Raw genomic sequence first — 282938 nt, 5'->3', positions numbered from 1 at the left:
GTGGATGGATGGATGGATGGATGGATGAAAAATTACCTTTTTAAAAAAACTTTCTGTGATGTCATCACTACCCTTTCTGCATCATGTGTCATGGTGCTGATCACATTTGTATTTCTCTCTCTCTCTCTCTCTCTCTCTCTCTCTCTCTCTCTCTCTCTCTCTCTCTCTCTCTCTGTCACACACGCACACACACACACACACTCACCAGGATGTCTTAAAAAGCAGCAACTTAGAGGAGGCTGTGCCTGGAATAGGAGAATCCCAGCGGGGCAGCCCTCACCACTGCCCGCAATAATGCTGGGAATCAGTTGCTACTTCCAGCTGCCCTGGGATCCACTGGGAGAGAAACTATTGTTTAGCTTGGAGCTTGACCCCTTCCTACCACCCAATCCCTCCCCTTACCATTGTCCTTAGGCCTTGCTCAAGGTACAGGATGCAGCTGCCAGCACAGGAGCAAAAAGAATGGGGAACATGTTGGGGGAAGCAGATGAGGCCATGCCAGGAGAAGGAAACCGCTTCAGCTGGTGGGCCCTTCCCAGATGCGCTGCAGAGGCCCCAGGCAGGAGGCACTGGACACCAGGTGCAGAAGTCAGACTTCAGAAGCAGATAGATCCCAATTCAAGCTCCAGCATCTGCCACTGATGTCCTGTGTGTCCCCAGGCAAGCCTCTTGCAATCTCTGAGCATTGATTTCCTTCTCAGTTAGAGAAGAATGAAACGCTTGCCTAGTGAGGATGAGCAATGAGGAGTAACACCAAAATGCCTGATACCTAAGTATGCATAATTTTAAATGTCCATTTCTGTTCCTTCCCCCTGTTTAACCATAGCAAAACACCAAGAAAGATGATGGGAAAGAGAGTTCTTGGCATAGATGTAAGCAGCATTTTCCATAAGGTAAATAGAGAAGGGTTTAATGCTCTGCGATCGCTATCTTGAAATTCTTTTTTTTTTTTTTTTAATTTATTGGGGTGACAATTGTTAGTAAAATTACATAGATTTCAGGTGTACAATTCTGTATTACATCATCTATAAATCCCATTGTGTGTTCACCACCCAGAGTCAGTTCTCCTTCCATCACCATATATTTGATCCCCCTTACCCTCATCTCCCACCCCCCACCCCCCTGACCCTCTGGTAACCACTAAACTGTTGTCTGTGTCTATGAGTTTTTGTTTCTCATTTGTTTGTCTTGTTCTTTTGTTGTTTTGAGGAGGGTGCAGCTCACGGTGGCCCATGGGGGGATCAAACTGGCAACCTTAGTGTTACCAGCACCACGCTTTAACCAACTTAACTAACCAGCCACTTCTTAAAATTCTTAATAATTTTATTTTTGAATTTGTGTTTTGTGAATGAAGTCTGATGGAACAGTGGAGCATGTACTGGGGACCTGGAGCCTCAGCTCACGGGGAGTCCTACCTCTCTTCACCTCCCCACCCCTGCCCCCCCAGAGTGGGTTCTTAGCTGCCTGTTCCCTTGTACTTCTCTTGTCTTGGGGCCTGGATGCAGGCACAGGGAGGGTCAGGTTGGGGGTGCATGACAAGTCATGAGGCAGCGTCCCATGCCCCTGTGAGTATCCCCAGGCCCAAGGGAGCATAACACTCAATAGTGATTAATGAAAAACATGACAGGTTGAGCAAGAAATGAAAAAAAGGAAAAAAATATATTTCCTGCTTTTTTAACAAGGGGCCTTACATTTTCATTTGCACTGGGCCCCACAAATTATGTAGCCAGTTCTGGGTACTATTGCTACCATTTTACAAAAGTGGAAACTGAAGCTCAGTAATTTTCCCAAGATCACACAGCTGCCAGTGGCAGAGTTCAGGCATGGGCTTAGATCCCAGGGGAAAGTGGACTCTAAGATCTTAAAGAACTTCAGCCCAGGAATTAGGAACCCTGAATCCAATTTCTAACTATGACCCTGGGCAGGTTTGCTCCACCTCTGTGCCTCAGTTTTCCCAAGTGACAGTGCTCTGTGGATTCTTCAAGGTAGCAGAGGATCTTGAAATTTGGCCACTTACACAGGATTGAAGTTTGAGCGCAAGGAAGTCATCTTTGCCCACCTTCCTCAGAGCTGTTAGGAGGACTCAGTAGGCATCACCCACCCTGCATGACACTTCACAGCAACTAAAGCACTGTCATGCCACTTCTTCCCCTAAAAGGCACTGAGTAAAAGGCTGGGCAAGGAATATTCTTATTACCATTTTATAGACAGGAAAGTTGAAGCACTGGAACTGCAAAGTGACCTACCCAAGCTCACATTGCATTTCAGACAAGTTTTGAAAGGATAACAAGGCTCCACAGATAGAGGGTGATAATGTAAACATCCCCAAATGAAAAGCTGGGTCACAATATTGAGGGTTTCTGGTATAGGAGGGCACCTGGGCTTTTAGTGCAGGAGCCCTTATTTTAAGAGGTTAACTTAATCTCTGGCCTCCAGGCTTCCAGGTCTGAGGGAGGAGGCCGGAGAGGAACCAAGAGCTTCTGAGGGAAGAGAAACACCTGGCCAGCAGCTTTCAAAGGGTGACTCAGCATCCTATGGGATGTTTACCCAACAAAGGAGGGGTGTTATCTATAGATCAATAGACAAACAGGCAGACATAAGGACTGAACAACAGATCCAGCGGAAGCATCCGCTTAGCTCTCAACTCTACTCCTTGAGCCTCCCCCACAATGACCAGCCCACTGGCCAGTCCTAGGGGAGGTCTCCACCTGCAGAGAGGGAGCGCAGGGACTGGTTGACCAGAAGTCATTATAGTTGGGTGATGCACCCATGGCCCTGCCTCACCCCTGTGGGTTCCTTTGCCCCTGGTTCCTTTAGTGAGAATGTGGCACCTACAACACAGGAGGGCCATGGGAAGAGCTATCCTGGGCCAGCCACCTCTCACGCCAGGGGCTTCTCACTGCCGCAGGATGTTTGGGAAATGGTTCCTGAAATCAGGACCCTTTCCTGTCCATCCCCAGATCTTCAGAGAGATGCTAGTGAAGAATTATCCAATAAAACTTTCTATAATAATGGAAATGTACTAATCTGTGCTGCCCAATAGCCACTAGCCAGATATGGCTATGGAGCAAAGTGGCCAGGAAGACTGAAGAACTAATTTAAACTTTTTGTTTAATGTTAAGTTAGATGTAAATTTATATTGTTGTATGCAGCTACGTAGTAGCTACTGCATTGGGTAGCACAGCTCTAGAAACAAAAGGAGAGGATAAAAACAAAATAACTGCACCATGATTTTGAACTTCAAAAGCACTTTCACGAGCATCATCTTATTTGTCTGTCATGTGAAATACATGTTAATCTCCATTTTTTAGAGAGGAAAACTGAAGCTCAGAGAATTTAAGTGGCTTCCACATTGACGGACATAGTATTAGAAGCATGATTTAATCCCAGATCTCTTGATTCCAAAACTCCACTCATACCTCTGTACAATTGTGCCCACTTATGTAAGCATCACATGTTTATCAGATGATTGTTATTAGGTGCCTGCCTCTGGGCTAGACACAGAAAGACAAATAAGAGACAGGCTTTGGGTGGCTATCCCTGAACAAAGACAGCAATCGCCACAATAAGAATATGGGTGTAAAAATTACTTTAAGTGACTTTCTTTCAAGTAGCTCAAAGCGCTTTGCTTTAGCTCTGTATCTGGTGACTCTTGGATTTATATTTCAGGCCCCAACCTCTGCCCAAAACTTCAAATGAATATAACAAAGAGCCCATTCGAATACTGAATTGGCTTCTCAAATTTGCCTCAAACCTACTCTTCACCACCTCAGTAAATGGCTATTCCCTTCTTCCAGTTGTTCCACCCCAAAACTCGGGAGTCATCCATTACTGCTCTTTCTTTCACACCTTTCATCTAATCCATCACCAAATATTGTTAGCTCTACCTCCAGAATGCTTATCATCTCATCATCTCCATTACTGCCACCCTAGGCTATCACCATCATCATCTCTATCTAAACTGTATCAAACTGGTTTCCTTTGTCCCTGCCTTTCTCCCAATTCTCCTTTCCATACAGGTGCCAGACTGCCTTTTTAAAATCTAAGCCAAAGCATGTCTTCTCTCAGCTTAAAGCACCAATGGTTTCGCAAAGTCCTCACCACAGTCTATAAGACCCTTCACGATCTGGCCTCCGATGCTTGTCTGACCTCATTTCCTATCTCTCTCCTCTCTGCTCTTCAGGTCCTGCCACACCCCGTCTTCTAGGTCACTCCACCTCATGGCAATTGCACAACTCACTCCCTGTCTTCCTCCCAGTATGTAACCAAAGTCCCTATATCACAGAGGCACTCACCATCCCCCTGTGTTTCAATTTTCCTCATAACACTTATCACTTCCTGACATTTAACGAACTTGTCTGTTATTGTTCTCTTCCCACTGGAATATAAGCTGCAAGAACAGGGTTGGCAAATAAAACACAGGATACCCAGTTAAATTTGAATTTCAGATTTAAAAACTAATTTATTTTTAAGTATGAAGATGTCCCAGACACTGCGTGGAATATACTTACACTATAAAACTATTCTTTGTTTATCTTCAATTCAAACTTTACTGGGTGTCCTCTATTTTTATTTGCTAAATCTGGCATTCCTACCCAGGGAGGCACGGACAGTGGCTATTTTGTTCATTGCTGTATCTTCAGTGATAGAACTGCTCCTGACACGTATTAATAGTAAGCTCTCAATAAATATTTATGGCATGAGCGACTGTGTTCAACCAGGTCATGAATTTGTAACACGCCTAAACTTTTAATAAACAGCTGCGAGCCAGAGGGGCGGAGCCTCTAGGCTGGGTAAGTCCAGCTCACAGGTAGGGATGGATCCGAGCGACTAAGGAACTCTGCAAGCAGATCGAGCAGCTGGGTGCTTTGCCAGCCCCCACCCCCGTCCCTCCGAAAACAAAACTCCTCCCTAGCTCAGGCGAACGGCACGCCCCTCTGGGGGCGGTGCCTCCCCGACAGGCAGGTGGGACCTAGCTTTCGCCTGAACCTGGGCCTTTTAACACCCCGCCTCCCGCCACCACTCGCTCCCGGGTGTGACGTCACCAGACCGGCAGCCAATGGAAACGTGGCTTACTGGCAGGCGGCGCCGGCGGCTGCTGCCAAAGGGGAAGTGAGTTGGAGCTGGAGCGATGGCCCGGGGCTGGATCCCGCGGCTGCCTCCGCAGCCCCTAGCGCGTCGAGAGCAGCCCTGGACGCAGCCGGAGCTGGGGCCGGAGTCGTGGCCCGAGTGGAGGCGGCACGTGTGAGTTGCCAAGAGTCGCTGGTGTCGGAACACCTCAAACTCTGGGCGGGAGCGCTTCAGGTGGGCTGAGCCGCCGTCGCCCCTCCGCACCGCGCCCCCTAGGCCCAGACCGCAGGGCTGGGGTCTCCCCAGACGCTGGACTGGCTCTTCTCAAGACGAGCCGTCTGAGCGAGGCTCTGGGTCTCTCTCGGTTTCGGGCTTCCTTCAAACTCGGCACGGAGGCCGAAGGACAGTGAGCACCCCAGACCCGGGCAATTTCTCGGCGCCCAGGCTGTGTGCGAGTTGTAGCGGCCGGCAGCCCCTTCCTGCTGCCACCTCTCCATCTAGGGAGGGACTAGCTGCCCGGTTCCGCGTCTCTCCCTCTCCTCCCATTCAAGAACAAGTTTCTTTTCCCTCTCCATTGGAAATCCTGCCCCGGAAGTCCAAAACACACCTGTATGTCCTTCCCCAATTCTTGGATCACCCTTAGAAATATTATCTACTTATCAGGGCTGAGAGTCGCTCATTATTGACTTGGGTTTTTTAATCCCTTTTGGGAGACAAAAGTGGCCCTTTTATCACCCTTTCAACTACCTTTCAACTAACACTCCATGCCCAGGACCTTATCCATTTGGATCACCAGCTCCCTGGCCATCTCTAGGTGACCTCCCCCATCCATCTGAGTTCCAGTTTCCTCTGGGCTCCAATCTCCAGTCCCCAACGGATCTGGTCAGTCCCACCACTGGGTGGGAGTGATCAGGGGGCTCTGGCCCAGGATCCCCCACCCTGGAAGGCAGTTCCAAGGTAGCAAGAGAATTGGGCGTCGGGTACGAACCCGGCAGCTCAGGAGTGGGTGCTCCACTCACTCCACACAAGAAGATGAAAAAGCGCAAAGAGCTCAATGCATTGATTGGCTTAGCTGGCGACAGCCGAAGAAAGAAGCCCAAGAAAGGCTCAGGCCACCGCCTGCTTCGCACTGAGCCTCCTGACTCAGACTCTGAGTCCAGCTCTGAGGAGGAAGAGGAATTCGGTGTAGTTGGAAATCGGTCTCGCTTTGGCAAGTAAGTGATGCATTGGTGAGGGGTGGAATGGGGAAAAGCATCTCCTTGCACTACCAACGGGGCAGGTTGAAGAGAAGACGAAGGCAAAGAGGGAGAAAAGTTGCTAGGGAGCAGACGAGCTCAGGTTCTGAATGAAGGATAAGTTAAAGATCTTTCTCTCAGTGTGTACAAAGAAGAGGTCTGAATCTAGGGTGGAGGTGTGGATTTGGGGAATGCGCCAAGAACCCAGAGAGACCGAGTTGGGAGTAGCAAAGAAGCTAAGAATAGGGACATCAGAACAGAGAAGCTTTTGGAACTAGCCCTTTTTATAAGTGTAGGAGAGACAAGGACCTTAAGACTGAAAGTTACTTATTTTTTACACTCTTGATGAGCCCGAATCTTGGTGATGGGAGAATGTGGTGAGGGACATACTGTAGAAAGTATGAACCTTGTGCGTAGTGGAGTGTGGAGGACAAAAAGAAGAGGCAGCTTTTTCCCAAACCACTTTTAGATGTGCAGCCATAAAACAAATCCAGTAGTGAGCACTAAGGACATTGGGAATTGGGACTCAGGATAGGAAGGAGCTAAAGGGAACCTTAAAGGTGCCTTGGACCTTCTCAGGGAGCACATTAAAAAGTATTCTGCTGAGGATGTGGAAGCAAGGCCTAGGCAGAAAGTTGGGGTGCTAAAAGAGATTGAATCCTTTGAGGTTTGTTTGTTTAGAGTGTCTCTGTCCTTCCGTTTTGTTAAAAGTACCATATTAGCAATCCTAGGTTTGTGTTGTAAAGATCTGATGAAGTGAAATAGCTCAACTGGAATGGTTACCCTGTTCGGTTTAGACCTTGAGTGCTGGTTGAAGTTTGGTGTGAAATCTAACCTCTTTAACCTCTTTCTTTTTCCTTCCTTCTGAGCCAGTAAGCTAGAGTGCACCAGGTGTCCACTTAAACCTTACTATTTCTTTCATTCCATTTACAGTAAAACTTGCTCAAAAGTTTATGAAATTTCAATAAACTGAAACAGCGTCCACTGCAGTGAGCATGTATTTGAGAGAGAGAGGTAAATTACAGTGCAGTGATGGTCTTTACACTTTCCTAACCTGAGATTGTTTCAAAGATGTGAATTGATGGTGATGACAGTGAGCTACAGTGCCCACAAGAACTCCCACTGTTTCGTATGAAGTTTGAAACTTTCATACCCAATATAGACGAACTCTTCATAGGTCATATTGTTTACAAGTCATGTTCAACTTGCTATTCAGATTTAAGTGTGTTACCCTGTGTTCCCTGGTAGATCAACTGGTTATTCATTAAATAAGATAATTGCATGGCAACACATGGATGCTATTTCTAATAAAGTTGTGCTTATAATCACTTTTGTACTCCTGGTTGACTGTTCTTGTGACCAGGGGAGACTATCTACGATGCTGCAAGATCTGTTACCCGCTCTGTGCTTTTGTCATCCTTGCCGCCTGTGTCGTGGCCTGCGTTGGCTTGGTGTGGATGCAAGTTGCCCTCAAGGAGGATCTGGATTCCCTCAAGGAAAAATTTAGAACAAGTAAGTGGTCACACATTTCAGAGTATTATCTTGGATTCTTTTCTAGGTTCTAGGACAGTGGACCATGCTAAATTAAGAGTTTTGCCCACTGGCGAAGCAATTGTACATTATACATTTTTTCCATCGTTTTTATACTCTTTCTTAGCTGTCAGCTTGAATACGGTCACAGTTATTTGTTTTAAACACACAAACAAAAAAAGAGTGCTCATGCACCATCAGGACAAATAGCATCTGAAAAATGGCCTTGTAGTCAACACTTAGGGTACAGAAGGGAAACGCTAAGGTCCAGGAGTCTAGAACCTTGGTTAACTTCTACCTGTCGCAACTTTGTATAAAGTGGCAGTGACAACACTGGGCTATTTCCTTCTTCCTTACAGGGACATTTGAGAAAGAACATGGGAGTCTGTCAAACCATTTCTTCCTTAAAAACTGTATAGGAACAAAGGGATAGGCGATGATGATGATGATGATGATGATGACGACACAACAATAATAATAGCATTTATGGAGTGCTTACTGTGTACCAAGTCACAAATATTTGTCTCCTGAGTGAGTTTTAAAGTTTGAGATTTTTTTAAGTTAAAGAGTTTTATATATCCTGAATTATAAAGTTGTATTTTTCACATCCAAAGTACTTTTTTAAAAGGTGTATTTGCATGATAGCTTTTACTAGATTTAACCTTAATGTCTTCCTTTAGCAATACAAAGCTCTTTGGTTCTAGGTTTCAAGGGTTAATTTTCTCAACTAAGGAACCAGTTTTAAGTTTATCACAAATACCCTAACCTTCGCAGCGTTCGCACACCCAGAAACTGACCACCAGGCTTTCTCAAGGACATAAAGAAATCTGGCCCCGGAACTGGAATTAGAGTTGTTTACATCCCATCTTAAGAGTTTGTACATAAATCACAACATCCTAGCTTTCCTCCATTCCAGCTTCTCTTTGCTGCCTGCAGTTATTCCAGCTCTGAACCTAACCTAGGGACAGCTAATCCTTAGTGTGTTGATGACAGTCTTAGTGATTTTGCTTGGGGAAAAAAAAATGTTGAAATGCTAACTTTGGTTTTCTTCTGAGTTTCTGATTCAGAGAATGGGATTGGGTAACCTCACAATTTTCTGCCAGAATCATCTTCACCTATCTGTTTTATCAACTGGTAGAATCAGAGTACAGTGTAAGAAAGAATTAGATTTGTATTCTAGCATTGTCCCTCCTTAATGGTTGTTCTTATCAACCAAGGTGTTTCTAAGGCCAGTGTTTTCACTATAATGATTATAACTTGGAAATGAGATTCTCATAAACAATGTTTAACTATAAATAACCACTGAAGACACCTGTCTGTGCCATCATCTGTCCATAATTAGTTGGGCTTCCTAGGTTTGTGCCACAGCTGGTTTTCATCACATGTAGCAATTATTTATTTATACATTTCAAAACATTGCTCAATTCTACCTCTCAGGGATTCTTTTCTCTGACTCCTCTGTGCCTGTGTTTATAGAACACCCATGTAACTTAGACCTTAGCTTTTCAGGGAATTTCTTTGTTTAGAAATGCATATTTCTTTGTTTAGAAAGTCTATACATGTAATGGACCTGCAGTCAAGCAGTCAACAAATATTTATTGAGCACTTGTTAATACCAATCCCTAGAAATACTATATCCAAGAGATTCCAGGAAGTGTACCCTGGACTGTAAAACCTGTTTTCTGTCAGTGAGCAAAACATTCCCCTGGGACCCTGACTACATTTGTCAGCCAGAGGAATGAAGCAGATTTAGATTTGTCAGTCCAGCTGCCTTGTTGGCTTTGGTTTGCTACAATAGAAATGACAGCACCTGTAACATCTAAAGCAGGACTTCTGAGGGAGGCTGGCGGTGGGGCTCGGGGCATGTTGTCAGTCTATGGGCTGAACCAGGGTGGACCACGTGCACAAGAGTTTTTTGTGAAAACCATTGTCTTGACTAAATGCAGTTATTTCTTGTTAAGTTAAATAACTTTTCTTTGAATTATGCTTCTGTTTTAAATATATTTCAACAAGTTAATTTTTCTTGTTTTTCAAGCGGACGGTGAAATCACTAACTCAAATAACACCATCTGCTGGGCTGGCTTTCATACTTTTTTTGAGAAACTCAGAGTCCATTGTTCTTTATCTCAATAAATTTCTAAGACACTTGTGAGGAAATGAGATAGGGTTGCTGAAATATCTGAAATAGAAAGCAAAGCAGATAGGCTTGGTATCTTGCCTTGTGATCAAGAAGTAACTTGATCCTTAAGCTAAAAGTACCGTCTGTCTTTGAAACTTGTAGCTCAGTATTCTTTTTCCAGAACAGGTACTCCAAAAGATCTCCACAGTTACTCTAAGGAAGATTCTATTCCCAACCCTCCCTCTCTGTCACTCGAATATGAAACACTAGAGTAATAGAATTTGGAAGAGAAGGAAAGTATTAATAAATGACCTTTTTGGTCATACAGGCAGAGTAACAGTTTGGTTATTTAGTACAGAACTTAAAAATGGTCTTGTGCTAATGATATTAGGATGTAAGTGTCTGGTAACTGGAGTATACTAGAAAGAGAGTCTTAGGAGCAAAAGGTTTGACTGTTGAATCCTGGCTTGCTCATTACTAGCTGTAAAACTTAGACAAGTCACTTATTCTTTCTGAACTTTCACTTTCCCATCCATAAAACATAAAGATGTATTTGTGTTACCAAAGCACTTTGGGCATTCCTCTGTCATAGCATCTATCACACCATATAGTCACAACACCTCACTCCATGCTAGACTGAGAGCTTCTGGGTCTTTTTATGCACTAGGACTGAGTTAATGGCTGGGCAAGTGGTAGGGAGTCAATAACAAGTTGAATAGTTACATAAAGTTTATTGTAAAGTATAAAAGCTTATAAAATATTGCCATCGGCATTATATGTGTTCTCTCTGAAGGGTGCATGCAGAAATCTTTATTTCCTGATCTTAAATATCAGGAAAAGAGGTAAATAAGTTCAAAGCATCATTATACTAAATTTTAAATGAGTTGCTTTCCTGGTTGAAAGAACATAAATTAGTAATCATAAGTTGTTTGTTTGCTACACTTCCTCCCATTTATATATCAGAGTGCCTTGATTTGGCTTGTCTCCTAGAAAGCCCCAAATCAGTTAGTGAATGTGATCCCCTCTTGGCTCATACAATCCTCAGGATCAGGAGTGTTTTCAGGGCTTGCAAGCTTTATATGTTTATTAGTTAATAATTGTAACTCAAGTTATTTATGTGTTTGTCTTCCTCTTCCCCTTCTACCTTCTACTTCATTTGTATAGACTGCAGGAAAGAGAGAGACTCTTCCCCCACCTGCCCTCACTTGGGATGTTTGACCACCTAAGAATGGCAGACATGTGGGATGAATTAGTAGGTTGGTACAAAAGTAATTGTGGTTTAAAAGGTTAAAAATAATTGCAAAAACTGCAATTACTTTTGCACCAACCTAATACTTTGCAAATTAACTGAATATGTTAAAGAAATTCACTGAAATGCTAAGTGCTGCATTTGTTTAGACTGGTAAAATGTTCTTACTGTATGAGATGGATATAATCCTGCAAACCATGTATAAATCAAATGTTACATTTAAAGCACTTAGGGAAATCTTTATAAAGTAATCCTTTGGCACATATTTTTGAGAAATGAATAAAAATATTAATTTCTTTTAAAGATTCTGAATTTTCAAATAGTGGGCTTGTTTGTAGTAGCAGTGTCACCCCACCACCTCTAATTTTTGTTGTGTGTGGGTTTTTTTTTTAGTATGTGGTCTATTTTAAAAACTTGTATTTATTTTAAGTCTGTTTTTCCAGGAGCCATCAGCTCCAAGTCAAGTAGTTGTTTCAGTCTAGTTGTGGAGGGTGCAGCTCACAGTGGCCCATGTGGGGATCAAACTGGCAACCTTGTTGTTAAGAGTACCACACTCTAACAACTGAGCTAACCAGGCTGCCCCTTGTTGGGATTTTTTTTTTTTTTTTTTTTTTTTTGCTGAGTTTTGTTTGTTATGTCTTTTTTAATAGGATAATATTATCTCCATTTCATACCATCAAATAATTTCACTGGACAAGCATTTGAGTTGTTCTGTATACCTGTCACTGTGGTGGGCCTGGGAATGCATCCCAAATGAATAAGATTTGGTCCCTGTCTTCAAGCAGCTCTCTGTCTGGTGGGGGAGACAGAGAGTATATAGTTACAGCACAGTGTGTTAAGTGCTTGGTAAAGTTGGGAGTAATAAAGAAGTGGCGGTGTTTGGGGGTACAGCTTATTGTGCTGAATCTTGAAAAGAATTAACTTGGCAAAGGTGACAGAAAGGAAGGGGCAAGCCAAGGGCATCTAGGCGGAAAGAATAGAAGGTGCGGGGTCACTAAGGCTTAAAGAGGTTGGTGTGTCAGGAAAATATGCTTGGCTAGAATATAGATTGATGAAAAATATGGCTGGGAGGTAAGCAAAGGCCAGATTTATCCAGTCAGTAATACTTACATAGTGCCTGAAATGTGCTAGGTATATTCTAAGTGCTGACCATACAGAAATGAACAAAAAAAGTCTTGGTGCTTACTTTTTGGTAAATTGTTTTATATTTGTTCTGTGTGCCAGTTTTGGTTTTAAAGAAAGCATATAATTAATCAGGCAGTCTGTGGCTTTAAAAGAAATGATGTAGGTTTTATTCTGGAGGACCAGCCATTATTGATATTTTATTTTCCATAGAAAGGAAAAATACTTTTTAAGAAGAGAAAGCACTCTTTCAGGCCTCTGCCTTTAGGCTGACAAATCTCTAAACCATTGTTTCCCAAAGGAAAGGCCAAATATCACCTAACATGTTCCTTTATGTTCTGTTTCACTTTGACCTTTTGAGTTGATTTAAGATTTAAGAAATACTCTGCTGTTGATGAAAAAGATTTAAAATCTTAGCCCTCACAATAGTGCTTGAGAGGTGGTAAGAACCCACCTTGCGTTTGACCAGTTTGAGATAGGAAAACAATATACTTTAAGCACTTGGAGATATAACTTAACATTTTCACCGTGAGCATTAATGGAGTAAGGTTTATAAATTTTCATTGACTAATCAAAAAGCTCCTTTACTGAGCTGATCAATACTTAACACTTATTACTACATGCTTGTCCAGCTGTGTTTAATACTTTATAGTCATTTTGTCCACTTGATTCTAAAAATCCTGTAAAGTATATTTTATCTCTGTATTACAGATAAGGAAACTGAACTCAGAATTTGAGTCATTTGCTCAAGATCCAGTTAGTAAGTTACAGAGTTGAGATTCAAGTCCAACTCTTTCTGCTGATATTCATCATTATCATTTTTAGCCATCTGATTTTTTAAAAGTTGTATTGCCAACAGTGGAATAGTTCCAGTTGAAAGGGAACTTTAGTGTTAAAGATATACATTTACATAAATAAAAGAACTGTGCAGTTGATAGATACGAATTCAGTCTTATCCACCCAAATTAACTTTTATTAACCTTTTTTCTTTCCTACTGTATGATTATTTCTTTTATCTTAGAGCCATGAGGGAACTTTATGGCTATTTATGATTGTTCTTATTTTTGCTTTTAGTGGAATCTAATCAGAAAAGCTCATTCCAAGAAATTCCCAAACTTAATGAAGAACTACTCAGCAAACAAAAACAACTTGAGAAGATTGAATCTGGAGAGCTGGGCTTGAACAAAGTCTGGATAAATATCACAGAAATGAATAAGCAGGTAGCAAAAGTGTTATTTTATTATTGTGTAAGCTATGAATGTTTAGTTTTTGTTTAGTATGAATTTGTAGGTATAGGGAACTCACTTCAGATTGTTTTACTTTTTGAAATGGTATTTTGTATATTACGGTCCCCACATGTTAAAGCCAGGTAAAATAGGTAATAGTTATGCATTTACCAAATATTTAAAATGTTAACTCTTTCTGCAAAGGAATAGTTTCACCTAGTAGAGCAATTTAGAGGGAGTTGAAAATTCTTGAGTTGACTTTTCCTAAGGAGCAGTGTAGGTATCAAATAAGGGTGCCATCTAACCCCCAACAAAAGAGGATAGCCTAGTTTTATTAGGTAATGAGAGCTTATTTTGTTTAATAGAGTTTACAAACTTACAGACATAGCCTTGGGGTGTATTGCTATATACTATACTAAAACAAATCTGGAAACCATCCCCAGCTAGTGATAGAACAGCATAGGAAGAGGTGGCAGAGTTAATCAAATTTCTTGGCCAGTCAAGCAAGGCTAGAGCAAAAACTTTTCCACTCTCTAAATTGGCCAGATCTCAGTAGTCATTGATTCCAAAAGAGGGACTCTGCCAGAGAAAAAGGGCTTATGCAAGGATGTTGATCAAGCATCTTGTACGTATATAGTTGCCACTGGGTTACTATAGCCTCTGTCCTCAGCTTTTGTAGTTTAAGTAGCAAAGATGTTCATTGGAAAAGAAAACTCAAGTACCAAATGAATGGTACACCTGCAAAGTGCTTAAAAGTAGATATGTCATCCTTGTTGGGGCGAAGAGGATAGTCTCTTCTTCAGAATGGAGTCACAAAGTTCAAAATCAGCCAGTAGCAGGGAGCAGTGTGCTGCGATACAGCACTTATACATGTTTCTGAAGCCACCCCCACATGTCAGCAGTACTGCGGAAGTAGAGCAGTTCAGCACTTCAGACCAGAGATCAATGGTCTGGGCCTGCGGCTTTCAAACTTCTGCCTGGAACCCACAGTAAAAAATGTTTTCTATCATTATTTAGTAAACACATACATATGGTAACTGAAATAAAAGTATCTGAAAACATTAGCTTACCCTTAATATTATGATACTTTATGGTATTTTATTTTCTGTTCAGTTCTATTAATATTTCTTTTTTTTTAATCATGAAATAATTGATTGTAGTACCTAGTACTTACTCATTATCCTTTATCCTTGGACTCTAAGTAATTAGAGAAAAGCAAGTATTCACTCCTTTTTTGCAACAAAAATACGATAAACTGCCCTTGCTTGTGTTCACAGAGCAAATGGCCAGTTCAGCCAGAGATTACATCAAATGAAAATAGACCACAGTGAAGCACTGAGAGAGAATTATCCTCTCACTGGGCAAACCATGGATTCCATTTAGATAGTCAGCCATGGAGTTTACAGTTCTGAGCAAGGATGAGATCTTTCAGGATGAAGAGCAGGCAATGTCAGCTATTTCCCATCTCCTTGTAAATCAACATAAGGGAAGAATCAAAGGGGAATTTGTACTTGTTGCAAGAGAACACACAGGTTTTCCAATTTTTGCTACTTATTTTGGTTTCTGAGTTCTCTTTAACCTTGAATCTAGAAACAAAGGAATCATTTTATTCTTGGCCTGGCTATTATTTTTTAATGCAAATAGTACCTGGGAAGACAGGTATGCAGGAAAGTTTACTTCAGTCCTAGTGCTTCATATATAAAACTGGGGGCGATTAAACTGAGGCCCTTTCCATTTTAGCTTCAGTAGATCTTCAGAGATGGTGGGACTGACTGATGAAACCAAGCTGACGCAGAGAAATTCTCTGCTGGTATGGGCACAGGAGGACAGACAGGTCGTGGTGAAGCTTTACGTCAGTCCAAAGGGAGCTTATCATTCTCTGAGTGATTTTCTAAAATTAATGTTACACATCTCTGATAATCTGTTCAAGTAAGAGGCATTTGTCTAAACCAAAATAGGTATAAAAATAAAATTAATATTCAGCCATGTTTTTATATCTAGGGGTAACTCTGTCAATTAAGATGCTTTTGGTGGCAATTTTTTTAGAAAAAAGCAATTCAGAGTAGTTTAAACAACAAGAAAATGGATGTCACTTAACAAGCGCTATCCTTATCACAATCTGAGTTGAAGTTAATGCAGCCTGGGGGGAAAAAAGCTATGAGTTTGAAATAAGTTGCAATCAAATTTTGCATTGAAAATCTTTAAACTAGTAGTTAAAATCTCATTTACTTTTCTGTTTTATTTATGAAATCTCTGATTTCATACCCATGCCCATTCTCAACCATTATAGGGAGTCTCCTACCCCCTTCTTTGAAGACCATTAATTCAACAAATGTTTAATGAGCTGCTTTTATGGGGCTAGGCCTTGGATTCAAAACCAAAAATAAGATGTGATTCCTGCCCTCAAGGCTTTTACAGTCAAATGGAGGAGATAGGAAAGTAAATAGCCTGATGAGCAATAAGAAGCTGGTCCATGTGAGCACTGTGGGGGGAGTTTTCAGTATACAAGGGGTGCCAAAAAAATGTATACACATGACTTGTACTCATTTTTTGTTATCGGTATATATCAATTATTATAATTTTAGTACCATTTTTTCGTTTCTTAAAATGTGTATACACTTTTTGGCACCCTCGTATATCTCACCCAGACTGGCTAAGGTCAGGCAAGGCTTCTCAGATATCTTGAGCTGAGTCCTGAAGGACAAGTAGGAGTTCAGCAGATGAATTCTGCAGAAAGAGAGAGGGTGTTCCAGGTAAAACAGTTGTACACTTGATCCTCATCATTTTCAGATTCCATATTTGCAAATTTACCTGCTGACTAAAATTTGTGACCCCAAAATCTGTACTTGTGGTGCTTTTGCAGTCCATCATTCACTGACAGGCATATAGTGGCAAAAAATTTGAGTCACCCAACATGAATGTTTCCAGTTGAGGTCAAACAAGGCCATACTCTGCCTTGTTTCAGCTCATACTATAAACAAGTTTCCTTTTCATGATATATTTAGTGCCATGTTTTTTGCACTTTTGTGTTTTTTTTGTCTTTGGTGATTCCGCTGCTTAAAATGTCCAGATAGCACAATGCTGAAGTACTATCTAGTGTTCCTAAGTGCAAGGAAGCTGTGATGTGCCTTACAGTGAAAGTACATGTGTTGTATAAGCTTCATTCAGACATGACTCCCACAATATACATTAAATAAGATGTCTTTAAAAGGAACACACATAAAGTTATGTATTATATTGATCAGTTGACGAAAGTGTTGTGAACAGAGGGCTCTCAGAAACCTAACTCTGTCCTTCCCTTAGGAGCAATGGTTCAGTAATCATGAATTCAGTGTTTGCTGCAAATTTCTAGATCATAACTACTGTGAAGAACGAGAACTGACTATGTGCAAAAGCATAGATGAATGAAAAACAGTTTGAATGAAAAACAGTTTGTTCGGGGAATTTGGTAGTTCATTATAGCTGGAGTTTGGTGGAAAGAGGCCAGAAGTAAGACTATGTGAGCAAGAGCTGTATCAAGGACCATGAGTGCCCTTCTGTAGTACGCACTATATCTTGGCACTTGGTCCAGATACTTTCTGTGATGGTAATAGTAGTCCCCACTCATCCAAGGGGGATAGGTTCCAAGACACTCGGTGAATGCCTGAAACCACAGATGGTACCAGAGCCTTTATATGCTGTTTTTTCCTATGCATAAATACCTATGATAAAGTATAAATTAGGCATAATAAGAGATTAATAACAATAACAGTAAAATAGAACAATTGTTAACAACATGTGGTAGTAAAAGTTCTGTGAATGTGCACATGCACACTCTGCAGCAATTTTTATATTTTTCAGTTGCAGCCTATTCCTGAATCTATGCAACCATCCCTGACTGCGGTAGATGGCTTGGTGTCACTCATTTCAGGGGACCCTTGCTGAAGTCTTTATGCTTCTGGCGCAACGCGTTTTCTGTTCATGTCTTCCACCCACAAATTTAATGCATTTTCCTTCTTAACTAAGCACTTATCACACACTATGGCTGGAATTATTGCAGCTCAGGTGTGTCAGTAAAACTAGCACAAATTTCTCTTTCCTTCTTCATAATCTCAGATAGAAGATTCGGTCTTACTATAGATCTTAGCAACTTCAAAATACGGGGGTTTTTTTCCTTATTAAGTTGAGAACTTCCACCTTTTCACTTAAAGGAAGCACTTTACAGCTTCTCTTTGGCATATCTAAATTGCCACCATCACTACTCTTGAGCTTTGCAGCCATTATTAAGTAAACAAGCGTTACTTCAACACAAGCACAATAGTGCAACAGTCAATCTGATAACCGAGACAGCGAAGTGGCTGATGGACAGGTAGCATATACAGCACGGAGATACTGGACAAAGGAATGATCCGTGTCCCATCACAACGAAGAGGGGTGGCAGATTTCATCATGCTACTCAGAATGGCGCACAATTTAAAACTTACAAATTAGTTTATTTCTGGAATTTTCCATCTGATATTTTTGGACCACAGTTGACCGCGGGGGTTGGGGGGGCTAGTGTATTTTTGTATGCATCTAATTACACTGGAAAGTGTACACTGTACTCTGAACTTCAAGCGTGATTATGGTGGTGATGATGATGATGTAATTAAGATGATAACTGCCATTCATTAAATACCTTCTTTGTGCAGGCCACTATTAGGTGCACTACATATAAGATCTCCTTTTTTGCTTCTATAGCCCTATAAAGTAGGAGGGGGTATCTCCGTTTTACTAATAAGAAAACTGAGGTTCGAAGAGGTTAAGTAGTTTGCCCAAGGTCATACAGTTGTGTAGTGGTGCTAACATTAAAATATTCAAGTCCAGGAGCCTGTTTTTTTCTGTTTTTCTTCCTGCCTTCCATCTTTATATCCTCTATAGAATGCAGTAGGTGCTCAGTAAAGTTGAAAGACTGATGTCGAGTTCCTAGTACTAGGGTTCATGATCATTCATCATTGCCTGTTTTAGTAATGTGGGGACAGAGCCAGGAGTGCAGTTTCCAGGCTCTCGGCCTCATGTGGAAAGGTGCTGGCTTGGGTAGTAGATGGCCGTCAGCTGTAACCATTGAGCCATTGGTCAGTAATGTAACTGCCGCAGCTACATTGGGGAGTTGAGTCGAAAGAGAGTCGAGGAGAGTCGTCGGTCGGTTGGCAGAAAAGCGGACAGCAGGTCCCACGTTGTGCGGATCCAGCCTCCAGTGAGACTATACTGGCGTGACTCCCCTACCTATGGCTTCGTGGGTGTTCTTTTTTGGCCTCATCATGTCCTGCGTTCTTATGTGGGGAGAGGGAGCAGAGACCCCGCAGGCCGCCCTGCATGACAAGTAACTTGTTGTTTGCTATTTAAAGAACACTTAATTTTAACCCCAAAGCAAAAAAGCAGCATTTCATTTAGTATAAAATGGTCTACAGTAATTGTTTTCAAATTTGCTAATAAAAAAGCCACATGACATGCATAAAAGTCATGACTAATCTTTTGGCTGGGGTTTTTTCTTAATGGTTTCCACTTAATTTACTTTTTTAGACTTTTTGGATTGTAATGTGTGACTTGTAGAGATAGGTTCTGTAATGCTTGAATCTAACCTGACATTCTAGAATGTGTATCACAGACCAGAGCAGTCCTAGAGATGGTAATGGGAGAGAGTGCCTCTTACCTCTCCATTCTAGTTACACATGTAGCTTTGCTGTAGTTTTCCAGATTGTGGCATTATTCCACTCTTAAGAGGAATGCTGAAAGGAACAGCTTTGCAGTTAATGGGAATGTAGTTTGAGTCCTAGTCACCAATTTGCGGTTCAGGTCTTATAAGTAAGGAGTCCTAAGTGGTGTTTGGTAATTAGAGAGTTAATGATCAGCTCTCCAGAGCATACTCGTTTCAGTGAGGCAGCTGATACCCTAGGCCTAGAGAGTTTGGGGCCTGGGGAGAAGTGGAACAGTACCTCACCTTATCCTGCCTGCATTGGCTTTCAGCTGCTCCTCTGGTTTTGGGTGAAATGGTAGCTGGCAACCAGCCACAGTGGCTATTTGTGAGGTCATTACTATTCTTGAGAAACTTAATCAAACAATCATACAAACAAATAAGTCATTGCCACTTTGAGAAGTGCCATGCAGAAAAAGTATTCCTGGGTCTATTCATGCTGTTGCTTCCTACCTATTACCCAATGCCACACTCACCATTCTAACCTAGAAAGAATACCTGTTTTATTTTTGTAAATAAAACTCTTACCTCCATCAGAGTCTAATTTGAGTCCTTCAGTGAAGCCTGTCCCATTCGTCTGCACTGATATTCTTTTCTCAGAACTTTGAGTATCATATTCAGTACTTAATTGTTTCTTTAATGTTACCCACCTACCTCTATCTACCTCCCTCCCTCTCTCCCCAATCCTTCCTTTCCCTTCCTCACTCACATTATATGCTCCTGTCACCAGCCTTCTTTCTATTCTTCGGATATGCCAAGCCTTTCCCTGCACTAGGGCCTTTACCCTAGCATTTCCCTCTGCCCTGAAATGCATTTCATTCAGTCTTTGATTAATTCCTTCTTATTATTTAGATCTGTTTAAATTTCATCTCCTTATAGAGGCCTTCTCTGACCATCCAGTCTAAAGTAGCTACCTAGTCAAATCACTCACCAAGTTACCTTACTTTAATTTTCTTCTAACATATCCCCCATCTGATATTTTTCTTATATAAAATTGTCTCCTTGCACTAAAATGTAAACTTCAAAACATCAGTGACACTTGTGTTCATCACTGGTACAAAATAGGGCTTAATAAATATTTTTTGCAGTAATGAATGAAAAATGGTCCGATGCCCTTGAACATTCCCTCCTAAACAAAAAGGGAGACGTGAACCTGAGTTCCCAAGTTCCCAGACTCCTCATTGGACCCCCTTTGTTAGAGCACACTGCTTCTCCCTCCAGGAGCTCTGCTTAAATTCTTTGCATAGTACTTACTATTATCTGATAATTTTCTTCTTTGTTTTTCTCTTACCTTTTCCTACAGTGTAAGCTCCATGAGAGCAAAACCTCCTGGTCACGCTTGCCACTGTCTCCACAGTGCCTGCAGCAGTGCCTGGCACGGAGAAGATGCCCAACTTTTGTTGAAGGAAAGAATAGGGGATCATGTTTACTTTGTTTTATGTGTATCCGTCTGGAGCCTACCACAGTGTTAGGTGTGTAACAAATGCCCAGAAACTAGTGGTTACTCTGTGAGGCCACTCACTGTGATTGCTATTGGTAGATCTGTGTCCTCCTCCTAGAATTTGGGATAGGAAAGCTGTATGGAACTAAGAATCTTTCAAGAATGTTTTAAGCCACAGTGAAAGGTTGTTAGAATATGATCTCTGCAGCCTGAAGTTTGAGTATTATACAGGTCCCCCTAGTCCCTATTCAAGAGAGAAGTCTAGCTATTTAGAATTCTACCCTTAAATAGCAGAAGAGAAGACGCATTTTATTTTGATTCATTCCTATTTTAATACATTCAGTGCATCAGTCAGCGAGTGAGTGGGTATTTATTGAGCCCCTTCAGGGTACAAAGTAGTACTTTGGTTGAGCTATTGAGTTTGAAATATTAATCACATTATTAAACCAAAACTAAATCTCCAAGTAGTTGAAAGTGCTGTTCAAGTTGTCAGGGTACCGTTCCTGCAGACTGTATTTTGTGATGATGGGCTTTTACTTTATAATATATGTTCCCACTTGGGCAGGAACAAAAGTTCAGTAAATAACTGAGGTGTTATTGATTCTTTTTTTACAAAAATGAAATCTTTCAGGCGTCTTTGATTATTAGCTTTCTTTCTGTCCAGTTGTTGAAGGATTGTGTTGTAGTCACTGTTGTAATCATCTTTTGGGTAATTTAAGATTTTTGGATCTTGTAGTTGCCAGGAATGGGATAAAGAATAATACTTGCCTTTCTCTCTTTGGCTCTAGTGTTTAAATTGGGCAGGGAAAGAAGGGGTATTATTGATGCCTCCCAAGTCTATTCAAGGTTCTATAACTGTAGTTCCTCTTCCTGTGAGCTGAACAGCGCATAATGTCTGGATCACAGAAACACATGAAATCCAAGGGTACCTTGACATCAACATTAACTGAGTTTGTGAAGAAAGCGTTCACTGTGTAGATTCTGTTTTCATTGTTTGTTACTCTTTTCCTTTCAGATCTCTCTGTTGAATTCTGCAGTAAACCACCTAAGAGCCAATGTTAAGTCAGCAGCAGACTTAATTAGCTTGCCTGCCACTGTAGAGGGACTTCAGAAGGTAAGTGCTATATATGGACACTGAGATTAACTTACTGCTTCTTACAGGTTTTCTTTGAAAGTCTGGCATTTGAAATCAGCTGTTCCAGGAGGGCAGTAATAGAGTGTATCACCATGTGCTAAAGTGTTCAGAACATCTCTGTTTGGTCTAGTTCAGCCTTTGCAATAGGTGACTTTAGCTCTGATTTACGTGGGTTCACACCTTCTTACTTGGCTCTCCAAGTCACAGGATTGCTCTGCTGGGACTCTTATGTTAACATATGTGCCTACTTGGAACACAAGCAACATCAGCCCCTGTAGCAGGAAATAGAAGAAGGGATTCTGGAGCAAGGGCACCCCAAACAATGGGTATCAAATCTAGGGTCTTTGACTTTTAAAAGTTAGTGTGTTATAAGTTTGATTTGATTATATGCCAGGCTCTATAAATATATAAATATGTAAATTATTTCCACAAAGGAGTGAGAACTTCCTAAGCCACAGCAGAAATAAAAGTTACTATTTTATAGCCACACCACTGTGTGTGCTCAGTTTCCATAGCTTGCTATTTGTCCAGTATGGTCATCTGCTTACAACTTTTTAAAAAAAAAGTAGGGGCAACTTGGATGAGATCAGATTCTTCTTGCCACTGTTCTTACAGAAGCAATGCCAGCAGTCTTGCATTAAAAAAGGAAATGTCTTGCATTCGTTAATTCAATAAACATCTGTGGAGCTTCCTCCAATATATGCCAGCACTTTGCAGTTGGTGAGAATACTAGTTTCAGGAGTTTGCTCTAGAGTCCACGTGGCTCTGTCAGCTGCTTCCTTAAAAAAAATCTTAAACAAGAGCTTACTGTCTTCTTGCGTCCTCATGGGCTCATGCATCCAGCCAGTGAGGATTCTCTAACACTAGGTATCTTTCAGTGCCTGTAGCTTCTATAACAATATAGCTTGCACAGATAACATCCCAGCTTAGAGATGTCTACCCAGTGTGTTGTCTCTTTGCAAATCTATGCCTTTATAATGTCAGGCACTACTTTTATTATAAGTGGCTCAGTTTTGAAGTGGTGGTTCATCTCAAATACCTAACTTCAATGTACTCATGTAAAAAATTTTTAAATGTTATCTCTTCTTCTCTTGGATTTTTGACTATCGGTATAATAAAAAAGACCTTGGTTTAAAATACTAATGTGACATTGTAAAATTGTCAGTATGTCTTAATAAAAGACCAACATCCACCAAATAGTAACACTCTTTTTGATGTTCCCTTAGGGTAGGCCTTTTTAAAAAGATGGCTCCTGAATCATATTACTAAGTCCCCAGTCCACTTGGGCTCCTTCGGCCTAATGAAAGCAGAGTAAGCTACTACTCATATCTAACTCTCCTCAGTAGTTACTGATGAGATTCAAAAGTAGATAAAGGACAAATGCTGCCAAGTGGAATTTTCCCTTCACCTCTGCAATGCTTGTTTTCCCAAAGCCAAAAATGGTTCCATCCATTTTTACTCAAAAGTCCTCATTTGATCCTGACTCAGTGGCAGTCTAAAGTGGTAGCTCTGGGGGTGGCCAGTTAGGCTCAGTTGGTTAGAGTGTGGTGTTCTCAACATTAACATTGCCGGTTCGGTCCCCGCATGAGCCGCTGTGAGCTGCGTCCTCCACATCTAGATTGAAACAACTACTTGACTTGGAGCTGATGGGTCCTGGAAAAAAACACTTAAAAAATAATAATAATAAAAATAAAGTGGTAGCTCTGGCAATCGGCCTGCCTGTAGCAGGGCTTGGTAGAGGCAGTTTGTGGGAGAACCTTATCTGTGGGTCCCAAATTTATAAACTAGTATCTTTTTTAAGGAAAGATTTGATTTACCTCTAGGAAAAGTCCTTTAAATTTGGAAAATGGCTTGTTTTATACATACACCTATGTATAGTTTCCTGTTAATTTTGTCAGGGTAAGCTACATGAAATTCATAGTTTGAAGCTTTTTGGAATAATTAAAAACACTGGCCTGCATTAGGTCAGTGTTTAATGTAAAATGAAATCCACAATGATACACCACTATACTCCAACAAGAATGGCTAAAATTGAAAAGACGGGGTGGCGGGGGTACGGGTATTGATGAGGATATGGAGTAACTGAAATTCTCATACACTGCTAATGGGAATATAAAATGATATAACCATTTTAGAACACAGTTTCGCATTTTTTTAAAAGTTAAGCATGTGTCTATCATGTGATCAGCCATTTACCTTCTAGGTATTGTGATGATGAGAAAGCATATGGTGAAGGGAAATTAAAGCATATGCCCACATAAAGACACATACATGAAGGTTCATAGCAGCTTTATTTGTAATTATCAAATACTGAAAACAATCTAGGTGTCCATCAACAGGTGAATAAACTGATGTAACCATACAATGGAATGCTTCTCAGCTACATACTGAGAGCCTACAGCATGGATAAATCTCAGAATAATTAAACTGAGTGAAAGAAGCTATACAAAAAAAAAACCATACTCACTCACTGGTTCTATTTATGTAATATTTTCTAGAAAATGCAAACTGATTTATCGTGACAGAAAGTGGATCAGTGGTTGCCTAGGGACAGGGATGGAAGAATTAGAAAGGGGCACGAGGAAACCTGGGGATGATAGACATTTATTATCTTGATTGTAGTGATGGTTTCACAAGCATATGTATGTCGAAACTTACCAAGTCATACATTTTGACATGTGCAGTTTATTGTGTATCAGTTATATCTTAAAGCTATTAAATTTTTTTTAAAGGAAAAAAACACTAACCTTACTAAATGTTTCTGTTCAGAGCGTAGCTTCCATTGGCAATACTTTAAACAGTGTCCATCTTGCTGTTGAGGCAATACAGAAAACTGTGGATGAACATAAGAAGGCCATGGAGTTACTACAGAGTGATCTGGTAAGGAAATCTGTAAATGCTACAGAAAGTCAGCATACTGCCACAAACCCTTTCCTGTGTAATAGTGATATGCTCTTTCCATTGGTCCAGACAGACCATACCATGCACCTTTTAAAAAGACAAAAGAAGCAATGTTTATTGATTTTTCTACAATGTAAATTAAGCAGTTAATGTGGATAGAATTAAAAGCTGAGTCTTTTGCAAATGTGCTGGAGGAGACACAGAGGTAAGACACAGTTTCTGCGGATAGAATGGCTAGGAAAGAAAATGGAAAAGCAGGAAAGAGAAGTGGCAAAGTTTTCTATAGCTACATAACAAATCATCCCAAACTTAATGGCTTAAAACAAAACATTATTATTTCTCACTATTCTTGGGTCAGGAATTTGTCAGGGTGGTTAGACTGGAATGATGAAAGGCTAAGTGAAGAGCAGTTCTAGGGGATGAAAGTTCGTCTTGGCCCCGCTCTAGCCAGGCCCCCAGTTGAATGCAGTTGTATGTGTGACCTCTGCCTATACCATGTGGAACAGAGTACACCCACGCCCGCTGAGCCCAGTCAACCCACAGAATCCTGAAAAATAATAGATTGCTGCTGTTCTAAGCCACAAAAGTTTTGGGATCGTTTGTTATGCAGTAGCCAATAACTGAGGCAGAAGCAAACCCCTACGGTGCTCAAGAATTGTTTTCAAATGTCTCAGTGCTCTGCAGGTATAAGCTGTCTGCAGTCATGCAGGGGCCTGCATTCATCTCCCGATGGGTGCTCAGCTCCATGACGGATTTATGAAGGGTGAAAAGGATGGCACAGCCTCCGCTGTCATGCTGGGGAGATGAGTTATATGTACATGAAATCAGGACTGTTCAAGGCAAACAAAAAGTTCCCTAGCTTCTCTACTCATTTCTAGGTCTGCCCCCCATGTTCTTTTCAGGCTTCGGAGTTTGAAGTTTAAACTGGGAAGTTTGTACTAAGGACACGTGGGCTATAATAGAGCTCTTACAGAGGGTTTCTTCAGAAACCCTTGTTCATTCTTTAGAACAAGTACTTCTCACTGTTATTTACTGGGGGGGTGACCTGGGGTAAAGGCATTGATCTCTGTGTCCAGACACCCTGGATTCTAGTTCCAGCTCTGCCACTGAGTGTGATCCACAGTGATAAAGACCTCTCTAACTCAACAATTCTTTTATTAGTATTATTATTATTAAATATTTTCTAAAATACTTTTTCTTAACTCAAAAATTCATGTTTTATAGAACTATGAGGTTCCCCGCCCCCTTCTTTTCTCTTTATTGTTGCCTTTTGTTTCTTATAAAAGAAAAGTTGATAAATGTCTAGGCTTTCAGATTTCCAGGGAAACTATTTTCACCAGTTGCCTTCTCTTACAATTAAATCTGCCTTTTTTAAACTTCCATGGTTGCCAAAGGTAATCCTTCTAACTGGCACACTTTATACTGAATGAGTCATAGTGATGGGCTCTGAAAGATTAAGCCATACAGACTTTTTCCATTAGAGGGGGAAAAGTATATGTAAACATGTTATACTTCCGTCTTTGCAAAGAGAGACTAGAGCAGTGCAGAAAGGATGGGAAAGGAAGTCAAACATAAGTCTTGGCATGCTGTTAAAACTGAAAACTACAAATGTGCATGAGTGGTTTACTCAATGCCCACAGCCAGTAATTACATGACTGGCTAGTCTTTGAATGTCCAAACCTCTTTATTCCTGGGGAAATGTTGACATTAACCAGGTTCAGACTGAGTTGGTCCCTGGGATGTTATAGTGATTCTGTAGTTTCTCTGGGAGTATAGGTAATGGGAAGAGGAGGACTGGTTTCTAGGGAATTCATTCTATTCAGAGAAAGAAACAAACACTAGGCGGATCTCGGTTCCCAGGTAGTGCTCGTCCAGTCTCTGCCTTAGGCTGGGCATCCCCAGAAATACCTGGTGACCTTGGGGCCTAGCACAGGGCTGGTCACACTATAGGTTCCCCGGCAATATTGATTAATCTATGGATGCCCCCTGCAAAAAGCTAGAACGTTCTGGGACTATCCCAAATGGTTAAGTAGACCCAGTAATTACATGCCTATACTAATCTCCGTTCCTATTAACAGAATCAGCACGCCTTAAAGGAGACCAGTGGAAGCAACCAGATCAGTCCATCACCTTCAGCTCCATCAGAACTTGACAATAAAACCCACAGTGAGAATTTGAAACAGGTACTTTTGTCTCTGGCTTAACTCCTGTGACCACAGTGGACTCTGGAGGCAGCCTGCCTGAGTAGTTTGAGTTCGGGATTTTGGTGCCTCGGCAGGCATCTCGTGTATATATTTGCTGTCTGAGGGTTGAGCAGAGAGCGATGTGTGATGCCATCGTAGGGATCCAAGATGCTGTCTTTATCTCCTCTTTAGCACTCTGCTTGTTTTCCCTGCATGTCAGTAAGTGGAGTACATTCCTTTTCACACCTTGAAACACATAGAATGACCAGATTATCCTGAAACTCTTTATGAAAAATAGCAATCTGGGCAAGTTAAAGATCGATGGATAGCAGATTAATTCAGAGTGATGGTTATTTTGAGCCACAGTACATTCTAAGAATGTTAGAAAGCATATCATTGAAAATCAAGATTCTCTAAAGACTAAAGACGAGGAAGAAAAAGGATATTGAATTCAGAGAAACATTGAAGAGAATAAAGGAAATCTTCATTAAGAAGAATTTCTGTCCTGAGTTTAATGCCCTTTAAAACCTATTGTCATCATTTCTATTTAAGTAGTAATCAGTAACTAAAGGATGTCAATAAAAATAATTGAATCTTGTACTAAATAATGCACTACTTGTTATAGTTTTGCTACATGATCCGATTTCAGTAATTGGTATTGTTCCTAAGGTAGTTTTGTTCTGACAAATTAGGGTAATGGACATTTCAGTTAATAACCCAGCAAGCTTTCCCACCAGCGGGTGAGGTAAACATTGGGAAATCAATTCCCAAGCTCTCAACTTCCTGGGACCAGAAAGTGAATCATGTAGGTAGTTCTCGTCCTTCTTTCCCCCTCCTGTCTAGCTGAGGCCATACAATTTCAGAGGGAATGAACTGGGAACGATTTAAAGTGGAGGGACAAAGCAGAGACAGACGATCGATGGTCTAAACCAGGAAAAGGAGTTTACTTCAGCAACTTGACATAATAATGGTTGTTCAGCACTGCTGGCTTGCTTGTCTAGTATACATCTTTAGCTGCATTCCAACTTGATTTATTTCTACTCCAGGATATCCCGTACCTTCACAACTCTTTAGAGGAGGTAAACAGTGCCCTAGTGGGGTACCAGAGACAGAATGATCTTAGACTCAAGGGGATGAATGAGACAGTCAGTAATCTTACCCAGAGAGTCAACTTGGTACAAAGAGATCTGGTTGCTATGAGCAAGGTAGAAAAGCAAGCAAAGGTGTCCTGTAGCATGGTAAGCCTTTTCAGATTTTTTGTGATGTGTTCTGTGTTTGTGGTGTGTTTTGTCTATGCATGGATGACATTCCACCACCTTTTCAGATAGTCTTTTGGCATATCTGAGAGGCTGCACATTTATATTGTGCTTAATCCGTGCCTTTTCTAATCCTTACACTAGCTCTGTGATGTAAATGGCACACACAGTGTTGGTCCTGATTTGGAAGGGAGATGTAGAGAGGTTCAGTTGCTTGCCCAGGCCTCACCACAAGTTGTTGGCAGAGATGACAAGCCTCATATTATGTTACCATCTGGTAGGGAAGCTCTAGCATATATTTCCAAGTGAGGTCTTCTTGATCTTTTTAAGTTGTTAAGAGTGGGAGCAATGACAGTGACAAGAACTAAAGAATCTTTTGCCATTTTGTTAAGCCTGAACTTGGCTTTTAGATTTATCCTGCTTCATTTGCATATTAGGGGGATCCTTTTGCATATAAGGTCAGGAAAGCCATTTAAAATAGATCTGACCAATCTTCAACATAAGAGATCATTGAGTCCATCCTCTCATTTTACATGAGGAAACTGAATGACATATTAAATTATCAATGCTGGCAGACCATGTGGTTTACTGGTTTTCATGTTACTGTGAATAAAATGTTTCTTTAATTACCTTTCACATATACCTTGTGCCGGGGTCGATATGGATTATTCTTTAATAGCTGCAAGTCCCACCCTTAAAGATTTCATACAGCAAAGACACAGGCACGTATAAAGAAATGGAAACAAAATACAGGAAATTGTACTGTAAATTCAAGGAACCACAAGAGCTAGAAGCAAGCCTACAAATAAAGTTGAACTCTGGTACATACCCTGTTTCCCTGAAAATAAGACCTAGCTGGACAGTCAGCTCTAATGTGTCTTTTGGAGCAAAAATTAATATAAGACCCAGTATTGTATTGTGTTGTGTTATGTTATATTAATTATATTATATTATTAGAGCCGGTCTTATTTTACTATAAGTAAACTATAGTATACTTAATTTATTTATAGTAAAATAAGACCGGGTCTTATATTCATTTTTGTTCCAAAAGGCACATTAGAGCTGATTGTATGGCTAGGTCTTATTTTCGGGGAAACAAGGTAGAAAGGAGCGTTTGAACTGCCCTTGCCACATTGGAGCCTTGGCAGGTTGCCTCAACTTGGCTGTGAGGCTGGAGTAAGACCTGTGTCTCCTCCTGCTTTACAGGGGTGTGTGATTGACTACAAAGCCGCAAAGATTAAAGGAGCCTTATTTAGAAAAGACCTTTTGAACTTAGCTAAAGTAAGCAAGAGGGCTAGAAATTTTGGATGATTTGATGAGTATTAGGCTTCGAAGGTTTTCAAGATTTATTGTGAAAACTTACCACCACACACTCCCCATACTATCCCTCTCCTCCCTACTTAATTTTTCTCCAGAAGAGAAAATTGTTAATAGTACCATCTGTCTTACTGTTTCTTCCATCAGCATCATACCTAGCATAGTACTGGGTAAAAGTTATTTCTCACTTTTAATACTTCAAAGTTTTAAAGTTTGTGAATCAAGCAACTAGACTAAGCATTTTCAGCTTGTATCTCGGTGGCCTTTTCTCCCTCTCAGATTCTCTCATTCTCCTACTAGTATTTCTCTTGAAAGTGTTCTGAGACCCTTTAAATAAGTTTGACCAATTTGTTTAAGAAGTGCCAGATGTTGTTTAAGTTTTAATGTTTGCCTTTAATCTTCTCTTGTTGTTCTTTTTACCCCTTTTAAGATGGGTGGTAGAGCTGCCACTCTGAAGAGAGAATCTTTGCATCAGGTGACCAACAGAACAGATACAGGAAAAACTCAAAACATAAAGGTGAATAAGAGTAGGCTTACTCTGAAGTAAAAATAAATGCATCTTTGTGTTTTTGAGCTACTGCTTCTTTCTCAAAAGGAGCACTTTGGTCTCATTTGCTGAAACTTCAAGACAAGTAATTAGTAAATTAGTATTATATATTGAATAAGAGAATACTTTATTAGGCATGTACCCTGTGCCAAGCACTTTGCTAGGAGCTAGGTGAGCACAGTGAGCAGAATAGACATGTGACCCCTATTATGGTGGAGCTCAACGTCCATCAGTCAGAAAATGAACACATAATTGGACATAATTAGTCATGAGTATGATAAATACTACAGAGGAAAAGTACAGGGTATGATGGGGGCCTTAGGGATCAGGAAGGCTTCCCAAAGGCAATGACTTTTAAGCTCAGACAAGTTATTTGTACTAATGATGGGAAGTGGAGGCTTGAATAATCTAAAAATGGTGTCTAACCTAAGAATTATTTCTTATTTTTAGATTGCCATCTCAGAACTTACATAGCCAATTCCCTTCACCTTGTACCTTTCCCTTGTTTTTGTTCATCCCAGACATATTAAGATAAGACAAGCAATCTGTGATATGCTCTGATATCCCAGAAAAGAAAGATTGTTTGCAATATTCTCTGTGATTAGAGTATTGTTTAATATTATAAGACGCAAGCTAAGATGAAGGAAAATCCAGGAAAATTGTGACTGAGTGGCTGAAATACCATCTCAAATGCATATTGCAGTTCAGAGGATATGAGGTTCAGAGGCAATGAACTCAGAAATGAACCATAGTACAGGCAGTTTTCGGTGTAATACTTTCCATCTATAATTTTTTTCCTGACCAGTTTTATACCCAGTTTTGTACTGTCTAGATAAAAATCACATGTATTAAAATTTTAATGTTCTATAAGCTGAGTTCTTACTGAGTTTTCTGTTTTTGCAAAGAAAAACTTTTTTAGAAAAACCTCGCCTAGACCATGACAAGAAAATATAAGAGCCAGATATAAATGTTGAGCACAAAAAATAATAGGTGGTTACTTTTGGAAAGTAGTAGTGATTTCAGTAACAGTTCACATTTTTTAAGAGTGAATATCAGAACAAAATACAGCTAATACACATTTATGCCTAAATTTCTTGTCTTTCAGACCCTTTGTGTTTTTTAACTGTCATCTCAGTGTATAAGTCTCTTTGAGCTGTCTCATCTAAGCATGCTAACTAGATATAATTGATCCTTACCATAAATTCTTCAAGCATTTAGAACCCACTTTTAGTTACAACGATTAACTCCCAAAATAAACCAGGAGTGATCTACTGTATGGTAACTATTAGGGTAGAAATAAAGACAGGAGAGAAATAAGTAAACATATATCAAATAAGAGAAACATGTGATGAGTTGATGTTCTAATTAAATATAGGGTCAGGACCTTTTACTCTAGCCTAAGCAGTTAGAAACTGGCCTCATAGAAACCAGACTTCTCTCTTTTTATAATTTAATGTATTTTTAATATGCTACTGTAGATCATCCTGGGAATGAGGCTGGAAATGGGCACGGGGAAGCTTTTTAAAAAGATATAAATAAAACTTAGAATTGGAAATATTACAGCTTCTTCATGTTCCGGACAGTTCTTGCCACCAGTTGAATCATCACCACTGGGGAAAGAGAAGGAAGATCAGGGGAATATTTGTGGTTTGGTGGCTTGTTTTTTTTTTTTAGGTGATAAGAGCATAAAACTCTGCCTAAAGTGGTCTAGTCACAAAGTAAAGTAAGATTCTCAGGAAAATTATGTAGTTAATGTGAAATAGTTTCTAGAAAACAATATCCTACTCATTTAGGAAATGGGTGTCACAGAGGCACCTGAGCAAGGGTACATTTCTTTTACTGCTGACACATGCATGCCTTCCCCCATCAGCCAAATGTTCACAGGGAAGCAGATCATCTGTAGCATAATGTTCCCTTAATGGTCTAGGCTCAAATCCAGCTAGGCCCTCATCAACACTGAGTACCAAAGATATCTCTGGTATTTGTTGATTCATTCCTTCATTGCCTATATTTATAGGGAACCTACTGGGGGGTCAAGCACTACGTGCTAAATAGGCTCTGGGAATATAAGAAGAATCAAAAGAGGTCTTGTCCTACTTCCACCTTAAACCTTCTGTGATCTTTGTTTTGGGCAGAAAGAAGATAGTTCAGATGCTCAGGTATCCAAGCTAAGAGAGAAACTGCAGCTCATCAGCGCTCTCACAAACAAACCTGAGAGCAACAGGCCTTCAGAGACCGCCCATGAAGGTGAGATATTCAGGGCTGGCTTCTGAATATTTCACGCAGGCTTGGGCGGCTTGCCTCCCACACAGGGAGTGGAAAGGTGTTCCGGCAGGACTGATCGAACCAAGTGAATGATGCCTGAGTGCACCGAGATGAAGCTGATACACTTTGCTTTCATTTAGAAAAAGCCCATTTGGTACATGATTTGTACTCCACTCTATTAAGGGACGAAGGGGTAATGTTTGGCTGGAAATAGACTTCTCCATGCTGTCTGCATCCAATTATAGGCAAAAAAACGTTACTGTCATAGCATGTATTAAACCAACTAAATGTTTATGGAGGTCTTTTCTATTTCTATAAGTGCATAAAATTTACTTAAAAATAAATATTAGTCCTTCTGAAAAATTAACAAATAGTGGGATCATTCAGTTGGAAAGGCCCTTGGCTTTAGGTAGGGACATACCTCGTCAATATTGGCAGATGCATCAACTTCCACTGGTTTAAGCTCTACACGGATGTAAGCAAGGCATTGGACTATAGGCTTTGACTCCTAACCCTCACAAGTATTTTTCATTTGGGGGAAAGCAATACAACCTCTCTTATTCTTTTTTGGGTGGGAGACAGATTACAGTGGGAAGCATTGTGCTCCATAATCATATGGGAACACTTTCAGCACAGCTGGTCTGGTGGCACATGCCCCCATATCAGGCTTATAGCACAGCTCCTAGGATATCAAATATACAGTGCTGTTCTCAGTTGTAACTTAAACTCTTTACATCTAAACATGTATTTGGTTGGTGCAAAAGTCATTGCAGTTTAAAAGGTTAAAGATAATTGCAAAAACCACAATTACTTTTGCACCAACCTAATATAATGCTATCTTGTATTATAAGATCTCCAGTGAGACCACAGCTTCAAACCTTAATGGTATATAATACTGATTGATCACCATTTACCCACAAATCACATTTGATCCATGCCTTTTATTTCACTTAGCCACTATGCTACTTAATTCTGAGCTATTTCTCTTAAATTAAATATACATGCAATTGTCCTAAAAGCTGACCTTCAATACTGGTTAATTTGGTATCAGATTTGATAATACTAAAATCATATGTGTTTGTTACAGAGCAAGTACAGAGTTTCACATCAAAGCCATCAGCATTGCCAAAATTTCCACAGTCTCTTGGAGACCACATTGAGAAAACCACCCAGCTAAGACCTATCTCCCTACCAGGAATTTCTAACATTGGAGGTAAATTTTTATACCATTCGAATAATTGGGGAAATGTTCAAAAATTATAATTATTAATTTATTTAACATGGATTGAGTACTTCCTGTAGGCCAAATACTTGATATGCATTATATAATCCTGATTAACAATCCTGGGAACATAAGTGTTCATGTATTATACCCATTTTACTGATAGGGACACTGCCTAAGTCCACACAGCAAATTAATTGGTTGAGGTAAAATGCATACCAAGGCAGTCTGATGCCAAAGTTTGCACTCTTAACCAATGCACTGTATTATCTCTCTATTAATGTTTTTTATAGAGTTTTCATTCATTCAATGAGTGCCTAATTAGCCCCAGTGCTAAGCAGTAAGAATATAGTATAAATACAGTCTCACTTCCCTCACAGATAAAACAGTCTAGTGGAGAAGGCAAATAAGCAAACATAATACTGTGAGATTAGCAAAATAAAAGTAAATGTTGACCCTGTTTGTCAGAGCCCTCCAAAAATGAGGGCTCCTTTGGTTTGAAAATCAGCAAGAGAACCATTGGCAGGAAAGAGATGATTCACAGAAAAGTGTGTTTGCCTTGCTTCCTATAGTGTGTATTCTATCCCTCATTGTGATATTTGAATCTCCAGATTTTGCATTTGCTAACTGCCTGGAAAATAACCCCACTCCTGTCCACCTACCTTTGCCTGGCTCTTTACCTCAGCTTAGATACTATCTGACCAGGAAACATTTCCTTACCTCACAGGACTGGATTCAGTTCCCCCTATGTATGACCTCTTACAATATTTTGTTTGCTTCTGTTTAACACATGTCACTCTATTGTAATTTCCTGGGGAGATAAACTAACTTCACTCCCAGCCCCTAGCATAGTGACTGGTACACATGAATGTTTGTTAAGTGAATGAGTTATATACAGGCTACAATTAATGCTTAATGCATAGAAGACTTAAATTTACATTGCCATTTAAATGCAATTATTTTGTTCCCATCCCCAATTTTTTTCTTTCTGTTTTCTGGGGAGACAAGAGAGTGTTAAGTTATGTTTATTGACAGCACAGGTTGCCTCCTCCCACTCCCCATTATTACATCAAGAATTGATGAGAGGAAAGGCTGTTAGAGCAGATTGTGAAATAGCCATCTTACCATTTGTACTTCAATCCCTAACATAGGCCTTACACACTTTTGAATGACTACACTTTTGAAATGACGTGAAGCAGCAATCAGATTTTTATTTGAATACTGCTGCCAAGTGCAGAGCACATTTTATAAACTTATTCCCTGTATGCACACACACAAAACATATTTTCCAGCTAGCCACTTGGTGGCAGGCATTGGGAACAAATGTCCCACCTGCTTTTCTGGCTTTCAGCAAGCTTTTGAGACTTTATTTAGCTACTTTGCTGAGGCTATCTTAGGAATGAAACTAGGGCCTTCTTCAGAAGGTTGTCTACAAAACCATTAATAGACTGGATCTTGCACTGCAACGGTTTCCCCTCCCTTCAGACCATTTCCACTCTTCTAATAGCAGGCCAATTGAATCTAAGTAAAGTTGAATGAAGAAAGGAAAGGAATTTAGGAAGATTTTTAAAGAAACATAAGCCTTATTGATTATCTTCTAGTATTAGAGACTAAATCTAAGTAGGGACAAAATCAAGTCCTTTTTAAATGTTATGTAAATAATTGGCCCTCCTAAGTGTGCCTCATGGGGTCCTTGAGAAAAGACCAGAAGAGACTGCTGAGAGAAATTCTCCAATCCTGTTGACTCAAATAATATCTTAGAAATAAAAAAGAAGATACAGATCAACTGGTGGTATTGCTCTCTCTTAACTGGAATAAAGAGAGAGAGAACACATGTGTACACAAGTGAGCACAAATGACTGACACTATGTACAGTATATACAACTCTGAAGAGATATATAGTCCTATGGGTTTTCTTAATTGAGATAGTATCACCCTTTTAAAATGTATAATTCAGTGGTTTTTAGTATATTCACAAGGTTGTGCAACCATCACTACTACCTAATTCCAGAACATTTTTACCCCAAAAGGAAACCCTGTACTCATTAAACAGTCATTCCCTATTCCCTTTCCCCCTAGCCCCTGGCAACCACTAATCCCTCAACCACTATCTTTTTGGATTTGCCTATTTTGGGTATTTCATATAATGGAATCGTACAATACATGGCCTTATGTATGCATAGTCTTTCAATATGCTCCTTTCATTGAGCATGTTTTCAAGGTTCATCCATGTTGTTGCATGTAGCAGTATTTCATTCCTTTTTATGTCTGAATAATACTCCTTTGTGTGAATATACCACATTTTGTGTATCCATTCATCGGTTGATGGACATTTGAGAGAGCATCAAATTCTCTCAGTGTTTGAGAGTTTGATGCTGATGGAGATGTAAGATACTCACTGGTGGAGTTAAGAGTACCTTTAGGTGTCTAGCCTCATCAGGCTAAAAATAATGGCTATTAGGAATAATGCAGCTATGAACATTCATGTACAAGTTTTTATGTAAACACACGTTTTCATTTTTCTCGAGTATATACCTAGGAATGGAATTGCTGGGTCATATGATAACTGTTTAACGGACAGTATGCCATAGTCTGTTTCACAGGTTCAGCTCCTTTCAGTTAGCTCTTTAGGCCTCCACAGTCCTTTTCGCCCCTTCAACATCAGACTAAAATCTGGAAAATCTAAAAGGAAGGCCCTGGACAGAGAGAAAGGCAGTCCATTCATTCTCCCTGTGATTGTCTGTCACTGCTTCTATTTTGGGAGGATAGTGCCATACAGTATTCCTCTCGTTCTTAAGGGATCAAGAATTAGTCTTTCTGGTTTAGTGAGATCCTAAACTTTACCTTTTGGAAACAGAGTCTGCAAAGTAGCTTTCCTTTAGTGCTTTAAGTTCAGTTGAGGCTAGTTTTTAAACTTTTAACTAAATTTAGCTGTATGTATAGGCATAATATGCTTTTTGTAATTCCTTTTTAACAGATCTTCAGGATTTATTCCATAAGACTGGCCAGAACATGGATGGGAAGCTGACCTACCAGGAAATCTGGAACTTGTTAGGTTCTGCCATGCCAGAACCAGAGCGTTTGAGAGAGTTTGATGCTGATGGAGATGGAAGATACTCATTCCTGGAGCTAAGAGTAGCTTTAGGTGTCTAGCCTCATCGGGCATATTTAGGAATGCATATGATGTATACCCCAGACTACCTAGTATCTACTCACCTAACAAAAACAACCCTTTCATTTACCTGTCAATCCTCTAGTCCTCCATACTGCTGTAGGAGACACATTGCCACCTTTTAACTTGTTTGAAAAAGCTATATAAAAATTATTTTTTTAAAAAAGACCATTTTACTTACGATATTCAGAAATCTATGATTTCCTGAAACCAATAAGATCTTAATTTTAAAATTGCCAGAAAAAAAGACAAGACCTTTCCTTTCTCTTTCCTTTTTTTGAGGGGAGACCACCTTATCTTTTAGAAGTGGAAAATGTGTATATAGAGAGAATAAGCCACCTTTTATATTTCACATAAATTTGCCTTAAATTAGCTGCACTTTATACAGACTCAGAAAATGTCTTAATAGACTTTTTCTGTTTGTAAATATTTAAAATGAAAGAATTGTGTATATTTTGTGGGAAGTAGGAAGCATAGTTTGAAAAAGGATGTGAACAAATGACTTGTTATTAAAACTCACTAATCTGATCTGGTAGTGGCTGAAACTATGTCCAACGTCTCCTTTGGGCATCTCCTTTAGGTGATGCCATGGGATTTGGCCCGGTGGCTGGGGGGATAGATTTAGGGAGTGAACCCTGGGGACAGCGCCACCTCCAGGCTCAGGAAAGTAAGATCTGGCTCTTTGTTCCTGTTACCTTAGCTAATCCCAACCTGTGAACCAGAGAAGTCTTGTTGGGGATTTTTCTCATTTTTAATCCTATTTCAAGGTTTATGAACATAAAAAGTTATCCAGTGAGTAGCTACATTTTCCCCCTAAGTGAGCTAGATTATCTTCCCCCACACACACACTCAAGTCTATCTTAAAGCTGTAGCTGACTTCCACCTCTTGATATTATCTCCATTCTGAATGGCAAGGTTGAAGTCCCTTGGCTTTAGAGGAGAGCTGTGCCTCTAATTTTGACCCAGGAAACTCCTTGAGATTTTACCTGGGGGCCAGCCAAGAACCTAATATGTTGTCTGTGGGCTAAGGCCAAAAAGGTTGTGAACATACTAGGTTTCCTTATAATTTCAGGTCGGAAGTAGCTGGAGGCTATGTCCAGAGGAGGCCAAACAAGCACACAGGCCTGAAACATTGGGTTTCACGTGATAGCAAGTTTGGTCAAATCTAATATAAGCAAGTGCAATTCTTTTCCCTTCAAATGTTTCTGTAGGCCTGGTACTAAAGGACTCTGGACTGGAAGGAATTATACCTCCATGTCACCTGTGTGTGCGTTGTATTGTTCTCGGATGCAGTCTTTGGACAACACAAAAGGAAAAAACTTTGCAAAACTTAACTGTACTGTAAGCCAAGTCAGGGAAAAACTAGAGACACTTTCATGGCACTGACTTCTTTAGTGGAGCTCATTTCCATTTTAACTTTGTCCAAGTTGCCTGTTTAAGCATGGACACAGTCAAACACCCTTAACTATTTAAGGGTTCGGTTTTTGTTTGTTTTTTTCTTTCTTTATATGATATTCAGCTTGATGTTGGCTAACCTTGAGGGTATTTTTTTCCCGGAAGTATTAAAATTTAGTTAAAGCAAGATGAAGTCTTTTCCCATGAATGTGTCTGCTTACCTCATTATGGCTTATGCTTCTCTTTTTAAAAAACAGATATTTCCCTTGCCCAGCTGAGCTATTTCACTTTCTTAGAAAGGTTAAAATATAGTATAAAATTAGCCTGGCACTTTAGGTAACTTGAAGATTACTCTTCTGGCTGCCTTCCATGCCCACCCCCCTTTTCTAATGTATACACCCTTACGGACTTTGTAACAACCAAATAACATTCTAGCAATAAATTGAATTATACTGCTATATTTGTATATACTGTACCCTAAATAGTACGTCTGTACCTGGAAGGTATTTTTTTGAGAACTGATTTATATGAAATATACTTGAGGGTAATGTAGCTTGTCCTTTTTATTTTCAAATTCTTATTCATAGGCAGATACTTTGAGGACACCTTAACTCTTTGTTGTACTTTTCTTTTGTATCTGAGGGCTACCCAAGGAGGAGTTGGGTTTTTGTTTTTGTTTATCACCTTCTCACCTCCAGCTTGTCTGGTTAGCATAATCCCTGAGGCAGGTGTAGAGTACTGTCCTCTCCCCCTCCCAAATTTGGCAGAGGTATTCCTGCTACGTTCTCAGACCCATGAGTACCCTTCTTATGCTTCCTAGGAAAGTGCCCAGTCTCCCAGGCAGAACTAGGGCATCTGGAACTCTTTTGTTTTAAGTTGAGCAGACTCATTGGCTTAAGAAAAGAGCCTCATAAGCCTATTACTCCGTGTTAATTTGGGATTTTTATTTGTAAATTGTCTTAACTTACCCAACGTATAATTGTGTTTAACTATAATCAAGCTTCACCTTCCACATCTCAGCTCTGAGAGTAAGACTGAGTAATAATGGTGAGTTTGGTTTTGGTTTTGGTTTCAAATACTTGGACCTTGTCACTCTGGGAGCTCCTGCTGCTTTCCTAAATTACCCAAAGCACTCTTTCTTGGTCCTTTTTTTCTTTTGCCCTGTATTTTCTGGCATAATGTTTACTTAGAGGGCCTCCTTATAAATCAGAGGCAAAAAGGTATTGTAGAAAGAGATGAACGGAAAGAAGAGAGAATCCAACTTAGGGAATGACTGTAGTGTGGGCAGAGGACGACCTAGCACTTAGGAATGTGTCTGAAAAGGCAAAGCTGTCGAGTGGACACCCTTCACCTGCTAGCTACTTTCCCTCCCGTTGGTGTTTCCTCACTTTACGTGGCTGGGCCGAACCCCCTTGGTGCCCCCCGCCGCTGGTTTTGCTGGTCACAGTTGAAGATTTTGACTGTGATGGGCTCATACTCATAATGGCCTGCTGTTCGGTTGTTTTTAGTGACAGCTTTCGTTTGATACACACCTCATTGGCTTGCTTACCAACACCAGCTAGACGCAGTCCCTTCTTTCATATCCAAACCAGAACACATTTGGGTATTCCTGAGACTTTATAGAGCATGTATTGTTTGTTATGTGAACCTAACCTACCTTGTTTTCTCACATTAAAAAATGTCAATCTACTTTGCTTTAGTGGAGCTATTTTGGTACTGTATAAGCAATCTTGGTTCTGTTAAGGGAGTGAATTCAAGGTTTCCATGACTTGATTTAAATTTTGCTTACTTCATCTCAGTAATACAAGCATTTTAATTTATCTAAATAAAACATTTCCTTTTTCTCCCACTGTGTTTATGACTAAAAGCTCCCCCACCCTTGATTACTAAGGGAAAAATTGTGTGTGTGTGTGTGTGTGTGTGTGTGTGTGTGTGTGTGTGTGTGCACTTTGATCCCTATTTTTATGGACTCCCTTTTGAAAGCAAGGACTAACAGATGGTGGGCACAAAGTAATGTTGAAGCATCTGCCTGACGAACTGCAGGATTTGGCCTGAAGAACAGAAGTCTGCTGCTTCGGCACCTGCAGGGTGGGAGGGGACAGGGGACGTGAGCCCCTGCCCATATCAACCAGAAAGCGCCACTTATGCCTGTTTTATATTTTGAGATTCAGTAGAGCATGTTTACAAGACATTTTCCACTGCCTTTAAAAAATAAAAAAGAAGAAGGCTTGAAATCCATTACAAGAGAGCGGTCATATAGGGGTTAGGGCTTTTTCACACAGAGAAAAATTAGCTCTACATGGTTGCTAGATTATGGGATTACACACACACAATCTGGATGGCCTCTCCCCTCCGGGAAGACTACATAAAGCTTAGCTCATTTGAGCATCTTACCAAGTATAGTAAGATGATTTCCTTATTTCCAAAAGGAAAGGAAAAATGTTATGTCCTGGGGCAGACCTGACCTTTCTTATCTAAACTGGGACCAAATAGCTAGTATTATCTTTGTCTCTCTTTTTAGGATGGTTTCCAGAAGGTACAAAAACTAATATTCTCATGTAGTGGATCTTAGCTTTTGGAGGAGCCATGCATCCCTTTGAGGAAAAAAAAAAAAAAAAGTACATTTCTGTGTATAATTTTAGGGGGTTTTCTAACCAGCCCTTCCCCCAAGCCAATCCATGGACCAAGTTCATTGCACGCTACACACAAAAAATCATTTGCCAAGTGTTTTCTAACAAGACATCATGGTACATGGTGGGAAGATCAGGAACCTTGATGCCAGGCAAATGTAAATTTGAGACCTTGCTCTGCAACATACAAACAATATGGCAAATGCCCTTGGGAACTGTCTCTTCATCTGTAAGAGGAGGGTCATGATCTGCATTTGGCAGTGTTCTTATATTAGAAGTAATGTAGAGACAACCACATAAGAACTCAGTACACGTTAGGTGTTAATAAAGAATGTGGGGCCGGCCCGGTGGCTCAGGTGGTTAGAGCTCCGTGCTCCTAACTCCGAAGGCTGCCGGTTCGATTCCCACATGGGCCTGTGGGCTCTCAACCACAAGGTTGCCAGTTCAATTCCTCGAGTGCCGCAAGGAATGGTGGGCTCTGCCCCCTGCAACTAAGATTGAACACGGCACCTTGAGCTGAGCTGCCTCCTGGATGGCTCAGTTGTTGGTTGGAGCGCGGGCTCTCAACCACAAGGTTGCCAGTTCAATTCCTCGAGTCCTGCAAGGGATGGTGGGCAGTGCCCCCTGCAACTAAAAATTGAACACGGCACCTTGAGCTGAGCTGCTGCTGAGCTCCCGGATGGCTCAGTTGGTTGGAGCCTGTCCTCTCAACCACAAAGGTTGCCGGTTCGACTCCCGCAAGGGATGGTGGGCTGTGCCCCCTGCAACTAGCAACGGCAACTGGACCTGGAGCTGAACTGCGCCCTCCACAACTAAGAGTGAAAGAACAACAACTTGAAGCTGAACATAACCCCCCACAACTAAGATTGAAAGGATAACAATTTGACCATTGTTCCCCAATAAAGTCCTGTTCCCCTTCCCCAATAAAAAAAAAAAAAAAAAAATGTGATTCTACCAGTGGAGCAATGTGGCTCATAGCTCTCAAAATGTTTTGTCTGCCACATGGCTACTATGAATCACCACAGCTCACACACCCTCCACAGCTATCACTCATGGCAGCTGTGCTTAATGTGCCATAGAAGGGCAGTGCCTTTGGGTACCTAGCTCAGGGTCTGGCACATGTTTTGGATTTAAATACTGGATAGAGGACTGTTGAGCCCATCAGAAGTAGTGGTTCAGTGTGTCTTCCCACAGCCAACCCTCCAATTCTCATTTGTGTTGGTGAGACGCAGTGACCTCAGTTTGGTTTGTAGAGTGTCCCCATTAAATGGGAAGGACTTTGCCCTCCTAATAACAGGCACACGGGAGCCTTGAACTTTTTTTAATCAATTATGTAACAACATCCAGATGGGCTCTGGCCTGTGTCAATACCACCTCCCTGAGTTTAGCTCCATTTCCTGCTCTGCCCCAATACCTCCAGCTTCCACCCTCAGTGAGAGGAGGCTACAATTCTGAAGCAAAAGGCTTGGCATTGAAGCAGTGGTCCCCATGGGCCAGTGTGGGGAGGGAATAGAAGTGGACATTTCTTTCAGGACAGGTGGCCAAAGGGTAGGAGACCGAGTGGTTCAGCATTGGGGGTAGATTACACAGGGAGACGGCAAAGGGCACCTCCTGAAAGATGGGAATCGGGAGAGGGGAGCTGGTCCGGGGCCGCAGCATTGGGGAAGGTAGGGGCCGCTGTGGGACCAGCTGCAATGCAGGTTGCAGGAGAACAGGAGCCTCCACATTGGGGCTTCTCTCTTGAGCAACATGGCTCCTCTCAGACCTGTCCAACTCCCCCGGAGGATCTGAATTCTGGACCTCAGTCTCAGTCTTGGTGACAGGAAGGGGAGGGCCTGTGTTGATGGCTGCATTCATGCCATAGCGCCTTCGCTTGTTAATCCAGTACAGCAGCGGGCTGTAAGTGAACGTGGCAGCTCTCATCACCTCCACCCACTCCTGGGCACGCTTTTCCCGCCGCAAGTTCTTCCTCCAGTGCAGAAAGAGAATGCACCCACCGGTTACCACAGAACACAGCCCCAGGAATCCAAAGTAGAGTGAGACCCACACTAAGGCAATAAGAAAGAAGAAGATGCAAACTGGCTGACAGCTCTGGCTCGGTACTCTTTTAGCCCATTCATCCACCATTCCGTCCACTTAACCACTCTCTTCATTCCTTCCCTCCCTCCTCATTGACTTACCACATCATTCGCTTATTCAATCAAAGCTAGATTTCCAGGGAGCTTAAGAGGCCACTTTAGCCCTCTAGAGATAAGGAATGCTAGGTCTGGGCGTGGGGGCATGACCTGCCCCGGTTTAGTCAAGCCTCTGGTTCCCAGCCCTGGAACCATCCAATCCACCAGATTGGGGAGCCTCACGAAGGGCAAGGCTCATCAAGGGAGTAAAAGTTTGACAGTTGACAGGGACACCAGTGTCCCATCCCATTCCACCACACCCTTTACCCATTCAGCTGTGATGGTCCTATGGTATTCATAGTACCCCTCTACCCTCAAAGAATCCTTAGTTTTCCATAGAATCCTTAGAGGAAACCATATCCTAACTGCTTAGCACTCCTCCATGCAGGCAGCCACCACCCCATCCATGCAAAAGGTGTTCCCTGAATGCCCCCAAGCTAAGGGCACAAAACAAGGGGCAGGGATTAGAGGGGCATTTACCACCATGGAGGCTCAGGTCCTCCCGTTGGGAATCCATAAGTTCCAGCCTTGGTACCTGGCCGGTGCCTCTGGAGAAAGGGAGCTCATCTCCCCATCTGTCCAGCCAATGGGAGTCCTAGAAATGCCCAGGCCCCATTGTTCCCTAAAGGTGAGGTCACTGGGTTCTGAGTATTGCACATTCCTGGGGCGATGCTTATAAAATCTTGGGTTAACTGGACTCCATCCAATGGTGTCCTAGTGTATATCTACTGCTTCTATCCGGGACTGGCCCACACACTGAACTGTCTGCCCCATACCCTTTATGGTGAACCCACAGAGCAGCCCCCAGGAAAGGGCCCCAGTTCCCCCAGGGGCTTACCCACGTTGCTGGGCTTTAATGAACATTTGATGGATACCTGTCCCCAGTGGGGAGCGGGACAGGGAGCACACACAGCTTTGGGCAGCAGCCCTGCCCTCAAGATGTATATGACCAACTTGTCAGGAGAAAACCTGCTTAAGGGAACTAAGTGATTAATGCCTTCTTTCTTGGCCCTAATTATGCTTTTGTTTCATGACCTTCCTTCAACAAGTGGCATTTCCTGGGCACCAGGCCCTGTAGTTGCTCCCTACCACCTGGCCCTGCATCTCTTTCCATCCTCACCTTCCTCTCCATCCATCACACACCTTTCCCTTCTGATCAGGTCAGACTCCTTAACAGAGCCTGCTCATTCACATCTCTGGAGTTTTGCTCACATTGCTCCTCTACCTGTAAGTGCCCCTGCCCACTCTTTCCCCGCACTGAACACCTGCCTATCCATCAAGGCTCAGCTCAACCCCCTTACTATATGACAGTTGCTTCAGTTGGCTTCCCAGAATCCCATCATCTCCAGTTTGAAGAGGTTTTGAGAGTTGTCTAGTCCAATTCCCAAAGATGTTTGAGCCCCAGGGGTAGGTCACCCCTACCCAGAAAACTAATACCCTGGGATTTACTTGGATCAGGGACTTGCTCACACCTTGTGAGGCAGCTTGATGTATTTACAGGCAGCTCAGTTAGAAAGCCCTTTCCTAACTAAGCCCAAGTCAGCCTCCCTGTACGACCCCTGGACCCAGCTTATCTTCTTGGCACCACTTAATTATTTCCCTCTTTAGAGCCCCCCAGCACGTGACTTGGGGCATTATTTAGCACAGATGTCTCTCCAGGTTCCATTTACACTGGCTTTCCTCCCACCTCACAGCTCCTGCTTTTCAGTATCTTTTGCTGTTTTCTTCCTTTTTTCCCTGATCTCTAAATGTTAGCGTGTCCTAGGGCTCAGTCCTTAGCCCTCTATCTACATTCATTCCTTCAATGATCTCACTCAAACTCATAGCTTTAAATATTATATACACTGACAACTCACAACATTGTTTCTCCAGCCCAGACAGCTCCTCAGAACTTTACATTCACCCAACAGCGTGGTGACGTCACTACTTGCCAGTCTATTAAGTGATCTCAAACTAACATGTCCAGAACCAAATTCCTGCTCATTCACCCTCCAAAACCTACTCCAGCCTTCCTCCTCTCCGTAAATGGCAACTCAATCCTTCCAGATCCAAAGTTGTTCAGATCAAAAGCCTGTAAGGCATCCTTGACTCCTTTCATTCTCACAACTACATTCACTCCATTAGCAAAGTCTTTGGGCTTTGCTTTCATAACATACCCAGAATCGATGACTTTTTTATCACTATTACCTTACTTGAAGCACCACCATCTCTCACTTGGATTATTGGTCTCCCTGTTAGGTAACCAACCATTCCAGTTTGCTTGGGACTGAGGAGGTTTCCAGGATGTAGGACTTTCAATGCTGAAACCAGGTAAGACCCAGGGAAACCAGGACAAATTGGTCACCGTTGGGAGAGCTCCCATCCTTGCTCCCCATGCCCTATATTCCCCCAGCAGCCAGAATGATCCTTTTAAACAGTAGATCATGTTATTTCTCTGCTCAAACACTACAATGACTACCCATTTCACTCAGATTTAAAAGCAAAATCCTTCACCAAGGCCTACAAAGCCCTGAGCAATCTAACGACCTGCACCCCACACCTCCTTCACACAATAACCTCCTTGCTATTCCACAAACATGGCAAGCTCCTGCATCAGGGCCTTTGTACTTGCCATTCCCTCTATCTGGAAGGCTCTTCCCCCAGATATCCACACAGATCATTCCCTCATTTCCTTCAGGTCTCTGCTCAAGGATCCCCTATCTCTACTCTCTTAGCCTGTTTTTGTTTTTGTTTTCCTAAATAGCATGTATCATCACCTAAAACTTATATTTGTTTATTGTGTCACACCCCACTAGAATGCAAGCTCCCTGAATTAATGTAAACAAGGAAATAAATAAGAATTTCAGATAGTCATAATTGCTATGAAGAGAATAAAATAAGGTAAGGGGATAAAGATTATAAGGGATGAGGGGTGCATCAAGAAAAGTCCCTTTGAGGTGCTGACTTGTGAAATGCCCTAAATGGTGAGAAGGCAGCCACATGCAAATCCAAGCAGAGGGGTCAGCCAGTGCAAGGATCCTGGGGCAAGTACAGGCCCGCACACCTAAAGGACTTACTAATCTCAGAGTCTGCCCCACTACTCCCAGGCCACCGCCCAGGGCCAGTCTCCATGAGTGCAGGTTGAATGGAGCAGAGTTGAAGACCCTTTCCCTGCCCCTGAGGGGTCTACCATTCAGGAATGGTTTCTATCAGGTAAAACCCAGACAGAAAGGACTTCCATGGAGGCAAACTGACCAATGCCATCGCAGATGGCCTGCTCCAGGCCTGGCCCTGTGCTGGGAGCAGGTGAAACACAGAGATGTTGATGTCATTGTCCTTGACCCCAGAAGCTCACACCTGTTTTTTTCTTTTTTTTCTGGGGGGAGGGGGAGGAAGAAGATGGTGGCATTGGGTGGAGAGAAGGGGGAGAAAGTATTTCAGGGATCAAAATTAGCCTAATTAAGACCTGTCAGGACAAATCCAGGTGTCTCTGGGGAGGAAAGTAGTTCAGTTGGGCTAGAGTTCAAGGTGGAGTTCAGGAAGCAGAGGGCGACAGGGCTTCGGAGGCAGCTGGCATCTTGAAACCAGTTCAGGCCTCAGTAGAACTTGGACACGTCTCTTAATGACTCTCGGCCTCAGTTTCTTCACCTGTAAAATGAGGAAAAAACCTGCCTCGCAGGGTGTGAAGCAAATAGTGTCCTGCACATAGAAACGCTCGGTAAAGAGAAGCTGCTCTTGTGATTACAGTTGATGAAAGGGCCTTCGATGCTGAAGGACGATTACTGCGAGTGCCTAGAGAATTTAAAAAGGAGCAAGCTCGGTGAGGACGGTCCCAGCGGTTTTCAAGAGAAGACTTGGAGGGTAGAGGCTGTTGGTCCCGAACCTGAGAGCGTGGATCCGGGCAGGCTCCGGGGACGCGGCGGGCGGTGGCGCGCAGACAGGACCTGAGCTTTGAGCCCCCTCCTTCCCGCCCGCCCCGCTTCGCCTTGCCCTGGAGCCCGGAACTTTGGGCGCGCGGAACTTCGGGGCCGGAGCGCCGACGCGGCGCACCCGGAACGCGATGGAGCGGGCGCGCGGGCCGGGGGCCGAGGCTGACGCGCTTGAGGACGAAGAGGAGGTGGGGGCTGTCATGGCTGCTGTGGTGGCGGCTGCTGGTGGCGCGAGTCCCGCCGTCCTGCAGGTGGCCGGCCTCTATCGGGGCCTGTGCGCTGTGCGTAGCCGCGGCCTGGGCCTGGGGCTCGTGTCACCCGCGCAGCTGCGCGTGTTCCCGGTGCGCCCTGGCTCGAGCCGGCCCGCTGGGGGTACCGACGGCAGTGGGGTCCGGGGCGAGCTGGAGGCCAACCCCTTCTACGACCGCTACCGCGACAAGATCCAGCAGCTGCGCAGGTGCGGGCCCCGGCGGGGCGGGGGTGGGCAGGGAGGAGGGGCGGCGCGCGGCCCCGCGTCTTTGGTGTGTCTGATGCTTTCAGTGCTTCCAACAGCTATGCGAGATATGCACTGTATACTGTCCCACTCGACAGATGATGTATTTAGGCTCAGAGGCAGGATCGCTTGCTTAATGTCATACAGCTGGTGGCAGAGCTGAGCGACTACAAAGCCTTGACTCTTTCCCCAGTTTTCTGTCTCTATGCTTTAGTTCTCAGAACGCTGAGGTACACCCTTATGATGACAGACTTTATGAAGCAGGCAGTTCCAAGACACCTGTTCTCATTATAGACATGGGAAAATGGAGTATTCCAGAGAAGGGACTTGACTTGCTCAAGGTCACATATGGAGGCAACTGGCCTAGAACTGGTGTTCCCAAGCTCCTGGCTGCAAGGAAAGTGTCCTCTAGCTAGTCTTCCCCACTTCCAGGAAAGAAGATTGGAGGGGGGAGCAGGGCATCAGAGACTAGTAGTGTTACAGTTGGATCATGAATTGAGCCCTCTTCATCATGATGGAAAAACAGTATCAGAGAGAGTAAGAGACCTACCCAAGGTCACACAGCTGGTTGGGATTCGTCTGACTTGGAATCCAGGGTTCCTAACACTACCCCTCTGCTTCCAGATGAAAGAACCTGGAGACTAGAAGAGGTTGAGGTGGGTAGAAGGGGGCCATGGAAGGATCTGAAAAGTTCAAATGGAAAGAGCTGAAGGAGATCAAAGGTGACAATTAAAGGAGGCTTGGAAGAGAATTTGGCAGGGTGGGCAGGCAAGTTGTCTTACGAAAGGAAACCAAAGACAGTATTGTAACTTCTTTGAGTTCTGTCTCATCTCTACTTCCACGGCCTCAATTTACTCCTCCATCATCTTCGCCTGGACCCTTGCTGTCATCCTCTAGCTAGTCTTCCCCACTTGTAGTCTTCGACCCTTCCACCCCAGTCTGTCTCATTGCTACTTTCTTCTCGTTTTGAAAGAACGACGGAATACATGAATGAATATTTTTGCTCTCCTTCCAACAGCATCGGATGTACTCAAGCAGTTGCCATCTTAAAGGCCCTTCCTTGATCTATCTTCCCTTTAAGCCTTTTCTCATTGATCCCTTTCACAAACAGGCAGCTCAGAACTGTCTCTTCATACTCTGAATACTTCTCAGCTCCCCCTTATTCTTACTCATGAACAAACGAATGACTGGTTTTACTCTCCTTGCCCGCTAGGTCATTTCCATCAACATGTATACATATTGCTGTCTCCTGAAGGGTGAGCTTTCCACTGACCTCTGCATAGTGTCCATATTCCTTGGTGTTCCACACAAGGCTCTCTAGCTTTATTACCAAAACTTTCTTTGAGCACTATGGTCTAGCACAAAGGAATACGGGAATGGGGTTGGGGGCATATGTTCCAGGTAAGGGAAGCAGCACCAGCAAAGGTGCAGAGGCATGACCGCTCCTCAACCATTTGAGAACATTTGAGCAAATTTTCATCAAAGTACCCTTAGCGCTTTACTTATTTACATGTCTGTCCCTTGCATTAAATAGTAAGTTCCTTGAAGTAGGGTCTCTGTTTTATTCATATTTGTATCCCCAGAGCACAGCAAGATAAACAACAGCAAGAGACAACAAGTAAAGTTTGTTGAATGAATGAAAAGAAGAGGGGAAAGGGTAAATCCTAGAAGCAGCTGAGAGAGACAAGAGTTGGGGAGATGGGAGGGAAAGCTGTGTGGATACAAAAAGAAAAACCATGAGGATGAGGTAGATGGAAAGGGAAATAGGAAAGGAGGGCCAAAAAAGGGTCAGTAAAACCTTGGTCAAGTTAAAGGACAAAGAGGCAAGACAGGGCCTGGCCCTAGGGCCCAGGACCAAACAGGTAGGATATCATGAGATGTTTTTAAAGGAATTACAGCCCTGATTGGTTAGTGCTGGGTCATGCTAACTAAAACCTGGGCTCTTGGAGCATCAGCCACATGTTTGGTGTGAGCCAACAGCAGGACAAGGCCATGTGCCCTGCTGACGCTACTCCAGCCCAGAATCTGGGTTTTGCATCACAGTCTGAATTGATGAATTAGGAGGATTTGATCTAGCTCCAGGCCCACTATATCTAGGATGTGGACAAATCAGAGGGTGTCCAGAGAGCAGCAGTTCCATAGTGAGGAAAGATTCACAAGTCACATATATGAAAATGGGCCAGAAAAACTGAAGAAATTTTTTGAAGAGAAGAGAAATTTAGGGGGTGACATAATAGTGATTTTCAAGTACTACCGTGTTTCCCCGAAAATAAGACGTAGCTGGACAATCAGCTCTAATCGTCTTTTGGAGCAAAAATTAATATAAGACCCAGTCTTATTTTACTATAAGGCTGGGTCTTATCTAACATAATATAATATAAAACCAGGTCTTATGTTAATTTTTGTTCCAAAAGACACATTAGAGCTGATGGTCTGGCTGGTCTTATTTTCGGGGAAACACGGTATTTAAAAGGAATTAGACATTTTCTCTTATTCCCGGGGATGAAAGATACAGAGAGACTTAGGCTCAGAATGTTTTCATAATAAAAGATATCCAAGGCAGGAGGGCACAGATTCCACTGCATAAGCCGCCCCTCACTCTGTCCGCTCACTATGGGAGGCCCAGGTGTGTCTGTGGACACTGGCAGCCCTCACCCTGGTCCTGGCACTTGTAGTCTTGGCCAGGCAGTTGTCGCACCCACTGGGCAGGACCCATGGAGTGACTGTACACTGAGGACCTGGCCCACAATGGAGGGAAAGAAGAAGATAGACTCATGAACATAGCAGTGAAGAGAGTGGTGTTTAATGTCACCTCTGGAAAGGAGTTTATGAAACAGGGGTCCCCTACAGTGCCTTGACCAGCCAGGATTCCAACAGAGAGGTGAGCAAGATTCCTTGGATCTTACATGTATCACCCGTGACACTACAGGTCTCATGGCCAAGGAGCTGAAGTTCCTGTATAATGCCTTCTCCAAAGTGTACAGAACCAAATATCACATCCTCTGCTAGACAGCCTGAAGAATTCTTAACGATGGCAGTCCCACCCTGGATTTTAGGCCTGAAGACCAGCCCCATTTTGATAGAAAGGACAAGTTCTGATGTTCATTTGCAGGAACAGGTTCTTTGGAGAGAGGGTCCGAGAGATACTCAGGTGCTAAATCTTTTCCTGCAGAATAGGCTACCTGAAGCCTCTGACTCACCTGCATCTGAATAAACAGATTTTTAACCTGGGGGGTGGGGGTCAGGGGGCAGATGTCCAGGAACCAGATGGGTTCAAGTAAAAGCTTGACACCTGGTAGGTATACTATTGGATTCTTGCCTGAGGTGGTGACAGCAATATGAGCTCAAAGTCACCTTCCCATCTTGAGGATTTGAATTCCAAGTACCCAGAGTATAAGTACCTGAGAGACCAAGCTCTGTGTCACCCTAGGGAATGTCCTGCAAGAGAAAAATGTTACATAGGCCTCTTGAAGATTAATAGTAGTTGAGTAACTGGATTTACTTGTATTTTTCCACTGTCTTGATTTGTAGGCCTGTGGCTCAGGCCTACCTAACTGAAGATAAATCCTTCAGCCTATGATTACCTGTGTCCCCTCTCTGTGGAAGTAGAACATGATGCTTTGTTCTTTCCAAATCCGAAAAAGCCCAGGTGGTTTCACTTTTGGTTTACCTTTATCAGGTCTGACCCAGCTGCTTTTGAGTCCCGACTAGAGAAGCGCAGTGAGTTTCGGAAGCAGCCAGTGGGGCACTCCAGGCAAGGTGACTTTATCAAATGTGTGGAACAGAAGGTAATACCTGTCCCTTTTTATGTTGTTGATTCACCAGTGCTCTACACCCCACCCTCAAACCTTATCCTAGGAGTGGGCTCATTGATGGGTCAGCAGATGAACTGTAACATAGCCTCTCTCTACTCATCTCAGTCTCCATCCATAAATGGTATCCTGCTCTTTCTGGCAAGTTACTGTGGCCATAGTGGAGATAGGGTTGGAAAGGGCAGTTGCTTCTCCCACGGGTACAGTCAAGTGATGCAAGCTAAGGCACACACGGCGGTGGGCTAGAGATGAGGGGGCAAAAAAGTGCTTAATAGCTATTGTTATCCTCAAATAAGAATCAAAGCTGGGGAAAAGCATGTTGAAAGCTGTGTTTAGCAAAATTAATCTAACGCAGTGCTTTTCTAACTTAGACCATGACCCACGATAAGAAATATATTTTACATTGTAATTCAGTACACAAATATGTATGTGATTATAACTGAAACACAATTTTTACAAAACAGTGCTTTTGCTACATGCAATGTACTCATTATTTTTTCCATCTTTTAAAAAACTTTGGCTACAATCCAGTAAATTGATTTTACAACATGTGATTTAAAAAATGCTAATCTAGGATGACGCACAGGACAAACTGGAGTGGGCGAGGCCGCACCCAGAGAGAGTGTGCAGCAATCCCAGTGTGTGCTGTGCGGGTCTGAAATCCGGTGGTTACAGTGGAAAACTGGGATTCTACATTGTGTTTTAAAATGAGAGATTATTTTACTTGGAGAATAACATTTTTTGCTTTGGGTATTCTAAGTTTTGAGAAAATCCACTCTGTCTTTTAATAACTGCTTGAGTTAATTAGAATAAGAGCAGTAGTCAATGGGTTAACCACTACCAGGTTGGGGAGCTAATTCAACCTCCTGTGACAAACTTAGTTTACAACTTTATGTAAACAAACAACTCTCTACTACAAACATTTTAACAAATGTAATTTCCTATAATAGACATTTATAGTGTCAAGGTCATAAGTCAATAATAGCTCTTAGAAATAATACTTTATTATAAACTTTCTGTATTATATGGGAAAGCTTTTCGCTTCTTTTTGTAAACAGACTTAGAAATTCAACTTCATAATAAGATATACAATAAATAAAGATTTCATTTAAATTATGGCAACTCTTAGGTAAATATTTAATTACTGTCTTTCTTTTCTAGCTAGCTAGAGGAAGGCTAATGTCTAATGGCTCCATTCCCAAAGCCTTTACTTTGAGTCATTGGTTCCTATCACATGAGACCTAGTGTCCCCTTTCTATTATAAATTTTTTTTTAAATTCTCCATTTTCTACCCTGAAATGAAATGTAGACAGTATAACCTACCTACACACGTAGTTTCTGGGGTGAAAAAACAACATAGTACCCCAACTGTGATATAAAGGAAAGTATTTTTTTAATAAAATATATATTTTAGTATGTAAGTTCTTGGGCACAACTATGCTGTGAGACTAATGCAGTTATCAGATGCTTTCACCTATCTGTGAAATCATCATGAATACATAAGTAGCAAATATTGACAGGTACAGGGGGTTGTGTTGGGAATTATAAAAACTCCCAAACCCTGAGCAGTGTCATTATCAGTGACCTTAATGAGATTCTACAATGTGCAGTCTTCTCTCAAGTTATATAGTTGCATTTCTGAAAAATTCACTGTTTATTATAGTTGCAATTATAATTTTAGTTACCTTATTTCACAGGTTCTAAAATCCACAATTTTTCCCCACATTTTAACATCTCTGAAATTGTCTTAAAATTTATATGAAAGTATTGTGTTATTGTTTAATTGGCATCATTTTCTGATACATAACATCATGGTGCGTCTTAAGATCAGTGGTGTCTTAACAAATGAGAAACAGAAACTCATAGACACAGACAATGGTTTGGTGGTTGCCAGAGGGTCAGGGGGGTGGGGGGTGGGAGATGAGGGTAAGGGGGATCGAATATATGGTGATGGAAGGAGAACTGACTCTGGGTGATGAACACACAATGGGATTTATAGATGATGTAATACAGAATTGTACACCTGAAATCTATGTAATTTTACTAACAATTGTCACCTCAATAAATTTAATAAAAAATAAAAATAAAAAAAAAACATCAGTGGTGTCTTAGATTAGATAAAATGCAATCAGCTTATACTTGGAGCTTAGATTTTTAATTTCTGTAAGTTAAAATGGAAATGAAGAATGGATTGAAGGGACACTGTGGGAAAAGAATATACCAGTCTTGGTGATTCAAATATGAAGGCAGCTGTGCAAATGGAGGAATTTGTTTGTTTTGTTTTCACAGTACACCTGAAGGTGAGTGGTAAGAAAATGAAATCAATTCTCTCTTTTTTGAACAGTTTACATATGCAGGAAAGACTACATTAGGATGCTGCCACTGTATAGGGTAGAACCAAAAGACCAGGCTGTATCCAGTAGGTCTTTCTACACCAGGCTTTGCCTACTTTGTAGGTACAAGTTCTATGGGCATAGTTTATGAAAGGTTTGGATTCATTAAAGCACCAAGTAACAAAAGGCAGGGTTTTATGCATAAAGTGTTGTTCAGCTTCAGAATCCCAGCTCCTCCTTCTGCACTCCTTCCCTCTGAAAGGCATGGTCTTGAACTGAGACACTGAGTGGATGACTCAGAAAAACCCATCCCACTATCAGAAACAACTCAAAATAGGATTTCCTGATTGGCCTTGATCAGAGATAGTGGGCTAGCAGAGAAAAATAATCACTTTCAGCTGTTTTGGGCCTTTTTTTGAGGGAGAGTCTAACTTGAGGGAATATTAAGACCGAGTACTAGAAAACAACTCTGTATTCTGCTGAGGATGCTGCCATCAGAAATGCTGTCACAGATAAGCAGCAGCCATTTCTCATCTCCTCTGGGCTCACTGTGGAACAGAGCAAAAGGCAGAGCACAGGAAACCCAAGCAGCCCTCTTTCTGCGAAGGAGTCCCTCATATCCATAGTGGCAGATATAGAATGAACTCTCAGTATTAGTAGATGCTGGTTACTAACAAAGGAATCCTTTCTCATTTCTGTATCTCAGAAGCTTAGTTAAAGAAAAGTTGTCTCACAAACAATAACTCTTAGGACAGTGTGTGCTGTTACTATATGGAGTGGAGAGAAGTGAATTCTTAGGTGCAAAAGTACTAAATGAGATATTGGACACTGGACCTAGCTTGGTGGTCTTTTTCTTCTGGGTAAAGTTTAGATTAATATCCTGTCTATCATGTATTTCAGACAGACACTTTGGGGAAACAGCTGAGGAGCAGAGGATTCACTAAGGACAAGGTAGGTTTCTAATTAAATATCCAAGTCTGAAGCCACATGGAACATCCATAACAAGAGGCTGCAAATTTGAACATATTCACTGTGGTTCAGTGATTTTGTGATTTACTAACAGTGGAGATGAAAAGTATTTCTGTGAATTTTTGTGTCCTTGATGTGACCCTTAGCATAGTGTGGGTCCTGGGGGTGCTAGAGGAAATATGAAGGAAATATAGTGATACCCTTCCTTTCTGTAGGAATTAATTTTTTTCTTTTTAAATTGGGGAATATTGGGGAACAGTGTGTTTCTCCAGGGCCCATCAGCTCCAAGTTGTTGTCCTTCAATCTAGTTGTGGAGGGCGCAGCTCAGCTCCAAGTCCAGTCGCTGTTTTCAAGCTTTAGTTGCAGGTGGTGCAGCCCACCATCCCATGTGGGAATTGAACAGGCAACCCTGTTGTTGAGAGCTCACGCTCTAACCACCTGAGCCATCTGGCTTCCCCTCCAGAAGCTCAGCAGCAGCTCATTGTCTTCAGTCTAGTTGTGGAGGGTGCAGCTCACTGGCCCATGTGGGAATCAAACCGGCAACCCTATTGTTCAGAGCTCAAGCTCTAACAAACTGAGCCATCCGGCTGCCCCAATTTTTTTTTTTTTTTTTTTTTTTTTAAAGGAGGGCACAACTCACAGTGGCCCATACAGGATTGAACCAGCAACCTTGGTGTTATCAGCACCATGCTCTAACTGAGCTAACCAGCCACCCTGGAATTAATATTTTAATCAAATAAAAACATGTTTAGTTTGTCATTTATTTTGCAAATAAAGAGGCAGTCCTGGCGGAATAGCAGTTAAATGAAAGATAACCAAACTTTCTCCTCTTACCAGTTGCAAAGTGCTGCAGTGCTCACTGTGGAGGTAAAGCATTTGGGAAGTACCTATAGATACTCCTGGGAATAGAACTGCGCAAACCTGCCTGGGCTTGGGGGCTCACTTCTCCGAGCATGCAGGTTTTCTCATACTCGTTTTCTACTTAGTGAAGATCTGCTTCACTTTAGAAAGGTCTGCTTCCCACAAGGCTTACACATAGAGTTAAGCTGTTTTAGTTCTTAAATTATGGGTGTTAATTGCCTTTATTTTTCTCTTTCAGACTCTCAGTTCAATCTTTAACATCGACATGGTCAAAGACAAAACTGCTGAAGAAATAAAACAGGTAATGAATGTAAATGGGTTGGCATACTTTATGAAAATGTGTGCTCTGTGAACCAAATCTGAAAGTAGAAAGGAGCATACGTTTTCTGACACCTCTTTCTAACCAAAATGAAAGGTGGTCATAGATAGCAAAAGTGATGAATTACATGAAAATAGTGGCATAAGAAAACTTGTGTTTCTCGGTCTCACTCCTGTGTGTCTCATCAACTCACATTTCCCCTTTTTTCATTCCTATGGTCCACATCTTATTTAAAATCATCAGTACTTTATATCAGGATTACTGTACTACTTTTCTAAATAGGTTTCCCTGCTCTCATCTCTCCTACTTCCACTCCCCCCAGCATATCCTTACCAGTTGCGTCCTCTTAAAGTTCTGCTTTCATTATGGAGAAGCATGATGTATTGTTTAGAACAAAGACTCTAGACCTCAGCTGCCTGTTTTAAGTCCTAGCTCTGCCACTTACTAGCTGGATGACTTTAATAAGTTAGTTAACTTCTCTGGGTCTTAGTTTCCCTGTCTGTAAAGTGGAGATAATAGTACTTACCTCCTAGAGTTATTTGGGGAATTAAACGAGTTAATAGTTGTAAAGCACTTAGAAAAGTACCTGGCAGAGTAAGTGCTATAATTGTATTTTGAAATAAATGAATAAAAATAAATATTATTTTAGTAACCTGAACGCAAATGTTCAGTGACTTCCCATATTCCTTTGTTTGACATTCATAGTCTTCCATTATTATAGGACCTTCTGCAGGAAGCTTCCTGGACACTTTCCTTCAAAGCAGTCTTGGTCTATCCTGCCTGTTTGGTCATTCCATATACTTTGATTTGCATTGCTATTGAAATTTTCATGTCTGTGATTCTTTTATCTACTTAGACTTTAATAAGCTGTTTATTGGTATTTCTTATAGTTCCATGAATTATATTTTAGGTATATTGAGAGAATCAAAATGATAATAAAAGCAGCATGCTGTGTGTCAGGTACTATATTTAGTGCTTCATATACACTTTCTTTAAATTCTCGTAAGCACTTTGTAAAGTAGGTTGTATTATTCCCAATTCATGGCTGAGGAAACTAACTTAAAGAGATTAAGTAACTTAATCAGTGGTAGAGCTAGGACTCAAACCCATGTCTGTTTGACTCTGCATCATACTCGCTTCTGGAAAGTTATGCCAATTGCCGTGGTTTTCCTTTGGGTGCTATCATTCATTTCAGCAAGCTTTTATTGAATACCTTTTAATGTCAGCCTCTGTGCCGGACACGGAAATAAAATAGAGAATCTCCTAGTGTCAAGGAGCTTTAACCTAGTGGAAGGACAGACACAAAAATAAGGACAGCACAGGGTTCCAACTTCTGTTAATAGAGGCTTATGCAAAATCTCAAGGAGACCTTCCCTGCCTTTGGGAACTGCCAATGGAAAGTGGACACCAAGCATGTCCTTTAGGGGAAAGAGAAGCTCGGCCCAGGAGTCCTGATCATATGGCAAATATCATTTAGACCTATAATTTTAGGTGCAAATTTGTGTTTCTTAAAATAATTTTGAGTAACCAAGGTCAACTATGTTAGGAAACATCTAACAGTCTCATATTTCAGTGTTGTTTCATAAACTATTACTATAAATTAAATAAAAGTAAGCAGGATATAATGTCCTTAAAATGAGAAAACAGTGTTTTGACATGAAAAAAAAGCAAAGCAACCTTAGGCTTGAAAGAGTAATTTTTCCAAGTCCTAGGAAGTAATAGTCCTTCTGTGCTCTGTGTTGGTTAGATCACACTTTGACTAGTATCTTCAGTTGCCCCCCACCTCCCGTTTTAATGGGAATGTTAACAAAGCGGAGCAACTCAAACAGGGTGACCCCATTCTTCAACACCAGCTTATTCGAGTGTCACCTTGGCTATGATGCTTTCCCCCTATTTCTGTGCCTTTGCTAATGCTGTCATTCTCTGCTTAGAATGTGTCTCTTCTATCCTACCTGTTTATTTTCCCAGCCTCCCGATTCACCTGGCTAACTCCTGATCATTTTTTAAGATACACCTCAAGAGTTCTCTTCTCTCCTCTGGCACTCATTCCCCAACTTAGGTTAAGGGCCTCTTTGTTGCCCTTGGAGCACCTTGGCTCTGGTTTGCATTGTAATTCTGTTGTGCTAAGCACAAACCTACATTATTTCATCCAGTCTTCACAGCAGTCCTGTGAGGTTGATATTATTGCTATATCATTGATAGTTATATTGATATTAGTGATTTTTCAGTAATTTGCTCAAAGTAGCATAGTAAGCAGATGATTTGCATCCAGTCCACCTGACTCCAGACCCTGGGTCCAGACTCTGTTCCCTGAGAAGGCCCACAGTTGGCTAGGAGTATTGGTTTGGGGAGGGAAGAGAGAAGATAGAGAAAAAAAGAGCGTGTCTATTACAAGGCACATCACAAGAGAAATGATTAACAAGGTCATAGACTCCATCTCTCTGACAATAATTTGTTATTAAGAGTTACAGTTTAATCATCTAGAAGAGTAGGTGTATTAAATCTTTTTTTGTAATCATGTACTAGTAATAAAAGCATTACATTGGGTTTTTCTCGCTGTTATCAAATAGCATATTAGTCTGAGCAATGAAAGCTGTCACTGTTTCTTGGCGCAAGTTGAAAAGATTACCCACATGTCACAGACATACTCTCTTTTTCTACAGATTTGGCAGCAGTATTTTGCAGCAAAAGATACAGTCTACGCAGTTATTCCTGTAAGTAGTTTGGAGGGGAAAATGAGAGTGTTACAGCATGAAGGTCAGGTCTCTAACCTTAGCAGGCAGTTGCCTTTACTTTTCCTATGTTTATTGCCTCTTGAGAACTTGCATTTATAGCTCTTAGGGTTTTTATTATGCCCTGAGCACCAAAGATTGGAAGCTCCATATGGTATATTTATGGCTCTTGTTTTCCCTCTTTCTGGTTTAGAAATGTCTCTTTGTGTCAAGTCTCTGACAAGGGAGCATGGTGTAGGTTCATGTTGCTGAGCAATTTCCAAGCTTCCAATTTTCAAGTCTTTTATTTCTTTTTGGTGTTTTCCAAGCCATTGGAATTTAACAGAGGGCCTCTAGCATAGCTTTCTTCCCTCTTGTTCATAAATGACCTGTACCTGAGCTGATTTGGAGCTTTCTCCTATTCTTTTTCTGGCATTTCCCCTTAGCAAGTGGTATTTTCTTGTTTTGTTTTGTTTTTTTCTTCTTGAAATTGCTGTCTTGGAGATAGTCAGTGGCCACTGCATTCAGATCTGTAACTGGAAAGAGGTGCTACTAGCTTCTGGTTTAATGTCCTTCTGCTGACTTCTACCATAAGGAAACATTTGATGTACTGAGTTATCAGCTAGTTATTTAATTGTTCTTCTTCCTTGAGGAGGAAGTAGCTTAGGTTAAGTTTATATCAAGCACATAAATATATACTAAGCTTACATGTGTAAGCGTAAGATTAAGGAGGAAAACTTATAGACAGAAAAATAAAGCTAGGCCTTTTGATTGTTGTGAGAGTATTGCTATTTTTTTTTTTCCTATCTCTTATATATACGAGGTCAGAAAATTAAGTTCATGAACTTGTTGCATTGATGTTGCTAACCTTTTTTAATATTAGAGGGATTATTCATTATGAATTTTTACCAACTGGACAGTTAACCAAGTTTATTATTTGGAAGTGCTAAAAAGGCTGTATGAAAAAGTTAGACGACCTGAACTTTTCGCCAACAATTCATGGCTCTTGCATCATGACAATGCACCAGCTCACATGGCACTATCTGTGAGGGAATTTTTGACCAGTAAACAAATAACTATATTGGAAAACCCTCCCTACTCACCTGATCTGGCTCTCTCTTCTTTACCTGAAGAGAAAGGAAATATTGAAAGGAAGACATTTTGATGACATTCAGAATATCAAGGGTAATACGACAACAGCTCTGATGGCCATTCCAGAAAAAGAGTTCCAGAATCGCTTTGAAGGATAGACTAGGTGCTGGCATCAGTGCATAGCTTCCCAAGGGAAGTACTTCGAAGGTGATCATAGTGATATTCAGCAATGATGTATGGAGCACTTTTTCTAGGATAAGTTCGTGAACTTAATTGTCGGACCTCACATACCCTTGCCTTTCATAAGTTCAACAGCCAAAGTATCTGCACTTTTCATAATATCTTAGATCTTTAATACTGGCTCATTGTTTGAACAGACCTTTTTAGCCCTCCCTCAGACAGACTTAGTGACCTAGGTCTCTGACACTTGGCAGAGTCCCGTGGAGAGTTTGGAGCATTTGGAATATACATTCTTCACACACAGTTCTGACACTGAACAGCAAAGCATCCATCTGGTTTTCCCTCCCTGTCATAAGAGAGATTTGTAAATGATGGGACTTAAGAGATGGTTTTAGTTGTATTTTAGAATTTAGTCTTTAGTGAATTTAAATGTAATCGTAGCCTTTTATGTTTTCTTGTTTGTGAATTTTATTCTTTCTAACCTACAGGAAGAGAAGTTTGATTTGATCTGGAACCGAGCTCAGTCCTGTCCAACAGTAAGTTTCTGGTGACTATATGAAGATTGCTTATGAATGTTGCCAAACACAGTTGTTATCTAAGCCAATCTCTTCATGCTCTATACATCTCATGTTATAGTGCTCTGTTAATTTAACAAAGTTGCTCATATGTTGATTATATTGATACATGAGATTTTTCAGTCTTACGAAGTCATGTGAGTTTGGCCCAATAAGTCTCTGGCTTTTCAGATACATCTCAGCCCTTTCTGATCTGGATCTTAATCTGTCACTATATGTAAATGTTGAATGTAGCACCTGAGACCTTAAGTGTCTGTTTTACTGGCAGTTTTCAGTTTTGGCCATGCTATCCTGATTATATTAAATATGTGCCTAAGTGGAGTTATGAGATTGTTGCTGAAGCAATGAGCTGCCAGAAGACCTAAGGGAAAGGGAATAAATAGGTGCGGTGGACCAGCTGACTTGGTGTTGGTAATAATTTCTAGGATTCTCAAAAAATCTTCCAAACATTGCTGAGAGAAAATAAAAAACATTATATAAGCAAATGGAGAGATATACCGTGTTCATGGATTGGAATACTCCATATTCTTATCATTTCTACCCAAATTGATCTCTAGAATATAATTCCAGTCAAAATCCCAATAGACTTTTTTTAAAAGAAGTTAACAAACTGATTTTAAAAATTTATTTGGATAGTCAAAGGACCCAGAATAACAAAACAATTTTGAAAAAGAACATAGAAGACTTACGTTACCTAATTTTAAGACTTATTGTAAAGCTACATTAATGAAGACAGTATTGACATAAAGATAGACATATAGATGAATGGAGCAAAGTAGGAAATCCAGAAATAGACCAGCATATGTATAGTCAGTTCTTTTTCAGCAAATAGGCCAAGGTAGTTAAATGGGGAAAGGATAATCTTTTAACAAATGGTGCAATTAATTGGATATCCATATGTGAAAATAATGAACCTCTACTCTTCCCTCACACTGTATCCAAAAATTAACTCAAAATAGATCATAGATGTGAATGTTAACTTCTAGAAAAAATAATCTTAGATTGAATCTTAGTGATTTAGGGTTTGGCAAAGATTTTTTTAAGTATATCACAAAATCACAAACTGTTAAAAGGAAAAAGTCAATAAATTAGATTTCATCAGAATTAAAGTTTTCTGTTTGTATATCCACGTTCGTATAGCATTAGTCACAATAGCCAAAAGGTGGAAGCAACCCAAGTGTCCATTGATAGGTGAATGGATAAACAAAATGTGATGTATGTGTGTGTGCGTGTGTTTATTTAAAATAGAATATTCAGCCTTAACAAGAAGGGAAATTCTGACACATGCAACAACATTGATGAGCCTTGAAGACATTATGCTAAGTGAGATAAGACTATCACAAAGGACAAATACTGTATGATTCCACATATACAGAAGGTGCCCAAAAAAATGTATGTACATTTTAAGAAAGGAAAAAAACTGTATTAAAATTGTAATACTCAATATATACTGATAACAAAAGATGATTACAAGTCACGTTTGACTTCAATTACAAGAGGTGCTCAAAGTGGTTACCATCAGCGTGATTTTAATACAGTTTTTTCCTTTCTTAAAATGTGTATACATTTTTTTGGCACCCTCTGTATATGAGATATTTAGTGTAATCAAATTTATGGACAGAAAGTAGAATGGTGGTTGCCAGGGACCGGGGAAGAAGGGATAGGGAGTAATGGTTTAATGAATATGGAGTTTCAGTTTGGGGAGATGAAAAAAGTTGTGGAGATAAATGGTGGTGATGGTTGTTGCACAACATTGTGAATATACTTAATGCCACTGAGTTATATACTTAAACATAGTTAAAATGGTAACTTTTATATAATGTATATTTTACCACAATAAAAAATAAAATTTTCTACTTTTCAAAAAACATTCTTATAAAAATGAAAAGATAAGCCACTGACTGGGAGAAAATATTTGCAAGACATATATTGACAAATGTCTTGTATCTAGAATATATTAAAAACTCTTACAACTTAATAATAAGAGGATAGGCAACCCAGTTGAAAAATAGGCAAAAGATTCAGACAATTCACCTTACCATTATGCTGAGTGGAATGGCAGATAAGCATCTGAAAAAATGGTCAACATCATTAGTCATAATGGGAATGCAAATTAAAACTACAGTGAGATACCACTAGCATGACTAAAATAAAGACTGACCATACCAAGTTTTGGTGAGGATATGGAGTAATTGGAACTCTCATATACTGCTGGTAAGAATGTAAAATGATCCAACCACTTTAGAAAACAGTCTGGCAATTTTTTTTTAAAGTTAAGCATAATACCTGTCCATCCTACTCCTAGATCTTTTCCCAAGAGAACTGAAAGCATATGTCCATACAGCTTGTGCACAGTGATGATAGCAGTTTTATTTGTAATAACCAAATACTAAAAATCTACCACAGATGAATGAATAAAAAATGTGTGTGTGTACACATGTACAGTGGAATAATAGTCAGCAGTAAAAAGGAATGAACTATCGATACATGCAACAACATGGATAGATCACGAAACAGTTATGCTGAGTGAAAGAAGCCAAACCAAAAGGATGTACAGATTCTGTGTTTCCATTTATACAGAATTCTAGAAAATGCAGACTGACCAGTAGTGACAGCAACCAAATCAGTGGTTGCTTAGGGACAGTTGGGGAGAGGGATGTATGAATTACAAAGGGACTTTTTGGAGAAACTTTTGCAGAAGATGTGCATTATGTTGATTGTGGTAATGGTTTCACAGTATACATATATCAAAACATCTAATGGTACACTTTAAATATATGTAACTCATTATATTTCAAGTATACTTAATAAAGCTCTAACAAAACTTTTTTCCCCTAACAAAGGGCCAGCTATTCAATAAGACACTGAGGTTATCTGATCTAATAGTTAAAACTGAGCCTGAGTGGTTGGCAGTAAGGAGACAATGCCATGACTAATGCATATTGGACCGATTGTACTTTGTTATGTTCTGGCATCATTCCCTTCACCACTCATCCCTAATTCTAAACATCTAGAGCATAACACTAATCGTTTCTTGGTATTTAGAGCTCCAGTATCAGCCTCAGATGATAAAGTACAAAGTGATTACAATAATTGGAACAAAAGTTAATTCAGCAACATTAGGAGGTTTAAAAATTGAAAAAGTCCCACATGTTCATCAATAGAAGAATAGATAAATTGTGGTAAATTTCCTAGAGAATTGCATGTAACCGTGAAAATTAATAAATTAAAGTTATTTTTATCAACATCGATAAATCTCAGAAGTATAATGTGAAGTGAAAATAAGCAAGTTGCAAAAGTATACATACAGTTTGGTAAAATTTACATTTTAAACACATGCCAACAGTACTGTTTCTTGTTTATGGATACACACATGCACATTTAAAAGTATAAAAACCTGAAAGGGAATGACAGACAACAAATGTAGGATAGACATTACTCTGGAATGGAATTGGAATGGGTTACAGAAGGGCTTCAATTAGATATTTAATGCTTTCTTTCTCTGGTGGGTTGGGAAGTATGTTTATTATATTATCATGTATGAATTTCATGATTTTAAAAAATGTTTTAAACCAAATATTGAAGAAATGGAGTAAATGGTGCAGGTGGTTGGACATAAAGCCAATGATTTTATTTATTCATCTATCTCCTTGTGTACTTGTTTCCCACAGTTTCTGTGTGCACTACCAAGAAGGGAAGGCTATGAGTTCTTTGTAGGACAATGGTCAGGTACTGAACTCCACTTCACTGCACTTATAAATATTCAGGTAGGTGGCTTCATCCCCTAGAGGAAAGAGGCCTATCCCTCTGTGGGACTATGAGCCCTTGCGGAGGCTTGAGGACACAGAATATCTACTAACTCTCAGCAGTATTTGTTGTGGCGTTGGTGAATTGTCAGTGGTATGTTGGGCTAGCTTTCTAGGCCCTATTCAATACCTAGAAATTGGAAAAGACCCCCAAATATGTTCTCTGACTACTTTGGGCTCTTTCCTGTCTCTTCCCCAGACTTCTATAACATTTACTGCATATGCCTCACTTAACAGACATGAGTGAGTTATAAGAGTTATCTTTATAACTTTATGGGAGGCTCCATGTCTCACATGCTTTTTATTAATCGACTCAGCACTTCTTAAGGTGCTAGGTGGATAGTTTCCATTCTACAGATATTGTTTGGTTTGCTTCCCTCCTTCCTTTTTCTTTTAGTCCCAAATATTAGATCCAAAGCATTTGAAGCTTTTAAAATAAAAGTATTGTACATCAGATCATAACTAAGATTGACATTCTATATTTGGAGACCAAATCTGGCAAAAACAAGCATGTATAATAATGGCTTTGAAGTTGGAATAAAGAGAATACAAAACAGAGTGAGGGGGCAGCTTTCACTTTGTTATTTTGGAATTCATCTAACAATCATTTATGGGGCACATGCTATAATAACCAACATTTGATACACTATATGCCAGATGTTTTATATATATATATAGTCATTTGGTCTTCACAAATATCCCCTGAAGTAGTTACTACTACTATTTGTATTTACAGAGAAGAAAGTGGTCTCAGAGAAGTTAGTTCGCACTGCTAGTAAGTGGTAGAGCTGGGTTTGACTCCAAAGTCTATAAATTTAACCATTATGCTGTTATGTTGAAAACTATGCTAGGACCTAGACACCTATAAGACAAAGTCCCTGCCCTCATGAAACTCACATACAAGTTTAAGAAAACTATCCAGAAACATAATTATGATCAAAATGATCAGTGTAGTAGAAGTATGTTCAGGAGAACTTAGAGGCTGAACTATTAAGAGGACCCTAGTAATAGTTAGGTATTGATGATTAACAGGACTCTTGCTGATATTTTAGAGATGTAACCCAGCGATCTTGTTTGAATGTACAAGTATAGTTGTTTCCTCCTACAGTATACGAGGGCTTTAGCTTTGAACCCAGCCTGTCTACCTAGTCTGAATTGAGGTCTGGTAATCACTGCCCTGTCCATTCTTCATGAAGTTAGGATGTTCTCATTCTTCTTTTTCCCCTACCTCCCACCCAGATCGTATTTTAAAACTGCACATTACAAATCTGGCCCATGTGCAAACTGTCCAGCTGTTTGCTACAGCTTAAAAGAGCTCAGTCTTCAGAGCCAGCCAAGGGAAGTAGATTTCAACTGTGAAATGCACTAGTCCATAAAAGTGGCAATTACACAGGCATATTGCTTTCTTTAGAACTTGATTTGGTAGCTGCTTGTGCTGTTTTGTTTTTAAATATATGGCCATGATGAAGGATTCACTGCCTACTGTAAACATTTTCTGGGAAAAGAGCCAAACCTTTTTCAATTGAAGACACAAATAACACTGTGCAAACTGTCACTTTCACTGTGCCTTGGCAGACCTGACCATCCCCCCACATAGCAGTCCTCCGACTCGCTAGCCACCCAAGGGGATGATAAGAGCCAGAATTTCCTCCAGATTCTCTGTTGCCCTGAAATTACAGTTTTGTTGTGGTGGGACCTTGAGCCTTGATAAGTGTTCCTCCTTACAGACCCGAGGGGAAGCTGCAGCCAGCCAGCTGATTTTGTATCATTACCCTGAACTAAAGGAAGAAAAGGGTATAGTGCTGATGACAGCAGAAATGGATTCCACATTTCTGGTAAGGATCAACATTTACCTCTTTGAATTTACCTGGTAGCCCCGAAAGTGTTATTCTTCGGCCAAAGCTCATGAGAGGTAAAATTCCAGAGATCTACATGTATTTGTTTCTTAAAGTTGACAGTAATTTTGTCTTGCTCAAGCTCTTCCAAGTTGAAGTTAATACAGATCCTCAGTCACTTATTCACAATTTTGAAGTCCACCTGCTCGGAAAACACTATCTGCACCTATTACCTTTATAAAATCCAAAAATTCTGACTCCAAAACATGTAGCTCTAGGGGTTTCAGGTAAGAGGCTGTGGACAGTGACTTCATAAGTGTAGGTGGCTTCAAAGTCTAGAAGAGTTCTTAATCTTTTCTCTTCCTCCAGACTGTTCACATGTACAACATTCCTCATGCACAGTGATTTCCCTTGCTCCTTTTCCCATTTCCTGGGATAAAACATCAACCATATGCCCATAGGTAATAATATCCGCATATAATAATATCTGCATATCCAGAGCCAGGAGCAGTTTTATGATTACTGTACAATCTTTGTCTAGGCCTTGCTCATTTCAGTCTCGTTTATCTGGTGGAGTTTAAGTTCAGGATGTCCGCAAGATACTGGCCACTTTCATGCCTCTTTTCTCTGAGATTCTGTATTACAACACCCATTTATTTTTCCTCTCTCTTTTACCAGCTGCATACAGGGAAGGAAAAAGTGATGGTACTTGGCTAATGTGTCACAGTAGCAGTAAGTCCCAAGTCTTGGACACAGTGGGGACTCTGCTTCCCTGTCTGTTATTCCTGAAACTGTTCAGTCTCATTTCTCCTATTTTTCCTTCTACCCATCACACTCAACTGGAAATTACCCAAAAATCCTATCCAAAGGAATGGAGTTGCCATTAACTGAGATAGCTAAGATTGCAGGAGGAAAAGGTTTGGAAGGAAGATAGGAGCTCAGTTGTGGCCACGTTAAATCTGAGATGCCTAGTAGTTATCCAAGTAGTAGGCAGTTAGATGTATGAGCCTGGAGTTCAGAGGAGAGGTCCAGGCTGGAGATATAAAGATGGGAGTTGTCAGCATACAGATTGTTATTCAAAGCTATGAGACTGAATGAAATCACTGATGAAGGAAATGAAGATAGAAAAGAGAAGAGGTCTAAGAACTGAACCCTGTGGAGATGAGGAAGCATCAGCAAGAAGATTTAAAAGGAACAAATCAGTGAGGTGCGAGGAAAACAAAGATGGTAGAATGCTCTGGGAGCTAAGATAAAATATTTCAAGGAATAGGAAGTGCTCAGATCTCACTTGCTGGTAGGGAAAATGAGCTGAGGATTGAGAATTTACTACATTTCACAACATGGAAGTCATGGGGGACCATTATAAGGGAAATCTCAAAGGAGCAGTAGAATAAAATCATGATTGGAGTGCATTTAAGAGAGAATGGGAAGAGAAATTAGAAAGAGTACGCATAAACAAGTCTTTCAAGGGGTGTTTCTGTGAAGGGAAGGAGAGAATGGGGCATCAGCTGGAAGGGGACAAGTGGGAAAAAGACTTTTTCGTCTTGTTTTAAACATGGGAGACATAACATTATATTTGTATGCTGATGTAAAGATCCAGTAGAGGGGAAATATTGATAACGTGGAGAATAAGGGAGAATTGTTGAAGTGATATTTTTGAGTGGGTAAGTCTAGGAATGAGGAGTTAATCTGCCAGAAATATAACAGGAGATAAGCCAGGATATAAGGACACAAATACAGTTAAATGGATAGAGGTGGTAGTAGCCTACAGTTGTTCTCTCCAGATTGCTTAGTGAAAAGAAAGAAAGGTCATTAGCTGAGAGTGAGGATGAGGGAACGGGTTTTGGACATTGGAGTGCAAAAGAGGAAGTGTGAAATTGTTGTCTAGGACAGGAGTCAGCAAACTACAGCCTGTGGGCCAAATCCAATCCACAGTCTGTTTTTAAGAGGTCCATGAGTTAAGACTGGGTCCTACATCTTTAAATGATTAGGGAGGAGGGGGACCCTAAAGTAGAAGAATATTTCGTGACCTGTGAAAAGTATATGAAATTAAAAAAAAAAAAAAAAAGTATGTGAAATTCAAATTTCTCTGTCTGTAAATAAAGTTTTATAGGAACACAGCCATGATTATCATTTACATATTATCTATGGCTGCTTTAGCTCTACAACAGAGAGTTGAGCAGTTGCAACAAAGAGCCTGAAATATTCACTGTCACTTTGCAGAAAGTATATGCCAATCCATGGTCTAGGAAAATGGAAGCCAGAATGGCTGTGCGGGTACAGGCACAGAAGAGAGGGCTGAGAGTTGGATTTAACTAGGGTTATGATTTAGCCAAATGGTATGATGAAGTAAGACAGGAACCAGGAAGTTAAAGGTGAATGCAAAGGAGTGATTATAATTATTGACCATGGAATGCAAGCTGGATAAAGAGGGAAGGGAAAACATTCAGGAGGTTACAAACAGTAAGAATTAGAAGTCCTAGTGGAGTTAAAGGATTTTTGAAGTTGGGGGTGAGCTTCAAAGATAAATAGACGAAGTATAGATGTTTCAAATTGAGATTTAGAGGGGATGTATTAGGTTGGTGCTAAAGTAATTGCAGTTTAAAGGTTAAAAATAATTGCAAAAACCGCAGTTACTTTTACACCAACCTAATAGTTACCAATAATGAAGATTTAAAAGGAACAAATTTAAAAGATTTAAAAGGAACAAAGGTCTAAGATTTAAGACCACAGGAGTGAGTGACAGAGAGATTGTACTTTGAAGACGTCTTCAGCAAAGCACAGCTTCTGACCACATTGAAAGTGGACTCTAGCAATCAGGAGGCCCTTTCTGCTTTGGCATTTTTACCACCTCACTCTACTGGTCTCAAACTGCTGCACAGTTCCCATCGTCATTGAAATTTTCTTCCTGACCTTATAACATTCAACAGCATAGCAGACAACATACATCTTCCTTGTGTAAATCAATTTGACTATGAGTCGCCAGTGTAGTAGAGTAAATCCTCACTTAACGTTGTTGATAGGTTCTTGGGACTATGGCAAAACCATGGATGACAAAACCAGTTTTACCATAGGCTAATGATCCAAACAACAGTTAAGGTCGTACAACATCTCATCAACAAGTAACATTATAATGAATCAACATTGAACAAAATGATGTTATTCAAGGAGCTGCTGTACAGAACTAGACATGTTAGAAGTTATGGTAGAGGTACGTGATTCAGAGATGGGAAACCTAGAAATATAATATGAATATATGATCTGCATACTCGTGCATGAGTTTGTACGTTAGGCATAGTATTTCCAAATACGGTAAAGTGAATGAATAGAAATACATGGAAACTAGTAGAGGTTTCTTAGCTAAATAACTTTAAATGCTGCAAGTTTAAGTAGAATATTTTAAAAACCTTACATGGTTCCATATCTGTGTCAATAGATGATTTCATTGAAATGCAATATGTACTAGGATGGAGACATGCACAGCATTTGGGGGAGTGGGGTTCTCTGGCCCAGAAGGAAGAAGAAGACAACTGGGCTGAACCTTCAAAGATAAGCCAGAGTTTAGCTAGGTAAACAAAGGTGGAACGAGGTGGGGAATGCTCCAGACAGAGCAAATACCATAAGTAAATGCTAGGAGGCATAAAATGACTTGGCGTATTACAACCAGTTTGGGATTACTGGTATATGAAAAAGGAGGTTTGTGGCTTGTGTTTAGAGGTTTGGCTTTATCCTGAAGGCACAAAAAAGTCATAAAGGGTTTTGAACAGTGAGCGACCCATAAAGAGTTGGATTTCAAGACCATTAACCTTAATTATTTCCTAAGTACTTTTTAGTACCAGCCTGGTCAGTGTCATCATTTAGAAGATAGCTTCAGTCGTCTGCGCAAGAGTTAGTGAAGACTGGAACTAGAGCAGTGGTAGTAGGAATGGAAGAGACAGAATGACCCCAGAAATAAATAGGGAGTAAAATGGGCAGGACTTGGTAACTTGATAATAGCTCTGAAGACTGAAGCAGAAGGAGAAATCAGGCTTGTTAATGTATCTCTTTATTGAGCAACACGTGGTGTTAATATGTTTATCTTCATGGGTCTTAAAAAGGGAGGCAACTACTGCTTTATGTTGAGAGTTAAGAAAACAAAAAGCAGGGGGTGAATAAGAAGGGGGTTCCTTTCCATAACCCTCGCTAAAAGACAGATGCATATAGCTCCCTGTGTCTTACCTCCCTACCCACCATATTAGTGGTCTTTGAACCCTTTATCCAAACAGAATCTTATTATGTAAAACCCCAGGATATAATAGATGAAACAGAAGTGAAGGGACCTGAGGTACCTCCACAGAGCCCCTAGGACTCTGCAGTTGGAACAGCCTTATTCTCAAGTGAACACAGCTGAGATTACCCGACCTCCACTCTCCTAACCCTCAAATAAAAGTTGATTGTCAAAGGCCCTAAAGTTAAGGGGCTCAGAGAATGGTGGTACCTGCCTCAGATTATGGCAATGCACTTGCTTCAAAAACGGTTTGCTCTGGAGGTATGTTTGAGTATAAGAAAGGTGAAATTGATGAAGTAGAGTTATTGACCTTGATCAATCTTAATCACCTTGCCCCACCAGAAACAGTATCAGGGTGAAGTGCAGCGGTCTGGTCCTGGCTCTGCCACGTGCTCTTGGGCCCAGCCCTAGATCTCCTCTGCTTTGCTTTTCTGGTTTATTAAATGAGGATTGGGTGATCTCTGAGGCCCCTTCTAGCTCCGAAATTCTATTAATTTGAAATAGCCAGTGTTTTGGAAAAAGGCTTTTGATTGAAGAGCCAGTCTCAGAGATTAGTGCCTACTTATGAGAAAATGACCTGAAAGCCCCACAGGAGGGAATGGAGATAAAGCGGCCTAGGGTATTTATAAACCCACCTTCATCATTCTGTAGCTCGATATAGCACACTTGTGACAGTCAGTTTTAGTGGGAATTTTCCATGATCTTTTGGGGTTGCGTTTTGGCCGTATGACCACACTGATAATGAACTAAGTGCCTCTGACTAGCTAAAACTGGAGAATGTATAGGAAGCAAAAGTAAGAGTTGTTTGAAGTAATTCTTTTGTAAGGTTTCAAGAGTGTAGCCTGTGTCCTGACCCCACCTCTGTAACATAGAGTAGTCTGGTCACCATTTCCCTGCCTCTGCGCTTTAGAGAAGGTGGCCTGGTCTCTTCCCCGGGGCTTTGCTGGTAGATTAGTTATAAATGGCTGCATAGCAAATTATTCCAAAACTCAGTGGCTTAAAACAACAAACATTTATTACCTCACAATTTCTGTGGGTCAGGAATTCAGGAGCAGCAGAGCTGGCTGGTTCTGCCTCAGTCTCATGAAGTTGCTGTCAAGATGTTGGCTAGGACAACAATCGTCTGAAGGTTGATTGGGCTTGAGGGTCCTCTCTGACCCCACTTGCTTGGCTGTGGGCAGGAGGCCTCATTTCCTTGCCACTCGAATGTTCCTCTGGAGGACTACTTGAATGTCCTCCTGAAGTGGCAACTGACTTTTTTCACAGAGCAAGTGATTCAAGAGCGATAGCAAGACAGAAGCTATGTCTTTCCACCATAGTCCATTTGTTAGAAGCAAATCAGTGAGTACAGCCTACACTCAAGGAAAGGGAGGAGTATCAGAATTTGCATACAAATTGGAAAATTATCACAGCTGGCTTTGGCACTAGTTTTCTGACTGAGGTGGTCAGAAACAGGTTTTATTCGAGTATGTCTGGTTAGTCAAGAACTTAGTATTCACAAACTAGTTCTTGGAGCTGGGTAACTTGCCCTTTTCCACCCCCTTGAAATACTTAACAGTTATAAAAGAACTGAATGAAGAGGGAAATTTTGACAATATGCATTAATTTATTCAGCAAACATTCACTAGATGTCACTGTTCAGGGATGTAAAACAAGCACATACTTCGAGGAATTCGTACTAGGGAAGCCAGACCAAAAAAAAAGGAAAGAAAAGGACAAATATAATGCAGTATGATCAATACTATGATAGAGGTAAGCGTGGGGTAATTTGGGTACACAGAGAAGGGGCACCTAAGACTTGGGAGTCAGGGAAGCTTTCTGAAGCAGGGATTCCTGGGTGAGGGCCCCTACCTGACTCAGACACAGAGCTCTGTGGTCCTGTGCAGGGAGTGACCTCATTGTTTTCTTTACCTTGCAGAATGTTGCTGAGGCACAGTGCATTGCCAACCAAGTTCAGCTCTTCTATGCCACTGATCGGAAGGAGACCTATGGCTTAGTAGAAACCTTCAACTTCAGACCAAATGAGTTCAAATATATGTCTGTCATCGCTGAATTGGAGCAAAGTGGACTTGGAGCAAAACTGAAATTTGTCCAGGACCAGGATAAGATTTAGGGCTGTGAGAGCTGGCTCCTTATGGAGCCTGCTCAGCCCTGGAGAGCCTAGAGCTCACCCACCCCCTGGAACTCTCAGGAGCTCAGCATCAGTAATGAGCCCAGTGTTGTTTATACAAGAAGTAATCATGGAGGTGAGCCCTATTCTTGATATCCAGAAACGAAGGTACCTAAACATTCTGATAATTGCCCCTCAGCATACGTGAGGGCTCCTTTTTAAGTGTTTGAGGTCATAACCAGACAGCCAAGGAGCTGCAGAATGGCTAACTTGATTTTACACAGTGTAACACCATGTTACAAGTGCGTTTGCATTCTGGCCATTTTGACTGCACAGCTCCCAAACGATGAGTTCCTCAACTTTATAAACTATGAATGATAATAATCTTGAAGACCTGCTATAGTTAGATGTAGGCTTTACATACTCTTCCCATGTGCCAATTGGTTGGCCAAAGGCATCACCCAAATATCTGTTCAGACAACCAGATAACACCATCAGGATTAAGACTTCATCTAGGTGCCCCCAGAGTTGCCTTTAGGGTCGCTGGTGTGAAGTGTCAGTAGATTGCAGGTATAGTTAAACACATAGGTATAGTGCCTGTGTATTCTTAAACCATAAACCATAGTTCGTGGTACCTGCTGCTCTTAACTGCCTTTCAGAAGCTGTGTATTTGGAGGGGGTGAATCAATGTGAATAAATCAATGTTTTTGTAAGAAGAGGATCGATCCAGATAATGCATGTTTTTGTGTTTTGCTTTTTAAAAAAAAACAAAGCAATACTGTGCCAGTATTATATGAAAAAGTGGGTGGAAGTAAATGTTTCCAGATTGGGTGTGGAGAAAAAAATAGCAATAAAATTAAGTGTGGCTTATTATCTTTGTTACATTAAACAGTGAAGTCTAAGCTATGTGCTGTCCATGCTGTCAGTGCTGTGGGCTGATGTAATCCAAACTCATCTCTGGACTCGGTAGTTTCTTGAAACAAAACATAAGAAAGGAGCTCTCCAGCACTGGAAACTCACATTTGGTTTGTAGTATCACTGTTACGGCTCCAAGCTCAGTGACAGAAAAGGGTGGTGGTTACACACCGAGACTTCTGAACCTCAGGCCCCACCCCCATTAACTGTCATCAGCTGCCTTTCCTTTTCTTGCTCTGACGTGCTTCACTTTGCTGCTCCTGCCTGACAGCTGGTTGTATGACACTGAATATGGTGAGTGGAAATGTAACCAGTACTTGAGATTGTGCGTGTTTTCTTCATTACAGTCGGGCCTGTCCCCAGGCTCTTTAAATGGAATTGGACTTCCCAATTATTTTCTGAGCTGTGTCTATTTTGTTGTGCTTCTGAGTCTGTATAGAAAAAGACCGACGGTGTTTGTTTAACCTGGAAAAGCTGCTAGCCTTTCACAATTTCTCTAAAGGTTGAGTTGTTTCCTAATGCAAATTCTGGACATGCCTTTCCTGACGGTTCATTTTTTTGAGAAACTTGAGTCTGGATATCTTGAGTCCTAAGAATCTTTAGCACCAGGTGAAGTTGTTTTTGTGGGTATCCAGTTATGTTTGCTTTTCCCTCCAGATGGACCATAGTACACTTTCATAAGACCAGTTCTTATGAAAGTTCTTTTCATATCCAGTTCTTAGCCGTAGTACACTTTCATAAGACCTCCACCAGAGGGTGAGAGAATGATGGGAAAAGAAGTAAGCACTGGCTGCTCATTTGATTATTCCTCCCAGCTTTGCCCTAAACCCCCACTTGCCAAAGAAGGATGTACCCCTGGACGGTTGCATTGGTCGTGATCAAAGCACCATCTGGCTGTTAGTATATTTACCAAGCAAGATCTGGCAAAGAACTGAATGAAAATTGTAACATTAATCAGTAAATCTGTCCCCTGGTACAAGCTGGTGTTATGTAGAAAGTGGACAGGCTTTAGATAAATGAGTCTGGGTTCAGATGTCAGTGTTGCGATTCATTATTTCTATAATACTGAACAAATTAAACTCTAATTCTGTTTCTTCATCTGTAAAATGGGGATAATAATATCTACCTCATAGGATTATTGTGAGAATTAACATATATAATCTACAGGAGTGCTTAATAAATGTCAACTCCCTTCCTCTTCTCTACTTCCCCTGCCTCTCATTAAAGACCAATACAAATTAGCATTACAGATGTCCAGATCACTCTTCATTTTAATTGAAAGATCAAACCTTATCTCACAGGTTCTCAAACTTTAAGTGGCAGTAGAATTACCTTTAGCACTTAAAAATGCAGGTGCCCAAGTCCCAAACCCCAGCCTGCTGAATCATAATTTTTGCAGAAACTGCTGGGCATCTGCATTTTAATACGTGCTCCACGTGATTCAGATGTTGGTAATTCACCAGCTACACTTGGAGAACCATTGCCTTATATGTTCTTCACAAAAAATGTCCATTAACCAGGTCTTCCTTTCCTGTGGACATTATCCATAGAATCAGGTTCCTCTGTCCTTTGCCTCCCATAGTGGTCCCCTTTGCATACTCTATATTTATTTACTTATTCATGTACCTTTTCACTAGACTGTGAGCTCCTTGAGGGCCAGGGTTTATCTCCATTCCTAGTGCCAAGGACACGGCCTGAAACATAGAAGATACTCAGTTGTTTGTTGAATAAATAAATGGCATGGATTTTAGCCAAAACATTATCTTGTGTGTGTGCCTATATTTAAATACTCTGAATTTAAGAGAATCTCTTAATACACATATATCAAGAACTTATTGAGTAGGAATATTTGCAAACCAAGGTACCAAGTTATACACAAAGTCTCTGTATTTCAGCAATCCGCTAGCGTTAGCTTGGTGGACTGACTGCCACGGCCATATTAGAGGCTGACACTGGAAGATAAGTAGGACGATCCCTGCTCTCCAGCTCCGTTCCAGCCAGCGCCTGTACCTCTCGGGCCTCTGATTCCATGCCTCACAGCCAGTACCTGGTCATAGTTTGCCTTGTCTTGTTCTCAGGATGCTTATGCTGCTACTTCTGTCTTCTCCAACCAGTTTAGAATCAGAAGCCACATGTTCTGTTTTTTGCAGTCTCCACAGTACTGACCTTTTTGTCCAGTCTTGGAGAAGAGGTACAGATGCCCACTTCCCCAGTCACTTGATTTAGCACTGATTCAGCATTCATTAATATTCATCGGGCACCTACTGTGTGCCAAGCACAGTTAAAGGAAACGGGAATACAGCAATGAACAGGACAAATAAGACCCCTGAGCTCATGGAGCTTATATGCTTGTGAAGAAGACAAATTAATAAACCAATAAGAATTTCAAATACTGGTAGTGCTGTGAAAAATTTTTTTTTAACAGTGACAGAATGGGGAGTGGAGTTGATAACTTAACGGACAGAAGAGCCATCTCTGCAGCAGTGACAGCTGATACTTGAGGCAAAATACCAGGTAGAGAGAACACTAAGTGCTGAGGCCTTGAAGCAGGGCTGGCTCAGTATGCTTGTTTCTGGGCCTAGATTGAAAGGTTCAGTCCTGTCCTTGAGGAGCTCACAGTTCACCAAGCGAGACACTGACATGAATAATTACAATACGAGGCAAACTGACCAGTGCTGTCTCAGAAGAGACAAGGAGGGTTGAACAGTGGGGGATGCAAATCTTGCCACACCTTGGTACCCACCATGAAACACTTAGGGCTTCATATATTATATATAATATAACAGGTAGACAGCAGTAAAGTCTCAAAGAATATGTGTTCCACGCAAGGAGGTCCTGCGAGTTCAGAGCTGGCTTCACAATATATACCCATTAACAATAACTGCTCACATTTATTACTGGGGCTTACCATGCGCCAGGCACTGTGCTAAGCCCTTTACATGGATTATCTCAATCCTTCCAACGATCCTGTGAGGTCGGATGGTTGGTAAGATGTGCTGCTGCTCTTCTTATGCCCCCTGTTCTCCCCCACCTCTAGCTCAAAAAAGAGGGCAGCCTCCCAGTTACCCCTAATCCCAGCTCCAGCAGCTATCTCAGGCCTCTAAGAAGTCATGGGTGGCTCCTGAACCAGTCCTTGCTCTGAGAAACGTGTCAATTTTCCTGCCGTCAACTAAAGAACAAAATGCACACATTATACATTTCTGATTCCTCCAAACTTTATTTCAAAATTCATCGTGTTCTAATTAAGGAGGATGTTTTGTGCTCTGTTTTATGCTGCGTTGAGCATTTGGATCTTGGCAATTTTTTTTTTTTAATTTTTTTTTTAAATTTGTTGGGGTGACAATTGTTAGTAAAATTACATAGATTTCAGGTGTACAATTCTATATTACATCATTTATAAATCCCATTGTGTGTTCACCACCCAGAGTCAGTTCTCCTTCCATCACCATATATTTGATCCCCCTTACCCTCATCTCCCACTCCCCACCCCCCTTACCCTCTGGTAACCACTAAACTATTGTCTGTGTCTATGAGTTTCTGTTTCTCATTTGTTTGTCTTGTTCTTTTGTTGTTTTTGGTTTATATACCACATATCAGTGAAATCACATGGTTCTCTGCTTTTTCTGTCTGACTTATTTCGCTCAGATCTTGGCAATTCTAATGTGGCAGGTTGGAGGCAGCATTTTTTATCCCCATTCTGCTAAAGAAGTGACTTGGTGCATGAAAAGGGAAGAGGTGGCTTGAAGGTCGCTGCCTGCATCAGGAGCCAAGCCAGGAATAGAAGGCGACCGTCCATGCTCCAGACTTAATGTAATTTGTAATGTCCACTGAGCAGGCTCATCCCTCACATTCACAGGCTGCTCCTGAGCTCTTCAGACCTCAGGAACTAGAAGAGTTACAAGAGAAATTGGTTTAAACCAGTTACGAATCATCCCTGGCTCCCCAGACTATTCAGAAGAAAGCCCCTTTGAATCAGCTCTCTGGAGCTTCAGGATCTGGTTCCCCGTGACTTCTCCAGGCTCTTATCTTGCTTGGCCCCCACCCACTCCTTGGCTCCAGTCACTCTGGATGACTGGCAGTTCCCTGAATGCACTGTGCTCTTCTTACCTCTGTTCTGATCTTTTTAAATACTTTTGCCTACCTACCGTGTTTCCCTGAAAACAAGACCTAGCTGGACAATCAGCTCTAATGTGTCTTTTGGAGCAAAGATTAATATAAGATCCAGTCTTATTTTACTATAAGACCAGGCCATATAATATAGAATAGAATAGAATAGAATAGAATAGAATAGAATAGAATAGAATAGAATAGAATAGAATAGAATAGAATAGAATAGAATAGAATAATGACAGGACAGGACAGGACAGGACAGGGTCTTACATTAATTTTTGCCAAAAGATGCATTACAGCTGATTGTCCGGCTAGGTCTTATTTTCGGGGAAACATGGTACCTCAAATATCCATGCACCCTTCATCAAGTTAATTCTAATTTGTCTTTCAAAGCTCCAATGAAGCATCTCTACAGAGCCTTCCTTTACCCCCATCCATGCTGTCCCCACCCCGTCGTGCTCCTCTGTGCTTCCCCAGCATTTTGTGCTCCACCTTTATGAGGCTCTCTCCCACAGACTAGACACTCCTCAGAGACAGGGATCATATCTTACTGGACGTTATATTCCCAGTGTCTATCAGAGGAGGCAGCCAGGTCTGGGGGTTGTAAACAGAAAGAACTGGGAGAATGAACAATCTTGGAGCAAGACAATTATTTTAAAGTACCAGCCTGGCACATTCAAGCTCCTCTTTTGACTTACCGAGTCTTAATATTAAAAAGGACCTTAGAGACTGTCCAGTCACTAGTTTTCAACTGCTTGAAGAATTCCCAGCATTTCCTTAGAGGAGGGGACCCTGGAAGCCTGGTCCTTACCCCTAACTCAAACAGAGAAGAAGTGTTTCATGTGCTGGCTTCTCGCAAGCTGTCATTTAAAGAAACAGTTTCCAAGAAAGACTGAAAAAATCCTGATCTAGTTTAACCTCCCACCCATCACTGCAGCCTTCCCTTAAGCACCCCCAAGCCATTGGGCAACTGTTTGAAAACTTCCAGGCCTGGGAGCTTTCTACCCCACCAACTGACCTGCTCAAAGACAGCTTTGAGTGACAGGAAGTTCTTCCCCACCCGGCACTGAAATCTACCACCTCTCACTCCCCTCGCTGGGCTTCATTCTGCCCGCCATTGCTAGAGCTTCCCAGAAACGTCTGTTCACTTTTCTACCTTTTACAGATGTGGGAAGATAGTTCTCAAGTTGCCTTGGAGTCTTGTTAGATTAAACAACCTTCTGTCATTCCTTATATGACCCAAAACCCCGGCCTCTGCTTCTGGATAGGCTAACACCAGTATCTGCCTGGAGTTGAGGCCAAGATAGCCTTGTGGGTGACCAGAGTGTACTTAGGATGGCAGCCTTTTGGGAGTTGGCATGACCCACCCCGCAATAATCTCCCCACATTGCCACTCACTAAGGTCACCTTACTGATTCCTCCACCTTGCCCTTTCCTCACTCTCATCCCCACTCCTACCCTCAGTCTTTCCATAACCTGCTATCAAACATGGCTCTTCCTACCTTGAATTCTTGACTTTGGAGCCTCTACATATATCCTTATTTCATCTGGCTGGTCTCACCCTAGTCTTCCCATCATCACTTGAATCTTGACTCTGTTGCCCAGAACCTGTGTCCCTCCCAATAGAGGTGATACTTTTCTTGGTTCATCTGTATCAGCCATGGAAGTGATCAGAGGTAAGTGGTATTCCCTCAAGCGTCTCACTTACCGTCACCCCCCCCACACACACACACACACACACAAATCCTTGCCTTGGTTTGAAACATCACTACTGGACTTTTGGCCCCTATGATCCCCAGATGATCATTGTTGATCATTGTTGTTGTTCCAACATTCATGGTTTGGCATGAATCCCCACCTTGCATTCTTATTTCTTCAACCCACATTTATTCTCCTGTTTTGGCCTTGCCTTTGGTCAGATAGGAAGTGGCTGACAGAGCTTCTATTTTGACACTGATTTTGCAGGAGAAGGAAGAGAGCAGAGAGGTATTTTGCTGAGCCTCACTTGGTGCACAGCTCCCAACAGACTCTCTGCGACGTCTGCTTCCACTACCTGAGATTATTCCATTTGATCTGTCCCAATAATACTATGGGAACAACATTACTCCCATTTTACAAAGGAAAATACTGGGGAGACAGCATTGCAGATGTTAAGAGTAAGGTCTAAATTAGAATCCCAGCTCTGCCTTTGGACAAGTTATTCAATCTCTCCAAGCCTTTGTGTTCTCATCTGTAAATAAAAAAATAATAGTTCTATCTAAAATAGTCCTAGAAAAAAATAAAAGTTAAGAAAAGGATTAAATGATATAGTAGATGTAGTGAGCTTAGCCCTATGCTTCACACATGATAAAAGTGCAAAGCAGTACTGCTAGGTTAAGTGCTTTACCTTTTCAAGGCACAGTCCTGCAAGAGGAGGTGAAACCTTCTGCTTCTAGAAAATAGATCTTCTATTTCTAGAGCACGAGTTTCTATTGTGCTGTTTTTCCTGCACTATGTTGCCATTTTCAGAAATTCTTTCCCAAGAATTTAAAGAGGTTTGTGCAATAGCCATCATGCCAGAGAACATGGCACTAGGAATTTGGGAATCTCAACGCTGGATTCACAAACTGGTGGGTAGGAGCAAGGTGGGGAAGGCGGGGGTAAGCCCAGACCAGAATATACAGGTTAGAGTGACCATTCTCCCTCCTTAGTTGCCATGTGGGGACAGAGCCAGGAGTGCAGTTTCCAGGCTCTCAGCCTAACGTGGAAAAGTGCTCACTTGGGTAGTAAATGGCCATCAACTGTGATTGGATGGCCATTAACTGTGGTTAGTTGGCCGTCAGCTGTAACCAGTGAGCCATTGGCCACTAATATAACTGCTGGGCTATGCTAGCAGCAGATGGTGACTGGCAAGCGCGGATTGCAGTTAGCAGGGCGGATTGCAGCTAGCAAGTGGTGTTGGTTGGTTGGCAGAGAAGCGGATGGAAGGTTGCTGATCGTGTGGCTCCTGCTTCCTGTGTCTCCAACCCAGCTGCCAGCGAGACTGTAGTGGTATGACTCCCCTGTCTATGGTTCCATGGGTGTTCCTTTTTGGCCTCACCATATCTTGCGTTCTTATGCAGGAGTGAGGGACAGAGACCCCGCATGACACCCTGCATGACAGGCCAGCTGGCTGGATCCAGTGCCCACACCTGGGCAAGGGAAGGGAGGAGTGAGAGCAGGCAACTAGGCAGAGCCAGAGCCTGGCAGCTGACATCTGGGGTCAGGAGCCAGGTGACACTTGGAGTTCCAGGCCAAAGTGCAGGGCCTGCCTGATTAGCTGTGGATGGCTTATCTGAGACCAAGTGACTCCTGATTACAGAGCTTTACTTATTAAATTCTTTATCAACTAATTAAATATAAGAGTGTACAGCTTAGAAAGACCAAAGCCTATAATTTTCCTACGAGGCATCAGAAAGACCTGAAGAACTTGTCAACGAGGTCGATTCTTGGGCCCTACCCCTGAAATGGGGGTTCTTTTGGCCTAGGGTGGGACCTGGGAAACTTTATTTAAAAAAATTTTCTCTGGATAATTCTGAGGCTTAGCCTGGCTTGGGAACCCCTACAATAAGTAGTGATTTTATACTTGAGGAAAAAGGCCCCAAAACAGGTGAAATGACTTCCTCAATGTCCCGCAAGGTGTTGGTAGCAACATTCCTTCTACTTATTTGTGGCAAATTTTCTCTGCACATTGGTCCCAGGCAACCCAACTGAAAAATATCTGAAAAGCAAAGATTTGATTATTGTCTGCTTCTAGGAAAGATTTCTGGGATGAGACTAGCTGTTTTTAGCATGTCTCGGGTGAGGAGCTGGCCCTCCAGCCTGCATTGTGTCCTCTGGACGTCCCTGTGAATTACTGTCAAGGTAGGGAAGCTCTGAGTATCTCAGTGGTGATCTACCATGTGCCTTCTTCCCAGAGTGACCACTTTAGAAACCAAGTGACCCTCAGACAGCCTCCTGTTTCCTGACCCTTCTCCTCTCTGTACTTGGTCTATCTCTTCCTCTTTTTCTACCTTCAGCTCACGCTAAGGGACTTTGTCTCTTGGGTGCTATCTATACAACATATGGCATATGATCTGCCCCAGCAGATTTTGCAAGTGTATCAAAAGAGGGAGCAAAAAAAAATCTAAGGTGGTGTCAAGGTTACTGAGTATGGTCAGTGAACACAAACCTGTTAATTGCTTTAACGTGGATCCAGGCACAAATGTCTGTGTTATTATCTACTTTCCCAGGAGAACATTTTTAGAAATGTGTCTAGCCCTCTTTCAAACTGATTTGTTCTCCTTTCCCTCATTTACCAGATGAGTCATATGAGATAGCTCTTAAACAGTACATCTGCTAAGCGCATAGGCAATGTGGGGAAGGGGGTGGACCTATGATTAGAGTTATGAGGCCTGGGTTTGAGTCCCAGTTCTGACACTGTCAGGCTATGCTTCTTGGCCAAGTCATTTCACCTTATGAAGCCAATAGTCACCTCCCAGGTTGTTGCAGGGCTCAAAAATGATCAAAGTTGTGGCGGCCGAATAGCTCAGTTGGTTAGAGCACGAGCTCTCAACAACAAGGTTGCCGGTTCAATTCCCACATGGGATGGTGGGCTGCACCCCCTGCAACTAAAGATTGAAACTGGCGACTGAACTTAGAGATGAGCTGCCCCCTCCACAACTAGATTGAAGGACAACGACCTGGAGCTGATGGGCCCTGGAGAAACACGGGGGGGGGGGGCTGTTCCCCAATATTCCCTAATAAAATTAAAAAGAAAAAAAAATGACGAAAAAGGTGAAAGCATTTTGTAAACCAGAAAGTTCCTTACGACTGTCAGTTGTTGCTACAGCGTCCCATGGGAGGAGGTAAAATAAACAATAGCCCATTTTTCAGGGTTTATAGTCCAAAGGGGAAGACAAAATCTCATGGGCTTAACCAAGGAGCATATCTGCAAAGCATTAAGAACTTTCTGTGCCAAGGGCTCCCCCCTGAGGAGGGTTGGTTCCAGGCAGCTGATGTAAATGCAGGAAGACTTCTTGAAAGAGAAGAGCACACCCTAAGTTCTCTTAGCCTTGGACAAAGCTATGCTCCTAGCGCTGCTTCTTGAAAAAGCCCCATGGCAAGCTGGATGACAAGTGTGGGAAATTACAGGCTATACTTGCTGTAGAATCCAGACTCCTGGAATACAGTGTGAATCGTCAAGAAGGGGACCCCATCCACACCCAAATTACTGCTTCCTGGCTGTGGGAGACACAATTTTCCCACCAACAGGAAACAAAGCCAAGAAGGGATCTAGAGGTTCTCCCAGAAGAACTGCGGGGCAGAGTTTGAAGTGTCATCCTAACATGTCCAGTGCCTTCTTCTCCTTTAGGGCAACTGTCTTTCTCTCTTCCCTACCCCTCCATCCCTCCCTCTGGAGGGAAGGACAACTTCACAGCTCTAGAAAGACAAACCTTCCTCCCTCCCAGGATTGACAAGAGGAAGAAATGAGAAAATGCATCTAAAGCACAGATATATAGACGGCTTTACACCATCTATGAAAGGGTTTTATTATCATTACTTATCTTTGGGCTTATCCTTTCACTCTCTGTGCTTTAGTTTTCCCTGTACTTTGAGATTAGACTGATAGCCAAGGGCCCTTCCCCTTTAAGAGCCACCCCTCTCTGACCTGTTGTTCTTTAATGCTCTTCTGCAGCCTGAGCCTAATTAGCTATGAAGTGAGACACCTAGGCCTGGTGGAAATTCCTCAAAAGATTGAGACTATTGTCATCACCCACAAAGCAAGGGCAAAGTCTGCACCTGGCCCACATATAGAGCCCTCAGTAAATACTTATGGAATGAATGAATGAACAAATGAATGAAACGTGCTGTTTCCACCTCACCGTGCTGTCTCTCTAAAATGTTAAATCTATACTAATTTACTACTACTACTGTTATTAGAAGACATCACCCCGGCTTTCTTGGAGGTCCCCTATTTTTACTTCATCCCACAAGTAATGTGAGAACCAGGAAGAATTTTTCTTAGTCTATTCAAGTTGCTATAACAGAGTATCACAGCTAGGGTGGCTTATAAACAACAGAAGTTTATTTCTCGCAGTTCTGGAGGCTGGGAAATCCAAGACCAAGGCACCTAAAGAGTCAGTGTCTGGTGAAGACCTGCTTCCTGATGCATAGATGGCCATCCTCTCTGTGTCCTCACATGGTAGAAAGGAAGAGGAGCTCCCCGTGGTCTCTTTTATAAGAACACCAGTCCCGTTTTCGGCTCTCTGAGCAGCACCACGGCGGTCGGCAAGAATAAGCACCTTACAAAAGGCGGTAAGAAGGGAGCCAAGAAGAAAGTGGCTGACCCGTTTTCTAAGAAAGATTGGTATGCTGTGAAAGCACCAGCTATGTTTCCCAAAAGAAGAAATATTGGGAAAACACTAGTCACAAGAACTCAAGGAACCAAAATTACATCTGAGGGTCTCAAGGGTCGTGTTTTTGAAGTGAGCCTCGCTGATCTGCAGAATGATGAAGGTGCATCTAGGAAATTGAAGTTAATTCCTGAGGATGCTCAGGGCAAACACTGCCTGCTAATTTCCACGGCCTGGACCACATCCGGGACAGAACGTGCTCCAGGGTCACAAAATGGCAGACCATGATTGAAGCTCATGTCGATGTCAAGACTACCGATGGCTATTTACTTTGTCTGTTCTGTGTTGGTTTTACTAAAAAATGCAACGCTCAGATTTAGAAGACTTCTTATGCTCAGCATCAGCAGGTCTGCCAAATCCGGAAAAAGATGATGGAAATCATGACCCGAGAGGTGCAGACAAATGACTTGAAAGAAGTGGTCACTAAATTGATTCCCGACAGCACTGGAAAGGACATAGAAAAGGCCTGCCAGTCTATGTATCCTTCCCATGGCGTCTTTGTTAGAAAAGGCAAAATGCTGAAGCCCAAGTTTGAATTGGGAAAACTCATGGAGCTTCATGGTGAAGGCAGCAGTTCTGGAAAAGCTACTGGGGATAAGACAGGTGCTAATGTAGAACGAGCTGATGGATATGAGCCCCCAGTCCAAGAATCGGTTTAAAAATCAGATTTTTCATGGTGACAAATAAAACCCGTTGCTGATGAAAAAAAAAGAACACTAGTCCCATCATGAGGGGCCACCATGGTGACCTCATCACTTCCTAAAAGTCCCACCTCCAAATACCATCACATTGGGGATTAAGTTTCACCATATGAGTTTGGTGGGTGGGGGGGGGGGGGGGTGACACAAACATTCCATCTACAGCAGAGATTCCCAAACCTTAGTCTTCTGTATAAATATCACTGGGGACCTTGCTAAACAGCTTCCTGCACCTACCCCAGAGATGTCTGACAAAGTCTCTATAAGAAAGGCCTTGAGGAGGCCTCTTGTAGGAGAAGGATTTGAACTGGGGTGGTGCTCCAGGCAGCAGCCCCAGAGGCTGTGTCAGACCAGAACTTCCTGTGCAAGCTTTGTAATGGGTTTCGTGGAAGGCTGAGCTTAGGACACTGGTGAAACTGCATCTGCCTCCTGGACACTCCAGCCCCTCACCAACTTCTTGTGTGTCTCCTTTTTTAAATTTGTTAGTGTTGAAATTTTCATGCATATACAAAAGTAGAGCTGATAGTAGAATGAACCCCAATTCCCTATCACCCAACATGAAAAGTTTTCAACACATGACAATCTGTGTTCTTTTAAACCCCCACCCAGTTTCCCTCCAAATCCCGGACATCATTTTTTTTCATCCATATATACTTCTGCTTATATTTCTAAAAGACAAGTACTTTAAAAAAAAAATCCTAAATTAATTAACAATAATTCCTTAATATTATAAAATGTGAAGTCATATCCCAATTTCCCTAGTTGTCTCATAACTTTTTTTTACAGTTGATTTGTTCAAATCAGGATCCAAACAAGATCCACACCTTGGAACTAAATATAACTTTTAAGTCAGTTAAAAAATAATATTTTTACATAGTTTTAGGCTCGCATAGAAGTTTCAGAAATCATAGAAAGTTCCCATGTACCCTTCATCCAGCTTCTCCCAGTGGTAACATCTTATATAACAATAGTATAATTATCAAAACCAGGAAATTGACAGTAGTATAATAATATTCCAACTACAGACTTTATTTGGATTTCACCAGTTTTTATATACACTCATGTTTCATTTTTTTCCTTTTGCTTATAGTCCTAGGACATTTTATTACATGTATAGGTTTGTAGACCCACAATCAGGATACAGAACTGTCACCCAGAGAAAGTCCCTTGTGCTATATAGTCAAACCCTCCTCCTCAACCCTAACTCCTGGCAACCACTTATCTGCTCCCCATTACTACAATTTTGTCATTATGAGAACATATATAATGAAATCATATAGTATGTAACCTTTTAAGATTGAATTTTTTCACTGAACATAATGCCTTTGAAATCCATGCAAGTTATTACAAGTCTCAATAGCTGGTTTGCTTTATTGCTGAGTAGTAGTCCATATTAAGTCACTTTTACCTTATAGGTATCCCTTCATCTCTTTAGTTTTCTTGCCATTTACTTGTTCAGAATCTGCCCTACAGAATTTTTCTCACTCTGAATTTTGCTGATTTCATCTCCATGGTTACATTTACTTGTTCCTCTATTCCCAGTCATTCCTGTAACTGATAGTTAGATCTCCAGAATCAGATGGTCTTCTGGAAGGAACCCCCATCCCCATTGACAACTCTGAGGCAAGTGTTACTGTAGAGGAAGGAAATACCATGGGGACTGGGACAGTCTGAGGAGGCCTCTTGTAGGAGAGGGATTTGAACTGGGGTGGTGCTCCAGGCAGCAGCCCCAGAGGCTGTGTCAGACCAGAACTTCCTGTGCAAGCTTTGTAATGGGTTTCATGGAAGGCTGAGCTTAGGACACTGGTGAAACTGCATCTGCCTCCTGGACACTCCAGCCCCTCACCAACTAGTACCTCCATTCCTAAAACACCCCTAAGCTTGGAACTAGCGCAAGTGGTTGGAGGACATGCACCTGAATAGGAGGCAATGCCTACCAGGGCCATGTTGGAGGTCAAGTGACGTGGGTCCATGAAATTGTCCTAAGGGTCTTATGCACACCAATCTCCCACCACAGCCTCCAGAGATTTCCTTCCCAAGATGGAAGACCTGAAACCTGGAGAGGTGAGGGCTGTGCCTCCAACTCAAGGGGTGGGCAGGGAGCCGGGATAGAAGACCGACCTTGGAGTGTAGAACACTCGCGTCTTAGGTTTTCAGGGTCAAGAGGTCCCTCCTGCTCTTCTGAGGGGCTGAAACTCTCTGAAGCCCATGTCACAGGGCACTGTGCCACCTTTGCTTGCACATTCCCCTCCCCTCTACCCCGCACCTCAGAAGTGAGTACAGCTATACAGGCTACATGGTTGGACAGCTCTGAAGCATCGAGTGTCCCCTCATATTATCCTGGCTCTCTGCCCCATCTTCAAGGACCGTAGGAACAAGTGCAATCCCTCTTCTACACAAAAACCTGCTGGGTGCTTGAAGGCAGCCCCCCAAACAGACGGCCACAGCCTACTGTTTACAAGGACTATCACATCTGATCCTTACGGCTCTTCTGTGGGGCATATATTGTTGTTGTTGTTGTTGTTTCCATTTTACAGAAGGGGAAATAGGCTCAGAGAAAATAAATGTCTTGTCCAAGGTCACACCACACAAAATTTTAATGTATATCCTTTTCGACCTTGTCTTTTTCAAATTAAAGGAAATCAACCCTCAATTCTTCTTACTGCAATGAGGGTATCCTTTGCTTTTTCATCAATGTGCCAGGATAAAAGACACTGCCTTCTGAGCAGAAAGGGACAGAAGCTAAAAATAGAAACTTTTTCTTGGGAAATTGAGGAGAAGGTGGGTCCCATCAGGCTACAGGAGTGTCCAGAAACCTGGTGGGATGAGCTGGGGGTGCGGTAGCTCATTCTGAGAGGAGTATGGGAATGTGGAAACTTGCTTGGCATAAGAAGGGCTGGAGAGAGCCAGGGAGAGGCTACTCTATATCAGTGGAGTCACTGGGTATAGGTCCACAGGGACAAGAGCCAGAAGCTGGTCCTGACAAGGCACCTGGAGTGGCATGGCTGGAAGATGCTTTGGATGCAGATGGAGAAAGTTGAGGTCCAAAGATGGGCAGAAGCTTTCCCAGAGACTCAGCAGGGCAGGAGCCCAGGTCTGGATACCACCCCACTGCACTTGGAGCTCCCATCAAGGAGTCGTGTTCCCGGACTGTGCAGTGGAGAAGGGTCCAACCTCAACTAAGTTCTCAGTGGCTCCCACCAAGCTTCAGAGACAGGGCCATATTTAAGCCATTTATCATACTCAGGACACAGTGGGAGGGAACAGTGCCTGTCCTGTGTAGGTGTGCAGTGCTGTAGGGTCACGGTGTGCCATCAGAGAAGACAGGGGTAACCCAAGGTCACACAGCTACTATGTGGTAAAGCCAGGAAGACCTTGTTCTCCAAGGTCTGGGTCTTCTCAGCCTCAGCAGAGCCTCCTGGAACAGTCTCTCTAGCCCAGACTGAGCCACAGGAAGAGGATCCAGGTGTTTAAGGGATCTGGGCTATCTCTGGCTTCTCCCAACCCTTCAAGCTGTCAGCTGGTATTGTGGCAGACACCCAGGGCTCCTTGGGTGAGCTGGGAACTTCTGAAGTTCCTTCCAAATGGATCAGCTATATTTCCCACAATGTAAGATTCTGTGCTTTTCGCTCTTCCCAGGCAAACTCCTGCCCATCCTATAAAACCCAGCTCGAGGTACAGCAAATGACTATGTACAAAGCCACAGAGGGAGTCACATCACATTCCAAAGAATCTTACAGACCATGATCTCCAACCACAATGCAATATAATTAGAAGTCAACAAGAAAAACATAAACTTCCCATAGGCTGAGAAACTAAAAAACACGCTTCTAAATCATCCATGGGTTAAAGAGGAAATGACAATGAAATTATGAACTATTTAGAACTGAATGATAAGGAAAGCACAAGCAGTTTTTCTTTCCTCTGTAAGCCAAAGTCCCTGAGCCCACATGCCAAAAACCTTCCATTGTCCCCACCAGATGCACTCTCCACCCTCCTCCACCCAACTCTAGGTCCCAGGAGCTCAACCTCTGTGTGTGTTTTATCAAGAGGTTCCCTGTCCTTGGCTGGAAGAGTAGAAGTTGGCCAATGGGGAAACCTGGCCAGAGATCAGAGGGAGGGAAGAGAAGGAGGCCCCTTTAGACCCCCAGTCCTTCACAGAATGATTGCTGTGGGCTAGGTATGCCCCGCAAGCTTAGGCCACAGCTTCGTTTGGTAGCCCCCTCCTTATAGCTCCCACTCTGCCCACTCCCTCTCAGCACCCCTGCAGCTAGGGGTGACAGCTTCAGCCTAGGGTAGACAATGGAGGGATGCGCTTCCTAGCCCTTTGATGATACGCCATCTGTGTGGTTGCCCTGTAGCCCTGACTACACCTCTAAAGAGTACCTTCTTTAAACTCCCCTCAGAGTGCCCAATTTGGGTGTTCCACATGTGTCCTACAGTTAACCCCACTCTCACAAAGTGGTCCCCATCAGTCCGTAGCCATGTTCTCACCTCTGGATGACTGAGCTCCAACCTCGTGTTATCTGTGTGTGCTGACCTGTTGTCAACTGAGGTCAGACACTCGGGCAACTTCACCATCTGCGATGCTGCTCTCAGGGCACAGGGTCAGGCCTAATAATGGAGATTGATTAGGATACCAAACAAATAAAGGACTGGACTTGAATTCCTTCTGCATATACTAGAGCATACAAATGATTATAGAGGATTTGAAGCAGAGTTAAGACCCACACAGCAGGGCGGGGGGAGGAGGGGGGAGAACTTTAGACTGGGGCAAAAACAAGTACTCAACAAAAGAATCCTCAGTTCTGTGAGTTGGGATTCTTCAGGATCCACCTTGTTCTCATGCCATCGAGCAAGCAGAAGATCCAGACACAAGGAGCCCAGTGAGCATCTGTGCCAGGGTAAATGCCCTCCTCCAGCCTCCAGCTCTCCCCTACTCATGCCTGCTCACCTCCCGTACCCCTCCAGGGTGACTTCTGCAGCCCATCCGGCTGCCTTGGCCCTCCTACCCTAGAAGGGCCAAACTTCCCTCCCTTCCCAGGACAGATCCAGCCACCTGGTCCCTAAGCCTGGGGCCCACAGTGTGCATTGGGTGCTGGTGTGGGATATCTGTCTGCCCTCGGGAAGAACCCAAGTAGAAAAGTAAGGAGAGCAGATCAGGTCTTGAAGGGTTTGGATTTGGTTGGAAGGAAGGAGGGAAGGAAGATATTCCAAAGGGGGAACAGCTGGAACAAATGTCTGCCAGTGGGAAATGGGGTTTCTTCAGGTGAAGAGCAAGGAGAATCAGCCCAGTCTGACAAGGATCTCAGCCCTGACAGCGGAGGTGAAAGTCTGTGGTTTGAGCACTGGTCAGGGCTAGTCCTTTCAGTGCTGGGGTGAGGGACTCACTCATGAGTCCCAAGGCATGCATGATGTATGCATTCATTCATTCATTCATTCATTCATTCAGCAAATGGGTATTAAGTACCTACTATGTGCCAGGCACTATGCCAGGAGCTAAAGGTATGGAAGTACATAGGGCAGACCTGATCTCTTATCGAGCTCAGGCACAAGTGAGACACACATGATTCTGGGAGGGCAAGAAAAACACCATTTCTAGCAGATCTTTTGTTTCTGCTCCAGACAGAAGCTGAGCTTGTCCCCATTTTGCAGTTGAGAAACCTGAGGCTGCCTCCTTGGTAGAAGCCCAAGCAGACACTGAAAGGACCAGCTAGTCCTTTGCCCAACGGGAAGTTAGGAGCACAATATAGACTTTCCGGAAAGGCGACAGTCACTGTGTCTGTGTATTCGTGTGGGGGGGGGGGTCCCCATTCCCCGCCCCCTCCCCGCCCTCTGGCAGCGTCGTGGCGGAGCCCGGGAGGGCGGGGGCGGAGCTGGCGTCGCCCGGGGGCGGGAGGGCCACCGCGGCCCGACAGGGCAGGCAGGCGGACAGGCTAGAGAACCCGCAGAGCAGGAGGACCGGCAAAAGGAGGCGACCCAGCGCGCTGGGGATGTGACCCACAGCCAAACGAGGACTCGCGGTCACCCACCGAGGCAGACCCCGTGAGTGAGCGCCGCGCCCCACGCGTCCCCGCCGCGCAAACGACCCAGCCTTGCTTCCACTTTCATTTCTTCGGCTGTCCCGGCGTGGCACCATCCGGAAGCGACCTCTGCCTAAAGGCAGGCTAACCAGTCCTCGGTCTGGGGTCTCGGGCTCAGAGAGGCAAAAGTCGAGGTTGGGGGGTGGCGGTATTTGAAGGGGGCGTGTCTTCGGGAGCGGAAATGTCAGTCCTGCTCTCTGTTCTACCACGGGTCTGTCATGGCAGCTGGGCTGAAGAGGGGTGAGGGGAGATGACCAAGGGGTGAGCTTGGGTGGCCGAGTGTTGGGGGGTGGGCACAGTCTGAGTTCAGGGCATGGAGTCCCCCAACTCTACTTTTCTCTTGAATCTCTGCCCTGCAGGGCGTCCCCACACATCACACAGCCCTAGGCTGGATTCTGGGTTCACACTGGGGTCAGCCTCTGGCAGAGATTCTGGGCCAGGCCTGAGGATGACAGGTGTGGCGCTGACAGGGGACAAAGTGTCAGAAGCTGGCAGGGTCACTCTGTGGTCTTCATTTGGGAAGCCCAGATGCCCACCCAAGGTGTGAGCCATCACTGGCCACTTTAGGTATAAAAAGACACCCAGAGTTAGGAAACAGGCTAAGAGGGGGAATGACCATAGTTCAGGGAGGGAACAAAAGTTCTGTGAGGGATAGAGACTCAGGAAGGGCAGGGGAGTGCGAAATGAAGAGGGACATGTGACATGGATAGAAGGGCACCTTTTGACCACCCCCACCACACTCCCACCCCCTCCCCAAACTTACATTTTCCTGAGAAAAGGCCTAAGCTTTGAAATTCTATAGCAGGAAGGTGAGACTATAGCTCACTGGTCAGGACACTCAAGTTACTGCAGGTGCAGTGGGGGAGGCTCAGCATGCTGGAAGAACCGAAATTAGGTTGGTCTAATTGGTGGGAAGATGTGTCCCCTCTCCTTCTTTTCTCTTTATCTCCACCAGTCCAGCTACCAGCCAGTGCAGGAAGATGGTCCTTTACTCTTGTCATGGGCTGAGCCCTATCTTATCCCAGTTCCGTTATACCACTGGAGATACCATGCCTGAAACTTGCTATGTGAATGCAACCTCTTCAAGTTCCCTTTCTGGGCCTCAGTTTCCCCATCTGTACAAGTGGGTTGGGCCAGTTGATTTCTCACAGCTATTTCAACCCTAAGATTCTTGATTCTAAGCTTACCTTAAAGTCTGAGTATCAACTATGTGCCAGGCCCTGATCTAGACTGGGTAATGGGGTGGGTGGAAACACCAATGGCCAAAGAGCAGCCTCCACCCAAGGAAAAAGAGAGGGGGCTGTGGGAGGAGGTAGCATTCAACCTGACCATGTGTAGTCAAGCAAAGGGACCAGTGTAAGAAAACACACAGACAGGAAAGGGGGCGGGGGGATGTTTTCCAGGGATCAGCAAGAGGCCCAGGGTGGTTGGGGCAGGGAAGGGGGGCAGGAAAGATAGGGTGAGGTGTTGAATACCAGGGTGATGGTCTGTTGGTAACTGTCAGGAAAGGGGGCTGCAAGAAGGTGCAGAGCCAGGAGCCCCACCTAATTGCAATGTGAGTGATTCTGAAAGCCCCTCCCCCAAGCAGAGTTTAGAATGCAGACAGCAAATGAAGTGTGGAAGTCTCCTCCTCTTGGGTCAGGAAGCTCAGGTCCCACACTGGGGACTCCTTTGGGAGAGAAGGCAAGGGGCAGGGGATGGATGAGATGACCGGCCATATCTTTGAGGTTTCTTTTTCAAGAAAGTAAGATCTTGCTGGGAGACCTGCCTCTACTCTCCAGACTCCTCTGATTTTACTTGACTGTCCCCCCTCCTGACCTGCCTCTTGTGGGTACAAAGAAGAACCCCTGTTCCGAACTTCTTCACTAGGTTCAATTAGTGTCTGACGTGATACTTCCCCCAACCCGTAGATACTGTGCCTTTGGTTACACCCAGTTGTCTCCTTGTTCCCATTCTCCTTCCCCAATCCTGTCCCAGCATTACTAGAAACAAGAGAAAGAAAAATGCTCCAGTGTCAGCTCTGAGGTCAATGTCAGGCTTTGTGGCTATATTCAAGCCTCAGTCTAGGGCTGGAGTCAGGACTCCCATTGACCAGGTCAGGGTCAGGTCAGAGTTCAGCCTGGAGCCAGCGCTCAGTGCTTAGCCTATATTCAGCCTTAGTGCTCAGTCTGGGGTCAGAGTCAGTGCTTGGTTTGTGGCTAAATTCCAGTCTTAGCAGATACCTGGGTCTTCATTTCCCAAGACCTCACACACTCACAGGGGAGATGAGATGACTACCCTGAGAGTCCCAGAAACCTGCCTGTATCAGTATGACCCAGGAAGTTGCATGGGCCTGCTACAGGAGCCACCCAGCCATGGTGGAGCTGGGTCTATAACCCAGGACTCCTGCTCCAAGCCTAGGGTTCTGATTGCTGTCCCCAAAGTCTGTTCTGAGTGTGGGATCCTTCAGCCCTAAGAGGCAAAGCAAATTCATCTGAATTCTAGATGGGCCCAGCTGGGTGGATCTGACTACATTTTCCTATGTCCTACTACTAGGCAAATAGTGGGTGCTCTAGGAATGTCTATTGAGTGTCAGGTGCAGGGGAAGGGAGCAGTGGCTTGTTGGGGTTTGGGGGTGAAGGAGGCTGTCTTGGGGAGAAGAATTTTCAGCCACTGTTGGAGGAAGTGGCACCCTTCTAGACCTGCCACCTCCCCCTTTCCTCCAGCGCCTGCAGCCACACTCAGAGGCTGCCCAGCTGGCCATATGAGGGCCCTTTCCTCTTTCAGAGTAATAAAAGGAAAGGACATTTTTGGTAGAAAAGTCCCTTCTGCTCCCTGGGAATCCCCGGTGGCCGGATGGACTACGGGATATCCCAGAGGAAGCTGAAGGCAGGGGCCCTCCCACTACCCCTAGCACAATGCAGCCAGGCTCTCCCACGCCACAGCAGCTGGTCTCTGGGGCCCCAGGGGTCATCTCATCCAGGCCCTTGCCTCTTGAAAGGCCTGCAGGAAGCTTCTGCCACCTCTCTACTGGTCAACAGCAAGTCTGAGGAGCTGTTTGGAGCCAAGGCCCAGCCCTTTGTGAGATGCAATGAATGTAGAGTGGCAGGGGGAACAATAAGGGAGGGCTGTGGTGCTTGGCAGGGGGAACTAGGGCAGCCTGGAAAGAGGGCAGGGGCGCTGGACCCAGAGGATCTTGGAGGATTTAGAATCCAGGCAGAGGCTATAGAGTTGGGTCAAAAGCTGAAAGGTGAGAATCAAAAGCTGAGATGTGAGAGGGAAATAATGTGTTAGGAAGTCAAAGCCCATTTGGTAAGGAGCTGATCTCCATGTTCCCCCATGCTCTTGGCCCTGGCAGGGCATCCTCAGGTCTTGCCCCTGGACACTTGGCCCTCAGCCCAGCCCGGCCATGGCATTGTGCCTGAAGCAGGTGTTTGCTAAAGACAAGACATTCCGGCCACGGAAGCGCTTCGAGCCGGGCACACAGCGCTTTGAGCTGTATAAGAAGGCACAGGCATCACTCAAGTCGGGCCTGGACCTGCGCAGTGTAGTAAGGCTGCCGCCGGGCGAGAACATCGACGATTGGATCGCCGTGCACGTGGTGGACTTCTTCAACCGTATCAACCTCATCTACGGCACCATGGCCGAGCGCTGCAGCGAGACCAGCTGCCCGGTGATGGCTGGAGGGTCACGCTATGAGTACCGCTGGCAGGACGAGCGCCAGTACCGGCGGCCAGCCAAGCTGTCGGCACCACGCTACATGGCCTTGCTCATGGACTGGATTGAGGGCCTCATCAACGATGAGGATGTATTTCCCACACGCGTTGGTGAGTGCCACCTGGCAGGCAGGTCAGGCCTGGCCAGGGAGGGAGGGCATCACCAGAGCCATTTCACAGATGAGACATTTAGTTTGATACAGCAATTCTGTGGGGGGGGGGGGGTAATTTTCATCCCCATTTTGTAGAAGAGGAAACTGAGGCTCAGAGAGGTTTATTGTCTGCTCAAGATCAGGCATCTCGAGCGAGGTCTGCCTGAATCCCAGTTTGGGGCTCTTCTTATCTGAAGCTTGAGTGCCCCTCCAGGAACCACCCTGGCAAGACCACTGTGATTCTCAGAACCTTCCAGAAGAGCTGCCTCAAGGTGCTCCTAGCAGGTCCCTGCTTGGGCTAATCTGACTTGCGGCCTCCTGGGAGTCCCCTCCGACTCCTGGCCCTGGAAAGGATTGGGCCAGATGGTACCTCCACCTCAAGGGACTCTGAGGGCAGGATTCTCCCTTGTCAGGCCCAAGCCATGGAGCCTTTTCTTATCTTAGCTGGACAGCCTGGGCGGGTGAGGATGGGGAGGGGAGATGAGTGATGTCACCCTGGCCCTGCTTCCCCACCCAAGGGCAGAAAGAGGGGGTGTTGGTCCAGGAGCTGAGCGGGCATGGCACTATGTTCGTCACAGTAGACCCACTCCCACATGGCCTCATGTTCATTCCTGTTAAGACATTGGGAATCAGAGATGGGTGGGGCAGGATGGTCAAGCCCAGAGGGCAGAAGTCTGAATGCTGAGGGAAACTGCGCACTGAGTCACAATTCAATGCCCATGGCCTCTCCCCAGCTGATGGCCTGCCATTACTGCACTATCATGCCCAACAATGGGTATCTTCATTTAACATGGGAGGAAACTAAGACCAAGAGAGGGACAGTGCACTGAATCAGGAGGGATTCAGAACTACAGCTCAGGTCTCGTGGGGCCCAGGCCCCAAGTCTAGATGGGCAGGACAAGTCTGAGGAACCTGGGCTGGGCCTGGAAGGGCTCACAGAGAGGCAGGGCTCACAGAGAGGCAGGGCTCATCCGTACCTGAGAGCAGTGAGGAAGGGGAAGGGCTCTATGGAGTGGGGTGGGCCTGTGTCTGGGCTCTATTTCCTTCTAGCCTAATCCCCAGGCCTGTGAGAGCCCAAGTGTCTGTGCGTTGACCCTGGGATGGCTCTGCCACAGCAGAGAAGAGGAGATGCCCACCCAGATCTCCACTCTGAGCATGGGGGACTGAGCAAAATTGTGCCATTTTCACAGATCCTGGAGCTTCTCTCGTGCAGGGTCTGTGGCATCTATCTCAGAGGGGCTCTATAGGGCAGAGCAAAGAGGGCTTGAATCCTGCCTCCAGTCTGTACTAATTAATAGTTCTGTGGCTTTGAGCAAGTGGCTCCACCTTTATGCACCTCCATTTTATCACTTCTATCACCCATTATCATACGAGGCTAAAGGTACAAAGGGCCCAACACAGGACCTGGCTCAAAGATGGAAGTGCGCTATTGAATATTTGAAGGAGTGAGAGATATCGGACCTAGTTCTTGAAGACTTAGTAATTCTCAGGATTGGTGGGGGGCGGGGGGGTCTGGGGCCTGCTGTGTGAATGTTGCAAAGAGGAAGGAATTGGAGTGGGCTGGAGAGGGATGTCAGGATCGTGAAAGGCCTTGTGCAGGCACCATACTGGGAAGTCAGGACTTAATCACAAAGGCCCATGGTTTTAAAAATGAACCCCAGATGTCAATGAACTCCCCTTGGAATTGTATCCAGGGGTGTCATATGAGAGCACCTACGGATGCCCATATTTCTGGGGAGAGTTTAGGCATCACTGTCATCATAGTCTAAGAACGGTTGGTCAGTGACCCCAACCAGGTGGCAGAGTCCTGCTCAGGATAATGGGAAAATATAGAAGGTGATTTGTATTTCAGTAGGGGAGAGGCACAGTCAGATTTGTGCTTCATTAAAAAGGGAAGTATGGGGGAAAGCAAACCACAATCTCTCCCTGTCTCCCACAGGCAAGTGTGTAAGGCCAGAAGCCTTTCTGGGGGAAGGCTGCCTGTGTGTGGGGGAGGACAAGGTTGGGTAGAGTTTCATACCAGGATGCTGATTCTCCCCACTTCTGCCCATCCCTGCCTCCCTAGGAGTCCCCTTTCCCAAGAATTTCCAGCAGGTCTGCACCAAGATCCTGACCCGCCTGTTCCGCGTCTTTGTCCACGTCTACATCCACCACTTCGACAGCATCCTCAGCATGGGGGCTGAGGCGCATGTCAACACCTGCTACAAGCACTTCTACTACTTCATCCAAGAGTTCAGCCTGGTGGACCAGCGGGAGCTGGAGCCATTGGTGAGGCCAAGCCCCCACTGCCTTCCCCACCAGGGCTAGCCTCTGAGTTTTCGGATCCAAAGGCTACCTGCTTTAAGAAAATCCAATTAGGAGAAGGCAATTCATTTAGCAATGATTCTATACTCTAATAGAGAATTCATTCAAGTGTCAAATTATAAACCCACATCTGCAGCCTGGATTTGGGGGTGGAGGTGGGGGAGGGGAGGGATGGAGGGGCCAGGTTCAGGCAGAAGAGCAGCCAGTCTGTATGTTTTGGAAAGGGGCCACCTGGCAGGTAGAGCTCTGACTGACCCTTCCCCATCTTGTGTCTCTGCAGAGGGAGATGACAGAGCGGATCTGTCACTGAGCCCAGACCTGGACATTGTTGCCCATCAGATGGACCATCTGAACACTGAACACAGAGTGGCTAGGGGAGGGGACACTTAGTGGCAGAGGAACTTGAAGGCCCTGGGACCCCTCCACATACCCAAAGCCCCTGGACTTCTGGTTCTCAGGAGTCTTGCCCATGTGTCCCCTGATTGGAGACGGGGAGAATTTAAAGGTGGGCAAATAGATGGGAAGGAAGAGCTAAATCTCCAACATGAAGTCTGGGGGTGGGGTAGGCTAGAGGGTTTTACTCTGATACTTGACCCTTCCATGGTGGTTCCCCAGCCTATGTGGGGAATTGTGGATGTGGCGGACGTGATGGCAAGAAAGGTACAAGAGAGTGAGCAGCCTGTGTGTGAGTGAGCACAAATGATTCTGTGTGTGTGTGTGTGTGTGTGTGTGTGTGTGTGTGTGTGTGTGTGATTTGACTGTGGAGTGTGACTGTGAGGGCTAGCTGCCTTAGACCCTCCCTGGCACATAGTAGGCCCTCATAAATGTTAGGTAAATGGATGGATGGATGGAACATTGAGGACCACAGGGCTAGTGAATGGACTCTTCCATGCTTGGAGAGCCCCCATCCTGCAAGTACCTGCCTCCTTCCAAACCATCCCTGAGACATTCCAGCTGGTTGGCTCTCAGAGCATAGCTATCCACAGAGACACTGGATGTTCATTCAGCATTCCGCTACTCAGCACCCCATGCCCAGCCCTGTACCCTGACCCACAAGTGGGGGAATTGAGGCAGGGACAGGCCCTCCCAGAGCCTCCACACTTGGGGGCCAGAATGAAGAGCCAGAAAGGACCTGAAGATCATCCAGAGTCACTCACAGAATCCTCCATGTACATAGGAGGAAACGGAAGCCAGGAGGAGAGGAGGGAGAAACTGTCCTCACAGCAAGGCTTTAATGGAGCTGGAGTAGAAACCAGGGGTCCTGATTCCTATCCAGGGCCTTTGGATTGCTACATATGGAGATGAGAAGCATGTGGAAAGAGGGTTTGACAGCCCCTCTCCAGAACACAACTTTCTGCTTTGAGCAAGGATTTCTAGCGTGATGCCAGAGTGCCCCACCTTCCCTCAGGTCTGAGATTATCTGCTGAGCCAGGCATCCAAAATCATGACCCTTTTCATGGCCCAGCAGCTGCCTGATCTGTGGGGAAGCAGATGGGGCTCCTGGAGCCTGCCAACTGGACCTGGGACTGCAGCCTCTGGAGAAGTTCCCAAGGGAACACACTGGCCCAGCAGCTTTGCCAGAGGCCCAGGGTGGGGTGGGGGTGTGAAAGGTTCCCCCAGGGAGGACTGTGGATTGGCAGATGGATTCTAGGCTGTGGCCAGTGCTGACTGCAGATGTGGGTGGGAGGGGGGAATCTATTTTTGTGAAACAGAGGGAAGACTTTATTGTTATTTTTTGTAAAATAAAGGAGGTAAACTAAAGCTGCACTGGTGGGAAACTGTGGTCTGGGTGCCACATGGCTCCTGGGCACTCTGTGGAAGGCATTGGGCCAAAATGGGGCGGCGAAGGCTTTTTGTCCTGAGATCCTGGGCCATATGGAGAGCTGTTGGGTGTGGTCATATCTGGCCTAGCTCTCCAGGGTGGAGACACCAAGGTTTCCCCAGGGCTCTGAGAATTCTTAACCCAGAATTCCTGGACTAGGTAGGCGAGGACCCTAGGAGTGGGGAGGCCTGGCCCTTGCTTTCAGGGAACTCAGTCTCTTGAGAGAGTCTTTCCATGTTCCACTTCAGATCACCCGGCACTGGCTATTCTCACCCCATTCCTTTAATCTGGGTGGTTTATTGGAGCTAATAGATTAAGGAACAGGGCAGAAACACTGTCCTAACCCTAAGCATAGCGAGGAAGACCTTCTCAAGAAAAGGCCGTTTGTTGGGTACCAGCTAGAACTCAAAGTGGGGGTGGCAGCACATCGGGCTAACTCTTGAGCTTATTCCCCAGGAGATACTCGAGTCTCTTAGATCAGGTCTGTCTCATTCCACTGCTCCTTACCTTCAAGCTGCCCAGAGAAGTTAAACAACAGCTTGGTTCTAAAGAGTCAGCAAAGCCCTACTTAGAACTCTCCCCTCTACCTGAGGAGACAGCCTGACTTTGTTCAGTGGTTCTCCTGGGAGGCAGAGGCCCAGGGGCCAGTCCAAGCCCAGCCCCTGTGGTACTATGGTAGGCTCCTTACCCCTCCATACCTCAATTTCCCCCATCTGTTTCATGACCAGGAGTTGGAGTAAGGAAATGATTGATTCAAAGCTCCTTCAATACAGTCTGTGGATTATTCACAATAATAACAATAGCTAATGCTACATATGTGTCAGGTACAATTCTAAATGCATGAATCAAGTCTGTCTTTAGCTAGCTGCCTGGCTACCTGCTTGACTCCCAGTATCCCTCCTTTCACTGTTCTAGGATCTGTAAGGCCCTCCGTTCTGCTGCTCCTTCTTTTGACTCATCAGAGGAGACCCCAGTCCAGCATTCGAAAAGGTGGCTCTGCTTGTACACTTCCTATGACAGGTCACTCACTACCCCTTCAGTTATTGGACAGCTCGGACTCAGAAAATTAGGCTCTGGGCTCATAGTTGTTTTGCAATACACCATGGCGGTGGGGGTAGATTTTTCTCAGAACTGTAGTCAAGGTCTGCACCTTACAAACTGTTACAAAATGGCTTTGAAAATTTCAAAGAGGGATGCTTAGAGAAGACTAGACAGGTAGAGAGAAAGGAGGAGACAGAAGAGAGAGCTGGGGCCTCAGCAACACAAGAGAAAAGAGCCCCCCACAGGGCAAGACTTGGCAGGAGGGGTTCCTGGGAGAGACAGTGTATCAGGGATAAAGAGACGGTTTGTTTGGGCAACCAGGCTGTGGAAAGCTTTGTTTTCTTTTTGGCTCAAGATCTATAAAAATATTTGGAGTAAGGAGTAAGGAAGTGAGCCATTCTCCCCACCTTGGGGTGCAGCATCCACCGATAAAGGCTGCCCCACCACATTTGGCCCTCATGAACACGGAAGCCTCTTTTCTGAGGGTTCCTGCGGCCACTCGCACACCCCCAGCACCTGGGAGTTGAGTGCAGTGAGCAGTGAAGGGAGCCACATGCATGGCTGGAGTTCCACCTGATTTGGCAGAACCCTCCTTGAGCCCTTCCTCCTCTGAGTTCCCTAGACCCCTCATCTCTGGTGTTAACTGAACTTGGTTGTCATATGGGGGACACAGCAATTTTGAGAATCTGGATTGGAACATAGGCCTGAGTGACTCAGAAGCAGCTGGCTATTGAGACATTCAGGGAAGAAAAGGGAACATGGACTCTGAGGACATGAAGTTTGGATGGGCCTGGAAGGTAACAATGGGAAGAGGTCAGACTATATAAGGGCCTTTGAATTGGACTGAAGGATTCTGGAAGTGACTGAATATAGAAGCTTGGTAGAAGACCGCCCCCTACCCCTGCAGCCTTCACCCAGACTGGGAAATCTAGCAAAGCCCTGAATGTCTCCTGTATGTTCCAGACCTCCTTCCATCATACAGATGAGAAGACTGAGCCCAGAAGGGGAGAAGAACAAATGTTTGTCAGGTAGATGATGGGAAAGAAGTTCAAGAGACTCTTTGGCATTGCTCGCCAAACCCTCAAACAGGCAGGGAAGGTATATTTACTTAAATTTCACAACAGAGGAAATACATTTAAGAGTCAGGACTGAATCAGCACGCTCATTACCTCATCACACTTGGCATCCTGAGAGAGAGGACAGCGACTGGTTCAAATATTAATTTATTTGCAGTTGATTTTCTCTACCAAATGAACTTTGAAGTTTTTGTTTATTTTGAACTACTGGGGGTAATGCTTTACTCAAGGAGAAACTCTCATGGTGAAATTATAGACACCCAAAACTTTTAAGAAATTTTACAGAATTAGCTCTCATTTTAGAAAAGACTGGCAACATTACCCCATATGTAAAAGGCATTTAAAAAATTATTTCCTGGCATACAGAAGCTCTCGGTAAATGTTAATTACCTCGGCCGCTTACACGGCTCCACCCTTCTGGCGCTTCCCTAGCTTCCCGACCTTCACTCGGAAGATAGCATCAAAGGAGCTAAGCCCCACCCACTACTCAGCAATCTCCCCGCCCCTCTCACGCCTACGCAGTTTACTAAGCTCACCCCCATCGTCTCCCTGGGCGTAGCCATCAGGGCGCAGGCGCAGATCCGCCTTCGTTCGGTCCCGCCCCCTCGGGTCTAGTACCGCCTCTTCCGCGTTCTCGGCGTAGCGACCTGCTGGCAGGGGTACGCGCGACCGTTCCCGCGTCGAGTCAGCTGAGGCAAAGGCGAGACAGCGAGGTATCCCTGCAAGTGAAATGTGATGGGCGGGGGGCGGTCTCTGAGTGAGTCCGTGTGCCCGGGACAGAGAAGTCGGGACCTTCAGACGGCCCGAGGTCACGACGCGATTCTGCTGCGGGGGGACAGCCGGAGGGGACGCTTCTCTAGGGCTCAGATCAGAGTTCCGTCTGTTACGAGCTCAGGGCGCAGCGTGTGTCCCCTGTCGGGGCTCGGCCTGTGCCTAGGGTCGTGGCTTGGGTTGTGACAGGTGTCCGAGTTCGGAGCTCAGTCTGGGACCAATTTGAGACTCATTTCCTCTATGGCTGGGCTCAAGGCTCAGAGCAGTCCAATATCTTGAATAGTTTTTCATGTGAGGAATTTCTAATATCTGTGTACTACATTATTTTAAAGTTAACTGTTTTCATTCGGGTCGCTGTACAGTGAGGAGAGAGAATAGTGTCAGGGGCAATCTCTCTCCTGAGGGAGTTTCCAGGCTGGCAGATGGTCAGTAGCAGATCAGAGCAGGCTTGGGTGAGATGAAGTATTGGCAGTGCTTCGCTTTGGGTCCGTCCTGGATTCGTATCTCACCTCTGCCACTTCCTGTTTGTGTGTCCTTGGGCAAGTTATTCGCCCTCTCAGAGCTTTAGTTTCTTCTGTATAAAAAAAGGTATAGTAGGGTCATCGTGAAAGTTGAATAGGATTACATGTGTCACCTAGTATGGCACCTGTCATGCAATGGGTGTAATTTATATGAACTAGGTTATTTTAGACTAGGGTACTTTAGCAAGGCCCTGGGAGAAGAGTTGAGGTGACCTAGGTCCTGAAGCTTCAGTGGGACTTACAGATGGAACTGACCTTGCAGGATGGAAGGGAACTAATGCTTATTGAACAGTGCCCATATGACAAGTGCCATGCTGGGCGATTGATATATGTTGTCTCACTGGATCCTCAGCTAGCAGCCAGGTGCTTTCTGCCCCACTACCCTTAGCTCCAGCCCCTCTAAAGAAGGCTAGGTTGGAAGAGACCCTGGGTTGGGTTTTTATACGGAGCTGGGCCAGCTAAAGACTTTGGTGCCCCACTCTCCAACATCTCCCACGCCAGCTCTTTCCTTTCTGTGATCCAGAAGAATAATGGGTTCTTGACTTTGTCTGGGAGGCCTATGACTCTAGTGCTCTAGAAGATTTTGATTGTTAGAGGGCCTGGCAAGTGAGCATCTCTTAAAGTCAGATTGCATGAACTTTGACTATTACAGAGAGAAGCCCTATGAACAGGAGTGGTTGGATTTCTGCACATGCTTCCAAAGTGCATGTGGTTTCCTGTTATGTGGTCCCATAGTAATCTAGTAACTTGATTCCTTTTATATCCTCTTCATGGGTGCCCATATTATCTTCCTGAGATAGTGTCTCATCGTGTTATATCTCTGCTCAGAAACCTTAGCAGGCTTCATTGCCTACGATATAGGTTTTGGACTCCTTAGCCTCATAGACAAGTTCCTCCATAATCTGTTCCCAAATCTCTCTCCTGTGCTGTTTATCTTTGTTCTCCCAAACCTATACCCTGTGCTCCAGTCAAAATAAACTACTTTCTGTTACTCAAACACTCCCTGCATTTTACTTTGCTTGTATTCCCTCCCCCTGGAGTTCTCTCCTCCTTCTTATCTTCCAAGGCCCATATCTCATGTGAAACTTCTCTGATCCCCCTGCTAGACTAGTTGCCCCCCTTCCCATCCTCAGTAGCAGAGGCCGCATGTCTAACACAGCTCCGACCGCAGTCTGCCTTGGAGTATATCCATGAATATGTACTGTGAGTACATTGGTGGCAAAGGGCCATGTCTGTTTCGTCCTTCCTCTGCCTGGCACGTAGTAGGCCTCTGCAGTGTTTGCAGTTGAATGAGTCAGTGACATTTTTTTATTTTCTCGCTTTGGTTTTTGTTTTATGAGCTTTCAGGTTCAGAATGGGCCTTTGTGTTTTTCCTTCTCTTTGTGCCTAAGGAGAGCCCTAGTGTAGATTGATCATGCCCTGATTACAGGCATCAAAGGCGAGAAAGTGAAGGAATTCTGCCCAAGGCAGGATTCTTCATTGCTGCTCTTGTTTTCTGGCTCATGTCTTGCCTTTGCTGTGAGTTTTGTTGGAACGGAGGTGGCACTCTGTTCAGGGACCTGCACTGTGTGATATAGTTCACAAAGGAGAAAGCACACAGGTGGTTTACTAATCAATTGTCCTGCCCTTGGCCTTGGCCCCTTGCGTTTGGGAACCAGCAACTACACATTCACATTTTTCCTTGCCAACAGTTTCAGCATATGGAACAGAAGGCTCTTTGCTGATCATAGGAAAACATACATCACTGGAGGTAGAAGGAGCTTGGGAACCATCTGGTTCTACCTCTTTAGTTTTACAGATGGGGAAAGGCCCAGAGGGGAAAAGATTTGAACAAGATTGCACAAGAAATCAGTCAGTGGTAGAAATAGTACAGGAAGTGAAAAGTGCTGGCTCTTAGTTTTTTTTCTAGTCTACTACATTGTTAACATAATATCTAACATTTATTGAGCACTTACTATGTGGCAGATAGCTGTTTTAAGTGCTTAATATGTATTCAAAACTATTTTATAGACTTGGAAACAGATAGAAAGAAATCATTCAGATCCCACAACTCTGGTTTTTAATATGGTTTTAATAGTAGTCATTTCCTAACCAATAGAGTGGAACAGTTCTCTAACGAACTTGCTCCCAGATCACCCTACCTCTGTGAGTGAGAGACATCCTCCCAACATTGTCTCCCTATATCCTGGAAAGGTGTCTTGAGAGGAATCCAGAGTGTGTTGAAAGAATGGTTGAAGGAATAAAGCAAGCCAACATGGGTATTAGTGGATCTTGAAAAACTGCATGTTTATCAAGTCAGACGGTAAATGCAGAGTTTTAGAATAAACTCAGTCCAGGATCTTTCTGTAAAGATCCCTAGTCAAGGGTGGCAAGAGTCAACTCAATAAACACATATCGAGCTCTTGCTCTGTACAAGACACTAGTACTGAGAAATACACACAGGAAAGCTCCACATTTCCTGCCCTCCTATAAGTAATTGTCTTCTCTGAGCCTTCTCCCTGCAGTGTAGTTGGGAAGGTAGAAAAGTACATAAATAACTGAAATCAGACTGACTATGGTAAATGTAATAAAGAATGTAAAAAAAAGTGGGAGTTTGGGAGAAGGAGAAATCAATCCCAACACGACTAAAGGGGGTCTAGAGGAGGATTCGTGGAGGTTGAAAATTTATGCTGGGCCTTGGAGGAAGTTAATTCTGTGAGAAGGAGCATCTTGAGCAGTGGTCTAGAGGTGGAAATGAGCAGGGTGTGTGTGTGTGTGTGTGTGTGTTTTGGAGGAGAGGAATGGAGTTGGTGAGGAGGGAAAATAAGCTGAAATGGTAGATTGTGGCCAAAATATAGAGAGGGGAGTGGGGAGAAGAACACTAACATTTATCGAGTGTCTGCTCTGCTTTGTGGCTTGCAATATGTTGGATGCTTTACGTACTATAATTTAGTTAATCCTCACAATCCTGTAATATGGGGCTATTTATCCCCAATTTAAAGATGAAGAAAAGAGACCTCAGAAAGATTAAATGACTTGCCCAAGGTCAGGTTACTAGTAAGTGGCAGAGCTTGGTCCAAACCTATGAGTGGTGGAGTCCAAGACCCATATTCTTTCCATTGTGTGGCAAGGCTCCAGATGCAATGACTAGTGGCTGCAGAATGGAGGCTAGACTGGAGCAAAGAAGGTCCCAGAATAGGGACATCGAGGAGGAGGCTGTTGGAATAGTTCAGTTCAGGCTTAAACTGTGAACCACTGACTTACTTTGGAAACTGCTCGCTCTAAAGCTGTTTGATTGGTTTATTATGTTAGCATTATGGCAGCTCCTGTAACACCATAAATCAGTGTATGGCCATTCTTAGCTAGTAGAATCTTAGAATCAGTTTACAGAGGCTTTTGGCGCTCTTGTGTTTCAGGCGTAGGTTCTAATATGAGATTAGCAGTTCATTACAAGTGTCTAGGGAGGAGACCCATTTGGCACATACTGTTCCTTCATTTTCTTACCCTCAAATTCACCAAGAATCTATAAAGGAGGAAAGAGGACTGCACATGGAGTCAAGAGGCTGGCGTTCAAGTCCTGCTTCTGCTCATTATCATCTGTGAGTCTTCCATCTCAGCTTCTTTCCTGTAATATAGGGGGTATTTTTCATTCACTTCTGAGATCTCTTGCTAATGTCATATATTGCCCTGCTGTTTCTGCCTTGGGGCAGTATTAGGAAGTAGCTAAGAGTATGAACCTGGATTCAGAGAGACTGGGGTTTAAATTTGAGCTTCTCATCCTTCTTATACGAGACAGTAATGAGATGTATAGACTCTAGAGTTGGACTGCCTGGGTTTGAGTCCTGGCTCTATCACTTGCTAGCTATGTGACTTGGGCAAGTTACTTAACCTTCCTGGGTCTCAGTTTCCTCATCTATAAAATGGGGATACAAATACTACCTACCTCATGGAGTTATGAGGACTGAGATAACTTACGTTAAACACTTAGCACAGTGCTTGGTACATTGTAGATGTTCAGTGAATGTCAGCTTTAATAGTAATAATATTAACAACTATTAATGTCCAGTTAGGTATTGTTTTTATAGAAAATACGTTTATTAAGGCCATTTCCCCTACTGTCTTATTCAGACACTGTTGTCTTCTCTTTCCTTCCATTGCTCCATCAGGAAACTTTGAAATACTAGAATGTTTCAGGGTTGCAAAGCATAACATGAAAGAAAGTGCCTGTAGGAAAAGGGCCAATAAAAAGTCATGGGCTCATTAGAAAAATCTTACCTGACTTGTATTTTCACCCACCTCTCTCCACAGTAAACAGGAACAGAGCAATGTATTTATTCCCTTTTGCACAGCCTTCAGCAAAAATGCTAAGCAAGACCCTTCCAACTCACCAAAAAGTACAATAACAGTATCTCTGGAAAAGTGGTGCCTAATTTGGTTCTTCTTTCTCTCCACATTAAACCCCTCTGGCCTTGACTTAAGCCATTTCTTCTTGTTCCATTTTCCATTAATATGGAAAAGTTCCTTCAGATTATAAAGGGAAGATGAGATCAAGATTTTCTCATGAGAACCTTTTGTGTACTTAAAGCCAGAATTGAGTTAGGCGTCATCTTCTCTTCTCCCGGCTAAACAGCCTGGGTTTCTTTTGCCTCACTCTTAAAACCTATTTTCCGTTGCTTGGATCTCATTGGTCATGCTTCTTTTCTTTCTCTTTGGTTTTTCTACTTCTTGGCAGTGACCCAGACTGTGCTTAGTCTGCTAGTAAGAGTCCAACTAAAACGGTTTAAGGGAAGAATAACTTCAGATGTTTCCATTCATTCATTAACATTTATTGAGTGTTTGCCTCGTGCCAGGCCCTGTGCTAGGATAGGGGACCCAGAGATGAATCAGACATAGTCTCTGCCCTGTCCCTAGCTCACAGTCTAGGGGCAGATGTGCAGTAAAATGTTACAGGTGTTGTGACTGAATTACGCACAAGTGTGGGAAGCTGGAAATTGTTTAAGGCAATTCAGTAGAAGCAGTCTTTTTTTGCCTGGACTGTAGGTCAAGACTTCTGTAGAGGAGTGGTTAGACACAATGCAGGACAAGTGGTCTGGGGCCAGTTTGTGGAGACCCTGAGTGACAGCACAGGAGATTGGTTATTCCAGAAGCAGTGGACACTCACTGAAGGTGTTGGAGCAAGGAAGTGACAGGCTTAAATCTGGCTTTCAGTCTTACCTGCCCACCATGGATGTTTTCTATATTGAAATCCATCCATATGATGGATCTCTTATATGTCTACTTGGGGTTTTTCTGCTCTAAAACTTGTATAGAAAGAGCTCTGGGAAATTTTCATTTCCTTTACAGCAAGAAATTGATGAAGAATTGAGAGAGAATTGGGCACCCATCCTATATAAGACCCAGTGGCAGGCCAATCTGTGTAGGTGTAGTCTGGCCACATTCACCCTTCCCTAGTGCTATACCAAGAAGGGACGAAAGAATGAGGAGAGGATTTGAGGGCTCATCTGGGTATTCAGTAAGATTCAGGCACTGCAAGAGTCAGTTCTTGATGAAGAAGAAAAGAGACCCAGAGGAATTTGGAATGGTGCCAGAAGGAATCAGGGCTAACCAGGCACTTAGAATCCTGTCTTGTATCTGAAAACCTCTTACTTCACTAAGTTTATTCTCTCCTGCTGCCCAGTTGAAGTTCAAAGGTGTTCATGGTTGACTCCTGACGAGTTGTGGCCATAAGGAGCAAGAGTGTAACCTGAGCTTCTTTGGGCCCCGGAAATACCGTGTTTCCCCGAAAATAAGACCTAGCCAGACAATGACCTCTAATGCGTCTTTTGGAGCAAAAATTAATATAAGACCCAGTATTATATCATAATACATTATATTATGTTATATTATATTATTATATTATAAAGACCCAGTCTTATATTATAGTAAAATAAGACTGGGTCTAATATTAATTTTTGCTCCAAAAGACGCCTTAGAGCTGATTGTCCAGCTAGGTCTTATTTTCAGGGAAACACACTAGTTCCTTTGAGCCACAGACATTTGTTTGGTAATAAAAAGCGCAATAGAATGGTTTATTCTATGTGCTAACATTCTCTCTTGGATAATGAAGAAATATTTTTGTGGATGAAATAATTCATTCGGATGTTTACTGGAGTCTTTTTCTGTGCCAGATGCTATGTTAGATGCTGGAAATACAGAGACAAAAAAGATGTGTGCCCGCCTTTGAGGAGCTTATGGCCCAGTGGGAAAGCCACATATGCATGTGTATAGCCAGCTCAGAGTATTATAATAGTATACTGTGGGTTCAGTTAAGTGCTGGATGAAGTAGAAAAAAAGAGTCAGGGACTGCTTCTGTAGTTTGTGGGACTGCTTTCAGTAATTTTGATGGGCCTTGAAGGAAGAATAGGTGTTTTGTTTTGTTTTTAATTGGTAAGTGAAAGAGATATTTACATTTTTTTAAAAATTTTCATTGGGGAATATTGGGGAACAGTTTGTTTTTCCAGGACCCATCAGCTCCAAGTCAAGTCGTTTTCAATCTAGTTGTGGAGGGTGCAGCTCCCTGGCCCATGTGGGAATCGAACCGGCGACATTGGCGTTAATGAGCACTGCGCTCTAACCACTGAGCCAATCGGCTGCCTCAATAGGTGTTATTTTTCAAGAAGCTACATTACAGGCTGAGGAAAAGCCTGACAGTATGAGTATTTGAAGCTTATGAGATTGGAGGAGAAAGAGAAATTAGAAATGATTTAAAGATTCTGTTGCTGGATAACTGGCAGGATGATATAATCTGATAGAGAAGAAGGGAAAGGAGGAAGGAAGCAGTGAACGGGGTTGGGGATGAGTCCAGTTTGGGACACGTGATTTGAGGAAATAGTGTAACACATCTGGCTTCCAGTTAGAAAACTAGAAAACCCTTTTAGAAATTTTGGCACAAGGGCCCAGAATTCATATTTAAACTGCATTTTTAGTGTTTTTCCACTGGGAAGAAGGGAAGTACACATTCATCTTGTAGAGAAAGTCACAAATCAACTTTGACACATGACAGCTAGAGCCACAAGATTAAAAATAGCAGTGGGCGGATAGAAAACTAGCAATAATTATGCATTTGGCATAAAACCTTGTTCCCATTCATGCCACCTGCTACTGTCAGCATCTACTTGATTTTTCTGTCTCTGTTGCCTCTTGCCTGTGCGACTTGGACAACAGAGAAGTGTCAGCTTTTACTTTCTACATGAGACTCCTCAGCACACAGAGGAGTGTATATCTTCTTCCAGGTCCAGTTATGTCTTTTTGGTTCTGGAATCCTACAGTGAAAACAAAATCTGACAACTTTTACTCAGACCCTTGTTAAATTATCAAATGCTTAGTATCAACACTTTCAAATGCTCAAATGTCTGATTTTAAAGATTGGAAATCTGTGATTGCCTTGTGTATATCTACTTAGTAGTGTAATACATAGATTTGGGGAACACTTAGGTTGATCTTTATTTTCTCTGGTTCTTTTAAAGAAGTCAGCATTTTTATATTGTTTCTGTTTCTGCTTTCTGAAGCTTTTCATGCCAGATACGATGAAGCAGAGACCAATGGAGAACTGAAGAATGTCTGCTACGTACAGAGACCATTGAAACACTTCTTATGACTGGAAGACAGCAACCTCCTGTCAGAAGCATTATTTCACTTGGAATTTCAAGTTTATAGAGGATTCGCTTTCCAAACGTTGGGCAAAGCTTTAGGTAAGATTGGATATATATTTACTTAGCCTTTTTGTTTGCTTCAGGTTGAAATTACCTATTTCCAGAGGAAGGGGTGGGTTAGAGATTTCAGTATTCAGTTGGGCAGCTCGGATTAGCTGGGCTGCCTGGCATGCCTAAAACAGTTACTTAATAAGGAGGAGTATGTTTCTACCAGAATAAAATGGCAGAGAGGCTCATAAGGAAAACCATGCAGTAAGTAAAATGTATTTATTTACTTTTAATTATAAAAGTTAAACAACCATGTTGTAACAAAACAAAATCAAATACACCAGCAGTATAAAAAGTGAAATTGTATACGCACCCAATTTGGTCCTCCCAAATAACCATTGTTAATAATGGTTTGAGAGGTATATTTTCAGGTTTTCTTTAAACTTAAAAATATGTGACATATATGATGCTGTTTTGAAGTATTCTGTGTGACACTCCAGCCTAAGGCTGTGTCATGCCTGGCAGGTTATAGATAATGCCTCATTTGTAGATTGGGTCAGATGAAGCCTAGGTGAGAATGATTTTTAGCCTGATCTGTGAGTTTTCGTACTTGGCTGCTGTGTCGCCTTTCTTCATCTGAAGCTTCCCAGTGGCACACTGTCTTCTCCGGCTCTCCATCCCCAACCACCTTCCCTTCCTGAATTCTCCCCATCTTTGATGGTACTACTGCTCTTACGGTTACTTGACTTTGGTTAGTAAACATATACTGAGGTCTTCCTGTGTGCCTGGTTCCATACTAGGCAGTGGGCAGAGGGAGCAGGCACAGAGGGTAGTCGTCTTGACTCGTCCACCATCTCCAGTTGTTTGGCAGGAACAGGACCAGTTCGGCCTCTGTTGCTTCATTCTCACACCTCTTTGTCTTTATTTCTGTCCCCACCTCAGTTATAGGCCTTCTTGCCTTGTTGCAGCAGCCTCACTGCACTCTTCAGTCGCTCTCCAGCCGCCAGTTGTGGCCGCACATCACAGCCAGTTCGATGTCCCTAAAACACACTCTACTTGTACACAGTCCGCCCCCACTGCCTGGAACGTGGTTCACAAGTGTGCTCTGTGGGCCCCGGGGGCCCTTGAAAGCCTTCCAGAGCACCGACAAAGTCAGACTGTTTTCATCATGGTACCCAGATGTTACCTGTTGTTGGAAAGCAGCAGCAGGCAACATTGCTGCTGCCTCACAAGCCTCGAGGCAGCGGCACCAACGTGTACTGGTGGTCACTGTGTCCTCCACTCCTGCCACTGAGAGGTTTTCCAAAATGCCATTTTCACTCAAGAATATCCTGGATGAAGCGGTCCAAATTATTAATTTTATGGACTCTCAACCCTTGAGTGTACATCTTTTTAATATTCTGTGTGGCAAAATGGGAACGCTCCTGAAGCTTTTCTGCTGCGTACCAAAGTACAGTGGCCGCCTGAAGGAAACACACTGGTGGGATGTTTGAACTGCCAGCTGCACTGGCCACTGTTTTCATTTTTACTTGAAAGAATGTCTGCCCATTGGTTAATGAGGCTGGAAAGTAGATAGAGCCCAGACATGAGGGCCTTGTCAGCCATAAGCTGGGGCGACCTGACCTCAGCTTGCCTTTTTCAGCTTTTTATACTGTCCTGCTCACACACCCCCAATCCTTTGCTCCTTTACTTCTGCTTGCTATTTTGTTTTAAATTGAGGTATAATTGACATACAACATTATATTAGTTTCAGGTGTACAACAATAATCATTCAGTATTGGTAAATATTACAAAATGGTTACAGTAAGTCTAGTTAACATCTGTCACCATACATGGTTACAGAATTATTTTTTTCTTGTGATGAGCCCTTTTTAAGATCTACTGTCTTAGCAACTTTCAAACATACAATACAGTTTTACTAACTATAGTTGGCATGCTGTACATTACATCCCCATGTCTTACTTATTTTATAACTGGAAGTGTGTACCTTTTGACTCCCTTCACCCATTTTACCGATTCCCCGCCTCTGGCAACCACCAGTCTGTTCTCTGTATCTATGAGCTTAGTTTTATTTTTTTGTTTTGTTTTTGCTTTAGATTCCACATGTGAGGTCATATAGTATTTGCTTTTCTCTGTCTGACTTATTTCACTTAGCATAATACCCTCTAGGTCCATCTACGCTGTTGCAAATGGCAAGATTTCATTCTTTTCATGACTTAATATTCCATTGTGTGTGTGTACACACACACACACACACACACACACACACACTTTCTTTATCCATTCATTCATTGATGGACATTTAGGTTGTTTCCGTGTCTTGGCCATTGTAATAATATAACTATTATAGTGAACATGGGGGTGCATATATTTTTCAACTTAGTGTTTTTGTTTCCTTCAGATAAATCCCCAAAAGTGGAATTGCTGGATCATTTGGTAGTTCTGTTTTCCTGCTTGCCATTCCTTAAACACACATTTCCTTTACCCCTTCTGCCCTTCTTCTTGTCATTCCTTCCACCAGGAGATGCAGCGACAGCTCTGAAGGCTGCTTATGATCCCAGAATCAAAACAGAGGAGGAAGATGGGCCTGAATCTAGACCTTTTACCTCTAAGAACCTTACTATCCCAACTCTGTTTGAAGCCTGTTGTGAGTCACTACGCTGCTGGTACCTTAGTGGGCCTCAGACTTCTTTTATTGTAGTCGAGTGAGACACTGCAATCTGCATAACGCTGCCCAGACGGACTACACACAGGACTCTTGGGAAAAGCCTGGGAAATATCTTAGCCCTTGGAGTCACACTTACAGACTGTCCTTTGATTGAGCTGATTTCACAGGTGTCTCCTTTTGTCCATCATGTGTTAAATTTGACAAGCCTCTGTTTGAGTGTACCCTTGCCTTGGCCTTCTCCCCTTCATATCATATGATATCATCAGAAACCAAATCAACCAACTAATAGGTCTGTCAGAGGAAGAATATAGCCTTGTACCTGATACGAGAACTGCCATGAAATAAGGTGGTTGGACTGGTTTGTAGCTCATCCTACATTCTATGCCAAAATACAAAGCTACCTCAGAGCAAGAAGAAACTTCTGATAAATTAGGTTTCAGATTAATACTATAATGGTAAGGTGATAATAAAGCCCTTGCATTATGTAAGCTAGAGCAGTGTTGCCCAGCCTTTTTGACATCACAGCACACATAGAAAATGATATTGTTCAGCCTGATGAGAGGATCAATATCTCATTCACAGCACATCAGTAGGGAAGCTCTGTGCTAAGGTTTCCAAATAGCAGCGTTCTTGTTGGTGTCTGGCTAGCACTGACTGGCTACCCCCTTCTGCCTTTCATCATTAGTGTTTAAATATAGTGCAATAGTTTAAATCTTCACTTCTGAGCCAGACTACCTAGATGTAAATCCTAGCTCTGCCACTTACTAGCTACGTGACCATGAGCAGATTATGTAGTCTCTTTGTACCTCAGTTTCTTCGTCTGAAAAATGTGGATAATAATTATACTGACCGCATAGAGTTGTGAAGATTAAGTAAGTTAGTATATGTAAAATGTTGTACCTGGAAAGTACTTAAAACATTGCCTGGCATTTGCTAAGCACCATATAAGCATGTGTGTACTCTAACTCCTATTGTACCACTTCAGAGAAGCAAATGTTCTGGGTTCAGTCTCCCCAGGCTCCTCCTGACTGCCTCCTCCCCTGTCTCACACTTCTTCGTCTTGGCCTCTTCCTTAAGAGTGTCCATCTCCCTTCCTTTCGTTGCCTCAGTTTCCTTTCATTTTCTCAGTTCTCCATTTGTTTGGGGGCCCTCAGCCAGCTGAGGACGGAGAAAGCAGCTGAATTGGTAATGATACTCATCAGTTTGCTCTCACCACTGTTCCTTGTCTAGAAAGCTCTGTGACTAAAGGAAATAAGTCCTACAGGTTGAACTTATAGAAAAGTGAATCATAGAAAATAACTCTAGAGTGGTTAGGAGAGGAGCATGAGCTGAGTTAGAAACTGAGTTAGCCAGCAAGGTCTTGTTCTTAGTGGGGAAAATGATCGATCATCCCTGGTATCACGTACCGGACGTAGGAGCTGGTTAGTTCTCTGTAAATGCTACCAAAATATGGAGAACAGAGCTGGTGACTTTGGGGGCATTGTAGCTCGTAAGACTTCATGGAGAAATGACATTTCTTTCAGGAGGTGGGCCTTGGGGTCAGCTTGGGCAGAGTGGTGGATCGGTACTTGCATGTCAGGAATATCTGTTCCCACTGGGTGAGACGCCTCAGCCCCTCCTCCTCTGCTCTGTGGGCTCTCTGGGGCCCTCTCTCTCTGCAGGAGCCAGGTTGGTTGTTGGATCACTTCCTTCTCTGAAGTAACAGACATATTGCCCGATCCTATAGCAAGGACCAGGCTTCTTGCTAGAAAGTTTAAAACCTTCTGGGTCATAGGGCTTTTTCTGAGAGGAAGTTGGAATTCATAGAACTGAATAGCTTTACTTTGCATTGTCTGGTGGGGCAAAGGTGTACCCATATTTCTTTCAGTGTGTTCACTTGGTACTTAAAGGGCGTGGGTGACAAGCACTGAATCTGCATCATTTCATATCAGTTTCATTTTCGTGCACATTTTCTGATGGCTGATACATGACTGACACAGGAGATGCAGAGATGAGCCGGCAAGAGTCCTGGCCTTTAGGAGCATTGAGGAGAGCTCAAGGCCGCATAAAATCAGTGCTCTAATAGAGTTGCCAGCAGGGTGTTTGGGAGCAGAGGGTGGAGCACTGACTTCTAGTAGTGTTCAGTAATTCAGTAATCTATTTGCAGAGTGCCTAACAGTGTTTGCACAAACCTTAATTCCTGCAAAGGGAAGGTGACTTTTGAGATGGGTTTTTTGTTTTGTTTGTTTTTTTAAGGAGGGCGCAACTCACAGAGGCCCATGCTGGGATCGAACCAGCAGCCTTGGTGTTATTAGCACCATGCTCTAACCAACTGAGCTAACCGGCCACCCCTTGAAATGGGTTTTGATAGCCGAGAAGAATTCTTAGGCCAAGGGAAGGAGGCAAGCCAAGGACCAGCTTGATTGTGAAACGTTGCACCCTGGAGAAGTTATATCAAATGATTGCATACATAATAAATTAAGGACCCACAGACCCTGCTAGTGATAAAATTGAGTATGGACAGGCTCCCGAGGGGGAGCTATCAAGCCCTTGGTAAGATTGTGACATTTCTCCCTTCTCTCTCCCCTGTACAAACAAGGGAAGTTAAGCATTTTTTTTTTCACTTCACTGTCTTTCTACATTTTTTTCTTCCTAGTTTCAAAAACAACTCTCCTTCAACAAGTTCAGTTTCCAAGGAAAGTCTTAACCATTTGTCCCTTCTGGCATACCCTCTTCCAATGAAATCCATGCAGAATAGACCAGGTACTCTATCTTTTTGCGTGTGAAACCATAAAATCTAATACTGAGTGTGCGGCGGTGCTTAGAGGTATGCTTCTTCCACAAGAGGCTCTCTCAGCCCTGCTGTGGTGAAAACCAAGTATAAATTGCGGCTAGCAGGGTTTTCTAGCTGGAGTCGTAAGTATATCTGAGCATCCCCTGGGAATTATAATGCCGCCAGCCCTCTTGCTGCTTCTCTCCATTGCCTGCCTATTGGCTGTTTTGCTTGTCCTTAGGCCCTCTGTCAGAGTATGGGCAGGGGAAGGAGAAAGAGAAGTGAATCTAAAATCTGTCTACTCTGCATTTAGCTTGCAGTACTGGTGAGAAAAAAATGGGATGAGGGTTGACACTGGACTGCACACAGGGTAAGGCAAGAGGGACAGTGGTCCCTCTTTGGCCTGCTGTCCCAATGGCCAGTGCTCTCACCCTAATCTTCTGAAGATGAGTGACCCTGTATTTTATTTCTGTAGAATTTCTCACTATGTTGAACATCCTTTTTCCTTTCAATGTACCTTGGTGAAGGTGGATACTTGGGTGCTGATATTTAAGTTTAATTCTTTGACTTCATAGCATGTTACAGTCCCCAGATATATCTTGTGCTTAAAGCTGCTGGCTAGAGTAATATTTTGAGAGCCTCTGTGGACTACTTTTATCCATGTGTTTATCTGTTCTGTAAAGTATAATTGAAAATCTGCTGTCATCAGATCCTAAAAATGGAAGGAAGAATGCACCTAAATTGAGCTGTCAGACACTTGGCTGCCTAACCATGCTTTCTGGATTGTGGTGTTGAAAAGGACCGTTGTGCTGTGTGCTTTCTCCTAATGGCTGGTGTGTACTTGCTTCTGAGAACAGTATGGAGAAGACGTGCAGCAGCTCTAATCAATCTTCCTGAGCAGACTTGCCATTTCTCTGGTTGTGTTCAGCTGGGGTCCTCTGAGAAGAGAGTGGGCCTTTTCCCTCAATGGGCAAAGAGCCAGCTTCCATTTCAAAATCTCTCAGAAAATAAAAAAAAATCCAACAACCCAGAGCCTGTGTTTACTGAAGGTTGGTCTAAAAGTCTCTCATACTATATGCCCCATCAGCACTCGAGTGCCTCTATTTTAGAAGGATGTAAAGGTTTAATCACCCTGGTGGGGATTTAGACCCAGAGACTTCAGAGAAATCTTATTATTTCTAACTGCAGGCAAAGAGTATTAAGGTTCCATCTGGATCAGGGGCATGACATGTTTTATAAGTAATTTATCTTTAACAGGGGAAGGCCCTTACTAGAGTGTCTTAGAAACAGTACTATGATTGGGCACTGGCTCATTGTTCCTCTTTTTCTTTTTCCCCCTCTCAGTTTCCTGCTTATTCTTTCTGTCCCTACTTTATCCCGCGCAATCTGCCCAATGTCCGAACATCTGCCTCCCAAATCCTCCCTTTAACAAGGGAGGTGCTTGCCAGTGAGTGATAATGTTTTGCAGTGAATGACCTCATCCAGTAGCATATGGTATAGACCTGTCAACTGCGGGCTTCTGAGTGGGCCCTACGTGCATCTTCTCAAATAAGGAGCCAAGGAGGCACTCAGGTCTGTGCTCTTAGACATGAAGTAATCTAGGGCCATCCTCAAACCCATCCCTACCCTGTCGTACCTTCACAGAGGCAATCTCCGTCTGCTGAAGGCCTTTTGAATCCCATGCACATCCACACAGGGATGTTACTGAGCATCTGATTTTATTTGCAATCATATGCTTAGCTCCCTGGGTCCTGCCTTTCTGGTGCTGAGGCTGGAGGATGTCACAGGTGGGATTCTGCCTATGAATTCATTGTTCTGTTTGGGGACTGTAGTTTGGTGGCAGATCTAAATCCATGTGCTAATGAGCTTGGTTAAAGCAGGCTTCTGCTATACTCTTTTAATTTAGCCTCTCTGTCTGAGTTCCTTTGCACAATTAATGATCTCCTATAATGGTTTTGCCTTTAGTTTTGCCTCTTGGGTCAAAACAAATCAATAGTCCTCACAGATATTCAAAAACCATCAGTGTAAAGCTCCTGGGTCCCCCCAGGGTTTTATATAGGGGAACTTATAGCTTGATCGGTACAGTGATGTTTCCCTTACATCTCCTCTTTTCTCCCAGAGATGGGCAGCAGTGAACCCCTTCCCATTGCAGAAAATGACAAGAGAAAGAAGAAGAAGCGGAAGGCCCGGACCACTGACTCCTTGCCAGGAAAGTTTGAAGGTCGGTTACGCAACTCTCTTAGGTCAGGGCCTGTGGCTCCCCAAGCACGGGACGAGCATCCTGAAAGCCCACCGGTTAGATCATAGGGTCTGCGTCATCTTAGAGCTAGCTCAGGGTTATGTGTGTGGTACAGATGAAAGATAGGGGTGAGAGAGTTTACACAAAGGAGTGACAGAGAGAGAGAGAGAGAGAGAGAGAGAGAGAGAGAGCCCCCGAATGATGCACAGGCCTCCTCTGAATGTTTCAGCACTTTGTTAGGGGACAGAAAGGCCAGTCTGTCAGAGTTGTACGTGAAAGGAAATTGCCTGGTGTGTTTCAGCTCCTTTTCAGATGTGATCTTTCTCTCAGCTCTTCCTAGAGGGGCTGCTGAGAGGTAGAATAACCATGAATGAGGAACACAGAGCACTAAGGACCATGGCTGCAAATGAAACTTCAATCTTCTAGAAGCAGAGAACTTGACTCCTAGAGATTGCAGCTACTTTGCTGTATGAGTTTGACTCCATTTTAAGAGTGAATGTTGTGTTCAGGTGCCACAATATTGGGTCATCAGACAGTTTGAACACACTCTGCGTGTGAGGCACCAGGCTCAGGGCTGGTCCTGTTACCACTGGGCACATGATGGGATGAAGTGACTCATTGGACACTTCTGCAAAGGACTGAAAGGATCGGTAGCTACTCCTAGGAGTGACATGCCCCCTTCATCTATTTTATTCCTTTCATGTGAGACCTGAAATAGTTTCCCCTCATGGTCCCTCTTTGCAATATTGCAGATACACTAATGAATTGATTATTTTGTAGAGTGGTTCTAATCACAAGCCCTTTATGAGTCAGGAATATTGGACCTCCAACCACCAACCTATCCTGACATGTGTCAAAGGCTAATACCAAAGGCTAATACCATTGTGAATGAAGCATGTCATTTAAAATACTTACAAACAACAGTGTGTATTCTCATAAACAGCTGCAAGACCAAACCGTGATGAAACCAAGAAGGTACTTAGTGCAGGGTTTTGTCTGTTTGTTTGTCTTTAACTCAAACAGTAGATGTGTGTGGGGGGGGTGGGATCTGGGGGTGGGGGGACGTAGTAAGGGGAGGAAGGATGGACAAAAGTCCCAAGGTTTTTAGAATAGTTTCCAAATCAACAGTCCTTACTCTTTCGATGAACATAAGAATATTTCCTGTTATTCAAGGATGGCTTGTGCAATTACAGGGTTTTTCATGACTCAGAGTGATAAAATCTAATTTCATGGTTAAAAAGTATTCTGTTCAGTCTGTGGGTTTAAGTGCTAGGCTGCCTCGAGAGAAAAGAGCTGAGGAATGGAGACCAAGGGAGGAGGAAGTCAGCTTGGCAGAGGCTGTGATGGAGGTGTGGCTTTCTTTGGAAGGGGCTCAAAGAGCTGGTGCTATTTATGAGCTTGGGCAGGTCACCGAAATGTTTTTTAAACCCAGGCCTATTACTCTGTTAGAACCGCTCTGACTCAGCATCCTAAAAACCTCGAGGCATCTATTTGCATCTACATCTGTCTCCTGTTTCCTGTGGGTGACTTCTGGAAACTTCTCAAAAACCTCCAATGATTTCCTTTGCGTGTGGTATAAAATAAAACAGTGCTTTATTCCCCTTTGTATCACCAATCCCTAGCACAGAGCTGGGCACATAGTAGGTGCTCAGCAAATGAGTAAATGAATGATGTTCATTCAAATCACACTCCTATAGGATCCCCCAGATTCCCTGATATAACCTTTCCCTTCCTGAACTCCTTTTTGCTGTGTCTTGTCTCTCTGTAATAGTACTTCCCACTGCCTGGTTTATTCTGAGGTGACTGTGTAAATGGACTGTGACCCTCTGGACTGTGACCATCAAAGGGCAGGGACTATATTTTATTCCTCACTCTGTCCCTATTATGAGTCTCATATGCTGTCTAGCACATAGTAGTTTCTCAGGAAATATGTGCCAAATTCAATCCCTTTCACTGACCTCATCTCTAAAATGGGGAACGGGATGCGTTCGCTGTGGTCTGATTACTGAGAACCGGAATCCAGAGACTCCGGAAAAGCGAATGGCCTTCCTCGTGACTGTGGAGTGATCATTCGCCTCTGTTGTCAGGTTGGGGAAGCTGAATGACAAGCTCTTCTTTCCATCTTAGCTTGCAAAAGCTGACTCATCTTGTTGTTCCTCTCCTCCATCTCACCCCTAGATGTGTACAAGTTGACCTCCGAATTGCTTGGAGAGGGAGCCTACGCCAAAGTTCAAGGTGCCGTGAGCCTGCAGAGTGGCAAAGAGTATGCTGTCAAAGTGAGTGTCTCATCTGGATGCCAGGCTTTACTGTGCAAATACTCAGTCCTAAACCAAATAAATTTCATATTCCCCAAAATGGTGGCTCAATAAGAATTGGGGCACTGAAGCTGTATTTGTTGGATGCAAATGTTGGTTTTTCCACTTATTTGCTGTGTAACATTGGACAAGTTACATAACTTTCTGTCCTTCAGTTTCCTCATCTGTAAAATGGTGGCAATAATAGAACCTATATAGTATTGTTGTGAGGGTTAAATAAGTTAATATGTGTAAAGTGCTTAGAACAATGCCTGGCTCATAGTAAGCTGCTTCTCACTATTCTGACAAATGAAGTTAGCTCAGGGAGTAGACAACCAGATTTGGAATTAGAAGGCCTACGTGAATCTCTGTTTTGACAAACTACAACTATTTGACTTTGGGCAAGTCACTGAACCTCCTTGAGCCTAAGTTCCCATGTCTCTCAAATGAGGGTAATAATACCTACCCTTCCTGTCTCATGGAGTGGTTATGACGATGATTATGAAAACGGATTGGTGGAAGTAGCAACACTTTACAAATTACAAAATGCTATACCAGTGATGTACAGTGTCATGATGATGAGCCAGACCACCCAGGTCTGAGGCAGGAGAGGCTGTTTCTAGCTGCGTGACCTTGGAGAGGCTCACTCCACCCCCTGCCCTCCATCTGCTGACGTCCCACGGAAGAACGGATGGATCTAGAGCAGTGGTTCTCAAAGTGTGCTTCCTGCACCAGGGCCGTTGTAGGTTTACCAAGTTCCCCAGGTGATTCTGATACTCACCAAAGTTTGAAAACCACTGATCTGGAAACGAGGTCTTATTAAATCCAAGGGGGCATTTCAAGCTAATTTCAAGACACCCACCAGAAGCACTAAGTCTAAGCACTGTCTTGTGTGGGGAAACCTGGCCACATTGACTCCTGAAAGAAATGTTTCCTCTTTTAGCCAATTGGCCATAGTCCCAGCTGTGGATTTATAGCGGAGAATCTCCTGCTAAGCCATGTTCCTTTTTGCTGGAATGTTGCTTCATATGGTAACAAAAGTACTACTTCAATTCCTTTTTGGAAACAGATCAGTATAAACAAAAAGTGTTTTTTTAAAAAATTTGCCTAAGCATAGTAAAAAGAACAAATGTAAATTGATTGACAAAGGTCTGAATACGTTCATGGGTGACAGATCTATTTCTTCAAGGTGGGATCACAAAGGAAAACCTGGCCCTTCCTCCATACCACCCTGGCATCTTTGGGCAAACCCTGGACCTTGGCTTGGCAATTCTTGGATTTCAGCAGTTCTGCCCATGTCTCTCTAGTCTTTGAAAGCTCCCTAGAAATGGGCTACTTCTCCCTGCATGGCTCCACAATACTTGGTTTTATTAGGTCTTTTCCTACTGGCATCCAACTGATAAATACCCGAGTCTCATGGTGGGAATGGAATTTCAAGATAATCTAGTCTTGAATTTCCTCTATAACTCCTCAAATAGCTGTCCATGTCATGCTCCCCCACCTCATAATTTCCTCCTCAGAGAAAATTATGCTATTGCTGGGTAGCTTGCCTGCTAGAAAGTTCTTCCTGACTTTGAGCCAAAATGCTTGGTAAAGGAACGAGTTGAATAGTTTCTGTGCCCCAGCACTGCACCTCACTGACTGCTCAGGAGACGGGCCCAGTGGTTTATGAACAGATACAGACTTATTTAGAAAATTACATTGGTCCTGGATGTGTGTGCTACGATGTATTGGAGAAGTTGGAAGTATTCTACACTGCATTCTTGGAGTGAAGGAACAGGATGTCACCATCTGCTGCCCGTTCTGCACGTGGGACTATAAAGCAGAGCCAGTTCTGCAGAAGACTTACCCACAGGCTCTGCTTACAACGGTTTGGGGCTCTGGATGGGTCCGAGAGATGTTCAGAGTCAGTGAGTCCCTGCGTAAACCACCTGCTCATCTGTTGGCTCACCCATTCCTTCAGTCAGTACTTGTCAAGCATCTCCACATTTGGGTGTAGAGGGGGCGCAGCGCACAGTATTGTAGGAGTGACAAGGCCTCTAGGTTCTCTGAGAGAAACTATGTAGGATATAGGCCTGTATAGGATAGCAAGGGCTTCAGAGGCAGCTCTGGGCTTGAATTCCAGCCCTGCCACCTATCAGAACTATGGGCAAAATATTTTACCTCTTCCTGGCTTTTGGGATTGTGTTGTAAGGATTATCTGAGATTATGTACCTAAAGACTTAATACGGTGCCTGCCAAAGGGTAAATTCTCAGAAGAACTAGAGGTGGTGTCTGAGATGGGCCTTGGAGCTGTGGTTCCTCTCCACTGTATCCTTCATCCCCCTTGCTCTCCCTCCAGCCACCAGAAGATCCTTCAGTAGAGCTTGTAAATTCTTCCCCTAAAGGCAGAATGCGATTCCCTCAGAGTAGGAGCTGGGAGGAGATGGCTCTTTGTCTTGCTGGCTGCCTCATCTCCCCTGGGTACCTGGGGACAGCAACCTCAGCGGCTTCCGAGGTATTGTGCTTGGCCAGAGTCAAACACCCAGCCATGCTGGAAAGCCCTCGGGCCAGTCTGTTGCTTTCCTGACAGAGCAGTGCCTGTGTCACCAAGGCCTAGTCCAGACTTAGGCTTGAAAGTGATTTGGGGCTGAATTTGGCCTTTTGTTCTCCCTGAGGGCACCTGCTGAGGGATGTTCTGAGGTCAGGTGGGTATAGATGACAGATTTTATTCTTCCCACAGATCATTGAAAAACAAGCAGGGCACAGTCGCAGTAGGGTATTTCGAGAGGTGGAGACGCTCTATCAGTGTCAAGGAAACAAGTAAGTATAGTGGCGGGTTACTTGCTGCTTCTCTTGGGGGATGCTTGGCAGCAGAGAAGGAGGCTATTTCTTACCATCTCCTGACCCCAGGTTTAGCTCTCGCTCCTTCCCCCGCAACTGTGTATATAACTCCTTCCATCTTTCAATGTTTAAAAAAAGATAGGAGAAAAACAGCAGCAGCAAAGAAGCCGTCTCCCGTTTAGGCTGAAATACTATAAATATCAGCAATTCAGGCAAATTAGAAGAGTGAGTGATCTGAATTAGTGCCTGGGAAAAAGTGGGGTTTTATTTCTTTCAAATGCCTGTGGAAACTCGACTGACTGAGGATTGCCTAGTGGAAACCTGTAGGGACCTACTTTAATGAATAGGTGAGGATGACGAGAACTGTTAAGAATATTTGGTGCTGTGTCCTGTTCCTAGGATAGTCCGTCACGTGTGCAGCTACCACTGAGGCTCCTGAGACGTGCTCTAACCCTCTGTGCTCGGTTAACTGGGCCGAGGTGCTCTCTAGCCCTGTCTTAGTCTGCTCACCCCCAGCTCCAAACGAGTGGCGCTCCCACTGTGGCTTTAAATCAGGGTCACCTCTAAGACTCTGCTTCCCCCTCTCTTTCCCTCCTTGGCAGGGTCAGCAGGGAGCCAGTGGCCTGGTATTGATGGCTTTGTCATTAAGCTTGGAGGATGGGGGCTGCTGTTGATTTAACTCCAGGCACTGCCTCTACAATCTTCTTTCAAATTAGGCCATTTTGGCCATCTTATTTGGACGCCTTCACACTAGTAAAAGCCTGGTGTCTCCCAAAGTGGTCAGCATTTTTTTTATGAGGGACAGATTTTTATTTTCAGCCCGGCAGCTTCTGAGTTCAGCATTAGAGACTCTACTTGGTTTATTTCGTTCTTTAAAAGGAAAAAAGCCCCCAACACCTCTGATATCCAGGCTGGTGGCTTCCCTACTGAGTTACAAGACGACCTTGTTGGCAGAGCACCATAATGCTCAGGCAGACAGAGAGTGCTCACCGGGGAAGGCCACAAGTGCTATGGTGGCCGGGAACGCGGCCGTTTCATTAAGCAGCGCTTAGCAGTTAGGGTCTAGCGGTGCCCACGTTAGGCCCCAAGTCTATTTGACAGATGTTTCCATTTTCTCCAGGCAATGTAAATACTGCCCCGTGATTTATGGGCAAGAGGGAGGGCAAGTAATTATTTGCTGCTTGCCTCCAGGACACACACCTACTATTCAGTGTTATTAGCCGCAATTGCTTCCAGTCGGCTGCAGATTTTATTCAGTTTAATGTGACCGGGACTTTTTTATAACTCTACCTAGTGGGTTTTAGGGTTGGGGTTTGACAGCACAGACTTGGTGAAAACACCAGAGACTAAACATTATGGAAAGATAAGGTGACCTGAATCTTGCTAACACCATTGGCTACTTCTCAAACATGGGTCTTTAATAAGCATTCTGATTTCAAGTTGATTTCTGCCCTGCTACAGGGCATTGTATGTATGTTTTTTCATTATATATTTGTAAATGGACTTTAATATATAATACCATTTCCCCTTTTTTTCTCTTTCTTCCTATTCTTCCCTATTTAAGGAACATTTTGGAGCTGATTGAGTTCTTTGAAGATGACACAAGGTTTTACTTGGTCTTTGAGAAATTGCAAGGAGGTACTTACTGTTGAGTATGTGTTTGGACTTCTGATTAAGACCCAGGGTGGTGATCATCCATCATGACTCCCAGAGACTTCTAAAACGAGTCAAGCTAATAAAAAGGATGAAGGACTTAAAACTGCCCTTGATTTGGGAGAAGGGAGGCCGGAGGGAAGGATGATAATTAGCATTTTGCAGAGCTTAGAATGTCACCTGTGTGGGCATTCTATAAATGCCTCCTCATTATACTAGGACTCAGATAGATAGATAGATAGATAGATAGATAGATAGATAGATAGATAGATACATGTAGTCATCAATTTATCAATCCATTGTTTTGACACTTTCACTATTTAAATTAATTGTGGGGTGGGAAGCCCAGAAAAGCTCATGGGGGAGAGAGGAGGGTCCTTTTATTTAGGACACAGCCCTAGGATAGAGCGGAGGCCTGAGAATGTGCTATCCTTCAGATGGAAAAATGCCATTCTTGACCGTCACCCACACATGTAGTCACTGGCATGTATTTTGAGGTTGCTTTTCTGACAAAGAGAAGAGGCTAGAGAAGCCCTTGTCCTCCCCATCACTCACCCAAACCTAGGACACATTTGCAAGGGGAAGGTTAGGGAAGATGTCTGGAGCTGAGTGGAGGGTTACATGGAGGGGCGTGGTGGTTAGGAGTGCATGCTTTAGAAACCAACAAAGCTAAGTTAAGTGTAGCTCCATCACTTTATAGTTGTGTGACCTTGGGCAAGTCACTTAACATTTCCAAACAGTATTCTCTCATCTGTAAAATAGGATAATGACAGCACCTACTTCCTTGGGATCCTGTGAAGATAATTCATGTGAAATGCTTAGCACAGTGCCCAGTAGGCACTAAGGGTTCAATAAATGTCAACTGTTAATATTACTAAAACAATTGGGTATGCTGGGGGCTATCTTAGACGTATGTAGAATATCGCTCTCCACCTTCCCTTTTAACAAATTTGAAAACAAGAGACTCACTACAGTAGAGCAAGACAGACCTAGCCCGAAGCCGATTTTCTGGGAATGTTCCCTAGCGTGTTGGGATCCCTTGATTGTTTAATCTGGCAAGTGAAAGATCTTTCATCTCTCCATGCCAAAACCCAAAGATAATTAGTAAATGTGCCATTTTTAGGACACAGAGGTGACACCTTTTGTCCAGAAATGCCGGCTTCCTGTAGTGAGCATAGAACACATGGAGCCAAGTCATATATTCATGCCTGTGCCTGCCCTGCCCCGCCCAACAGCACTAGCACTGTGAATTACATGTTTGAAATGCTAGATGCTGCTGGGGTCATCAGTAGCAGTAGCGCTCAGAGGGCAGCTCTACTGAGGCCAGACCCAGTGGGTAAAGAGGGTGTGGTTGGCTCAGGGCAAACCCGTCCCCCCAGCATTCGGGCCACAAGTCCTGCTGAGGGGAAGTCTGCACAGGTTCTGAAGCCAGACTTATTGGGCTTAAGTCCTGATGCCACTCCTGACTCTGGGGGGTGACCTTGAGCAAGCTGCTTTACCATTCTTGGCTTCAGGTTCCCCACGTATAAAATGGGGGTAACTGTATTTTGTACATTTTGTACAGTTGTGGTGAGGCTAGGGTAATCAATTTAGAGAATATTACACAGTGCTGGGCACATAGTAACTACGCAATAAATGTTAGCCAACACAATTTACTTGGTCTTTGAGAAACTGAAAGGAGGGACTTAACTGGTAAGTATTTGTTTGGGCTTCTGATTAAGGCCCAGGGTGATGATCGTGCGTCATGAATCCCAGACACTTCTAAAACGAGTCACCAGCAAATAATAATAATATGAAAGTTCAGAAGGAAAGGCAGTTTTTTCTCTTGTTCTAGACCTTTACATATCTGGTGAGGATGTGGCATTTCTGTTTGAAAGCTTGTTCTTTTGTTTGAATCTCAGATCAGTTACAGGGAAGGAAAAGTTCCTACAGAGAGGCCCCGCACCCTATATAGATTCACTTTAGCTCTTTCTAATTTCAAAAGCCAAATCTGCCCCAATGGCATTCATATTTTCTGGTGATTTAAATAGTTGCCCTCACTCTTTTCTGTACTCATCATAAACAGGTATAGGAGACAGCAGTTCCATTCTGTTCCGTCCAGTTTTGTGCTGGTACCTCCTCTGTACCAGGAACCACCCTTGGTGCTGGACACTTCGTGATGAATAAACCTATGTCCCCACCTCAAACTTGTGGAAACTTGGCTTCTGAGAAGTTATACGTAGCAGAGGCTGGAAAAGCATTCCTGTGTGTCCCCTCTGCTCCCCAGGCTCCATCCTGGCCCACATCCAGAAGCGGAAGCACTTCAATGAGCGAGAAGCCAGCCGAGTGGTGCGGGATGTTGCCGCGGCCCTTGACTTCCTGCACACCAAAGGTGAACCAAGCCTTTGCCTTGGCGGGTGGGTTGGGCTGGCCAGCCTCTGGGGACCAACGGGGTGGGGCAGTCCAGGCAGAGGGCTGGGCCAGGGGCTGGTGCTGCTGGCAGGCCCACCCATGGGGGTGAGAGGGCTCCCAGGCTTCTGATGTGGATGTGGGTAGAGGTGGAGCTATTAAGAAGGATAAGGATATAGAAGAACGAAAAGAGCAGGGGGGAAAACAATAAATTTCATGTTGAACAAGATATGTGTGAGTGTGTGAATGTGAATGCTTTCCTAATGAAGAATGCAAAACATGCATACTAATCTGACCGTTCTAGTACAAATATTTGTGTGGTAGTCCTTCTAGGCTTTTAAAATACATCACCTGTCTCTCTCTTTTCAAAATTTGCATGAGATTATATATGTAGTTTGATATCTTATTCACAATAAATGGAAAATGCATCATTTTTCTATTAACACGGTAAATTCAAGGTACCCACCGAACATCACAGGGGCAAATGGTAGGTTGCTATTGTTTGAATTACACTTCGGTTTACAGTCCTTATCTAGGACTGATTATTTAACAACTGGTAGTAAGTTAAATCTGCTTGCAAATCTGGTGTTTTTGCATTTCCATAAATATGTTTACTACCTACATTTTTGTTTTAATTTGCCAAATAGCAGTGCCATGGAAAAAATGAATACTGGCTTTAGTTTTTTAGTAGCTGTGTGCTCCCTCAGTAATAATGCCTACCCCACAGAGTTATGGTGAGAATTGTATCATCAACAGTAGTTAACACTTACATAACACTTATTATGTGCTAGGCACTATTCTAAGCCTTTCGTCTATACTAAATGGCTTGCATAATTGTGTGTGTCCTATGTATGTATTATATATGTATAACAGTTGAAGCAGAGTACCTGGCATATAGTACATAGTTCTTCAGTAATGTTATTTCCTCCACCCTTATCCCCCACCAGGCAGAAGGCATTTTTATTCCTAATATGAATTACCTTAAAGTAAAGCATTCTGCCTGGTGGGAGCTGGGGGTGGAGCCAATAATTGTGACTTAGCTCTGCTCCCTTCACTTTTGTGGGCGTTGGCCAGCCCCCTGGGTTCTGAGTACTCAGGACCACCTGGAGGCATGCCGTCCACACACCCTACCTTGTGCCGGCAATACCGTGCACACCGGTGTGGCCTGTGCAGGACGCTCAGGTTCACTGATTCCACCACGTGTCCTCCAGTGGCTGCAGAGAGAGCTGCAAACTGACAGTGCCCATGTTGGGGGCGTGGCTTGCACGTGGCATGAAAATTCCTAGAAGGGGGTGTCTGTATTTTCCACAGCATGATGAATAGCAGTATTTCTGTTTCTGAAAGCTGGGATGCATGTAGGTAACACCTGCCTGACAAAGATTTACAACTGCTCCCCAAGCTGCCTCCGCAGATTGCAAAACTGGGTCATGCTTTTTACAAGATCCATCCCTTAGAGGAGGGGTAAAGGCGGTTTTCTTTTTTTTTTCTTTTTTTTATTTTTTTTACAAGAACACACTAAAGGGAACAGAGACTGGTGGCGTCTTAGGAGTTCTGAAGTGCTTGTTAACATCGAACTGGGCAGCTGCCCATGTACCTAGAAGTTGGAGGGGATGAAAAACGATTTCCAGCTGAACTTGGATGTTGTCTAAATAACTTCACACTGGGAAGATGAATTGGGCAAGAATGGGTCAGCCCGGAAACAAGTTCCGTACTTTTAAATACTGGACACACTGAAGCTTAACCCCTGGGAAATGAACAGGAGCAGCTCGATGGCTGGTGTGCTCACAGAGGCAGGCCCATTATTACACATGGCTCTCAGCTCTCAGGCTGGGGGACGACTGGGCCATCGGCACCTATTTGGAGAACAAGGCTCCATGTGTGGCTCATGATCCTTCTGTGGGAGCACTTGCTGTAATGGAAAATATCTTTCACTTTTAGTGCGGCGAGCTGTAGCCCGACTCAATTTGTGCAGCCTGGACTGAGTTGCTCTGGGTTCTCATTCAATTAGGTGACTGATGAAGTCACTGAGCCTGCTGGAGCTCAGGTTTTTCCTCGCTAGTGAGGGGCCTCCGAGGGGCCTCCGGTGGCTAAGCCTCTGCCTCCTACTAGGGAGTCGGAGGGCTGCCTGAGAAGATCATCAGGGGAGTTCGCGTGAAGCAGATTCTGCTTTTCCCCGTTTCCCCAAGAATCCTCTGCTGCTTTCCAGTACTTCCCAGAAGTAGCTGTTTGGCTTTTGCTCAGCTCTGCACCACATATTCTGCAGGAGGAAAGAGGAATGGGAGGTTTCTGTGTCCGTCACTAGAAACCCGTGGCCCTATGAGTTGGTTCTTTGGCCCTGTCTTTGGTTCAAAGGTGGTTTTCTCCCAGGTGCCTTCTTGGCCCGGTCAGCAGCTTTTAAGCCCTCATGGGGTCAGCTGCTATCTGCAGTCTCCTTTAGGAGGGCTGGCCAAATGCAGGGGGCCTTCTCTTAATAAGAGCACCCTCAGGCCAAAGCAGTCCTTGCTACGCTTCTGGCCGGACTATCTCTGCAGGAGAGAAGGGAATCGGACAAGCTTTAGGAGATTTGTTCACTAACACTTGATCCTCTGAACATTCAGGGAGTCACACTGAAGGAATCTTTCACTTTTTAAATCGGCCACACAAGAAGTAATGAGGTAGAGCAGTCTCAGCCCCCTGAGATGCTCTTAAACAAGGCACTCATTATTTCTGCATTGCTGTTCCAAGCATGGCTGTTTGCAGTCTTTGCTCTGCTTCGTATTAGGCTTCTTATTCTTGGTTGTCCCTTCAGTGCTGAGAGGTAGGCTGGCTGGGATTCATTTAGCCCTTCTTATCCGTGCCAGACTTCTAAAGCTTCTGCTTCTAAAGAACTTGCAGAATCAACTGTGCTCTTGGTTTGTGCCTCTGGTTACTTCTGCCTCCTGCAGCTCGTTGACTTTTTAATGTACCATAATTGGGAATTAATCTGCGAACAACAGCATTTGGAAAAAATTAATTGTGTGTGGAATGTTTGATAATTATGTACATATGTTAACCATTTCTTTGCTCTTTGTCATTTCAGGCATCGCTCACCGTGATCTGAAGCCAGAAAATATACTGTGTGAATCTTCAGAAAAGGTATTTAGGGCCCGACTGAGGATGTTACAGATCTTACATTGATGTGGGGAAGCCACCCTTGCTTTTAATATAAGTTGTTATCAGTCCTCTGGGCATCAGGTACCAACTCAAACTGATTATTATGGACACGTGAGAATATTATTACACCTAATATGTAGTGTTTCTACATTCCAAGTTAATTCTCGATTAAACCTTGTCTTTGCTGTTTTCAGCAGTGTGATTGGCTTAAGCCTGAGAGTTTGTAAAACATGTGAGACCACACAAAAATGAATGTTTTCTAGTCCAATGCACCTACCTTCAGAGCAGTTGATGGGAGTCATAAACAACAACTCAATCTTACATGAAGCAAATGTAAGATTGCCTATAAATGATGTTTATGTCATGGTATGTATGCCAGCTGGTGTCTGCCACTAGAAGTGATAATTAGGAAGCAAGTTATTGAAAAGGGTTTCTGTTTCCATTTCTATTGCCCATAAAAAAGAAGACATACCTGCTGTTGAACAAATGCCACCCACTTTAAACTTTCTCTTAACTCAATCTACTAGTAAATGGAAGTGTTTACATTTCCATAAGGATGTGTGAATTTGACGAATTCTGTGTTTGTTAGGAAGGATTTAGGCCCTGGTAGTTTTGAGGACCCACATTCATAGTTCTGCATGTGTATACATTTGCGTATGCATGAACTAGTGTCTTGGTCTGAATTAAGGGACAGCTCATAAACAAGGAACAGCTGTGAATGAAAATGTGAGTCATGCTGCTCCTTACAACTCTTGGGGGGAACAGTAATCTGTTAGCTCAAATAAGATCTTGTGACTTCCTGTCAGTGGCTCTGGCATTAAACTTTATAATTTATCATTATTATTATTATTAATAATAATAATAAAATAATACTTATAAACATTTCTTGAGTGCTTACATTATGCCTGCACATATTTTATTTAGTATTTATAAAATTTCCTGAGGTAGATATTATTATCGTCAGTTTATTATATGAATGAAGAAACTACAGCTTAGATAAAGAAACTTGCCCAAAGTCACTTAGCTGATAAGTAGTAGAGTATAGGTGAAAACGAAGGTAGTCTGACCCCAGAACTCCATGGTTGCTCTGAACTGTTATATTGTCTCTGGTTTACAATGTCCTTTCATGCTCTTTGTTTCACTTGATCTTCGTGGTACAGATTTGTTGCCCATTTTTTACGGTTGAATAACTAAATTTAAGAGAGACTGATAGTCAAAAGACGTTATCAAGAAAGTAAAAGGACAACCTACAGAATAGAGAAAAAAATCGCAAATCTCATATCTGATAAAGGTTTACTATCCAAAATATATAAAGAACTTCTAAAACTCAACATCAAAAAGCCAATCCAATTTAAAACTGAGCAACGGACTTGATAGACATTTCTCCAAAGACATACAAATGGCCAATAAGCACATGAAAATATGCTCAACATCCTTAGTCATTAGGGAAATGCAAATCAAAACCACAATGAGCTACTACCTCACACCTACTAGGATGGTTATAATTTTTTAAAATGGGAAATAACAAAGGTTGATGAGAATGTGAAAAAATTGGAACCCTTGTATATTGCTGGTGGTATTGTAAAATGGTGCAGCCACTGGAAAAGTTTGGCAGTGCCTCAGAAAGCTAAACATAGAATTACCATACCACTCAGTAATTTTGCACCTATGTATATACCCAAAAAAATTGAAAACAGAGGCTTGAACTTGAACACCAATGTTCAGTGCAGCATTACTCACAGTGGCCAAAAGTGGGACACAACCCAAATGTCCCGCAACAGATGAATGGATAAATAAAATGTGGGTATGTACACAAGGGAATATTGCTCAGCCATAAGACAGAATGAAGTTCTGATACTTGCTACAGCGTGGATGATCCTTGAAAGCATTATAAGTGAAATAAGCCAAACTCAAAGGGAACCACACGAATATCGTGTGGTTCCACTTACATGAAATATCTGGAATAGGCAAATTCATAGAGATGGAAAGTAGCTTAGATGTTTCTGGGCTGCAGAGAGGGGGGAATGGGGAGTTATTGCTTAATGGGTATCAAGTTTCTGTTTGGGATGATGGAAAAGTTTTGGAAACATACGCGTAATGGTTGCACAACAGTGTGAATGTAATTAATGCCATTGAGTTGTACACTTAAAAATGGTTAAAATGGTGTATTTTATGTTCTATATATTTTACCACCAAAAAAAAAAAGGGAGGCTAAGTGAAAAAGAAAAGAAGAAAGGTAGAATGTAAGAGAAAGAAAAAGGAGGGAGGGATGAAGGAAGAAAGGTGAGCAGGAAAGAAAAGAAGTTGAAAGACTTGTCCAGGCTTCCCCAGCAGGTAGATATCTGAGCTGGGACTCACAGAACCAGCATTTTTGACTCACTCACTGCTGCTTCTGCCCCACAGATTGTATGCACACTAACTGCCCTCCAGGTGGGCTCCAGAGATGACTTGTGCTGTTGGATCTCAGGTGCAGCACCCAGTCCTGGTGGGCTTGGCGGCTATGTTGCTGCCTGCAGGGACCAGCCATCCCAGTTTACTAGAGCCTGAGGGCTTTCCTCAGGAACACAGGACTTTTGGTGCTTAAACCGACAAAGTCCCAAGCAAGCAAAAACAAGCCGGTCACTCTGAGCCACCTAAAGTGATCAAGGGTTTTGCTCCAAATTCCTTTGCCTTCCATGAAAGGACTGCAAAGAGTCTTCCAGGAATACATACTAATTTCTCTGACTTCTGTTTCACACCCTACACCTATGTTTGTCGGCAAGAGTTCCATAGGTTTGCTACTTGTTTTATACTAAGTTCACAACAGTCTGATACCATGTAGTGCTCACATTCTCTTAGTCGGGAAATAAGGGAAGAGCATGGGGAAGAGAACACCTTAGGGTAAATCCTCAGGTGTTTCCTAATTAACCCAAGGAGAGAAAACGTGGCCTGACAGGTAAAGCTGGGCTTCAGTGTGGCAGCCACACAACTGTGCACACACATTGTCACCTTTGGTCTCCTCCTCGTGCCCTTTGGTTTCTTACGTTTGTAACCTTTGCTTTCTGCTTTTCCTTTTCAGGTGTCTCCAGTGAAAATCTGTGACTTTGACTTGGGCAGTGGAGTGAAATTGAATAACTCCTGCACCCCCATAACCACACCGGAGCTGACCACCCCAGTATGTGAGACTGCGCACCCTGCGCCACTTCCTTCTGAGCTTCTGTACATTTGGAGTGTCCCTGCCCCCAAAGCTCTGGAGTCCAGAACAGAGGGCTAAGGAAGGAAAAGCGAGCATATCAATACCTTCCTGCTGCTTGGGTTGTCATTTAGCTCCCTGCTTTGTATTGATAACATCCCTCCTGTCCCGCTGCTTATTGCTAATGGGAGCTTTCAGCTTGGGGTGGGTCCTCTGCCAATGACGAGACACATTGTACCTATAACAGGCTGAGCCCTGACTCCTGACCCAGATAAAGACAGACACTACTCCCAGACCAGCCCTTTGGCATACGAGCATGTGACAGCTCTGAGAGTGCCATGCCCACTGCTGAAGTTGTGGCATATCACCTTGTGATGGAGGATGGGGAGTGGTCTCTCTGTGGCAAGAACTGAGAGGTCCTGCGCTCTTTCCTGTAGGCTCACTTGGCTAAGTTGTGCCGTGGCTTTTCTCATTTCACACTTCATGTCCAGATGGTGCTGCTGGGAGCTACTTCTTCCTAAGACATCTCTGAACATACTCGATATACTATAATTATTATGATTCTTTGAGATTTGCATGCTTCATAAGTGAATTTTCCTAATAACCTTTTTTAAGACATGCATTTGAATATGCCCATGTGTTATTCTAAGCAACATTATTAGCAATGTTTGTGTATTAGCTTTTATGACACTGAGCTACTTTGTTCTCAAAGTCATTAACTCTAATTGCCAATAACAGAGAAAATGTCCTTTCTCCACTTACCATCTTTCCATCAAATTAGTTGGGTGTCTCTGGTTAACCTGAAATAATGAAGAGAGAGCAAAAAGAATTTGTTTGTTTTTTATCAGCAGTTTTCCACGCAAGGATGGGAGAAAGGAATCCCGGTCCTGGGTTTGCCAGCTCCCTGTCCCATCCTAGTCCTTGGTTTTCCCCATTTACAAATGGGAGAAGCGGGGATATTGGACTTGTTCTAAGAGCTGTCCTAGCTTTGATGATCTCTTAATTCTAAATCCTTACATTTCCTTGCTCTAAGCTAGCAGGGAAGCTTGGCAGAACGTCACCTTAAGAAATCCTTGCTTTATGGAATTGATCTCCTTCCCAGAGCTGTGCTTCTGATACATTGAAATACCTGTACAGTAAGTGACTGTTTGCAGAGAGCTGAGGCAGGGAGAGATTCCTGGAGCTTCTTGACCAAGGGTCTCTGCCTACTGAAGGACTTGAGAAGATAAAAAGGTGACCTGGAACTGGTCACGTGGATCGTGGGGAATAATAGAACTCAGTTTCCAAATGTTCAGCTGGCCCATCTTTTCTAAGTGCCTTGGTGGCATCAAGCGAGCTGGCTGGCATCTGGCTGGCTCTCCTGACAGTTCTTGCTCTAACTCTATCCTCTTGCTCAAGTCCCATTACATTCTGCTCTTGCCCATCCCTTCTCCCTGTGACTAAGCCTCTCTCTTATCTGCCACTTCCCTCTCCCAACCCTGGCTCCTACAGTGCGGCTCTGCAGAATACATGGCCCCGGAGGTGGTGGAGGTCTTCACAGATGAGGCCACTTTTTATGACAAGCGCTGTGACCTGTGGAGCCTGGGCGTGGTCCTCTACATCATGCTGAGTGGCTACCCGCCCTTTGTAGGTCACTGTGGGGCTGACTGTGGCTGGGACCGGGGAGAGGTCTGCAGGGTGTGCCAGGTGAGTGCAGCCCCAGGACCCACTGCAGAAAGTCTGCTGGGGCATGCCAAGCAGGACCGGGCTGGGGATTGTCCCTGATCTGGAAGAGGGTATATAGAGCCCCTTTCCTCTTCTGCCCAAGGGCAGCCACAAGACCAAGTAGAGGTGATAGGACATTTAGCCCAGCTAGGAGGTCAGGGGTGGGTCATTAGAGAAGACCGTACCTGTGCTGAGTCTGAAAGGGTGAGTCTTGCCGCAGGAAGAGAGGCAAGAAATACAAGTAGAAGGAATGGCACAAGCAAAGACGGGGGGGTTTGGAATAGCTGCAGGTGAGGAGGGAACAAGAGTAAAAGTCCAGGGCTGACGGTGGAGGGAGATGAGACCTGAGGGGTTGCCAGGAGCCCCTGGATGAAGGGGCTTTGTTCTCTAGTTGACCCACCCTATACATCACCCACCCAGCACTCCAAGGAACATAGCCATCCCAGTCCATCAGGGCATTCTGTGCAGTTTGATGATTTAGGGGAGAGGGGAGTCTGCAGGGGGCCCTGATCCGTGGTGTACCCCAGCCATGAGCTGCAGCTTCCACTGAGGTCCTTTGGCCTCAGGGTGGCCAGATCAATGACAAGCACGTCCCACCTATCCCCTGGCCAGTGTGTCTTCAGGAGGAATCTTCTCTACCTAGAACAAGCTGTTTGAGAGTATCCAGGAAGGCAAATACGAGTTTCCTGACAAAGACTGGGCACACATCTCCAGTGGAGCCAAAGACCTCATCTCCAAGCTTCTAGTTCGAGATGCGAAGCAGAGGCTCAGTGCTGCCCAAGTCCTGCAGCACCCGTGGGTGCAGGGGGTGAGTGACCCAGGGAGGGTGGCGTTCCCCTCCTCAGTCCTGCAGCATGGCCATGCGGGAGCTCTCATACCCGGGTAGCTGCCCTCAGCTGGAGGGAGGTTGTATGGTAGCTTCAATTCCTGTGCACACAGAGTGAACTGACTCCTAACCCAGCCCCAGACTGGTCTAAACTTGACTAACCTTGGCCACAGACTAAGCCCCTAGCTGACCCATGCCTGTCTGAAATGGACAGAGACCTGTGGGAGATACAGCACATGCACCCCACTATTGGCATAGGCACACAGCCCAGGAAGCAGCCTGGTGCAGTCACTGGGTCTGTAGCACCATCCCCTGGTACCAAAGTTCATTAGCTGAGAGCTCCCAGAAGCAAGGCCTTGCTGCCTGGCTTGCTGTTTGGCTGCCTTGTGGTCCTGGGGTCTGGGTGCAGCTTTCCTGAAAGGCAAATGGTGGCGTTTTCCCCAAACTAAGGATCCAAGTCTTCACAGGAAAACGTTAACCATCCTCCTTGCTTAGTTAGTCCTGGGACCTGACCTCTGCCCCTCCAGGGGGTCTGCCAGACCTCCTGGGATTCAGTCTCCTTAGTCTGCCAGGCACTAGCTAGCCTCAGTGGCCTTGACAGCCCCATGTTACAGGAGGGGACCCAACCTGAGAGTCTTTGAGTGGCTAATTCCCAGCCACCCAAGAGCTGCTGTCCTTACTGAGCACCCACCACAGGCCAGACGCTGGTAGTAGTAGGACCCAGGCCCTGTCTTCCTGGGGAGAGGGAGATAAGGGAATAAATGATAGGATAGCGTGACAGATGCTTATCAAAAGTGTTGAGTGCACCAAAGGACAAAGACCCACCTATGCTTGGCACTGGTTGGGAGGTGGCGGGGAAGAAGGAATGCCTCACGGGAAGGGACCCTAGAGCTGGGCCTTAGAGGATGATTAGGACTTTGCCATGCAAGGAGAGGTCTCTCCATGAAGAGGCTGGGTTCGGGGCTGTTCCTTGCTTGTTCTCTTCTCGGAAGGTGTGACCTGCAGGCAAGCCCGGCCAAGTCCCTGTGCTGGGCCAAAGCCTGTGGGAACCCACCCAGTCTGTGCTGGCAGGGGTGGGGGTAGCTCTTGAAGGAGGGAGCATTGCTCATCCACACATCTGTCCTTCCCATTCTAGCAAGCTCCAGAAAGGGGACTCCCCACGCCGCAAGTCCTCCAGAGGTAAATGCTCCGACCACACCTAGCACCCTTTCCCCTTGGGCTTGACTTTCTCTCAAGCTCTCAGCTACGTTGGGGTGGAGGTGGGGGATGGGGAGCCCATCTCTAGGCTCAGGTATCCTCCTCCTGAAGGGACTCCCTCACCTGCCTTCTCCCCACTTCTCTTCCTCGCTCTACCCCCTGTAGGTCTGTCTCCTCTCTTCTCCAACCGGATGGTTTCCTCTGCCCTCCAGCGCAAGGCCCTCCTTGTGCTGGCGCTGGAGAAAAACCTGTTTTACGTGTCCACGTGATTCCTAACTGGAAATTACCCTTTGCAGCCCAGAGACAGACCTTATCTGTGGGTTATTCACACCAAAGTTTCTTTGTGCTGCTATGGGCTGGTGAAAGGAGCCGGAATTGGGCACTGGACGGCAGTGGTATCAGGGGTCTTAGATACACTGCTAAGCAAACTAATAATAAGCCGCTGTACAGTAAACGCCACGCCAGATATGGTGCACAGCGCGTTACATATACCCATCGTCTTCACGATAGATTTCAGAGAGTGTTCTTACAACCCCATTTTATAGATTAGAAAACTGAGGACTAGAGAGATGAAGTTAACTCATTCAAGGCCACACAGTAGCCTTGGAAGTTCAACTTTGAACCCGTATCTGTTAGACTCTAGTGCCTTTTAACTCTCCATCTGTTCTTAGCACTGCCCTATTCCCAAACAATCAGGGCTGAAGCCCTGTGGGAGCCCCTCCAGGAACCAACTTGATGGCCAGTTTCTAGGAATTGCAGAGAAAAATCTTACACTTTTATAGTCTCAATTCATTTGAGCCAGGAGGCTACTGCTTGGCTTGGGGTCTCTACCTGATTCCCTGGAGCTGCATTCAAATGCTTTGAGACTCCAAACGTCAGCTCCACCTTAGCAGAGTAATTCAGCAAATCCAAAGTGCCTGTTTATTATATGCAAGCCCTGAGCTGGGTTCTCGGGACACAGACATGAAGGCACAGCCCCTGCTCTTGGAGCTCCCTGCCCTGACCAAGGAGAGAGATATACAGAGGGTGCCAAAAAAAATGTATAAACATTTTAAGAAAGGAAAAAACTATTAAAATTGTAATAATATATACCAATAACAAAAGATGAATACAAGTCATGTGTATTCATTTTTTGGCATCCTTGGTACATGGGTGGGTCTCATGTGCTCTGGTCCTTCCTCTGATTGATCTGTGTGCCAAGCTGTGGAGGCTCAGAGGAGGGTGCTCTGAATACAAGGGGCATTTGTCCCTCTTAAGTCCAGGGACAGTAATTGACGCTCAAAGCCATTCCAGCCTCAGTGAAGTCAGATTACACACCCGTGCAAGAACGACTTTGGAGAGAGCAGCCTGTGCCAGCTCAGAAAAATGCCGTGGGAGCACAACACTGTAGCAGCTGCTGGGGTGTCAAGGAGCTGGCCTGGCTGACACCCTGAGTCCTGCCCCCTCTTTTCTCTGCTTTTCTCTCTGTCCCTGCAGAAATGGCAGCACAGCGGACCTGACGCTCTTCGCCGCCGAGGCCATCGCCCTTAACCGCCAGCTGTCTCAGCACGAGGAGAATGAACTGGCAGACGAGTCCAAGGCCGTGGCCGAGAGCCTCTGCTCCATGAAGCTGTCCCCTCCCTCCAAGTCACGCCTGGCCCGGCGGAGGGCCCTGGCTCAGGCTGGCCGCAGTGGAGATGCGGGACCCAGCCCGACGCCTACAGCTCTCTGACCCACTGCAGTCACACCTTCCAGGTTCTAGGCCTGTCCAGGTGATGCCCTCAGGAAACCTGTGAGGCCAAACTCTGCAGAACGGGAAGAAGGACCTGCTATGCAGCTCTGGCCAAGCCTTTTCATCCACAGAGGCTCTGAGGTTCCCACCCAACCCCCCATTTCCCCAGAGTCCTCAAGGAAAAAGCTTTTTCCAAAGGGGTTGTCTTTGAAAAGGAAAGCAATCACTTGTCACTTTGCATAATCGCCAGAGGCAGGGATATCTCTTTGCCGGGCTCCTGCCCACCTGCTCACCCTCCTGCAGACCTGGATCCAGCCTGTTCTCAGGGTGGGGGCCAATGGGCAGTGGTGGTTGGGGCTGCAGCCCTCAGGGAGCCAGCTTTGAGAAGTGTCAGTTGACAGGGGCTCTTCCTTTTCTGCACCATCACCCTCCTCTGGCGGTTCTTCCACCTTCCTCTGTCCTCCGGATGTCCTCCCCCTGGGCTGAGCAAAGCCATCCCCTCAATTCATGGAAGGGCAGAGAAACTTGACGTTCTAGGAGCCAGATCAGTCTTCCAGTCTGTAGCACAGAGAAGCACATAATCTTTCTTTGCCGTGACCGAAATGTGTCCCTCATTTATCATCCTCTTCCTTGTTTGGGATTGCTGCTAAAGTCAGTATTATTTCATTTTTAATATGTTTGTTTTTAACCATGCTCTTCCAGCAAAGATGGGAGTTAAAACTCCCACTGCAAGCCCATGGACTTTCCAGCGCGTGCAGTGGCTCGCTCTTCTTCCCTGAATGTCCATGCGTTTGAAAGGTTTTAATCAGCTGTTTCCTATTATTTTAACTGGTTTTAAGCTGTTACCATGATGATGATGAGTGACTTAGAGACCCAGTCTGCTGCTGCATCCCTCAGGCCTGGTGTGGAAGGCGGCACAGGTCTGGGGCAGTTAGAGGGAGCTCTGCCTGATGTGGAGCCAGATCCGAGGCCGCCCAGCTGCCTTGGTCTGAGCATATGGTGCTTGCTGCCGGCCAGAGAGCATGAGGGCAGCTCTGGCGTCAGACAAGCTGAGCTGCTGAGTTACCTAAAGGAATCGCTATGCATGTCAGACAGACATTTATACACGACAGTGCTATTACACGTTGTGCTTGTTTTAATAAAACTTTTAAATTGTAGCTGTGGCCTTCCTGGTGGTCCTTTGTTCCCCTGTAAACCTGGGGAGGAGACAGGCCTTCTGGAGAGGGCCTGAGCCCAGTCTGGTGGGGAGAATGTGCCCCTTGTCAGGACCTCTAATATAGCACCTTATTAGATTCATAAAACAAGGTGAAGGAGACATGACTGACTGCTTTTCTTTTTTAGATGAGGAAATGAAATTCATCAAATATTTGTCAATCTCCTATCGTGTGCCAGGACCCAGAGATGAGTAAGAAGCAGGCTTTGCCTTTTAGGACCTCCCCATCAAGTGGATGAGATGGTGTCAGAAACCATAACACAAGCTGGCTTCAAAAAATGCTTAAAGGATGCACCCTGTACACAGCCCATCCTACCCAGCAAAGCGGGAACAAAGTTCCTTTCTGTCTAAAGTAGCACTAAGCCCTTTGTGAGGATCCATTGTGCGTCTGAAACTGTACTTGTCCTGCCAGAGTTGGCAACGAAGAAACATGGTGCCTCACATCTACAGCCGTGCAGGTTCCTCCTGCAGGGGGCTTTCGTGTGCCTCATCCCATGTAATCCTCAGAACCAGGCTAGAAAGTGCTGAGGTGGGAAAGGCCTTATAAGTTCCCAAAAAGGTGGCAAGAGAGAAGTCTGAGTGTCAGGGCCGGGGACTGGGTGCCCTGTCAGCTTTTCACCCTGGGCAGAGCAGAGCAGAGAGCTAGGGTTAGGGCTCTTCACTCTGGAAGCCTGTGATGGGCCCGGGTGCCAGCTGTCCTGCACTGTGAATGCCTCCATGTTGATGATGACGTACTTTCTATTGACAATCTTCCTTTTGCAGTAACCCTTACCACCCTCACATCCGGTCTTCATCTGATGGGCTGGAAAAACAGTGATGGGCCTGCAGGATCTGGACTTGGAACCAGGGCATGAGTTTTGTCTCTGGACTCCAGCCCCAGCCTGGTCAGTCCTCTAGGGTGGCCCAGCAGAGATGTGACTTCCGGGAACTTCCTGGACCAAGCACTCCCCACCCCCACCCCCACCGTGTCCTGCACACAGCTCCAGCTGGGCTCTCATGCCTCTGTGCCTTGGCCCAGGCTGTTCCCTCTATCACCCTGCCTCCTTACCCAGGTCCACCTGGCAAGGCCCCTCTCATCCTCCACTGCTCTGCTTCAATGCTATCATGCCTACTCTGGTTTTGCTAGCGTTAGTGTGCACTTACTAAGTAACAGGTACTTCTGAGAAGCTTACAGACATTATTTAACTCTCACAGCAGCCCTTTGAGGTAGGGTACTATTATTTTACCCCACTTAACATGAAACACCAAGCAGAGAAAGAAAAGAAAAGCTTGCCCTAGACTATACAGCTAGGAAGGTGGAACTGGAATTCCTCCAAGAGAGACTTGGGATCCACAGCTGTGCTGCCAGGGTTCAAATCCCAGCTCTGCCACTTAACTAGCTTTAGGCCTTGGGCAAGTTACTTAATCTCTGAGGGTCTCAGTTTCTTCAACCAAAACTTAGGCATGCTGACCTCATGGTGCTGTTGTAAAAGTTAAAATTAATAAATGCAAAGTGTTTAGAGCAGTTCCGGGCACACACGGTAAGTGCTCAATAACTGTTAGCTGTGATATTCGTAGTTATTTTTATTGTTGTCTCCTGGGGCAGAATTACTCAGCTGGGTCCCAGTGATAGAGATGAACTTTCCCCCTTTCCTTGGCTTGTGTGGGTGGAGATGGATCTGGGCTCCAGATGGGCCTGGCCTCTGGCCCTTTGTAGGGTCCTCCTTCTGACAGGCTGCTCTGCCCCTCTGGGGTGGGGTCCTTGTCCCCACGGGGCAGCTGTGGGGGCCAGGGGCCTTCCTCTGCCACTGCTCACTAGGTAACCTTGGGCAGTCCCCTGCCCTTCCTGAGGACCAGGCCGTGTGCCTGGCTGTGCTGGGCAGAGGTAGGTATGGCAGACACACTGAGGGAGACTCGGACGTGGAACTGTGGCAGCACGTCCCCCGGCTCCAGGCCTCACACTTGGGCTGGGCCTTAGGAGAGAGATGGTCCCAGACGGCAGTGTCCCAGACCTCAGGCCTCAGCCCCAGCTCATCCTAGTTAAGTGGAACCTGAGGAGCCTTACCTGGGGCCCCAAGCACCTGCCTCTACAGGTGTCCACCGGCCTGAGCTCTGGGGCCTCTCCTCCCACCTGGCTGACTGCCCCTCCCCAGACCCAGCTCCGTGAACAGTAGTGCCTGGGTCCTGTGCCAACTGCTCTAGCTACTTAGGTCTGGAAGGAATGGAGGAGCAAGGTTCCCCAGTGGCTGGCACTCTTGTTGCCATGGCAGCAGTTGCCTTGGAAGCTGCTTCCTGACTTCAGCTTCCAAACAGGCCAGGAAATCTGCCCAACCCCCCAGGGGATCTGTGAATTAATCATGCTCTTTTCTAGGGTCCTCACCCCTCAAGGAAAATAAACAAAACTAAACCAAGCTGAGGTCTTTCACCCCCTTTTTCTCCCCACCCCCATGCCACCCTTGGACTTGGTGCTTCTGGGAAGGAGAGCTCATAGGCAGGCACCCTTCAGTCCTAGCCTCAGTGACAGAGATTTTGTGATGGAACTCAGCAGTGACCCATGGCCGGGCCACACCTTGAGTCTGGGGCCTGGAGAACCCCGGCTTCTGGGAGGGGGACTCTGATGTTTGTGGGGTGGGGAACGGGTGGGTGGTCCAAGCTCTAATGCCTTGGGCTTCCATCTCGTTTACATGTTATAGTAAGGACATCACCCAAATACATGCATGTATTTCCTTTTTCAGAGATGATACAGTCTATATCAGAAAGAACTGACAAGCCTCCCTCTCTAAATTTGTAACCAATGGAGGAACAGGCATCACAAACGTTTCCAGCAGCCCTTAATGAATGACACTGCTGTGATGAGGGAAAAGATATATGCCTTGACTGATTCTTTTGAAGACAGCGTTTCCCTCTGATGGTGGGGTTGCCAGTTCCACCCACTTCAAATAAGACAATTTAGAAATTCAGGGGCACAGATATGCTAGAGTACTTGCCAGCTAAGCAGGGAATCTGGACACCGAGGTCCTATCAGGGCAACCCTTCCACTCCCCACATCTCAGTCTCCTGGTCTGTTCTAGAAAGGAGCTGGCATGTTTCTGTGGCTCTGTGATCTAATAACTGATAATGGCTTAAAGTGTCTCTCCCCCTCCATATTTCCTCCTCTGATCTGTGCCCTGAGGGATTTACGATGTCAAAGAACAACTCCTATTTGGAATTTGATCTTCCGGTTTTAGAAGTCAGAGTGTTCTGGAATCTGAAATTCACAATGCACAGGTATCCCTGACTCTAGTCTCTGCCAGCCCCAGCCCCATCCCCATCCCCAAGATGAGCAGAGTGAGGTTTAGGCAGGTGGAGTGGCTGGCCCAAGTCTCACAGTGCAAGGTGGTCTGAGCCTCTGGCTGGTGGTGTGGGAGCACTGCACTTGGCCTTCCACTAGGAGAGCAGCCGGCACAGGCCTTGCCTGTCCAGTTACGCACACACGTAATGGGCAGGGGTTCTGTGGAGGGTGTTTAGATTCCCAAAGCTCAACCTTTCAGGAACATGTTTTCAAGGACAATTATTTTGACGGCTCCTTCTAAAACTAGTCAGTAGGGGATTGATTACATGTGACAGAGACATGGGCTGTCATTTGATGCCTAATTAGAGGAATAATCAGACCTCATCCTGGCAGCAGTGACTGTGACTGGGGAATGCCCACCTCCAGGGGCTTCCTCTTATGGGGCCCAGTAACACGGCCCCGGGGCCCGTCAGGGTCCTGCAGGCACCCCTCCTCTCTACACACCTTTGAGTTCACACCTGTCCAGCACCCAAGCAGTGCCTTCCCTCAGCTGAAGCTCAGTGAGGTGACCCTGGCCTTCCTAAGCCCCCACCCCCACTAAGGAAAGCCTCTCATTAGAGACAGAGGTCCTATGGTGCCGGTGGGCCTCCTTTTTGCCAGCCTGTGGTGGTCATGCAAGTCCAGTCCTTCCCTGAGCTCTGCCTTGCATCCAGAAGCCTTGCCCAGGGCCCCTCTAGCCTTGGCATTCTATGGAGCTCGCACATTGCATCTGCCCTCAAGGGACACACAGTCTGCTGGGGTGACAGAAAAAGAGTGAGGACTGATGGTAGGCACTTGGCCTGGGAACATGGCAGCAATGGGAGGCAACCCACCCACTCAGGCGCCATTAGCAGCTGGCAGAGCAGGGTCCTGCAGGATGAGGAGGTGATGTCCAGATGGTTGAGACCAGGCAGACAGTGAGCAGGAGGGCAGAGGAGGAGAAGGGGAAGGGCGTTGAGTAAGGGGCAGCTATGGAGGCAAAGACCATGGGGCTAGCTGTTCCGGACTGCAGATATGATGGAAACGGGGGTCTGAAGAGAGGCCAGTGGGGCGGGTGATGGGACCCTGCGGACTGTGCCCAGGTGTCTAGGGGCAGGGCTAGGGCCAAGGCCATATTCTGGGACCAGGGAGGCCCAGAGCCACGAAGGGCCAGAGAATGCAATTAGTGACAAGGGCTGCACTGGGGAGTGCAACAGGGTCTGGGCCGGCTGGGCTGGGCGAGCACTGCCCAGCCTTGAGTCGGGGGACCCTGCAAATAAGTAGGTCAGACAGGCTGGGCAACCGAGCTCAGTCCAGAGGTCGGGAGGCACTAGCCATGTTCCAGTCTCGACCCAGGCTGCAGACACCCAGCCCCCACTGATTCTGATTCCAATTCCAATTCCTCCCAGCCCTACCCCATAAGTGTTTCCTCCTCCCTCATATTCCCCACCACCGCTCTTCCCTGACAGCCCCCAGCCAGAGTTCCCAGGCGGTTGGAAGGGCTCACCTTCTCAGCCCCATTAGAAACTTGGAAGTATGTACCAAGCCTGTCTGAGGAAAAGGGGGCCTCAAACTAGGACCCCTCATTTGGAGGTTGCCAGGATAGTGGGGAAGATTGAGAGAGGCAGGGGGACAGAGAGGACTTGGGGGGACACCTCTCTTTCTCCTCCTGTCCCAGTCGCTATTCCTGTCTCTTGAGCCTCCTTGGGGTCTCCTATCACTCTGTCTTCTAGTTCCCAAGCAGAGGTCCCAGGTGTACCTCTCAGCCAAAGGACGGCAGAGTGGGCCTGGGCGTATGGCCAGGCAGTCTCCTAACATCCCATTGCTGAACCCCACGTGAAGCCAGCGGCTCATCCTGCCCTCTCAGGGACCAGCAGTGGAACCTCGGCTGAGTGCCCCAGTGGGCCTCTGGGACCCAGGCAGCAGCTCACATTGCAACCTCATGAATAACTCAGCGCCTCCCTGCTGCCTACACCTCAGAGGAACCTGGCCCCTGGACCAACCTCCTCCACTGCTTTAAACTTTAATAAGTGGAAGCTCAGTGGCAGCTGAGCAGGCTCCAGGGAGCCAGGGCAGGATGTCCTGGGCAGGGGAGCTTGGGCTGAGCTCTCCCAAGAGGAGGCTGGCAGGGGAGGACCCCATGCGGCAGAACTCTGGCAGCCAAGGCCGGATGTGGCCAGGCAGGAGTCCCAAGAGTGGCCTCCAGCTTCAGGGGCCTTTAGGGGAGGACGAGTAAGCTGTGGCAACCCGGCAGACATCCTAGGTCAAGGTGGGGTGGGAGGCCCCTAGGATTGCTGTGGGATAGGGTTACAGATAAATCCAAGGGTTACCAGCCCAGAATCTTACTATACTCCCACCCTGGATGAAGAGAGCTCCAACAAGGGACAGCCAAGAAGACCAAGACCTCCAGGGCTCCTGGGGACGGGCCCCCCTGGCTGGAGCCGGGGCTCTGAGTAGGCCTGCATGGACATCCCCATCAGCAGCAGAGACTTCCGCTGCCTGCAGCTGGCCTGTGTGGCCCTCGGCCTGGCAGCCGGCAGTATCATCATCGGTGTCTCCGTGTCCAAAGCTGCAGCTGCCATGGGTGGTATCTTTATTGGCGCCGCTGGTCTGGGTGAGCAGGTGCTGGGCTCGGACAGGGAGCAGGGGCGTGATTAGGTGCAAATGGAGGGAAGGGCTGGGTGAACAGGAATTGGTTGGGGAGGGTGGAAACTAGAGGTGTGGGCAAGGCAGCTTTTGGGGGTAAAAGGAAGGAGAGGAAGACTGGGGGGAGGGTCCCTCTGAGGTCCCCCAGGAGAGGAAACCGTGGCGGAGGAAGCAGGCTGTCACACAGCTCTCTGGCTGCTCCCCCCTCTGGCTCTCCAGTGTCAGGCCCAGGCTCTCAGCGTTACGGTGGGATTCATAAGCTCGTTGGGGGTGGGTGGACAGGGGGCAGGTGAAAGAGGACAGAGTTCCCAGTGGACGCTCCTTAAGCCAAGACAGGATGTAGCTCAGACAAAGAGTTTCCTTTGTTTCCCGGTATGTCTCAGCAGCAGATATTCTGTCCAGGCATCTGTCCATCTGTCTATCTGGGCCCATCCCACTGATATTCTTTCTCACGGAGGCGCTGAGTACCATCCCTTGCCTCACTCCACCAGCCTGGGCCAAAAACAGAACCAGAAGAACCAGGCTAGTGGGCTCTGGGCATCAGTACCTGCAAACTCTGGCCAAGGGCCACAGACACTTGGTTGGGGGGTGAAATGGGAGTGGGCAGAGCAGGACCTGGTGGAATGGAGCATGCTGCAGAGCTCCCCAGTACTGCACTGGGGGCCCCAGTGGAGGGGGAAGCAGGGAAGAGTTGATGGTGTTGGTAGCCGCTGGGCCCATTTCCAGCAGCTGAGTGGGAAGGAAGCCAACTTGCTCCTCACCTGAGCTGGGTGGAGCCAGGAGCCTGGGCCTTCCTGTCCCTTCTGGGGCCGGGCATTAGGGAGCCACTCCACGCACGCACACACAGGCTCACATTTAGGAGCCACTCCACACACAGGCACACACAGTCCCAGCCTGCACACTGCTCCTCCCGTGCACACCCATATCACCCTCACAAACCACCTCCCAGGTTCACAGCCCACACACATCTTCGTGCCACTTGCACCCACCAGGCCCGTCCCCATCACAGAGAGCCCTGCGTCTCTCTCCCCAGGGCTCCTCATCTTGGCCTACCCTTTCCTGAAGGCTCGGCTCCACCTGGACCACATCCTGCCTAACGTAGGTGAGTCTCCTCCCCACCCCCAGCAGAGCCCCTGCCAAGGACTGTGTGAGACCTTTTGTGTGTGAGTCTGTGGCCCACTGTGCGGGAACCCACGTGTGTGACTGCTCCTGGCTGTGTGTGTTGGAGTTGTGTGTGTGTGTGTGTGTGTGTGTGTGTGTGTGTTTGGGCATGTGGTGTAGGCATTGCCATGACGACAATGCAGCAGACTCCAGCCTGCCGTAAAAGTGCCTGACCAGCTCAGAGCACCTAGAACTCACATCTCCCCGATAGGATTCTTCATCTCCCCCAAGCCTCCAAGATTTCCAGATCACCCCCACTTCACCCCTGAGCCACCATAAAGACCCTGTACCTCCCCAAAAACCTTAGGACCCTCATATAGCTCCCCACTTCATCTCAGCTTCCCACATACGTGCTCCCATCTCCATCAATCCTGTGGGGCTTTATGTCCCCAGGCCTCCCCAGGACCCTAGTCTCCTTAAAAAAATCTACCATCTTCTCCTTCAAGAGCCCATTTCCCACCACCACCACATCAGCTCAGATCGTGCAGGAGACCTGAGGGAATGCAGTGGAGCAAAGACAGCATGAGGGATAGAGATTAGACAGCAAGCCGGACTTCCCTCCCCGAAACTGAACTTGATTTGAGAATGGCTTAGTGATTCTAAAAGGGCTTGGGGTGATCTCATTCTGCAGGGAGCCTGAGAATCCACCCCCAACCAGCGCCAGACCATGGGGAGGGAAGATCCAGCACCAATGGCAATAAAGAAGGTAAGTTCCAGAAATTCCAGAATCCATCTTCCACCTTCCCTCTCTGGCTGAGCAGCTCTGTGGGTCCCAGGAGAAACTTTGAGGGACATGCAGAAGGGGCCTCCCTAGTTCCAAATAGCCTGCAGAGTTGGGTAGTTCTTCCATGTGTTTAGTCAAAATCCTTCTTGCTCCAAGCTAGCTGAGCTCCTCTTGTTGGTCTTCAGGGCTTCTCTGTCGTGCCCAGCATGCACACCGAGACAGAGGGCACCGCACTGCCCCTTCCCCTCCCCTAGGTTCCAAGCCCCAGTTAATTTTCTCACTCCACTCTCCCATTGTGCAATCCAACCCTCAGAGCTGGTACCTGAAACTGGCCATCTTCCTCCTCCCCCACCCTACACACTGGAAAATTCCAAGGCTAGAGTTTCTCAAAGATGGCCCCAGCCCACAATGTCTGCGCCAGTGGTAGGATGCCTAATCTCAGCAACAGGCCTCATCCCAGACACTGTTCCAAGCCCTTTACATATATTAACTTGTTCCATCCTCAAGATAATCATATGAAGAAGGTACTGTAGTTAGCCCCACTTTATATATGGGGCAACTGAGGCACAGGGAAATTAAGTGACACAGCTTGGAAGTCCAGAACTGAGATCAGGCAGTCAGCCCCAAAGTCCTGCCTCTAACCCCCATGCCAGGCCGCTGTCCTCTTGAAGGGCTATTCTGACCATCCGTGCCTCTTTAAACTGGGTTGAAACTGCAGCCTGGGACTCCCCTCTCTCTCCATCCTATGTCACTCTGCCCCAGATCCCTCTGGGTTGCTGTAACAGGTGATCTGTCTACTCAGGCAGCCCTTTCCTGGTCTCTCCCCCAGGAGTCCGAAGCAGCCTGTCCACCGTGAGCAGAACCCTGGAGAAGCTGAAGCCAGGGGGCCGGGGGACTGGGGAAGGCTGAGGCAGGGGCGGAGGGGCTGCCCCTACCCTGGCCTCCCTTCCTGCCCACCACCCCAATCTCAGAGCGCTCCTGGGTCCAAATCAGAGGTGAACCAGGCACTGGAGACACCAGACCTGAATTCACCCTGCCAGCCAAGGCTCTTGGCAGTAGATTCCATGTGGTGGGAGGCGGGGTCTGAAGCCAGGTGTCAGCTGGGAGCCCCACAGGAGGGGCCTTGTTGCAAGTTTTTGACCTGGATTTTCTCTCCAGACTGCAGCTGAGCTTCCCTTCCTTTTTGATCTACTGACTGGTTTCTCTGGAATTTGGGGCCCAAGGATACCCAGTTCCTTGCTCCAGCCTGGCCACAGAAGCAAACCATAGGCCCACAGGAACCACAAACAGGGTCCTGACTGAGCCTCCTAGCCCCCAAGGCCTGGCCCTGGGCCTCTCTTGCTCACCAGCTGGATAGAGGGGCTGGATCAGATTCTTTTGGGGAAATCAAAACTCTAGGCAACTCCTCAGGGACCTTGGCAACAATGAACCAGACAGGGGCAAATCCTAGACAAAGTGGTCCCTGCCATGGTGGGAGCCAGGTGAGGCATGGGCCTGGAGGCTTCCAGGAGGAGGTGTCTCCTGAGCTGAGTCCAGCCCTGAGACTTAGTGTTTGATCCCACCATTCAAGACTTTTTGTGATCTGACTCCAGGCAAGACTTCCAGCCCTCCTTTCTCCTCCCCCGCCCTCTCACCACTCCTGAACAATCTAAACACATTCCAGCCTCCTAACCTTGGCTTATGTTCTCTGAAGGCCCCCTGCTCCTCTGCCTAGCAAAACCCGCCACCTTTAAAGACCCAGTTGCAAGAATCCCCTTAACATGGTGCCCTCCTTGGCCTCTTCTACCAGCCTGTGTCTCCCTCTCTCAACAGCCTCCAGCAGGTGGAAGCCTTCTTTTTCAGAAAACAATTACTAATCCTATTTAAATCTACTGTATATTGCCCTTTTCCAGTCACCATCAGGACACACAGTAGGTGCTCAATAAATGTTAATGGCTTAAATTTAATGGAAACAGAAAACCAAAAACCATTCCCCAGGCTTCCCCTAGAGAGCCACTTCAAGACCCCACGTACCCACAGGATTTGGGGTGGGGAGGGCCTGGCCCAGGTGCCTGTGGCCGTGCAGCAAACGTTGCTCCTCCCTCCACATCGCTCTTCATATACCTGCACCCTCAAGGCAGAGCAGTCGTTTGACGTCTAGAGAGACATCTGCTCCATGTGGACTCTGTCCTGGTTTGGGGAACAGAAGACAAGCTAGGAAGAGTCTCATCCTTGAAGGATCAGTGCAGATGACACCTCCTCTCAGAAGTCTCCCCAGACTTGCTATGCTCCCGCAGCCCCAGGACCTCCCTCCGTCACAGGCCACATCCCTCTGAGTGGCTCTTGTCTATTTCCCGCTCTTGAGAGGAGGGGGCAGAGGGCTAGGCACAACAGAAGGTAAACCCAACCAAAAGTGGGGTAGACTATCTAACCATACAGATGGGAAAGCTGAGGCCCTGCAGGAAGAGGACTCATTGGATCCCACAATGAGAGATTGTGGAGCCAGGCCTTGCACCCAGGTCTCTTCTCTCTCCCCACACAAGGCTCTACCATCTGCTATTCTCTGCACAGGCCACAGGGACCACCTCCCTGACCATGGAAGGAATGACAGACCTCCATAAGGGGGCTCAATTTCATAAACACTGGCCAGTTGTGAAGCCTTTGGTTCCTCCAGCCTGCGGGGAGTCAACTTCCCTCTTGCATCTCACTCTTCTCCTCCCTCCTGTCTGCTCGCTGCCCCTTCTCCTTTCCCTCCATCAACCTCATTATCATCAACAATAACTCAGGTCTGGTGGCCCTCCTTGATCAATATGGAAACCCTTCTTCCTGTCTGTCTTCAAGCCTCACCTGCAGAGCCCCCAAAGATGCCCAAGGGTGGGGAGGCTGGCAGTGGGGAAAATGAAACCTGAGCTGTGGGGTGCGTTGTCCCCCTATTTAGCCATGATCTCCGGTAGGGCTATGGTATCCCCAATGTCTAGCAGGGCAAGACACAGAGCAATGTTCGGATCAGAATGCAATAAATTGAGGAATGAACACATAGAAAGGCAAGAGCTATGTCCATTGGAGAAGAACGAGGGGGATTTCTTAAGGCCCCAGCCCCTGGTTCCTCTTTCCCCTGCCATGGGCTCCCTGAGACCTCCTTCCCACTAGTGCAGGTGAATGTCTAGATACCCCCTCCCTGAGTGTATTTCCACTCTCGGTGCCTCCATCGCCTCAAACTGGTCACAGGAGTGGTCCATGTGGAGACACATGCCTTCTCCCCATCCATGCTTTGGAAGAAGGTGAGGTTGGGCCAAGGAGTCAGGGGTGATGTGGTGCGTAGTGTTAGGCAGAAGTGCCCTCTCAGCTCTGAGGAGCTCACGAACTCTCCAACATTTAAGCACTGGCAGGGGTGTGGACAGGGACAGGTCACTGGACCCTGCTGTGCCAGCAGACTGTTCAATAAATGAAATCAGTTCTATCCAGTAGCCCTGTTCTGCCTCAGCTGTGGTTGTGCCTGCCCAGCCTGGGCTGGGTGCTGAGAACACATCAAAGGCGGGGAGTGCTTGGTCCAGGAGGCTGTCTGGACGTCACATCCCTGCTGGGCCAACCTGGAGAATTGACCAGGCTGGGGCTGGAGTCCGGGCGTAAGATTCACATTCTGGTTCTGCCCTCAGTACCAGGCAAGAGGCTATGAGGCCTTGTGCCCCAGTTTCCTCATCTGCAGATGGAGGATGAGGACAGCACTGCCCTCCCATGGCCACTGTCAGGATGGAGGGTGCCTCGCACCTGTTCACATCAGGGAGGGTTCATGAATGGATGGGTGAATGAATGAAGAGGGAGGTTGGAGGTTGTTGGTGCTCTTCTAGCTGAACTCGAGGTTCTGGAAAGTCAGCCACTCAGAAGCCCAACCAATCCTCCCTCTAACACGGTCCAGCCTGGTGGGCCTTGAACCTGACCACTCCCTCTCCATCCTTCAACCCCAGCGGGTAGTTCCCAATCCCACCAGGAGAGAGTTGTCTCCTTAAGGGGCTCGTGGCCACACCCCTTTCTGTGGGCAGGATTGGTGGAGGGTGATTAGGGAAGGGTGATTGGGAACAAGCACCATCCCTGGAAAAATCTCCCTGCCCCCACAGCTCCATCCAGGGAAGGTGGGGAATTCGCTGGGGCTGAAGACAGAATGAGTGCGACCTACACCACTCGCTCGCTGGGCGGGCTGGGGTTCTCCGCAGGGGGCTTGAAACCCGCGTAACCAAAGTGGGAGGGGAGAAGGGCGGCGCGGAGGGAAGCAGAACACTTCGAGAGATCTTCGCTCCTCCCGGGGTCAGAGGGGAGCGGAGGGGCCGACCACGCGGGAGAGGACGCTAGAACCCACGCGGCCGGCTGCGGCTGATGCTGGACCCTTCCTGCTGGTGCCCGCCAGGGGCAGACCCCCAGGGCCCGGATCTCGGAGCTGCCCGGTGAGTGAGTACGGAGAATCAGTCCACCATCCCCACCCCACCCCCAAGTCGGGGTCCCCCGCCGCCCTTCCCCCCCTCGGGATCTCTACCTCCTGCTAGCTCTGGGTGCTCAGGGGACCACCACCTACGGGCTCAAGCTGGTGAAAGCCACACGAGTTAGGGGAGGCTGGAGGGAGAGCAAGGAGATGAGAGGGGAGAAGGGAGAGAGTAAGGAGGAGGGGCTGCTTTAAGGGATGGAGGAGACACTCCATCCAGCCCTAAACAGCAGGGAAACTGAGTAGTGCCAGACAAGAGGTCAGGGACCTGTAGCCTTGAGACTGGGTTATTTGAGAAGAGACAAGAAAGAGAAGGAAACAGAAGAGGAGACACAGCACAGAGTGGCTACCTTGGGCCCCCTCTGCTCTACCCTGATCCCTCCCTCTGTTTAACTCAGTAACCTACCTTAGAATCCATCCCCAGTCCCCACCCAGCTGCCCACCACACCCTCCCAGGCCCAAAGTGAGCAGAGTGGCTTCAAAACCGAAAGACAGATGAAGCCAGGAAGGCAGGAGACATATCCAGGGCCCCTCTGTCCAATTCCTCCCTTCGCCATTTGTTTAACCAATATTCCCTGGGCCCCTGGGAGACTCAGGCACTCCACTGGGGACGCAGCTGCAAGCAAGGCAGATACAATCCTGGTCCTCAAGGGAGACCATTGGGGGATGCAGACCTGGACACAGGAGTCAGCCATCACCTGCAAATGTGGGGAGTTAAGGAAGGCTTCCTGAAGGAAACGAGTCCCAGCTATACTCTGACAATGAAGCTGGTGTAAGCTAGGTGAAGGTCAAGTGAATGCATGGTTCAAGCCCAGGGAGCAACATGCTCACCAGACGACACTGGTGAGTTCAGCTCTACTCCAGCAAAATCACAAGGACCCCCTGAGGGAGTCAGGCCTGGGATTTTAACCCATAGGGAGAGATGGGGAAGGGGTAGAGAAGGGGAGCAGTGAGACCAGAGAGGAAGTGCTGGATTCTAGAGACACCTGGAGGGAAGAACCTGAATCAACCCACCTGGCTTGGTGGCAGATTGGATTGGAAATGTGTGAAGGAAAGCCTGAGGGAGAAGAAAGAGCAAGAATGAAGCCACGGTTTCTGGCTGGGAGAAGATGAAGTTTAAGGAGACTGTTTTCAAGAGGAAGAGAGTGTTTCCAAGAGGGAGGGTTCAGCGGGGCCAAAGCTGTGGAGAGGTCTAATTAGCTAAGGACTGAACAGTGTTCATTGAATTTAGCAACAAGGAGGCAGCTGGTGGCCTTGGAGAGAGCTGAGTAACGGGGTCAGAAACCAGACCGGAGTGGACTGACTCTTGAGAAGGAGGTAAAGTAGGGCGTGTACACAGCACTTTCAAGAAGGGAAAAGAGTATTAAATAGGAACAAATGTGGGGTTGCAGGAGGGTTTTGTTTTAAGAGGTAGAGGCTTGAATGCCTCCAGGAGGAGGTACAGGCGCAGTGAGGCGGGTTGATGAGCACTGAGCAGGAAGGGAGAGGTTTTCCCAGAAGCCTTGAGGGCCCGAGACATGCCAGAGACCTGGATGCACAGGGCCCCATGCTGCCCAGCTCGTGATTTTCTTTTCCCCCAATGAAGCTCAGTTAGCGGTCTGGGCAGAAACTTGGAGGAGGCAGTAAGCTGGCTGATACAGGGTTAAGGTTTTGTTGGGCAGCTTCAGCGGAAGGACAAAGGAAGAAGTTGAAAGAAAAGGTAAATTGCAAGAGAGTAACTGAAGTAAGACATTGCGGGTTCTCAGTGGATATAGAAAGAAGTGGAGGCAAGAGACTCATGAGAAAATGTAGAGTTCCAGGATTGCAACATCTCAGAAAACGGTTGCAGCAAGAGGTACTGTGGAGCCGTGGTAAAGAGCCCAGGTTTAGAAGACACAGCCTAGGTACATTTGAATCCCAGCTCTGCCACATAGTATCACCATGTCTGTGACCTTGGGCAAGTAATTCAAGCTCTCTGAGCATCTGAAAACAGAGATGGCAATAGCTTCTACCTATAGGGTTGTCACAGGGCTTAAGTGAGTTAATAATATAAAGGCATTAGAACAGTGTTTGACACATAATAGGTGCTGAACACATAGTAGGTAGCAAAGGGGTTATAGTCAAGTAGGATGTCTGGGTTTCTCAGAGGTGGAATGGTTCAGGGTGATGACAGGATGATGAGGTCCCCAGGTGACAAAGGGTTGGGTAACTGAGTAGAATAGAGAATTGGGCATTGGAGATGAGGAACAAGGAACTAGGGGGGCACAGGGTGGGACAGTTGTGCAAAAGATGCTGAAGTCCCTCAGGGGCGCAGGTAGGACTTGGGCTGGAAGGGGAAGAACCGGTCCTAAAGCCTGGGAAGGAGGTGGGCAGGAAGGGCAGTCCACTCCAGCCAGTCTGCTGTCTCCAGACAACTGAATTGTATGGCGCGGTGGTGGAGGACAGGGCTGAGGCTGGAGATCCAAGTCTGGCCACAGACATGGTCCGACTGGGGCTGTGGCCTAAGGAGTCTGGTGGGCAAGTCTGAGAGCACCAGGGAGAACCAGAAGAGAAAGAACAGGAGACCCAGAGCAGCGGGGTCACCTTGCCTGGCAGGTGCAGAGTTGGTCTAATGAACACAGAACTTGATTGCTGCAGAGAGTCCTGTGTCACTAGGACCCCTCCACTGAGCCGGAAGCCACAGCCTGGAGGGCCAGCAGAGACCATCTATACCAAACCCATGAAACTGAGTCCTGGTGAGAGGAACTGCGAGCACTTACCTGTTGCAGGCATGGTACCCACTGTAAGTGGGAGGGTACCATCAGAGCAGCTGGAATGTTCTCTGCCCACCCCAACCCCTCATCACCTCTCCCAGGGGCTCCTGCTTTCCTGACTGCCAAAGTAGCTCCCCTCCACCCCCACACTCTCAGGCAAAGAGAAGTCTCCAGAGGTGACTCTGCTGAGCAGCAGCTCATTTCCACCAGATAGGCAGGCAACTGACAGAGTGTCTCTCTACCTGTTGGCCTGTGTCTGCCATTCCCAGTGTGCAATGTATCTGTGTTTATATTTCTGGGTATGTCTGGACACTGAGTATACATGTGTGATGTGTGTGTGTTTGTGCATGCACGTGCACGTAGGGATGAGGAGGATGCGACCCGGGAATCAGATGCAGGAGCTGGGAAGCCTTCAAACTTCTTCCTCAAGCCTTGTTTCCAGCATGTGCTCAGGCCCATGCCTAGCCCTTGGGAAAGGGCCTGTAGAATTGGCTGGGGTGAGGTGGTAGCAGCTCTTTGGGCTCTGGAGAGGGTGAGTTCAGTTAGCAGAAGCTGAGAGCTTCCAGGGAGGCAAATAAGCTGGTAATGAATAATGGTGATGTGGGAGGTTCCCCGAGGATGGGGTATAGTGGGGAGGGAAGAAGGTTGGGGATAGAGAGAGCAATGGGACTGGCTGGGGTCAGGGGAGGGGACTGGCCCAGGCTTTGAGGGACGGAGGGGGAACAGAAGGGCTAAGATTAAGGGGAACAGAGGGGTTCCCAGTGAGGGTAAAGAGTCCAGACTGAGCAAACAAGTCCCTCGATCTCACATGGAGGACAGGGGGCTGGAACCAGTGGCTAATGTCTGGACTGAAGCCCCAGCCTCCTCGCCCAGAGCCTCTTGGGCCCTTGGAGCAGGAACATGGGGCCAGGAGGCCTGAAAGCTGCCTTGGTCAAGTAACTGCTCTTGTACAACACAGACATCCCAGATCCATGGACTGGGCCCGGGGCGGGGGGAAGCTGACCTGAAGGGGCTTCAGATAGAGACCCCTTCCCCAGGAGTTCTTGCCTCCACCTACTGATGACCACCCTCCTTGGGTCCCAAGCTTGTGGAAGGTTTGTTGGATTGTAATCATCAATTACTACATATTTTTAATACCCAAACATCTCTGTACCTTCCAGTAAGGAGAAATTGTGGTGTAGCAGAAACAACATGGGCTCTTCAATCTGCCAGAACCAGATCCAAATCCTAGCTTTACTTATTACAGCTGAGGAAACTGGGGAAAGTTCCTTCACCTTTCTGAGCCTCAGTTTCCTCACTGTGAATTGGGTTCAGGACTGCAACAGCTCACAGGGCTGGGGTGAAGAGTAACTGTGGTAGACCAGGGAAAATGCTTAGCGCAGAGGTCCTGTTCCACGTCAGCACCCCTCCCCCATAATCAACCTGTGCAGCAGGTTCTCAAGGAAATGACTCAATCCCAGCCCAAAGCAAAGAATAGCCATATTACAGATAAATACCATTTTTACGAGCCCGTTTGATATATTGACAGTAATTTCTAAACACCTTCCACAAACCACAGGTAATTCAAGGTGGGACAGCAGGTTGACAGGTTCAGAGACAATACCTGGTTAAATTATTCCCTTTACATTCAGAGATCTGAGGCTCAGAAAGGGGTCCCAGCCCTCCCAAGTTGCCCAACCAGACCAAAATAAAGAGCCTTGTATCTGCGCCTGCCCCAAATTGCTTCTGGCCTGGACTCCCAAATAGAGACCACAAGGCTTCCCCTGCCAGAGGCAGGCCAGCAGGAAGGGTGACTGCTTGATCAGGGCCATGGGCAGCTTAACAGCAGTGGTCAGAGCCCTGGCTGGGTAAGGAAAAGCCGGATTCTGGTCTGGCTTGGCCATAGACTCCCTCCATAACTTTCCCCACGCCAAGCTTCATTTTCCCCACCTGTAGATGAAGGGTCTGAACTAGGTGATCTCGATGGGCTCAGCAGCTTGGAGTGCTCACTAAAGAGAAGGTCTGTTCCAAGCCTAACAACTCAAGATTCAGAGCAATGCCCTTCCCTCCTGCTCAGGAAATGTGAGTGGGGACTGGGCGTGGGATGAAACAGAAAGGGCTTGGAGGATTTGGGATAGCAATAGCATCAACTCGGAGGGTCCTGCTTCTGAAATTCAATACCCCAGCCTGGAAGTGATACATGTCACAATTCTTTGGACAGAACTAGTCACACAGCCCCACCTAATCACAAATTGGCCAGCAAGTGCAACCTTAACATGTGTTCAGAACGAGGCAGAACCATAAAGAGTTAGTGAACAGCACCAGTGACACCACACAATAGAGCATCCACAACAAAACAGTATCCAGTTCTGCAACAGCCCCAGCTGGAGGGCCACAGTCCAGGTGAAAATGATGGTGCAAATTGAATGGCAACAGCTGAGTGACCTCAACATCTTACCCTGGCTCACCCCAGATCCCAGTTAATCAGGATGGAGGGAGAAAGGACCCTTAACCCTTTCTTTGCCTGGGATAGAGACTCTGGGAGTAGTTTTATCTTCCACAGAGCTCTGCCAACCAGGAGAGGATGAGAATCATTTATTGGCAATTAGCTTCTGGACGCTGAGCCCCTGGCAGGCATTTGCTTTTGTTGAATTGAGTGTGGTAAGCCAAGGAAGAAACAAAGTGAGTTCACCTTCTGGAGAGACACACAAAACATACCCTGCTTCCTCCTCTGCTGTTGACATTTGAGCAGTGTAAGTACTAACTGCAGGAGCTTACCTACTGGGCCTTGGGGAGAGTCTATTCCCTGTGCTTCCGTCATTCAACAAGCATTTAGCAAACCTAGCACTGTGCAAAGTTGAGAGCTCAGGCTTTGGGGTCAGGACACAAGGTTTAAAATCCTGGCACCTCCACTGCTACTCAGTGGTCTTGGGTGAGTTTAATGTTTCTGGGCCTCAGTATCCTCATCTATATTAAATGAAGATATAACAGAAATAACCTAACCTTATGTTATTGCAAGTGCTCGGCATAGCACAATTAATTTAGCAATCTGAAAGTGCTAGTTTCAGATTCTCATCTAGACTTGCTTCTGGCTAAGATAGACCAGCTTGTATCAGACCAACTCACTCACTGAGGATAAGTAAAAATGCTGAATTAAACATGTAGGAACTCTGTTTAAGGACATGGGAGAACTACCAAGACAATAAGGACTTGAGCCAAGATCTTGAAGAGAAAAGAAGTAATACTCAGTTTCACTTTTTCCCGTAAGGCACTTTCAGTTTGTGGGGGGCAGTGGCCATTGAGTTGGGAATTCAAAATTGGAATTGAGGGCTTAAAAAGGGGAGAGGCCCTGTTACATCTTACCCTTGCTCACCCCAGCTTTTAGTTGGGGGGCCCCAAAAGAGCTATCCTCTGGGAGTAACAGCTAACCAGATATAGACCAGACTCAGGAAGACTGAAGTACAGCTCCTAGTTGATGCAACCCCAGATTGGGTTAAGATGACCTCTCCCTTCTTTAGCTGCCTGTCAGAAGCAGGAGTAAATATCTTCTCTGAAGGAAGATGACATCATCCAGAGCCTTGTGCTATCTCTACAATGTTGGACATTTAATAAAAAATTATCTGGCATTCCAGGAGATAAGACTAAATGACCAAAAACCAAGAACAATAAAACAGACCATAGAAACAAGAGATCTAGATGTTGGAGTTTTCAGACATGGACTTTAAAGGGTTTAATACATTCAAGAAAATAGATAAGAAGAGGGAGTCTCTCAACAGAAAATGGGAATCTATGAAAAATAATCAAGTGGGAATTCTAGAACTGAAAAGTTAACTGAAATTGAGAACTGAATAGATGAATTTTATAGCAGAGAAGACAAGTGAAGAGAAGATTAGTGAAATGGATGATAGATCAGTAGAAAATAACTAGACAAACAGGGAGAGAAAAAAGACTAGAAATACAGAACAAAGTGTAAGAGACATGTAGAATAGTGTCAAATGGTTGAACACATGGGCAATTAAGGTCTCAGAAAGAGAGGAGGGAGAGAATGGGGGAAAGGATAATGGCTGAAAATATTCCAAAACTGAAGGCCAGATGGAGGGGAAGGGAATCAAGATTATAGAAGCACCAGAAAGTCCAAGGAAGATAAATACAAAGAAAATCTTACCTCAGTACATCATAGTAAAACTGCTAACACCCAAAGACAAGGAGTCTTCCCTATAAGGGAAAAGAAAGGAGAGCCTTGGAGCCACCAGCCACTCAGGGTCTCCCCTTCTCTTGTCCAGTGTCAGCTTTCAGGAGTCTGTTGTGAGGTAAGATGAAGAGCCAGATTCCATCCCCTCTATCAAGAGCTTCCTCCTCCATCAGCCTCAGACTGAGCCATCCCCAAAGGAGGGAAGACCTGCCTTTGTCAGATAATGTTGGATATTGATGAGGCGGGGAAGGGCTTGAAAGGAGTGGGGGGGGGGGGGGGGTTGGGAATCTCACAGCCCCTCCTGAAAGCAACAGGAAGAAGAGGTTGGGATTTACATCAATCCCAAGGTGATCAAACCCTTCTCTTTAAGATGAAGCAAGATTGCATACAGTGTAAACCAGATCATGTGTTCTCTGGTCTCAGGGTATCTTGTCTTTCTTTCAGTCCAGCCACGAGAGCCCAGCTTCACTTCCTCTCTGAGCCTCCATTTCCTCAGTGGTGGTTTAATAAGTATCAAGCAATTGTACCATTCAATGATGTCATGAATGTGAAGTGCTTTGCAAGCTGTAAGTCTCTGTACCCTTTAGTGGTTACTATTTCTGCCTGGCAGAACCAACAGCTGCAGGTTAAAGAAAGCAGATGGTTCGTGTAAATGTGGAGCTTCCTGAGGAATCTGTGGTCTGTAAATGCCCTCAAGGGTCAACATGTACTTTCTTTGCCAGGATTTTGGGATTTCTAAATTCCTGCCAACGTAGTGTACCAGCCAGGTGCTTCTGGCTGGAGTCCCAGTAGAACTGCCACCTCTCACCATGGTGCCAGGGAAGGAAGCCCTGAAGTCATGAGATCTGGGCCGATGTGGAAATGACCCCGCAGGCCATGTGACCTGCTTGGACCAGTCTGATTCCAACTTGTGTCCAGAGTGAGGACATGAGCTGCCTCTCCCTGGCACTAGCCCTCATTTTCACTCACCTAGTCTGCAAATTCTCTCCAACCCCACTGTGTGCAGGCTTTGGACACTCAGGAAGGACAACTCGGGACCTGTCCCTAGGGTACTTCCACCTGAGGGACAGACCAATTGTTCTGTTTGCAAAGTTGACAAGACCTCCCTCCCAGATCTGAGACCTTATCTTCCCCTTCTCTATCAACCACCGCAATGACAACATGGCTAACATTTATTGAATTCTCACTATGTTCCAGGCTCTGTTTTAAGCACTTGGTTTAATTTAAAGTATTTAATTATTGCTACACCCTATGAGGTAGGTTCTCTGATTAGCCCCAATTACAGGTGTTAACACAGAAGCACAGAGAATTAGACCACTTGTCCAGACCATGCTCCATGACTCATCTTGCATGCTCTGCTTCCACCTGTGGTACCATCTGATAATAAACCTCTCATTTACACTCACGATTTCTAACATTTTTTCACAATTCTAACACAGCTTCATAGTAATGATTTCACCCTTTGAGGGCTTTCATACCTGTGATTTCATATTATAGAACGGAATTCTCAATAGCGGTCTTAAGTCCCTAGACTCTGATTACCCTTGCTTCTGCTTGCATTCCCAGAATTTTAGAATCCAGTGACAGAGCCCAGAACCAGATACAACTAGAGAGTCCTAGAAAGGAGTTCCAGCATCCAGGTTCAACAGTAGAATCCTGGGGGTGGGTGGACGTGCGGGGTGGAGTGGGGGTAGGATTGGAATCAAATAGAATACCCAGTCTAGAAAGGACCAGGGGCCTTGGATCTGTTGCAGCACAACCCAGCCTATGTAGGGCTGTCCCTTCTCACTGGCCATCTGATACATCAGGAGCTCCTCACTCTCACGTGGTCACTCCAGGGCTTCATCTATGTTCAGGAAAGTTCATGTCACTGCTGTGCCTACCAGAGCCAAGGGTGGGGACACATAGGCCAGGTGTCAGGTCATTAGCTGCTGGTCCTGGATCTTGGGTAAATTGCTAGACCTCTCTGGGCTTCAGTTTCTTCTTCTGGACAAGGAGGGCTACACAAGATGATTTATAAGGCCCTCTACCACTGAGGGGAGGGGGTTGTCTAGATCCCAAGGGCTGCCACCTGCCCTCTAATTAGGACTACTGATAATGATGCTGAGTACTTTACAGCCATTCACTCACTTAATTAGCCCAAGTAGGCTTCCTGGAGGAGGGAGGGTTAAGGGTTGTGTCTCTCTGGAGGAGGCAGGGAAGGGTGATGGCAAGATTGGCCAGAGGGACTCAAAGTACTGGGTGGGGAAACAATGGGCAGACTCTTCCCATATGGGTTTGGCTGTTGCTTCGCAGAGGCAGAGGCAGGGGACTGGCCAAGATGACCTCTGCACTCACAGGCACCGAATGCAGCCCCCAGAACTAAGCGTGGGATTGGAAACTGAGATGCCCCGCTGACCCCTCGTCTTCCTCTTTGTCCACAGGACTACTGTGAGCTCAGCCACTGACATGGGGGCTGGTCCAGGCCAGCGGCAAGAGGGAGCTTGATGAGTGCTTGGTGTCCTCAGGCTGATGCTGCCCACAGGGAAGAGCCAGGAGCCCCCTGCACGGGCACCCGCGCACCCGCAGGCCGTGCCCAGGGCCTCCTGCCCCGCCTGCCGTCGCCGGCGCTGTGCTGCGCCTGCGGTCTGTGCATGCTGCTGGCAGGCGTGAACGTGACGCTGGTGGGCTCCTTCGCCTCCTTCCTGCCCGGGAACAATGCGCCGCTGGTCGTGGGGCCGGCGCTGCTAGTACTGGCATTTGGCTGCTTCGCGGCCTGCTGCGCGTGTAGCCGCCGGGGCCCTGCGTCCCGCCGTCCCTCGGCAGCAGCCAAGGGCCAGGGCCAGGGTGGCAGCGGCACTGGGCCAGTGGCGCTGGAGATGGAGAGCAGCGAGCGCACGGCGCAGGATACCACCGCGGTGCAGCTCAGCCCCGCCGCCTCGGCCGCGTCCTCCGGCCGCTCCAGCCCGGGTCCCTTTGCCCTGGACACCCCCGCGCCCGCAGCCGCCTACTCACCGCGTACGGACAGGGTTAGGCTCAACCTGCCCCGGGAGCGCGCCGCCCCCTAGCGGACACGGCCGGAACTCCCCTACCCCGGGTCCCTGCGTTCAGTGTCACGTAAGGAAAAAGAAGAGGAGGAGGAGGAGAAAGAAAAGACAAGAAAAAGGAAGTTTTCCTAAGGTCAGGTGCTGGGCACAGGTGCCTCATCTGTCCCATCTGTGGAACTTTTGGAGGGGAGAATGTGGTGATGGTGTCCAGGCTGCTCTGGCTCTTTAGGTGGGTCTGCTGGGCCCTATCTTACTTCACTCCCTAGACTTGATGAAACTGGGCCCCTGGCTCTTGGATCCCTAACACCAACACCACCCTTGGTATTTGGGCACTGTGAACAGAGCCACTCTGAGAGGAACTAACATGAGCAAGGCCCGCGCCCACAAGGGGTGGGAGGAAGGGGAGGAATGCCAGCCTGGGCTGTCTCCTGTCCCTGTGCACTGTGAAAGGTCACCAGCTCCCCCTTCTGTTCCTCCTCACCCTCCCTGTCTCAACCCCAACATGACCTTTTGGGATTAGTTGGAGTCGGGTCTGATTTGTGCCAGGACAGTCCCTAAGGTAAAGCTAAGTCAAGCACACTCCACCCTTTCTGTCTGACTAGAGCAGCGGGAATGGAAATTGGGTGAGTGGTGAGGAGCTCCTCTGACCCTGAAAGTCTCAGTGTGTCCGTCACTGTGCACTCCCCCTGTGCCACCATTCTCAATAAAGCACCTTTGAAGTCAAGGTCCTCTGCGATGGTGTAGCTCAGGAGGGAGGGCCGGACTGCAGGGCCACTGGCTGAGCACCCTGGATTCTCGGGTCCTTCCAACCTCTTGGAGACCTAGAAGGGGGCCCGATGGGAGAGAAGTGTGTGATTGTGAACGAAAGACAATCTGATACTGGGGGTGCCTGTGAGCAGCCTCGAAAACAGGTGTGTCAGACGGGGGATGGATGAATATAGGAACTTGCCTGTTGGTGAGACTGCCTGGCTACCCGGATGAGATGAGGATTGTAGGAGTATTTGGGTGACACTGGCTACCATCACACATGCATGTGGGAGTGTGTGTGTGTGTGTGTGTGTGTGTGTGTGTGTGTGTCGTGGTGGTGGTGGTGGTGGTGGTTGAGGGCTGGGTCACCCAGTGGAAATGGTGAGAAAAGAAGGGCTCTCCAAGCCTATGCAAAGCCTAGACCTTTCTCCTGGCCTGGGTAGGCTTGCAGGGTCTGAGCTCAGCCTGTGTTCTGTCCAGGTGGGTAAGGGCATTGGAGGGAGGGAGGGTAGAGGGATGGAGGCTGCCTTGCATGAAGAAACAGGAAAGCTGAGGGATAAGGGGAAGACACTGCAACCCTGGGCCAGCCCCTCTCATTGTAGGGACCCAGGCTAGTAGTGCCCAGTGAGGGTGGCCCACCACCCCTTGCTGGCCATGTCTCCCTGCCCATCTACCCTTGGCTTCATCAGCCTTGCTTTCCATTTCCAGGGTTGGCTTTGCTGTTCTTCTGCCCAGGCCCAGGTACTTTCCACCAGCCCTGGGGCTCTGTCTCCCTTCCTCTGAACCCCTCTCCGCCTCTGCCTCTGCGTCTCCTGGTGTCTCCCCTGCCCACTGACCTGAACAAGAGTAAGTCTATCTCAGTAGGTATTGAGCATATCATCTCTATTAATTCACATAGGTCGATGGTCCCTAAACTTTGAAGCCTCCACCCCTAGAGCTTATAACCTCTTCTCAGAGCACTTTCCCACCCTCACTCTGTGTGTGTGTGTGTGTGTGTGTGTGTGTGTGTGTGTGTGTAAGGCCTCCTCCCCAGGCTCCAGTCCTGTCTCTTCTAGTTCACTGTCTGTAGCCTCAGATGCCACCTGCTGCCTTGGTAGAGTTGGAGGTGAGAGGGGCCACTGCTGATGCTGCCTTGGGGTGGGGTCTGGTTCATCCTTCTCCCACCGCCTTCTTAGGAGGAGACACCCCAGTCTAGCCTTGGAATGCTAGGCCCAGACCAAACCCCTCTCCACCCTGCTGACAGAGACTTGGAATTACACCATCAGGGCTCCGTCCTCTTCTCCCCCACCAAGAAGACTTCCAGATCCTGTCTGGGAGCTTGGCTGCTCGGGAGGAAGAGTGAGCAGTCAGTAAGTGCTCAAGGCAGTGGACCAGGATAGATGGTGTGAGTGAATAGAATGGGAGTGAGGGGGCGGATGACATTGACTCCCTGGAGTCTCCTTTCCACTGCCACCCACAGCTGCAGGTCATCATTTGTCCCATCTGTGCTCCTCCCTCTCCATAGGCACACACAATATATAGAAGATACTCTCTATACACCCCAGGGCCCACTTTTCAATCAAGCAGCCCTAGCAAACGCCACCACTTCTGCATATCTCTCCAGGACAGCCACACCGGGACTCCTCCCCCTCACACGCCTTCAGGCCCCTCTAGGGTAGTACAGCCAACACTGAGGAGCCAGCAAGGCCCAACAGCAGGCCCACTCTCCCACACACAGGGAGGCTGGAGGATTGCTCTGTCCCCATACTTCTGCAGCCCCCCCCCCCCAGGAAGGCTCCAGGCCCTGAGGGAGATCTGGGGCTCCAGGGGGCCAGTAATGGGGCAGGCTTCTGTGGAAGGTGAGGACATGATTCTGACAGTAGAGGGGCAGCAAGCTCCCTGACCTTGAGGAATTTGAGCAAGGACTGGTAACTCCTGTAGGGACACTGCAGGGGGACCCCGGGTCGAGGGCTACACTCACCCACTCACGCTCCTGGCCCTGGGACTGAGAACTGAGGTAACAGGGCCTGTCCTCTAAGGTCCGGGGGCATCAGTAGAGTACACACATCTGGTCCTTCTGAAAGGAAGGGTGCTCCTGAGGGCCTGGGGTGCTCAGGGATAATACAGTGAGCCCCACCTCCCAGAGAGAGCTACTGATGGTCTGGACAGGAGAGCCCACTAAGGGCCAGGAACTCAGATCCTCTTGCTCTCTTCCCACTAGAAGAAATGAGGGCAGCCACTTAGGACCATTTTTTACTAATTAATTCAATAAATAATTCCTGAGCCCTACTATGTGCCCGACACTTGAAATATAATGGTGAACAAGCTCTGAGTGAGCTTACATTCTACTTGGGGGAGAGAGACAATAAAGAATTAAATAAGTAAGCAAACAAGACAAAATACCTTTGCCAATGGACAGGGTTATGCAGAAAATCACAATAGGAAGGTATGATAGAGGGACTTGTCCCATAGCTGGGGATATCTCTGAGAAGTGACATTTAAGCTGAGCTCTGACTAACAAGAATTAGCCATGCAAAGGTCTAAAACAAGAACATTTCAGGCTCAGGAAAGGTCTATTGCAAAAGGCCGAAGGTGAGAATGAACTTGGCCTCCATGTGTCAGGCCAAGAAAGAAAGCTGTGGAGACAAGAGTAGGAGATGAAGTTGGCAAGGGTGGGGAAGCTGAGTAAGCCAGGGTAAGGAAGTGGGATTTTTTTTTCTTGGTGAAATGGGAGCCACTGGAGGATTTTAAGCAGGGAAGTGACGTGATCTGATTTATGACTGTAAACATTGGTCCGCCTGCTGTGTGGAAAATAGAGTGTGTAGGGGCAAGAGGGAAAACGGGGTGGGTTAGGAGATGATTGCGGTGAGGTAGGTGTGCTGGGGCTGGGACTGGAGTGGTGGCTGTGAGGTGGACAGGTTCTACACCCATCTTTGAGATCTCCCTGTTGTAGGAGTTCACGAGGAATGAAAGAGAGGAATCTGGAGGGAAATTCTAGAATTTGGGTTTGAACAACTGGGCATATGGCAAAAGAAAAGCAAGGACAGTGGTAAGATGAAAATCTGTTAGCCCTGTGGAGATTCCCATAGGAGCTGAGTCACAGCCCTGAGTTCTAGAAAGAGAGCAGAAGAGATGCAAACTTGGAAGCCCTTGGCATTGGGGTGGTGGCTAAGCCATGAGTCTAGATGAGGTGTAGGAAGAGATGAAGACAGAACCCAGAATCTAGACTAGTCTAACCTCTGAATCCAGGGGAGAGAAGGGACCCCACGTTGCCAGGTTCTGAATCTCACCCAACCTTCTGCTGCTGCCCATGCCATGCTGATGAGGTTTGTGGACTAGGCATTGGGTATCAGGGAGAAGTGAGCAGAACGTGAGCTCCAAGAGGTTGGGACTTCTGTCTTGTTCACTGCTATGCACTCAGTGCCCACCTGGCACAAGGTGGGTGCTCAATAAATATTTGTTGGTTGAGTAAAAGGTGTGACTCTTACCCCACAGCTGAGACTCCAGGTCTCACATAATAGAAAGTTATCAAGATGCCCAGTTCTGGGCAGGGAGAAAAGCTCCTTATGTGTGTGGGAGTTCCCCTGGCCAATTCCTGCTTTCTCCTTCTTTGTCAAGAGGTGGGGGAGGGGGTGCAGGGATGTAGAGCGGGCTAGATGGGCAATGATGGACGTGCCTGAGGGCCAGGCTCCCAAAAGTAGGCAGTGGCCGGAGAGACGGGCCAAGCCTGAGGAAATCAGCACTGCTAGGGAGTGCCACCAGAGGGCACCCTGGGCACATGACAAGGGATAAAGACAACAGCCCAGCCAGACTGCACAACTGTGCCTTTTCCTCTTCTAAGGGTCCCAGAGGAATGGGAGAAGTGCGGAGTTGGGCGTACATGTATGTGGGGAAGTGGGGGCGGGCGGGGTGTTAAGTCACCCAAATTTACTAAATGACACCTCCAACCCTGGAACCTGACCTTATCACAGAGGGATCCCTGACCCTAAACATAGACTTAGCCTTTATCAAGGTCACAGGGAAGTCCTGAGTCTGCTCATAGACTGGAACTCTCACCCAAGTCCATACTGACTCCTGGCCTGAGTTTGATCCTGGTCACACGCTGAGCCCTGACCCTGCCTGGTCCATACACTGAACTCTGATGCTGATCTTAGACTGAGTTCTGACTCAGCCCATGGACTGAATGCTGAACTTTATCAAAGATTGAACCCTAACCCAGACACAGACTGAGCCTTTATTGTCAACACACACTAAACCTTTATTCTGGTCACAAACTGAGCCCTGACCTTGATCCATACACTGAGCCCTAGTTCTGATAACAGACTGAGACTGACCCTGATTAAAGAGCCCTGAATCTGGTCCCAACCAGAACTCTGACCTTGATCCACACATTGAACCCTGACCCTGGACAAAGACTGGTCATCATCATGGTTATAGACTGAGACTTGATCCCTAAGACTTGTTCCCCCCACACCTCATTGACTTAAGGACCTTCCAGATGAGGCTCCCATGTCAGGCCAGCCTTCAGCCCCAAAAAGAAGGTTGGGGATGACCCAGGCCTGGGTCATCCACAGGCCTGACCCTGGAGCCACTTTTGAGGGGGAGAGAAGGAATCCTGGGTCTCTGAACAGTACAGAAACTCCTTGACATTGGACCCCTGAGAGACCAGACAAAGAAAGGCCGATTCTAGGCTGTCCAGGACATGAGGGAGGAAGGACAGCTGGGCCTTGTCCAGGTACCTCTGGGACTCTGGAGTGGGGCTTACCCGCCTGCCTACATGTCTCGGGGGCCTCCAGGCTGGGGGGCCTCTGCACTCCTGACACCCATGGAACCTTGGGTAAGTTCCTTCTGCTCACGGGGCTGTGCTTCATCCCTTGTTACCTTTTAGGGAAAACATGAGGAGCAGGTGACCTTCTGTGTGAAGAGAGTGGGACCAGCCTATCACTGAGAGCCCCGTGTCCCCACCATGTGCCCTAATAGGAAAAGAAGCTCTTTCACTCCGAGAGCTAACTCTGGCCAGTCACTTTAAACAGGCAAGAAAAAGTGAATCATGCTCAGGGTGACACCAGCCAGGCCTCAGCCCCAGGTTGGCAGCAGCCCCTGAGACAGGAGCACGGAGGTGGCATAGATCAGAAGTCCCAGAGGTCTCTCTGTACATTCCTGGGGTCTGGTGCTTATGAGGAGCAGAGGTCCACAGGGGACCGTACAGCCCACTAATTCAGTTTCTGCCCTACCCATGGTGCGGCCCGGGTGCCTTGTGCCTGCAGAGCCAAGTTGTCCTCTGCCAGGCCCACGGGCCTCAGGCTCACCTTGGGAGGCACCCAGGGCGGGGGTGGGGATGACAGAGCCAGGCAGGAGCCAGTCGGGGGAGGGGGCCGCTCCAGTCAAAAAACGCTGACGCCAAAGACAATGAGCTCTCGGAGGCTGAGGCAACTCATTTGGTCCCGGCCACGCTTTATTAAATTCTCATAAACCTGTCAGGGGGGACAGGGCTCGCTTCAGTTTACCTCATTAGCCCGACACAATGACAGTGGGTGGGGGGGCAGAGGGAGGGGGTGGCAAGGGGAGGCCCAAGCTCAGTGCTGAGAACTGAGCCAGCCGGGAAGATAATTGAATTAAGTGGCTTTTGTTAATGGTTTTTAAGATTCCGAAGTGTAAATAACATTTAGGGGCTTTCTTTTAATGGGTTTGGGGTTTTATAGACCCATGGAGCTTAGAGAAGGTCCAGCCCAGTCCCTGCCCCTCTCCCACACCCCAGGGAAGCTTGGGAGGGGAAAGACTGCAGAACTGGCACTGGATGCAATGAAGATAGGCCAGGAGGAGTGAGGGAAGGGGCCAGAAAAGGTAAGACAACTTCCTGGGGTTGCAGGGGCGGGGTCGATCTTTGAACAAAAAGAGAGAGGATGTGAGCAAGAGAGGGCACAGAGACTGGGGCTGACTATGATGACCTGCCCAGGCCTGGAATGCCACCATTGGACAAACTGTCCAGGTGTTATTGGTGGCATGGCCTGTGAGTGTTCAGGGAACCTAGCTTCCTGGGGTAGCCAATGTTCATTCCTCATTGAGAGGTCAGTGAGACTAGGAGGTTATGGCTTTATTGCTTATTGCCAGTGGGAGGGGCTCCCCTGGGAGGCATTGAGTGCCCCATCACAGGACATGTGGGAGGCTGTGGTGGTGAATTAGACTAGATCCCAGGCTTCCTGAAGGAGACTGGATTTGAACTGAGCTATTAGAGAATCTGCAGATGAAGTGGGAGCTCATTTCTCTGCCGGCTCAAGGGCCTGGAGCAACTGGAAACAGGGACGTGGACAAGTTGTGTTAAGAATCCATCCCTTGACTTTCCTCAGTTACAGCTTCTCTTCCCCTGCAGACCAGGTCCAGGAGTTGGCTAGGCTGGAGGCAAAGTGCTCTGGGCTAGGTCCCAAGAAGCTGCAGGTGAGATGGGGTGGAGCTGACCCTAGGCCAGCCCACAAAGGGTTAAGGCGTTAATCGCCCTACATGCGACAAAGGGAAGTGGGTTTTCTGATCCAGAAAGGATCAGTCCCTGGGACGCCCCATCAGGCCCTTCAGCGTGAAATTACACCCCAGCGGGGTGCTCCCCTCCCCCAACACACACTACCCGCCTAGGCCTGGCATAGGCTTAGGGCCTGGAGTTATCTGCTTAATAGATCCCACCTCCTCTTCCTACCCCTTCTCCCCTGGGAGCTTCCGTCCTGCCTCCAGGCCTGTACCAACCTCTTCTCACAGGCTATCTACTTGGCTGTCGATCTGTTTGGTCATCTCTGTCCTACCCTCTTGGCTGGTCATTCCATCTGTCTCCTTGGCTGAACCCTGACCCCGGTTACGCATGCACTGAGCCCTGATCCCACTCCTTATTTTAGTTTCTTTATAACCTTTAATCAGCAAGCCAAACGTATTTGTTTCATCGCTTATCTGTTTGCTGTCTGTCTCTGCAGGAGCACAAAGTGCCTTGGGTGCAGGGACTCTCCCTCAGCGCTGTCAGCACCAGTGCCCAGGCTGTGTCTGGCACATAAATAGTGCTCAATAAACATTGGTTGACTGAGGTCCCTCCCACTCACCTCACAACTGGACATTGGTGCTCACCACGGAAAGGAGGGAGCTAAAGCCTGTGCCAGGACAGGGCCATGTCCTCAGGAAGACACAGGGGACTGTGCCATGGCTTCTGCCTCCGGCCCAGCCTCATCTCTTAAAGATGCCAGGAGTGACACAGACCAGAAAAGGGAGAGGCCCTGCATGGCCAGAGGGTGCTCATGCATCCTTGGGTGCCATCCCTGGAGACTTGCATCCCACTTCCTTGGGCCACTGCTGGGCCTTTGCCACATGAACAGCTATAAGCCCCATCTGAGCCCACAGTTGGGTGTACCCAGCATGGGAAGAGGTTCTGGATGGAACAATTGAGGAAACTGGGGGATGAATATCACACAGAAGAAAAAACACAGCGGGATGTCCACTCAGAAACTAACGCTGTCTGAGGAAGGCAGGTGGCTTGTATAGACTACCCTCCAACCTCTACACAGGAAACAAAGGCCCAGAAACAACCATGGCCACATAGCAAGACCAGACAGGAACCATGTTTATGAGGTCGTAGGCAGAGCTTGTCCCTCACACTCCTCAATTCAATTCAACAAGAACGGTATTGGTTGAACACCAACTCGGAGCCAGGCTCTGGGCCATGCCAAGTCCTGCTCAAGGAGCTTCATGAATGTGGATAGAACTGTACATGGTGGCCAAGAGGGGTCAAGAGAGGGAGGGCGCTTGCCCTCCCCTGGAGTAATCAAGCAAGGCTTCCTGGATAGGGTGGCATGTAGATGGGTTCTGAAGAGTTGAATTGCTTTTCCCAAAAGGAGGGATGAGCAAGGGCAAAGACAGGTGGGAAAGGGCACAGTGTGTGAGGTACCTCTGAGTCCAGTTTGGTTGGACACCCCAAAACAGTGTGAATAGAAAAGTTCTGTGTGCCCTCCAACAAGCCAGGCCTGATGAGGAGGTGGCAGCTTTCAGTTCAATATGAGGAAGAACTTCCCAACAGTCAGACCTGGAGCAGCCTGCCCTACAAGGTAATGAGCTTCCTGTCCCTGCAGGTTTGTGGGCAGGGGTTGGGTGTTAGTGACTCCTGCCCAAATGGGGACTGAATTAGAGACCCCTAAGGATGTCTATTCTGAGAATCTGTGACAGGAATCCCCAGATCATCCACAGGCCTGACCCTCTAGTCGGTAACCCCCACACCCACCCTGTCCATTCACTTCGGTTTGGCAGGATCCTGATGGCTGGAACAAGGGAGAGGGAGACAAGAAGGCAGGCGGAATGACTCCTTTTGCAGTTCCAGCTATTCACGGTCCTGCTTGTATTCCTGTAGCTTCCACTCAACCCAGTCAGAGGGACTTAAGTCCAAGCCTGACTTAAAAAAAGGGACTGAGGCCCAGAGAGGGACTTGTCCCATCTCCCCCACGCAAGAGGTAGGTTGGGGACTACCAGCCGCATAGCCTTTCTCTAGTTGGCTTGTCAAGAACAAACAGAAGGTAAGTCTGAATGAGACAAGCCTTTTAGGCCATTTTGTCGGCCCTGCCTCCAGAGGGGCTGTATATGCCAGAGGTAAGGCCCCAGGGTGAGATGTCCTGAGCCTTCGAAAAAAACTAAGCTCCCGTGCATCTCTCCGGTTTTGTCAAGCATCCACCGCAGCCTAAGCTGCATTCTTCATGAGACATCAGACTCCTGTTTCCTGGACTTCTCTCCTCTGGGAGAATCTGAAGGTTACAAAAGAAAATGTCCCTTCCCAGCTGGCTGCCCAGCACATGTGTGTGAAGGCAAGGGGATGGATGGGGTGACCTGTGAAGGACTCGGGCTTCCAGGTCTGCCAGCCTGCTCAGGTGGGGACGGCAACAAAGAAGAGCTTTGTGTGCATACGCTCACACTTACGGACCGCACACGCCCCACACAAGCTCTTTCCAAGAATGTCTCTTCAAACCTGGTTGCCAAGATAAAGGAGCCACTGGGCAGTCAGCCCCAGGAGGAAATATTGCTCCTGGGGCCTCTGTTGTGCAAAGGGCTTTGCAAAATCTCTAGTCTCCTCTTGGAAAGGATCCCAGGCTGAGGTGGCAGTTTCCTGCAGCTGAGGCGTGGGTGATGATGGCACAGCCTCCCTGGTCTGGCCTGGGAGAAGAGTCCCAGGAAGCCAGGTTTGGAGTCATTAGCTGAAGTGGCAGCAGTTTAATCCTTCCCTTCCATTATTTGCTCACTCAATTCCCTTAAGCCTGGGAGTAGGCAGAGGTCTCCCCATTTTACAGATGATAAACAGAGGTTCACAGAAAACTATCAGATTATTAAATGACCCCACAGTGAGTTAATGCTAAAACTGAAAGTGACTTGGCCCCAATCACAGACTTAGCTCAGCCCTGGCCCCTCTGAGCCCCAACTCTGACCTCTAATTGAGCTGTGACTTGCCCTAGACTAAGCCCTACCCCTGGCCCCCCACTGATCCCTGATCCCAGCCTCATACTGCCTCTCCTGTTAGCTGTAAGCCTCATGAAGTCGAGACCTGTGTATCTCATGCAGCCCTGCTCCTTTACATTTATGTATGTATGAATATTCTACCCACTAGACTATCCATAGGGCCAGGGGCTGAGTCTATTGTTGTTTTCTAGCACTAATAAGAATGTGGTTAGAGCAATAATAACAAGCATTTACTGAGCATTTACTAAATGCCAGGGTTTATGCTAAGTGTTGTCCAGATGTTATCTCTTTTAATCCTCACAAAGAACCCTGAAGTAGATGTTATCATGACTCCATTTTACAGATGAGGACACAGCCCCAGGAGGAGGTTTACAGAGGTACAGTATGCGCTTAGTAGTTCCCTGCACCCATCATACTCAGCTGCTTGGTGAAGGGTGGAAAGGGAAGGCTCAGCTGTAAAAGGCAGGGAAGGCATTTGGGCAGGTGGGAGAGGCCAAGGGCTTTCTAGAGACTCTGAGTTCCTGAAGCCACAGAAGGGCCAGTTGAGTTGAGGGAGATTGTGATGAAGGAGCAAGACCAGCTACACAACTTGTAGAGTCCAGTGCAAAATGAAAACACAGGGCCTCTTGTTCAAAAATAAGGATTTCAAGGGCGGCCGGTTTGCTCAGTGGTTGGAGCGCTGTGCTCATAACACCAAGGTCACCGGTTCAGTTCCCACATGGGCCAGTGAGCTGCACCCTCCACAACTGGATTGAAAACGACTTGACATGGAGCAGATGGGTCCTGGAAGAACACACTGTTCCCCAACATTCCCCAATAAGAATTTAAAAAAATAAGGATTTCAAGATGGAGACATCAGAACATTACAGGTCTTGAGCCCAGGGCCCTATGTGACTGCAGAGGTGACATGCCCATGAAGGTGGCCCCATGGGAACAGTGTGTGAGGATGGATGTGTGGATCAGAGGACATGGGTGTTAAAGTGGCAGCTAGGACTGGGTCTGACTCAAATGTGGGTATTCGTACAGTGTCTTCAGCAGGCACAGGGCAGCAATCATGGAGTATGTCTGGGCACTGAGCTGGCAGTGTGGCTGGGGAAGCCTGTATGTAGAGGGGAATTGGTGCCACTATCTGAATGTTGGGGTGGGGGGCTCTCTGGAGTGTAAGTCAGGAAGAATGCACATCTGGAGGGTGGGGCGAGTATGGGGGGCATCCAGGTGACAGATGACTGCGGGCTGTGTGTCAGGGCTTGTATGGGGGATGTACTTGAGTTGGACAGACAGACACACACACCCTGGGATTGTGTGGTCTAACGCAGAAGTCAGCATGTCCTGTGTGTCTGCGAGAGCGGGTATGTGTGTGTGTGTGGCTGTGAATGGGAACGACAGTATGCATGTAACGGAGTGTGTGGGAGCATGTGTGCCTATCCCACCCTGCTCCTTGCTGCTGGCCTGTGCTGCCTTCCCTGTTGTGAGATGTCCCCCAGACAGCCCCTGCCCAGCCCCCAGGCCTTGTGGAGCCAGGTCCCCTCTCAGAGACATTCCTGCCTGCCATAGGGTGGGCAGAGCCAGAGAGCTGCCTCCGAGGCTGCTGGGGTGATCCTGGGCCAGTGGTGTCAGGTTCCCGAGCCCGGGCCCTCCCTCTGCAACCCTCTGAGGGCCTTTGTTGGAAGTTCAGACAAACTTGTCAGGGGGGTGGGCAGGAGGCCGCCTCCTAATCGGCTTTCCCAGAAAGAGGAGAATGAGAGATTGGGGGAGGGAGGTACTTCCAGCCCAGGCAGCTCTGTGGGAAAGGGTGGGAGGGGTGGGCCTGGCTCTACCAGCCCTAAAGGTGTCCATCCACCAGGACCCTCGCAGCAGGTGCCCCTTTCCCAGTCACCCTAAGGAACCAGACCCCTAGACTGAAAGAATACTGGGGCCAAGGGCTGAGAACAGGAAGGTTTGGGAAGAAGCTTCAGGGAGCCCCCTGCCTTTCTCTTCTCACCCGTCATGGGCTGTCTAAGCACCTCCGGTGTGCTGGGCACATAGCCACTCAGCCCCTTGGTCTCATCCAGGCCCTTCTCCTCTAAATCTCACCTGAGCCTCCCAGAAAGCAGACTGGACATGGTTAATGATTCCCACGCAACAGAAACTGAGGACATGAAAGGGGCAGTTATTTGCCCACACTAAACAGGAAGCCAGGAGTAGCTTGTCCTAACTCCATAACAGACTCTTCTTTGCTTCGTAGTCAGTGTTTCCCTGAGGTCCCATCCTTAGCATCTCCCAGAGTGATCTCATTTAGTAACGTGGCTTCATGTGCCATGTCTCGGTTGACAGCCACCAAGGTTAAGGGCATGGATTCCGAGTTTAGCTGGATTCATACCTCGGGTTCACACCCATTACAAGCTGTGTGGTCATGAGCAAGTTATTTAACTTCTCTGTAACTCAGTTTCCTCATCTGTAAAATGGGGATAATAGTACCTACCACAGAGTTGTGTGAGGATTAAGTGACTTAATATTTGTCAAGTGCCAGGCACAGAGAAAGTGCTATGTAACTATTTGTTAAATAAACTAAAGTCTAAGTCAGCAGTGCTGACCCAGTACCTCCAAACATCTTCCCTTAAACAAACTAAAGACTCCTCAAATGCAGCAAACAAGACCAGCCTGAGCTTAGGCTCATTCCCTCACACTCATCCCAGCTCAAGGGCCCCCATCGAGCTTGTTGCCAAGCCAGAGACTCAAACTGGCCGTTGATCACGCCCATGCCTGCATCACCACAGTAATTCTGCTTCCTAAATCTCTCATCAATTTGACCACTTCTCCCCATCCCGTCTTCCAATCCACATTGATGCCACCCTCCTCTTACCAGGACATGACAATGGTCTCCCTGCCTCCTCATGAACCACCATGGCTCAAAGATTGGGGGGTTTACTAAAATGCAAGTGTGATCACCCATTCCCTACTGAGAATAACTTCCAATGCCCCACCCCACCCACAGCCCTAGGTCTTGAGTCCAAGCTCCTGGCTTCCCTTGCCATCCTCAGGCCCTGACACTCCACCACCTTAAAGTCACACTCCTCTGGGGCTCAGTGGCTCACTCAGGTGATGGTGCTATAGGGCTGTAAAAGATGTGCCTCTCCCAGCACACCCTTCTCTCTTGCCCTCCAAGCAAACCCTGGACCTATGGGACTCAGCTCAAAAGTCTCCCTCCCAAGGGGCCTTCCTGACCTCCCCAGGCTGAGCTAGAGATCCCTCTTCTCCCATAATTCTCTATTTTTTAAATCCCAAATCACCCTGTGTCGTAACTATCTTGAGAGCAAGGACCATGCTTTCCTTGTTTCTATGTACCCAGCACCCAACCCGGGGCCAGGCATACAGCAAGTGCTCAGTAAGTGCTGAGTGGATAAGTGATGGAAACTGCAGAGTTACCAGGCTCTCTCTATGCCAGGGAATGTGTGTACCATGGGGCTGAAGTATGTGGTGGCTCAGGTCCTGGAGGGAGCAGTGGGAGATCTGGGGCAGACATTTGATCTGCCAGCTCCTCCTGGGGAGACAGGATGGCAAGGTGAAGGGGAGTGCTCTCTGCCCTAATCCTCAGCCCCACTGGGAAGAGAGGAATGCATCTCCTGGGGTTTGCCTCCTGCCCCTGGGAAGCCAGCAGGCAGCTCCCTGCACATTATTTAGGCTGCTGGGGTTCTCCTAACAGGAAATCCCCAGAGGTGACACCGCCCCCAAACCCCTGCCTTGAGCTTGCATCACCCCTTCTGGCTCAGAGGCCCTGTGCAGACGCTCTGGAACCCTAGGGAAGGGTGGTAAATGCTGAGCAGAGGAGATGCCTGTCATCTTTTTCTTGAAATGCAGAAGGGATTGAGATTTCACAGCAAGAACTTCTTAGTTGTGCACTTTTTCTGCAGTTATTGCCTATATATACACAAGTACAATCTCACAGCCTTCCTACCTTTGGCTTGTGCACGAGCACACACACACGAATATAAGCAGACACTTATGAATTCATGGCACAGGTTCTCACATATACATAGAGAAGTATAGGCTCTAATCACACACACACACACACACACACACACACACACACACACACACACACACACACTGCTCACCCTGAGCAGGGACCTTCATAAATCTCTAATCCATGCTGACACCCATAGCAGAAACCTCTTCTTCATTCTCTGAGGACAAAAAGTTCACTCCCTTCAGAGGCCACCCATCCCACTGGAGAACAGCTCTGCCTTTAGATCCAGTTGTGCCTTCTTGTCATGCCACTTTGGCCCTGGCTTACTTGCATTTCTCACAGAATCCCTTGCCCTCTCTGTCCTACAGACCCACCCTCCAGGTTGCCCTTAATATCCCCAAGTGCCCCTGCCCCAGGCCACCCTGCCACATATGCTTGGGTCAGGTCCACGCAGAGAAGATAGAACCCTTCCCCACCCTGTCCCTCTGCTCCTGTGACCACTCCAGAGTGACACACTAGCAGCAGATGGTAAGAGCCATAGAGTGAGTTACCAGGCCGACACGGGAATGGCCAGTCCTGCGGCAGGACTGCCTCCCTGCCCCACTGGCCACAGTGCTGGATAGGCAATGAGAAGACCTTGATGCACCCCCGGCTCAGCCCATTGCAGGCATCTCTGGGAATGAACCTGGACCAAGGGCTGTGCTGCCAGATTCTCTTTTATTAGCCAAGAAGGACAAAGTAGGTCACAACGTCACAGGAAGTCAGACAGACAGACTGATACAAGGGACAGAGTGTCATGCTGCACTACGAAGGGGCCAGGGCAGGGGAGGGGAGGATTTGAGTCTTGTTTTTTTCAACTAACAGAATAAATAAATACGGTACACAGTGTTTTTGCCACAGGCTGGTACAACCTCTAAACACAAATGGTCACAAAACAGCTGGTTTGGAAAGCAGTCTGTACAACCCACCGGCCATGACATCAGGGTGGGGCCCCAGGCCCCTGGACCATGCTCTGGGGAAGTGAGGAAGCAGGGAAATGGAGGAGGAGGTGAGGAATGAGGCTTTCCTGGAAGGGACAGTGAGAGCTCGAGCCTCAGGGTGACCCAGTGGATCTGGGAGAGGCTTTAGTTTCAGTCTCAGACTGGTGGGCCGCCCCAAGCCCATGTCTCTGATCCTGTAGGGGACGCTTGATACACTGTCTTGCTTTCTAGCTGTTTTCTAAGTCTTTGCAAAGTCTGGGCCCCTAAACTAAGGTGGGCATCCACCCAGGCACAGACACCACACTTCCCTGCCTTCTCTGGGCTGATGGAATTGGGTCAATTGAATGAGGAAGCGTTGACAAAGATCTGAGGGAAGCTGGGCTGAGCCTGAGGTGGGCCTGGCTCTGGCCATGACAGAACATGACTCTGGGGTGCACTTGCCCCTTAGAAGTCAGGGGAGGCTGCCTGGAGGAGGTGGTGAAGTCTAGAACTGTTGGATGCCAAGGCCCAGTGACAGTCATTTGCATCCAAGGACAGGCAAAAAGCTTCAGTCCCGATGCTTGGTCCAGATGAGATTTTGTTCAGTCCAGAAAGAGACCTTCCTGAAGCTGATCCCAGAGGACAAACCAAGAATTTCTTCTAGAGTCTCTGCCACGCTCCTATGCCCCTGCTTCCTCCTTCTCTGGTACTCCTGGGACTGTTGAATTCACCTTCCAAATCCCAGATCCCAGATCCTGGTTCAGCCAACCCCTATTCAGAAACCCTCACCTGTCTGTCTTGGTGCTTGCCACATGGAGGTGAGGGCTTTAGCCTGGATCCAAGGCCCTGAGACCCACCTCTCATGAAGCCAGCTACCCCTTCCCTGTTGTCTAGTTAGTCTCATTCCATTGCTTTGTTCAAACAGCTTTCCTGATCCAAGTTACCATCCCCCTCACTTTTTCCCCCATCCAAAGCCTTTTCCATCTGCCCCAGCCCAGACAGACACCCAAGGATGAGGGGCATCAACTACTCTGCAAACCAATCCTATCAAGACACCAGTAGACACACCTCCTCTCCCCACTGGGAATTTCAAGCCTGAGGACTTTCAGATACAACTTCCCTAAGCAAAGGCTGGACAGTTCAGTGGTGAGCCACAGAGGGTTGGGGATCATGACCTGGAATCTGGGTAAGCCAGCCCCTTTCTCCTGCCCTGAACCCCTGAGGCATGGAGATGGGGTGACCACAGAGACTGGCATTAGAACTCAAGAAAAGCGGGATCAAATCCAGATTGTCTCGACTAGAAGGAACCCATTATACTTACTGGGAAACTGAAGCCCAGAGACTATAGCTGTGTCCACAGAGAGGCTTGTGTGTGCAACACCCAATGCTCCACAGCAAGTCAACAATCATTTTCTAATTCATACATTGTGCTTTTGAGAGTGTTTCGTGGCTGTTGTTTTCTACGCAGAAAAACTTCTGAGTAGAGACATGCAGACCGTTAGAGCTAAACAGGATGGCACAGGCCATCTTAGCCAGATGGGGACACAGGCCCAGAGAGGCTACAGGCTAGCTCAAGATCACACTGCTTTGAAAGGGAGTGTTCTGAGCTGGGTTCCCAGTCATAAACAGGAACACACCTTTCCGTGCCAGTAACTACTGTGTTTCCCCAAAAATAAGACCTACCCCGAAAATAAGCCCCGGTTAAGATCATCAGCCAGACGGACGCATTTAGTACGTTATGACGATGTTCCAGAAGATGACATGACTGTATTTGAATAAATGTAGATTGTTGTACATGAAAAAATAAGACATCCCCTGAAAATATGCCCTAATGCATCTTTTGGAGCCAAAATTAATATAAGACCCTGTGGGGACAGAGCCAGGAGCGCAGTTTACAGGCTTTCGGCCTCACGTGGAAAGGTGCTGGCTCAGGTAGTAAATGACCATCAACTGTGATTGGATGGCCATCAGCTGTGGCTAGTTGGCCGTCAGCTGTAACCAGTGAGCCATTGGCCACTAATATAACTGCTGAGGCTACGCTAGCAGCAAATGGGGGCTAGCAAGAAGATGGTGCCTGAGCTAGCAAGCGCAGATTGCAGTTCGTACGGCGGATTGCAGCTAGCAAGTGAGGTTGGTTGGCAGAGACAAATGGACGATGGGTTGTGGATCGTGTGGCTCCTGCTTCCTGTGTCTCCAACCCAGCCACCAGCGAGAATATAGTGGTATGACTCCCCTATCTATGGCTCCGTGGGTGTTCCTTTTTGGACTTACCGTGGCCTGTGTTCTTATGTGGGGAACGGGACCAGAGACCCTGCATGCCACCCTGCATGACAGGCCCGGTCATATTTTTGGGGAAACACTGTAGCCAGTTGGGCCCTTATTACAACAATTAGCTCTGGGACAGAATGCCAACAGAAGCCTGAGACTACACACTACTGTGTGGTTTGCACTCACTGTGATCAGGAGCTAGAGTTCAACCTTCATTCCTGGCTCAGACACACCCCTGCAATAGACACTAACTGAGGAACCTGGAGGCCAGTTGCGGCAGAGGAGCACCACCTCTGAGAGCATCCCTCCCCCTGCTGCCTCCCTCCAACCAGGGCAGTCTCACCAAAGGGAGGTCTAGAGCCTTGTGGGCAGTCTGGATGAGAGTGGGCAGCAGGCTTCTGTCTTGGAGGCCTTACAGGCAGGGAGGCTGCCATTCTACTGCCTGCCCCAGACTGACTCCTGCCTCACTCCCCTCTTCCTCAATCTTAGGAATGGGGCCTCAAAGCTGACAAAAGAGAGAAGAGAACGTGGCTCACTACCCCTTCCAGATGTCAGGCCCAGGGGAGGGTGGGTGTGAGTGCCAGTGCCACCTCCTGCCTGCAGCTCTAGTGGTTACAGGGTCTCCAGCTAGAGCTGACCACCTCTACTGGGAATGGAAAGGAACAGCTGCCTAGAGAGTGTGCCAGTACGGGGAGGAGACAGGCAGGCGGGGAAGAAGCAAAAGGAGAGGAACAGGAAGAAGCAACATTACTAAAGCCACAACTTCAAACAAAACACAGCTTGGGAATTGATGACACCAACACAGCCAGCACCAAAGAAAGAAAACAGGGAAGGGTACAAGAGGCACGGGAAACAGATCCAGAGTGAGGAAGACAGAGGCTGGGGGGAGAGGCTGTAGGGAACAGGACAGAGGCAGGGTAAGGAGGTCAGGGAAGAAGGAGACAGAGAGAGAGAGAAGGGAAAGCCAGAGTGAGATGTGGGAGCTATAGGTGGAGGCAAGGGTGACAGCGGAGTGGGCAGGGTGCCTGGGGCAGGCAGGTGCCTGAAAATATAGCTTTATATATTTATATTTATATCTCACATTCCACACATCGATAAACTATGGGGCAAAAGGGATAGGAGGGAGGGAAGAGAGGAGGAGACACTGAGGTGGGAATCTAGCCAGTGAGAGCCTCTCACTCCCCTGGAAAAGCTGGGGGCACCCCAGCCTCTCACCTCCCATTAGCCTCCATGGGATCCAAGCAGGGCCATGCAGAGGGTGTGCAGGTGCAGGCTTCACCTAGAGCTGGGGCTCTGGGGGAGGGGGACAGGGAGCAGGATTCCAGGCCCCAGGATCACTGAGCTCACTGAGTTAACTCCGTGAGAGCCTTCTGGGGTAACCATGGGGCTGGGAGAGGGGCAGCCAAGACCCCTGGCTGGGTTAGAGGCCAGCAGTCAGTTGGGCAGCGTATCGAGTCCCAGGGAGGCTGCGTGCTGCTTGGCCCGAAGCCGCAGGTTCTCGATGCTCGTGGTTTTACTGTTCAGGGCAGCAGAGGCAGGTGCCAGGCTTGCAGGGGGTGCAGGCAGCAGTGGGGACCCCCATACGCCCTGGTGGGCAGCCGCAGCTGCTGACAGGGACTGGTAGTAAGACTGGCAGTGCAGTGAGCCCAGTGGGGCCATGTTGACACCTAGGTAGGGCACTGCGGCGGCAGCAGCCGCCGCAGCAGCAGGGGCTGGACCCCCCACTTCGAAGGAGGAGTAGTGTACCAGGTTGTTGGTGGCCGCCATGTGCTGGCGGAATTGTTCCTGCAGACGGAAGAGGCTCAGCGGGGAGGAGGAATAGGAGTGAGAGGGGCCCAGGAGGCTGCCCCCCGGGGCTGCAGGAGCAAGGGCCAGGCTGCCTGGAGAATCTGCAAGCAGAGAACCAAGAACTCAGGACAAGGGCATTGATCTGCCAGGAGGGGCTCCCTCAGCCTTCCTACCCCCCCAACCCCCCAACCCTCGCCTTGTGCCTCAGACAAGACAGGCTTTGGCTAAACCCCTATCCACCTATGTCAGCCAGGGCTGAAGCATCCCTCAGAATCCTGGGAGGGAGGGACTTGCGCTTCCTAAGAGAGCCCCAGAGACCCTGCCAAAGGCCCCATGTCTAACTTTATGGGGACACTGCTTTTCAACGGATGTCACCTCCCCTCCCCCTCCCGTGTCCGTAGCTTCCATCCCCCTCTAGCTCTCAGCTCACAGCCCCATCCCTCTCTGCCTGGGCTCAGAGTTTGTGTCTGAGATACACCTCATGCCAGAGCTGTGTTACTTCAAAAACATGGCTGCTGCTGCATGTGGGAATCTCTGGTACCAATGTGGCATTCACCCAATATGCACAGGTATGTCTGCACTGGTTATTAAAATACAAGAACATTTCCATAATGAGTGATAAATAGCTTTTGCCCTGAGCTCCCCAAGTACTCCTCCCCTGTCACCCAACCCCTCCCCCAGAATCCCCAAGACCTTCCCAGGATTCAGCAACTAAAGAGTGACCACCTGGCACAGGCCTGCTATGGCCGAGTCCTTTCTAATGGGTCATGCCCAAGCGCCACATGTTATACAGGCTGACTCTACCCCCTCTTACCCACCTCACATACCCAGGCCCCTGTCCACCTGGACCTGGCTATTCTCCCTGGGGTGAGCCCCCTGCCCACCTGCAGAACCTGCCGAGCCTCACCTGCCTTGGGGCTGCCCCTCTTGCAGCCCAGACCCTTGCTCTCAGCCCCAGGGCTCTTCTCAGTTTTGGGATCCTCGGCCCCTGCCCTGGGGTCCTCCTCCCGGTCTGGCTGGTCCTCAGGGGCTGACTCACTGGCCGACTGCTCCGACAGGCTCAGGTGCATCTCAGCAGGGGGGTCACCACTGGGCAGGCTGGGGGGCTGGTCAGTCTCCAGCTGGCTGTCTGGGGTTGGGGCCTCAGTCTTGCCTTCCCCGTGGGAGCCCTCAGCCTCCTTCTGCTTCTGGAGCTGCTCTTTCTGCAGGCTGCGCTGCTTCTTCCGGAATTTGGCCCTGCGGTTCTTGAACCACACCTGGGGACAGGGAGAGGAGCAGTAGGAAGGGGAAGGAAAGAAGTGGAGCTGGGTGTTCTGGGAGGGGATGTGCATGATAACACTGCCCCTGCCCCTCCAGGAAATACACACCCTCAATCCTTTCTAAAACTCCCCTCCTGTCACTGAAGGTGTTCATAGAGATAGACAGCAGTTACACTTTGGCACTGAGGGCTGACCTGCTGGCTCCTAGACAGTGGGAAGCCAGACTGATAGGCTGGTGCTTATCCACAAAGTCTAGTTAGAGGAGCGAGTCCTACCTGTACCCGAGCCTCAGGCAGGTTGGTACACATGGCCAGCCTCTCACGCATCACCACATCCGGGTAGTGAGTCTTCTGGAAGGTCTTTTCCAAGGCCTCGAGCTGCTGAGCAGTGAACGCTGTGCGGCTGCGACGCTGTTTGCGGTGCTGGGAGCCATAACGGGCCTCCAAGATGATGTCTTGAAATGTACAGCCGTTGGAGGGCAAGGAAAGGGGGCCCATTTAATTATGGGAAATGGGTTTTGAATCTTACCCTCCTCTGACCCACTTCAGATACCCAGGCTCTTGCCAAAGCTGGACCCTGGTCATTTCCCCTTAAAAATCACCCATCCCCTCTCCACAGGGTTGGGTTTTCAAGACTGTGCCACCCCATGACTCACTATCAGAACCACAGATAACTCATCTCCATAAATGACTGTCAGGAACGTGATCGAGAGGGCTCTTCCTTATTTGGTTTAGGGAGGAGGTGGACAGGTGGATGGGCAATGCCCTGAGATCCTTAACGTCCTAGGATACGATGGGTATAATATTCTGAGACTATATAATGTTAATCTGTAAATCCATGTCACAAATGTTCTAATGTCTTATGACCCTTAGGTTCTGAATACTAATAGAATACTGGCCCCTGACCATGAGAGGCCAGGCTGTGAGTTGGAATTTATTTATAGGGTCTAGTTAGGAGAGGTCTGCTAGGTAGACAGAATTCCCTGGCACTTGACTCTATGTCCTCTTGGTATGAATCTCGTCATTCGATGGGCCTATGATGGCAGGACCTGAGGCTCCTACTCTCCCTTCCAAGCCAGCGCAGCTCCCCAGGCCGGTCCTCATATCCAATCCCAGCTCTGTGCCTATGTCATGCTAATCTCCCGTCCTCGCCTTTTGAAGGCCTAGCTCCTGCTCCACGGCCTCCAGGAAGCCCTCCCTGGAGGGCCCTCCCCACCATATGATCCTAGCTACATTCCTCTTGCTGTGCCCTCTCATGGTCTATGGGCATCTGATCTCCTTGGGGGTGCCCTGAAGCCCATGGGGACCTCCTGGCACAGGGTTGAGTCCACATGGAGTCACCAGCTGTTCAAAATTTGGCCTAGGACAGGATGGGGTGGGTGGTATCACCTCCCAGGAAATCACACTCCTCACTTATGCCCTCAAATCCTTCCCATGCCCACTGAGAGCTGTCAGGGTAGGGCAACAATCAGTTAACCCAGGAGTCGGGAGGCCAGGCTGCAGCTCCGTCATGGGCACTTACCTTGGGAGTTGAGTGATAATGACCTCTGAGCACCTACCAGTCTGCTGAATACTTTGCATTTGTTATCTCGAGTAACTTCCCAACCATCCTATGGGTGATCACTGCCACTGTTCCCTGTTTATTATGAAGGGGGAAACTGAGGCTCAGAGAGAGGAGGCTCAGAGAAAGAGCTCTCTCTTTCACTGAGAGCTGAAATGGCTGCAAGTCTGTGACTTCAAAGCTCATATTTTTAGCCTTAATGTGATATCCCAACCCCCCGCCCCAACCCAGCCTAGATTTAAGCACTCTAAGCCTCAGTTTCCTTGTCCATAAAATGGAGATAATAACCTCTCCTTAATGGGGTTGAATGGTTTGATGCAGAGAGAGAGAGAGAGAGAGAGAGAGAGAGAGAGAGAGAGAGAGAGAGCCTCACACTGCCTGGCACACCATCAGTGTTTGAAACGTGAGAGCCCTCATTATTTCTATGATGCCCTGTGCCTGAAATATCCTCCCCTGGGCATTCCAGCTATAAAATTTTAGGCTAATCCCTTATGATCCTACCTCAGTCTCCTCATCTGTGAGAGGCTAACGAATTCCTCCCTCACAGTGTTGCTAAGGCAGTTTTGAAGGCACAGGGCAGCTCCAACGCCCAGCACAGTGCTGGCAACAAACGGGGCTCTGGATAGTCATGCCTAGATTTTGAATTGACATCTCTCTGTGATGCTAAGTGACCTGGGTCTTCTTGAAAGAACCTCCCAGAGGAAACTTTCCAGTGTGCCCTCCCTCCTATCTTTGTCTTCCAGAGCTTCCTCCCCCAGACCTCTCCACCACCCCCAACCTTTGTAGTCCCGTCCCCAAGGTCCTGTCCCCACAGCCCTTACCTGCCAGGCGCTCAGCCAGCGTAAGTGCATGAACTGATGGCCGGTAGTCGGGAGCGTGCTGGGCCTGCTGGGCCGCCTGCTGGTGTAGATTGTACATGGCACTGAGCGAGTTCATGGCGTGCAGCGAGTAGCCATTCACCCCGTAGTGTTGCATCTCGGTATGCGCCTGCAGACAGGGAAGAGGGAGAGGCCACATGAGGCAGGGTACCACACAGTACCCTGGAGGAGATGCTACCTCCAGCGCAGACCCTGATGCCCACCTCACGCCCCAGAACTTCTGCCCCCCCCAATGGAAAGTGTCCTGTCTTGCCCATGACTTAAGAGTGTGAGGGCTTCTGCATTTCTTTATTCACCTTCTCATTCATTGATTTACTCAGCAAGGCTTATGTAGGGTTTAAGCTCTGGGCTCTGGAGTCTGACTGCTTGGGCTGGAATCTCAACTGCCACTTAGGAGCTTTGTGGTTTTGGGCAAATCATTTAATTTCTCTGACCCTCAGTTTTTCCATCTGCAAAATGGGCTAATAATAGTACTGATCTAATGGGGTTATTGCAAGGATTAAGAGAGGCATTTACAATACAACCTGGTACACAGAATGTGCTCAAATTGTGTCACTTTTGTGATTTATCAATCCATTTGCTGCTCTACCCAGTCATCTCTTCTTTTAGTCACCCAGGCATTTACTCATTTGTACATTCATTGATTCACTCACACACTTATTATTTATTGAACAAACATCTATTGAGGCTCACATAGGGCCAAATCCAGAGCTGGACTGCAGACATTGAGACATTCACTCTGATGAGATTGTGGATTAAAACCCTAATGTGCTACAGAGACATAAGAACACTATTGGTATGACTGTTACGCATTCACTACAATTACCTCCCTCTATTCTATTTGTACCATATTCCCAAGAAGTAAGCCAGCCAAGAGCAATGAACCCCAATTACAGATGAGGCTACTGAGGCTTAGAGAAAGTACAGTGACGTGTCAAGACCACACAGCCAATTCAGGGCCTGCCCCTCCCCACATTGCTTCAGCCTGATTCTCTGGTGGCCAAGTCATTAGACAACACGTTCCTCCTACTGAGATGGCTCAGATCAGCACAAGGCTGCTGAGACCCATCAGCCCCAAGTCTCCTCCCTACTCTCACAATCATCGTCTAAGCACCCACCCTATGTGGACCTGAAATGTCATTTTTGGGAGATGGTCCAGTGTCTGCAGGCTCCCAAAGACACACAGGTGTTCCCTGTTTGCTAGGTGTTGGGGGGAGGGAAGATTGGGGCAATGGCAGGTCCATTTGATAAAAGAAAGAATGTGCCAGGTGTCTCCACCCTCACTGAAACAGACAAAGGCTACACAGAACCAAACATCCACAGCGCATGCACACACACACACAGACACGCATACACACATTTCATGCACAAACACACATACAGGGATATTCTTGGCAAGGCATTCACAGAAGCAGTCATAATCACACACTAACTCAGCAATAGTCACAAATTCAATGTCATTATTCCCACAGTTCCACACACAGACATTCTTGCAGATATCTATCCATGTAGCAGATATATCTACACACAAATATTACAATCACACACATTCACATATTACACAAACTCGACAGATATTTATTAAGCACTCACCTACTAAGTACCAAAGTCCCTGCCTTGTTGGAATTTACATTCCAAGGGAGAAGGGCTATAGAACAACAAACAAATATATGTAATAATGTCAGACAGGAGTAAGTGCTCTGAAGAAAAATAAGGCAGAGGAGAATAACAAGAGGAAATGGCGAGATTATTTTAGAACATGTGGTCAGGAAAGTGCTCTCTGATATTTGAAGTAAGTCATGCGAAGCTCTAGGGAAAAGGCTTTCCAGGCAGTAGGAACAGCAAGGACAACAGCATGAGGCATGAAAAGCCTTGGTATGTGTGTGGAACAGCAAGAAAACCAGGGGAGCTGGAGCGCAGAGAGGCAGGGAAGGAGTGGAGGAAGAGGAGGGGGCCAGATCCCAGAGGGCTCACGGTCCATTGTAAGGAGTTTGAATTTTATCCTGAGTATGATGGAATCTCCTGGAGGGTCTTGAATAGGGAGTAACATGATACGATTTATTGTTAAAATCTCACTTTGGCTGCTGTATGGAGAACAGACTGCAGAGGGACAAGAAGAAAAGCACAGAGCCCAGGCCATTGCAGAAGTTCGAGCCAGCCACTGAGGTGCCTAGATGCCTGCAGGGCTGCAGGGGTGGAGGTGATGAGAAGCGGTCAGATTCAGGACACACTTTGAAGGCAGAATCATCATGATGGCTGGTAGGTTAGTTATAAAATGTGAGGAAAAGAGGGCAAAAAAGGATGACTCGAGCTTTTGGCCTGAGCAACTAAGTGAAGATGGGTCATTTCCTGAATCAGGAGCACTGAGAAAGTAGAGGGTATGGGAGGGAGGACCGGAAATTAAAGTTTTGGGGGACATGGTAAGTGTGAAATATGGATCCAACTTCTAATACAGATCCAGTGTTGAACTGGCAATTGGATACACGAGTTGGGAGCTGAGGGCTGGATTTACAGATTTCTGTGTTAACACTCACACATAACACCTACCAACACATTTACTTACAGAAGCCCACTCTATGCACCATAAATATGATCCCAAAGGCAGAGATCTAAGAGAAAAGAATGATGGACATGGTGACATAATATGTTTAAACATTGTATAATAGAATATATCATAAACAATAAACCTGGAAAAATATTTGCCATATAAACGACATAGCAAAATTGATAAAAATACTAGCACAAATAAAAATAAAACAGAATATCCCTAATATATAAAGAGCTCTCATAGAGAAACAAAAAGATGGTCACCTTAATAAAAGATGGCCAAATAAATGAAGAGACAGCTTACTAAGGAAGAAACACAAATAGCCATATGACATATGACAAGAAAAGCTCAGCCTGATTTGTAACCAAAGAAATAAAAATAGAAACCAATTTTTCACCAATCAGATTAGCAAATATGAAGAAAAATTGTTACCCAGGGTTATTTAGGGGAGTAGGAAATGGTCCTTCTATCTTGCTGACAAAAAAGCTTTTTAGACCCTGCATCAAAAGCCTTTAGAGAGCATCATTTGACTCAACAAATCCATTTCCAGAAATTTATCCTTCATGTATGCAGAGATATGTGTACAGGAATATTTATCATGGCTCTGCTTATAATGGCAAACAATTGGAAACCTCACTGTCCATTGAGAGAGGATTAGTTCAGCAGATGACGGGACAGTCGTGCCAGAAATGGAATACGTTGCCACAGTTTAAAACAATGATGTGTATCTGTATGTGCTGATGCTGACAATATATTGTTGAGTGGAAGAAATAGGTAACAACATGCATGATGTGATTCCATTTTTGTAATATATGTATAAAAATGCGTAGGAAAAAAAAGTCTGGAAGGTTATACCCAGAAATGTTAACAGAGGTTATCTCCAGGAGAAAGCCGATGGGATTACAGGTGATTTTCACATTTATATTCTTTTTTTCTTTCCTTTTTTGAGGGTGGGGGTGGGGAGGGTTATCCATGTGTTCCAATGGAGCCAGGCTCCAAAATGTGTCACAAGCTCCAGGTGGGAAAAAGGGAGCAGAGTTTAGAAGTAATATGACCCATCCCCTCCCTCCACCCCTACTGGGCTGGAATGCCCTCCCCCAGACACTCTGGCTTTGTTGCTTTAAAACTCGCTGCTGTTAATGTGGTGACATTTTAATTGACTTAATTATTGCTGATCCCACAGTTTTTGACACACAACCAGTCTTTATTAACTGAAGCCAGGAGAGGTACCTCTCTCAGCCCCACAACTACCCCAGCTCACTGGCCCTCTGAAGGTCTCTAAGACCTCCCCAGTTGGGCATCTGCCCATCCCTCCAGCCTGATGCTCTCCCCCTCCCCAGCACCAGCAATACCAGATTACCTGCCACTCCCTCTTGTCACCTCCATGCTATTGCTCCTGCTGGGCCTTCCACCTGAAACACCATTCCCTGCCCTCCCCCTTCACCTGACCAGTTCCTCTCCATCAAGGCCTAGTTCAACTGACATCTCCTGGGAAATGGGGTCTTCCCCACCTCGTCCCTAAGAAGGAATATCTCCTCTCTCTAAGCTCCAGATAGCTGCGCTCAGGTCACAGAAATGATGGTGACAATAGCTACCATTTACTGAACACGCTCTCTGTGTGTTCACCACACAAGGCACCTTCCATGGATTTTCTTAATTCTAGTACCTGAGTACATTTCTTTGTCCCCTGATAGACTGAGCTCCTTGAGGGCAGAAAGAGTATCTCATGCATTCTGTACTCCCCAACCCAGCCCAAATCACAGGGTCTGGCACAGAGGCAGGCTCAAGAGATGAGGATCAGATGAATTAATTAATAACAGCTATTTATTAAGTGCCTCGGATATATCAGACATCTCCATCATTCCTCCCAATGCCCCAGGAGGTAGGAACTGTTATTATCCCCATCTTACAGATGCGGAAATAGAAGGTGAGAAAGCTTAGATAATTTGTAAAAGGCCACGCCTGCTAGCTAGGAAGTGGTGGAACAGGTTTCCACAGGTGAGGTTCTTCCCACTAGCTAGTATTTCCTAACTGCAGTCACCCAGGCTTTTACTCCAGCATGTTCCATTCCCTGACATCTAGCATCTCTGATTTGACCCAAGGCAACAGGACAATAAAGAAAAAGCACATTTCCCTTGGTGTGTATGCTCATGTGTGCACGTGTGTTGTGAGATGAGGCTGTGTGTGAGCCCAAATCTTCCCAGCTGAGCTCTTCTCTCCCCAGCCTCACACTCCTCTTCCTCACTCCAGGGGGACATCAGAGGCCCGGGTCTCCTCTGAGGCCATAGAGGGACCCTTGTCTGTGGATGATGCTTGTCATCTGAGCTGCACATATGTGGTATCACAGTCACCTGTCTGCAGCTCATCTCACTGTTCATGTGGGGCCAGGCCTGTACTCAGCCTGACTGCAGTGGACCATATAACAATGTGTGCATCTGTGTTTATGGAGGTATCTAGTTATTTATATCTCTGTGGGTGTGCATGTCTGTGGGCTTATGTGTGTGACCAGAGCAATGTACACTAAATGTTACCCTCTGAAGTCATCTGACCCTGAACAAGGTCTGACGGAGAACAAGAGCAAAACACAAAGAGAAAGAAAGAAAAGCAAGCAGATGGCGTTGCAGTGATGTAGAAAGACCGATCAACACAGAGAAAATAAATAGATTTGTCTTTTCCATATTTTGTTTCTGCAACACCTAGCACAGACCCTGGTACACAGACAGTGCTTAGTAAATAATAAATGTTCAATGGATAATAAAGAACCACAGGCTAAGACATAGTGAGAGAGGCAGGTCCACTACAGACCAGTATAGTCCTCAAGGTGGAATGGACACTCAGAGCCCCGGTCCCACAACTTCCTCCATCCACAGGACTATAAGCCTGAGTTTGGGGGGAACCCTGCCCAGGGGGCCCTTTTCCAGAAATAGGGGTAGTCCAGACCTGCCCCTGGAATCCTCAGCCAGGCCCAGCAGCTGGAGCCCTACCCACATCCCGTTCTGAGTGCTGTTGGTCCTACAGGGAAGCCAAGAGCCACCCAGGCTGTAGTCCTACAGGGCCTGCGGGAGCCTCTATACAGGGCCCTGCACTCCTGGCCTCAGGCCGGGCCCTGCGTGGGCTCAGCCCACTGCACACTCCAAACAGAATCAATTATATATTTAAAAGGTGCCGCCCCGCAATTCCTGGCGAGCCAGGAGAGCCATCCATCATGGCGCGGCCGCGTTTCACAAGCTGTCGAATTGTGCTTACATTGGTTAAAAGAATCTTTATATTTCATTAAGCAAGCAGATCGGCGGATCTCCCGCCACAGGCGCCATATAGATGGCTTTAATTTTCCAAATCTGCAAATGCATCCGTTATGTCCCCGCGTCGCTGCTGGCTGCGGCCTAATGCCCAGCCAATCGAAGAATCAAGCAGAATTTTATTAGGGAGCATTTTTTATAAATTAACAGCAGCACTGCTAGGAAACCACACGCAAAGCGTCTTTGATTAAAAGGAAAGTGGACCCTTCCTTTGGTCACACCCAGGCTCAGCCTTCCCACAGGCCTACCCCGTTTCTCTTCACCTCTTCCTCTCCTTTTCTGAACTTTTAATTCTCCTCAGTTTCTTCTCATTCCCACGCACAGTGGGAGAACAACTTTGTTTAAAGGAAAGGGAAAAAAGCAGGAGGGAGAAGAACCAACATTCTCAGAGCGACTTGCCTCCTCTGTTCCAAGCATGGTTAGACACGTTATCTTATTAACAATGACAGCTGTCTTTTACCGAATATTTACCACAAGCCAAGCCTTCTTCTACTCACTCAACATAACCCTACCAGGTAAGAATTATTATCCCCATTACATGAATGCGAAAACTGACTCAGGGAGGTAAAGTCACCTGCCCAACGTCTCACCATGAATAGATAGATGGTAGAGGCAGGACTCCGGGTCTCTGAGTTATCTACCTGGTGTTTATTTCCAGAATGTGGCCAAGAGATAGGCCCTGGTGAGGACTAGCCCTGGGAGGGATTGAAAGGTAGACTGTTGACATGGACTTCCTTCCCTAAGAAATGCTGCTGCACCTTCAGCCCTGGACGTTCCCCAGTGACCTTCTGGGAAGAGGCCCCTGCAGCTGTCCCTTCTGCCTAGCAGTGTGGAGACCAAAACGACTTTTGTTCAGCAGACAGAAGAACACGAATACATGAACCCAGGAGCACCAGGCCAGCGCACCTGCCAACCCCAGGCTGCTATGTGACCTTGGCTAGGGTCCTACCATTTCTGACTTCTGCTATGACAGACCCAATCGTGAGAAGGGTGTTACCCAGAGCTAGCCAGCCCATTGAAGGCGGCTGAGAAGGAACGATTCCTTTGTGGGTGCGTGTGTATGTTTTTGCGTGTGCGTGTGTGTGCGTGTGCGTGTGTGTTAGCTAAACAAGATGACCTAGAATTCTTCCAGCTCTGAGTTAGTGGACCCAAGATTTTAAGGGAAACCTGTGCCTGGCACATGCTAGATACTCAACTATAGTAACTGCATTAATTTCTTGTCCCAACTCTATGAGGAAGGCAATATTATTATCTCCACTTTACAGATGAGGAATTGAGGCTCAAGGAAAATGGGTGACCCTTGGCTGTTTGAGAATAGGGAAGGCTGAGCTCCCATCCCAATAAGTACCCCTAATCCTACATCAGTCCTTATTCCTGAGTTGCCAGGAATTCACAATGGGAGCATATGATACAAGGGGGCACCCAACCCTTGCCCTACCCTGACCAAGGACCCTGCAGGCACAAGGTCTGGGGGCAGACTGGAGATGAGGATATCCCAGCTGCACACTTTCAAATGCTGTGTATTTTACAGGAGCTCTAAGAGCCCCAAATCCATTCTAAGGTCCCTGCTGAACCCTCCAAGCTCCCTGAAACTCAACTGTCAGTATCAGGCTCGCAAAGGTGCAGAAAGCCCAGGAACCAGCTTCTTCCTCACCCTTGACAGGACTAGATTGCTCCCAACCATACACCCCCAGGGGGTGGGACAAGGCACCAACAATTCAACGAGTCTATGTGGCCAGCAAGGCCACAAGGAATAACCAAGGACACATTCTAGAGATGTGTAGAAAGACTAATGACTGACAATGTGACATCATTTACTTCTGGGTGTCTAAGAGCTGGGGAGTCTGGGGTACATCCACTTTCCTTAGATCCTCTTTTCCCTGGGTTGCAAATATCTGCCCCTCTGCTCCATCAGTGCACACTTTAACCTGTTTCCATTTCCCCCACTTAAAATAAATGAGCCCATTTCTCAGACCAGTTACCTCTGGTCCCTTCAAATCCAAATTTTTGTTTATTTATTTATTTTTTTTAAGGAGGGTGCAGCTCAAATTGGCCCATATGAGAATCGAACCGGCAACCTTGATGTCAGTAGCAACCTGCACTAACCAGCTGAGCTAACCGGCCCCCCAAACAAATCCAAATTTCTTGAAAGGTATTTCCAAATTTGTCATCTCTTCCTCCCCTCCAGCTCACTCCTAAGCCACTGCACCACCACCACTAAGACACAGCTCTCCAAATTCACTATGTTACTGCCTCCTACTCTGGGAACACTGTCCCCCTACCAGCATTACCTGGAGAATTCCTGAGTCCTCACACTAGGCTTAGGCACCCTCTTCTCCAGGAAGCCACCCCTGATACCACAGGCTGGGTCAGGTGACTTCTTTGAATTCCTATCATAGCATTACCTCACCAAATTGAAGTTGCCCATTTGCCTGGCCTTCACCGGAGATACAACTATTTCTGCTAGCCATCCTAATAGAGTCCTGACAGGCAACATCTAATTTAATCCTGACAACAATCTCATAATTCCCATTTGATAAGAAAGCTGAGACCCAGAGAGGTCAAGTCACTTGCCCGAAGCCACACAGCTAAGCAGCTTAGCCAAGATGGAACTCAGGGGGTCTAACTCCATAAAGTGTGAACTCAGTGCTCACCTCACCTTCAGACCCAGTACTTAGTACCCAGCACAGGGAACATTAGACATTCATTCCACAAATAAAGATAGAGCCACTATTTATCAGTCAGCGAACTTTGGGGTAGTGTAATGAGTTTCAGCTCCAGGGATCAGACTCCAGGGGAAATGCAGATGGTCAGATGCCCTGGGTGAGGGGAGACTAGCTCTGGGAGATGTGTGAATGGCAGCAGAGCCTAGAACTGAGTGAGCCAGTCTCCTCCTCACCCTGCCTGCCCTGCCTTACCCCATGCCAACAAAAGCCAAGCCACCTCCTGGCCATAGCTGCAGCCCTGAGCTTGCCACAGAGGCCTGACCCTGTTCCACACAGCCCTGGTCACTGCTCTCACCTAAGCCATGCCCCATCCCCTAGTGACATTTGATACAGGCACCATGACCCCTACATTGCTCCCATTAACACTACACTTCCTGATCCATGTAGGTAGGGAATGGCCTGTTGTCGATATCCAGAATCTCTGCCATTTCCCCTCCAGCTCAGCGCCCCCAAAGTGGTCCTGGAGTTGGAGCTAAGGACCTCAGACAGGTGGGCTTCAGGGTGTGAGGCTTTGCAAGAGTCAGACCAGATGGGCTGCTGGACTCTGAGCACCTAGAGCTCAATTGCTCAAAGGAGATTCTCACCTCCCTTCTTGGCTCAGGGATCAAGGAGCGAGGGGCACTGGCAGGGAGAGTGCCAGGGTCTGCGGTGGGTGTCAGGACATGCCACGCCCCCCGGCCCTCCGGAGGAGCCCAGGCGCTTAGTTTCCTACACAAACTGTTATCCATTAACATCCAATTATCCCTCGGTCCGAGCCATTAATTATAAATCAGCCGCTAATTGGGGTAATTAGCCCCCCGCAGGCTAATGGGCCGAGACTGAGGGAGGCCCCTCCCGCCTACATCCTCGGGTTTTCCGAGGTCCTTAATTTGGGGGAGAGGGTGCAAAGAAATCAGGCGGCTGGAGCTTTTTTTTTTTTTTTTCCAGGTCGCGAAATGCGGCAGGGGGAGAGAGAAAAGATAGAGGCCAGTTTTTGTTGTTTTTTTCTCAAATGCCCTCCAGCATGGGCTCTTGAGGGCAGGCTGGCACGGAGAAGGCCTGACCGCAGGCTCTGGGAGTAGAACTGCCAGGATAATTGCTTGATTCTCCGCTTTCTTTCCAGCACAGATTCAGCTAGAGCGCCAGAGATGAAGACCGAGGAGACTTGGATGGAGCCCGGGTAGAGGAGACAGGGTGAGCCACCAGCATGTTCCTGGCTTCTCATGGCGTGGAGGAGGCCGCCTCGCTCTCCCAGTTTGCCTGGGCCGGGGAGTCCCGCGGGGACGAACTGGGCCACTCTAGGCTCGTCCAGACCCAGGCCAGGCCTGGAAACGGGGACTGTGGAGTCCCTGCAGAGCCGCTGCTCAGGCCCAGGTGCGAGTCTCCGGCGGCTGGAGGACCCCCGGAAGAGGTGTATCATGCCGGCTCACAGAGCCAGGTTCCCGCCGTGCAAGCGGATACATACAGGGCCCCGCGGCCCACCGGACACAAACCAACCCTGGCAGATAGAGCTGTGGAAGTGGACGCGAGACCCGGTGGGCTCCAGTGACCTTGGGGCACACTGCAGCAGCGCCCGCAGTGGCAGTAAACTGTCCGACAGAATGACAAAGTCTGGGAAGTGCACTCGGGCCTGGAGACTGTGGATCCAGGGGACTGTCCTTTGCAGCTGCCAGAAACCTGGCTAAAGTCCAAAGAACAGCTGGGGCCAGAGCTGGAATCCCCGGTCTGTGCGAACTGCAGCACTGGGGCCGGGTCAAATAAGTTGTCCGAAGAACGGACGGGTGACTAAAAGGTAAGAGAAATCACTGGATGGCAGGAAGGCAGGAAAGGACAACGGAAGAGTCCAGTTCAGTGCATTTTCTTACCGTAGGGGAAACTGAGGCGCAGGGAGGAGCATTAACTTGCCTGAGGTCAGAGATGAGGTGTACTCAGTGCGGGAGGAACGTCTAGACCTGACCACACGCTCCGCTGGAAACTCACGCGTCCCCCCAGCACCCCTCCCTACCCCGCCCGCCTGCTCTGTAATGGGCTTTGGCGGGAGGCGGCGGCGTCGCCCCGGGCCTTGATTAGATATTTATTGCTGTCATTTACATGGGCACCGCGGGGCGGCCGAGCGGGACAGTGAGGAGGGGCGGGGGAAGGGGGAGAGGAATGGGAACGTGGGGGGAGGTGGGGGCTGGCTCTAGGAGACCAGAGACCCGGCAGGGGAACTGCGCGATGAAGCCCAGAGAAAGCAGCGGGAAGGGGGAACGTAGAGGCTGGGCATCAGTTGTAGACACACCCGCCCTTGGGCTGCGCTGAACCAGCTGGAGAGGTGGGGCTGTTGACCTTCACCCTTGTGTGTGGGGGTGTCTCCATGTGATACCCGTGAGTGTCCGTTTGTGTTTAACCTGTGTGTATATAACTGTCAGAAGGCTTTATGAGTGTATGCCCAGCAGATCTGCCTGTGTGTCCCTATGTGTGTGTGCCTCTACCTTTGTGACTTCTCACCTGGGTGTGCCTGAGTAAGCTACCCATAGTCCGGGTAACTAACCCATACATCCAACTGTGTCGTGGTCAGAGTGGGTCTGTGTGTGTCCCAGTGTGTCCATCAATCTGGACTGCCTGAAAGTGTGTGTGTGTGTGTGTGTGTGTGTCCAGGATTAGTTCAGACATGGGAGGCTGTGCTGCTAGGTCAATTTCTCCCCTGTTGCCCCCCTAAAACCTACAGGCGTTTTGGGCTCAGTGGAGGATCACCCATTCAAGGCCTGACCTGGCCAGAGTACTGTCAGCCCAGGGTCCTCTACAAACTTTGTTTTCTGCTCAAGATCCACTAGGCAACGTGTCAGTGTGTGTGTGTGTGTGTGGAGGGAGTCCCCAGTGCAAGTTGTGTTTTGTACTGGAGCAGAGAAACGGCTACAATTTTGTGACCACACAGGATCTCACATGTGACAGTATCAGGGACAGGAGTTCAAGGACACTCCCACCCCCCAAATACTCACCGGTCGCCCTTGAAGCTGACCCTCCAGCCGCCATCAAGCGGAGCCCATCCCGAGGCGGAAGTGCTCACCTTCGCGGTTGTCTTCGCCTGGGGCGGGTTACCACTCCTCTGCACCTTTGCTCTTCTGTTCCGATTTCGATGCGGGGTCTGTGCGGCCGCAGCCAGGGTTTCTCGTCCTTGCAGGTGTCCGCGCCCCTAAGGTCTGCGGGGGTGGGGAAAGGTGTTTAAACCCCATCCTGAGTAGCGATTCCCTGTTCCTAGTCCAAAAACTGTTTACCCGGGCCACGGAGGAGAGGAATTTGAGCCAATTATCCGGATAATTTGTTCTCACTAGGCAGCAAAATCGATTTTTTTTGACCGCCTACACACATTCGTACACCTCGTTCGCAGAGAGGGGAGGTAGGGACTAAATTCACCGAATCTTAGGTCAGAATGGCTTCCCCTTTTGGGGGACAACTGGCAAAGAGATGTGAAACGCGAATCCCCCCAAAACTGAAAACAACTCTCACTCCACCCCACCTAAAACTAATAGGCGACAGGACTTCCTAGGAAGACGCCGGACCGGCCAACCCGCCTGCAGCGCACAGGATCCGGAGCTCGGGTGAGGGGAAGACACACCCGCCACCGGCTGTCGTGGCTGAGAACTGGGAACCTGCAGTTTCCGCGGCTGCGGCGCGAACGATCTCTTCGGTGCGAACAGCCTCTGCCCCGCAAGGCCCATCCAGTTAGTAAAGCCCTCCTTTCTCCTGAAACCGGAGCTGCCCCAGAAAACCAGCAGCCGCCCGGCCGGCCCAGGGTCTCTAGAGACTTTCCTAAAACGAAAAAGACCGTCCGGTGCCCCGGGCAGAAACCGCCCTGAAGGTGCGCTCCAGGCTCTGCAGGTTCCCTGCTGGGGTGGGGGGAGCGGATTCCAAACACAGAAAGAGGGCGTAAAGGCCGCGGATCCCAGCCTCCTCTTACCCTCTAATCCGGACTCCCTCATCCGACAAATCACAACACTGAGGGGCCCCCACACCTACACACACACTGGAATACAGGAAAAATTGACGCCCCAAATTCAGGGCGAATTTGGAGAAGTTCGGCTCAAGCCCGGTGCGCGCACCACCAGGGCAGCTGCGGCCCCTGCGCAGTGTCCGGGAACTTGTGACTGATCCGAGAGAAAGTTCAGGCGGCGATGTCCAGGACACTGCTTGTTCCCGTCCAAGAGCGGTCACGGCCACCAGGGTGGGAGGCCCAGAGAGAAGAGACCCCGGCAGTTGCCCCAGCCTCCCAGCCCTTCCGCCGCTCCATCCATACACCGCGAGAGCGGCTCCAGTTCTGGCCCCAGCCTGCGGGTCCTCGCCGGAGCTCTCCGTACCCTTGCCAGCCGAGGCCACCGGACACAAAACGAATTCCAGGGAACTAGACCCGCTGCGTCCCAAACACCCACTTGGGGGACCCTAGCCCGAGGACGCGTTTATGAGGTTAGAGGATGGCTGACCGAGGAACCAACCCTAACGGGAAAATTCGTGCGAAATCGCAAACCAAGAGAAAAGGCGCGCTCGCCACTGGCGAAGTTTGAGCGGGAGCCGCGCGGACTGGACCGGAGCCGGATCCTGGACAATGCCCTGGGCATCACGGGGCTTGCTGGGCGTTGTGGACGCGGAAGATGGGGAGGCATGGAAGGCCCCTGCGCTCCAGGGTGGGAACCTGGGCGGCGGGCCGCGCCCCCTCCCCAGTCCGGGCCCCAGGCTCCGCGACGCCCCAGGCCGCATCTGCTCCGCATTACCCCGGCCACCTCCTCCCTACCCCCTCCAAACTGAGAAGGATTTGTCTCCGCTTAATATCCAAACCTTTTTTGTATTTATTTTTTTTCAGGGGCGAAGTAATATTTTCCAAATGAGGCAAAACCGTGACGGATCCGAAGCGTTCTCTGCGGGTGCCTGCGTCTCCGCGGGCCGAGGCTTCCGTCTCTGCCTCAGCGCGTTTCTGCCTACAGCTCGCTCTCCTCTCTCTTTCGGCCTCCGGAATTTCGAGTCCTGCGTTTTTTCTGGTTCTAGGTTGCTCGCTCTCTCTGACTCCGTTTTCTGCCCTGGATGTCGTTCCCCCTGCCTCACCGTGTGTGTCTCTCTGTCTCTCCCTGACTCTGTCTCTCTGGCCTTCCCCTTGGCTTCCTCTATCCCTGCGCAGTCTGTCTCCAAGTTACTGGCCCCAAGCAAACTTTCCGATCCTCCTAGCTGGCAAGGGACTGTAGGACCACAAGAAGAGAAGCGGTCCCTCGGGTTCTCCGCCTGCGGCCTCCCCGCCCCGGCACCCCTCCCGGCTCGGCCCCGCCGGCCCCGCCCGCTCGCACCTGGTCTCTCCGCTCCGCGCCACCGCCACCGCTGCCATCTACGCGCGCCGTGGCCGGAGCTGGAGTTTTAAACGGCGTTTCCCGGGCGCCCGGCGCGGGCCCACTGGCTCCCTAATGGCCCCAGTGTCTGCCAATCACGCGCCGCTCCCGCCCCCGGCCCGCCCTGCCGGTACAGCTGAGCGGCTCTCCGCCTAGGTGGCCGGGGTCTGACCGTCGGTGGGTCTGTGGGCCCGGCCAGCGTCCGTCATCTCCTCCGAATCTCGGTCTCTTGGTTTCCCGGCCGGGATCTCTGCAGAAGCCGCAGGCCGATCGCTGGAGCGAGGAGGGGTCTTGAGAAACCTTCCCTTCCCAAGGCCTCACCCGCGCCTTGGTGGGGTCTGGAATAGCACTAGGGTCCCTAGCGATGGCTTAGGGGCGACCTGATTGACTCCCTTCCCCACGTCTCTCCAAGATTAGTCCCGAGTTGAGCTCGCAAGCGCGTGCGCGCGCGCGCGCACACGCACACACACACACACACACACACCCCCTCTCTGTATCACTTCACCACCACCCACAGACCTGCCACCCCCATGCGACCGCACCACCCCACCCCACAACCCGCAATCAGAGCTCACTGCCCACACACTCAGCCCATACACAAGATGGCACTCCTAGCAGCGGATCACCTACCTGCCTGGCAGCTGGAGACCTCTTGGAGAGTGTACCGGTGTGACAGCTTCTACACACAGCACATGCATCCGTCTCAAGAGGGACAGACTACCATGTCTGGCCCACAAAGGGAAAATTCCCAGGCCTGGGGCCTCTGAGTTCCTGCCAGCACTCCACTCTCTCCCGGCAGGACCCGTTCACAGGAATACGGTGTTCTGAAGCTGGCTCTGGGGCCAGGCCGTGATGGAGGCTGCCTCCTGAGAGATGTCTGAGATGTGTGCGAGAGGGGCAGATTAAACCTGACGCTTCGGGCTGTGCCCCGTGGCAAGTCACTTTATTGAGGCTCTGTGTGTGTGGTTACATGGAGGTGACTGAAGAGGCGCTTGGCCACGAGTGTACAGCATGTGGGGTGCGTATGTCGTGTGTCCCTGTATGGATGGTTTTTGTGCGGCCTGCCTTTTGCCACAGTGGCAGCAACTGTGAGTCGTATGTGGAGTGTGTGACTGGTACTCCCATGACCACAAGTTCGTGTGTAACAGTGGAGCCTCATATGGCCATAAGTTCTTTTTGTGTGTATAACCAATCTTTGTGCAATTGTAAGTTCAAGTGTGGTTGTGAATCCAGGTGGGTGCGGGATGAACACAGGGCAGGCACATGGTCTTATACCTGGGGACAGTCACCTGGACCCTGATTCTGATATTCCCTCTCTACTGTAGTAAGTAAAGCTCCTGGGTCTAGCTCCTGGGAGCTGGGCTGTTTGCTTAGGAGCAAAGGCATGGAGAGGTGGGAAGTGTTGGCTGGCCAATGCTGCCAGTAGGTTTTAAGAGTCCTGGCCTGGGTTAAGGAGGTCAGGAATTTTGGCGGGGGCGGGGCAGAAGGGGTCACGGACAGATTTGAGGGTCGATCCCCAGGCAGAGTTAGGAGCTGAGCGCCTCAGGGCTGGCAGGGGTAGTGGTGGGCCTCAGAAGGGAGGGGAGAAAAGGGGGCGGTAAGAGGATTAGGCCGCTTAGACCCTTCTCTCCCACCAGGATACCCCACCCCCACCCTAAAGCTCCAGAAAAGATTTCTTCTGCCAAAGTAAAACCGTTTAGGCTCCATTTAAACGGACAAGAAAGGTGGAGGCGGGGGCTTTAAATAACCTTTTAATTTCCCTTCAGAGATCAGGTCCTGTGAGGGAGGGGAGCGGATGGAAGGAAAGGGAAGGAAAAGGAAAGGAAGGGAAGGGAAGGGAAGGGAAGGGAAGGGAAGGGAAGGGAAGGGAAGGGAAGGGAAGGGAAGGGAAGGGAAGGGAAGGGAAGGGAAGGGAAGGGAAGGGAAGGGAAGGGAAGGGAAGGGAAGGGGAAAGGGGAAAGGAGAGGAGCGGGGAGGCTGTTTCTTTGGCTTAGATAATCAGGACTTTGGCTGGGCATTCCAAGTACTGGAGAAATGGTGGAAAGGACACTGCGCCCCCACCTGGCTGCCCTCCACACACACATAGACACACACACACACACACACACACACACACACACACACACACACACATATCATCCTGGAGAAAACCCCCTAGACACACACACACACAAAACACACAGTCATTCAGTCATGAACACAGACCTGACTACAGGTGCACATATGGAGGGTCACATTTAGAGTCACACAAATGAAGGGGGGTCACTGAAGTCCCTTCCACGGTAGCACAGATCCCTACTTGGTGGTGCCAGGAGGGTTTACTGAGGGCATGCCCCATCCCCCCAAGAGAAATCCTGGCTTCAATTGGGGCTCCCCTTCTAGCAGGAGGGAGCATCATTTTTCTTTGCCCAGGGACCCAACTCCAAACCATCCCTCCCTAGTTTCTTCTTCAGACAGGACAGGAGTTGCTGGGCAGACTGGAAGTGTGAGGATCCCAACCCGGCCTGGGCCTGACGTGGGGCTGGGCCTGCAGGCCCCGGCTAGGAGAGGCAGGGCTGTTGAGAATAGTCCAGGTGCTGCTCGTGAGCTGAGGGCTGCTGAAGGCTCCAGGCTGTGGGGCACATGGCCCAACTAGGCATATGCTTTTTGAAGAAACTTGTCTGCCACACAAACTCGGAGCCCAGCTGAAGAAACCCTTGCTAGCCTCCTATCCCAGATTCCTGCCACTGCCAGCTGCCCCGGCCCCAGAGGTCTGGAGCTGGTGGCTGTGTGGCAGGTATGCCCCAAGCCTCATGGTACACACTGGTCCTCCACAGACTGGAATTCCCAGACATCTGGAGCAGCCTCTACTACCAGGCCAGACTCACCCTGGCAGAGACACACAGGCCTCCACACAGGGGGCACCGTGGGCAGAGAGAGCACCGTCTGTCAGCCTCATTCCCACCCAGGTATACTTCCACAGACATTGCAGCACAGTGCTGGGCTCTGGCTTGATTGTGGATACTTATGGGGAGGAGGACACAGAATCCCGGGCACATGCTGGGACAAAAGAGACCGAAATGGGTTAGGAGGGGTAAGGGGAAGATGTCCTTTAGGGAAGCCTGGAGTGATGGGGAGCTTGGCATGCCACAATGTGGGTGGGTTTTACTGATTTAACAAAATGATTCTGAAGGTGCCACTGTCTAGACAGGAGCTAAGTAGTGGAAATGATTCAGGGCTTCCCTCCCTAGCCCATTCCTGGAGCTTCCCCACCCGCTGCCCCAGGGCTGTGGTTGACACCTTCAAAGGGCTTAAAAGGAAGGCGTTTCCAGACTGGCTGGGGACCCGCCCCCAGTAGACTTTCCTGGGCTGCTGGGGCCTGGAGTGGAGGCAGCAGTGCATTTCAGGATGCGCTTGTGTGTTTGTGTGCATTCATCATCCTGTGAGTTACATGTATATGAGTAGTTACATGTATATATGCCTATATTTGTGTGTAACATATGTGTATACACATTTAAATATGCAACATGTGAATGTAGACTATGCCTATGTGGATTGTATACTAGAGTGTTGGGGAGACAGTTCTACATTGAACGAAGGTGGTGGGTAAGGCAAGGGATAGATTAACTTGGGAACCTGGGAAAACAGGGTTTCCAGCAGGCCTGGAAACTCGGAGAGCACAGGGGTCTCAGCCTCTGTGCAGAAAGATCTGGGAAGTGAGGGTCTGTGCTTCCCCAAGAGTCCCAAGGCAGGCCCTAGCCCTTCCGTTTCCGGGCTTTAAGCTCTCTTTAGAGCAGTAATGCCAAATTCAACCCCCCACCCACCCTCGAACCATACACTCTTTCTGAAAGAGAACTCTCAGCCTCCTTGGCCACTCACAGCATCACAGGGGAGAGGGGAGGGGGCAGATGCCCGGATGGGGCCACTCTAGGCCCCCTCGCCGGGCAGGGGATAGATACCCTTAAACTGCGGGAACGCCTGACTGCAATGCAAGAGGCTTGCGGGGAGACTTGATACCATGCCCCTCCACGCTCCTTCCCGAGGCCCACTCTCCTCTGAGTCCAGAGAGCTGGGAGGCCTGAGGCCTGAGTCCTGGTTCGTGGTGGGGGGCGCGGGTCTTACTCCCCATTCTGAGCCTGCTCCTGCCCCTGCGGCTGGCGCTCCCCAGGTCAGTGGCTAGGTGGTGGGCGGCTTAGAGCTAATTCGAGAGTTAATAGAGACGGCCCGGCCCCCCGCGGCCCCCTCCACCCCCATCCCGCCCCCACCCCCAGGCAGGGCCGCGGGCCGCCTGCATCTGCGCGGTCCGCGGCGATTCATCATCTTGATCCATGGCGCGCGCTGACGGCGGCCCCGGCCGCGCTGACAAGACTAACAAAGCAATTTGCCACGAGCCATCTCCTGGACAGGTTATTAGCGCCGCCGCCGCTTAAAGAGCCCTCCCCCAACCCCAGCGCCGGGCAGCTACCTGCTCTGTCCCCACCCTCTGACGGGCTACTGCCCCTCACCGCTCAGAAATACCCTCGCGTATTGCTGGCCCCCTCTGACCACCCCAAAGTACTATCACCCACACACCCCGCACGTTTCTTCCTCCCCTAGCTGGGGTTGCTACCTGTTCTGCCGCCTCCAATGGTCTCCTGCCCCCACCACTTCCCAAATCTCCCAAGGGCTTCTGGCCTCTTCCCCACCATCTCCCAGACTCCCTCCCCCATCCCTACTACCTGACTTATCCCCTCACCTTCTTACTCCCAGCGGGTCCCCCTATTTCTAGTCTCCACCCCCCTCATCTCCCATACATATCCCTTTGCTGGCAGGGACTGGAAAACCTTATTCATTCCCATCTTTGGTGGCGAAGGGGTTCTCCTATGTGCCTTTGAGCAGACCAAGTTTCCTCTGACCACTGTGGCTTCTGGGTAACCTTACCGTGGGAGGCAGGGTGGCCAAGGCCTACTGGGTGGTTATGGAGATAGGAGGACACTCTGGCTTCTCTAAGGGTGAAGTGACATGGTGAATTGGATGGACTTTTTCTGAAGGGAGGCTATAAATGCCAGGAGAAAAGGTTTGGCCCCATTCAAACAGAGGCTCAGAGACATGCAGAAACTTGTTCAGGGCCACACAGCAGGTCAGGGCAGATGGGGGACTTGAACCAGGTGTGACTTCCCAGGCCTGGGCTTTTCCCTGGCTGCAATCCCTCTGGGAAGTAAAGGAGGCCAAGAGACCAGGGTGCCCTCACTAAGCAACTCTCCTCCCACCTGTGTACAGGTGCAGTAAAGGGAGGGGAGAGCTATTTTTAGCAAGTGGGTGTGTGTTTGGCCAGATTTATGTGTACGTAATATAGACACATAATGAGGGAGAAGAGTGTGCCACACATTCAGATCCCCAAAAGCAAAGTAACTATTTGGTCATTTCAGACAGAAGTCTATTTCTTGAGAGAATTTTCTGGGTAGAGTGGATGTGGTCTGATTCTTTAGATATATGGCAAGTCTGTGTGAAGGGACTGGATGCATACTAGGTGAGCCCCTGGGCATGTGTCTGGGTGTATGCACAAAGCCAAGTGTTGCACATGTGTATACTTGCACAAGTGGGAGTGTGTCGAATGTGTCTCTCGAAATATATGTGGGAGTTACTCCATGTATGTGTGCACTAGGGACTAAGTGTGCCCCTTTACGCATACATGGAAGCCTGGGAGGGGCCAGCATGTGGCACATCTGTGAACAGTGTTTGTGCACACCTAGGGTAACTGGACTACAAAACAGGAAAAAGCCCCACCTCCTTATTCACTCTTCTCTTAGATCCAGCCTCAACATTCCCAAACTGTCAACCTCTGAAGCAGGGTGGTAGGGAGAGACGTAACCCTGCTCTGAGAGCCTGGGGGAGCTCCTTCTCAAGGATCTGGAATGGGGGCCGGGGGCTCTATCTGCAAGGCAAGCTGTCTTGAATCTCCACCAGGATGCAGGTTGGTGCTAAGAGCCCAGGTGGGGGCAGGGCAATGAACCATGTGCCAGGCTTTTTTCTTTTCCTCTGGCCAACCAGGCTGTGTCTTCACCCGCGGGCAAGCCCTGCTCTGTTGCTGCCTGCGCCACCACAGCGTCCCTGACGTGAAATATGGGGGGGCGCAGGCCGCACTGGGGAGATTTGTCATCTGTGCTCAGCGGGTGACTCTATCTGCAGACTATTAGAGTATAAAATATATTTTACAAGAGTTTTAGCTACAGGTGACTTGCTCTTTATTACTAGATGTGGGCAAAATCAATACTTCTGTAACTAAAAGATCATTTATTTTGCTTTTTGAAACATTTTTCAACAGGGGCACTGGCTAAGCTTGCAAAGCTATGATTAAGAGTTATGGCGGCGGCTGTTTCCCTTAACCCTTTAAGTACCGTAGCCCGGGCCTTCCCAGCACTGTTACCTGCCTGTAGAAAGCCAGACACACAGATACACAGACACACATTCCCAATTGCAGCAAACACAAGCCCCCACTCTGATAAAACCATCATGATACACCTATTCTTATACATGTATACATACACTGTCCCAGGTGTACAGAGAAATATAGTGGCATACACACTCTTTCCCACCCAGAAACCCACAAATCAAATGCACCTGGGCACAAATGCAAGCTACATGAAAGCCACCAGCACAGTTCTACACCCAAATAGCTCCCACTTCATGCCTTCACACACTCACACATACACACTGTGACACTGAGATGGGCACAGTCACATTGTGCTAAATTCTGATTCTGGGGTCAGTGGCTAGCCAAGGGGGGTGACTCTGAACAAGGGGTTGGAAGATGATGAGGGGTATCATGAATGCAACTGCAACCACTACTGGACAAGGAATGGAGAGAGCCCAGGAATGTCAGGGCCAAAGACGGGATCTGTGAAACCTGGGCCTATTCTAGTCAGAGCCCAGCTCTCCTCAAGCCCTCATCTCCCTGACAACCCTGCCCTTTTCTGTCAACTAAAGCAGGGAGTGGTCTTTCTGGAAGCCAAGGCACCATATATGAAAGCTGTGAAGTCATAACTCTGTCAAGACTGCTCATTGGTGACCATCTCTCACCTGGGTGGGTTCAGAATGGTTAAGTGGCCACATTACCAGAATGGCATCACCTAACCAGATTGGAGGTGTCCTCTATTCATTATCTGAATAAGCAAGTCAGCATTAGCCAGTTGTTATTTATCTGAGGATTGGGGAGACACAGGGGGGAAACTGTGACTTACCCCACCCATAGGTGGAGCTCTAAAGGTGAGATTCAAGACAATAAGACTAGCCAACTGTATCAGTTATCTATCGCTGCATAACAAGTTACCCTAAACTTCAGTGGCTTAAAACAAACATTATTATATCACAGTTTCTGAGAGTCAGGAATCCAGTAGCAGCGACTTAACCGGGTGGTTCTGGCCTGGGGTCTCTCATGGGTTGCAGTTATATCAGTTAGGGCTACATTGCCTGAAGTCTTGATTGAGTTTGGAGGGGTCTCTTCCAAGAAGGCTCATGCACATGGCTGGCAGTTGGTGCTTGCTGTCAGCTGGGGTGGCTCAGTTCTCTTCCATGTGGCCTCTTCAGTGGGATAGCCTGGACTTCTTTATATGGTGGCTGGGATCCAAGAGAGAAAGAAAGCCAAAGAGAGAGAGAAAAGTCAAAATAGAAGCTGTAGTTTTTTATAACCTAACCTCAAAAGTGACATCCCATTGCTCCTGCTATGTTCTAATCACTATAAACAAGTCCCTAAGTCCAACCCACACTCACAGAGAGATTTAAACTCCACCACTCAAAAACCTATCAGTGCATTTGTGAACATAATGTTAAAACCACCAGAACTAGGCAAGGGGACGCTTCCATTCTACAGTGTTTGCAAAATGACAAGTACCCCTTGATGACTCTAAGCCCCAAGAAAACCATGGAGCATCCTGAAGTGAGGAGGGTATGGCCAGGTGATGGTAGGGACTCAAAGACAACTTTCGCTCAGGACCACAGTGTAGCAATATAACATGCACAATAATTAAATGCATGGGCGCTGGAGCCAAACTGCCTGGGTTCAAATCCAGGCTCTGCCACTGACTAGCTGTGTGACCTTGGGTAAGTCACTTAACCTCCGTGTATCAGTTCTTTTATTTGAAAAAAAGGGAAAATAACAGTACTGGCCCCCTAGGGTATTATAAGGATTAAATGAGTTGACATTTAGCATAGTGCCTGTTATGTGGTAAATGCCACATAAGTGTCAGCTAATACTGTCTGTTCCTACCTCTCATTGGCAACCCCCCCTCCCCCCCCATGGACACTTTCTCATAAAAGATTTACTGAGAACCTTTGATGTTCCTCAAGCCAACCGCATATTCCCACCATCACCACCCCAGCTACCCTGGGCCCTACCTTATCCCCAAACACACAGGCTAGGACCAAGCAGAGAGGCTGGGCTCCATGAGCTCCATTTGACCCTGCCAGCCCAGCACTGCCTTTTGTGGCCTCTCTGGGAATGTTGTGCAATATGTTGGCCACAAACATTTTATGAGCAAGAAGACAGAGAGAAATTTTTCCCTATCGACCGCAGTCAGGACTGCTCCCTCCCCTTCCTCTTTGTAAGCCTCCTTGGCGAAAAGGAGAATAAGATGGGGGACAAGGTGAAGACGACCCTCTCAGAGCTTCCTAGTCTCAGATCCTCTTCCCCACCCTCCCCAGTGCCAGACCTGAAATAACTACCCCTGGCATGAAGGGGTATGCAGACCCGAGTCTGGGAGACCTGGATGCACAGGACCTAAGATGCTTAGTCCCGTGAGACAGGCACCCCCTCTAAGGTCGCCTAGTCTAGGAGTCCCAAGACATTTCACCCAAATATCAAGAAAAGAGAAAAATAAGGTTTTTGTAGGATATTGTTCATAAAGCTACATCTATTAAATTTGAAGCTCTATCCTCTCTATTCTGGGATTATGTCTTTTTAAACTTCTTGACACTAAAATATTCTTACTTTTACGAAATGATGTTAGTAACAGTTGGTAGTTTTCCCTCAGTGCCCTTATATGGCAAGATTAATAGCTGACAACTTTTTGTTGTCCCACATTTTTATTTATTTATTTATTTTATTATTTATTTATTTTGTATTTATTTTTTTAAGGAGGGCGCAGCTCACAGTGGCCCATGCAGGGATCGAACCAGCAACCCTGGTGGTATTAGCACCACACTCTAACCAACTGAGCTAACCGGCCACCCCAGGACCCACATTTTTAAAATATCACTCTTCTATGCAAGAAGCACAAAACCATTCCCACCTCATCAAGAATACCTGCTGACCACTGGCCTGGGTTCAGACACTGGGTAAAAGGAGGAGCTCACTACACTTCTGTCCCAGCTCTGCCAGCAACTTGGTGGGACTCATGATAAGCCCCTTCCTCTCCTCAGCCCTAGTTGGTCTTCCCATCTGCTCAGTGAACGGGTTGCACAGGTGTTCGTTCTCAGTCTATGATCTAGACCAGCTCTGGCCTCTACTCTGGACTACCCCCTCAGCCCTCCCTGCCTTACTCCCCACCCACCCCCACCCTAAGATGACCACAGGTGGATGCTGATATGCTGTTGGTGGCAGGCTAGGCCTGGGAGTCACGTCTAACTGGCCTGAAATGCCCCTCGCCAGGCTCCATTGGAGACACAGTCTGAGCTGGGGGCTGGGAGATGGGGAGGGGTCTTCGGCCTTTGGCCAGGGGACCTTCATGATGCGCCAGGGAGGGAGAGAAGGATTTGTCTGCACTGTGTTCTGGGACCCCCTCCTCCCCTGCCCCCAAGTCTTGGCTAGAGCACAAGGGCCCCCTTTGTGGGGCCTAATCTCAAAGCACTGCGGCTTTAGCGACCTTCAGGGATGAAAGCGCCAGGAGCTGGCGGCTGGGAGGTGGTGTGGGGGCAGTCCCACTAATCCCTGCGCTTTTGCCAAACAAAGCTGCCAGGAGGGGCTGGCTCCCGGGAGGTGATCCAGAGAACCAATTCCTCGAGCCTAACCCGCTCTGACAGCCCGAAAAGGAGAGGCCCGCTGCTTGCCTTAGTGGCCCCATTTCAGCCTTCCGAGCTGAGGGAGGCCTGGCCTGGAACCTTCTGCACTTCCTCCCATCTACCCAGGGACACCTCTGTCCATGAGGATGTTTCTCTACTTCTTTCTCTCCATCTTCAGCTGCACTGGCCCCCTAGTTCCTCAGCTCCAAACATTTCCACCTCTTTTCAGGCCCTGATACCCTAGTTCTCCAACACCTGGGTTCTTAAACTGCAGCCCCAAAGTTCTTCAATATCTTAAATCCTCAGCCCCCATTATCTCAGACTCAAATCCTTTAGCTCCAAATCTTTTGTCTCCTAATTTCTCATCCCCAGTCCCAACCCTCAGACTCCTAAACCCCCAGCTTCCCAATCTCCACGCTCCAGATTCCCAGCCCCCGATCCTTAACTGCCCAGTCTCACAGCCCCCAGCTCCCACCTCCAGCCACCATACAACATCAAACCCCTATTCTCCTAGCGCTTCCTCTCTGGGTCTGACCTGATACTCCTACTGTTCCACAGGATATGTCTGCCTTTCTCTGCACTATTCCATTCCGTCTGACCAGGCTTCCCAGTACCCCATGTACCCAGACTAGTACTCAGCTTAGCCTTGGAGAAGCCTGAGGAGGGAAATGATTCTGACTCAACCCTCAGTAAACCCCCACCTCCTACCAGACACTCCATCCAGCTGTGATCACCTTGGGATCCTGATGCTTCATCCCAGTGTCACAGGTGAGTACATCCTCATGGCCAGAGGAAAGGCAGTGTGGTCCCTGCTGGGCTCAGTGGCCTGAGAAAAGCAGTTCAGAGAGCTAGCTTCCTGGGGGAAGGGGTCAGCAGGGCTGAGCTTTCCACTGCCCCATCTCTCCCCTGGGCTGAGGAGACCCAGATGCAGAAATCTCAATCAGACCCAGAGAGAGCCAGGTGCCAGGTGGGGTCACCCAGGTTGGCACAGACCACTGAGAAGCCAGGTTGGCTTTGGGGCTCACAAGAGAGGGTTTGGGGAGGCCCAGAGGGTTGAATTCCCAAAGGAAGGGTGGGGGCCAGGCTAACCCAGAGCATTTTCCCACCATAGCCTCTGCTGTCTCCACTCCACTAATCTGATTACGATATTTACCAATCTCCCATGGCCTGCTTGGGGCAGAGGGGGTGGGCTGGGAGTGACACTAAGGATCTCAGTTCGTTCCCAGCATAATGGGAGGCCCAGATAGGTGTTTACGGGCCCTGAAATGACTGTACCAGGCTATCCCTTCTGCCTGACCCAGGCCACAGGGCTATCTGAAAGACTCCTCCCCATCAAGTTTAGCCGTCTTCAGGAAGTCTCCCCTGCCACGCTCTGTGACCAGATGCCTGGGCCCTCTCTAAGCCACTTTGGGGGCACTCATGCTTTCCCATCCCATAGCCATAATTATGATAATATTCAAGTCTGGAGTAGTGCCTTCGTTCCTAAGAATCAAAACTTTTATGATGGTGAGTTTTTAGGCACTGAGGACAAACAGGGTGGTGGTGCAGGCCCCAAGGGGCTGCTCCACCTGTTGGGGTCAATGTCACACACACTTGCTTTGACTTCACACTCAGGCTCAGACCCTTTCCTAAGAGTGTGTGTGTATGTGTGTGTATATGGGGGCACTGCAGCATCTGTCTCAAGTTTCAATGAGAAAAGAACAAAATAAACCTCTCTCTCTCGCTCGCTCTCTCTCTCTCTCTCTCGCTCTCTCGCACACACACTATTTATTAATGTCACAGACACAGTCACACTGTCACACAACGAAGGCTCACCCCTCCCATGCCCTTCCCTCTTCTTTGTACCACTAAGCACCAAACAAGTCTGTTGAGGATGCTGTGGGCTTGCCCTCACACCCAGCTGGTGTAGGTGTAGAGTCCAGTGGAAGAAGAACACAGCCGGTAGATGAGAATGGAGCACTCTTAGTGGGGTTGGAGGGGGCACCCTTACTCCTTATCTCCCTCAAATGGGACCATTTAAAAGGCGGAATGCCAGTCTCCCTGAGAGTTGAGGACAGTGGAGGTGGCCCTTCTCAGAGGAATGACAACACCTCTTCCGTCTTCCTCTTCCCCAGAGGTCTAAGGCCCCAAGCTCATGCATCCCTTGTAAGACTTCAAATACAGAAGTTATTCTAGAAAACAGGCAAGAGTTTCTTTAAAAAGCTAACTATACAGGCCAAATTCAGACTGGGACAAAGCTCACCCTCTCCTGAGGGCCCAATAGGGTTCCCACCCAGTGTACTCAACATTTTCGGTTATTCCAGCTGTGGGTAATTACAGATACGGGTTTCGAGACTAGAGAATGGATTGGGCGCCCCCTGCTGCCTAACCTCTAGAACTGCATGTCTTCCCGAGATGCCCCCCGCCAGGATCGTTACATAACCCTCCAATCACACAAGGCCCCCTCTTTTCACCTCCCACCTCCAGATGTCTTTGGTTGGCTCAGAAAACCTATTCTGCCTTGGGGTCCCAATTCCCCACGGGCAGCTGCGTGGAGAAGGGGATGGCCTGGCTGATGTAGGGGCAGTTGTTGAGTTGATGGAGTTTCATAGGCTGAACCTGGGCTTTCTAGCCTACAAGGAGCTAAGGGGGAGGAGAGACTAAGACAGGAAATTGGCTAAGAGAGGGGAAGACTGACCCAGAGACCGGGGAGGAGGGGCCAGGGGAAAGGAATCTGATGGGGAGGAGAGAGGGGACAGATTAGAGGGACATAGGTGAGAGGACATAGTGACTAGGACAGGTGAGATGGACACAGATGATGGAAAAAAGAGAGATGTGCACAGGTGAGGACACAGGTGATCTGGGGAAGAGCGAAGGAGTCAGGGAAGGCCACCAAGGGGCTCATGAGCAGGAGTCGGTGCCCCCTGCTGCCTGCCATTCACTGATGCACATCCAGCTCTGAGTGTCCAGCCAGCCTGGTGACTGATGGCCAGGCCCCTGCTGGGGCATTCAGGGCAGGCACTCAGCAGAGGCAAACAGCTTGGATGTCTGTGGCCTCTGGACTATGGGGCATGGTGGGGGTAGTGGGCAGAACAGATTGAGTTCAGTGCTGTGGTCAGAGGCCCAGACCTGGGGAGGGAGGGCTGTGGTTGTGAGCCAAGCCTTGGGCTCCTCTTCTTTCTACTCCTCAGCCTCTGGCTGGCCCAGCAATCCGTGCTCAGCAGGCCCAGGCCCTATCTCCTGTTGTGGAACCCAGAAGGGAGCCCTGTCCACCTGGGCTGGCGTCCAGAGTTTTCAGTTTCTAGCATGCCAGGTGCCCTTCAGGGCAGCACGGAGCCTTATGTTCCAACCGCTCCACTTGTGTGCCCCAGAACAGACAACCAGGCCCAAGGAAGGGGCAAGCTCACTTTCTGCTCTTAACTTCATCTTCCTCACCCCCTTGGTGCTGTGTATGCATGGGTGGAGGGGGTGTTTGTCAGACCGTACTTACAGATTATCCAGCCCCAAATTCCTGATTTCTGCCACCCAAAACATTTACCTGCCCAGCCCACTGAGGGAGAAAAGCCAGCTTCATTATCTCCCTTTCTCAGCAAGGGCGTTTTGGGGGAGAGCAGGAAGGCAGGCTAGGGTGGGCAGTGTGTAACTCTCCCATGGTCACCCAGCAGAGGAGCTGGGCTAGGACCTGGGTATCCTGTACTTCCCCGGGTCTCTGGGCACTATATCCCTGCCCTGTGGTGGGTTCATTCTTCTGCTCCCAGCCTCTTAGAACCTTTCCACACACACATTATACAAAGGCCAGAAGATCTGTGGCCATGAGGAGGGGTGAGGACCCGGGTAAGCAAACTTGAGGTGTACCTCTGTCTCCAAATCCTGTGAGGTTGTCTTGGTTGTGGGGCGAGGGCCCCTAATGGGTCTCAAGGCCCGGCACCAACAAAGACCAATGAGAACTCAAAATGAGGAAGTACTGAGCAATGAGACAGGTGGCTGGGGAGGTGCTGAGCTTTCTGTGCCTGACTGAGTTCAAGAAGAGGCTGGAGAAAAAGGCTGGATGGGATGCTGCTTGAGGATCCTTCCAGACGTGGAACCCAGGACACTCCCAGGTAAGAATGGGAAAAGTCACCCACCCTCAGACTGATTCCTTGCTCCCTACTCCTCTTCCTCCCCAGACGGTAAGAAGGAAGTGTCTGAGTGGCCTCATTTTTCCAACTTCTTCCCCCCATCCCCAGGTTTCCCAAGAGAGCCTGGTGTCTCGGTTTAGAGATGGCCCAGACCAACACACCACCCTTCCCTATAGGAACCCCTCCCCCCCAGGGCTTCTTGCAGTCCCTGGCTGAGCTGGGATGGGGATGCCAAGAGGCTGGGGGTGGGGGGCTCATCAGCAGTTACAGTGCTGCTAATAGACCGTCCTTGGCTGCATCCTATTACCGTGCAGCCCCTCCTCAGCCCCCCAGCATGGCCAGCCTGCGCTTCTCCGCCTCTCTGGGCCCTGGGGACCAGGCATCAGATTGGAGTCAAGATTCTGAGAGTGTCATTTGCCGCCGTTGATGGTGCTGATAATAGGGACAGGCTGGTGGGTGGAAAGCGGCAGCGCAGAGGCGGATTCTCTATTAAGGTTTCCCCCTCAGTGCAGCAGCAAGTGGGAGGCAGGCCAGAGCCAGCACCAGACAGGCAAGGCCTGGAGAGTTCCATGATGAGCGCCTTGCCTCTGCCACCATCTGCTGCATTAGTGCAGGCCAGGCACTGGCAGAAACCTCAAGGACCTAGTCGTGATGGGGTGAGAGGATGCCAAATCCCGGGTGGGGGGGGTGGGGGGGAGGGGGATGCGGTGGAGTACAATGGGAAGCCCCAATTCATCTCTTTGCCACATCCTGCCTGAGAGTCTGCCTATTTCCATCCCATTTCACTGCCTGGGGCCCAAAGTCCCCTGCTGCTGGACAGAAAGGGAGGTCCTTGCTTTCCTATCTGCTTTCAGAGCAGAAACCTACAGAAGGCCGGGAACCCTCACCTCCTGCCCAGAGAAACCTGACAGAGCTGCCCCCTCAGTAGCCACAAACCCTGCTGGGATCTTGGCCAGTGGTTGTTCTTAGAGCAGGACTTCACTGCCCCTGCACCTCCTCCAGGACCACCCCACTGCTGCCATCCCTCGGCTCTGTCGTCACCAACACCACTGCCCAGGTCCCCTCCAGAGTACACAGCACTCACTGGCCCCAACTCCATCAGCATCACCACTCAGCAAGTGGTCAAGAGCACAGGTTCTGGAGCTCCTCCAACTACTAGCTGTGTTACCTTCGATCATGTATTTCAACCCCTCTGTACCTGAGTTTCATCATCTTTAAAATGGGGATAATATTAGCTACTCCATAGGACTAAAATGATTAAACAAGTTACTATATATAAAGTACTTAGGGTAGTGCAGTATTAGAAGTATTTCATGAATGGTATCATTGTTATTATAATCCCTGTCCTCACCATTATCAACTTCATCACCATCTCCACCCTCATCATCACCACCTCCACTGCCTTCCTTAATAGTGATAGCTGCTGTCACGTATATAGCATTCACCACGTGCCAGGCACCAGTCTAAGTATTTTACATATATTAACTCATTTAATCCTTATGACAACGCTATGAGCTAGGCACTATTTTCTCCCTCTTACAGATGAAGAAACTGAGGCATAAAAGTTAAATAACTTGCCTAAGGTCACATAGTTAGCAAATGTCAGAACCAGAAGTCAAACCCATTCTTAGCTACTATGCCAATTTATCTCCCACTAGGGCCTACTTCTTTGCCTATAGTATTTCCACCTTTTGACTATTGCTATCATTTCACCATCACCTCCACCATTATCAACACCCCAGCTGTCTCCCCACATTCATTACCACATTAGCACCAACACCATCTCCACAGCTCTCTCCATTTCCATGATCATCATCCCTGTGCCAATCTCAACCACCATCAGATTCTCAGCATTGTTACTCACAGCCCACCCAGAATAGATTCTTGCTTCTGCCCTCCCTGGGCCCTGTGCTCTGAGAAATGTGAATGTTCCCTGTGATACAGGCCTGTTAATGCTGGAAAGGACAGACAGAGAAATTTAAATTGCTACAAAGCTATTCAGGTGCCAGCTAGAATATAAGGTCGGCTGGAGCCTGCAAGACGTGCTTTGCAAAGCTGACTTCTCAGTTCCCTCAGGAACCCAGTATGGTTTAAACACCCTTTTAGCATTCTGAGAGCCTCTGATGTGGAAAGACACCTTCTACCTCACAAGTAGCTAAGCTGAGAACAGATTTGTCAACACAGACACAATCCCTCCATTTGGCTACTTAGAAGTCTGTCTTCTCAACCGACCGAAAGCCTTGAGGTTGGGGAAACAGCCTCATTCCTCTCCTTGTCCCATTTCTTCTCCAATACATCCTCTACTTCCCTTCCCCCACCCCTCAACACACATCTAACACCAATGAATAAATGGACATATGAGTTCTAGCTGGGGCTGGAGGGTGAGGAAGGATCTTGCTGTCCATGGTACTGAGACAGCCTTGCTCTTTAGGGACCCACAGGTCTCCTCTTGTCCTTTACAGGTAAGAATTGGTCTTCAGTTTTTTCCAGGACCCATCACAACTTGCCACTCCCATCACTGTTTGTAAAGCCCATTACCATTTGCAGAGCCCGTCCCTATTTACAAGGCCCATTATTGTTTGCTGAGTCTATCATTGTTTGTAGAGCCTTAAATTATAGGCCAAGCTCATCAGTGTTTGCAGAGCCCATTACCATCTGCAGAGTATAGCTCATCACTGATTTCTGAGCCTGTCACTGTTACAGATACTATCATAATTTGCAGAGTATGTTACTATTTTCAGAGCCCAAGACTTCACAAAGACCATCTCTATTTGCAGAGCCAAAGCCCACATTTAGATCTCATCATGGTTTACATAGCCTGTCACCATTTGCAGAGCCAGGATCAAGGCTGAGTACATAGAGGGTGCTCAAGCAGCTCTTATAATCCATCCTTTCCAAGCATAGAGATGGAGAAAGACAGAAAGAAATAGAACTAGAAGAAAGGAAATGAACAACAGAGAAGTCTGTATTCATTCACCCAAACTCCTGTGGGCTGAGGCCTGTGTTGGGCTCTGTAAACAAATAAACAGGGAAATGCAATAAAAATTACTTCCAGTTCTTGAGTTAGGCTCTGTGTTGACTGTTTTACAGTAATGGTCTCATTTTGATCTTCACCACAATCCAGAGAGATAGGGACTGATCCTATCCCCATTTTATAGATGAGGAGGATGCCCCTGGCTGGGTGAGATCAAATAACTCATCCATTAGCATAGAGCATGTTAAGAGTGGGCCCAGAACTTGAACCTGGGCTTGTTTTACTCCAAAGCACATCTCTATTGCTTCTTGTGGGGTAAAAAGGGAGGTAGAAAGGTACAGAGAGATTGGCTACCTGTCTGAATAGAGATAAAGCTCTGGCTTTGAAACAGTCTAAAGGAAGAGGCTAAGCCTTTGAAAGCTTTCAGAGTGCCCCTGGCCTAACTCAGATTGAGTCTAAGTGCAGGCTGTGGAGGACAAAGCCACCCAGAGTGGATGCTGAGCACCCAGGATACCCTGTCTCCCAGCCTCAAGAGAGGCCAGCCTCCCCTCTCCATTCAGCTCTGTGCTACTATGGCCTTCAAACCTGAGCATAAAGACCTCATAGAGTCACACAGAGACTCATCCAAGATGAAAGACAAGCCTAGAGACAGAGACAGAGACAGAGAGACACAGACTGAGCAACACCAGGATTCAGAGATAAGCAGATAGAGTCAGAGATAGAGTCACAGAGACAGATAGAGATAGAGTCAGACAGAGACAGAGACACAGATTCATAGGCCCATGGAGAGACAGAGTCAGACATGGAGAGACAGAGAGATAGAAATAGAGACACAGAGTGACCAAGAGCAGCAGAGGCAGGGGATAGAAGCTGGGAGGGCAGGAGGTGGAGGAGAGCTCAGTGGCATCAGTCAGGAGGAGCCCCTGTTCAGGCCCAACTCAGAGGGTCCACAGCACCTGGCAAAGGTGGGGGAGGCTTTTATTGAAGAAGCAAAAACAGCCCTTCCCAGGATGCTCTGAATGCTATAAAAGAGTCTGCTGGACATGCTTCCTTTCCTGGGTAAGAATGTGCACACAGCCCAAGCCCAGTATTTAAGCTCATCACTGTCCCCCTTTACCCACCTTGGGGATGACTCAAGAGATTGCTACCTTGAGCTTGAGTGGATCTGGGCCTGGAATTTGGTAGATGAATGCCTTCCTTGGGCTGGCCGCTTTATCCCTCTCCTCAATCACCAGCTTTCCCGAGCCACCCCAAATAGGCAGGCAATCTTCATAAAATAGCATGCTTGCTGTGCAAACCCAGCAGGCAGGGTCTAGAGCACCCCCTTCTCTCCACTCAGCCGTCCCCTGTATGGAAATCCTCTGATTCCCACTGGCCATGTCTTGTTTCCCAGGCTAGATAATTGGATGACTTTTTTGAAAAGGCCCCTGCTGGTTTCCAGCTGTGTCGATGGTATAAAATAAACAGCAGATGCTTGAGGACCTAGCACACAGTAGGTGCCACCAATTATGGAGGTGCTGTGAGCAGAAACCCCTTTCTCTTTGCTGGTCCCCACTGCCACCCCCAGGGCTAGTGCAGAATGTATTCAAACCAGAGAAGAGCAAGTTGGATTTCTGTCTCTTCACCTGGTCAGAGAAGGGAAGAAGGGAGGCAAGAAGGCCCCAGGCAGATCTGGAGTCTCACTCCAATCTGGACTCCACTAGCCCCTGCCCCTAGCCTCAGATGTGCCATGGGCTTCTCTCTCCAGGAAGGTAATAGCTTCTGGCCTGAAACAACTGAGCCACTGAGCCACTTCAGATTCGCTCCTCTCCTCTTCTCATTCACTCTTCATACACACATATTTGGGGGCTGGAGTGTTGGGGTGGGGAGGGTTAGGCACCCTCCCCCTCAGGGCAGGCTTCCCAGACTGGCTCCCCAACCTCTCTGTGCTCTCCTAGGTAATAAGCCTGAATGGGAGAGAGGGAAATTGTACTGGCTCCCAAGGGTCCCCCTTCTTCCCAGCCTCCCTCCTTTGGGGGAGGGGGTATCACAGTATCATTAGCTGTTGGATTCTTTCTGCAGTCTGCCTTTTCTGGACTAATAATAATACTAACAACAATAGAAGTTCCCACAGCGTGAGCACCTACTATCTGCCAGCCTTTTTGCCACATGCTTCATTTCCTTTGTATAGGTCCTATGTATTATTTTATCCCCATTTTAAAGATGGGGCCTGAGGCATACCAAGGCTAAGTATCTTGCCCAAGGACACACATCCATTAAGTGGGGCAGCAGGATTTGGACCAGCGCAGGCTGGGGGGAAGGAGAACCCAGCCCAGCTAAGGACCACTGAGATGCCACTGAGCCCCCACCTGGAGGCTCCCTGAGTGTGTGTAGGGGAGGGAGGTGCTTTCTCCCATCCTCATTCCCTCTAGTCTTGTAGGCCTCCCCCTGCACATCCCTGAAGCCAGCTTCTGCCTACGGGGGTCCTCCTCACAGTCTGGCTGCTGAGCAATTGTGCCCAAGCCTTCCCTACAGCCAACTAATCAGATCTGTCCCACTGGCAGCCAGAGGAATCCTTCTTGAGCATGAAATTGGGCCTGACTGCCCTATGGGGACAGGTACCTCGATGGGGGTGAGGGGCCAGGCCAACTGGTAGGTTCTGTTCAGTGAGTCAGGGATGCCCAGGAGAATATCTTCTTGAGGGTCTGACTCCTCCAGTTTCTTCTCCCAGGGATTCAGGACCAGAAAGGCTGGAGCAGAAAGGCCAATGAGGGAACCAGGCTCAGTCAGGGTCAGGACTTGGCCATGATTACACCGTGAGGGGAATAGCCCCTACAATGCCCAGGAGCCTGAAGTAGCAGAGCACATCTTCACCCTCCCATGGAACTCCCTCTCCTCCCACTGACCAGAGTTCAGACGTCATCCCAGACTACCTCAAAGTGGATCCCAGAGTCTGAGGATAAGTCCCTCACACACACACACATACACACACACACACACAACCTCTTCCCAGTGACAACAGTGGTGAGTGTGATGGACACACAGTCACAGATGTGCACACAGCACAGGGGCTGGGGGCAAGAGCCAGGGCCCTGCTTGCTAAAGACTCATTAACCCTCACACCTCTTTCCCATTAATTGAGTCAGCCACAGGATCACTCTATCACTACCTAGGACGTGGGGTGAGGGGGCCTCCATGCCAAAGCAATTGCCCTCTGCCCCCATGGCAGCAATTGTGGGGACTGAGGTGACTCCACTTAGCGTCCACTATCTGTCCATGCAAAGGATTGGTCTCTCTCGGAGGCCTGGCGTGTGTGTGTGTGTTAAGAGTATGTGTCCTTGTTCACTTTGTGTGTCCAGGATGCATGCCTGTCTGAGGTCAGTATGTGGCCACAGTCATTATGTATGGCTGTGATGGTTGTGTGAAGGGGGTGGGGCTAGGGATACACATACCAGTGACCACAAACAATTACCATGGATATACACAAAGACTGGACATGCACTGAGTATGAAAACATGTATGTTCCCCGGACACACACTGATCACACACATTGAACATTTTACAGAGGAAAAGAGGCTGTGGCTTTCCTGACATCCTGCCTTGGGTTGGCTCATAGCTGGGTTCTGTGCCCTTTCCCTGCTTGGATAAGGGGAAGCTGCCATCCTCTCTCTCCAGCCTCCTTCCTGACTGCCCCTCAGAGAAGCAGCAGGCCCAGAGGACCTGGTGAGGAAAGTGTTGGACCGCTAGCCCCAGCTAGAATTACCAGGGGACCTCATCCTATTTCCCAGGCCAGTGCCTTGCCCTAGTTTCTCCCACCTGCCCTGAGAATGTCCCTGATGCAGAAGCCCAAGAGTAGGCCCAGACTGCAGAGATATGGGCCATCCTGGTAGGTTCACACTCAGAAATACATACATGCACACAGACACCACACACACTTGTCTTCAGGGTCGTTCCAGGGAAGCGGGGCAGTGAGAGAGCTCAGCGGGGGAGGACTGTGCACCTGGCCATATGTCTGCAGGGCCGTGGTGTAGCTAATACCTAGTCTTGTGTCCATGGGGGTTTCTGATGGGATGGCAGGGAGGCACCACATCTTAAAGTGGGGTTGTGTGTGTGTGAGTGTGTATGTGTATGCTCCTGTGACTGTGAGCCAGTGTTGTGAGTGCGTGAGCAATCGTGGACTGGCTTATGCATGATGCTGAGCCTATGTGTGGATGTGTGCATGCCTCCTGTGTGCTCCCAAGTATTTTTGTGGTTGGGAGCCAATGTGTGTGTGTGTGGGGGGGGGGGGGTGCTTGTGTACCTGGGTTATTATGGGCCCTGGCATGTAACTCTTTGCGTGTGTGATTATGTACCTGGAAAAGTGTGGCTGTGATGTCTCGGTGGGCGCGCCCCACCTTTGGCTTCTCTCTGGGACCATCCTCCATTCACCCAGTTGGGCGCGGTGCGGGCCGCCCGCCCGGGGAGTCCCCGCCCCCTCCGCCTGAGTAAACTTTTGCCAAATCCCCGAGCCGCTTAGGGCGAAGCCGCCCCCGAGGCCTAATCCGCGCCCCCCGCCGATCTGCATAATCGGGTTAGCGGCCGCGCTCCCTCCCGCTCCCGCCGCCGCTGCCGCCGCGCGCGATTCTCTCGCTGTCACTTAGGGAGGCTCAGTGCGATTTGTGGCCTAATCCCCCGGGATCGCTCGGCCGCCGCTCCCCGAGGGGCCGCCAGATTGTTCCCTTCATAATTGATTGACTCTATTTGCCGGATTGGGACTTCAAAGCGCCGGCGGCGCGGGGGTGCCTGGGAAGGAGCGGGGCCCACGGCGGATCGGCGGGCGCCTTCCACCCTGCAGCCCTGTGCTTGGGCCCGGGAGGTTGGCGCATGAAATTCGCCAGTGATGATGATGATGATGACGACGATAACGACGCTGATGGTGTGGATCATGTCATGACCTCTACTATTGGCAAGGTCTGGGCCAGGCATGGTGCACAGCGCATCCTGAGTCCATGCTGAGTCCGGTTCAGAGAGATTTCTTCCTTCTATGGGCCCAACGCTGTTTGGGGTTCTGGGGATCCAGTTTTGAGCCAAACTGACTGTCTCTGCCTCCACTTGGAACTTTATTCTACTGAAGGAGGCAGGTGGGCACGCAAGAAACAAGAAATACAAGAACAGAAAATAAGGCAAAATGATGTAATAGTGACTGGGGGCTGGGAGGTAAACTCAGCTGAGTGGTTCTTCTTCAGGCGGGGATGTTTAGCTGAACCATGAATGCTACGAAGGAACCTGCTCTGTGACGAGCTGGGGAACAGGCACTGGGGCAGAGGCAAAAGCAGTGGGGGCAGGGGAAGGCCCCTGTGCAAGGGCACACCATTAACAACTAGTAAAGCTCAGAGTGAAACTCACAGTTGCCTGACTTCAAAGCCCAGAGGCACATTTACTTTGCCACCTGCAGAACCTAGACTGAGCCCCAACCTCAACAGAAAGGTCCAGACCCTGTGGCACAGGCAGCTGTCCAGGTCCACACAGCCCACCCCACTACTGGCTCCTGGATTGGCCTCTCAGTGCTAGCCCCTGTGTGGTTCCATATCCAACAGACAGGGAATGCCTTACTTGGCAGCCCTGTATCCAGAGCCTTCCTGAAGCTAGGGCCTGCTGCTTCCCCCACTCCTGAGGAGGCAGAGGCAGGAGCAGGACAGGGGGGAAGCTGGAGGAGCCCCACACCCCACCCAATCATAGCCAAGCTCCCAGGAATCCCTGGCCCAGACTCAGGAATCCCCAGAAACGCTTAATTAATTCTTGATTACTCACTGTCTCTGCAGCTGCCATTAGCCACCTCCCCAGCCTGGGCCCAGTTAGGTTACATAATTAAATTAGTGCTGGGAGAACACTCCAGGCGGGAGCATGGTACTCCTGCTGGGCCTCTTAGAAGTTCTGGGGGCTGATGGGGAAAGGCTCAGAGACACCAAGGGGAGCATCCAGGGTCACACAGTGAGGCTAGAACTGGGGCTCAAGGAAACTCCCTGAAATTAGTTCTGACCCCCTCATTCCACCTCTCTAGGGACCTCTACTCTCAGCACGTATTTTAAACCTTAAATGTTTAAAATGACAAGAGATTTGCCAGCTTTAATTAAATTTATGTGAACTCACTGAGCTCTTGGAGGGATGGATTTGGGACAGGGAAGGGAAGACCTGGATTTCCATGGGATAGGAAGCAGGAGACAAGGGATCAGAAATGTGGAGGCCTTTTCCACCTTCAGGATCAAAGGAGCGGGGCCAGAGGGAAATGGGTACAACAGGGTGGTGGCAGGGGAGGGAAAAGAGGGAGGGACAATTGAGGACTGAGGCTCTGTCCACAGGAGTTCCCTTAATGGAAGGTGGGGAGTCACTTTCCTTTTCACAAAAATAACTAGAGAAAATAAACTTAAGACAGCATGAGGGTGGATGTATATGAACCATAAACCAAGGCAGAAGGGGCTAGAGAATTTGAGTCTATATAGAGCCAGGAGGGCCTTGCTGGAGTCTCCACATCCCATGAGCTAGACCTTCGTCCCTGCCTCCTTCCCTCCCTCAATCCTGGGAGATGCTTACTGACAGCCCTCCCTCCCCCCAAACCCAGCTCCTTGTCACTTCAGAAAATCAGAAATAAGCCTTAGTGATTAGAGGGAAATGAGAGTGAGATGGGGCTTAGAGGCCCAGGCTCAGGGAAGTGTTAAGAGGCAAGTGGGACTCAGAGTATTAGGACAACAGAGCTAATAGCTTCTCTGGGTGCCCCTCCCCACGAGGGCTATAGTACCCAGGGGAGGAGGGAGAAGGAAAACGGGAAGGAGAGGGATGAGAAGATGTGGAGGAGAGAGTGGAAAGATGGTGTGGAAGGGGAGAAGGAAGTGAAGAAAGAGAGGAGAGCTGAAGGGGAGAGAGAGAGAGAGAGAGAAAGGTGGGCGGGATCGAATTTGGAATAGAAGAAGAGGAGGGAGTGAGACATGGAAATAAAGGAGAGGAGAAGGGAGAAAGTAGATGAAGAAAACAGGGAACTACAAATCAAATAACAAGATGTCACTTTCCTTATTCGGTTAAAAAATTTTTTTAAAGATAACACCCAGTATTGATGAGAGTAGGAGAAATGGAGACTTGGGAGTACAAATTGACAAAACCTTGGAAGTTCTGGAGGAGGGGGGCATTTTATAATAGCAATAATTACCAAAATTTCAAATATGCATCCGCAAACAATTCCACTTCTAGGCATCTGTCCACAGCAACACTGGCCTCCGTGCCCAGCGGTGTAAGGAGGTCGCTGCAATGATGGAAACATTGGAAACAACTCAGTGTCTATCAGGAAAGGACTAATTAATACATTATGCTGCAACCATATCATGGAATACTATGTACCTAGGAAGAAGGAGGAAATAGGTCTGTGTGCACTGACATGGAGGGATGCAGCTGACATATTGTTCAGTGAATACAATAGGTCATTAAACAATATGAATAGTATGATCCCAATTTGAAATGATGAAAAAGAAACCACTTAAAACCTTGTGGGGTATGTGTGTGTAAATGTATAGACTAAAATGTCTGGAAGGAAGGAGAACTCCCAGCTACTGACAGTGGAACCAAGGGGCAGAGGGGAAGAGGAGGACTTAGGTTTTCACTTTGTATTTTTCTGCACTTTGTTTTTATAATGAGTTTTTTCAAACCATGCATTAGTTATGTGCATTTAAGAATAATAATTTTTTTAAAGAGGGGATGATGGGCTGGCCTGGTGGCTCAGGCAGTTGGAGCTCCGTGCTCCTAACTCTGAAGGCTGTCGGTTCGATTCCCACATGGGCCAGTGGGCTCTCAACGACAAGGTTGCCAGTTCAACTCCTCGAGTCCCACAAGGGATGGTGGGCTCCGCCCCCTGCAACTAAGATTGAATGCGGCACCTTGAGCTGAGCTGCCTCTGAGCTCCCGGATGGCTCAGTTGGTTGGAGTGCATCCTCTCAACCACAAGGTTGCCAGTTCGACTCCTAAAGTCCCACAGGGCATGGTGCAACTAGCAACAGCAACTGGACCTGGAGCTGAGCTGTGCCCTCCACACTAAGACTGAAAGGACAACAACTTGACTTGCAAAAAAGTCCTGGAAGTACACAGTGTTCCCCAATAAAATCCTGTTAAAAATAAATAAATAAATAAATAAATAAATAAATAAATAAATAAATAAATAAATAAAGAGGGGATGAGGAAGGAACAGAGGGTGCAGGAGAGAGGGTAAGAAGGAAAGAAAGAAGATGGTGTAGGGCGGTGGGGAGAACGGTGGGAAGTAGACTGGCTGGGGCAGGAGGAGTGGTGCATGGTGGGAAGTGTTTGGCCCATAGGAGGGAGGGGGCTACCACCCCGGCAGTGCTCCAATATGTCCAGACACATTCCTTACCCATGTCCCAATCATAGAAAATCAGGCTGAAGCCTGAGTAATTGAAGGCTAATTGGGTTTTAGGCTTGTTAATGCTCCTGCAATGTTTGCACTGAAGAGAGCCAAGTCAATCTGGATAAATGACTCCCTGTAGGTCTCTAGAGGAGGGAAGAGACACGAAGAGGAAGAGCCTTATAGATGATGAGCAGGACCACAGGTTTTTAGCCCACTCCACGGGGAAGGGTAGTGTGCATGGGAAAGTTGAGGAGTCCTTGGACTTGGTGGGGCGGGGAGTGGAAAGGAGAGGCTGGTTCAGTGAAGTTCTGGGGCCAAGCCCTAGTGGAGGCAGGGCTCTGGAAGGCAGCAGGGAGGAGACCAGGATGGTGGCCAGAACCAGTGACCAGCCCAAACCCTACAGATAGCAGGGTGGGGGTCTGGTCTCCAAAGGGGAGTAAGGAGGTAAGCCTGTCTACCAGAGATAGGCAATGGGGAGGTCACCAGCGCCTCTGCCCATACTCAGGACCAAATTGTTTGGCTCACACAGGGGTGAGGTCCCTGTTAGAACATTTTCCTGGGCTGGGCTGGTGGGCTCTATGGTCCAGGTCCTTCATAACCACTGGAGCAGCCTACACCTCCAGGCCCAGGTCTCAGCACTCCCTCCCAAATTCCCACCATGATTCCAGCAAGGAGGCAGCTTGCCTGCTTGGATGGGGTCTCTGAGGTTCCCAGTTCTCTAACCAGTGGGCCTTGTTGGCTCTGATTCTCAAACCTCATGGAAGCTCTACGACTCTGGCATAAATGTGTTGGCAGCACAGAAGGAGCCAGAGGAAAGATGGCCTCTACGGTTCTTCCCGAAGAGACCAGATGATGCCCAAGGAGGCACTATGAAGGGGAGTCTATCCCAGGCGGCTAAGGAAGAGAGAGCAAGACTCTTAGAAAACATGAAAAGGTTTTGTTTCGCAGAGTTGCTGACTGAGGGAGCTCTGTGTGTTACAGGAGCTAGAAATCCCAAGGAACCCACGGTGAGTTCTTTCTGTGGGTAATCCCCACCCTCCATAATCCCCTTCTCTTCTCCAGGGGTCAGAAATACAGGATGTGCTTTTAAAGGATCAGCTGCACATTTGTTTCCTTCTCCTCCTCCTCCTCAGGCCTGACTCGGGGACTGAGGCCCTTGTGACAAGGCAGGGAAACGTTTAATGAGTTTGTATTCCCTGAGAGCACAGTGACTGACAGCCGCCCCGGGGGTCACCACTCTTCTTGTCCTGGAAGAGGATGCAGCAGCTGCTGGGCTCTGTGTGTACGTGACAGTGCACGCCTGTGCCCTCCTCCCCCACCGTGTTTGCACACCTGGGGCAGGGCTGGAGAGGGACTGGCCAGGAACATCCTTCCTGCAAACAGAAGCCACTGATAGTAGTTGGGGAAAGGAGGAGGACTTGGACGACTGCTGTCCTTTCTAGCCACAAGCCTCAGCCCTCCACTTGCTCTCCTCAGGTCACCCTCCACATGCTCAGCTTGGGCCAGGTTGATGGGAGGGAGGCCTGAGGCTGCCCACAGTGGGGTTTGAAGGAATCGGGGGGCATGGTCAATATGGAGGCCTGAGTCTGCATGGGTAATGAGGCCAGGGACTGGCTTGTCAATAGCATTTAAGTACTTTTCTCCCATTTTCAGGCCAAACTGAATTATTTATTTGTTTCTGGTCAATTGCTGGTAATGTCATTAGCCTTTGTCTATCAAAGGTAGGGAACAGAGTAGGAATGATCCCCCTCAACTGACGCTCGCATCCCAAACTTTCTCTCAAAGGTCAAGCTGTCCAGTTTCTTTCCCTTGCTCTCAAGTTCACCCCAGGACCAGAATTTCTCAGATGTTCTCTATCTCCCCATGTGCCACAGCTCCAAGCCTAATGGAGCTAAGGAGCCAGGTAGTAAGGTCCTTCCTATTCTTCTCTCACACACCCATCATCCACTTAGAAACTTAGGCCTCCCACATTCGGGAGTCACATGGGTGGCTGAGCCCTTGGAGATTGAGCCAAAAGCATGGCAAGGAAAGAGCTAGATGGACGATGGGGTGGAAGGCCTGTGGAGTCTGGACAGGGTACTACCTCTTCTGTTGCTCTAGAGCCTGGTCTGCTTCCTCAGACTCAGCTCCTAATGTGGGGTCCTTCCTTCTCCTTCAGACTGGGCTCCCAAAACTCTGTTTCTCCTCTTAGACCAGGCTCACAGGAAGTGACCTGCCTCTCACCTCAGAGCAGGGTTCTTTCTCTTTCTTCAATAATCTCCCCAGACAGACTCTGCCTCCTCGTTCAGGCTAGGATCCCAAACTGGATCTCCAGGGAAGGCCCTCTTTCCTACACTAAGGGACCAGACGATTAATCCCCAAGGAAGGGACTTCCCGTCCTCGCCCGCTGAGCTATGGACATCTAGGTCAAGAGCTCTCAAATCCAGGCCCTTCACTGATCAACCTAATCTTCCATCCTCGATCTTGGGACTTAAAAAAGAAAGTGAAGGGTGAGATCTTCTTGCAGAGATCAGGGAGAGAGTGTGCAGGGGGCTTGTTGGGAAGTGGTCTGGGGAACAATGCCTACAAAGCAGTGGGGGAGCAGGACTGGGCAGAAGGTGAATTTGAATTGTAGTGCAGTTGCAACAGTGGCCTCAGCCAATGCCAAAGGAAGTTCTGGTACTGGGGATGGCCTTCAGAGTTGTCCCAGATTGAGGTAAGGGGGCCAGACCTTTGTCCTCCTACACTGACCAGTCATTCTGTGGACTGCCCTCAGGGAGAGGGCATAAACCGTGGGAGAGGCAGCTGAGGGCAGTTTCCTGGGGAGGAACTTGACAATGACCCATACATAGCCAATACTCCAGCAGCTACAGGAATTAGTGGCTCAGTCTTAAGCACGATCTGGACATCACTGCAGCATCGACTATGGATGTTCTGGGCAGCATGGACAGATGGGGCAGTAGGAGTCTCAGTGGGATGGCTCAGTTCATGGAGGTGTGGGTAGTTATAAAAATTAGGGGTGTGGGGCGGATGGGTGGCTCAATCGGTTAGAGTGCGAGCTCTGGGTAACAGGGCTGCTGGTTCAATTCCCACATGGGCCAGTGAGCTGCGCCCTCCACAATTAGAATGAAGTCAATGAGCTGCCGCTCAGCTCCCAGGTGGCCAGATGGCTCAGTTGGTTGGAGGCGCAGGCTCTCAACCACAAGGTTGCCGGTTTGACTCCTCGAGTCCTGCAGGGGACAGTGGGTTGCACCCCCAGCAACTAAGATTGAACATAGCACCTTGAGCTGAGCTGCCGCTGAGCTCCCGGATGGCTCAGTTGATTGGAGTGTGTCCTCTCAACCACAAGGTTGCTGGGTTTGACTCCCGCAAGTGATGGTGGGCTGTGCCCCCTGCAACTAGCAACGGCAACTGGACCTGGAGCTGAGCTGCGCCCTCCACAACAAATGTTGAAAGAACAACAACTTGACTTGGAAAAGTCCTGGAAGTACACACTATTCCCCAATAAAATCATGTTCCCTTTCCTCAATAAAATCTTTAAAAAAAAAAAAAAAAATTAGGACTATGTAACTAGACAGGGCATTTTGGGTGGGCACAGCAGGATAAGAAGGTTTGGGGTCTCATGGAGGGCTGAGGCAGTATGGGGGACAAAGCAGAGATGGTTTGCAGGGACACCAGTGGACCAAAAGTTTGGAGGTCAGAGGGGGTGGAGGGGTCTTCTTCATGCTGGCCTGCGTGGGCTGGTGCCTGGTGGGCTGGGCAGGTCTGAGCAGCCCGAGTAGTGGGAAGAAGGCCCCCCTTCCCAGCACTGCCAGCTCCTTAGTCGCTAAGCAGGATTAGCCTCCTCTTCCTCAGGAGGAGGGGCTCCACTCCTGCATCAGCCACCAGCTCTGGCCCTAATCCCCCTTGCTTTCTAATCCACCCACGACTTTCTTAGGCATTAATGTAGGGCTCTTAGCTCCCTAAGCACCACCCTGAAGATGGGAGCCAGGCTCTGAAGGGAATTAGGCCAGTCTCAGAGGATGGTTCTGCAGACAACTGGAGGGAGGCCAACAACAGCCCCCAGCCTCTCCTGTAGCCCACCCCTACCACCAGATAGGGTCCACAGTCTCACAGGGGTTTCTTCCAGCTCACTGCTAGAGCCAGGTAAGGATTGGGTCGGGGGCAGAGGGGGCTGAAGAAAAAGGATTGCCTAGAGTGGGGATCTAGAGGTGGTGCCAGGCAAGGATATGAGGGTAATGCACAGCTTGGCAGAGACAGAAGAATGCAGGACACTCTGTGCCATGAGAGACTGGAAGAGTAAACTGAGGCCAGATTATGTAGGTCCTTGAATGCCAGCTGAGAAATTTGGATTTGGGAGTAGTAAGGAGTCATGATGGGAAAGTGGTAGGATTCAGAGCAATTGCTTTGGTGCCTGTGATGGACTGGTGGGGGCAGGCCAGAGACTGGGGATGAGAAGGCTCCTGCTGTGATGCCAGTGATAGGAGATGAGACCCAAAGATGACACCTGTCCCAGGGGACCCAGAACCAGCTCCCAGAGTGCTGGGTAGCACAGTGACCCATGTGGAGGCAGGGGCTCAAAGTGCACCTGTGAAGGAACGAGCTGAGACTGCCCTGGAGGGACAAGGTGGGGCAACACTGGCTGCCCTACTGGGCCTCTTCTAAGTGTCAGTTATTCCAACTATTATAAACAGGTACTTGCAGCCTGGCTGTACAGAACAGGTGGACAGGGTCTTCATCTGCCCCAGAACACCTCCCTGCTGCGGGGTAGGAGACCCATCAGCCCCACTTCTCTGAGACATACCTGGGCAGGGAGCTAAGAAGGCAGGAGGAGGTGCAAGTCCAGGGGTGACCAGGTCCTGGAAGTGAGGAGGGGCTGTGTTCTGCTCATGAGCTGCTTCCTGGGAAAACCCAACTGCTTTCTCTCCCCTTGGTACCCAGCTTCCCTAACTCATCCCAAGCTAAGTTGTCTGCAGATGTTTCTTGGGTGGTTATTAGTATTCATGAAGCCAGTGCTTACTAAAATTCTCCTTATCCTATCCTTTGGGCTGAGCAGCTATTGTTTGCCCTTTCTTTTTTTTTAACTTTTATTTATTTTAAGTGTGTTTTTCTAGGACCCATCAGCACCAAGTCAAGTAGTTATTTCAATCTAGTTGTGGAGGGCGCAGCTCACAGTGGCCCATGTGGGGACTGAATCGGCAACCTTGGTGTTAAGAGCACTGCGCTCTAACCAACTGAGCTAATCGGCCACCCCTGCCCATTTTTTACAAATGAGAAAAATAAGGCTCAAAGGAAAGTCTCTTTTCCTAGACCCACACAGCTAATGACAGCTCTGAGAAGCAGAGGGGGCAGGACAACTTATATTAACAATCCAGGAAGGCCAAGTAGTGCAGTGGTTACAAGTGGAGTCTGATGGATTGGGGTTCAAATCCAAACTCTGCTTGCTTAATTCTAGCTGGCAACCTCCTTGAGTCCCAAGTTTCTCATTTGTAAGTGAGTTAATAATGCCAACTCACAGGACCCCTACAGTGGGGGCCATGTAGGAGAATATACAAGCAGTGTCCCAGTAGAAACCCGGGGTGGGGAGACACAATTGCTGTGTCACTGTCCAAGGCCACTGAGTGGGCAGGCAGTGAGGCAGAGTCTGGTTCCCTGCTCTGTCTGCTTCCAAAGCTCCCAGATGGACTATCCCAGAGGTGGTAGTAGGCAGCTGGGCTCCCCAGACTCCTTGAGGGAGGTGGTCAGCAGGGCAGGCGAGTCAGAGTATTGAGCTGGTGGCGGGATGCTAAAAGGCTGGGAGGTTCATCAATGGCAGGTTCGTTAGGCTGTCCCAGCAGGCCCTTCTCATTGGGCCTTGCTAATGAGCTTCCACTGGATTATCCGCTCCCACCTCCGTTCAGTTTACTCTGTCAAATCGAGTTTGCATTTTAAATGGGAATTTGACAAGACGGGCAATTTGTCTGCTGACGAGGTTAATGGGTATTAGCCCTGCGGACTGAGAAGGGAGAACCCATGCCCCGGCACAGCCTGGCCTCTGCCCAGATCAATGACCTTGCTCCTCCCTTCACTGAAGCCACTCTGGGCCTCCCAGCATCCAGAGGCTGACCCTGTGTCTGGCTCACCACCTCCAGGCACTCTTCCCAAAAGCACCCTGCCCTGGACCACTGTCTACTGCTCACGCTGGGTGACAGCCCTCTCCACCTGGACTCAGACAGGGTTCCAAGGGCTTGGCCATGTCACCCCTCTCAGGCTAGGAGCCTCTCCTCTCAGACCCAGGTTCCCAGGGCAGGGCCAGGTTTTCCCTTACAGTTGGGCTCGCAAGGGCTGGGCACTGTCTCCTACCTCCTGTCCCCACCCCCATATACACCTCTCTCTCCCATGTGGTTCTTGAAATGGAGGCAATGTTGCCACACCCTGAGCTTTGGTGCTGGGATATGGACTGGTTGGCAAGAAAAGGTTTCAAAGCCATCACCTGCAAGCTTGAGGCCTCACTAGACCAAGCCCTAGTGTTGGGGCTCACAAGGGAGCTGGGGAACCCTTCTGAGATTTCCTATCAGGGTCTGAGTTGACCTCCACTATATGGGGTCCTTTCTCGAACCACCCCCTCCAAGGCTGAGCTAGAATCCAGGTTTCTGGGACCCCAGCCCAAACCCAGAAACAGCACCAGGCCAGGATAGGCTTGGACTGTAGGAGATGCCTCGGCCTCCCCTCATCCCGGGGGCCCAGCGCCCTTCCTCGCCCTGGCTAATGTGCCACAATTACCTCCTAAGTGCCCAAACAAATGTGGCTGCTGGGGAAAGTGACACGGGCTCCAGGTGATGGATTCGTGCCATCGGGGAGCCAGGCGGAGCGGGCCCCAAGCGGGGGGGCAACACTAATATTGTATCAGCGTCGGTGCCGGCGCCACGAGCCGGTGATGAATATGTGTCACTTTACACGGCGCACACTCGGGGGCCTGGCTGCGCAGGCATGGAAAATAGAGTGTCTGGGATTAATGATATTGAAAATGATAGAGAGCAGATTGGAAATGGCTTCGCCCGCCCGACCCGAGGAGATGGAAACGTACCTCACAGCTATCTGCCCAGCCCGGTCCCCCACCTGCCCCCCCACCCTCCACCGCCACAGAGGCCCATGCACTACGAGGACCCAGAGTCTCATTCCACCAGCAGCTCCAGGGATGGCACATATGGTGGGTATACCTGTGAGCAGAGACAAGGGGTATCAAGGAAATCTCATCCCCTGACTGACCTTTGACTTTGGTCCCAGATTAGCCTGACCGTTGTCACCCAGTGAATCTTGACCTTGGTCACAGACCAAGCCCTGATCCCAGTTCCAGCTGAGCCCTGCCTCTGGCTGCAGATTGAGTCTGCTGAAGCCTGAGCCTCTCACTAGACCAGAAGGGTTGGGGTAGTAGAGCAAGGATGGTGCAGGGATGAGGCGGAAGAGTATGGATCACTCAGCATAGTGTATCCTCTACTGGAAGGCAGTTCAGAGCCCAGGCTGTCACTCCATGATGTGGACTCCTGGGTCAGTAAGCAAGTGAACAGGTGTCCTCTCCATTGATGTTTTTAGTGTTTAATTATATTGTTTTTATGACTCTGCATATATAAGTACATACTTATAGTTGTGTGTGTATGTGTACATCTGTTCACCCATAAACCTGTGGGGTTGTGTCCAGTGTGTGCAGGAATATGGGTAACTGGGCTTGTCCTTCTGTGTGCCTTGGTGTGTACAGGCCAATCTGGGGGATTGTGTGCATGTGTGTGAGTATAGCGTGTGTGTGTACGTTTACCTACAGATGGAGGGATTCCATGTGTGGGCTTTGGTCTAGGAAACCTCTTTTAGGAGGCCTGACCCTAGTCACAAACTAAATTCCCAACATCAGAGCAAGATGCTTCTCCCTGTTGGAATAGAATCTATCACACTGGGATTTCAACAAATTTGCTAGATGGACAACCACACAGAAACCACCAACTCAGGTCAACCTTCATCCCACATCAGTCCCAATCCAAATCAAGGTCAGAATGATGCCCCTACACTAACATCTTCATTCATTCAACAAAGAGTTCTTCAGGGCTCATGATGTAGCAGATACTGTCTTTGATGAACAGGACAAATATGGTTCCTGACTTCAGGGAAGGTACAATCCATCAAAGGAGACAGACACTAAACAAGTACACTACACAAGTAAATAAACCAATAATAACAGAGTGTAAAAAGTGTCACAAAATAAATATTCAGAAGGCCATGATAGAGTTAAATGGGCGACCCATCATTAGATAGGGTGGTCAGGGTTGGCTCCTCCATGCAGGTGACATTTGAGCTGAGAGATGAGGTACCAGCCCTGTGGAAAGAGGAGAACAGTGAGTGCAAAGGCCCTGGGCATATTTGAGATCTTATCAGGAGAGTAAAGTCAGAGAAGAGGCCGGAGGGAGGGGTGGGACAGAATGCCTGGGCCTCCTAAGCCAGTGTGAAGAGTTCAGGTTTTGTTTTCAGCGGGGTGTGGAGCCATTGCAAGGTTGAACCAAGAGAGTGACATGATCATATCTACATTTAAAAAAAATTTTTTTTTAACTTTTACTTTTTTTTTAAATTTTCTTTTTTCCCCCCTTCTTCTGCCTCCCCCCACCCACTTTGGTTCAAGCCATTGTTTCCCAGTCTAATTGTGTAGGACACAGCTCCCTGACTCATAATGGTGGTATTATGAGCCTTGCACTCTCCCCGGCTGAGGCAGTCAGTCACCGGCTGCTCACAGCAGCTCTTGCCGGCTGCCCGCCACTCACGATGGCTGCCAGCCACTCACACTGGCCACCGCCCCTTCATGGCAGCATATGGTGGCCCACCACAGCTCCTGCCGACCTCTGGCAGCTCACGGCAGCCCAGGGCAGCCCAGCTCCAGGGCAGCCCAGCTCCAGGGAGAGCCATTGTTCACAATTTTAGCTGTAGAGGGCACAGCTCACAGGCCCATGTGGGCCCATGTGGGAATCGAACCGGAGACCCTGTTGTTAAGAGCTCCCGCTCTAACCAGCTGAGACATCCAGCCGCCAGATCATATGTACATTTTTAAAAGAAATTGGAGGTGTTGAGGTACAAGAAAGAAATCTTTCAGGAGGTTCTGGTATTAGCACCAGGCCCGGGGTCCGCGTCCTTCCAGCACCACCAGCAGATCCCACACACACCATCATTAGCACCAGCAACAGTAGCACTAGCTGGTACTTCACTGAGTCCCTCGTGGCAGCACCTTGGGGGCCTTGGGTTCCCTGTCCCCACTGTCCCCAGTCCTGCCACTCCACCTCTGGATTCTCCCTCTGCCTTGCTCTCAGTCGCATAGGGTGTCCTGGAAATGTTCTCTCTCCAAGACCACCTGAGTCTTCCTCTGTCATCTGAGGAACCAGTCCTGAGAAAGCTAAGAGCTCCCATGAAGATAGGAGCTGAGGAGGGAGCTTCACACTGGTGGTGAGAAGCCCTGGTCTAGGACAGCGCTCTGTGCTGGACCCAGAGGCACAGCTCCCAGGGCAGCCCACTCTCCATCCCAGGAACTCTAAAACCTCACCCAGCCCCCCACCTGCAAGTGTCCCCACAGGGTCCTAGCACAGTACAAGGCAAGGGGTTCACTTCCTTGTCTGTCCCTGAGTCTTAGCCTCAGGAGAGAGGAATAGCAGTGTCTGGTTCACCACGAGCACAGCACTTGCACATGGAGAAACTCTCAGGAAACACAAGTGGGGAAGGATTAGCAGCAAGTCCCAAGAGGGTGGGGGAGTGCTGGGTGACCTGACGCCACCCCCAGACTCAGCACCAGCCATTCCTGCCCTGGTGCTTGGAGCCCCAGCAGTCAGGCTCCCTGCTGGCAGTGACTTGTATGTGGAGGAGGCTGGAAGAAAGGGCTGAGGCCTGTCTGGTGCTGTTTCTGTCTCCCTCTCTGAGTCAGTCTGTCTTCTGCACTGGCCTTCTCTCTCAGTCTCTCTTGTCTCTTTATGCTCCTTTTCTCCCTCCTTCCCTGCCTCTCTCTCCCTGAGTCATTTGTAGAGCGGAGATGGCCTAGCCCATCTGGGAACGAGAGCACGGCTGGTGACGGAGGCGCAGGTAATAGCCGAGTAGAGGAGAGAGACGTGGAAATTTATGACATTGAAAATGACTAAGAGAGAGAGTGTGTGTGTGAGTGTGAGAAGGAGAGAGCAGGAGGGGGCAGAAAGGGAGGGAGGGAGGGAGGGAGTTCTTGCGCACTCTCTCATACACACATTTCCGGCTCTACCCCTCCCTCCAACCTTGCACAGAGGAGAGGACATGGGGGAGGGGTTGCCAGCCCAGATAGGGAAAGACAGACAGATGGTTGGTAGGACAGAGAGGGCAAACCGAAGGAGAAGAAATGCAAGTAAGACCGGGAGACAGAGTAAGGCTATGAACTGCTGTGAGAAAGATGAGCAGTGTCTGTCTGGCTGTGCTGCTTGCTTGTCTCTGCCCTGGTCCTCACCTTCAGGAGCTCTTGTCTGAGGGGAGTGGTGTCCCCATAGCATATGGTGACATGTAGTCTGGAGTCTAAACTGGAGATTTTCTAAGGTATGAGGCTCAGAAAGGGCTAGAACATGGTCCAGGCGGCACAGCAGGTTTCCTTCTTCCCAGCATGGCTATTTCCCACAGGTGTTGAAGTGTGGGGAGCCAGGAAGTAGATGGACTAGATCTTGTAATCACGCCCCAAAACTCCTCCCTTTGGACCATGGGAGGGAAGGGAAGAGCCAGAATAGCCTGCCCACATCCCCCTGAAGTTGGAAGAAAATCTGTTTCCTTAGGGTGTTAAGCCCATAATACCCTCTTCTCTAGCCACCCCTAGACCACCCAGGTGGTGTTTCTGGAGACAGAAGAAATTAGACATCCTTCAGAGAGCTGAGCACCCCGCCTTGACCTGGAGCCACCCCAGACCCAGCAGAATACACTCCACTCACCTCCTCAGCCCCACTCTGCTACCTCTTGGCTCTAATGAAGCTGAGTCCCCTCCCAGTCATACCTTAACCCAGGGCTCAGTTCTTTGCTCAGATTCCTTCCCTCTCCAGGCCTAAGTTTCCTCAACTGTGAAATGGGAATAGTAACACCCACCTATGCCCATCCTCCTTGGGCCACAGAAGCAACGCCAAGGCTCAGGGGGGTCTTTGGTCTACCCAAGTCTGGAGATCCTTCTCCATTGTACAGTGTGGGTCATCTTAACTCCACAGGAGCGCTCACTGTTCTGGCTGACTTTGCAGGTGAAGGGAGAGGAAACAAGACTCCCAGGATCTCACATACACATAGCCATCTCCCAAAAAAGCTGATATATCAGGTATTCAAAGGGCAGAACCCTCCATGCCCAGGTGCAAGCAGAAGATGAGACCTAGAGAAGGGCAGGGCCTCCCAATCACATAGCTGGCAAAATCTGAGCCAGGCCCTGGTTTGCTAGCCCAGATGATGTACCAGGCCCCTGGTCCTGCTAGATGTGGGCAGAACAGGTGCCTTAGGCCTCTGAGAGACCTTGCTCCCACCCCCAGCATCTTGGGCCCTGACTCTGAACAGGTATCCAAGTTTCCCCAACTGGGAAAAAGTTTCCTCACTCCATAACCCTGTCCCCCTTCTTCTGGCCCACCGTCCACTGAAGCCCCATCCCCTCATCTCGCTTCTCCCTCTTCCCCTACTCTGTAGCCCTCTTTGCTGGGAAAACTTTCTTTGATCAATCCCTCCTAGCCCAGAACATCTGAAGAGGTGGTAGAATACAGTGGTTGAACGCACACGCTTTAGGGCCAGAAAAGCCTCAAATTACAGCTTTGCCCCTTGGCTGGGTGACCTTGGCTCTTCATTTAATGTCTCTGAGCCTTATCTCCTCATCTGGCAAATGCAGCTATAAATGTCTGGCCCTAGGAGTTGGTGAGAATCACACGAAATCACATATTAAAGTGCCTGGCACAGAGGTACTTGGCAAATGCCAGCTGCATCTGACCCCCTGGTACTACATCTCACTGTGTCTTAGCTTTCTGCTGTACTTAGGCAGATGAGGGTGAGAGCTGAGGGTGGGAAGAGGAGGAAGAGCAGTGGCAGCAGCTTTAGAAGACTCCTGTTCACTTAGAAGAGACAAAGCCAGAACTACAGTGGGAGAGACTCAGGTTAGCCACAAGAGGTACTTCCCCATTCTGAGACCAGGAGGAAGCCACATTTCAAAGGGCCCACCTGGTCCTGTCTGTTCCAAGGCTCATGTCCTCATCCTAGAGGCAGCTCCGCCAAGGCAGCAGTGGCTGCTCTGTCTGGGGAGCAGTGGGGGAGGTGAAGAGTTCACTGGATCCACGAGCTGCGGGCAGTGGGCCTCCCACCCAGCCCCTGTGCCCTGGCCCAGCCCATCGTGGCCGCATAAAAGGTGACGGATGGTTAATGGGGGAGATAACGGGATTCATAAGGGAAATTTATCGGTCACTCTGGTGGTATAAATATGTTTATAGCAGACCAAGGGGAAATGAAGAAACCCCAATAAATCACTACGAAGCCACCAGCCACTAATAGGCCAGTGGCCGCAGGAACCCCAGCATTGGCGTTTGCAGACACCCCCTCTGGCTGCCCACTAATGGCATGGCGGGGCTGCAGACTTGTCAGGCAGGACCCCCAGCCCACACCATGATGGGAACAAGACCCCAGGGGCTGCCTCTGTGAGACCTGAGCTGTACTGCCCACTGTGTGGCCACCCCCTTAGTAGATTTGAGCCAGTCAGACTGGAAGGGCTGAGAGAACAGGGCAGAGGGTACACGGGCCAAGTCTGGGAGGCCCTGTGGTGCAGGGCTCTGGAGTCTGACATGGCTTCAAAACTTGACACTGCCAATTCCCAATCCCTGCCCCTCTTTGGGTTTCCTGGTCTGCAAAGTGACTTTACAACCTCAGAAAGCTGTTGGGAGGAAGAGAGAGATAATCCACTAATCATAGTGCTTAGCACCTTGTAAGCCTCAATAAATAGCAGCTATTCTTCTTACCTTCAGCAAGATCTTTCCCACTTGGGGAAAGTGCTATGTAGATGTGAGACCATTCATATAAAAGAGATAGTAGTCGATAGCATTCTCCCCATTTTATAGATAAGGAACCTGAGGTTCAGAAGTTGAGAGGCTTGCCTGAGGTCACACAGCTAGAAGAGAAAGGCTCTGTTTGATTCCCAAGCCCAGACTTTTCCATCTGTACCAGTTTAGACTGGCTCCTTCCTCAGCGTTCCTGGGATTCCCTGTCCCCATCTCCTCCAGAAGAGGCCTAGGATGACAGTAGAGGCCTAGGATGACAGAAGAGGCCTAGGATTCCAGGGTTCCCGAAACACTAAGGACAAAGCCCTAGGGGTTCTGAGAGCAACTTGCTAGTGCTGGTGAGCTATGCCTTAGCTCCCCCCACCCATCCCTACCTTCCCTGCCCAACTTTTCGCCTCCTCCCTGCCCCGCTGCACAGCAGGGGCCTGACCTTGTTTCTATGACCTCACCCCAGCACCGAGGTGGCTTGATGCCTTCTATGTGATTTACACAGAGTGCTTTACACTAGGCCTTTCCCTCCCAACTCTGGGCCTTGGTCACAGCCTCAGTCCAGGCAAAGGTCCTCTCTAGCCCAGCTCACTTCTTCATCCCTACATTCAACAAATATTTAAGCAGCTCCCTCTGGATACTGACCAATACTGACCTGGGCGGGCCAGGGCCTGCCCTTGTGGTACTGTCTGATGAAGAAGTCAGGCCTGGATCATGGAATAGAATGGGCTGTGTGGTGAGGCTAAGACAGGCACAGCCACTGGGGAGGCCCAGAGTCAAAGGATGAGTAGGAAACAGCAGGAAAAGCATTTCCAGAGAAGGGAACAGCTTGGGTGAGAGCCTGGGGGCAGACAGGACTTCCTGAGTCCACTGGGGTTAGTTTCGCCACTTGTCTCTCATTGCTGGGAGAGACATCACACATCAGGCTCTATCCTCACTGTCCCTGTTCCTCACCCCTTCTCCCTCTTCTCACCCCCACGTTGTTCATCTCAGTTCACATTGGAGAACCCTGCAGCCTGCTCCCCAGTTTCCTGCCAGGACAGGCCTCTCTGCAAACTATGTTCCCCATCCTATTAACTACCTGGGCCCAGATTTATCCCCTAGTGCTCCAGCCAGGAGTCCAGCCCCCCTCAGCCCTGGAGGGCTAGGGTCCCTACACCCATACTTGGGGAGGGAAAACAGGGCCTTTGAAGTCCTGCGGGGCAGGATGGGGGGAGGCTCACCTCTACCAGCTGCTCTGGGGAGAGAAGGGACCCAAGCTGCTCCCTTGGCCTGGTCTGATTCTGTGCGCGTTGCCGTTGCCCTAATCTCTCTTTCTCTCTCCCCTTTCCGTCCCAGTTTCTCTCTATGTGTGTCTCTGCGAGTCTCTGGCTGTCTCCCCTCGTCTCTCTCTCCGTCGCTCTCCCTCCAGGTCTCAGGCTCGGTCTCTCCCTGTCTCTCCCTCCAGAGGCCGGGCGGGAGAAATCGCTCCGTAAATAGGCGGATGGCCCGGGGCGCTCCGGGCGCAGACACTCGTTTTTAGAGCCGGTAATTGACTCCTTTCAGTTGATAATTCATGGCTTGCATATGCGCTTTAATGCGGGCGCCCAGGGAGGCGCGGCGGGCGGGGCGGCCCTTGCGCCGAGCCCGCGGCCGGGCGGCCAGGAAAGGAGTCGGACTCCGGGCGGGCTCCGGGCGGGACTGTCTGTACGTCGGCGCACCGCTGGGGAGGGGGCGCCCCCGCCGGGGTCGGTCTCTCCGGCGCACCGGAGACCCGGCGGGGTGAGGCAATGGGAGTGTGGTGGGTGGGGTGGAGAGTCCGGGACAGTCCCTGTGCCGGCGGGGTGCTACGCCAGGCTAGGTGGACTGGCAGAGCCTTCTAAATGAATGGGGGGTGGAGGAGGCGAGACACGCAGACACCCTTTCCCCCTGCAGCCAAAGGGGAAACTGAGGCCCGGAAAGGCGATAGGTCTTACCGGCATCGCACAGCTCAGAAACAAGACCAGAACTCAAGACGCCCTCTTCCCAAGAGTCGTAGTCTGGGACCTCAGTCCCAGCCTTAGAACAGCCCAGCCCTTTGAGTTTTCCCGCTTATGAGCTGAATTCCTCCCCTGGAATGACCTACTCTATTGCTCTCAGGCTTCCCCAGAGGGAGCTGGCTCTTCTCAGTGAATGATGGACACAAGCATACCCCTCTCGTGCCACAGCAAAGCCCAGGCTGGATTGGGGTCCCAGGTCTTCTCCCACTTGGCCTTCACCTTCTGTAAATCTATCATCCTGAGGTTGTGGCAGATATTATTATTTCCACTTTACAGAAGAAACAGGCTTAGAGAATCTGGGAGACTTGCCCAAGGCTGCAGAGGAAGGCAGAGCCTGGATGTTTGCAGGCCCAGATCAAGCCTTCCATTGTGGAAGCACTAGGAGTAGGAAGGGGAGAAGGAGGTGATGTCATGTCCCTGAAGGGCCTATGGGCACCCACACACAGGCCTCAGTGAGGCCCCTATGGCAAGGGACTCTGATGAAGCCAGTGACCTGCCCACCGTCACACAGACCAGGGACTAATTTCAGCTGAAGATGGTGCTGTGAGGTAGTGAGACATTAGAAGTCAGTGCATGAGCTGCAGCTGGGGTTGGGGAGGAAGGCTGCTGTTGACCCCAAAGATCAGCTGAAGAGAAACCAGAGAAAACCCAGTCAAGAGAGAAGTCTGGCCTGAAGATGGGCCAGACTTAGTGCTTTGGGCTGGTTGCTGCTTCCTCCCCATCCCCAATTTCAGCCAAAAATAGAATTCCGCTCTCCATCGCCTAAGAAGTCAAAGCACCCGGCTTATGCCTGTGTCCTCCTAGGTCCATCTCCCCACTCTCTAGTTTCCCCATCTGCGCAATGGAGTTTGGACAAGGATCTGACTGGGCAAGTCCTGGTGACAATCTGAAAGCCTAAGGTGCAGTAATGTCTGGGCCATATGAAGCTCAATGTTGCCCCCTGGTGCCCAGACTGTTACAGCCAGTAAGTGGCAGGGAGAGGAGGCTGGAGGTAGAAAACCTGAACCTATTAGACTTGAGGTAGAAAACCTGAACCTTTTAGACCACCTTCCTTCTAAAAGAGGAGGGAGCACAGAGCAAGAGCCCTATTAACACTGAGTGAGGGAAAATCATGAGGCTCCTTCTCAAGCAGAGGTCTCAGACTCTGTGGTAGAGCCTGGAGAGAGGTGGAGGCCATGGTGATGTCAACAGCCCTGTTCAGCCTGCACTTGGACACCCCTAGTGATTTCTTCTATTTTAGGTGGAATCAGGACTGCCCTTCTGGTGTAACTCCTGGTCTTCATCTTAGTTAAACTCAGGCATTTTTCTGCCTGAAATTATTACATCATTTGTGTTCAGAGGAGGTACTCAACAAATGTTGGAGGGATGGATGGATGGATGGATGGATGGATGGATGGATGGATGGATGGACTCCATTACTTTACATTGAGATATCATCTCCAGAAGGTTTGGCAAGGAGGTTTGTGCACTTAGTAAAGTGCAAGGAGGAATGAATGGTTCATTAATTTGCCTAGTTGACTGGAAGTAGGGCTACAAAGTGGAATGGGATAGGAGAAACAGAAGTTTTGATGGGGGAGGACCTCAAGAGAGTTCAGATGAAGGGAAGGTCATGGGGGAGTTGGAGGGATCAAAGAAGGCTTCCTGGAGAAAGTGGCATTTGACACAGGGTTTGAAGGACAGAAGACAGTGATAACGTTCAGGTGAAGGGAATGGTATGAACAGGGGCACAGAGGCAGCAGTGCAAGCTGCACTCGTACTGGCAAGAAGGTCCCAGTTTGAGGAAATGAGGGAGGCTGTGCTACAGCAGAGCCAAGGCAGAGGACACTATGGAGGATCTCAGGAGGTGCTGTCTGGCCAAGAAATTAGCACTTTGTGGGCAAAGCACTAGACTGTGAGCTGAAGTCTGGGTCCCACCCAGCATCTAATCTGACTGGACTTCACTCCCACAGCCTTGCTCTCTGGAACTTTCTCTAGACAGCATTGGGAGCTATGGCATGTTATTGATCAGGGAAGTGCCTAGGAATCACAGCTCACAGAATAGTCAAATCATCAGATCTAACACTCTCAATCTATAGATGAGAAAATGGAGATCCAGAGAGGGGAAGTAATTTGCACAGCACAGCAGCCAGTGGCAGAACCAGGACTTGGACCCAGGTCTCCAGCCTCTTGGTTTGGGGCTCATTCTCTGCTGCAATCTGGGATGACATGTGGAGGACTGAGCTGGAAAACAGCTGGAGGCAGAAGGCCGCCGGGAGGCTAAGCCCTATCTAGATCAGAGACCACAAAGCTGGCCAAAAATGTTTATTGAGCCCTTCACCCTACTCCCCATCTTGGACTGATCTGAGCCCATGGATTGAGCACCCAGAGGGACTACAAAGAAAAGGAATCTGGTGGGCTTCCAGGAAGAGGAGATATGAGGCAGACATGATATTTATAAGAAGGAAGGGGCATTGGGAGCAGACTTGGATGAGAATATATCAAGGTCTCCAGGAGATGAAATGGCCCATCACTTGGGTTCCCTCTGGTTCTTGGTCAAGGTCTCCACCTCCTTCATGAACCGAAGACACAGCTCCTCTTCCCATGGCAAAGCAACGCACTGCACAGCTACTGAAAGTCCCAGGGATCCTCTCACTGCCTGCAGAGAGAGAGAGAGAGAGAGAGAGAGAGAGAGAGAGAGAGAGAGAGAGTCAATCAGAGCCCGCTTCCTGTTCACAGGCCCCTTGCCCAGCTTTCCTCACCACCTGTATCCAAATATCTCATCCCCAATCTATATTAGGTTAGAGATGTCCTGGATCTCAGAGTTCCAGGCTTCTTTAGCTCTCAGTGAAACATGGAAAAACTGTTCTGACTTTATTTGTCTACAATTCTCCAGGGTTAAGATGTAAAACTTGCTTCTCATGCAGAGAGCTGACTATATAAGGATGAAATATAAATGTTTCATCGCAAAGGAAACGTTTATCCACACAATATTCTTAGCAAGGGAAAGAAGAATGTGCAAATCCCTGATCCAGAGTCTGGTTACACTTCTGCAGTGAAAAGGGTGCCTTGACCCTAAACACAGGCCCAGAAACATGGGGGCTGAGCCTGAGTCCCTGCCATGAAATCTAAACATACTTGTAGGAATTTAAACATGTTTTCATTGCTTTATGATGATGACATCATACAAACCCTTATTTGCCTTTGTCTCTGAAGCCAGGTCACATGGTTTCAAGTCCTGGCTCTTCCATTTCAGTTGGCCTATGTGGCTTTGGTCAAGTTTCTTAACCTGTCTGTGCCTCCATTTGTTCATTTGTAAAATCTCACAGAACAGTTATGGGATTTAATGAATATCTATCTATGTCTATCTATATATGTATATATATATGTACATATATAGAGAGATAGATATAGATATATAGATATCTCTCTCCATATATATGGTTATATATATATATATATGGTTTTATATATATATATATATATATATATATATATATATATATGGTTTTATATATATATATATATGGTTTTAAATATCTCCTGGAACAGAGTAAGCGCTCAAGACACATTAGATACTATCATTGTTGTTACTTTCTCACAATTCAGATCAACAGTTCCACTTGGTAACTATAGTACTAAAATCAATTTCCAGAAAAAGTAAGTTACTTAATGGCTGACTCAGACACATGCATACTTTTCAGAATCAGTCTCTCTCTCCCTCTCTCTCTCTCTCTCTCTCACCCAAGTCAGGGTTGTTATTTTAGACCCTGCATTAAATAGGACCATGGAAATATTTCCTTTTGTTAAGCCACCTCTGAATTAGTAGTAGTAGCATTTATTGAACACTTCCCGCATACAAAGCTTTAGACTTCATTTTTTGGGGGGAGTGGGGGTGGGGTTAACCTTCAACATAACCCTGCAAGGTCGATTCTTTTAATTCCCATTTTTTCTGGCAAAGGAACTGAGGCCCAGAGAGGGGCAGTGTCCAGTCCAGCAATAAGCTCCTAACCAGGAGCCTTTGCCCTGCTCCATTTTTTTGCCTCTGGAATCTACCTTGCCTACAGAGGTGTCAAGAAGACCAGTGTTTTTGTCTTCTCCACTGACAAGGACAGAGGCTGACTTGGAGGTGAAATGGTGTGTCCTCAGGGATGGGGGAAATGGTAGCAGAAGTAATGAAGGATAAACACTGGGAATGCCCAGCCCCACCCCATCACACCCCTACCCACCCACTGGGATTGAGGCAAGAACCAATCCTGGTCTGAGCCCTTGGAGGAGAGGGAAACTTACCTCCGAGAAACTTCTGTCAGTACTATCTCCGTAGTATCCCTTGTAGAAGGTCATCTCCTCCTCGTCCTGTGCTGTAACGGTGGTGACCGGCACCACGCCGACAGGAAAGTTCAACAGGTTGAACAGGGTGGTGTAAGAGGTGCTCACTGTAGGAAAACCCAGGTAAGCCCAGGAAATCAACAGCTCCGAAAGACTCAGGTTGGGGGGGGTGGGGGGGGGGGAGTGGATAAGCGCCCCCTCGGGGCCTTCCTCGGAACTGCAGCACTTTGAGCTCGCAATAGCCAGTTCAGTTCGGGGAGTGGCCTGACAACTGCCTCTGCCTCTCCCCACGGGTGGAGGGAAGGAGAATTAGCATTGTCCAAGCCTATCTCAGTGCCAGGCACGGTGCTGGCCTCTCTGTATTGCTGATTCTTTGAATCCTCTCCACCCCTGTGATGTGGGAATTACTATTCCCAGAGTACAAATGAGGAAACAGAGGTGGCAGATTAGGTAGCTTTTCACAGACTACACAGCTGGTGGGTGGCAGAGGATTCAGCCCATGCCTTCCAGTACACTGGGCTCGAAGATGGTTGGCGTATGCAGTGCAACCCTGAACTGAAAAGGCAGCTCCATTGCAGCAGCCGCCTGTGTTCAGGAAGTGAGCGTTAAAGAAGTGGCAGTGATGTTGACAGAGGACATCAGAGCAGAGCCAGGTGTGGAATGTGCCTTTGGGCAGCCACTGTGGGGGTATCCAGGGGAGAGGAGTCCAGGCTTGAGGTTGGTTTTCATTCTGCATTGACGTCACCTCTGAGACTTGCACCTGTGCTGGGCATGGGACCCAGCGATGCCTCAGACACTGCCCTCAGATATTGCCCTGTGCTGAGGCCTGCATTTCAGGTAGGCTGGGCTAAAGACACCTTTAGAAGTGGGGCAGCAGAAAGCATGTTACCAGTGAATAGATATGCTAAGTGAAAGAAGCCAGACACAAAGGCTCATATGATTCCATTTATATGAAATCCTAGAAAAGGCACAAATATAGTGACAGAAAGCAGATCAGTGCTTGTGGTGGGTAGGGGTAGGGTGAACTGCAAAGGGACATGAGAGAAATTTGGTGGGTGATGGAAATATTCTATATTTTGATTATGATGGGGGTTATACAACTATATACATTTGTTAAAATTCATCAAATTGCACTCTGAAAATTGGTGAATTTTATTGCATGTAAGTTATACAGATGGTCCCCAACTTAATGATGGTTTGACTTAATGATTTTTCAACTTGACGTGAGAAAATGATACACGTTCAGTGAAAACCAGCTAGACTAAGCTACGATGTTCACTAGGTTAAATGCATTTTTCAACTTAGATATTTTCAACTACGATGGGTTTATTGAAACAAACCCCATCTTAAGTCAAGGAGCGTCTGTACTTTAATACAGTTCATTTTTAAAGTGAATGGAAATTGAGAGCGGCTGATAACAGGCACACGGTTTCTTTTAGGGTGATGAAAATGTTCTGGAATTTGATAGTGGTGGTGGCTGCACAACATTCTGAACATACTAAAAATCATTGAATTGTACACTTTAAAATGGTGAATTACTGTTATCTGAATTTTACCTCAATTTAAGAAAAAATTTTTAAGTGAATAAAAACAAAGGTCAAGGACATAGAGGCTGTGGCAGGACTCAGAGTCCTGGATTCCCAGTCTCAACCCCACCAGCACCCAGTGCCCTCTCACCTCCTGTTTTGGCAGGATAGCCTATATAGAAGGCAGGGTCCAGAGCTGGCACCAGCAACACATCCAGGTCCAAGGACTTCCAGTTGGCTATGAACTCTTGCTGATATTCCTGCAGGGACAATAGACGCAGGAGGGGTAAGACTGGCAGAGGTCACTGTTTGCAGGACAAGGTCAGGTGCTGCCAGGCTGAGTCAGGTTAGACACCAGGAACAATTCCCAAGCTATGACATACAGACTGAGATATCTGGGGAGGGTCAGGGTCTTCCCAAGGGCTAAGATGAAAGGATGAGAAGGGGAGTCTCAGGCTGCAGTGATTTGGGGACAGCATATTATCCTGGCCCTAGGGAAATGGACTACATTAACCTCCTAGGTCACCAAGCCTTCCCACGAGGTCTAGCCAGCCCTCCCCTGCAGGCCAGGACAAAGCTCTGTCCCCTGTCTGGCCACTCCTGTCACCACCCATGTCTCTGCTCCCCCTGCTCCAACAGTCCCTCAACATGTTACCAGGCACACATCACCTCCACTGCTGTGTGCTGCTCCCACAGTTTCTTGGGTGTCCTGCGGGAATGAGGAAGACTCTGAAAAGTCTAAAGGTCAGCATAGAAGGACCCCCTTTTATACAAATGGGACATAATACTCAAGAGGCAGGGCCTGGCCTCAGTGCAGGCTGCAAATCATCTGGTGCGCTGGGAATGACCCTGTGTCTTGTCCCCTGGCCAAGACACATTGCCTGTCCAACATTCCCAAGAGTACATATCCGCTAGTCAATGCCCCACCATTACCACCAGCCACGGGAACTCTCAGGGTCCCCCCAAAACTACAGGTTCCTTCCCTAACCTGTGAGGCCCCACGTTAGCCCTCAGGCTACTCCATCCCCAATTCCAACCAGCACCTCAACTCCAAGTCCCACCAGGCCAAGCCCAACAGCAAACCCAAGCTGAAACCATAATCGTCTCTCAACCACAACCCCACCCCAGTTCCAAACTTAACCCCAATTTAACTCAAACCAACTTCAACCCAGCCCAAACCTAACTTCAGCTCAGACCCAATCTTTACCCCATCCTAACCCAATTCTAACCTGAACTCAGAGCTTAACTCCAAATCAAATCCCAACCCCAAATCAGGCCCAATCCTAACCCCACTCAAAAGTCTAAATTTAACCCAGTCTCAGGCATGACCCTAAAACCCTAATTAGATCCCTTAGTCTAAAAAGCCCTCGCCCCCAGTGGATGCCAACTCTACATGCCCCTCACTCAATTTCCACCACCCCATGGAAAACTCTTGTGAGCGGAACCTGAGGAGATTCCATCACTCACCCTACTCCACGAAACATTTCCAGTTGCTTGCTCATTCGGGGCTCCTAGAGGTGGGGAGAGAGGGGAACACCAACTTCAGAAACCACAGGGCAATACCAACCTGCTCAGGACGGGCATCCAGCAAGAGCAACTCTGCTCAGTACACTGACATGGAGCACCCCCGCTCCTCCACAAGCCCCCACCCCACCTCACCAAGCCCTGAGGCACCACCAAGGCCCCTGCCCCTCTCTCTAAATCCCCTTCCCTCCCTCTGAAAACTCTTCCTCTCTCTATGATGCCCTCCCCCTCTCAAAGCCTCTCTGAAGCCCTCCCCCTGTCTGAGAGCTCTTTTCTCTTCTGGCCCCCAGTCCCCTCTTTCAGTTCCTCTTCCCCTTGAACCTATCTGTGCGCTACCACCATTTTCTGAGCCTCATCCTCCTTTCTGAGCCTACCACCCCTTATATTAGTTCCCCCTCCCCTTTCTGAGCCCCTTCCTCTCTGGGCCCCTCCCCACTCTGAGTCCTTCCCCATCCTGGGCCCACACTCACTGTGTACTTCAGGATCCGGGCCAAGAAACACTTGAGTGGGTCTGGCAGGCGGAGCATGCTGACCAACCCCTTAATGCTGGGGTCCACAATGTCTCCCTTCCTGAAGACATCAGTTACCGCTTTTTAGCCATCAACTGGCTCCACACCCATCCAACTCCCCCTCCACGGATAAGCCATGGAGGGAGGTCAGACCCAAAGACACACTTCTGTTCCCACAACCACCACCCCTGGAACATGTGCATCCTGAAGATGAGGTCTGAGTAGGTGACTTGCTGCTTGAGGTCACATAATTAGTCATTGGCATCCCATCTGCCCAGGCCCACAGTTCCCCTCCCCCACTCCATTTCCACCATGCTCCACATCTGAGTCCCAACAAACATACAGCTTCTCAAGAAAGGTAGCTCCTGCATCAGCAAACCCACTGCTCGTGTACAGATTCATCGCATACTCTATACGGGGGATGGAGAAGGGCATGACCTGGGGGGAAAGAGACTGAGTCAGGGCCTGGAGCTTCTCCCACTCAAACCTGTTTTCTCCCCACACCCCTCAGGATTTAAAGAGAGGATACCACAGCACCCCCCATCTTTGTCCACCTCAGCTCCTCAGCACAATATTGGAGCGCTGTGGGTGGGTGCCATGCCCACTCTCTCACCTCCCATACAGAGATGTGATGGGAATTCGAGCAGCCCTCATTTCCTGCCTCCTCTACTGCGATCCAGCCCCATGCCAAGTGCTTTATATATGTGAGCTCATTTAATCTTCACAGCTGCCCCCATGTGGTAGAAAACTGAGGCTGGGGGCGGGGGTAAGAGATGACCCAAGATCACATAGTAGTGTGTAGCCAACCAGCAATTCTCAAAGGGGAGGCAGGGCTAGGACAAACCACCAGGGCTGAGAGGCAAGGGAGGGGCATTTTGTAGACAGAGACCTCTTTATAGCCATTTGATGGAGACAACAGAAACTCAGCTATAGAAATTATAGGAGTGAGTCCCTGAGTCCCTACCATTAGGAAGGCACAAAATCTTGATGCCTTCCTCACAGGGTAGGGCACACTCTACTCCTGTGTTGACCCCATCCATCTTCTCCAGGAAGCTTAGGGGAAACAGAATGATCTCAGCAGCCAAGACTCAGATATAACTTGCTTTTTCTCCAAGAATAGTCCAGCAACACAGCCTCATCAGTCCAGCCTCCTCCCCCACGCCACTCCCAACTCTAAGTAAGCCTACCTGATGTCCTGCATCCTGGAGCAGCCTGGAAGTGAGCCTCACGGCTCTGACCATGCTAGGAGATGGTTGGGTAAAGCCATCTGATTCATAGTAGCCAATTCGAAGGGGCCGGTTATTGGTGTATATCTGGGGGCAAGAGGGGTTGGGTGGGGATCTGAGGAGAGATTGAGCTGGGCACAGGTTGACCTCACTCTCTCCAGGAGCCAGACTTGCAGGCTGGGGCCTTGGGCCTCAGCTGTTTCTACCCTGGGGGATCCACAAAGGCTCCCCATGAGCCCTTTGGAGCCTCCCTATATACTTTCCAAGCTCTGGAGGCACTTTCTAGGTCCTCTGGAGAAACCTCTGAAAGAACAATAAATGGGTGAGGGTGTGAGTGATTGCATAGATGGAGTGGATAGGTAGATAGTTGGTAGATAGATTCATGAATGATTGGGTGGATGTATGAGAAGGTGAATGGGTGGGCAGAGGGTTAAATGGATAGATGAGTGGGTGGATGAATGGATAGTTGGAGTTGAGTGGGTGAGCAGGTGAGTAGGTAGATGAATAGATGCAAATATTTTTAAGCTAAAGGACTGTCAGGATGCTGGTGGGAAAGTAAATTGGTACAATCACTATGGAAAACAGTATGGGGGTTCCTCAAAAAATTAAGAATAGAATTACCAGGAGAACTGACTCTGGGTGGTGAACACACAATGGGATTTATAGATGATGTGGTACAGAATAGTGCACCTGAAATCTATGTAGTTTTGCTGACAATTGTCACCCCAATAAATTAAAAAAAAAAAAAAAAAGAATAGAATTACCATATGAACCAGCAATCCCTTTTCTGGGTATCTACCCCAAAATCTGAAAACATTTATCCATAAAAATATATGTACCCCTATGTTCACTGCAGTATTATTCACAGTGGCCAAGACATGGAAACAATCAAAGTGTCCTTCAATAGATGATTGAATAAAGAAGATGTAGTACATATACAATGGAATATTACTCAGCCAAGAGAAAAGATGACATACAGCCATTTGCAACAATGTGGATGGATCTTGAGATTATCATGCTAAACGAAATAAGTCAGAGAAAAAGTCAAGAACCACGTGATTTCACTCATATGTGGCATATAAAACTGAAAGCAACAAACAAACAAACAAAACTCATTGACAGAAATAACAATATGGTGGTTACCAGAGGGAACAAGGGATGGGGAGGAGTTAGAAGAGGGTAAAGGGGGCAGATATATGGTGACAGGAGGAGACTTGACTTTGGGTGGTGAACACAGAGTGCAATATACAGGTGATGTATTATAGAATGGTACACTCAAAATCTATATAGTTTTATTAACCAATGTCACCAAAAATAAATTTAATAAAATTTGTTGGGAAAATAAAAGAATTGTCAGGAGAGGATGAGGATGGAGAGATCACTAACAGTGCATCATAGATGGCAGACAATGATCACAGGTTGATTGTATTAATACCAAGATGTGTGTAGGGAGTTGAACACGACTGAGCATGAGGGCTTCTTGCTCAGTGCATCTTGGGCTGGGAAAGGAGGTCTTCAGAGGGGATGGTCAGAGGGCAGACAGGTCAGTGAGGACTGAGGGGAGGGGAGAGGAAGGAACCCTTTAGGCCTGCTCATCCACCTAGCTCACCTCTTCCCTGAAGGGCATGGGAGGCACAGTGGGGTCCAGTCGGTGCATGTCTTCACTCAGCAGGGCTTGCATGCACAGCACCAGACTGTCTACATCCTGGGCCATGGGGCCAACCACAGACGTCACTGCACAGAAAAGAGGGGAGAGAGGCAGGCACCTCTCATCCTTTCTGCTCTGGGGACTCCCACTACCTGTCCTCTGATGGTGGGGCACGGGGCCATGATCAGGACCATAGGAAGAGTTCCTGGGGCCATCCTAGGTCAGGAGTTGAGGACAGGTGAAGAGCTGGTAAACTTACCAAAGCAGCTCTGGTGTCTAGAGGGAGAATCTCATCTGGGGCAAAACTTCAAGAGAACAATAGGAGAGCTAAAAGCTAGATAACAGGAAGCGCTTCTCAGTGGGGCAAGAATCACTGGACTAGGGGAGGCCAGGTGGAAGCCATGCAGTCCCTTCTCCCAGATACCTTTATCACCAGTGGGACAATCTGTCTGAGATAGGGGCTGAGTGAAATGTCCTTGGGAGAATGGCTGGCAGGTTTGTCTTGGAATAGGTGTGCCCACAGGTACAGACATGAGCTTACCTGATTTCCTGCCCTTCACAGTAGAGGCAATTCCAGAGTAGCTGCAAAACCCCACCCACCCAGAGCCAACTCAGCACCTGAAGGGTAGGGTCTGCTTGGGTGCCAAGGTTTGAGCACCCAGCCGATGCACTCCCCCAGGGCTCAGCACACAGGAATAGGAGTTGCTTCAACCTTCCCATGACTCACTACTGCCCATAGCACAAATTCTAATCTCTTTGACTGCCCTTCAAGTTTCTAAAGTATCAACTTCCATAGCTTCCCCTTCTAACACTTCCATGCACACATATTGCTCCAGGCAAAGTAAGTTGCTTACAGTTGCAGTCTTCTAGCCTCCATACCATCTCTACATGTCTATCCTTCAAAACCAAGCTCAAATGCTGCTTCCTCTAGGAAGCCTTCCCTTTCCTTGCCCTGCCTCTGAAAGTTTAAAATCTAGGCTTTTAATAAATCTCTGTTGAAGAAAATGTTGGCTTCATCCTGTGAGTTCCCACAAGTTTAGACCCTCTCTTAGAGCCTAGATCACTTTCTGACTAAGCCATTTGAATATCTAAGAGCACAACAGAAGCAGGGGCTGGGTCTGAGAATGTTCTGTGTCTCCAGCACAGGGGTCACCACAGGCAAGGTACTCAGAGTGGGGATGAAAGATGGGTGGATGGATGAATGGAGGCAAATACGGATTAACAGATGGCTAGATGAGTGGATGGATGAGTAAGTGAATGAGTAAACGAATGGAAGAAAGGATGTGTGTAAGTTTTACAAGGGCTGGGTGGGGTATTTGTTCATTTTTCATTGATATATCCCAAATACCTAGTATACAGTATCTGGCACAGTAAACACTCAATAAATATTTGTTAAATAAACTAAATGGCAAATAAATGGTGAAACTGATGGATGGAGACTGGGATGACTGCATGAGTGGATAAATGGATGAAGGATGGATAGATGGATAAATGGATGAATTGATGAATGAATAATAGAAAGGATAGATAAATGAATAGTTGTGAAGATGACTAAATGAATGAATGAATGGAAGTTCTATTCCACTGCCACCTGTACCAACCATGGTATGTTTAGCTGTGGCTGAGGCAGGAGTTATTTGAAACCCTCCTATCTTCGCCCACTTCCCCTAATACTAAGCTGAGTGAGTGAGAGTTAATGTGTGGAGCAGTTCCCTGTGCTCCCCCAGACTCCTAGTTTCTCTAGGCCTGGCTGAGTTTCCCCCCACCCCCCACCCCAGCACAACTACTGAGTACCTGAGGCGGTGTCCTGTGGTCCGGAGGCCATAGACACCGCAAAAGCTGGCTGGTATGCGGACGCTGCCACCTATGTCAGTACCTATTCCCAGGATGGAACCCCCTTTAGCCAGCAGAGCTCCTTCACCCCCAGTGGAGCCCCCAGGGGTCTTCTTTAAGTTCAAAGGGTTCAGCGTCTGTCCATATATCGGGTTGCTGCAGTCAAAGCTGAGGAAAGCAGAAGAAAAGGGGCTGGGAGATGAAAGTTTAACTGGGGAAGACTTCCTGTTCCCAGTTTAGAGGCTGACCAACCTCAGGAGTCAACACCTCCAGGGCTGCTTCAGCTCATAGCTCCTTCCTGTGGCTGAGACCTGCTGGCCTCCTTTTTGGCTGAGGTGAGGGAATGCTGCTATGGGAGAGACCCAGAGCAGATACCAATCACACCTCCTACAATAAGAAGCAAGGAGCCCACAGCTCTGCTGTCAGAACTGGGAACAGGTTCCTCACAAAACTGGATACACTAAAAGCAGAGTGGGGAAGAGAAAGATTACGGGATGAGAAGAACAATTAGAGACTGAAGCTTGTATAGAAACAGAGCTGTAACTCTTCAAACCCTCCGAGCCTGAAGATCCTTAGAGACCATGCCACCCACACATGAGGAGGAAACCAAGGCTCAGAGGACAGAAAGACTTGCCCCAGAACCTCGGTCCTTGAGGTCTGCATGACTGGCTCCTACCCCACCCTCTGCTCTGAATCAGGACTTGAAGTTGCTGTTTCAGTCCTTGGGACCAGCCCCAGCCCCAGCCTGCTGCCTCAGATACCTGAATAGCGACTGGGGGATGTTGGTCTTAACGAAGGGAATGGCTCCCTGGGCCTTCAGCACTTTCACTATGACCCCATCCTTGGCCGCTGACTTCTCCAAGAACTGGGCCAGGCCGCACGTAGAGTCATGGCCCTGCAAGGAAGTGACATTAACTTCAGCCTGTTGGGGTCAGCATCACCCAATGGACAGACTCTCATGCCCCACTCCACCCCCACTCACATCCATCCTCATGCCCTAAGACGTAAGCACTGCACCATTAGGATGAGTCACGGGTGACCCAAGAACATGGTGGTTAAGAGTTTGGGTTTGGGAGCCAGATTGCCGGGTTCAGTCCCAGTGGTCACTTTCTAGCTGTGCATCCCAGATTAAGTAACTTGCTCCATGTGACACACTCAGATACTCACAGGCTCAGTGGTATGTGTGCACGCACACACACATGTACACCCCAGAGCTCACCTTGCAGTCAAAGGCATCCTTGAGGCTTACGGGGACCCCATAGAGAAGGCCTCTCTCACTCTTCTTGAGCTTCTTCAATGCCTGCAGTTGCTCCTCACATTCCCCCAGGAAATCTGTCAGGCAGTTCACCTCCCCATGCGCCTTCAGCGCCTGAGCAATATTGAGGGAGACCAGGTAAGGGCTCGGGGTGAGGCCAGGGACAGAACACTCAGTCACCCCAGCCTCTCAGAGCAGAATGGAAGTGATAGATGACTGTGGCATGCGCCACCTCCCAAACTAGCTGCATCACCAAAGTTACATCTGTCCCCCAACTCCTCTAAATAGAATAATAACAAGTGACAGCCCCCACTCCAGCCCAGAAACAGGTTTGGTTCCTGCCCCTAGCCCCTGACCCCCACCTCCTCTAAGTAGCTACAGAAGACACTCTCCAAACTCAATTCTTCAGTCCGCAGCTTCTGGGCCAGCTTCACGAGGGGCAGTTCCAGGATGGGCTTGGGGTCCAGGCTTGGCTCCTGAGGAGATGAGGTGGTACGGGCAGACATCAAAAACTGTTCCACTCAGGCCCACTCCCACACCTAAACACAACACCCCACAGACTCCATTGGACACAATGGACACTCCATTGACCATTCTCTTAGCCATACATACTGCCAATAGATGGTTCTGCCTCTTTCATATCTCCCACCCCTGACTCCCTGGCCTCCTTCCTGCCTAGAACCTTCTCAGTCTCTCAGTTTTCTCAACAGCCTCCTCACTGGTCTCCCTGCCTCTAGTCTCTACCCCTCCAGCTCAGTCTCTTCACTTACAGCCTGGGTGATCCTTTTAAGATCTTATATAACCCAAATCTGACCAGAGGTTGCAAAAATCCTTGCATAGATATTCTTATTATCATTTCCCATTCACAGATAAGGCAACGACTCACAAAGAGGTTAACTCTCTTGCCCAGGGTCATAAAGATGGGGAGCATGGACTTAAACCTAGGTCATTTCTACCTTCACCACTACCCTCTAATGGCTCTTGGGGAGGAAAGCTTTTTTGATGAAGCACTTCCTAGGTGCTAGGCACTGCACTAGGCCCTTTTCCTGTCTGGGTCCTGGTGGGCTCATCTCACCAGCCTTCCCTTTCTCTGCCCCCCTCCCATATACTGCTGCTCTAGCCACACTGCCTAATCCCTCTACTTACTGTGCCTTTTGCCATCTTGGTGCCTTGGCTCAGAACTCCCCAGCCTATGTGTCACAAGGACTTTCAGGAAGGCCCAGGTATGGATTCCCTAGGACAGGGCGGGCATTCGGCTAGAATTCACCTTAACCGCTACACTGTGGTTAAAATACTGAAATCCTTCTAAGTCACTTAGCAGAAAAGCCACTCCCCTGAGTACCCCACCACCCCAGCTCCTCCCCTGGGACTCCACCCTCTCTTCACAGTCCAGAAAGTAAAGGGTTAATGCTCAGCCCAGCAAAGACCCTCCAGACACAGCTTCTGATTCTCTTAGGGATTGTGGAGGGCCAGCCTGGGCTCATCACTTGCCCTGCTCCCCAGCCCTAAGGACCCCCAGTAGGCCTCATCAGATACCACCCCAGCACTTGCCAGTCCACAGGTGTACCACCAACACTGCATGTGAGCCCCAGTTCCTACATAGCTACCTGGAGATGTGATACCCCTGGTGGCACTCCTGTGGACAAATGCCCAGTGTCCATCTAAACTGCCCCCCCTGCAGTTGTCCTTGTATGGCCACTTGTGAAAATAGAAGCTTCTCAGGGAGCTGAGAAGAGGTGAGGAAATCAGGCCATGGGATGCTAATAGGGGTCCCTGCAGGTATCTGTTGGGACTGCTCCTCTGCCAGTAAGGCAGGCACTCTGGTGACCTGTAGGGGAAGGGGAAGGTGTTTCAAGGGCCCAACAACCCCTTTTCATCAACTCTGCTGAGTGTCACTTTCATCTGATAGATCAAATGCATTGAAACTCACTAAATGCCCACTCAACAAGGATAACATTAGTTTTGTTACTAAAGTGAAAACTATCATGCAGTTAGTGTTTGCTGTGTACCCAGATACCACTGTTAACATTTATTAACTTACTTGACTACTATAATTGTAATCATCACCTCGAAGTAGAGATCAGGAAGTTAAGGCACAGAGAAGTTACTTAAAATCTAAGTGTCGGAGTCAGGATTCAAACACAGGCAGTCCACACTCTCTTAACTAGCACACTCTTAACTACCATGACAACTTCTCATGAGACCTGAAAGATTAGGGTCAAAGTAACTCATTATGACATTCTCATAACTATGTTTATGAGTTATTTTTCAAGAGAGATCCTTGACTATATAAAATCTCAGAGGGCGTCAGAAATAGTGAATTGTGAGTGTAATTGCTACTGGTTCAGTGGAAGCTGAGTAAGGAAATCAACCCAAGAAATGAGATCATTGATGTTGAGAGAAAGGCTCTGCTTAATGAGACTGCAAGTCACCTAATGACTCTCAGTTTATTGGGAAAGCTTTGAAAGAGAGGGACATCTTCAAAAGATGATAACCACAGTGAAAGATATCCACAAGTTTTCTAAAAATCAACAAGTTCTTTGGAAATTATTAGAATAATTTGATGAAAGAATTGAGCCTCATTTCCAGTCAAGATGGCAGATTACATAAACACTGTACTTACCTCCTTTCATGACCACATCAAAATCTCAACTAAACTACAGAACACCCATCATTGATAATCTCCTGAAGTCTAGCTGAAGTCCTATGACTAAGGATGTACAGAAGAAGCCACATTGAGACTGGTAGGAGGGGCAGAGACGCGAACAGGCTGGTCCCACACCCACATGTGGCAATTAAAAATTGGGAGAGATATTTCGGCTATGGAGTTGCTCCCTCAGGAATGAGGGATCCCAGCCCAGACTCCCCAGCCCAGGGTTCCCATGCCGGAAAAAGAAGTCTACTGGCTATAAAAACCAGCAGAGATTGTGGCTGAGTGAGGCAGAGGGCTGCTGGAGTCCCAGCATTCCTCTTAAAGGGCTCGTGCATTGATTTACTCATTGATGGACTCACTTGCTCTGAGCTCCAACACTGGGGCAGCAGCTCGAAAGGTGCCAGGGACACATGGGGAGGAACTGAATTGTCTGGCTTTGAGGTGAGGCCTGAAGGAGCAGCTTTCTCCCAGGCAGAAGTGCTGGCAGATGGGAGGAGGTTAGGGGGATGGGTGAAAAGGTGAAGGGATTAAAAAGTGCAAATTGGGGGCAGCTAGATGGCTCAGTTGGTTACAGCGGAAGCTCTGAACAACAGGGTTGCCAGTTTGATTCCCACATAGGCCAGTGAGCTGCACCCTCCACAACTAGATTGAAGACAATGAGCTGCTGCTGAGCTGCGGGAGGGGTGGCTGGATAGCTCAGTTGGTTAGAGTGTGGGCTCTTAACAACAAGTTGGTTGCCTGTTCAATTCCTGCATGGGATGGTGGGTTGCGCCCCCCCCCCCCCCAAAACTAGATTGAAAAACCGTGACTGGACTTGGAGTTGAGCTTGCACCCTCCACAACTAGACTGAAGGACAACAACTTGACTTGGAGCTGATGGGCCCTGGAGAAACACACTGTTCCCCAATATCCCCCAGTTACAAATTAGTCATGGGGATGTAAAGTATAACATGGAATATAGTCAATAATATTGTAATAACTATGTATGGTGTCAGCTGGTTACTAGATTTATCAGTGTTCACTTCCTAAGTTATATAAATCTCTAATCACTATGTTGTTCACCTGAAACTAATATAATATTGTATGTCAACTGTAATTGAAAAATAAAAAAATATTTTAAAAAGTTGAGCCTCAACTTATATCAATTTTAAGCCATTTTAATACACAGTTTAGTTTAGAACAAATCACCCCCTTCTGCTGAGTCCCATCGCTCCATGGATATCTGACCTTCTCCACCCTCAACTGGTGCTGCCTCCTATCATGGTTTGAAAATCAAAGAAAATATATTTTAAGGTTTTTAGTAAATTGATTTATTATTAATATTTCCAAAGTGGCGGTTAAATATGTTTAATATTATAAAAACCCTCAATCCTCAGGGCAGCCGATTTCCCCAAGGTGACCAGAGCCTCCTGGCCAGCTGGCTTCATAAACAGATAAACAGAGCAGCTTATCTGTTTACCACAGTGGACCCTACAAATATTTTCTATGTGTTCTACAGAAACATTGCCTTATTTCAGGCTTTTCTCTGTCTGGTGCCACCTATCTTATTCTTTCCTCCTTGTGGAAAACTCCTATACATCCTGCAAGGCTCAGCTCCAACGCCACTTCTCTTTAAAACCTTCTCCACATGACCTGCTGCAGACACAGCAAATCACCCTTCCTGCCAAGTCCCACAGCTCCACGGGCTTTGCCACGCTGAGCTGAGATGTTTCCCCTGACGGTTGGCACAGCTCTGGTTCCACTACACTCCCACTCACATGGAAAGCATTTTTAAGGCAAGTCTGAGTCAGATGTCAGCTTCCTCTTTATGATGAATGTGTGCCTAGGGTCCAGCAGAAGGCAAGACCCAGAGGAGCCCTCTGTGAAATTTTGCTAACCTGAACTAAATTGGATTTGAACCCTGCGAGGGTTTGACCTATGTTTCAGCCTCCCCCCTCTCTGGGACATAAAGGTGGACACCTGAGACCTTGAGGGTATGCCTGGCAGAGGAGTGACCTGACTGGGAAGGTGCCCAGAACAGACCACATAACTTTGTTGGGGAGAGAATAAGGTTTTGAGAACCAAGAGGCCTGGAGATGCCATGGGTGATCTGACCCCAACTCCCTCCACTCCTCCAGCCAACCAGACACACACAGCCCCACCAGGTACCCAGACCAATATCTACATATTCCAGATGCCCACCTGTATACCATCCAGATGCCCAGACACACACAGAACCAGATGTCCTCACACATCAGACACAAGACCACACATGTACACACTCAACCAAACATTCAGACCCAAACCAGCCACACATATCTAGATGTATATCCTCCAACCAGTAATATGACGTATACGTACCCAGCCAGGAACACCAACCACAGGCACAGGACCAAACAAGCAGCACACAGCCTGGTGCACACCCAACAAGCACATAGCAACACGCCAGCAGGAGGCAAACACAGCAGGCCCTGGTGTTGGCAATAAAGTAAACTCAGCTCAGCACCGCACACAGACAGGGTCTCCACACGCTTGCAGGCATCCTCTCCACACACATGGGGCCTCCACACGCATGCAGCATTCTCTCCATCACACTCATTCACAGCAGCAACCCCATTAGCCCAGATTTTCTCCACGTCAACCATGGAGGGGCAGCTGCTCTCTAGGGGCAGATTGATTTATCCAACTAATTAGCCCCAATTAATATTAATACACATTCTCAGGAACTGCAGCAGTTTGGGCAGAGAAGCTACCCACTGGGGCCATCAATCACCATCTGGGGATGGCAGAGGACACTCAGGAACTCCAGAGCACGGGACAGCACCTCAGGCACTCTCCCCAACCCCCACGCCAGGACTCCCAGAAGAAATCTGCCACCATCAACCAAAGTTGGTGACCCTAAGATACTGTGAACCTACCCCTCATTGAGCAGTCAGGGAGCCCAAGGCCCAGAAGAGGGCTGTCACAGCCCCCAGGCACAGTGTGAGGTTACGCCTTCTTCCCACCCTTCTCTGGTATTCTAGGCACGCTTTACCGACATACCAGGGCTCAGTCACTTCACCTGTGAATCCCAGCCCTGCCCCAATGACTGTCTCAATGCCTTGAAACAGCCCTATCCAGGCTGTCAAAGCCCCCTTTTAAGTCACATAGCTTCCTGGGAGGACCCCATCTCAAGTGACCCCCGTGCTTTGCATCTGTCAGGTGTTCAGCAAACATTTGCAGAACCCAATGGGGTGGGGGATGGGAAGGAGAATGTGTAAACCAGGGTTCCTGTCTCAGTGGGGTTTGGGGTTACTCAGGGACTGAAAGAGGCCTGGCTAGCCTCTTGCCTTGAATTCCTCCGTCAGTATATTTTATTTTAACAAATAGACTAAGTGCGTACCCACCATGTTGCTGAGCCATGTGTGGGGCACTGAGAGAACAGAGAAAACACATTGCCCCCCACCCCAAGGCGCTCTAAGGACATAGATGGAGAGGAACTGACAACGACACAAAGAACTAGTGTAGGGGGACCTGGAGTGGGGGACTCTCCACCTGAGCCCCTGTCTTCTGAAGGGGATGGGGCAATGGGAGGGGTATGTCTTAAGGAGGGGTAGGTCTACCTGTTGGGATTGAGGCTGGGGGCTTCAGGGATTGATGTCCACTCACCTGCTGCCGGAGACGCTGTGCCAGGGCTGCCATCTGCTGGAGCGCCAGCTCCCTACGTTTCTGTGCCCTAGGGATCTTTTTCCGTGCTGGAGCATGCTCCCAGAAAAGCAGGGGAGCCCCCATCAGGGCCAACAACAGTAGCCCCACTGGGAGGTAAAGCAGCCAAGCCATCGCAGGCATCATGAGGTCCATGTGGCTGCATCAACTGCTTCCTCAAGGACACGTCCTATTTATTTGTCAGCCACATTGCTGGAAAACCCTCCCACGTCTGACCCTGGTGTGGGAGAGTACAGCCTCTCCCAGCTGGTTTTTACCTCACCTGGATTTCCTTGGGACCTGTCCCTCAGGCTAGGCAGAGAAAGAAGATTCAGCAAGACAAGCTTGCAGATGGGCAGGTAAACAGGCTCTGATCATATCTCCTTCTCATCCTCCTCCCCCACCCCACCCCTCAGAATCCTAGCACCCTAGTCTGATTCCTGCCAGTTCCTGTTGCTTTCAGAATAATTGCCAACCCCCTTAATACGGCTCACAGGCCACATGGAGGTGGACTGAACAGACCATGTGTGCCTAGAGTTAGCAGCTCACTCTGGGGGATGTCTGGAACCCAGGCTGAAAAGAAAGGAAGAGACACATGGGGGAGCAGGCAGGGCCCAGAGGGCATCCACCCCAGGGGAGATGATGCAAGGAAGTGAAGACTGTGTAAGGCAGGTATAGCCCTCACCCTTGCCCCTGCCATCCCAGCTGGGTTTCCATTCCTGACTCCCAAAGCAAGGCTGCTCCTGATCCTGGGATCCTAGCCTGCCAGTCTATTGGTTCTCCCTTCCAGACTCATCCATTTCCTCTTTGGACCAGGAGCACCCTATGGGCAGGGAGGGCAGTGGAGAGAAGGAGTCTGGAGTGAGGGGAGGGGAGGAGGTGGAGGTGACTTCCTGGAGGAAAGGCAGGAAAGATGGGGAAGCTATGAAACAGTAAGACAGCAGGGACTTGGTTTGTGAGCCCTTCCACTCTTCTTGTTTTATTTATTTATTTGTTTGCTTATAAATAGGGTGCAGCTCAAAGTGGCCCATGTGGGGATTGAACAGGCAACCTTGGTGTTATCAGCACCGTGCTCTAACCAACTACGCCAACCGACTCCTAACCAGCCACCCACTTCCACTCTTCTTAGATGTTTCGGCCCAGTCCTTTGTCTTAGAGGGGGAGAGAGGAGCAACTAAGGCTGCCAATCATTGTGAGTAGGAGAATGGTGACTCCACTCTTAAGACTAGGAAGTCAGATTTGGTGGGAAGGAGATGGGTTTGTTGTTGGTAATGGTGAGTCTGAGCACCCGAGGGTCTCCCAGGGCCAGATGTGGAGTCAGCAGTTGACCTGTTGTTCACAACCTAAAGGGTAAACCCAAGGTCACCCACCCTCTGACACTCTGACTTTGTCACCTCCAAGGGGCCTCTGGAGCTAGCCCTCCTCATTAGCACACTCATGTCCTCCCTCCTCTTTTATGACCGTTTCCCCTATACTCCGTCACCCTCACTAAACCCCAGCACTTCCCTGATGGCTTAGCTCGCCTGGGCCATTTGGCACCAGCATCACCTCCTCCTCCACAACATCCTGGGCCTGTTACATAGCCTTTGTCTAATTGCAGCCCTTCGTTACCACATTATCCCGATTTATCTCTTTATCACACTTACCAGTAGCTGAAATTATCTTATTTATTTTTTATCTCCCTCCTTAGAAAATAAGTTCCAAAAAGCAAGGGTCTTGTCAGCCTTTTTCAAAATACCTGCCACAAGGCAGGTGTTCAATATTTCTTAAATGGAGGAGTGATGGACAGGTTGAGCCCTCCATTCCCACCTCTACCTCTGTATCTTCTGGCTCCTTCCTAGCAGTATTTAACATGCTTAAGTCCGCCCCAACCTAAAAGGCTTTCTCTCAGGTCTACATCCTTCATAGCTACTATCCTTACATCTTTCCTCCCCTTCCCAGCCAAGCTTCTCAGATTATCCACACTTGCTGCCTTTACTTCCTTACCTTTCACTCACTCCTCCACCCAATCCAGTCTGCTTTATGCCCAAATCATCCCAAGGATCTCCTTTGAGGTAAACCAGCAACATTTGAAGCTTCACCGCCACCCTTCCTCCAGAAGCATTCCCTGACTCTCCAGGCTGGATCAGGGTCCCACTTTGTAAATAAAGCAGTGCTTCTGCTTTACTGCACTTCTAACAAGCGGTTTTGTGTAATTATGCATTTAGTATCTCTTCACTAGCAGAATGAAAGCTCCCTTCAGGCAGAGACTGTTTCTGTTTGTTTGTTCTGAGTACACTGTGGGAGGAATTCAATGGATTTATTGGAGGGATGGAGGGATGGAGCGGGTAGGGAAAGTGACTGGATGAGGACTTACAGACCAGGAAAAAGCCACAGGTTGAATATAAACTGGGAGTTATCTGGCCTTATGGGCACTAATCAAGATCACATTAGTAGATAAATATGAAAAGGGCTGAAGGTAGGGACAGGCTTGGAAATTTCCTGTCTTGGGGACAAGATAAGGAAATAATCAGAAGCGGCCAAAATGGATTCACTAACAACAAGTCACCCATTCCACCATTCAACAAGCCTTTGCTGGGTGCCCACTGAGTACTGGGCACTTTGCTGGGTGCTGGACATACACAGGCAAACCCCGCACAGCCCTGACCCCAAGTGACCTCACCTGTCTAAGGCACCCAGGGTCATCATTCCCAGTCTACGTGTGGGAAACTTGGGACGACCCAGCCAAGGCTGGTTGGGAGTCTCAGGGCTGAATTATGCGGCTCTCTCTCGCAGTGCAGCAGATAAGGCTGCTCTGGTGGGAGATCTGGAGTGGCACACTGCAGGGCTCTTTCCTTGGCCCTGATCTGATCCATGTATTTATTGATGACTTGGATGAAGTTGGAGAGGTCCAGTGCTCAGCCTTGTGGGTGGACAAGCCTGGAGGCAGACCAGAAGGTGTGGGCACAGTGCCCGGATCCCAAAGCCTCTCAACAGGCTGGAGCCCTAAGATGACCCTAGAAGATGGTGTCTAACAGGGACAATAGCAGGTCCCCTGGCTGTGCCCCGAACTCCAATATTACAACCCTAGGGAGAGGACGGGTGGGCAGGGACACGACAGAGACGTCCTGTAAACAGACACCAGCGAAGGAGCGTGGTGTTTTGTCTCCAGTGTATGTGGTCACCTAGCAAAGAACCTGGGAGGGTTTAGCGCATGTTTTTTGGTGCACCCATAGGGTGATTGTGCAAATGAGGAAAGCACAGTAAGCTTGGAGTCCGGCATTTGGGTTCAACGACTTCTCTGTTCAAGTCGTTGGCCTTGGATAAAGCAGCAATCCTCTCTGAACTTCACTTTCCTCATCTATAAAATGGAAGTAATGAGGCCCTTTTTTTTCCAATAAGATGACAGATTAACTCCACAGCCTAATAGATGTCGATCCAATTATTAAGACACAGTCCCTGCTTTCAAACATGTACAGCACAAAAAAAGCCCTTTCAACCAACCTGATAGTTGTTTAAGAGGACAACTACCCTTGCTTTGGACAAGTGCAAGGTCTTGAGGTGAAGACACAGGAAGAGCACTCTAGGCAGAGCAAGCACAGCGAGCAAAGGGTGGGAGACGTGCAGTGTCCTGAGCACTGCCCAAGGGCCACATGGCCAGGAGGTGGGCACTTGGTAAGGGGAAGAAACTAGAATGGTCAGCAGCATAGCAGGTCAAGCAAGGCTTTGCAGGTCACCGCCAGGAGTCTGGACTGAGCATAAGCAATACTAAATGTTTTAGGTGTCATTACTTCTTTAGGTATATGCGCATAAATGTTGAATAACTATAGTGTAGCCCTGAAACTCAGATAATATTATATATTAGCTATATTTTTAATAAAAATCTTTTTCAAAAAGTAAATATTTTTGGTGTCATCAGATTTACATTTAGAAAGGTCAGCCAATTGCCATACGAGGACAATTGGAGATCAGTCTGGATGCAGGGAAGGCCAGCCAGGTGTGGCAGTGGAGCCAGGAAGGGGGGAAAAGGCTGAGAACAGGCAGTAGTCACATGACTTAAAGGGGCTTCACCTTGGGCAAGGTATGTCACCCTTCTATAAACTGGGGACAAAAATGCCTACAACAGGGTTAACAGGAGGATTAAATGACATGACTATTAAGTGCCCAGAAGGTAAATGGCTCATAGTAAATACTTGATAAATGTCATGCAGAGTGCCCTTCCCCCTTTATACTGATCACTCCTTGCATTAAGTAGTTAGGGTCTTCACTAGCATACCGGCCTGCCTCCCTTCATCCTGTCATTAAATAAGTTCTAAAAGGACAAGAGCCTAGGCTGCAGTCCCAGCACCGAGTGCAGAGCTTCGTCCCTAAGTAGATGCTCACTTAACGTTCTCGGAATTAACTGAGCACCTTCTAAGCATCATTCCACATGCCAAGGATATAGTGATGAGCAAAATGAAGCACAGCTCTCAGGAAGCTTGTTTGAGCTAACACAAAAAACAAAAAAGTGACTCCAGATAGTGCTAATGCTATAAAGTACAAAGGGCGACGTATTGGAAAGTGTCAGGGAAGTTGTTTAACCAGTGGGTGATCAGGGGAGGTGACATTGGAGCTGAGTGTTCCAAGCACAGGGATAGCTACCACAAAAGCTGTGGAGCAGCTTGAGATGATCAAGAAACCAAAAAGTGCTTATGTGGCTGGAGCACAATGAATGAGAGGAAAAGACACCCAAGATGAGGCCGGAGAGGTGGGCAAGGACCACGACACACAGGGCCTGGCAGGATACAAAGAGGGTATGGATTTTATGCTTGATGGGATGGGAAGCCACTGGAAGGTCCCAAGGAGATAAGTGACTTTTAAGGGATCACTGTGGCTACAGTGACAGGCAAGGATGGGGACAGAGAGCCAAGTTAGGTTGTTGCAGTGCCCAGAGGCAGGTAGCTTGGATTAGAGCGTAGCAGTGGAGATGGCACTTGTGCAATGTCCACCTCTCTCATCTTTTGGCTGCATTTGGCCCCTTGTCTACCCTTTCCCTAGGCCCTGATCACCTGGGGAGCAGATGTGTTTGTGTCAATGTCCACAGCCCCCACAAGTCCATGAGCCCAAGGATGCCAACCAGATTTGCTTGAGCTGCAGCACCTTTCAGCACAGGGTGGGTATGGCCATGCTGAGACTTCAAGGGTGAATCAATGAACCAGTGGAGGAATGAAGGAGAACCACGCCCACTGTGGCCTTGCACATGAAAGCCCAAGGATATTAGTAACCAAAGAGAGAAGAGTCAGTAGGAGTTACCTGAGTCAGGTGAGTTTATGGAATCAAATGGGGCAAAATGACTCAGCAGTTACAAGAAATCAGGGCAAAGTGCAACAACTACTGGGTCATACCAATCTAGGTGTCCATGTGGGTGGGTTCCTCTAGTCAGCCCCAAGGGTCTGCCTTGAGACTGATGCCACCAAGTCACGTACACCATTGGGAGAGAGTGCAGGTGCCACTGGTTGAGCAACTTGCAGGGGACAGTCCCTCTAGGGTTGCATAAAAATCAAGGCAAAGAAGAAAGCCTTCCAGGTGGCCCTGAAAAGAATTTGAAGTATGCCAGGAGAGAAGCTGAGGCCTGCTCTGCTTGAGGGCTCAGGCTGTGGCTGAGAAACATCTTCTACAACAAGCAGGGGAGTGAGGGCTGGAGCCAGGGAGGAGCGAGGGGGATCTGTTAGCGGGGCCAAGAAGCCCCTCGTCTGTCATAGGGAGTCACCCTTCCATTTGCCACACAACACAGTGCAGTGAGAAGTGACCTGGCAGACTGAGCTGAGACAGCTCTCTTGCATCTCAACTGTTAATTCTTAAACCACCCCTCTCAGCCCCTGGACCAGAGCCTTAGCTTAGGCCTCAGGCCCCAGACCCCAGATTAGGATACTAGAGCAACCCTCTTCATCCTGTCCCTCCAGTCTGTTCTTCTCACTGCACTTGTGTGATCCTTCAAGAGCCCCTGAGACAGGATTCAAATTCCTGAACTGGGTCTCCAAGTCCACCTTGATCTGGCCCCACCTACATCTCCACTGCTTCTCCTGTGCCATTCAACATGCCTCCATTTACCAAACTAATCCTGGTCTTTGGGCACACTGTTCTCCCTGGTTTGTCCTCATCCCCTATCTCAGCCACTAGGAAATTTCTAGACTCAACAGAGGTCCTCCTCCTTCAGGAAGCCTTCCCAGAACAAGCCCGTCCTTGGCTGGCCCTGCGAGCACCCTCTACCAGATTGCCTCGTCTGGTGCTCACCTCCCCAGGCCAGTGGGCTTCTCTCCCAGCAGCACCAGCTCGGGATCAGCACTCCAGACTCTCTGCTGCCCTGTGCTGGCCACTGAGGACAAAGATGTACAATAGGATCCCTGCCATCAGAGGGAGTCAGTGTGTTAAGGGAGGCAGCTCCCCCTGACCCCCCACAGACGCCCACCACATGGGGCAGACTGGGAGGAAACTGGCCACCTAAGCGGGACCTCCGAGGAAGGAGGGAAGGCTTTCTGGAGAAAGAGGGATCTGCGCTGGACCTCAAAGGATTTAACAGTAAAGGAGCAGAAAGCGTATCTTCAGCAGAGGAAAGGAGCAGAGAAAGGAAGAAGAGGAGAGGCAATGTCTAGCAAAGTGGGGCTTAATCTAAGAGTGGGGAGGGGAAGGGTGAAGTGCAACACCCACATCCTGTGTGTGATAGAAAACAGGGGAGGCTTCGGAGCAGGAAACTGACATGGCTGGAGCCAGGCTCTAGAAAGTCAAGTCTCCAACGCCCAGCACCCTAACAATAATGGCCAGAAAGTACACAGACTAGAAACCATTTAATGGTTAGTGCGCCTTTGTCCATGTCATACCCACTAGGGGGAGTCAGGGCAGAGAATGGGGACCAGGGCAGAGATGGGGTTGCAAGGTTCACACTCAGGGGGGCTGGGCTTCTTGTAGAGAGGAGAAAGAGGGGACATGGAAGTCTCTGCCCCCAGGCTGAACATTTCCTCTCAGGGTGGCAGCTGTGCCCTGACTAGACTGGGCGCAGATCTAGTGGTCTCAGGTTGTCCAGAGTCAGCCAGGCAGCTGGGCAGGCAACAGTCAGAATGGCCGCTTTTCAGGGGTCATCAGTCGCTCCACCTCTCGCATTAACCTCAGACACAACTCTTCCTGCCATGGCAGAGCCACGCACTGCACGGCCACAGGCAGCCCCACGCTCTTCTTCATGCCCTGCAGGGGACACAGGCATCAGATCAGGATGGGGGGTATCAAGGCAGGACCCCACCCTGGTCCAGGAAGCATCACAGCAGGAGAGGAGGGGCAGCACAGCAGGGCCAGACCGAAGTCTTCAGCGGTTTTGCATTAACAAAGACGGGGAAGGACTATATGTGTTTATATTGTTTCCTCTGCAGCAGCTAGAGTTAGGGTGTGGGTGTAAGTCCAGGGGAAGGGGGACCTGAAGTTGGCCAGGACAGGCCCCTTAGCCTCACCTTCTGCAGCATCTTGTCCCAGATATCCCCAAAGTAGCCCTTGTAATGTTCCATCTGGGCCTCATCCTCGATGGTCACCGTGGTGACAGGCACCACCCCCGCTGGGAAGTCCAGGCAGTTGTAGAGCATAGTGTAGCTGACAGCCCCTGAGACACAGCACAAGTCAGTGCAGCAGGCCGGGTGACCTTCAGGGCCAACCCTCGTGTCTGTGCCTCAGTCTTCCACCTTATGAAATGACCTCCACAGACAAGGGCTGAGACTTGAGTGACCACACCCAGGAATGCAGCTTCAGGGCAGGCTGGAGAACCTGCGGATGGTTGCTCTGTGCCCTTGCCCCTATAGTTTCTTCCACCTGGAATACTGTTCCTATTTTCTTGGCTTATCTAAATACTACCTGGACATCAACCCCTAACCCCACCTCAAAACCACACCACGTAACTCAAGACCTCCAACTTGAATAGTGCAGAGGACAGGGAGCTCATTCCCTCCCAGGCCATCCCATGTGACTGCCATCTCTCCACTCAGCCAGACTATAAGCCCCCCAAGAGCCAGGTCCTCCCGCAGGGATGCTGCCCTCCCCTAGGGCTCCTCTTCTACTTCCCAGCAGCCCCATCAGGCACAGGGCTGAGCTCATAGAAAAGGAGGGATAGGTGGGGTGTCAGGAACATGGCAGGACAGCAGGCCTCACCTGGAGCCTTGCCTGGGACATTCAAGTCCATAGCAGGGCCCAGCATGGGGGTGAGCAGTACATCCAGGTCCAGTGCTCTCCACTGGGCGATCACGGAGTGGCGGTACACCTGGGGAGGGCACCAGCATAGCAGGTGAAGCATTCAGACCCTGCCTATCACATGGACTCTCCAATGCAGGCACTGGCTGGGGCGGATTGGGCCCCAGCCCCTGCCCTGGGATCTGAACTGAGCCATCGTGGGATGGAGGCCCTCGGGACATACAGGCATGGCTGCCTTCAGGTGGCATCAGTTTCTCCACCCCTTACATAAATAGCAGATACCATTTTTCCTGCCAGGGCAGGGCCACACAGTGCCTAGCCACAGGCAGCACCAGAGGGGTGAAGAGGCATCCGGGATAGGAGCCTCAGGATGACCCAGCCCCAAAGGATGTGCATTTGGGCAAGTGAAGGTCAGAGAGGAGGGCCCAAGCAGGCCAGGACAGGGAGTGAAAGGGGGAATGACAGGTTACTCCAGGAGACCAGTGGCCAAGAGACCCCAGGGGCAGGTATGCTGTCCACCCCCACCCAGCTCTAGTCTAGGGGTTCTGGCCTCACCTCGATCTCATGCTGCAGTTTCCAGAGCTTTTTAGCAGACCTGGGCAGAGGGAGTGAGGTCACCAGCCATGACGGTCACAGCCACAGAGATTGACAACATCAGGTCCCTACTCTTAACACCTCCCAGATTACAATCCTGCAGGGACCCTTCTCAACTCTACGGGAGCTCTGAGAGGGAAGTAGTGTAGGGCAGAAGCTCAAATCCCTACTGTCCTATCCAGAAGAGCAGGCCCCAAGAGGGACGTAGGCTGGCTCACTTAGTGACTCTGCAGCAGAGCCACGACAAGACCAGGCCTGATTCCTAGCTACCTTTGGGACACAAAGGAGAGATCAGAGCTGTCAAAGGTCCTAAATGCCTGGTGGTGGAAGAAGGAGCAAGTCCACAGGACATCAGAGCCTGAAAGTGGGCAGTTTATGCCCTGCTTTGCCCACTTGAGCCACTAAGGGACAAGTAGGACCCAGTGCAGCTTTAGTTCGTTTCAGATCTCTAAGAGAAACATGTCTCACAGGGTCACCAGTATCCCCCTTTCCTCTGCCTTATGCCAACTTCCTCCTGGTCTTCTCCACTCATGCCCCAACCAGGTCAACTTTCTCCTCTCCACCCTCTCCCATAGCATTTTCTCCCTAGGCCCTTGCTCTCCAGCCAGACCTGGATCTTGTTAAGACAACTCCAAGGTCCCATCTGAAGGCCACAGAGGGACTATGTAATAGACTCTGTGACAAGATACCCAACTTGAATAGTGTGGGGGACAGGGAGTTCCCATCCTCAGCACTATTCAAGTCGGAGACCTTAAGTTACAGGGTTGCCACCTTAGCTGGGCCACTTCCAGACTCAGAAGTAGCTACTTCCCAAGTCTTTTCCTATCAGAAACCACTTAAACCCAGGTCAGGAGAAGAGAAGGTCCGGCATCTGGGCATGGGAAATGTTCTTACCGAGACTTCATGCTGCTGAGAAAGGCTGCTAACCTTGGGAGCTGCAGGAGGACAGACAGAGTCAGTGGCTCAGCTTTGGGCCAAGTGCTAACAACAATTTTCTACAGGCCAAGTCACCCATGCCTCTTCCCTTTGTCCCTCCCCCAAGGTCCCAGGTCTGCAGCTCTTTTAGCATGCACGCTTGCTAAAAATTATAGAGCATGGGAGAAGGAGAGGAGTCTGGGTGAGGGCTGGAGAGAAGAGGAGGCCATGCATGCCCACCCAAGAGAGGCTAAGGAGAAGGGGGAAGAGACCCAGAGGCTCCCTCCCACCCACCCAACCCCTTCCACTCCGTGTGCCCTCACCAGAGGCTTCAGCAGGAAAGCCAGCAGTCCTTTAAGCCACCTAGGCAGCTTCAGAATCCAGATCAGGTCCCCTAAGCAGGGGTCCACGAAATCACCTTTGCTGAGAGACAAAGGGTCCGGTCCAGGCACGCCCACCCCAGACATCCCTCCTGGCTTACCCCCACCCACTGCAGCCCCCATGCTCTACTCAGCGACCCAGTCCACCTCCCTCCTTGCCAGACTCCAGTAAGCACTGGAGGTTTCCAACCCCTTCATCTGCCTCTTTTCAATCATGTGACTTGTTTCTGCTAATCCTTTAGGATGCCTGGACTCTATCCAACCCCGACCACCCTGCCCCCCGCCAGGAGCTCGGCAAGGCAGGACTCTGTGTCTACCTCCCTGGCAAACTCAGCTCCTATGGACTGAGAGCAATAAGGACTGAGGGCAACATCTCCCTGGCCAGGGCTTGATACTGAGGGCCTCTCCCTATTGATGACACCAGCCTGGAGGCATAAAAGGGGCTGTCCAGAGTGAGCCACCCATGATACTTGTCTCTGAGGCTGTCTCTGGCTGCAGATTTCAGGGAAAGATCTCAGGTATCTGATCCTGGGGTTCATTCGCAGGGCCAGAGTGAGGGGTAGCCCCTTCCACTGAAGCCTGGATCATACTCTGCTACCGGGAGGAAGTCCAGTCAGCCCAGGCATGTCATCAAGAGCCCGTAACAGGCCTGTCCTTCACCCTGTCAACCTTTAAGGACTGAAAATATTCAAGCAGAACCAGTTTCTCTAAACGTGAACTCTGCAAAGTCACTTAAAGAGGATCTGATCTAACCTACCTACTTTATAGAAGAAAAAACTAGGGTCCTGCCTGGGAGGGAAAGATGTGGCTCAAGTCAGAAGAGCCTGGAGTCACAGATGTCTGGACGCCTGCCCTCCTGCTTGATCCTGCCCTTGTCTCTCAGTCTTCCCCAGACAGGCAGCTCCCCGCCCACCTCCTACCTCCCAACAAGCTCAGCTCAGGGCCAGGCTGTAGATGCTCAATTCAGCCTCCCCTTGTGCTTGCACCTTTCCAAAGTTTCCTGGGCAAGGTATCTCCAAGTTCAACCTGCAGTTGGAGGGGCAGCAAGGTCCCTGCCCAGGATGCTCAGACCTACTTTGTATTCAGCTGAGGCCTATCCCCCATGTTCCCCCAGACTGGCCCACCCTGGGGGTGGTCACAGCACCCCACTGCTTTCCCTGGGTCTACCCATGTCCTGATCCCAGCACAGATACTGAAACTCAACATCACTCACAAGTTCTGTAGGAAGGTGGTGCCACCATCACTGAACAACCCAGATGTGGACAGGGTCTCCAGAGCATAGGGTATATCGCTTGGCAGGAAGGGAACCAGCTGCAGGGATTGAGAGGTGTAAGGCCCCCAGACCTAGAAACCCTTAGGTCCCACCACCCCCATGCTGCCCAGGTGACCCCAAGGATGGACTGGACCAACCCTGCACACACAGTAGCCTTCACTGGAACCACAAAGGTGGCCTATTGGCCCATGAAAACTCCCTGCAAAATGCACATGATGAAAGAAGTCTGGGGCTACGCATAAACTTATCTGAGGTGAGCAGACCAAAACCCACTGGTCCACCATCTCAGGGACCCAGGAACCTCTGGACAGCTGTGCACTGCTGTCTGTGGTTAACGAGATCCCCCCAAAGCTGCACTCACACATCCCCAGCATGAGCTGAGTTCATCCCTCTACACTGGTGCCACAGGGACACAGTTCCCATCCCCAACCACAAAACAATCAGGGTATAAAGATGCCAGGAAGAGGTGGCAGCCACAGGTGCCAGGGAGGGACCATGCCAGGACTTCCAGGCTTCCACAGCCATACCGTGTGGCCAGCAGCCTCAAGGCTGTGCTTGGTCTCCAGCAGGGCCCGCTTCATGGCTGGGGTAGGCATGGTATAGTTGTCTGTCTCATAATACCCTACACGCAGTGGCCGAGAGCTTGTGTAGACCTGGGGACAAGACACAGGAATCACAGTCAGGTCAAGAGAGGGTGGCCCGAGGCAGGGCTCCCCGAGATCAGAGATGCTACTCAGCCTGACATATCTGTGAGGCCATAGCCTGGATCCCCTGAAAACTGAAAGCCATGATGACTCCGCAGGGGCAGAGCAAGGACGAGGATTTCCACTGGTCATATGAGGACACTGAGGCTTCAAGTCTAGATAGGGAGACACGGCCAGAGTGAGGCCAGGACTTCCCCAAAGCCACCCAGTGGAGAGTGACAATGGTAGGTCTGGAACCCAGGCAGCCTGTCTCTTGAGCCGAGGCTCTGCATCGCCTGTTTCAAGAATGCAAGTCCTGCCTGTAGTGATAAATTGTTCCAGACCTCAGGACAAGGACCTCGTCTCCTCCCTCTCAGGAAGGGGTTCATGAACCACTGCGCTCAGCTGGAACATCTTCCTCTGCTGGGGAGCGGGAGCTCACCCCACCCAGCCCAGATCTCCCACCTGCCAAGAAACACTAAGGCCCACTCCCCTGTCCAGGGGCCCTCAGTCCTTCCAAGGCAACCTGGCCTGGGTGAAGGCAAGAGGTCTGTGCCGGAGAAATGGAGCTACGTCACAAGCTTACTGTCTACATTAACTTGACTTTACTATTCTACTGTCTGCATCCATCTAACTTGACTACTCCTGAATGCTTTGTTCATAAAGTACAAATAACTTTATTTTTCACTCCTGAAAAACCCATCGACTCTTCAATAGAAGTATCAAATGACAGTTTATACACCAAGACTCACCTCAAAATCCTCACCTTGCTGGGTCCACCCATCCTAAGCTATTACATATGATCCTTACAAACCTCCACACTGAAATACCTGCCTTTAATCAGAATTCAAAATCTCAACAAATATCCCAACTTTGCCCCACCCCACCCCTCCCAGCCCTTGTGCTAATAAGGTTCTGTTGAGGCATCGTTCTCCCTCCCCACAGAAATCAATAAACTCAGCCTTGTCTGATCAACAGGCTGTTTGGTGGTATTTTGGGGAGCCACCATTCGACACTGACAGCAGATCCCAGCATTCTCTGGGAGAGAGCTCCACTTTTAACTCACTCGGCCTACATGCCAAGCATTTTACTGGAAGCTGGAGATATGGACACAAATACTGAAGAAAGACTTCTATTTGCTGAGACTCAAACACAGGAGGTACAGGAGTTCTCCCTCAAGTTGATCTTGGGGCTAGGAAGTGGTTGTTGCAGAGGTTAGGGCCAGAAGGCAGGCCTGTCCTCAGCAAAGGCTCCACCCAGGCTGTTGATTTGGAAGACTGTTTCTAAGTGCGGGTAAGGGCTCCATCTGGTGGCTGTCTGTGGAGCAGCAGCTAACCCTGGGCTCAGACCTCTGGGGGGTGGTTTTCAGTACACAGGGCCTCCCAAGTCTGCCTGGGAGCTGCTGTCTGGGCTCAGGAGCACCAGTGATAACTGAACCCACCCCCATGCATAACCTTACCCCTGCTCACCTCCTCATTGAAGGGCACTGGGGGCACGGTGGGGTCCAAGCGGAACATGTCCTCACACAGCAGCGCTCGCATGCATAGTGCTAGGCTCTCCACGTCCCGGGCCATGGGGCCGATTGAGACCTGTACTGTGGAGTGGGAAGGTGAAGGGAGAACGATCACTTGGCCCCAGTGGACTCTGAGGCTACGTTCAAGTAAGGGTTGGGCCATTGCCCATGAATGTGGGCAGAGACAGGAGGTAGGAACTCAGACCTAGAGTAGCCTGGGAGCCAAACTCTGCCCCCAGGAGAGGCAGGGGCAGAGATAGATCAGGCAGACCCCAGCCCCCTCCTCCAGGGTGCTGAGGGAACCGCAAACCTCACCTGCCACCTGTCCATAAACACAGCTCTTCATGCCGATCTTGCTGAATAACAAACACAAGATGTTAGAAACAAGAAATGCCCAACCTCTGCCGCACCCACACCCATACAACAGCTTGGAACTCTCACCACTTGGAAACTAGGAACCAGGCCAGTGATGCTGTGATACTCCCTCCCAGCAAAACCCCAGGGAGGGAACCTCTACCTGGAGCCCAGAGAGGTGGGAAGCTAGGCCAAGGCCACACAGCAAGAGGCCCAGAAGCTCCCTCTACTCATCACCTATACCATACCTGAGGCGGTTCCCCGTGGGCTTGAGGCCACAGATGCCACAGAAGGAGGAGGGAAAGCGGATGCTGCCTCCGATGTCAGAGCCTAAGCCCAGGAGGGAGCCTCCAGCTCCAATGAGGGCCCCCTCACCTCCTGAGGAGCCACCTGGGCTCTTGGAGGACTTCCAGGGATTTGTGCTCTGGCCGAAGAGGGGGTTACTGCAGTCATAGCTGGAGGAAGCAGGAATGGGTCAGCCATGTCATGCTGGCACCAGTGACCCTGCCTCCCGCCCCCGCACCAGCGACCAACCTGAGCATGGACTGAGGGATGTTGGTGTGTACGAAGGGCACAGCGCCCTGCAGCTTCAGCACCTGCACCACCACGCTGTCACACTCTGCTGGCACCCCCTCATTCAGCATCAAGCCCAGTGTCGAGCCCTGGCCCTAGAAGGAGGGTTAGGCACCAAGAGGGACACGACTGGTTAGTCAGGGGCCCTTCGGCAGCACGCTGTCCACTCCCATCACCTCTCACAGGCCAAGGTAAGGCACACCATGGTGCCCTCTCAAGCCCTCCGGACCTGTGAGGGCCCAGGGGGATCCCGGACACAGAGCTGGCTGGCAGGGATGGGGGGAAGTTGAGTCCTGATACTGAGACAGGGCATACCTTGTAGCTGAAGCACTCCTTGAGGCTCACAGGGACACCGTAGAGCAGACCCTGTCTTGGGGCCTGGGACAGCTGAGTCTCACAGTCTGCCAAGTAGCTGGTTACACAGTTGGTCCCTTTGTTCACTTCCCAGGCCTGCGGGAGAGAGAAATGGACACAAGGCAGAGTGAGGCTGGACTTTTAAAAAAAATTGTGGTAAAATACACATAACACAAAATTGGCCTTTTAACGTATACCCAGGGAAAGGGTAGCCAGCAACATGGCCCAGAGCCAGGAGCACGGAGGATAATCTAGGGCCCAGCACCCACTTCACTGGGGACATCTGGCCCCAGCCACACGCTGCCTATCTCTGGCCTTCAGCCCCAAGATGAAGAGAGAGTACTCCCAAGGGCCAAGGTACAATCAGGGCACTCAAAGGAGCATGATGCTGGCCTCAGATGCCCCCAGAGGGAACAAGCTGGGAGGAGGATGACCCTTGGTCACGCCCCTCCCCCTCCAAGCCACACCTCTGCCCAGTGAGGCAGATGGGAACTAGGTAGATGCCCATTTCAGACTGCACTGGGAGTCAGCACAGAGTGGGGCTAGACCCAGACTCCAGCCTCCCAGTGCCTAGCATGCTCTCCTCTGTCCCAGGCCTGGCCCACACCTGCCCTAGCTAAGCTTCCCCTTTCCCAGGAACTCTTGAATCTGCTAATCAAGTCACATTGAGGAGTGACTGACTGATAGCAATTATATTAAGGGGGGTGGGCGTTTGACTGAAAGGAATGCCACACTCATAGTGCTTACCTGCCTCGGAGCCTTGCTAGAGCCCTCCAACTAAGGCTCATAATACCAGCATGGGCCAGGGAGCCCTACTAGACTGAGAAACAACAGCTTGAACTGGAGTGGAGGGGAGGCAGAAGAAGGGGGATAAAAAGTGAACACTGAAGAGGAAACCCTCACTCGGGCTGGGAGGGGTGGAGGGTCACAGGAGGCTGCATGGAAGAGGGGATTCCTTCTCTGGGCCCCGAAGGCTAGCCAGGGAAGCCTGCTGCACCAAGCAGGGCAAAGTACCGGGAGAAGAGCCTTCCAGATAAAGGGAACCCTACAAGAGCCAGCACAGAAGCATGGCCTACTGCGCTACTACTGATGCCCCCCAAGCTCCAGAAGGCCTTGGCCAAGGAAGATGCTAGAGACGGAGTTGAAGCAGAACGGCAGAGCCTGAAGAACTGGAGACCTAAAAGGGATCCGGCCAGGTGGCTGGCTCTTGATCAGGTGGCTGACAGGGGGTGGGGACAAGGGGAGGGACTGGAGAGAGCTATAGGGAGGGAACTGACCAGACTTGGTGACCAATGGGGTGGGGGCAGGAGGGAGAGGGAAGTTGGGGCTGAAATCCAGGTTTCTGGCTAAAACAATATGCTCAGTGTCCCCCTCACCCGCTATACGCAGAGTCAATCTCTCTTCTCTCTCTCTCTCTCTCTCTCTCTCTCTCTCTCTCTCTCTCTCTCTCTCTCTCTCTCTCTCACACACACACACACACACACACACACAGAGACACCCCTAGGCTCCGTCCCTCCCTGGCAGCCCCTGGTACTGTGGTTCCACCGGCCCTCAGCAGCATGAACTCCAGGCCGATTTTTCCCCACAGCCTCTACAGAGACAGCAGATAGGAAGGAGCAGACAAGGCCTTACCTTTCCCACATAGGTGAAGAGTGCAGCCTCGGGGGACAGCTCTCCACTGTGTAACTTCTGTACCAGTTGAGGCAGGGTCAGGGCCAGCAGAGCCTCTGAGTCCAGGTCGGGGTTCTAGGGAGATACCTCAGATCAGTCCCTTACTTCCTATAGGCCCCACATGTTGCAGCAGACACCTGTGGCCCATGTACTTAAGTCCACACACCTACTAAGCAGATGCTCAGTCACATACCAATCCATGACAGACATGCCCAACAGCAAAGCCAATACCATGACCCAACCTGGGCAGGCCCTTACCACCTGCGGACAGTGAAGATATTATCTCTTTAAGAAGATTCCTGGAGGGGATGCCCATGGAGAGGCCATACCAGGCTGATTATTAAGTCATTACAAACCACCACCACCAATGTCTGCCTACTGTGGCCAGGCGCCATGTTGGTGTGCTCTCTGTTTTAATTATATCTTACCACTATTCCCCTTGCACAGATAAAGAAACTGATGCTCAGAGAGGGGAAGTGCCTTGCTTAGGATCATACAGGCAAACTAGAGTTCTCTGCCCCACTCAGCACAGGCTGCCTACTCAGCACAGGTCTACCTGCACCAGACCACCCAACCCCTAGCAGGGGAAGGTGAAAACAAGAAGCCCCAGTCCTGGGTAGTTGGGCTGTAGCTGGAAGCCACATCCAAAAGAGGATTTTTTCATTCATTCCACAGATATGTATTAAGTGCCTACTCTGTACCACACTAAGCATGGAGATACAACAGTGAACAAAAAAGGCATATCCATACTTTGGGGGGCTTACACAAGGTGCTGGGTTGGGGGTGAGCAGATAATTAATAAGTAAACAAATAAGAATTTTACATAGTATGAAATAACTTAAAGAAAATAAAACTGGGTGTGGTAGAAGTGGTCAGGGAAGAGCTCTCTAAAGGAGACATTTGATCAGATACCTCACTGCCAGGCCTCAAAGGCTCCCAGAGTCCCTGGGCTCAGCCTCTGCCAACAAACACCCAGCTGATTCCTCCTCACTGATGCTGGGCTAATTAGTAAGCAGGGACTAGAGGAGGACTGAGTCACAGCCACCAGTTCTCACCTCTACCTTGCCCTGCTCTTGCCAAAGTCTCTAGGAGCTTCCTTGTTGCCAAATCCAACAGATACGTGACTGTTTATTTTGCTCCATGTCTAATTTACTACGTGACTCTGTTTATTTTGCTCCATGTCTAATTTACTACACGTTGGTTCTCTTCAATTTCCTCCTGAGCCCAGAGGTACCACTCTCCCTGATTTCCTTCCTGCCTCTTGGAGACTTCTGTCATCTATTTATTCAATCAACAAACGTGTTCTGAGCACCTACTACATGCCAAGGACTATATTAGGTGCTATGAATTCAGAGGTAACCAAGACAGGAAAGTCCTGCTTTCATTTAAGAAAAATTTAAAAATTAACAAATAATGGACAAATCGCTATTTTGTGAGAAAGGAAATAAATAGAGTGTTGTGATGGAAACAACAGAGGACTGACCTAGATGCCACGGGCAGGCCTCTCTGAGGAGGTGACATTTCGGCTGTGATTTGAAGGATGAGAAGGAGCCAGATGTGGGAAGAGGCAGAGGCTCCTTGAGTTTCTTCTGGGCACTTCTTCCCTCTCTGATGCTGGGAAAAGTCATTCCTTTTCCTGGCTTCCACTCCAGGCTCTCCACCTATCCCATGGCCTCCTGATCCTCCTCCCAGCCTGACCTCAGTAACCTCAAACCCACTCACTGGGCTATTCCCATTGGCGCCCACCCCTCTGTGCCCTTCCCCCTGAGCTCGCTGCTCCCCCACTTTCCATCAGCTCCTCCTTCTTCTCCTGCATGTGTCCCTCAGGGAAGGGCGCTGCCATCCATCCGCGTATTGAAGTGAGGAAACAGGAGTCATCCTGGACTCCTCCTTCTTCCTCCTACCTGCATCCAATCAGTCACCAGGCCCCCTACGTAGCTCTAGAAAATGGCCACCTCTCCACTCCCTCTACCAAGACGCTCGCTGATGCTCATGCTTTCTCTCCCAAGTCAAACAGGGGCCACCTAACTAGCTGCCCTGACCAAGCCTTGCTGCTCCCACCCACCCTTCCCGCTAGGCCAGACAGTGCAGAGCCCAATCAGGCCTTGCTTCTCCGCTTAAAACCACCCTCACACCACAAGCTCCAGAGCATGTTCCAGGAGGTGCTTCCAGGCACAGCCCTGTCAGATTCCTCTGCCCCCACTCAATATGACACCAGTCGCTCACACCCACCACACCCCCAGAGCTGAGAGCCCTCCACACACACCCATCACACAGCCTGTGTACCCCTCCCTCAGTATCAGGAACATTCTACCCTTTCTCTTAATTTGTTAAATAGTACAGTACTTACTTGGGATTTTTTTTTTTTTTTTTAATACAGGAGCTACAAAGAAGGAAAAAATGGATCCATGCTCTCTCTCTACACACACCAAATAATCACTGGATATTTTTTTTAAAGGTATACAAAATGAAAAGTGAACATTCCCCCACCTGTGGGACCACCCGGCCCAGCCCCTCTTCTGAAAACTAAATCATAGTTAACAGTTTCTGATGAAACTTTCCAGGTAAAAAATGTTTATGAAAAACCCACAATATATACTTGTTTATATATATTTTATTTTTGCACAAAGGTATCATACTATATACACAGTACTACACTGTGCCTCTCTCACCTCACGATGAAAATAGCAAGATTGCTTTTTCCCCCTGATTATATAAACATGTGATCGTTATGTTTAAAAAAAAAACAAAAAAAAAAAACCTAACAGTATGGGGAGGAAAGTGAAAATCACCAGAGAGCCCACCACACTGGGACAATTACCACTGACAGTCTGGTCACCGCCATTTCCGACCTCGTTACAAGGTGCCCACAAATTTCCTGTGCACTTCAACTAGAAGCTATCCACAAGTTCCTCTCTATTCTCAGCACAAATTTTAATTCTTTCCTATGTTCCTCCATGTTGACAGTTGATGACATTGTTAACAGCTATTTTAAAATCTTCAAGTAGTTATGAGGCAGCTGAGACATTTTCTCTTTCACAAGACACAAAAAGTAACTCTGCGCCTCCAAGAGACCAATCTGTGAACACGAAGGAAATCAACTTTGTATGGAAAGTGTACAGATAACTTTGAACTGCGGGTGTGGCCACTCTGTATGCATACTTTTCCAAGGGAAGGATACTATAGCTATCAAATCTGTGGACAAAAAAATGGGGTTCTGTGGAAAGTACCCTCACAGAGTGACCTGATCAGAAATTCCTAACCAGGCAGGTAACAGTAGGTAGTCATGCCCATGCCTATACCTTCTTTAGCAAAAGGTTTTAAGCCAACCTGGTCCATTGTTCTTGAGCATCTAGGTTAGCACACCTTTGAAATTCCAGAAGTAATACCCCTTGAAAGTTAACCCTCAAGGAGCACATAATCTTAACTATCCTATAATCTAATCCTTGCCTTAATTTCACCAGTCTTCCTTACGTCCCCTCCTTAATTTCAAATGCATAAAAGCTGCAAAACTGTTATTCTCTGGAGCATTTGAGATCTTGCTCCCTAGCATATGTCACCAATCTGGCTCAAATAAACTCTTTTAAAAATTTTCTACAGGCTTGGAAATTTTTACGTTGACAAATCATTGCCATTCCTCCATCTGTCTTTCTCCTTCTGAACCACCTACTGTCCTAATTTCAGGTATTCTTCATTGTCCTCCATGTCTTTTTCATTTTCCCTCATTTTTAAAAAATCTCTTTTGTTCAATTTCAAGATATCTTTTCCATTTGATCATGTAGGCTATTAATACTGGTCTCAACGAAAATTATACCGTCCTTCAACACATCTACGGAATCATTTTGTGTAAAAGTCAGGTTCAAGGTGGGCTTTGGAGAAGGCCAAGAGATGGAACTACACATCACATCCAGTTGAAGGAAGTGACATTTGTTAGACCAGTGGGATTTTGACAAACAGGGTCAAAATATACATAATAGATGGGGAAAAAAGGCATTCAAGGTAAAAGTACAAGGACAAAGGCACAGAGGCATGAGCAGCTGTTCTGTGATCTCTCTCCCAGCCATAATATTCTATTATTAGTGCTCCCTCTTACAGATTGGAAAAATAGAATCGACTAGGTATTCTACACCAAAAACGATTTATTTAAGAAAAACAAAGGATTGCAATCCAGTGTGTACAGAAATGGCGAACCATGTGCGCACAACGAATGGGACAAAGATGGAGGAAAAGGAAGTTAAAAGGAGGGGCTGTTACAACCATGGAGCTGTTATAAACACAAGGTTCTTCCTTGTAGGGCTCTCCAATGATATAGTGGCAGAACTCCTCCCATAAGCCCTAGCTCCTCCCACAGGCCCTCCTGATTTCTTCAGGTTAAAGTCTCTGTCATAATTTTATCAATCTTCAGTCTAGAAAGGCTATCAAAACTCATTCAAGGGGCAGGGTGGGGAAAGATGGGCAAAGAGTTGTTACAGGGTGTTAAAGCTTACATGGTCAACGGAGAGTTACCAGAATACACCTTACTCTAGAGTTGTTCTACATCTAGAAAGAGAAGAACCATTTTGTGATGATCCCGGAAGTGCTTAGGATTCCCCCGTCATCCAGCAACACTTTGGAATACAGGAAGTGTATGGCCTCCTAATAAGCTTTGTCTGGAGTCTATCAGGCAGGAGCTGTATGTAATACAAGGTGCTGTATTCTCCTAGGGCCTGATCAGCACCCTGCTTACCTCCGCCCATTCAGGGCTGGGCGGACAAAGCCCCAGCAGAAAGGCTGCCGAGACAGCTTGAAAACTCACCTCCCTCTTATCCAGGGGCTCCAAAGCCAAGCAAATGGGTGCATTAGGGGCAGGGAGACTCAGGCTGGGACTGAGTTCAGCTAAAATGCCCCCCTCCTACCTGCCTCAAATGCCTACAGAGCTATTGTCACCAAGCTCCCACCCCTTTGCTAATAGCTCCAAACAATGAGGCTCCTGAGGAAACTCTCCCTTTCTTCTGCACAGTCCTTGCAAAACCAAAAGGTGATTTCCCAGCTTCCCCTGCTGGAAGAGCCAAGCTTTGGCACTCAGAGGCCAAGTTCTCCTGTCCCAGGGAAGATGTATAAACAACTTTTTGTATTTCAGGGCCAAACTTCTGCCCTGGAAGACTCAGTTCTCAAAAACAATGAAAGGTAGTAGCTCCAAAGGGATACTGTGTAAATAGTGATGCTTGGAGTTCAAGTGAGGGAAGACGCATGCTTCTACCACCCCACATTCCTTCCAGCTGGTGGGTTCCTTGCGACTGGGAGGGGAGTCTGTAGGCGGAAACTGGGCAGATTCCTGCAACTGTCCCACGCAGCATTTGGAGCTGGCAGAACTCAGTTGGCTGCACAGAAGGACTTGGGGCCTCAGGAGCAGCTGAGAGTCTCGGGGCTGAGCCCGGGCTCATCAAAAGGACCTTTGTGGAGGACACCTAGAAACTCGGAGAGAAGGAAGACTAGACAAGTGGAGAACCTGTGCTCAAAGTAGGGGTTTGGATTCAACACCAGGGCCTCTCAATGTGGGAGGAGGGAACCCTAAAAATTGACTGAAAGTGGACTTTTCAGCCAGCTTGATGAATGAAGGCTGGAACCAGGTACATTTTTATTTCAACAAACAAACAAGTAAATAAATAAGACATATGTGGAGTAAATAAATAAGACATATGTGGAGTAAATTCATACTATTACATCTAGCTAAAACCTCACTCTAATCAAGGCTGCACCTTGGGCCTGGCATCCAAGGCCCAGTCTCCCTTCCTAATCTCTCTCCCCTGCTCCTCTCCACTGGAATGAGGCTGGATGGTCCCAATGGACATCTAGGTACTAGTTCCAGCTCTTCCCCAACTCGGAAATCACTTGCTGCAGCTGAGCATCTGTGATGAGCAATTTTCAGTGACTTCCTCCCTGTCTCCCACCTAGGCACACCCTTCTGTTTCCTGCTGTTCTCATCACCTGAACCACCTTCCCACCTGTCAGATCCAATTTCTTGCAAACACATACCCTCACAAACACTCATGACCAGTATTTTCTACCTCAGCACATAAGACAACTATCACAGTTCAGCATTTTGATTTCTAACTGGGTCCAGTGTCTCATACACCTGGAGGGAAAGCCCCCTCTTGTAGGCCCCTATACACACACTGAGCTGATCCAGAAAGAGAAAACCTTGTTGGCAGATCACCCAGGGAAGGGTTGGAACTAACTCTGCTCATGAAAGGGACTTGTCAGGAGTTGGCTATGACAATCTGGGCAGAAAGAGCTGGGAAGACTGCCATTCCAGCCCCGCTGTGCCAATAATCTCCCTGTGCAACTGGGCAAGTCCGTCTCCAGCGCTTCTTAGGGTCCTTACGCACAAATCAATAAGTTTGAACTGTAAGCTCTCCCGATTCCCGCAGCCATCACACGGTGATTCCAAAGTCCTAAACCCTAGCATCCCATTGGTTCTCACCCTTGGGTTTTGGCGTTCTTATGATCAGTGATCTTGAAACTCTTTGGCACCAGGCAAAGCTCCTCTTTGACCCGTGCGGGGTTGTCTCTTTCTTTCCCCCTCCTCCCTTTAGCCCCACCTGTCTCAGAAAGAATACGGAACGAATTAGGACAAAGAGGGGTGCCAAGTTACAAACCTGCTCTACCCACACACCTGCGCTGCCTTCCACCTACCCCTCTACGCGTCTGGGCAGCTTTAAATGCTGCTGGGGGTACCCCCACCCGGTGCCTCCCCGACTGCAACAGTCACCTGGAGACGGAAGCGCTGCGCAGCCTTATCCATGCTTTCCAGGGCCGCTTGCCGTCTCTGCCGCGCCCGGGCCCCCGCACCCTTCGCTCTTCGGCGACCAGACCAACGCAGGGCCACGGCCGCTGCCATGAAGCAGCAGGCCAGAGCAACCCCGGAGGCGCCAGAGAGCTCGGTCCACAGTTTGTCCACCACCATGATCTCCAAACGCCGATAGCTACCAAGAGCGACAGAGCAATCAGCAAGCGTGGATCCCGCCGCAAAACCCGGCCTGGATGGGCGGAGGATCCGCGCCCGCCTGCGCAAGAGAGACGGGAGGAGTGTAGCTCTGTCGCAGGGCCGCAGGGGAGCGCGTCGTTGCCTGGCAGCGGGCCCGAGGCCAGCGGCGCGCGACCGTCGAAGTCAAGCCCGATGGCCGGGCTGGTGTGGCCCCCTGCGTCCTCCCGCACTGGGCCAGGAGGAGCTGGAGGAGAGGGAGGGGCACCCGCTTCTCGTGGGCGGCCTCGGAAGCACGAACGTGGCACCGGCCGGGCTCGGCCTCAGCGCCATGCACCCCAAAGCCCCAACTCCCGGAAGACGCGGCCCAGGTGGAGCCCTGTGCAGGAAAGGCCAGCCAAGAGGACGGGGTGGGGGCGGGGTGTGTGTGTGTGTGCAGGGACAGATTGGGCTCGATTAATCCCCGCAGTTTAGCATCTTTCCTGGAGAACCTTGTGTCAGGGCCGGCACCTCAGGGCCCCACCTCTTCCCTGCGCGAGGCTTGGTGGTGCAGGGCAGCCCTGGGACAGGTACAGGAAGTTTCTCTGGGGCGCCCACCAGCTATCCCCTCCCTTTACCCCAACCCTGGGATCCCATGTCTCTCGCCCTGGGCTCTTCTTCATGGCCAAACCAACCATCACTTGTCCAGCTCAGCCACCCCGCAGACTTGCTTTCCTAAATCACCCTTTTCTAATCCTGGCCCTCCAGGAGTTCACACCCAGGAAGCAGAAAAAATGTCTGACCAGGAGTCAGGGGACTTCGTGCCCTTCAT

At 47.9% G+C, this 282938-nt stretch overlaps 10 protein-coding genes, 1 non-coding gene and 1 pseudogene across 19 annotated transcripts; 7 read left to right on the top strand and 5 right to left on the bottom strand.

Annotated features, from left to right (window-relative positions):
- Positions 1-5090: 5090 nt before the first annotated feature.
- EFCAB14 (EF-hand calcium binding domain 14) lies at positions 5091-39942 on the top strand. 3 transcript variants are annotated; one of them, XM_019749419.3, is made up of 11 exons: positions 5110-6284; positions 7669-7817; positions 13400-13545; positions 21721-21819; positions 24610-24720; positions 26820-26924; positions 27971-28162; positions 29928-30014; positions 32180-32291; positions 33397-33522; positions 36509-38564. In XM_019749419.3, exons 1-11 carry the CDS (start codon positions 6103-6105, stop codon positions 36682-36684), a joined length of 1485 nt encoding a protein of 494 aa, XP_019604978.3. In that variant the 5' UTR covers positions 5110-6102; the 3' UTR covers positions 36685-38564. The 3 variants fall into 3 exon arrangements, with proteins under 3 accessions (XP_019604977.3, XP_019604976.3, XP_019604978.3); XM_019749417.3 differs by lacking the exon at positions 27971-28162 and having other exon boundaries at positions 5104-6284; positions 36509-39942; XM_019749418.3 differs by lacking the exons at positions 27971-28162; positions 29928-30014 and having other exon boundaries at positions 5091-6284; positions 36509-39942.
- A 2091-nt stretch (positions 39943-42033) lies between these two features.
- TEX38 (testis expressed 38) lies at positions 42034-42997 on the bottom strand. The gene has a single exon (XM_019749350.3). It carries the CDS (start codon positions 42853-42855, stop codon positions 42172-42174), a length of 684 nt encoding a protein of 227 aa, XP_019604909.3. The 5' UTR covers positions 42856-42997; the 3' UTR covers positions 42034-42171.
- A 3459-nt stretch (positions 42998-46456) lies between these two features.
- Positions 46457-74850, top strand: ATPAF1 (ATP synthase mitochondrial F1 complex assembly factor 1). The gene is made up of 9 exons (XM_019749409.3): positions 46457-47267; positions 50983-51091; positions 54349-54399; positions 55517-55579; positions 58261-58311; positions 60069-60116; positions 63827-63922; positions 65689-65796; positions 71982-74850. The coding sequence occupies exons 1-9, from the start codon at positions 46942-46944 to the stop codon at positions 72174-72176; spliced, it is 1047 nt and encodes a 348-aa protein (XP_019604968.2). The 5' UTR covers positions 46457-46941; the 3' UTR covers positions 72177-74850.
- Positions 74851-83572: 8722 nt separating this feature from the next.
- On the top strand, positions 83573-84270 carry LOC109456851 (small ribosomal subunit protein eS1 pseudogene; annotated as a pseudogene).
- A 5914-nt stretch (positions 84271-90184) lies between these two features.
- On the top strand, positions 90185-98304 carry MOB3C (MOB kinase activator 3C). 2 transcript variants are annotated; one of them, XM_019749429.3, is made up of 4 exons: positions 90185-90354; positions 93730-94198; positions 96305-96507; positions 96824-98304. In XM_019749429.3, exons 2-4 carry the CDS (start codon positions 93781-93783, stop codon positions 96851-96853), a joined length of 651 nt encoding a protein of 216 aa, XP_019604988.1. In that variant the 5' UTR covers positions 90185-90354; positions 93730-93780; the 3' UTR covers positions 96854-98304. The 2 variants fall into 2 exon arrangements, with proteins under 2 accessions (XP_019604988.1, XP_019604989.1); XM_019749430.3 differs by having other exon boundaries at positions 90213-90471.
- A 2752-nt stretch (positions 98305-101056) lies between these two features.
- MKNK1 (MAPK interacting serine/threonine kinase 1) lies at positions 101057-139148 on the top strand. 4 transcript variants are annotated; one of them, XM_019749405.3, is made up of 14 exons: positions 101057-101195; positions 109301-109483; positions 114736-114842; positions 116972-117073; positions 119270-119367; positions 122108-122187; positions 123773-123846; positions 126128-126232; positions 129308-129363; positions 132440-132535; positions 134045-134239; positions 134901-135065; positions 136219-136262; positions 137757-139148. In XM_019749405.3, the coding sequence occupies exons 3-14, from the start codon at positions 114818-114820 to the stop codon at positions 137989-137991; spliced, it is 1275 nt and encodes a 424-aa protein (XP_019604964.1). In that variant the 5' UTR covers positions 101057-101195; positions 109301-109483; positions 114736-114817; the 3' UTR covers positions 137992-139148. The 4 variants fall into 4 exon arrangements, with proteins under 4 accessions (XP_019604964.1, XP_074190770.1, XP_074190772.1 ...); XM_074334669.2 differs by lacking the exon at positions 114736-114842; XM_074334671.2 differs by lacking the exons at positions 114736-114842; positions 136219-136262.
- TRNAI-AAU (transfer RNA isoleucine (anticodon AAU)) lies at positions 114353-114426 on the bottom strand. The gene has a single exon. It is a non-coding gene; the product is annotated as a tRNA-Ile (tRNA).
- A 5378-nt stretch (positions 139149-144526) lies between the features above and the next one.
- Positions 144527-150444, top strand: KNCN (kinocilin). 2 transcript variants are annotated; one of them, XM_019749407.3, is made up of 4 exons: positions 144533-145086; positions 146152-146220; positions 146911-146985; positions 147833-150444. In XM_019749407.3, the coding sequence occupies exons 1-4, from the start codon at positions 144936-144938 to the stop codon at positions 147910-147912; spliced, it is 375 nt and encodes a 124-aa protein (XP_019604966.1). In that variant the 5' UTR covers positions 144533-144935; the 3' UTR covers positions 147913-150444. The 2 variants fall into 2 exon arrangements, with proteins under 2 accessions (XP_019604967.1, XP_019604966.1); XM_019749408.3 differs by lacking the exon at positions 146152-146220 and having other exon boundaries at positions 144527-145086.
- Positions 150445-151090: 646 nt separating this feature from the next.
- On the top strand, positions 151091-162109 carry TMEM275 (transmembrane protein 275). 2 transcript variants are annotated; one of them, XM_074334666.2, is made up of 2 exons: positions 151091-151421; positions 160783-162109. In XM_074334666.2, the coding sequence occupies exon 2, from the start codon at positions 160846-160848 to the stop codon at positions 161404-161406; it is 561 nt and encodes a 186-aa protein (XP_074190767.1). In that variant the 5' UTR covers positions 151091-151421; positions 160783-160845; the 3' UTR covers positions 161407-162109. The 2 variants fall into 2 exon arrangements, with proteins under 2 accessions (XP_074190767.1, XP_088647247.1); XM_088791121.1 differs by lacking the exon at positions 151091-151421 and adding an exon at positions 156062-156249.
- A 14128-nt stretch (positions 162110-176237) lies between these two features.
- Positions 176238-184343, bottom strand: DMBX1 (diencephalon/mesencephalon homeobox 1). The gene is made up of 4 exons (XM_019749352.3): positions 184181-184343; positions 182075-182253; positions 181448-181796; positions 176238-180641 (listed from the first exon to the last, which is right to left on the bottom strand). Exons 1-4 carry the CDS (start codon positions 184332-184334, stop codon positions 180187-180189), a joined length of 1137 nt encoding a protein of 378 aa, XP_019604911.2. The 5' UTR covers positions 184335-184343; the 3' UTR covers positions 176238-180186.
- Positions 184344-240826: 56483 nt separating this feature from the next.
- Positions 240827-258938, bottom strand: LOC109456850 (vitamin D3 hydroxylase-associated protein-like). The gene is made up of 15 exons (XM_019749345.3): positions 258634-258938; positions 252717-252830; positions 252319-252468; positions 251861-251994; positions 251061-251267; positions 249808-249848; positions 249228-249352; positions 247580-247705; positions 246736-246830; positions 246354-246453; positions 245827-245870; positions 245029-245068; positions 244511-244619; positions 242795-242940; positions 240827-241163 (listed from the first exon to the last, which is right to left on the bottom strand). Exons 1-15 carry the CDS (start codon positions 258823-258825, stop codon positions 241035-241037), a joined length of 1752 nt encoding a protein of 583 aa, XP_019604904.3. The 5' UTR covers positions 258826-258938; the 3' UTR covers positions 240827-241034.
- Positions 258939-265453: 6515 nt separating this feature from the next.
- LOC109456888 (fatty-acid amide hydrolase 1) lies at positions 265454-282488 on the bottom strand. The gene is made up of 15 exons (XM_019749410.3): positions 281915-282488; positions 275125-275238; positions 273454-273588; positions 273100-273233; positions 272814-273020; positions 272527-272567; positions 272168-272292; positions 270543-270668; positions 269956-270053; positions 268686-268785; positions 268342-268382; positions 267409-267448; positions 266815-266923; positions 266127-266272; positions 265454-265866 (listed from the first exon to the last, which is right to left on the bottom strand). Exons 1-15 carry the CDS (start codon positions 282107-282109, stop codon positions 265738-265740), a joined length of 1740 nt encoding a protein of 579 aa, XP_019604969.1. The 5' UTR covers positions 282110-282488; the 3' UTR covers positions 265454-265737.
- Between the last annotated feature and the right edge of the window lie 450 nt (positions 282489-282938).

This window comes from Rhinolophus sinicus, chromosome 14 (assembly GCF_057876585.1).
Source record: "Rhinolophus sinicus isolate RSI-liver-muscle chromosome 14, RSI-T2T, whole genome shotgun sequence".
Taxonomy (NCBI): Eukaryota; Metazoa; Chordata; class Mammalia; order Chiroptera; family Rhinolophidae; genus Rhinolophus; species Rhinolophus sinicus.
The sequence above is the reverse complement of the archived record's forward strand: the minus strand, read 5'-3'. Positions and strand labels throughout refer to the sequence as shown.

Bases quoted from the DNA above. Each gene is read 5' to 3' on its own strand.
- LOC109456850 (XM_019749345.3), bottom strand. From the start codon at position 258,825: ATGGACCTCATGATGCCTGCGATGGCTTGGCTGCTTTACCTCCCAGTG. The intron at 251,268-251,860 runs GTATCTGAGGCA...TGCTTTCCTCAG, and splicing joins ATCCCCCAGTCGCTATTCAG to CTTTGACTGCAGCAACCCGA. The intron at 244,620-245,028 runs GTGATGTGTGCC...TTGTCCCTGCAG, and splicing joins AGCAGCACACAGCAGTGGAG to GAATATCAGCAAGAGTTCAT.
- TMEM275 (XM_074334666.2), top strand. From the start codon at position 160,846: ATGAGTGCTTGGTGTCCTCAGGCTGATGCTGCCCACAGGGAAGAGCCA.
- LOC109456888 (XM_019749410.3), bottom strand. From the start codon at position 282,109: ATGGTGGTGGACAAACTGTGGACCGAGCTCTCTGGCGCCTCCGGGGTT. The intron at 272,293-272,526 runs GTGAGGTTTGCG...CCCACTCCACAG, and splicing joins TGTTTATGGACAGGTGGCAG to TACAGGTCTCAATCGGCCCC. The intron at 270,669-272,167 runs GTGAGCAGGGGT...TCTTGTCCCCAG, and splicing joins CAGTGCCCTTCAATGAGGAG to GTCTACACAAGCTCTCGGCC.
- MKNK1 (XM_019749405.3), top strand. From the start codon at position 114,818: ATGAAATCCATGCAGAATAGACCAG. The intron at 135,066-136,218 runs GTGAGTGACCCA...TTCCCATTCTAG, and splicing joins AGCACCCGTGGGTGCAGGGG to CAAGCTCCAGAAAGGGGACT. The intron at 136,263-137,756 runs GTAAATGCTCCG...CTGTCCCTGCAG, and splicing joins ACGCCGCAAGTCCTCCAGAG to AAATGGCAGCACAGCGGACC.
- ATPAF1 (XM_019749409.3), top strand. From the start codon at position 46,942: ATGGAGCGGGCGCGCGGGCCGGGGGCCGAGGCTGACGCGCTTGAGGAC. The intron at 63,923-65,688 runs GTAGGTGGCTTC...TCCTCCTTACAG, and splicing joins CTGCACTTATAAATATTCAG to ACCCGAGGGGAAGCTGCAGC. The intron at 65,797-71,981 runs GTAAGGATCAAC...TTTACCTTGCAG, and splicing joins AAATGGATTCCACATTTCTG to AATGTTGCTGAGGCACAGTG.
- TEX38 (XM_019749350.3), bottom strand. From the start codon at position 42,855: ATGGTGGATGAATGGGCTAAAAGAGTACCGAGCCAGAGCTGTCAGCCA.
- KNCN (XM_019749407.3), top strand. From the start codon at position 144,936: ATGGACATCCCCATCAGCAGCAGAGACTTCCGCTGCCTGCAGCTGGCC. The intron at 145,087-146,151 runs GTGAGCAGGTGC...CTCTCTCCCCAG, and splicing joins TATTGGCGCCGCTGGTCTGG to GGCTCCTCATCTTGGCCTAC. The intron at 146,986-147,832 runs GTAAGTTCCAGA...TCTCTCCCCCAG, and splicing joins CACCAATGGCAATAAAGAAG to GAGTCCGAAGCAGCCTGTCC.
- EFCAB14 (XM_019749419.3), top strand. From the start codon at position 6,103: ATGAAAAAGCGCAAAGAGCTCAATGCATTGATTGGCTTAGCTGGCGAC. The intron at 6,285-7,668 runs GTAAGTGATGCA...TCTTGTGACCAG, and splicing joins AATCGGTCTCGCTTTGGCAA to GGGAGACTATCTACGATGCT. The intron at 32,292-33,396 runs GTGAGATATTCA...TGTTTGTTACAG, and splicing joins TTCAGAGACCGCCCATGAAG to AGCAAGTACAGAGTTTCACA.
- DMBX1 (XM_019749352.3), bottom strand. From the start codon at position 184,334: ATGCAACACTACGGGGTGAATGGCTACTCGCTGCACGCCATGAACTCG. The intron at 181,797-182,074 runs GTAGGACTCGCT...CCCTGTCCCCAG, and splicing joins TGCCTGAGGCTCGGGTACAG to GTGTGGTTCAAGAACCGCAG. The intron at 180,642-181,447 runs GTGAGGCTCGGC...CTCTGCTTGCAG, and splicing joins GAGGGGCAGCCCCAAGGCAG to ATTCTCCAGGCAGCCTGGCC.
- MOB3C (XM_019749429.3), top strand. From the start codon at position 93,781: ATGGCATTGTGCCTGAAGCAGGTGTTTGCTAAAGACAAGACATTCCGG. The intron at 94,199-96,304 runs GTGAGTGCCACC...CTGCCTCCCTAG, and splicing joins TGTATTTCCCACACGCGTTG to GAGTCCCCTTTCCCAAGAAT. The intron at 96,508-96,823 runs GTGAGGCCAAGC...GTGTCTCTGCAG, and splicing joins AGCGGGAGCTGGAGCCATTG to AGGGAGATGACAGAGCGGAT.